This window comes from Leuresthes tenuis, unplaced genomic scaffold (assembly GCF_036924035.1).
Source record: "Leuresthes tenuis unplaced genomic scaffold, fLeuTen1.0.hap1 SCAF_20, whole genome shotgun sequence".
Lineage (NCBI taxonomy): Eukaryota > Metazoa > Chordata > Actinopteri > Atheriniformes > Atherinopsidae > Leuresthes > Leuresthes tenuis.
Genome location: NW_027325374.1, coordinates 31,776,440 through 32,014,429, shown reverse-complemented (window position 1 = coordinate 32,014,429; position 237,990 = coordinate 31,776,440). Strand labels below are relative to the sequence as shown.

General features: G+C 39.7%; 5 protein-coding genes across 13 annotated transcripts; 1 reads left to right on the top strand and 4 right to left on the bottom strand.

Annotated features, from left to right (window-relative positions):
• Positions 1–355: 355 nt before the first annotated feature.
• llgl2 (LLGL scribble cell polarity complex component 2) lies at positions 356–43,007 on the bottom strand. 2 transcript variants are annotated; one of them, XM_072373992.1, is made up of 28 exons: positions 42,926–43,001; positions 42,673–42,824; positions 34,906–35,029; positions 33,410–33,503; positions 32,458–32,539; positions 32,261–32,376; positions 31,762–31,920; positions 30,817–30,979; positions 30,586–30,721; positions 30,434–30,488; positions 30,084–30,238; positions 26,770–26,981; positions 16,131–16,198; positions 15,883–16,036; positions 14,972–15,076; positions 13,625–13,720; positions 13,242–13,438; positions 11,707–11,845; positions 11,392–11,542; positions 11,126–11,242; positions 8,946–9,112; positions 5,049–5,313; positions 4,550–4,700; positions 4,439–4,464; positions 4,175–4,222; positions 3,812–3,854; positions 1,988–2,049; positions 356–1,877 (listed from the first exon to the last, which is right to left on the bottom strand). In XM_072373992.1, exons 3-27 carry the CDS (start codon positions 34,982–34,984, stop codon positions 2,010–2,012), a joined length of 3,018 nt encoding a protein of 1,005 aa, XP_072230093.1. In that variant the 5' UTR covers positions 34,985–35,029; positions 42,673–42,824; positions 42,926–43,001; the 3' UTR covers positions 356–1,877; positions 1,988–2,009. The 2 variants fall into 2 exon arrangements, with proteins under 2 accessions (XP_072230093.1, XP_072230094.1); XM_072373993.1 differs by having other exon boundaries at positions 1,977–2,049; positions 42,673–43,007.
• A 1,086-nt stretch (positions 43,008–44,093) lies between these two features.
• galk1 (galactokinase 1) lies at positions 44,094–80,444 on the bottom strand. 2 transcript variants are annotated; one of them, XM_072373269.1, is made up of 8 exons: positions 80,159–80,444; positions 77,585–77,774; positions 77,286–77,405; positions 73,882–74,017; positions 73,590–73,771; positions 70,489–70,639; positions 70,230–70,392; positions 44,094–44,224 (listed from the first exon to the last, which is right to left on the bottom strand). In XM_072373269.1, exons 1-8 carry the CDS (start codon positions 80,321–80,323, stop codon positions 44,150–44,152), a joined length of 1,182 nt encoding a protein of 393 aa, XP_072229370.1. In that variant the 5' UTR covers positions 80,324–80,444; the 3' UTR covers positions 44,094–44,149. The 2 variants fall into 2 exon arrangements, with proteins under 2 accessions (XP_072229370.1, XP_072229369.1); XM_072373268.1 differs by lacking the exon at positions 44,094–44,224 and adding an exon at positions 44,233–47,552.
• Positions 80,445–81,678: 1,234 nt separating this feature from the next.
• LOC140278518 (1-phosphatidylinositol 4,5-bisphosphate phosphodiesterase delta-3-A-like) lies at positions 81,679–117,787 on the bottom strand. Its single transcript, XM_072373551.1, has 16 exons — positions 117,510–117,787; positions 108,184–108,239; positions 107,986–108,097; positions 91,910–92,138; positions 91,464–91,593; positions 91,101–91,326; positions 90,653–90,854; positions 89,784–89,928; positions 88,964–89,116; positions 87,892–88,035; positions 87,609–87,762; positions 87,287–87,403; positions 86,301–86,479; positions 85,835–85,970; positions 85,533–85,682; positions 81,679–85,443 (listed from the first exon to the last, which is right to left on the bottom strand). The coding sequence occupies exons 1-16, from the start codon at positions 117,598–117,600 to the stop codon at positions 85,358–85,360; spliced, it is 2,310 nt and encodes a 769-aa protein (XP_072229652.1). The 5' UTR covers positions 117,601–117,787; the 3' UTR covers positions 81,679–85,357.
• Positions 117,788–120,131: 2,344 nt separating this feature from the next.
• On the top strand, positions 120,132–137,468 carry acbd4 (acyl-CoA binding domain containing 4). The gene is made up of 11 exons (XM_072374108.1): positions 120,132–120,335; positions 120,807–120,927; positions 121,568–121,688; positions 123,233–123,317; positions 130,609–130,726; positions 131,055–131,210; positions 131,732–131,829; positions 131,984–132,191; positions 133,614–133,825; positions 133,981–134,037; positions 135,845–137,468. Exons 2-11 carry the CDS (start codon positions 120,837–120,839, stop codon positions 135,971–135,973), a joined length of 1,275 nt encoding a protein of 424 aa, XP_072230209.1. The 5' UTR covers positions 120,132–120,335; positions 120,807–120,836; the 3' UTR covers positions 135,974–137,468.
• Positions 136,066–237,364, bottom strand: LOC140278964 (rho GTPase-activating protein 23-like). Of its 7 annotated transcripts, XM_072374107.1 has the most exons (25): positions 212,109–212,342; positions 175,559–175,768; positions 162,586–162,616; positions 162,288–162,383; positions 160,319–160,397; positions 160,165–160,225; positions 158,264–159,599; positions 157,121–157,282; positions 156,445–156,553; positions 155,826–155,865; positions 155,567–155,704; positions 152,987–153,295; positions 152,843–152,904; positions 152,616–152,722; positions 152,340–152,449; positions 148,884–149,036; positions 148,688–148,766; positions 148,158–148,231; positions 147,967–148,056; positions 147,735–147,860; positions 144,723–144,767; positions 144,555–144,648; positions 139,896–139,920; positions 139,527–139,558; positions 139,340–139,430 (listed from the first exon to the last, which is right to left on the bottom strand). In XM_072374107.1, the coding sequence occupies exons 1-24, from the start codon at positions 212,190–212,192 to the stop codon at positions 139,534–139,536; spliced, it is 3,645 nt and encodes a 1,214-aa protein (XP_072230208.1). In that variant the 5' UTR covers positions 212,193–212,342; the 3' UTR covers positions 139,340–139,430; positions 139,527–139,533. The 7 variants fall into 7 exon arrangements, with proteins under 7 accessions (XP_072230205.1, XP_072230202.1, XP_072230204.1 ...); XM_072374104.1 differs by lacking the exons at positions 139,896–139,920; positions 212,109–212,342 and adding an exon at positions 236,915–237,364 and having other exon boundaries at positions 136,066–139,430; XM_072374101.1 differs by lacking the exon at positions 139,896–139,920 and having other exon boundaries at positions 136,066–139,430.
• Between the last annotated feature and the right edge of the window lie 626 nt (positions 237,365–237,990).

The window sequence follows — 237,990 nt, the reverse complement described above, 5'->3', positions numbered from 1 at the left end:
CAACCTCAGTCAAATTCAAGAGAGCTCAGGTTACAGAGACACCACAGAAGCTCAAGGCAATAATAATATAGCTATATAATCTATAATGAATTATTAAAACTTTTGACTGCACCGATGCCTTCACTACCTACTTCAGAGACAGCTGGGCTGTTGCAGCCTACAATGACTAAGATAACAACTTGGTTTATGGAACAAAAACAGTCACTGAAACGGAGTTATCAGCTTTGGAATACAATGACAAGGGTTATAATGATGCTTGAGTCTCAGTGGAATGCATTTTTTCAGGTTTTAGTGGCAGCTTCACACAAATGAGTAATGTGGAAAACCAGAGTCACAAAACAGAAAGACACATTCATTCTTAAGAAAATTGTGTAATAATTATCTGCATCAAAATGGTAGTGTGACATTACTTACAATCAAAAAATATTAGGGCTCTTAATCAGTTTGCTACAAAAAATATATTCTAGGCTTATGCTAAAATACCCAGCAATCTGACAGAGTACCAAACATTTCCTTGTGTGATCTAAATAGCAGCCAACCCCAGTTACAACAGGCCCACAGGTAAAGTCATATTCACTATATATTAAAATAATTTCACTAAAATAGCTTACAGTTACATTCCTACATTACATAATTAATTGCTGGCGTAAAAAAAGAAGTTTACACAAAAAACTATTAAAAACCAAACCCCATAGTGAAGCTGCTCCCCCCCCCAAACAGAACAGCATTGTGAGTTCCACAGTAGTGCAGATGTACCTGTGGTCTGTCTACCTTAAGGAGGACGGGCAGGGCATTAACTTAAAAAACGAGTCAAAACAATATTCCAAACCTAACATGATGACAGAAACACAATTACATTTTTGCATTATTTTGTTCCCATATGGGACATCACTGACAATGTTCCCGTAATCAGTCATCTGAATATCATGGAAGATAATTTATGTCAAGAAGAACTTCCAACTTGTACAATTTAAGACATAATGTTAAAGTTGTGACCAAAGTTAAAGAACAGCTAGTAAAACTGAATTGGGTCTACTTTCATACATGTACTCTAGTTCTGAAATGTTCTGGAGATGTTTCAGAGCGGTGGCATGTGGGAACGCAGATGTTTGCTGCAAACAGATGTTCCACCCAGGTCCCTTCTAAAATCTCCAGAATTTCAGTGGGTGACAAAATATATGTTCTAAAGTTTTGAAATTCTCTGTGTAAAAATGTGACTCATTTTAATACAAATTTACACCACCATCTGAAAATGATCATGTTCAAATGTATGAATCAGATAAAAAGGGTGAAACGAGCAGAGAAATTATTTTTCCTTTAAACTTAATGTTAATAACATCTTAAAAGCTAAGTTATTCTGTTAGGATCTTTTCTTTATATCTCAAAATTTGGATTCAGTGGAATTTGATGGACTCATCCCCCACATTTCTTCCAGCTTTATGTTCCAGCCGGTGAGAAGCCCAGCAGAGGATGTTCTTTGTTTACATGCTGGTGGTGATAAAGGCTTTCAGAATGTATGTATTCATTCAAACTACTTAAACATGTGGGTTCTGTGGTAGCTGCAAACGGCTGGTTTGATAGATTCTGACACTGATCATATTTCAAGAATGTTCTTCATGTAGCTTTGGATTAAATGGTTATGACCACGCTGAAGTGACAGTGTGTGGTCCTTAGGCACAGGCGGTGTTTCCTTATTTAACCTCTTTTGTGCTGTCAGTGATTCTTTAAACAGTCTTATAGTGCTCAGAGAACACCACTACCAAGAGTCCTTTGGTGTCTCTCTATGAATGAGTGGGGGTCAGTAGTGGCTGTGTTAGCTGAGCAAGAGGGGTGTGCTGCTGCAGGAGTCAAGTACACTTCATACATGTCAGATCTCTCTGAGAAGAGAACAGAAAAGAGAAAGATATTATTTCATAATATGTAAATCAACCATTGAGTAATTATACCAAAGAAAAAATAAATAAATCGATCATTACCTCAGTCTCACATGCATTACTGAGAGATGCCTCTCAAGCTACAGCGCTCTTCACATTATTCTCCAGGAATGACCTGCGGCAAACAGAAAACATCAGCACAACACCCCCCATCATCAGACCTCTTACAAGTTCAATGATCAGCAATAAGCCATATTATGATAAGAATTATAATTTCTCTCAGTATTCAGAAAAAGATTAAACAGGAACTACAGAATTGGAGATGTTTCCACTATTTTTTCACGCTTCACAGCACCATAATCAATAATGAGAGTATATTTGGTTTCCCACTTTGTAGTTTGCTTTTTTACTGGCAGCAATCTGTCCTCCAAGACATGGCTGTTACATGGTCTGAACATCCAACCATTTTTGTTACATTTTATCTATGTTTTGAAGAAACCACAAAGGTGGTGTTTTTATTATGAGAAGCCCATATTTGCTAAATGTTCTCAAGTAAATCTAAGTTCAGAGAGGCTGTTGGAGATTTGCCTGTAAGAACCTGTTTAAGTAAATATGTAAGTGAGTATATTTGTCAGACGTTACACAGATCAAGATTTACAGTTCTAAGTGTAAACTGTTTGTAAAAATGTATGCATATCTTAATAAAACTGTATCATTTTCATCATGAGTGAGCTTCAACCAATCTGATCAACACAGAAATACCAGTGAATCCAGCTGGTAAATTTAACTTTTGGAGAAGGTAGTGGATGCATGAGACTAAATGTCTTTTAAAGTTAACTATGATGTGATGGAAATCAAGTCTGACTGATCACTGATCATGTCATGGTAACACAGGGAAAAGGGACGGACCATCAACAGACTATATTGCCTAAAGTTGCTGAAATAGCACCACATAGACCATACTGTACTGTAGCTCCTGTAAGCGAGTAAAAGTTGATATAATGATCTCAACAGTTGTGTCATACTTTCAGAGAACAAAATTCAAAATAGGGACAAATTCACTTATATTTTCTAGGCTACAGAAAAAATTCACCTGCTAGGAGTGCTGGTACCTTGGACAGACAAATAGCTTTAATTAGCTGGCCCAAGAATAATCCAGTCTGATTATTGAATTATTATTATTATCTGGCCAATCTTCATGTTAGGGAATATGTGGTGGAAAGAAATAATACCAAACTCCTGGGACTTGGCTTGTCACGATCACGAACAGTGACGATTGGCTAAGTGCATATTAGTGCATAGCAGTAAAGTTGACTAACTAATTAGTCTGTGTAATCCCTACTAAGGGGCCGCATGGTGGTGTAGTGGTTAGCACCACTGCCTCACAGCACAGCAAGAGGGTTCCTCGTTTGAATCCCAGCTGGGGCCTTTCTGTGTGGAGTTTGTATGTTCTCCCTGTGGATATGTGGGCACACTCCAAGTATTCTGGCATCCTCCTACTGCCCAAAAACTAACTAAATTGTCCCTTGGAGTGAGTGTGAGTGTGTATAGTTGTTTGTCTCTGCGTGGCCTTGTGATGGACTGCTCTCCCCCCTCTCGCCCCAATGACAGCTGGGATAGGTTTCAGCCCTCTGTGACTCTAACTTTAAGCGAGATGCCAGATAGAAGAGCAGATACCGGTTCTTCAACTATAAAAGTTTTCACTGCTTTGCTCCAATTTCATTGATAAAAATATAATGGATGTTTTAGCAGCATTTACCCCAAACTTTTTAGGAGCTGTCTGTCACTACCAGCAGTGGTCAGTTTAGGACAGCTGATTGGTCCAAACTATGACGCTCTCGCCACAAATACATAGACAAAATGCATTCTGTCAGTTGTGAAAACTGTCCAAAAGCAGATGACAATAAGCTTGAGATAGATGTATGGCTGATACTTACACCTGGTCTCCTTCAAGTGACTTCTGAATCTCTTGAAGAACTTCTGCAAGATAAAACAATATGACTGTAACTAACCAGTGTTTTTGGCACAACATTTTCTAGAAAAGATCTGCAGCAGCAGCTCAGTCACAAAGAGGAAACTGTTTGGGGAAATAAACAAATCAGACTGGAGGTGCTGATGTGGGTGTGTCTGATGACAAAGGGAGCAAAAAGCTAACATACAGGTTAAAAAAGGCAGCACATTATGCAAATTAAAGCTGAAGCCAAACTATAATAGATGGGTCCACACAAAGCAGCCTGCTGTATAACTTTTCAGCTACATGTTTCATAACATTCTTTCCTCCGTTTCTCTTGAGTACTCACTCTCGTCATTCAGCAAAGCATGTTCCATAACACGTCTAGCTGCACTTTCTGGAACACACAGGCAGCAGGCAGAGGACACATATCAATACAGACAGCCACAAACAAGGTGTGCGTCAAAAGACAGGCAAGCACATCAGCACAAGCACAACATCAAACAGAACACTGCATATGAACATGTAGTGTTCCCTTAGCCAAATGCACATGCATATTTGGGTATGATGCGGTCTTTCACTATACTCGTTTAGGCCCTCAGAGACATTTTACCTGCGTCCTCACTGTCTTGTGTGCTCCTTGGAGAAAAAAGAAGACAAAACCTTGTGAATTCTTGAGTAAACTCATTCCTAAATAAGATGAATATAAGGAAAATGTGTATACCTGGCAGCAGATGAAGGTCCACCATACTGTGGTTGATGCTGGTCGAATGAGCCTGAATGAAGAGGTGGCTCCACAAGACAGCGAGGCTCCACCAAACAGCGAGTAGACAGAGAAAAGCGTTCAAACTCAGATGGGGAGATCAGGTAGAACCCTGAGGGACAACAACGGGTTCTTATTAAGATGTGGGATCAAAATGACTCTTTTCTGGAGGAAGAAACTGACTCAGAAAGTTAGGGGATTGAACTTTATGGTATCGAGTGAATTCCAAAACCTGAAAAGGTCTTCCTTTTTGAAAGACCAGCTCCTTTACAAACACTTCATTGTTATGGTTTCAAAAATACTGGAGAACAGCATAAACAAACCAAAGTCTAGGTGGTTACAGAAACTGATTGATACCAGCCAATAGTTCAAGTGATACATTTTCAAGGAAAATTCTTTTGAGTAAAGGTTCAGAGTCCTTAAGAGCACAAATGCATAAAGAGTGTAGTTGTATTTTTACCCTGGCCGTGCTTGGTGAAGACACAGGAGGCGATGCCGCTGACATCCTCTCGGCGGATGCAGGGGTATTGAACCTGCATCTTGACATGCGGCAGTGACACTACATGAACGTCGCCTTGATTGGTCAGAACAACCAGGCCACTCTCACCATAGTCCTCTGTGCGACTGCTGCCAAACCAGGCCACACCTACTCTCCGTACTCTGGAGCCATCAATAGCAGTCAGCTTCAGCTTCATCTTAGCACTCACTTTTGGCAGGGTGAAAACCTGAACACACATCAACATCTCTGTTACAAGGTTTGGAGAACAAAACCTGACAGCTGCTCCCATCTACCACCGACTTGTTTAACACAACATAAAATTCTTATGGCAAAATGAAAACTATACTTCTAAAACAACTTGCAGAGTTATACACACTGATGATGCAGGCTGTCTTATGACAACCAGCTACACTCTTAGCATAACACTGTTCAGCAAGCTAAAAAGTTGTGCCTCCAGCCAACACAGCTATGTTTCACAGCACTGATCAGCACATCATCAAATAAAAGAAAACAGCAATGGAGGTACATCACATCAGCTGTCGGTGGTGTGTCATGCATACTATAGAAATATCTAGGATACTTTAATCAAATAATCTTCTAATTACTTCTCAGCCAATTGTTAAATAAACATTTTTGAAAATGAACATGTTTCAGAAGCATATTCTAGCCTGCATAATATTTACGTTTGATCCTTTGGCAAGCGTCAGATGTTTATAGTTACTCCTCTGCCTCCTTTAGTGATAATGGTACATGTAACAACTGTAGTCTTTTTGTAGTTAAGGAAAAGCGTAAATACGGTAAAATAGTTATTCACGTCGGCGGGAATGACACCCGGTTACGCCAATCGGAGGTCACTAAAATTAATGTTGCATCGGTGTGTAATTTTGCCAAAACAATGTCGGACTCCGTAGTTTTCTCTGGACCCCTGCCAAATCTGACCAGTGATGACATGTTTCGTCGCATGTCCTCATTCAATCGCTGGTTGTCAAGATGGTGTCCAGCAAACAACGTGGGCTACATAGATAATTGGCAATCTTTCTGGAGAAAACCTGGTCTGATGAGGAGAGATGGCATCCATCCCACTTTGGAAGGAGCGGCTCTCATTTTAGAAATATGGACGAATTTATTAGTCATCCAAAAACATGACATCCCAGGGTTGAGACCAGGATGCAGAGTTGTAGTCTTACACACTTCTCTGCGGCTTCCCACTTGATGCTCAGGGTTACTAATCAGTCCTAGACCCAAGATTAGTTTTAGCTCTTTTGAATCTCTGATTCTCAGTTTTTCCCACCCAAAGTGGAAATCACAAAAACCTCTTGTGTTTGTTGTTGTGTATCGTCCACCTGGCCCTTATTCTGAGTTTCTGTCTGAATTCTGAGTTTTTATCACAGTTAGTGCTGAGTACAGATAAAGTCATTGTAGTGGGTGACTTTAACATTCATGTAGATGTTGAAAATGACAGCCTAAATATTAACTTTAATTCTATATTAGACTCTATTGGATTTTCTCAAAGTGTTCACAGACCTACTCACTGCCTTAATCACACCCTTGACCTTGTGCTGACTTATGGCATTGAGAGTGAACAGTTAACAGTGTTCCCTCATAACTCTGTCTTGTCTGACCATTTTTTAATAACTTCTGAATTTACATTACTTGACTAAAGGGCTTCTGAGAAGAATTTTACATATAGAAGGTGTCTGTCAGAGAATGCTGTAACCAGATTTAAAGAGTTGATTTCATCATCCTTTTCTTCACTGCCATGTGCAGATATGACAGAGGACGGCTACCTACATTTTACTCCAGTAGAACTTGACTCTCTTGTTGACAGCACTATAGCTTCAATGCGTACAACACTGGACAATGTTGCCCCTCTGAAAAGGAAGGTAATCAGTCAGAAGTGGTTGGCTCCTTGGTATAATTCACAGCTGTGTGCATTAAAGCAGACTGCAAGAAAGCTGGAGAGACAGTGGCGTTCCTCGAATTTAGAAGAGTCTCAATTAGTCTGGAAAGATAGTTTAATAACGTATAAGAAAGCCCTTCGTAAAGCTAGAACTGCTTATTATTCATCATTGATAGAAGAGAATAAGAATAATTCCAGGTTTGTTTTCAGCACTGTTGCCAGGCTGACAAAGAGTCCGAGCTCTGTTGAGCCATGTATTCCTTTAACTGTCAGCAGTGATGATTTCATGAGATTCTTTATCAATAAAATTGTTTCTATCAGAGAGAAGATTAATGGAATCCTTCCCACTATTATCACTGATGTATCATAGCAAGTATAGTAGCTTTAGAAGTATCTTTAGAACCTGATTTGTATTTAGATGGCTTCTGCCCAGTTGATCTCTCTGAGCTAACAACAGCAATAGTCTCTTCTAAACCATCAACTTGTATTTTAGACCCAATCCCAACCAGACTGTTCAAGGAGGTTTTTCCCCTTAATTGACACTTCCATACTGGATTTGATCAATCGGTCTTTGTTGACAGGATATTTACCTCAGACTTTTAAGGTTGCTGTAATTAAACCTTCACTTAAAAAAACCTACTCTTGATTCAGAAGTGTTGGCTAATTATCAACCTATATCCAATCTCCCTTTTTTGTCTAAAGTTCTTGAAAATAATAGTTGCAGTTCAACTTTGTGATCATTTACATAGAAATAATCTGTTTGAAGAGTTTCAGTCAGGATTCAGAGTGCATCATAGCACAGAAACAGCACTGGTGAAAGTTACCAATGATCTCCTCTTAACCTCTGATAGCGGACTTGTTTCTGTGCTTGTCCTGTTGGATCTCAGTGCTGCATTTGATACGATCGATCACAGCATTCTGTTACAGAGACTTGAACATGTTATTGGGATTAAAGGAACTGCATTAGGCTGGTTTAAGTCATATTTATCTGATAGATTCCAGTTTGTTCTTGTAAATGAAGAATCTTCCTCACACATTGGAGTAAGTCATGGAGTTCCTCAGGGTTCTGTGCTTGGACCAATTCTTTTTACTATGTACATGCTTCCATTAGGTAACATTATTAGACAGCATGGCATAAATTTCCATTGTTATGCTGATGATACTCAGCTGTACTTATCTATGAAACCAGAGGAAACCAATAGGTTGGTCAGACTACAAGCATGTCTTAAAGACAAAGACCTGGATGACTCAGAACTGTCTGCTTCGAAATCCAGACAAAACTGAAGTTGTTCTCTTTGGACCTGAGCGCTTCAGTTAGGGATGGCTAAGGTGATCTTGAAACATCCCATAGTTAAGTTGCTATAGGCTTAGACTGCTGGGGGACCTCATCTGTCACATCTTGCCTCGCTTTGCTCTCGTTTTCCCCGTTTATTTTCTCAAATTATATTATGCACATGTGACATTATTGTGGTTATTAACTTGTGTTTCCCTGTTCCAACAGGTATCCTTTGAATGGTGTTATGGTGTTTTTCCCCCTCTGTTCTGTCTTCTCAAACCCCAGCTGGTCGAGGCGGATGGCCACCCTTCCTGAGTCTAGTTCTGCCAGAGGTTTCTTCCTGTTAAAAGGGAGTCGTTCCTTTCCACAGTCGCCTCAGGCACGCTCAGGACGGGAGATTGGACTGAAGACAAGTTTCGGTGCAATCGGTTGGTTTCCTTAGCTAGGATATTGTTTTTGAATTGGCTCTATATGAATTAATTGGATTTTGAAATTAATCAAGTGGATTTCATTGGATTATGATTACAATGAATTGAATTCCAATTGCCTTGAATTGGACTATATTATTTAAGTGCCTTGAGATGACATTTGTTGTAATTTGGCGCTATATAATTAAAACTGAATTGAACTCTTGTAAAGTCAGTGAGCAGTGTGTGTGCATGTGTGTGTGTTGGACTCTAACCTTAAACTGTTCCTCAGAAATAACCAGGAGGTGGTGTGAGCCCTGCATTTCAGGCAAGCGAGCCAGGTCATGGGCCACTTCCAGAGGCTCAGGGAGTGGAGCCCCATGACCGTCCAATACCACTATACCAACAACAGGAGCACGGTGCATTAGCTGGATCTCTTTGGCTGGAGTAAAAAGAAAAAGAGAGACAATGTTATGCTTAGGGATGGAAAACGAGAACCAGTTCCAAGTGGGAACTCAAATTTTCCAAAGCAACAGATTGGTCTAATCAAAACTCAGCTCATCACTTCTTCCACTAATGGTTATGGGTGTTCATAGTCAAGCCAACATCATTACACAGGACTCTCTGCAGTAAGGGAGAGACTAAAATCACTTTTCACACAGCAAATTCCTTTTTCTCACACAGCGAAAAACTAATTCAAAACTTGATGTTGCAGCATAGAAATAGGAGACAAACATCACCAGTTTTACCAACTTGGTGTGAGTGAGATCTCTGCCACATAGCAGAAACACCTCTCTCTACCTGTTCTTCATTAAAAGGTAGCTGTGTCTGTGAGCTCCTTTAGCAGGTTTGTGTTTGTAGTGTATCATAGGAGGCCTGAACTGTGTGAGAAAATGTTGGACATTCTGTCGTTTCTAACTCTCTCACGAGGACATCAAACCACCTGTAACTTTAACCAAAATCACTGCATAGACTGCATATTTGTCCAAGGAGTTTTTCAGATGATGCAGCATTTATAAGATATGTAATTATTCTGCTGAGTAGCCGTCTAGAAATGTTCGCATAAGTTGATGTACCGTATATTCCGTACTATAAGCCACTACTTTTTTCCCAGGCTTTGAGCAGCGCTGCTTATAATACGGTGTGGCTAATATGTTTTTTTTTTTTTCCCAAGCCGCCAAAAAAATTTTTGCCTCTTAACATTAGACCAATAAAATTAACAAATAGTTCATAGTGGTCCAATGAACTTGTACGATAAATCAAACACACTTACACTACTAAATTATTGCAAATCTGTACATTTGTACTGACCCTCGACATGGAAAACAAACGGAGAAATGCATATGATGCAGCTTTTAAATTAAAGGCGATCAATCTAGCTGTTGAAGTAGGAAACAGAGCTGCTGCACGTTATCTTGCCATCAATGAATCGATGGTGAGATGGTGGAAGAGTGTTACAGGCACTGTTCCAACAAAAAAAGCATTTACACCATGTATTTGTTTATGTTACCGTACACATTTAATTAAAACTTTAAAAATCCTCGTGTAACATCTTTCTGTGTAAATATCTCATTTTTGCGGACACCCGCATAATCTTCTGGTGCGGCCTTTACAAGTACAAAATGGATTTTCTTCTTAAAATTAAAAGGTGCGGCTTCAATTCAGGTGTGCTCCATAGTCCGGAATAGTCATAATGTACTCACTTTTCCAGAATAATTTTAGACCTGTTTCGCGATGTAACAGAAGAAAGAAAAATATGTGAATGAGAGCAGCTTTATTGGGAATTCAGCTGTGTCAATATACTGTATTTGTGAACAGAACACAGGGAGTAAAAGAGAAGCAAAGAGGTAAAGGGATGGAAAAGCAGAATTCAAACACCAGGATGAAGCTCTACGTACATACAGCACACATATGCTTCTGTTCACAACCTGAACAGATCATCTGTAACAGTAAATATCCTGCATTATACATTTAGCACCACCGTTACCCTATTTTTCTTTGACCATGAAGGCCTCAATGAAAACAATGTCATCTCATTCCCGCCTCTGTAGATGTTGGCTGAGAAACTGTTGCAACCCTAACACCTGACAGCTCCCATCACATTTTCTGCACAGGTGATGAAAAAGTGATGAGCGAAAGTCCAATAATTATGAGAGGCTTGCACCCTTTCTGAAAAGGGGAAGATCCATATTTCAGGTACGCCAGTTTACATACTCATTTACACCACAGCAACTGTCAAAATGGCTATCGATGTAACCTGTACGAAGCTGACAAATAGATAGTAAGCAGTTGTAAACTTGTGTACTGTACCCATTTCCTCATAGAAAATTAACTTAGTAATGGATAAGGACATTGTTAGGGAACTGGATTGACAATAAATGGCATCGTTGTCCCTCCTTAGTTATGACAGATGTAAGAGAACAGTCCACCCCAACTTGAGAAACTCATTTTTTACCTGGCTGTGCAGATATGGGTTCATCTGCTCTGTGCTCTACCGGAGGAAAGCGGAGCATGTATGCAAACACACAGCCACCATTAGTCCCTGCCCATAGGGAGGGTGTGTTATGTGAACCTTCAACAAAAGAGGACGCATGCATCAAAATTAAAAACAGACAAGAACCAATTCTTTACACTCGCAATCATATGTATGCATCGGTTTCTGGATGAAAGACCTTCAATATGTTTTACAAACAATGATCACTGTTTAATGGGAAGACTCACTGTCTGAGAGGAAGGTGTCAGCAAAGTAGAGTGTCCGTACAAGCCCGGTGAAAGAGTCGTCTGAGGAGCGAGCCTCAATCTTCCTCTGGACAGGAGCCAGCTCCATCTCAGCCAGTTCAGCCTCCAGACGAGCATTGGCTTCTTGGAGCTGCTTTGGGAGACGAGGTTGTTGGAAGCAAGTACAGATATGTAGACACATAAAGTAAACGCCAGTTGTTGATGACAGTTGTTGTGATTTGGCGCTATATGAATAAACTGAATTGAATTGAATGGAGGCATTCTTCCGATGAGGGCAGAGCGGTACCATAATAGTACCTTGTTGACATGATGTTTTCTTAGAGAGACTCTACTGCGTCTGATTCTCCTGAAGGACTGTCGTAGGGATTTCTTTATGCTCTTTACTCGAGACAGAGGACCCTCCATTGCCAGCTGGTCACTGGGGTTTAGTGTGCACCTAACATGTAGAAGATAATATAGATGAATTGCACATTAAACAGAGATTCAACAATACTTTGCTCAACCCTGAATAGGTCTGATTTTGGGATCTGATCTTAATACTTTTTGTATGTGAAAAGTTGTGTGAATACAACCAGAAAAAAAAAAAAAAAAAAAAAACTAATAAAATCTCATTAGGCAAAAAGACATGCTCCAAAAGTAATTTTCGCATTCAGCATGTTAAAAGAGCAATGCCAGGACCACAGTTAGTCATGCCTTTTCTCTTTTATGTATGGGACAACGTTCTACCACTTCTTAGACAACCACAGGCAGAAATGATGGAGCCTTGCCTCTTCATCTGTCATTTTTTCCCTCCATGGTATCCAAAATTGTAGAGTTTGGAGTATTTTCCTGGGTATATGTGCCAAGTTTGAAATTGTTGTATTCTGATAACCCTTTATTATATAAGAAGATATTAGCTCAAGCATCAGCTCTCCTTTTCAGCCCCCCTCCTGTAATGACCACGGAGTCTACCTGTTTATAGTCTACAGATCTGTCACATTGCCCTGAGCACTAAAAGCTGTCAGTTTTCACTACTTTTAAGCCATGAGCATTTACAGTTTCTGACCATTCATCTCTTTGAAGACCAAAGTATCTTTAAGCCATACAATATCACAGTAAAAGTCTTACTACATGCCATCCATCTTTCCCGGTCAATGGTGCTCAATTATTCTCATTCATCACTACTATAGAAAGTGATTTATCAGAACACATTTTCACGACTAATTGCATCTGGACCATATCTCCTGCCATTTTACCAGCAAACACTTATGCTTCACTGAGCTCAGGAACATTTCGGCCTTTATTCAAAGAGGCTCATGTAACACCTCAGCTCAGAAAGCTTTCGATTAGAATGATCAGTTGATCCTGAGTTGTTGTTTCTTTTGACACAAAACCATGGAATCCCACTCTGTTCTTCTGATATTGCAAGGATAAATATGCCGAAACGCTCAGTGTTGGGGCCCCTTTCTTTTTACAACACACACCAACTTCTCTGGTCCAGCCAACCTTTTGCATGGCCTCTCTTGTCACTGCTAAGTAGACAATATTAAACTGCACCTATTTTCCAAGTCACCTATTCTGCTTCTGTCTAAAAGTGAATAAGATGCTAGTCCACCAACAATAATCTGAGGAGAACTACAGCTGCCCAGTTAGAAGAAGCCAGGACTGAGAAAAAGGCTTGGGAAAAGAACGGAATCTACAAATCAACTGAGAAAACACAAGTGAATTTAATTTGGACATAAGAAAACATAACATGTCAAGAGGTTCTTTGAAACGGGAAACTTTAAGGAGGGTACAAACGCCACAAACACTATGTACTAAAACAGTATTAGATCTTCTCCAAATCTTCTTACTTGACAAGGACGTTGTTCTTCTGTTGGTAATCATACAACCCAAAGCCGTGGCTGGTGCCAAAGGCAACCACCTTCCACTCCGAGTGCAGGGTGAGGGCGGTAACAACAGCAGGAGGTTGGCACTGGACTAGAGTGAAGGGCTGAAAGCCTGGTGGAAACTGCACTGGCTCCTCGCGCACATCCAACCGAGTGTGGCCCTAGTGGACGAGAAACCCATTAAAATACAACAACGTGTGCCGTGTTTCACAGGAAAGTACAAGTCTGATGAGAGTCAGCTCTAAGGGAGTTATGAGTTAAGAATTAAAGTTGCATTGGTGACAATTTCTTATTTTCTGGAGCCATGTGAATGCATGACAGATGACAAATTCAGAACTGCTCCTTACCTTCCAGCGGAATCCTTCTTGTCCCTGCAGCAAATCTACAACTTTAACCTCCACGTTCAGCTCTGCTGCCTCATCATTCAACTCCAGTACCAAAATCTAGAGGGAACAATCAATATCAAATGAGCAGAAACATGTTTTGAACTATAACATCAGATTTGTGCTTCTTTCGTAAACAGAACCCATCAGCCCTGCTGTGGTGGATATTCATAACACAAGTAAACTTCTCATTCAATATTATCCTTTTATGGAGGTGCACCTGAAGGAACTTTAATCATCAGCTCATGCAGGCATATAAACTTTTGCTACTTTGTTTTTGTGTAATGCTTTCCATGTCTTGTTGAAAACTGTAGAATATCTTTGCATGTAGCACTGAATCCATCAACACATTTCCAACCGTGTTACAGATAAGCGATTAATTTCTCTTTAAAAAATGCTTTTCCCCCTCATAGTCTTTCCACACTGCAAACATGACACTGACTAAGAGTTCTGCCCCGTTCTATAGCATTTACAGAAAGTGTGTACTGACTGGTGACAAAAGATATTAGTGAGTAAAGAAATTAAAAAGAATATTGTCATTATAATGCTGATAATTCCAAGCTTCCAAAAATAATTTTACTTGCTCTTGTGCACCGTTTTAAAATAACTTGATTTTGCTGTGATGAACAGAGATAGTCAGCACAGTTACATGCACAGGTGAGTGGAAGTACGGTTACAGCTCAACCAGTCTATTCAATTAGACCCTCATCCCTGTCAAAGTATACATGAACAGGAGCAAAGCTGAGTTCCTGACTGAAGTATATCCAACGCCGCAGCACTGTAGATGGTGAGAAAACGTTTAAGAAATTCTATAGCACAGCAGTTATCTTTACACTACTTTTTGTCAGATGAGATGAGGTAATAAAATCAGGATTGTATAAGGGCAGAGTGAAAGTCTGGAAATGCTTAAGACCACGAGTTGACACGTAGTCTTTATGGGATGAATTTCGGACATGTTCAGCCATCTGACAAAAGAAAAATATGGAAATGAGAGCAGCTTTAAAGGGAATTCAGCTCCATTTCAATAGCCTTGTACTTTATTGTTTTCACATTATCTGTGGAACATGTGTGGAGCACCTTGGTCCATTTGAGTCTCTGAGGCTGAATGTATACATGCTGGAGTTCACTGCATTATCAGGGTGTGTTTTTAAGAAGCTTGATTTTGTATGATTTTGGTTGGACTATGTTAAAAATGCATTCTAAAAGTCCAGTTGCGGTTTGACTAACAAAACATTTCTTTTTTTTTTCTAGTTGCATGGAAGTTTGCTTATTGAGAATGGTACCAATCTTATGGGGATGTGAGAAAGTTACCTGTCCAGCTGTGCCAGCTACAGTCAGATAACCACTGTATTTACAAAGATGGATCTTCTGAATTCCAAGCCTTGGGTCATCACTGTAAGGGTCAAAACAGCCAACCTGGGGGGGGGGGGGGGGGGGGGGGGGTATACATCAATGAGGGTCTTACAAAAAACATTAAATACATTTTGTTTCCAAATGCACCAATCCATAATGGCATCAGATTTTAAATAGAAAAATCAAGAAAGCTTCATCATGCATTTCATCGAGACATGGGGCAGACAGAGACATTACAAGCAGTGGCAAAAGCAAAGATGAAGGTATTACAGTGCTGGCTAACAGATGATGCAATCACTGTGAAGGAAACAAATCTGTACCCGGGACACTGACTAGTAGCTGAGTATATGTCCATAAGATCTACCGAGAGTGTTCACTTATGTTATTCTAGTAGCAGTGTACATCTTTCTCTGCACTGCTTCTGATGCGGTCTGACATCATTAGCTCAGCATTTGCCAGGTTATAAACACAACACCACAAAGTGTTCATGAAGAAGGGATATGCATTCAAAGTAAAAAGGAATTGACTATGGATTTCAGGAGGATCAGGAGTAAGCCAAATACTATTTCTATCCTGGGAGAAGACATGGAGGTGGTGGGGGACTACAGACACCTGGGAGTTTACCTGTTAAACAGACTGAACTGGAACTGCAACACTGAGCATTTTCCACAAGATGAGACAGAGAAGACAGTACCACTTGAGGAACCTTTGGCCCTTCGGTGTGTGCAGCAGATGTTACATATATATAAGTCTGAGGTGGTGAGTGCATACACTTTGGATTTATTTGTTTGCGCAGCAGCATCAGAGCTACCATTTCACATACTGATTGAAGCTTATCTGCATACACAAAAGAAAAAATACCCACACACCTTTCTGAATGGTGGCCACTCTCCTTCAGTGCCTGGATTCAGGTTATCATTTGGGTCAGCATCTGTGTGGAACACTGAAGCTGTGCTCAGCTTGTACACGGGATACAGGCAGACTCCTGATGCATCCCAAAAACGTACAGTGCCATCCTCATGCCTACATGTTAAAATGAACATGACAAAGTTAAAATATTCTGCTGTATGTCAAGTAAATATTCCAACAGATATGCATGAAGTACAGCTCAACCAACCCTGTAAGCAGCAAGTCTCTTTGTGGAGGGTCAGAGGCCAGGTTTTGACCTCCGGTTATTGGCCATGGCTGACAGGGACAGAAGGGAAATCGAAGTTTAATGATAAAGTCAACTTAATGACATATTGAACAAGAAATTAAATAATTTAACCAAATACATGGTAGATCACGCCATTTATGATGAAGAGCCCTGCTGAGGATTGTTTAATCGCATACAGGGTCTATATTTGGTCTCGAGTAGTGTGAAAATTGTAATTCAGGGCTGTCATGATGACTTTCAGATTCTGATACTTTCACCATGAAATCCAAAATTATCTTATTCTACAAGATGGATTTGGTCACACCAACTAACTTTTGCATTCAAGGTTGGCTCCAAATACAACCACATTTACAAAAAAAAAAGTTGAAAGAAACATAAAACAGAATGCAATTAATTTATAAATTTCATAAACCAATATTGTATTTAAATAGAATATAGAACACATTCCAAATATTGAAAGTGAGACCTTTTGCAATTTCATGAAAAATATTCGCTCATCTTGAATTTGATGTCTCAAAAAAGCTGATACACAGCCATATTTACCACTGTAGCATTCCTGTGAACTAAGAAGACCAGTTGATGAGCCTTTGGGAGAGGAATGTTGTCGTATTTTTAGCTACTCAACAGTCCTAGATTTTTTTTGGTCATATTTTGAGTTTCATGAGGCTCGTCTACAACAAAGCCACGCTGTTGTAATACACTCCTAAAACTGAAGACCCGTGGAAAAACTACAAGTATTCGCATTTCACGATGGTGGATCGCAACCAGGTTGTAAGTAGAGCTGCATAATGCAAAAAGAAGAAACAAAAAATAGAGCATTGAACACACTACACTTAAAAGTTTAAGGCCATAGCCCAAAAACAAAAAACTAAGTGTCAAAAAAGGCCTCAGTAGTGAGTAGCCCCACTATTCTTATTGATGACATTCAAATTCAGCTTTCACGTCCAGCAGCCTCCAGCTGTCAATGGCTCCAGCTTTGAGCTCCAACTCGTAAAAATCCCTCTGACTGTTCTCTGTGCTGTGATCCATCGCCCACCGAAATTTAATAAAGACTTTGTACAGGACTTTGCAAACTTTGTGTCGGGTATTATTCTCGAGTCTGATCACTTTCTAATTGTCAGCGATTTTAACGTGCATGTCTGCTGTGAGACCAGACCACTGGTCAAAGACTTTCTGAATTTAATCGACTCTCTTAATCTCACACAGTCTGTTTAGGAACCGACGCACGAAAAAGATATATTTTATAATAACATATTTTGGATCTTGTACTCTCATATGAACTGGATGTACAAATAACTGAAATATGCCACATTCCCTTTTCCGACCATCTACTCATCTTATTTCCCCTCTCACTACCTACGTCTCCCACCACAGACACTGCGCCCGCTGACATTGACTTCACTTAAAAATTTGTTTAGGTCTGTTTGATGCAAGTGTTTCCTGGAGGCTAGTGGGAACACTGCTCCATGTGGTGAAGATGGTTTCAGAAAGGGCATCCATAGTCTCGAACTGACATCCGTTTTTGTAAACAACTCTTGTCATCCATCCCCAAATGTTCTCAATGGAATTAAATCAGGGGGAACACACAGGATGATCTGAAAGAGCGATGATATTCTCTGGAAAAAGTCCTTTGTCAGACAGGCGTCGTGGACTGCAGCATTGTCCAGTTGAAAGACCCAGTCATCACCACACACCCCACATCCACTGTGAAGACATCTCCGGAGGGATCTCTTTGTCGTGCCAGTAACACTGAGGGCCATTTTTCATGTCAGTGAATAAAACTTTTTTCCACCTTTCGATGTCCCATGTTTGGTGCTCCCTTGTATAGTCCAAAGGGGTTAGATTGTGGCATGGGAGGAGAAGTGGCTTTTTCAAGATATTTTTTGTTCTTTAAGCCTGTCTATTGCAGATGCCATCTTATGGTTATTGGGCTACAGTCAGCATGAGTAACGTCCCTAATTTGGGTGAAGGATCAGTCTGTGTCCTCATAGACATCCTGTTGGATTCTTCGGCTTACTGCAGGTAAAATTTTCTTGGGTCTACCACTTGTCTTTTTTGTCCCGTAATTCTTTTTGAGAAATTTAAAATGACAAACGCTGCGCGAGGCCTTGATCGAGCAGCTTATCAATCCTTCCACGTTCAAAGACAGAAAGCCATTTTTGCCTTTGCCATCAGGGGATCACAGTGTGAATGCCTAAAAGTAAATGACTTGAAAGCCAGATTCTACTCTATTTTTTTTGTCTCTTGCTCCTGTCCTCTACTTACAGCCTCACACAGCTATCACAAAAACAATAAAATATGGTAGTGTGTAGTTGTCACACTACAAGCGAGGACACTTATGGATTTAGCCCAAGTGGGCATGACCATTGTAAGGAAGACTGGCCCCTCATCACTAACTGAGTTAATTTGTCAGGTAGATAGTTAAGCAGAGGAGTCCACATTACATTAAAGGACCTCTCATTACCCTTCACAACTGTCTTTCATAAGGGAGGACCCGGAATATTTCCCTATACCATAGAGTGACAGTAGGTGGTTAATCATTGATCCAGTTAATTAAAATGCATTTTCTGGCCAGTAGTAGTAACTTGTCACATAATTTGTACTTCAAATGGGATAGAGTCACCTCCCTTGAGGGGAGGCCGAGGATGAAAAGGCCAGGGTCCTTCCTCATTTTTGCTTGAAAGATGCCACTCAGTTCCGGCGAGACTGCACTCCAAAATCTTATAATAAATTTGTCAGAAATAATGGTAATATGTTCCAACCTCTCTATGACACTTACTACATAAAGGTGAAAACTGACAGTCCATCTTATTTAGTATGTATGGAGTTAGGTATAGACGGTGTAATATTTCATACTGTATATCTCTCAATCTGTTACATGTAAAGGTGAATTTAAATACTTTAATGGCCTCCTGCCAATCATCTTCAACATACTCTGTGTCAAGATCTTCCTCCCACTTCTGCGCAATGCTTGCTTTTTGGGAGATAAGGAACCTCTCAACCTCACTGTACATGACTGGATCAAGAGGGGGTAGGGTCTTAGATCCAACAAAGTGCCTGACCTGAAGAAAGACAGTGATGTTCCTTAGGGATGCTGAATTTAGACTGCAATTGTTGGAAAGTCATTAATATCACATTGTCAAATAAGTCTCCAATCACACACGCCCCATTGCCATGCCATATGTCAAAAATATTGGGATGGAGACCTGGGGGGAAATCCTGGTTCCTCGTAAGAAGGGTCAGAAACGAGGCATAACTCCCTCTGCCTAGATGTTTACAGATTTCCTGCCACACTCCAATTGTGTTGTATATAATTGGATTATTCTTGACATCCTTATGTAGCATATTCTTATCACTCATGACCAAGCCCCATAATGAGGATGGCAAAGAGGACCACAAATCTAGACAGGGCTTGGATTCCAGATGAGCATGTAACCATTCCCATAGAAAGTGAGCCTAGGCATGCCCAGTTATGTTTGGCAGGCCTAGGCCTCCCCAGTCAGAAGGCGACTGTAATGTTTTTATTTTCTGTCTGGGTCTCTTGCCGTGCCATATGAATCTAGAAAATACCTTCTTTGAGATCCACAGGGGTAGCATTTGTAGGGGATATAACAACTTGTGGAATACATTAATTTTTATTAAACTGATGCGGCCCATAAAAGATAGGGGGAGATCGTGCAATCTAACTAAGTCCTTCTTTATTTTAGTTACAATGGGAAAGAAGTTAAGCTTCAAGAACTTAGTCAGGTCTGGTGAGACTTTAATCCCAAGGTAGGTGAAGCTTGTAGGAGAAAATTTAAAGGGACAGTTGGCAAGTGAAGCCAGGTCAGTTGAGCTACCTAATGGCATAGCCTCCAATTTACCATAATTGATCTTGTAGCCTGAGAATAAGCTGAACTCTTGAGTAATAGAGAGAATAGTTGGTATTGATATGTCAGGTTTTGTCAGGAACAACAGGATGTCATCAGCATAAAGTGCAATGTTATGGGTTGCAACTCCCATCGCCATTCCCATGAGATGCTAGGGGCTCAAGCGCAAAGAGCAACAGAGACAGAGGGCAACCCTGTCTCGTCCCCCTACGCAGTGTGAAAGGTCGCAACTGTGTGCCATTAGTTACAACACGGGCCTGTGGAAAGTTGTAGAGTATCTTAATCCATTTAAGAAAATCCCCTCCCAAACCAAACCTCCCAAGGGCGTTGAATAAGTATTCCCACTCTATCCTATAGACCGCCTTTTCTACGTCTAAAGATACAACAAGTCCTTTATGATGTGTTTGGCTTGAGTACTGTATGATGTTCAACAGACTCCTCACATTTGTGAGTGAGAGCCTGTTTCGTAAAAATCCGGTTTGGTCTGTATTTATTAGAGAGGGTAAGAACTTTTCCAATGTTGTTGCAAGCAGTTTTGATAGCAACTCGCTATCCACATTAATAAGGCTAATGGGCCTAAATGAGCCACAGATATCAGGTAGCTTATCTTTCTTAAGGGTAAGTGTGACGTTTGCTAGATTAATTCAATTCAATTAAATTTTATTTATATAGCGCCAGATTACAACAATTGTCATCTCAAGGCACTTGAGTAATATAGTCCAATTCAAGCCAATTGGAATTCAATTCATTGTAATCATAATCCAATTCATTCATATAGAGCCAATTCAAAAAATTAATATCCTAGCTAAGGAAACCAACAGATTGCACCGAAAGTTGTCTTCAGTCCAATCTCCCGTTCTGAGCGTGCCTGAGGCAACTGTGGAAAGGAACGACTCCCTTTTAACAGGAAGAAACCTCTGGCAGAACCAGACTCAGGAAGGGTGGCCATCCGCCTTGACCAGCTGGGGTTTGAGAAGACAGAAAAGAGGGAAAAGAGGGGGGAAAAACACCATAACGCCATTCAAAGGATATCTGTTGGAACAGGGAAACATACGTTAATAACCACAATAATGTCACATGTACATAAAATCAATTGTGAAATTAAACAGGGGGAAAAAGAGAGCAAAGTGAGGAAAGGTGTGACAGATGAGGTCCCCCAGCAGTCTAAGCATATAGCAGCTTAACTATGGGATGTTTCAGGATTGCCTGAGCCATCCCTAACTATAAGCTTTATCGAAAAGGAAAGTTTTAAGCCTAATCTTAAAAGTGGAAAGGGTGTCTGCTTCCCGGACATTTACTGGCAGCTTATTCCACAAGAGAGGGGCCTGATAACTGAAGGCTCTACCTCCCATTCTACTTTTAGAAACTCTGGGAACAACAAGTAAACCTGCAGTTTGGGAGCGAAGTGCTCTGTTAGGAAAATACCTTACAATTAAATCTTTAAGATATGATGGAGCTCGGTCATTAAGAGCTTTATATGTGAGAAGAAGAATCTTAAATTCTATTCTGAATTTAACAGGGAGCCAATGAAGAGAAGCTAAAACTGGAGAAACATGATCTCTCCTGTTAGTTGTCATCAGAACTCTGGCTGCAGCATTTTGGATCAGCTGGAGGCTTTTCAGAGAATATGCGGGACAGCCCAATAATAAGGAATTACAGTAGTCCAATCTTGAAGTAACAAATGCATGAACTAGTTTCTCTGCATCACCCTGAGACAGGATGTTCCTGATTTTAGCAATATTACGAAGGTGAAAGAAGGCAGTCCTAGAAACCAGTTTTATATGTGCGTCAAATGATAAATTCTGGTCAAAAATAACTCCAAGGTTCCTCACTGTAGAACTAGAAGCCAAGGAAATACCATCTAGAGTAACTATATAACTAGACAATTTCTCCCTGAAGCGCTCAGGTCCAAAGAGAACAACTTCAGTTTTGTCTGAATTTAAAAGCAGACAGTTCTGAGTCATCCAGGTCTTTATGTCTTTAAGACAGGCTTGTAGTCTGACCAACCTGTTGGTTTCATCTGGTTTCATAGATAAGTACAGCTGAGTATCATCAGCATAACAATGGAAATTTATGCCATGCTGTCTGATAATGTTACCTAATGGAAGCATGTATAAAGTAAAAAGAATAGATCCAAGCACAGAACCCTGAGGAACTCCATGACTTACTCCAACGTGTGAGGAAGATTCTTCATTTACAAGAACAAACTGGAATCTATCAGATAAATATGACTTAAACCAGCCTAATGCAGTTCCTTAAGCATCAGGGGGAGGTGACCAGTCCCGAAGGAATCCAAATACTTGTCAGTAAGTGGTCCGGCTATCAGGTGACTCAATTTTTTGTAGAACGCTGGACAGAACCCATCAGGTCACAGTACCTTTCCACCCTTCGAGGGATGCTATGGCTGCATGGACCTTCTTCTTAGTTACTGGTGCAGTTAATTCTTCTTTTTGTTCCTCTGACAGGGATGGGAGGGACACTCTCTTTCTTCCTCCCCTCAGAAAACTCACATTCAGATGAATAAAGATGCTCATAAAATTGTCTCATTAATTTATCAATGTCTTTGGTTTTGTAGTGTCTAATTTGATTGTCATCCAACAGTGAAGGTATCGTGTTTGACTCCATTCTACCTCTTGCCAATCTTGCTAAAAGACGGCCGGGTTTGTTTCCTGACTCATAAAGCCTATGCTTTGCAGAAAAGATGGCTGACTCAGCCTTTTTAGTTAACAGTTGATTTAGTTCTGAATGAGCTGCTTCCACTTTTTTTTTTTTTAGACAGAAGTTTTGAGGGTGCACTTTTAAACTGTACCTCCAGTTGCTGCATTGTATTTCATAAGCTAAGTTGTTCCTTCATAGTAGCCTTTTTCTGAGCTGTGGTATATGATAGAATACTCCCCCTAAGATAAGCTTCAGCCGTTTCCCACAGCAGGGACGGGCTGACATCTAGGGTCTAATTAGTAGCTATAAAAACATTCCACATGTCAGTAATATAGTCAATGAATGGTGGGCTGCTCAGTAGAGAAGGATTCACCCTCCAGTGGCGAGAAGAGGGGTCAGTGCATATGCCAATTGAGCACTCCCTTACCCTATCCAAAACAACTCTGGAGGACAGGAAGAATTCGATCCTTAAGAATGTCTGATGGGGATTAGAAAAGAAGGTGTAATCTCTCTCCCTGGGACTGATCACTCTCCAAGTGTCAAACTATTCTAAATCATGGCAGAACTCCATCGGTTCGAGGGTCTTCCGAGGGATTGGGCTAGGTTTAAGTGGGAACTCGTCAAGGCTTGGGTCAGGCACACAATTAAAGTCGCCCCCTAACACAACATATGAGGTTGATACAGATGAGACCTCACACAAAAGCTTTTAGGGAAAAAGGCAGAATCATATGAATGTGGGCCGTATACCAATGAGAATCTGTTTCCCATACAGATAGTCTGAGATAAGGATATAACGGCCATCGTTGTCTTTTATGGTTTTCTCCAAGGTAAACGGGAGACTTTGGTGGATCAATATGGCTACACCTCTGCTATTTATGTTATAGAATTAATAATACACCTTCAGAAAAGCAAGGATCTTTTGCCTTTTAATAACATTATCGAACCCCTTAACATGAAGGGAAACTATTTTAAGATCACTCATAGCATAATAAAGATGAAAAATAAAATGTTGTGCAATCCAGCAGAGAGCCCTGTGATAGGGCAGAGGGGCTCAGTGTTTCTACCAAAAACAGGCGGAGAGATGGACAGCTCAGTGAAATATCTTATGGAAGGCTTCAGATATATGATGGCATAAGTAAATAAACATGACAGAATATCATGAACAGAGTATTCATCCCCAAACGATGAAATCCCAGCAAACATCCAGTTAAAGAATCACACTCTAGTCTCCAATCCCTTCAACCTAGACACCACGGCCGGCATATTGTCCTCCACTTCGGATACGCTACTCTCAGCTTCGGTGATGCGTTTTGTGTTAGACTTCAGTCGTGTTGTAATATTGTCCAGTGTGGCTGTGAGATCTCCAAACTTCTTCTCCATCATCGTTGATATTCTCTCAGTGACATACTGTGATATTTCCATAGCGAGCGTTTCGGTATCCAAAGCAGGTGTAGCATCCTCGCTAGCTGGCACGATCTGTTTCGGTTCCGTTTCCTCAGCAAACATTTTTACAGCGAGTTTGGAGACTTTTGTGTTAGGCGTGTTGTCTGGATGCTATTAAGCAAGTTTTTGTACAGTTGTAATTTTTTAAAGTGAGCTTAATAGTGACATGTATCTCAGTAGCAGCGGGAGCTCAGCAACAGTCGACTGCTCAGGGTGACGACATCATGTGACCCCCCTTCTGAATAATTTCTGTATTTTCTGAATTGCATCAAAAGCACTGGAGAAATCAAAGAACAAGATCCTCACTGTGCTGGCTGCTGTGTCCAGATGAGACAGGGCTCGCTGAAACAGGTCTACGATAGCATCTTTAACACCAGCCCCTTAAACAAAAAGCAAACTGTAGCTCATCCTGAAAGTTTTTCATTTGTTTATTTAGGTGAGCCAATAACAATCTCTCCAGGACCTTTATTATGTTGGATGTTAGGGCAACTGGTCTGTAGTCACTGAGGGCTCTTTTTTTTTTTAGTGTCTTCCACTGTACTGGAACTTTCTCCTGAATCAGGTTAAGGTTGAAGAGGTGCTGTAATATCCCACATAACTGTTCCTCCAAGGCCTTCAAGACCCTGGGGCTGACATCATCTAGGCCTACATTTGGCCTCCATTTCAGGTCCTCAAGTTGCCTCTTCACATGACTGCTGGGAACAGAGGGCTGGAGGGGAGGCAGAGGAGGTTTCAGTGTGTCCTGATGTGGGGGGAGATGTTGGTGAGACTGTGTTAAGATCCATGACTGAGGTGCGGAGCGATACTGTGGAGGTGTTGCATTGATATCATCTCCATGTGGCTCACAGAGTGCATTCCAGTCTGTGGCCTCAAAGCCTCCCCAAAGATCTTCATCAGCTTCCTGAGACTTCTTCTTCTTTGTATAGAATGAATTAAGTGTTTTAGTTTCTTATTTTAGGATGGAGGTATAGCGGAGAGAAAGACATGGTTGAAATTACCATGACTGGAAACGTTGTGTTTGAAACAACAGTGCTTATGATCAGTGTCGGCAACAGTGTCAGGTAATATAGCTACCAAAATAATATAGGTTAACTTGGTAGATCATATGGGCATAAACTCACAGCTAACAGTTCAATGTCCTGGGTACAGATCCTCTCCTTTGCAGTGACATGTCCAGGATTAGACCATCTGTTGTTAAGCACTGAAATACCTCCTCCTTCGCTTTTCCTGTTGCTTCTGATGTTTCTGTCAACACATATCATCTTCAAGCTGTGCAGAGAGGAGATGAAATCTGGTATATGCTACCTGTAGCCATGTCTCAGTGGATAATGCATAATACAGCATTCTCAATATTCTTTCTGTGTCCTCATGAGTGCACAAAGCTTGTCCATTTTATTTGCTTGTAATCTAAAATTCCCCATCAGTATTGAGCAAAGACTTCTTCCACCTGATCCTCAGTCTAGTCTCTTCCCAACATTCACAGCATTTCCCCTTGAAATTGTGGATTTTGGATCTTTTTCCAGGCTCTAGTTGGTGTTTGGAAAGCTCAGTAAGCTGCTCCCATTCATAAACAACTCTTCCGTTGGCAGGGTAATTCATCTTAAGAGATGAAGTGTCAGAAATAAGAGAAAAATCCACTCAAGTCACAGAGCTTCCAAACCAGTGCACACAACATATCTCAAAATTCATTGTTTTGCAGAGAAAATAGAGTTCAGTGGAAATCTAAAAAATTTTTTTTATTAAATGACTAAATATATACAATATGATTAGAGCTAGCAGCAAATTGCACTTCTGTATGCATGGACACTAAAGTACCCTATGCAATCAGATTTGTAGGCTTTTGAACTGATAAACAGCCAGATGGTTCCTTTCTTTCTTTAGTCTTGTTTAGTCTTTACAATGTTAACGAGTTCCAAAAAGAATTCAAACATTTTATTGGAGAGACCACAGAACAGTTTTCACTTTATCCCAGTCTATTTCAAATGAGCTTTGGCTTGGAGAAGCCAGTTTCTGGGTCTTGTTCACATATGGCTTCTTCTTTGCATAAGAGAGGTTTAACCTGTAGATATGGATGGCAACGTGAAATATGTTGACTGACTGCCGAGTGAGGGCCTGAAAATCTCGGGCATCAAAATGATTTGGGGCCATGTCGAGATTCTCCGGATCATTTGATGTACTACAGATAATGGAATGTTCAAAAGTATAGATAATTCTACTTTATTCTGATATTGCTCCAGAATTAGTAGATTTTTTTGCTGCTTATGTGTTGTCAATTAACGTAATCAATTTCCACATGTACCTTTGTCTCTATTAAGTAACACTTACTTTTCAAGGCTTTTGTTGTTCCTGTCCCAAAGAGATGTGTAACTGCCATCAAATACAAGATGGCCTTGAATTTTTCATGAAATTGCAAAATATGTCACTTTCAACTTTTTATGTTTTCTGTGTTCAATAGTGAATAAAATATTGGTTTGTAAGAGTTGCAAAGCCTCTTTTTTTCTTCTTTTTTTAAAAAAAAAAAAATTTTCCCCAACCTTTTGGAATTAGGAATGACAAAACATTCAAGGGAAAGACTACCATTAAACACTATTTCAAGAAATAAAGTGACATACATGCTTCAACACATATACCTTTTTAGAGTAGTGTGTATTCTGCAGAGCACCAGCAGTGATGATCCTCTCCCACAGTTTGAGGGGGATTGCAGAAACGTGGTGTGAGCAGGTGATGGCTGAACTATGTAGGGGAACCAGGTAAGGTGTCTGAATGACAGGCCAGCCTTCTGACTGTAGATCAATAACCACCAGCTCCTCCTCCACCAGGACCACCAACGCACTGGGATTTCCTGTAAGTAGACAGAACAATCCAATAACTGAGATCACATGCAAGGCTGAGTCATACAACTAAAGGATGTTAAGAGTTTGGCTGAATCATGACTAAAGACTCACTTTAAACAAATTCTTATGTAAAAACTCCCATTGCCCTGTTTTATTTTGTACCCAAAGTTTGAATGGTAAGGTTGTGGATCAGAGATGACATGTACCCAATGCTGTCTACATCTTTCCTCAGCGTAATGTAGGAATTCACATTCAAGCAGAAAGTTATAGTATGAAGTTAATGGGTGTGTGTTTAGGTTGGGGAATCATTTTATGTTTAGGTTTATGTATTTAGAAGACGCTTTTATCCAAAGCGACTTACAAATGAAGATATAACAAGCTATATAAAAAGCTAACAAACTAGAAAAAGCTGTTCCTACGAAACAGCAGTGAGAATGCTTTTTAAGTTGAATGGTAATCCCATTGACCATGCTCAAAAAGCTGAATCTAGTGAAAATTTAGCAGAAATCAAGTGAGTAATAGTTAAAATGGCTTGAGTGTAATATACTGCAGGGAGTGGAAGAGTGATGTCATCAGTGACAGGAATGTTTGTAATCAACTGCTGCTTAACAAGCTCTCTTCCCTGTATAACCTGCAGAAATTGCTTTTTTGGATACTATGACCTCCTGTGAGAAAACTGGAAGAGCGAGGAAAACAATTTGAAGACCGTAAGAAGCAGAAGGCTTGGAAGAACGCGGCAATGTAGTTTTTATTTCAATGGAGTGAAAAAAATTCAAACGGCAGCGAGTTGAAAACAATTGAACCTGTCTCTGGTGTCAGACCAAATTTCCATTGGAGTTAGTGAGAGAAATTGAAAGGTTTCTCTAGCTTCAAGGCTCATAGCTGAAATTCTGTAAATGTGAGGACAAGTGTACTTACATTTTAAGGTATAATTTGTTTATCTGAGATAAACAGTATTAAAGTTAGAGGAATTTGTTTGAATATCAGAAAAAGTTAAAATGATCGGTGTGCCACTCTAATCTTCTCATTCATAAAAAATGTTCATGTTTTTTTAAACTGTCATATTTCAAAATTGGCTTAATATTTTAAAAAGCTGAATCATTTGGTAATAGCTGAATCTCTTTGCATGATGGGAAAATTTGAATAAAAGTTAAATAGTTTAAAAAGTATAAAAGATATCAACACCAAAAGTCATAGCCGGAATGTGCTGAACAAGCTGAACGTTTTGATACCAAAATTGTCGAAATCGGTGAAAGATTGCAGGAGTAGTTAAGTGCCAAAAAAGAGAAACAGGAAAACAATAGTGAGAATGCCTTAAAGCATCTCACTAACATACTCACAACTACATAAATCTTTCAAAAATAGCAGCTTTATCTTAATAGCCTGGTAGTCAACTGGTGTTAAAATATGGTTTGATTTAAATTAATTGCTTTAAACAACCGTTTTCTGAGCAAGTGCTGCAGCAGTATAATATCTAATTTGAATATCTAAGGAAAATTACTGTCTACAGTCAAGCTGCAATTAAACCCATGTAAGAAAAAAGGGGATAGTTTTCTGTAAATATTGTAAAGTCCCTGGTCACAATTGTTTAGTTCCTGATGTATATACAGATAAAACCTGTGAGTTTTATGGTTCTTCTTTTAGTGCGTATATTGTATCGACCATTGAGAGGAAAAATAATTCTTTGCATTCACACCTGTGACCAATAAAGCAGATTTTCACAGAATATTACAGAGGACAGCTACCTAAATTTTGCTCCAGTGAAACGTGACTCTCTTGTTGACAGCAGCACAATTCAAATGTGTATAACACTGGACGATGTTGAAAAGGAAGGTATCATTGTTATAATTCACAGCTGCTATAAAGCAGACTGCAAGAAAGCTGGAGAGACGTTCCTCTAATTTAGAAGAGTCTCAATTAAAGATAGTTTAATAACGTATAAGAAAGCACTTCGTAAAGCTAGAACTACTTATTATTCATCATTGATAGAAGAGAATAAGAATAATCCCAGGTTTCTTTTCAGCACTGTTGCCAGGCTGACAAAGAGTCCGAGCTCTGTTGAGCCATGTATTCCTTTAACTGTCAGCAGTGATGATTTCATGAGATTCTTTATCAATAAAATTGTTTCTATCAGAGAGAAGATTAATGGAATCCTTCCCACTATTATCACTAATGTATCATCAAGTGCAGCAGCTTTAGAAGTATCTTTAGGACCTGATTTGTATTTAGACGGCTTCTGCCCAGTTGATCTTTCTGAGCTAACAACAGCAATAGTCTCTTCTAAACCATCAACTTGTATTTTAGACCCAATCCCAACCAGACTGTTCAAGGAGGTTTTTCCCCTTAATTGACACTTCCATATTGGATTTGATCAATCGGTCTTTGTTGACAGGATATGTACCTCAGACTTTTAAGGTTGCTGTAATTAAACCTTCACTTAAAAAAACCTACTCTTGATTCAGAAGTGTTGGCTAATTATCGACCTATATCCAATCTCCCTTTTTTGTCTAAAGTTTTTGAAAAAATAGTTGCAGTTCAACTTTGTGATCATTTACATAGAAATAATCTCTTTGAAGAGTTTCAGTCAGGATTCAGAGTGCATCATAGCACAGAAACGGCACTGGTGAAAGTTACCAATGATCTCCTCTTAGCCTCTGATAGCGGACTTGTTTCTGCGCTTGTCCTGTTGGATCTCAGTGCTGCGTTTGATACGATCGATCACAGCATTCTGTTACAGAGACTTGAACATGTTATTGGGATTAAAGGAACTGCATTAGGCTGGTTTAAGTCATATTTATCTGATAGATTCCAGTTTGTTCTTGTAAAGGAAGACCCTTCCTCACACACCAGAGTAAGTCATGGAGCTCCTCAGTTTTCTGTGCTTGGACCAATTCTTTTTACTTCATACATGCTTCCATTAGGTAACATTATTAGACAGCATGGCATAAATGTCCATTATTATGCTGATGATACTCAGCTGTACTTATCTATGAAACCAGATGAAACCAATAGGTTGGTCAGACTATTTTGTCTGTTTAGATTTACAAGTTCCAAGCTAATCTATGTGTATCATGTCATATGCTGAGTGACTACTGATGTGCGTTGCCTGCCTGTATGCTGTGGTCCATCTCTGATGACAAAAAAATCAATGATCCTGGAGGTGAAGTCTAGAGCCACTTGGGTTTTACTGTGGTTCACTGTGATACAGTGTCTGTCCCCATAGCTGGCCCTGGGCATACCACCACTGAACAGCAGGAATGGAGGCCTACACAAATACACAAACGGGTTCAAGTTCAGTTCAGCTTGCTCCGAGTATAATGTGCAGCAAAGATTGAAATAACATGCTGGTAAAAGATTTTGAACAAGAAAAAACATCAGGACATTAGAATCACTCCCACTCAGGAGAGCCGAGTTAGAAGGAATCATAAAAAGTGTATTTGGTTGAATTAACGGAACTTACCCTTCTCTAGTAGGAAGCTGAATTATTTTAGAAATGGCCTTGCAAGGGAAATGTCCTGCAGAGATAAAAAAACAAATCCTCACAAGTCTCTGAAAAAACACATTTAATCTGTGGCAGTGGGCCTTCTGAAGTAGATGGCTTTTCCTCCTTACCATATGGAATGTCTGATTTCTCCTCCTCCTCCTCATTTACATCCTCAACTCCCACCATCCATCGACAGTAACTTCCATCACTGTGTGAACTGAGAATGTAGCTTCCATCTTCTGTCCACCACATGCTCTCCAATTGCTTTGGTTGTAAGGAATACATAGCAAATACACAAAGATTAGGCTGGTTGGAAGAACAATCTATACAAGCCTAAATATTTGTTAAATGATAATTACCTGTGTGGCAGGGATGTGCTGGATGGCACATTGTTTCTCTAAATCCCAGATTACCATGAGACCTCGTCCATAGCCAACAACAACCTGATTGGATTCAATTGGATTCTCCTGTAAGGCCTCTACGTGTTCCAGGTTCCTGCGACCGATGTAGTCATCTGGGACGCTGAAGTGAAGACAAAGGAAAAAAAGTGAAACAAAACAGAGACTCGAAACAAAAATCTGCAGGAGATTGAGAAGTGGTGTCACGCACTTTAGCTAGTACAATCAATACATAGTAACATTCTTTGTATTGAAATCGTTACATTATTAGAGGAACTAAGACACATTTCCACAAAAAAAAATAATAAATCATGAAAAAAAACATAACAGTAATGCTTTTATTATTAGTGTTTTTTCTGTTGAGTTTAATGTATTCTATGTACTTGTTGGCAGATGATTCCAATTATTAATGTTTAAGGATTAGCCCAAAACATCCAGCTGGCAGCTTTTATCAGTTCTGGGGCTTTTCATGTCTTAATGTAGAAAGATTTTTCCAACATTAGGACCTTATTCATATAAGATATATCTTATTTGAATGTTCAAATGTTAAGATACAGGTTGGACCGCAGATGAAACAACAGAGAATACCCTAAGGCTGTTGACTTGTAGTGCATTATTATCAGCAACAAACACTGTAAAATCAATGCTCATTTTGTGGTTCAGGACAGAGACTGCAACCTGATGCCATGTTCTACCCAGTACTGATATAGTCACTACAGCTGTTTGCCTTATGGCATAATGCAGTTTTATAAATGGAGGAAGGCCTTCCTAATTCCCTTCCAGGTGCCTGGCGCAACCTGTTCCTAAAAAGCACCAATCACAGTTATGCATCAACTCCAACAACCTAAAAGTAGATTCAAATCCAACTCCTTAGTCTGCCGAGCTGCCCATTTTGCAGTTACTCACCTGCTGGCGACTTGATCAAGGCTTATGTTCCTCTCTTCTAGCTCTCTGAATCCTGGGACTTCAACAATGAACACATGTCCTCCTTCGGTTCCCAACAGCAGCAGCTCCCCTGAGGAGTGAGCCAGCACTGCAGTCACTCTCGTCACACTTGGAGGGGCACTGAGGAGGACAAAAGGTGGGAGCTGACTTCACTTGTAGTGATTGGTGTAACGATAGGCAATTACTTTTTTGGGTGTGCAGTGTAAAAGATTAACTTTTATTTTTTTAAACCAATCATTTCAAGAATTATTCTGGGGTTAAAATTTAAAAAAAAAAAAAAAAAAAAATCCTTTCACTTATGATTCCAATCTCATGATAACTAGTTCAAAAGGAAACTATTATATTTTGGATGGAGAATTTTCTGAGGGGAAGAAAGAAAATTGGAACAATATTTCTGAGGTTAAAAGTCAAATGTCTGATATTCGAAAAGGGGAAAATCATAGCAGAAAAAGTATTTTACCCAGGTGGTCCCATAAGTGTGAAGCGTCCTATCTCCAGAAGCTCAGAAAGACCGTTGTGGCCTTTTAAAGTCCACATGTGCAGACTGTTGTCATCCAATAAAGTCACCAGCTCAACCTAAAGAAAAAGGTGACAATGAATGTGTAACGTTCATAACACGTTCTGGCAGACTGCAGTGCATTTGTCTTTTTACTGTACCTGGTGGGGCATGAAGTGCACCTGTGTTACAGCAGCATTCTCATCATGTAGACCCATGAATTCTACACCTGGAGCTCCATACCTGACAACTGGTTAGGGACATAGTTGACCAATGACAAACGTAGTCACACTTACAGGACACCAAATGCCTTTACCAAAAGTAGACGTAGAGGAAATAGAAAAAAGATTAAATATTCAACAACAGTTGATTTCTGTATTGAAGGTATTCAGTCAAATGACAAAAGTGAGCCATCTTCGTAAAACTTCTCCAGGACTCCTAATGTCATGTTGGCCTAAAGTCCACCAGCAGTACAATTATCAGTCTGCACATCAGCTTGAAATGGAACTAAATCTTCAGTGCTGGTAAAATCTATAAAAGCAAACCAGGTAAGGAGCTCGAGGATTGTTAAAGTGTGTCAAACCCTAACTTCTGACAAAAACAAACAAACAAAAAAAAACAAATAAAGGATCACATTATCAAATGATTTGTGTGCTGCCAAATAATAACAAAGATGGCTTTGTCCTTTGACCCAGAAAGAGGCATCCTGCACTTTGACTCAGAACATTCAAAGAGATTTTCCTTTATCTTAAGCCTCACCCTGTTTCATACAGGAACAATCTGTGAAATTGTTTGAATGGACTGGCCTAATGACAGAAGGTACCACCACTATCAAAACTACTGTCTTTGTTTTTTCAATGGTGTAATTGAACAGAGTGATTCCACCACACTGTCAAAGAGCATAATTGTGCAAAAAGCAATGGCGACACAGGCTCCAGTGTCTAACAATGCCAGGCTGCACTAAGCCATGGTGTGGGAAAATCTAGTGCCTGAACCAGACAAGGGTTTATCAGCATCGCAGTCATTCATTAGCATCATCTGCCTCAAGTTCTAACATGAAACTTAGATTCCTGCTTGGCAAAAAAATCCATGCATAACTCGAGCAAAAGATACAGTTTGATGGCACCAGAGCGGGTGCCAATCGCCAGCAGCTGCAGAGAGGGACTGTAGCCCAGAGCGCTGGGCTGGTGGGGGAATCCATGCTCCACTGTCTGCAGAGGAGAGTTAGAGGAGGGGAGACAGAGCTGTGACCACACAGAAAATGACAGGGGTGTACAGAGACAAGACACTGCAGCAGAGTTCAGTTGGACTCTTGTGATTTCAGTAATATCAGTGGTGGCATCAGGGCTTCTTATTATTACCAGTACTGTTCTTACCATTATTGAGGATAAAAATACTTCCAGAGAACACTGCCACATTTTTCTGATAGTGTGCACTCATTTAGGGAATCTTATCACATTTTAAGGCATACATATACCTGGTTTTACATAATGGATCTCAGTCACCGTAAAACTTTGTAAACATAAACATGCTTGACTTCTAGTTGGGCTGTAACTAAATCTGCACTGGCAAGTTGTGTCCCATTGGTCAAATTTGAGCTAAATATTCTCATTTTCAGGAGGGATGAATGGATCCCATCAGATTTCTCAGTTCTAACATATCATTATTTCCTATCTATACATATCTTCTTACCCCAACCCATAAAATACTTCATTTTTCATTCATTACCAATTTTCTCTCCCTTGATTAACCAGGAAAGTATGTAATCGCACCCGTTTGTGTAAAACATAAAAAAATGTCATTAAGGTTTGTAAGTTACCTCCTTTAGCAGAAAACAAATGGACAAATCACTAGACGACAATCCTTTGATGACCGGAGTGTCCGAGTTGTCATGTAAGCCTTTGCGGGAGCATTCAAGTAGATGGGAGCCGTTCTATTAAACACTTTGTAGGCTATGATCACTGACTTGAATATAATGCAGGCAGCTAAGAACAGAGGGGTGACGTGTGCTCTTTTAGGCTGATTTAAGACCAGATACGCCACCACCTTCTAGATCATCTGCAGAGGTTTCACAGCACAGGCTGGGAGACCAGTTAGGAGAGCGTTGCAGTCGTCAAGGTGGGAGATGACCATGGCCTGCACCAGGAGCTGGGTGGCATGTTGGGTTAGGTACGGCCTGATCTTTCTTATGTTTAGCAAAGCGAAGCAGCACGATCGAGCGATGGAGACAACATGATCTTTAAAGGTCAGTATGTACAAAAATAACATTTGTAGCATAACTAATAAACACAAAAAGCCTTTAAGATTTCATTTTCAGAAACACTTTTTCCAGACTCATAATTTAAATGAACATAATCAAAATTAAATATTTAGCACCTTACAAATGCACATACAATGTATTTTATTAACAAGCTGGGTTCCCACATGAGCATGTTCATTAGCCTGCTCATGTTCTGCATAAGCTGGTCATTCAGGTGAACTTCAATCTGTCAACACGTGCAAATTAAACTTTTTGCCGATATCGGTTTTACCTTGATCCTAATTTCAAGTCAAACATCACCTTAATTTCAAACACTACAACCTGTTATGATATATCTTAACTGTGTCACTTGCCTTGTTGAACTGGAAGAGCTCCTGTTTAAGCCGATCCCTGTGGGACTCGTGGCCATGTCGTCTAAACCTCTTCATCCTGTCTCAGCACCAGCGTGGAGCCTGCAGGCCCACTGATGCCCACTGTGAGGGGACACAGGGTAGAGGGGTGAGCTGTGTCTACACCAAAGTCTCAGCTACATTTGAGTAATTTCACACAAACTGCAAAAGGTATACTATCATGTTTATTAGGCCCAGCTGTTCATGCACAGAGTGTAACAGCTTGCTTTTATTTTACATTTTCAATGTTTTATAAATTATCTCTGCATTCTATGTATGTGAGGTAAAGAAATGCATGTATGTGTATGTATGCGTGTGTGTATGCACATACAGACATACATTCATGTACCTACTATATATGTAAAAGAGGGATGACAGTAACTTTTTCAACTAGCAGCACTGGTGCTCCTAAGGGAGCAAAGCTTATAATGCTATTTTAATTTTTTATATTTTGATGATATTATATGCTATTGATGATGAAATATTCACTTTGCAATCTTACATTGAGGAAAATAATTCTGAAATGACTCCACATTTTGCTCCTGCCTCTAAGGAGCCATTTCTTATATCCAATCATGCTACTGTTCTGTTTCCAATCAACCCAATTATTTGCAATACATTTCTGCAGTTGATTCCCAATATTAAAAGATAAGCTAATATTTTTCATTAAGTGTCTTCATTTCAACATCTGATTCATTTTCTATGTCCCAACTTTATTGAATTGGCATTGTATGCTATTGATAACACACACAGAATGTATTTTCCTCACATTCAATTCAGGTGTTCCATGGTCACAGGTATATGAATTCAAGCACCTCTGCATGCAGCCTGCTTCTACAAATATTTGTGAAAGAATGGGTCTCTCTCAGGAGCTCGATGAATTCCAGTGTGGTACCATGATAGGATGCCACCTGTGCAACAAGTCCAGTCGTGAAATTTCCTCTCTACTAAATATTCCACAGTCAGTGGTATTATAACAAAGTGGAAGTGATTGGGAACGACAGCAGCTCAGCCATGAAGTGGTCGGCCACGTAAAATGCAGGGTCAGCAGATGCTGGGGCACACAGTGCGCAGAGGTCGCCAACTTTCTGCAGAGTCAATTGCTACAGACCTCCAAACTTCACGTGGCCTTCAGATTAGCTCAAGAACAGTGCGTAGAGAGCTTCATGGAATGGTTTCCATGGCCGAGCTGCATCCAAGCCATACATCACCAGGTGCAATGCAAAGCGTCAGATGCAGTGGTGTAAAGCACGCCGCCACTGGACTCTAGAGCAGTGGAGACGCGTTCTCTGGAGTGACGCAACACGCTTTTCTATCTGCAAATCTGATGGAGGAGTCTGGGTTTGGTGGTTGCCAGGGGAACTGTACTTGTCTGACTGCGTTGTGCCAAGTGTAATTTTTGGTGGAGGGGGGGTTATGGTGTGGGGTTGTTTTTCAGGAGCTGGGCTTGGACCCTTAGTTCCAGTGGAACTCTGAATGCTTCAGCATACCAAGAGATTTAGGACTATTTCAGGCTCAAAACTTTGTGGAAACAGTTTGGGGATGGCCCCTTCCTGTTCCAACATGACTGCGCACCAGAGCACAAAGCAAGGTCCATAAAGACATGGATGAGCCAGTTTGGTGTGGAAGAACTCGCCTGCACCGAGTTCTGACCTCAACACCTTTGGGATGAATTAGAGCAGAGACTGCCAGCCAGGCCTTCTGTCCAACATCAGTGTCTGACCTCACAAATGCACTTCTGAAAGAAGCGTCAAAAATTCCCATAAACACACTCCTAAACCTTGTGGAAAGCTTGGCCAGAAGAGTTGAAGCTGTTATAGCTGGAAAGGGTGGGGCGAGGTCATATTAAAACCTATGGGTTAAGAATGGGATGTTGAGGCAGATGAACCTATGCTTTTGGCAATATAGTGTATAAAACAACTAAAAGTCAAATCAGGGGACATATGTCCCAAAAAGTTACATGTCCAGCAATCATTATTTAATGGTTACCATTTGGTATGATGCAACTAAACAACAAAATAAAAAAAATTTGTTAAAAATGGGGGAAAGAAAGTTCCCCACAGAGAATCCCACAGAGAAATTCTCAGATTTTACTGCCTCAGTAAAATTCATAGTTAACTTGTTGTGTTCTTCTCATTTAACCTTAATTCTAAATAATATTTCATAAAATGTGACTTACTTTTTACCACAGCAAAAACATATTTTTAAGTTCTAAGCTCTTCCCAATGTTGATTTTTTTCCCCAGGGATTTTACTCAGTAGAACAAGAGCAGCGAACATGCAAACAGGTAAAAGCAAATGAGAGTGAAAGTTCAGTCGTTCGTCACATTGTTTGATCTACAATGAGCTCATCTTTCCACGAGATAAGCTTACACCTTATATTTACATTTGATAGGAAATTCAACAGCCTTGTTGACTCTTCTACCAGTCACCTTCTGAACATTCGTCTCTGCTGAACGTCACTTTGATAGCTGAATGCCATTTGTTATCTTTTATGCCACTTTTAGTGAGGTCATCAAATTCCCAGGATATCTACCAAGTCATCAAACTTGAGAAGGGAGCCAACGGAGAGAGAAAAAAAGTGAAACATGTTTGAACAGAACAACTCAAAGCCACAGAGAAAGGTGACACAACCAGATGAGCTGCTGTATGGGATACATCTCTCAGAAACATTGCTCACATACAGCTTAAGAGCAAGAATGAGTAGCCAGGAAATTTCTGGCATCCAAAACATTTGAATCGTGTACTTATGCAATCACTAGGTACGCAAACCAGCAAAAAGGGTGTGATAAAAAAAATCGACGCCTTCCTGAGTGACATCTGGTGATGGTAGAAACGTTCACAGAAATATGTTAAGAGACCAAAAAATAAACTAAAACAAGAGGACTAACCTACTTTTTACTTGATATGATAAAGCAGCAAATGAAAGGGAGCATGTATGAGCTGACACCTCCCTCATCTTTAGCTGGACAATACTATTTTCAGATGAGATGATGGCAACAAGTACTGTAAAGTCAGCACTGATCGATGCCCTGCGAGTCATGGTGTGTCTGGTGTCTTCTCTTGTGAGGGTAGCCAGAGGGCGCATCTATGAATCCAGAAACAGAAACCATCTGGTGTGTGTCGATGAAATTAGAAAACAATAGTCATAAAGTATATATCCATAAAAATACAAACTTCTAGATTTCTTTATTCCTTTCTATATTCAGACAATACTGCTAATGGGAAACTGGTGGGAGGAGTCAGTCACTACAACCAACAGCAGCAAACAACACAGAGATGCTTCTTTTTTACAGTTCCCAACAACAGAAAGGAGATCTTATCAGTTTTGGGTGTGGCTGGTAGGAAATAATATCTCCCACCAACTCACTCCCTCCTTCCTGTAATCAAAACCAGGACACAGAGGAGAGAGGTAATCAGTCAAAAAAAAGAATACAATCAGCAATCTTTGCTAATGTTTCTGTATTTTTCTTCATTTTCTCAAGTTCAAAATATGTCAACGTGTTTCTGTTTCCCCACTAATTTTATAGTGTCCTGACTAAAGCACTCAGGATTCAGACGGTGGCAATCTAAAAATTCACAGTCAGAGGTCACTAAATTCTAGGCAACGCACATTCGACTGCAACAGATATATTTTATAAAAGAAAATGTAAAAATGAGGAATTTCTCTTTTTTACTTAAAAGAATTAACTTTGGACAGCGTCACTGATACTAAGCACTAGATTTAACAGATAAAATATAGTGGATTTTTGTTATTTAAAATATCCAGAATAGGTGAATCAATTCATCATGATAGCACACGCACACACAGAAATAATATAAACAAAGAATCTTGCCCTCACCTGAAGGCTGTTTCACAAAACCAAGGTAGCAGAATGAGCTGGGGTTTTCCAGTATTCCTTGATTCACTTTCACAAAAGCAGTAGCACATAAGTAAAGATGGGTATTTATTCTGCATTGCTAGCTTGCTCCAAACCAGTCAAACCATCAGGTTTAGCTTAATCCTAGAGTCTATGACTAGAATAAACATCTCCAAAGACCCTCCGACAGTATGCAGTTGAATTAGACGCTTCTAAGCTGGAAGAGAATCAACTATCAAAGCATAGAAGAGGGCTGGAGCTCAGTGATTCTTGAACAGATGCAAACAGACTAGCATTTCCACACTACTGTGTCTTCGTCACAGTCCTTATGAAGGACCACATATATGGGCTTCTTCAACCAAGTTTTTACTTTTCCTAAAAGTGGAAAGCAGTGAATTCAATGTTATTTAAAATCAGAGATTCAAACTTCTGATAAGGAAAAAAGATAAATGCCAGAATATATATATATTTTTTTTAAATATATTTTTATTGAATTAGGTGAACTATGCTAATGATGGATGCTAATGAGAATTTGCTGTTGATTCATTACTTTGAGGTAGAAAAGTACAGAGCTGTGATTTAAATTTGCTTGAAATTATTAAGTTCTTTCTACACTGTCATAAAAAAGTAACACTTCTCACTTCGGAATTTATGGTTAAATGCAGACCTTTATATGATAACGATATGTGTACCGATTTATCTTCAGCTTATGCAAAAATGTCATGTTTGTTTCTGTGCTTGTCCTGTTGGATCTCAGTGCTGCATTTGATACGATCGATCGCAGCATTCTGTTACAGAGACTTGAACATGTTATTGGGATTAAAGGAACTGCATTAGGCTGGTTTAAGTCATATTTATCTGATAGATTCCAGTTTGTTCTTGTAAATGAAGAATCTTCCTCACACATTGGAGTAAGTCATGGAGTTCCTCAAGGTTCTGTGCTTGGACCGATTCTTTTTACTTTATACATGCTTCCATTAGGTAACATTATCAGACAGCATGGCATGAATTTTCATTGTTATGCTGATGATACTCAGCTGTACTCATCTATGAAACCAGATGAAACCAATAGGTTGGTCAGACTACAAGCCTGTCTTAAAGACAGAAAGACCTGGATGGGAGGCAGAGCCTTCAGTTATCAGGCCCCTCTCTTGTGGAATAAGCTGCCAGTCAATGTCCTGGAAGCAGACACCCTTTCAACTTTTAAGATTAGGCTTAAAACTTTCCTTTCTGATAAAGCTTATAGTTAGGGATGGCTCAGATGATCCTGAAACATCCCATAGTTAAGCTGCTATAGGCTTAGACTGCTGGGGGACCTCATCTGTCACACCTTTCCTCACTTTGCTCTCTTTTTCCCCCTGTTTAATTTCTCAAATGACATTATGTACATTTGGCATTATTGTTGTCATTAACTTGTGTGTCTCTGTCTCAACAGGTATTCTTTGAATGGTGTTACGGTGTTTGTTGTGCCTTCTTTCCTGTCTTCTCAAATTCCAGCTGGTCGAGGCGGATGGCCACCCTTCCTGGTTCTGTCAGAGGTTTCTTCCTGTTAAAAGGGAGCCGTTTCTCTCCACAGTCGCCTCAGGCATGCTCAGGACGGGAGATTAGACCGAAGAGAAGTTTCAGTGCAAGCTGTTGGTTTTCTTTGCTAGGAAATAGTTTTTTTGAATTGGCTCTGTATGAATGAATTGGACGCATTTTTAATTTAATTAATTGGATTATGATTACAATGAATTGGACTCTAATTGGCTTGAACTGGACTGTATCACTGAAGTGCCTTGAGATGACAATTGTTGTAATTTGGTGCTCTATGAATAAAACTGAATTGCCCTGTCAAACGTAGCAGAAAGAGTAGCAGGCCTACTTTGTAGTAAATCCTAAACGTGTAAGTATGCCAAACAAGTATGCTTTGATGATCATGCCTTTGTATCAAGCCTTCTCAGCCAAATCATTATAGGTCACAATTTGTGCAACTGCGACGTGCTATATTTAAGGTAATATTTGGCTATTTGTAAAACCTGTATCTGTCTAGAATGACATAACCCTAAAAATGACAGCTTTGTGCCAGTGAGGGGTTGTCTTTGTTTTCTTCATTTTTCACTTTATGACCACAATGTAATGATATGAAGTATCAAGATGTAAAAGGTTCTGGGAGCTGATGAGTAACTGAAATTACAAATTTCTGTCTGACAATCGTGTCAAAAATATTTAAACTCATTACAAATATCCACTACATACAGGATATTTTCACCTGATTAAACTTGGGGAAAAAGTCAGTAAGCTACTCTGCCTGTTTGAAAGAGGGTTGGTAAAATCTTCCAAATTAAGGCTGCAATTATGCTTGTCAAGTTGAACAATTAAATATTGAAAGAACTAAAAGAGGAATCAAGCTAACTGTTAACAGCAGTAACCATAGAATGACAGTCTGAGCCAAGCTCTGTGATTAGACTTTATGAGCAAGGTACTCCTCCAGGACATCTCCTTAGCCATTGAAGGTTAATTAAATTAACATTACGTCTCCATCTCCAGGTCAATGTTTTAAAAAAAACATTGAAACACAAAACTGTTGCACATCTATCCTGTATATTCACATCATAGACAAGATAGCTCAGAAATTCCTGCTCTTGTTCAAGACTATTCTAAAGCAGGTGAAACCTCTTTGGCTTATCCTACATGTGGGAGGGCCAACTTATTTTGCCTCCATAATAGTTTCAGGTGGACTTTACAAAGCAGGTGGAACAGCACTAAGTCTACAAATCACAAAGGCTTTTTGTTTGGCTAGTGCTGGGCAGATGCAGGTGGAAATGCAAGCAGACAATCTCCAGCTGTAACTGCATATTCAGAACACTGCAGAACTCCTTTCTTTGCAACATTTAAATAATTCAATTATTTTTGCAGAGAAAAACAAGTTACATTTAATCACACACTTTAGTACTTCTGCTCAAGTTCCTATGAGCTGGCTTTAAGTCAACAGGCACAATGTGAGTACAGCTGTTAGCTTAGAATGCTGTCATCTTATAAGGAATATACCCCCCCCCCCCCCACACACACACACACACACACACACACACACACACACTCGCGCGCGCGCACACACACACACACACTAAAAACGAGACCGTTGAGTCAAAGGGCTTAATAACATACCTGCTGGGGAGACACACCTTGCAGAAGTTAGACGTTTCCGTAGTTATGCAACACTAGCTGGAACTACCTGGCTACACTCACAAGTTAACAAGAAACTTAAAGGTTTCTTCTGTTTGAATAAATCAAAGCAATTAGAACATCATGATACATTTCTATTCAAGGATAAAGCTGCATCCATTTCACGCAGGTGCGTGTTAACACTAAGTTTTATTTTCTTGGACGTAATTGTTAACAAGCTTTACTTGTAACAATCGAATACATTTGGCAGGGAAAGAAACACAAAGCACTATTAACTATTAAACTATTAATTACAAATTTTTTAAAACAGCTCGTTAAACGTAAATGAGTACTGTTAGACTACCTAATGCACGTTTAATTACTACTTGTTTTAACTTAATCATGTGGCTCAATTTTTGACATTGAATCGTGAATAAGAAATGGCCTTTTCAGTAAAAAAACAAAAAAAAACAACAAAAACAGTCTTATCAAAATACAAATAAACAAGAGATAATCAGCGCATGTTCAACCATTAAACTGTCTGATGTCTGGGTGGAATGTTTACAGGGTTAAAAATTAGCCAGCTAGCCACTGAACAATTGAAAAATGACATCTGGCTAAACAAGAAATTCTAGCTAGCTTCATCTGAAGTTTCTCTGGTAATGAACAGATTACAGGTGTCTGTAATAAAAGGGGTAGTTGGGTTGTTTGCCAAATAACTTACACGTAAACACCTGTGGGCAACAGCTCTGTGGAAACGTGCGGGCCCTCCTCCCAACCCACCTGATTCAAAACGGCCGTTGCTCAGCCGATGTCCACCGTTTACAGCCGCTGGATAAGACTCCACCTCAAACCAGTGCCCAGTGTTTCAGAGCTCTTTTCTCATACAAAGCCAAAGGAAAAGTGATCAGTATGCCCAGAATCAAGATGGCACCGTATCTGTCCCTGAAATATGACATAGGGGGACCAGTTTAAACCTAGGTTTGAAGCTTTTCCTTTCCCACCGCTGCGTTGGTTGTTTCAGTGTTTCCTGCTAGGCTAAATTGCACTGCTTTGCTAACTCCGCCCTAATGATGCATTCAAGTACTCTTTGTAAACTACCAGCTACTGAGCAATTCCTGTTTCCGTAAAAAGCAGTACCGTGTTTGCAAACCTGAGTATCCTGTGCCTCGATCATTGCATCTACATGATGCATGTTTGTGTGTATGAATGTTAGTATAAATATGCACACTCTGACTTGTCAGCAGTAAATATAGAATTTTCGACGGAAAATTCTATATTTACAAATACACATAAATTTGTAAAAAAAACAACACACTAGTTACAAATAGGAAATTTGTATTTGTGGACAGCAAAACACATGTGCAGCTCAAGGCGTATTTGTAGATCACCTTCTGTGCATTTGCATTTATTTTTTAGGCAAATTTAAGCCCATACATATCTTTTATAAGTCTGTGGTAGTGAGTGCAATCTACTTTGTAGCATCTGTTGGGTGAGCAGCATCAGAGCCAGAGACACGAAGAAACTGAACGAATTGAAAAAAGGAGCTTTGGAGCCCCTCAAGTTTATTGTGCCAAGAATGCTGCATGAGATGAATAAAATAGTGAACAATACTGCCCAGCCTCTACATAACATAGTGTTGAAACAACAGTGTGTTCAGTCAGAGGCTTCCTCATCTCCACTGCAACACAGAATGATACAGGTCATTTTTGGATTTCTAATTTAAAAAAATACTGCAACATCATAGTTTCTCTTTAGGATAGAGGAGAAAAAAAAACATTTTTATCAGATAAAATTACCTTAATTAAACCCCCCATACTCTTTGTTGTTTTAAGCCCTTCCTTAGCAATCCTTGCTTGGATCACTGCTGTCCTGCTGGGAAGGTGTGAATACAAAGATGAGCAGAGTTATTATCTTGTCCTGTCAATGGTCATGGTGATGTGGCAGATTAGTGTACATCTTTGTGCGTGTGTCATTACCAATGCCCCCCTGTCACATTACACAGAATGCAGATGTTATTTTTCTAGAAAATATTTGTTAAAAAATGATAAAGTATAAAAACAAATGTCACATTTGTCTTTTAAAATCTATTTTATTAGTATGACAAACAATCTGAAATTGTATTGTACGATTACAAATCATTAAAGTGAAAATACAATATAATAACATAATAGTTCATATGGCAGAGATGCTAAGAAAGGTCAGGGCAGTGTAAGAGCTCGTGCTCCCTCTGAAGGAGTTGTGATGTAGAAAGTTGGACTTCCACTGTATCGCTCCTGTTGAAAAGAAAAAAAGCATACACCATGAGTAGGTCAACCTACTTTGATCTCAACTAATGAATAAAAAAATCAATCCCTGAGATCTCTTACAGTTTAATATTCTACTCAATATTTAAGTGAATAATGAAGCGAAAATAAATTTCAATAGTTTCAGCCACTTATTCTCATCACAGAGCTCATGGTCCAATCCACTGGTTCTGATAAGGAAGTTCAGAGGGAGCATGAGGAAAGTGTTAGTTTTTTAACAAAAAATTTTTTTTTTCAGTCGAAACACATCTTTTCTTCCTCTAATCTTTCTTCACTACCATTTCCTCCAGACTGAAATACACACTCAGTGAGTCGTTCAAAGGACAAACATGCAAAGACAGTTTTCAAACTTTCATATAATACAGTGTTACGCTAATAGGAATCATATTTGTGTCATTTAAGCATAAAAAGAAAGAAAAAGTATAATCATCCAAACAACGTCGAAACAAATTTTCTTTCCATTTATGTCAGTGAAACAAAAACAGCCTTACTTCAAAAAGACCAAAACTATTCGTAATCCTGGAAGTAAACATAAGACAAAAAGTACCAGGCTAAATTTGTAGTTTTAATAGGATTATACATCTGTTCATTCAATGCCACAACTACACCTCTATCTAACTATAAGATTATATCTTCCTTAGAGAGTCAACATGTGGACTCCAGAATTGTGAATTGTCAGTTGACCTTTGTGTTGGATTGACAGAGCTTTTTTCCTTGTGGGAACAACAAATGCAATTTAAAGAAATTGTTTGAATCTTAATGAATAATTGCTAGACTATAAGCCACTAAGCTAAACATAAAGACTAAAAATAAGGAAACAGCTGTTCTGGCTCAACAATTTTCAAATATTTACTGAACATCGGTAAGTCACACAGTCAACTGATTGGAAGTAAGCTAAACCCTGATCTAGCCAAAAAACTAAACATCCCTGCCACAACTAGTGATGGGACTCAAAAACCGATTCTCGAAGAGTTTATAGGTTCTGCTAACGTCAGACGCATTTGCGCGATGACATCATGTGCACATTTTGTATTTTGTCTCAGATTGTTTCCGACAAGGCATCGAGGCAGAAGCGCTCCAAAGTTTGGTTATATTTCACCAAAAAGGACAATACTAGGGCCAGTTGCAACACGTGCAGAGCTTTGATCATATCAAAGGGGGGATATACCTCCAACATGCTGAAACATTTGACCACACAGCATGCAATTACTTTGCATGAACGTAAAGTCTTTGACGCGCTGCTAAGCAATGGCGGCGACTCTGGTGGGGGAGCTTGTGGCACAGCGTATTCCGTCTCTAAAGTCCCGGGTAACGCAGGGCTCTCAAGTCTCACGCATTGAGCGTGACAGTCACACTTTTGGGTCTTTTGTCACACACTCTCACCACACATTGTATTTCTCACGTTGACGGACTGTCACTCTTGCATGCATTCAAAACTTCAGAGTCCTGTTGTAATAATGTTAGCAACATACTGTATGAATCATTTCCATCTAATATTAACATTTAATTGACGAGGACTGCAAGAGTGAGGCAGAGTTAGATATATAGAGTTATATGTTGTACTATATTTGTACTATATAACTGGACGAGAATCGATAAGAGAACCGATAAGGAACTGAATCGATAAGCGATATAGATAATGGAACCAGAATTGCTAAATTATTAACAATTCCTATCCCTAGCCACAACCGTTACCTAATGTGATAGGGCTCACATGTGTGAGCGGGAATTGGTTGACAGGGTAATTACACAACAACAATAACAATCATAGCTAACTACACAGCTCAATAGACAGCTTACTAAGCAGCTAACAGCATGTAAATAAAGCTAACTGTACAGTCTGCTGTCTTTAACCTCTTGGAGCGATACCTTGTTGTTCAGCTTGACGCTTAGAGTTTTAACATTTAATTTAAAGATTTTTTTGTGCTAATTTCACTTGAACATAAAGTTTAATTGAATTGTACACCACAGAATTAGGCTTTTATTGGCATTTAACAGTGTTTCAACATTTTAGGAAACACAGCTGTAACACAGACACATACATTTATGAGAAAAAGGCAGTACACCCTCCCTCAATTCTAAGGTTTTAAGTATAAAGACAAAATAAGAACTTTTTTAAAAAAAGATGATCTTTACTAGCTCTTAAAAGTGGGTAAATACAACCAAAGATTATCCATACCACATGACATATCCCATTGTGTCGTAATTTATCCAACAAAAATATAGAAAAAAAACTAAATGTAGGAACAGCGTAAAGTTATTATTTAAACTGTGCTCATATGCTTTCACACATGACAAAATGGGAAAATAATGAAGAAACTAATCAGAAATATTACTTAGTGTTCAAAATATAAGCAAAAGCAATTTCTACTTGAGAGCTGCCAACAGCTGCTGTTAGGATGTGGAGATAAATGTTGAATTACCAGGACAGAATATGCAGAAAATGTGTCACACATACAGCTTGTGAAAGACCTAAGAACATTGCTGTTTCTCCAGCAATTCTGTCACTCCACTGTAACACTACTCATCATTTCTGCCAAGCCACAACAAAACAAAACAAAACATTTAATTCCATATATATTCCATTTCAGAAAAGGTCTAAGTTAATGTAAATATTACATATTACATACATAAATAAAATGTGCTCAATGAACTCTCAGAGTGGAGGCCAACAGTCTCCAGCTCATCATCTGCATGTAACCTTCAACATGACTTATAATACACTTTATTTGACAAATTACATAATGGTAAACTAAGGGTTATCAGTTGCAACTAGGAAGAACCTTCCATCATTCCTCAAATAGTCATGTTCTGCTTCAGTTTCACCTAGAGCTTAGCCCTTAACAAGTCGAAGGGAGGTGCAGTTAAGAATTTCTGCAGTATCAGGAGTAACCAGCTCAACCTTGAATCCCTCAGCCAGAGACACCTTCAGCAGCTCCTCCACAAAGGTCTGCATGTTTGTGATTTCACAGGGGCCCTGATGCATGTTTATGGTGTCATTTGACCGTGCAGCCTCAGGGTTAATGACAAACAGCCCTCGGTAGTGCTGCTTGTCATACTGGTCCTGCGGAAGTTCATCAGGTCTTGGCACCCACTCCAGTTTCAGCCTGCTCTGTCCCAGGTTGCATGGCTGAGGGCTAGTTAGACCCTGGGATGTCCTGTAGGAGAAGCGCTCACAAAGCAGAGCTAGAAAAGCCCCCCAAGTACAAAAAAGGTCGACTGTGAAGGCTCGAACAGAGCATGTGCAGAGCTCATAGTTTTCTGGGCCATGGCGCAAGTTAAAATGAAGAACACGGACCTAGAACGAGAGGGGAGAATATGCTGACTACACATTCTCCAGAGTGTACACAAACAAAAAACTGTCTCTTCTGTGTTTTTAGATTGCTCAAATGGGGGCACAAATACAACCAAATTCTGTATGTAGACTAAACACTTGTTCTGACAGTTTGGAAGTGCAAATGATTTTCATATTTTGAATCTGCTAATAGGAAATTTCCACTGAACTTAATGTGATGATGATAACAAAATATTCTTCTTCTCAATCCAATCTCAATGTCAGTGCAAACTGAGCCCTTTTTTGTCTCAAGATCATGACCAGAATAAATTGTTAGGACACTACTCCTTCTCTTATTATAGTAAAGAAACTGTACACAATTTATTCCAGGATTATACCCGTGAGATCCATCTGAAAGCCGCAGCTACCAAATCAACAAAAGAAAGGTTCACACTACAAGATTTAAAAGCTGATGGTCATGTTGCAAATAAAAACGTTGGAGACTGCAGATGAATGGCACAGATCTGATACTAATCTGGTCTTGATCAGCAATCATCAACCACATTGGCTGAATACTTCAGAGATGTAATCTAAGAGGTTTGCAGACATGTCCCGATCTTGATCCAAATATCAAGGCTGCTTGATATTCCGATCAGTCGGCTGAGGAGGAGCTGGTCAGTGCACAAGAGATGGGGGTCTAAGGGAAAACCAGGAAAAGGAAAATTTCTGCAGACCTAACCCTCTCCCAGCCATACAGTATAGCAACACCACTCCTGTAATGAGCAGGCCTCCGCAGAGGGACAGCACTGAGCCTTGCTTCTGAGCTCTAAACTCTTCAGATACCAGCTAAACACCAACATGTTAACTAGCTTGGCAGCTAAACAACTTACTAGTTTACAAATAACTGACAATTATTGCACCTGTTAACCAGTGAAAGCCGCAAATTGTCACGGGTAACACTAGTATCCCTAGTGTAACTAGTGCAAATTTTTGTAACGTTATTAACTAACTAGTAAAAACATCTTTTGACGTTACACTAGTGAGGCCCAAGACTAGGAACTGGTTCTCAATTCCCATCCCTTCCCAAGACCCTACTAGTTAGACTTTTTGTCTTCACTAATGTAAATAGAGAAATCTAAAACATTTACGAACTGAACTAGTGGGAGATGAGATTATCATTTACTTGGTAACTTGTAGGACTTTTTGTTCAACTAGTTGGACAGCATGTCTAATAGCATAACCACATATCCAACTAGTGCTGACACAGTGCGAACTAGTGAAGGAAAGTAATGGAATAAATGCTCAAACGGCTTTCCATATTCACATGTTCTTTGACCATGCCTTGATTGATCAGAGCTCTTTTGGCAGGAGGAGGAGAGCTCAGTCTATATTAGGCAGGATGTCATAACGTTAAGGTTGATTGGTGTAGGGATCTTTTAAGGATCTCAGTTTTTCTCTTTATATCCACTGAAGAACCAGGGTCTTAAAAATGTGAAGGGGAACAGGCAGTGAATGTACAAAGCAATTGCCTGAAGTTTGTGCTTTATTATCCATAGGTGCCCTGAGAAATTGTATGCATCAAAGGTATAACTATTTATACCTTTGATGCATGAGCAGAATCATTTGCTAAATCTTTGCAATAGTTTGCAGTTGTTGAGGGAGTTCAAACTCACAATGTGTTAATGGGGGTGCTGAGAAATGTCTTGGACATTAGTTCTTAGGAAACTGAAAATTTTGGTGATGGAACACCTTCATACTTGGTCTGATAAGTTCCAATGAGTAAGATTGATCAAAATTCTGAAGGTGATACAGATGCCATGCTACCTTTGGATGTAAAACTCACACATTGACTTGATTTGTTTTTAGACAGACATATCTCTGAAACCTTATCACACATACCTTGGAGTCAAAGTTAACAATAACCATGGCTCCTAGTGGCCCTCCTCTAAGACCTAGAGCCACTGATGCCTCATAGTGGCGAATCTCCTCCAAGAGAGGGTGTATCTGGTAGAAATCAGCCTCTCTCCGTAGCAAATTAAGTTCTGAAAAGCCGTCTGGCAGGTCCAAGGAACTGGAACGCAGGTAATTCAGAATGTGCCTGAACACTCTACCATCTCGATCAATAAAGATATTTCCCGCATTGTCCCTGAGCACTGGGATTTGTCCAGTAAACATTGCCCCAAGCATTGAGTCACGGTAGCGGGTCAGAGTGTCCAGAGTTGTTGTATAAATTTCTCCACCAACATTCAATGACACTGGATCCTGGAGAGAATTCCTGTTGCTATTGTCATCAGGAGAGTTGAGATTCAACATCTTGGGAGAGTAGATGTGATTTTTTTCTGACTCTGTGAATAGTTCTTTGGATAGTTGTTGAGATGGTAAGAATCCTTCTGCTCTCGTCAGGAATGTCGAAAATATCGTCTTCCAAAGACTTGGTTCTTTTCACAGTCAGCCAGCCACAGTAGTCATCGGAATACAGCCAAGTTTGGAGGGATCCAAGAAAATCTGCTAAGTTTTAGTCGAAAGCTGAAGATTTATAGAATTGCTGTTACCTTAGAAAAGGCTGCTGTTCTTTTTTCTTCTCGCTGTTGCTTCAAAGCAAAAGTGTTACTGTTAGAAAGTAATTCCCATTGATTTATTGGGTCAAATGTACAACTTTGTTTATGAATCTTCTGTTAGATTCTAAATGGTATCAGCCAACAGCAGTCCTACAGTCTGACTGTGTTAAAGAAAAAGGCAGCAGGGTTGCAGTGACCAGACCAGCATGCTAATATCTGGACAATTCTGGCTCTGTCTTGGCGAAGCTCTCTTTTTTTGTAGCTCATACACACTGATCTCTCATTCTCACACATATTCTCTCACACACTGGAGCTGTCTGAGCAATACACAGGGGACTGGGCTATTTGTCTGAAATACCCCCTTGTGCCTAAAACAGCTCCAAGTGTCAGCCAGATCACCAAAAGATGCTTTTTATCCCCTGTGAACAATATCCTTTGACACTTCTCATTTCAAACTTCATCTGCAATACAAACATTTTACAAAAAGCTAAATTATGATAACAAAGTAAAGAATAAAGCAAAATTCAAAATAATCAACCAAAAAAATAAGCTGACTTTGCTTAACAAGCAGTAGTATGTTGTAAACACAGCATAGTCAAACTATGTACATATTTATACAGACCAATACAATGACTTTTTAAAATGAGTTTTCAAAATATCAATATGGAAAAAATTTGTTAATTTTATTACCTCCACTGAGGATGGAAGGATGGTAAAGCTCTAGCCAAAAAAATGACTTTATCTGCAAGAAATCTACCGCAGTCTGTGTTTGTAACATTTATTCATCATTTAACTTAATGTCACAGAAGTGAAGAATAAAGTAACACTGATAGAAAAAGTAAAACTCTTAGAAATCACATGGTCAAACTTGTATCTTTTACACATAATATATGTCTACGTGTCCAAACACACCATCAAAATTGAATAATTCTCTGATATATCTTTGAAATTTGAGATATGTTGTGCAACTGTTCTGCATTAAAGCTTATGTGAGTTGATGGCCTATAAGGGGCAGCATAAAACAAATTGCAATAACCAGGGTAAAAAGCTTTCTTCACTCATGCACTACAGTTCGGATTTTTTTTCTTTTTTTTTATGACAGCACAAAAAAAAAAGAAAAGCCCTGTAAGGTTTTAGCACTGTGCATCCTACTGTAGAATTCAAGTGCTGCTTACTAGAAGGTCAGTATATCTTTTGGTTATAGGATTAAAGTAAAAGTAACAAAATGGTGGTTATTTAATTTGTATTTTAAATTAACTAATCTAAATAGAAATTCATGTTTTTTTCTTTTTCATGGTCAAAAGGGGCAAAACATCACTTAGAAAAACAGTGTGTGACAATGCTCGTGTTGGCAGCACTATAATTCCAGGGTCTATGTATCTTGTGGTCATTGGATTTTCTTTGTATAAACAAGAAATAAAAAAACTAAACCAAAAAAAAAAACCAAGTGGCTTTTTGATTTTTGTTTTAAATCCACTTCTCAAAGTGGGACCGTGAAGTTGTCCTTTGATCTCGGCTCAGAACAGAAGACTGTGCTTTTGAGATTGTTGCCCTAAACTTTGGACTTGAATCTCTCCCACTAGACTTAAGGCCCATTTAATAAAATGGATTTTGTTTAACCATGTCTCATTTGTCTTTTTGATTGCTTTATTTCTATTGTCTCATTTTATGTATTCATCATTTTTCATTACCATGAACCATTTTGTTTTTATCTCTATGAAGCACTTCATGACAGTTAAAATTGTGATAGAAATACTTTTCTTTACTTTTTTTTAACTTCAGTCAGTATTTTCATTTTCTTATCCATGTAAGCTGATTGGTGAGCAAATAATACTCCTCAGATTTCTCAACCATGAAGTGGTTTTGTCTCTTCTTCTACCCGAGACACAGGATTTGCAAATTTATAAGTGAAATATGTACAGGAATCATATTTGAATCTCAAATTGTTCAGTCTAAACAGTACATACAAATTAGCGGTAAAATGTAATGCAGTTAGCGTTTTAAGTATTTGCATCTAAGCTACAACATTGTGGACACCATGGCTCTAAAACAGCATTTATCTTTTTAATACCAACAGTTGTTATAGATATATTTAATTGTCCTTTGTGGGTTATTTTAATCCATATATATATAAAAACTCCACATTTACCCTCATGTGAGTGATTGCAATTTCAAGCTAAGAACCTCAACCACAAGCCTGGGAGCTTGAGGGTTCTATGCAGTATTTTAGTTGTACCTTCATACCTTGAACTCCTCTGGACAGAGATCTCCGATGTTGTTCCTGTGACCTGTTAGAGCCACTCTCCCAGTTTTGGGGTGTAGTGGATAGCTGAAAGCTTCATAGAAATAATGGCAAGACAGGGACTTCCAGTGAGGCACGAGGCAAGATGGTTGCAAGGCACTGAGCTCCTGCACGAAACTGCCCCTTATTCATGTTAAAAGTGTTATTATACCGTATTTTTACAATTTCCGTGTTAGGGTAATAATAGAGTACATTATGACTTCCAAGAAAGACCAAGCTTCATCCAAAAATGACTCAACAAACAAACATCCTCAAGCTAATGATTCAGCAAAACTGCAAGAAACTTTTGCGGTAATGCTGAAGGAATTGCTTGAAAGCGCCCTTGATCCTACCCAAAAACACAGCAGAGAATAGAAATATCGTCAGGTCATTAAAAGAGCAAGCTGACATCCATGCTGAGAAGTTTAGCACCATCTTCAACCAAATGGATAATATCACGGTTAGCCTGCGCAAGAACGAGAAAGAAACTAGCACCTCTATGGCAGAGGTCACAAAATTAAAAAAGAAACTTGACGAAGAGGAGGACCGATCTAGAAGGAATAATGTGATACTCGTCGGTCTACCGATGGGCGCGGAGGGAGATGCTACCTTCAGAAAATGCTCCCAATTTGGATACCACAGTTCCAGATGTCTCACCCAATGGAGACAGACAGAGCCCATCGGATCTACTTGAACAGCTTGTCAAAACCGCGTATCATGATCTTCCGTCTTCTACGTTACACTGACCGGCAGGCTATCCTGGAGGGGGTGAGGAAAGCAAAACCAACTCTCCCAGATGGCACTCGCCTACAGTTCTTTGCTGACTATGGCCCCAGGACAATGCAGGAGCGGCAGAAGTACAAGGAAATTCATGCTAAGTTATGACAGAATGGGATTGGCACTTTTCTTATTTATTTAGCTATCCTGAGAGTGACCTACAAGGGCAAGAGAATGTCGCTCAACTCAGCGGAGGAGGCCAACGAAACTTTCAAAGCTTTGGTACAAGTAGATGGAGAAGAGGACGACTCGCAGCCGATGTCACTAGGACTAATTAGCATTGTGCTAACCCCTTTTCTGTTAAGTGAGTATTTCTTTGGGGACTTTACATTTGACTGCTCTGATGGGTACTTTCAAGCAGTAATAATGCTGTAGCTAAATTAGACCAGTTGGCTTGCCGACACGTTATTCATGACCAACCAAGGTCGGCCTGGTTTATGATTGAGTTTGAATCACTGTGATAGTTTAATCACAGTGTTAGCACTCTGTGTACACAGCAACTACTGCAAGGTTTAATACAGAACATCCTGATTTAGGTGGGGTTTGAATAGACCAAAGGAGTCTTTTTTGGGTCTTACTTCTTTAAGAAACTTAAATCTCAGCTAATGCTGTTACTCTTCTATGTTTAACTTCATTACATAAATGTTTTTTTTTCTGTTCTTTTTCCTCGTTTATGACTAAAATAAAATTAGACATATTCTAGATAGAGGGGGTGATAGGTGTTCAGTGCTTGACATCGCTAAGTGTCACTCACAGATGGAGCATTTAAAGGGAATTGTTAAGGAAGGGGAGAGGGATAGGAGAAATAAGAGGGAAGAGGGAAGGGGAGGGCAAGGGTGGGTTAAACAGGATTCCACCACCAGTGCATCATTCCAGGGAAATACTAGCAATACAGACCCAATAAGCCTAGAGAATTTTTCTATTGTGTCATTGTGTCTGGGGGAATAAATTCTCCATACAAAGGCTCAAAAATATTAGACTTTTTGCGCAGACAGAAAGCAGACATTGCTTTTCTTCAAGAAACACACCTGATGTCTAAAAAGGTGCGGTAACCATCTCATGAACAGACTACATTCTTTTTTTTTTAATCTCATCTTGTAGATGTAGAAATCATACCTAGATGTATATCAGATCACAACCCAATTATGTCTACCTTTCATTATGAATGAAGAATAAATTTAGTCGATGGAGGTCCAATTCTTCCCTTTTAAAAATGTAGAATTTGTAAACCAATTAAAATCGGGCCTTGAAGAATTTATTAAGATCAATAAGAATAGCATTGCAGATAAAACCCTTATTTGGGCCTCTTTTCTTTATTATAACATAACAACAGAAAGCCATCTTAAAATGAGGCAGAGCTGAATTATTTATCAATGCACAGGGCAGAAGACATGACACACATAACTAAGCATAAATATTATACTGAAGGTAGCAGGCCAAGTCATTTCTTGCCACTGACGCTTAAGCAGCAAGAAGCTAAAAGACATATACTAGCTATCAGATGCTGTCAGAAGATGATACCAGAAAGCTGGATTCTCTCTGGAGAAATTACTTAAAGCAGTAAAGACAACAAATAAAGGACTCACCCCAGGAATAGATCGGATTCCAGTTGAATCATATCTTGTGTGGATATCTGGGATATACTGGGACCAGTTTGGTTGGACACCATAAACCAGGGATGTCCAAAGTTCAAAGTTCTGATTCAGATGAAATGGATCTCTTCAAAAGATTTTAAGTTCTGCACAAGCCTACTAATGATGCATTGATCTGAATCAGGTGTGTTGAAGCAGGGAAACATCTAAAACCTGCAGGACAGCGGCCATCGAGGACCGGATGTGGACGTTCCTGCCATAAACTATGCTATTGAGGAGGGGGCTTTTCGCAGGGACCCAAACACAGCCTTTATCACAGTTATTTCTAAACCTGGTAAGAACCCTCTAGAACAGGGATGGGCAACTTAAATGATGGAGGGGGCCACAATTTTTCATCAGCGCTACCAGGGGGCCACATAGGATAGCGTACTTCCTAACCAAATTTATGAGAAAAATGCCATTTTAAATAAGACCAAAATATGTGTAGATGTCTTTATGCTTATTGAACCAACATATCACAGCATCTTAATAACAACATTAAGTGCAAGAACTCATTTTGAAGATTTCAATATTTTCCCAGAAAACCTGCTCTACCTCACCCCTAGCATAGACTGGTTCTCCTTTAATGAGAAATTTGTGGCTTTGACTGTTGGCACACAATAGAGTGGATATCAATGTCAATCTTTGTGCATCCAATTCGCGTCAGATAAAAAAGAGTGTCATCCGCGAGCCTGTTTCTCTCTTTCAACTTGATGTGCTTCATTGTCGAAAAACTGCTCTCACGAATGTATGTGCTCCCAAACATACCGGTCATTGAGAGAGCAAAATCTTGGAGGAGTGGGAAGCGGCATTCAGGCAGCAGACTCCAAAACGAAATTCCCTTTTCATTGCGCCTCGCCTGAAAAAACGGATCGGACTGCAGGTTGCAAAGTTCAAGCTGCAATTCAGAAGGATGCTCGCTGACAGCAGCGGAGAGAGGGGGTCCACGAAGAGCGTTATCTGTGGCTCCATTGCGTGAAAGTCTTGGAAACTATGCTTGAACTGCTCCTGCAGTTTCTCGATATCGGTCTTATATTTGTGATATTTTGTACAGATAATCCAATTCCCATTTCACCTGAAAGACACGATTTTCTTGATCGAGTTTTGTCTTTGCGCTGCTTTTCGCCAAGGCTTGACCTCTCTTCCTCGCTGATGGAGAATACCCGGTCGAAGCACGTAAAGCAAACTGATCGGAGGCGGTGGAGGACACACTTTTATCATTTTCAGAAATGAATCTAGGGGCCACTCCGAGTGAGGGCATCCCTGCTCTAGAACAGTGGTTCCCAACTGATCTGGCTTCAGGACCCACCATCATTTTTTTTTAGACAAGCTGCGACCCAGGAAAATTTGCCATTTCTTTAATGAAAACATATCACAGTGTGTCAATATACACAAAATTCAAGTTTAACAATAAAAAAAAAGCAAACAAGAGTGTGACGTAGAGAGGAAAAATTCCCTTTAACACTCAAGTGGCTGCATTTTAATTCAAAATCAAAAAGTGCACTGAGGTCGTTCACCCTTTTGTCCTCAATATGAGAAAATCCATATTTTATGGAGTTAATGTCGTACCTGCGTTCAGCTATGGTCACTCTTATATAAAAACAAACCGTAGCTTTTCTTCTATCTGTGAAATGGTGAGAGTCGAATAGCATTACAGGGTATCGTCGCCACCTACTGTTTAGGAGTGTGAAAAGCATGCATTCTGAGTCATTTTTTATTTCCCAGTCATTGAAAACGGGTCCACGACCCACTTTTAGGTCATGAGTTAGGAACCACTGCTCTAGAATGTGCCAACCACCCCCTAATATCTTTAATAAACGCAGATCTCAAAATATTTTCTAAAGTCCTGGCCAGAAGGCTTGAGAAAGTGACAGTGAAATTGTTAGCACAGATCAAACAGGTTTCATCAAGGGGCGTCTAGCGTTGGATAATATCCATCGGCTGCTTCATATACTTAGTGCCTCCCATAAAATACCATCTGCTAGTGGCCTGCTTTTCTTAGATGCTGAGAAAGCATTTGATCACCTTGAATTCATGAATATGATTCAGACTTTACACAACAACCCTTTAGCCTGTGTGTGTGTTGGAAGAGGTATGTCTTTTGTATTTGACATTAGAAGGGGTACAAGACTAGGTGATCCGCTGTCTCCGTTATCCATAGAACCACTAGCACAATTGATAAGAAATTCTCCTACAATTTCCCCAATTACAGTCGGGTCGACATCACATTCAATATCTCTTTATGCAGATAATACATTGGTATATTTGGCAAGCATTCAGCAAATGCTTTCACACGCCCTAACAGCATTGGATAAGTTTGGATACCTCTCAGGTTATAAAGTCAACATCTCTTAATACGGATCAAAGTGAGCTACCCCTCTCTTTTAATGTGGTAAAGGAGGTTTTGTATCTGGGGGTGAAAATAGATGCATCCCCATCATCTGTTGCAAAAATTAATTATTCAGAAATTCTGAAAAGAATACAGGAGGATATGAATAGATGGAAGACACTTGGCAAGCTCAGTCCCAGCCGGCATATTAGTTATCAAAATGAATATTCTACCCCGTATCAACTTTGTAAGCTCTATGATTCCACTTGTACCTCCAGCAGGTTATTGGAAAAATGATGCCATAAAAAGAGATTAAGTGTGGAATGGCAAAAGAACACAGTTAAAAATCTCCCATTGTCTAAGCGCAGTAAACTGTCTCAGCTCCTGCTCATCTTTCTTTGCTCCGCGTCTTATCGCTGTGGTGGAAACAGAAATGGAGCTATTGATTAGATAAGTGGACTTCAACCTTCCGCCAGACCTGCAAGAAGCTCAGTGGAAGTGTGATTCTGTAGCTGATCAATTCAGCATCAACTAAGGAAACTGTATTCAAAACTGTATTCAAAATTCAAAAAACTGTATTGTGAAGCTAACGTAACAACACGCCACCTAAGCAAAAGCCAAAAGTGAAGTCTGAGGAGGAATTTATTAGGCTTGCACAGGTGAATGAACTAATGCAACAACAGAGGAAGATGTTTTTAGTACTCTTGCAACAACAGCAAGAGAATTATAAAGGTTTTGTCAAAATAATCTTGGACTCAACAAACACACGACTGGATGATATTTCAAAAGAAGTTCAAGAAATCAAAGCCAGTATTCATTTCACACAGAAAGAGGTCGATGACATCAAAATGGGTAACATTAAACAGACTGGTCACTGTAAAGACATGCAATCTGAAATTTTCAAGATATATTAGAGTCTATTGGCCGTTACTGACAAAATGGATTATTTAGAGGCTCAGTCCAGAAGACACAACTTGGTAGATAGATGGAATTGAGGAGACACTAGGAGAAACATGGGCTGATTCGCAGGAAAAGGTTAAGAGAGTCTTCATGGAGAAACTACAACTGCAGGGGATGATCAAGGTGGAGCGGGCTCACCATGTAGGGAAACCTGCATCAGTGAGTGACAGATCCAGGCCGATTGTAGTTAAGTTTGTTAAGTGTAAGGACAGATCAATGATTCTCCAGAGGGCCAAATACCTTAAATGCTCCAAAACTGACGTAAATAAAGACTTAATGCCTAAGTTGACAGCTGCTCGGGACATCGCTTTTCTCTGTTACGACAAGTTGATTATACATCCTCGCAGCAGTACCCCAAGACAGCAGGGAGATGTCTAACCCTAGCAGGTATGTGCTGGAGCTGATTTCAATATGATTTTCTCATGGTTGGGTCTTTTAGCCCGTTCATTACAAGTGTTTATAATCATATGGACTGCATGGATTCATATGACCCAGATGTTCATTTCTTTAGTAGATTTAACAGAGTCTAATTCATGTAACTACTATAATGAAGATGAATTTCATGTTGACTGGCAATTTAACCAGCAATTCCAATATCTTCTCTATAATTCACTATATACGTAGCCTTCGTAAGAATTTATTTATTTTATTATTTATTTATTGTCAACGCTAAAACATGAATTTTCAATCATTGCCTTGACGGAAACATGACTTTCTGATGAAAGTTGGGCTTTTCAACATACCTCAGTACACTTTAGTATTTTCAAATAGGAAGGAAAGGGCTTGAGGAGGAGCTGCTGCTTTTGTTCATAACCAATATCAGATTAAAGTAAGAAAGATTTGGATTTAATCTCAAAGGAAACTGAGGTTAAATCTGTCTTTTTTAATTAATCTAAAAAACATCAGAAATGTCATAATTGGTTGTATTTATCGTCCACCTCATGCTGAAGTTAATTATTTCAATGATACACTCACAACTTCACTTGATGTTATTAATAGGGAAGTTTGTTGCTTGCTTGGAGATTTTAAAGTCAATACTTATCAATACTGTGTATATAAGGTTCGTCTCTCCCTTAGTCCTGTGCCAGTTCGTCTTGTCCTATGTCAGTGAACCATCATCAGGTCTTGTTATTTTGATACTTTGTTCAAGAGTGATTTTCTGTTTGTTTCCTTTTCCTTAGCCCAGCCTCGTAAGAGTGATTTTCTGTTTGTTTCCTTTTCCTTAGCCCAGCCTCGTAAGAGTGATTTTCTGTTTGTTTCCTTTTTCTTAGCCCAGCCTCGTAAGAGTGATTTTCTGTTTTTTTTTCCTTTTCCTTAGCCCAGCCTCGTAAGAGTGATTTTCTGTTTGTTTCCTTTTCCTTAGCCCAGCCTCGTAAGAGTGATTTTCTGTTTTTTTTTCCTTTTCCTTAGCCCAGCCTCGTAAGAGTGATTTTCTGTTTGTTTCCTTTTCCTTAGCCCAGCCTCGTAAGAGTGATTTTCTGTTTGTTTCCTTTTTCTTAGCCCAGCCTCGTAAGAGTGATTTTCTGTTTTTTTTTTCCTTTTCCTTAGCCCAGCCTCGTAAGAGTGATTTTCTGTTTGTTTCCTTTTCCTTAGCCCAGCCTCGTAAGAGTGATTTTCTGTTTTTTTTTCCTTTTCCTTAGCCCAGCCTCGTAAGAGTGATTTTCTAATTGTTTCCTTTTTCTTAGCCCAGCCTCGTAAGAGTGATTTTCTGTTTGTTTATTTTGTTCAATAAAACATTTATTTTGATACTTTGGTCTTTGTAGTCGAGCATTTGGCTTCGGGTCCATAGTTGGGCCGTGACAATAATCTCTTCAGGTTAGTAAATCAGATGGAGGAATGGCCTGTCTGGATTATAAATCAATCCATTGGGCATTTGTTTTGAGAAACCGGAAGTACTGCATGGATGAGAAAAAGAGCTAATTGCAACTATTACATTAAAAGATTTCCTTTTTGCAGCGGTGTCATTTATAAAATACCAAAGTGTATGGTGTAAATCATCTCCATTATAATCTTTTATCTAGGGGAAAACCTTTTTGCATATGATATGGGAATGTCTAGAAGTGTATAAATTGTGGGGAAAGGTGACTTTGCGGTAAGACGTATTGCATCACTTCCTGTTGCTTTGTGTGTGCACTGTGATATTTCTTGCTCCTCTTGAACTACTAATAATCACCTTATTTCTCCCTATAATTTACACATCTTGCATAGTTAACTCTATCCCATACTTGTTATATTCTAACGCTCACTCTTACGGATCTTAAGTTTTTATTTTTCACTTTTTAGCAGTGTGTCGAGTTCTCTAGCTTAGCATGGCTACCAGTTATCTTCGTCCATCTCCAGCTTTTACCTGCTCCTTGTGTCAGATGTTTAGTTACTCCTCTGCCTCCTTTAGTGGTAATGGTACATGTAACAAATGTAGTCTTTTTGTAGTTTTGAAGTCAAGGTTATCTGAATTGGAAGCTCGGCTCTGCACTGTTGAAAACCACCGGATAGCGAGCCAGGCCCCTTTAGTCAGTGCGGAGCCAAATAGCCTAGTTAGTTCTATTAGTCGTCCCCAAGCAGATCCCGAGCAGCCGGGACTTAAGAGTGGCTGGGTGACTGTCAGGAAGAGGAGTCATAGTCCTAAAGTCAAGCCCGTGGTTCACCATCAACCTGTCCATGTTTCAAATAGATTTTCCCCACTCAGCAACACACCCGCTGAGGAGAAAACCCTGGTAATTGGCAGCTCTATAGTCAGAAACGTGGCATTAGCGACACCAGCGACCATAGTCAAATGCATTCCAGGGGCCAGAGCGGGCGACATAGAATCCTATTTAAAACTGCTGGCTAAGGATAAGCGTAAATACGGTAAAATAGTTATTCACGTCGGCGGTAATGAGACCCGGTTACGCCAATCGAAGGTCACTAAAATTACTGTTGCATCGGTGTGTAATTTTGCCAAAACAATGTCGGACTCCGTAGTTTTCTCTGGACCCCTGCCAAATCTGACCAGTGATGACATGTTTAGCCGCATGTCCTCATTCAATCGCTGGTTGTCTAGATGGTGTCCAGCAAACAACGTGGGCTACATAGATAATTGGCAATCTTTCTGGAGAAAACCTGGTCTGATGAGGAGAGATGGCATCCATCCCACTTTGGAAGGAGCGGCTCTCATTTCTAGAAATATGGACGAATTTATTAGTCATCCAAAAACATGGCAACCCAGGGTTGAGACCAGGATGCAGAGTTGTAGTCTTACACACTTCTCTGCGGCTTCCCACCTGATGCTGCCCCCCCCTCAATCAAAAAACACAAAAGGAGCAAATCCTCTTGTGCAAAAAAAAATTAAAACAAAAACTTTAACTGAACAAAAACATCAAACTATTAAATGTGGTTTGCTGAATATTAGATCTCTCCTTTCGAAGTCTCTGTTAGTGAATGATTTGATCTGTGATCATCATATTGATATATTTTGTCTTACAGAAACCTGGCTGCAGCAGGAGGATCATGTTAGCATTAATGAATCAACTCCCTCTGACTATTTAAATGTTCATGTTCCTCGAACCACAGGCAGAGGAGGAGGAGTGGCAGCTATCTTCAGATCAGGGTTCCTAATCAGTCCTAGACCCAAGATTAGTTTTATCTCTTTTGAATCTCTGATTCTCAGTTTTTCCCACCCAAAGTGGAAATCACAAAAACCTCTTGTGTTTGTTGTTGTGTATCGTCCACCTGGCCCTTATTCTGAGTTTCTCTCTGAATTCTCAGAGTTTTTATCCCAGTTAGTGCTGAGTACAGATAAAGTCATTGTAGTGGGTGACTTTAACATTCATGTAGATGTTGAAAATGACAGCCTAAATATTAACTTTAATTCTATATTATTGGATTTTCTCAAATTGTTCACAGACCTACTCACTGCCTTAATCATACCCTTGACCTTGTGCTGACTTATGGCATTGAGAGTGAACAGTTAACAGTGTTCCCTCATAACTCTGTCTTATCTGACCATTTTTTAATAACTTCTGAATTTACATTACTTGACTCTACGGCTTCTGAGAAGAATTCTACATATAGAATGTGTCTATCAGAGAATGCTGTAACCAGATTTAAAGAGTTGATTTCATCATCCTTTTCTTCACTGCCATGTGCTGATATGACAGAGGATGGCTACCTAAATTTTACTCCAGTAGAACTTGACTCTCTTGTTGACAGCACTATAGCTTCAATGCGTACAACACTGGACAATGTTGCCCCTCTGAAAAGGAAGGTAATCAGTCAGAAGAGGTTGGCTCCTTGGTATAATTCACAGCTGTGTGCGTTAAAGCAGACTGCAAGAAAGCTGGAGAGATAGTGGCTTTGCTCTAATTTAGAAGAGTCTCAATTAGTCTGGAAAGATAGTTTAATAACGTATAAGAAAGACCTTCATGAAGCTAGAACTGCTTATTATTCATCATTGATAGAAGAGAATAAGAATAATCCCAGGTTTCTTTTCAGCACTGTTGCCAGGCTGACAAAGCTCTGTTGAGCCATGTATTCCTTTAACTCTCAGCAGCGATGATTTCATGAGATTCTTTATCAATAAAATTGTTTCTATCAGAGAGAAGATTGATGGAATCCTTTCCACTATTATCACTGATGTATCATCAAGTAGAGCAGCTTTAGAAGTATCTTTAGAACCTGATTTGTATTTAGACGGCTTCTGCCCAGTTGATCTCCCAGAGCTAACAACAGCAATAGTCTCTTCTAAACCATCAACTTGTATTTTAGACCCAATCCCAACCAGACTGTTCAAGGAGATTTTACTCTTAATTGACACTTCCATATTGGATTTGATCAATCGGTCTTTGTTGACAGGATATGTACCTCAGACTTTTAAGGTTGCTGTAATTAAACCTTTACTTAAAAAACCTACTCTTGATTCAGAAGTGTTGGCTAATTATCGACCTATATCCAATCTCCCTTTTTTGTCTAAAGTTCTTGAAAAAATAGTTGCAGTTCAACTTTGTGATCATTTACATAGAAATAATCTCTTTGAAGAGTTTCAGTCAGGATTCAGAGTGCATCATAGCACAGAAACAGCACTGGTGAAAGTTACCAATGATCTCCTCTTAGCCTCTGATAGCGGACTTGTTTCTGTGCTTTTCCTGTTGGATCTCAGTGCTGCATTTGATACGATCGATCACAGCATTCTGTTACAGAGACTTGAACATGTTATTGGGATTAAAGGAACTGCATTAGGCTGGTTTAAGTCATATTTATCTGATAGATTCAAGTTTGTTCTTGTAAATGAAGACTCTTCCTCACACATTGGAGTAAGTCATAGAGTTCCTCAGGGTTCTGTGCTTGGACCAATTATTTTTACTATGTACATGCTTCCATTAGGTAACATTATTAGACAGCATGGCATAAATTTCCATTGTTATGCTGGTGATGCTCAGCTGTACTTATCTATGAAACCAGATGAAACCTACAGGTTGGTCAGACTACAAGCCTGTCTTAAAGACATAAAGACCTGGATGACTCAGAACTGTCTGCTTTTAAATTCAGACAAAACTGAAGTTGTTCTCTTTGGACCTGAGCGCTTCAGGGAGAAATTGTCTAGTTATATAGTTACTCTAGATGGTATTTCCTTGGCTTCTAGTTCTACAGTGAGGAACCTAGGAGTTATTTTTGACCAGAATTGATCATTTGACGCACATATAAAACAGGTTTCTAGGACTGCCTTCTTTCACCTTCGTAATATTGCTAAAATCAGGAACATCCTGTCTCAGGGTGATGCAGAGAAACTAGTTCATGCATTTGTTACTTCAAGATTGGACTACTGTAATTCCTTATTATTGGGCTGTCCCACATATTCTCTGAAAAGCCTCCAGCTGATCCAAAATGCTGCAGCCAGAGTTCTGATGAGAACTAACAGGAGAGATCATATTTCTCCAGTTTTAGCTTCTCTTCATTGGCTCCCTGTTAAATTCAGAATAGAATTTAAGATTCTTCTCCTCACATATAAAGCTCTTAATGACCGAGCTCCATCATATCTTAAAGATTTAATTGTAAGGTATTTTCCTAACAAAGCACTTCGCTCCCAAACTGCAGGTTTACTTGTTGTTCCCAGAGTTTCTAAAAGTAGAATGAGAGGCAGAGCCTCCAGTTATCAGGCCCCTCTCTGTGGAATAAGCTGCCAGTAAATGTCCAGGAAGCAGACACCCTTTCCACTTTTAAGATTAGGCTTAAAACTTTCCTTTTTGATAAAACTTATAATTAGGGATGGCTCAGGTAATCCTGAAACATCCCATAGTTAAGCTGCTATAGGCTTAGACTGCTGGGGGACCTCATCTGTCACACCTTTCCTCACTTTGCTCTCTTTTTCCACCTGTTTAATTTCTCAAAGGATATTATGTACATGTGACATTATTGTGGTTATTAACGTGTGTTTCCCTGTTCCAACAGGTATCACTTGAATTGTGTTATGGTGTTTTTACCCCCTCTTTTCCCTCTTTTCTGTCTTCTCAAACCCCAGCTGGTCGAGGCAGATGGCCACCTTTCCTGAGTCTGGTTCTGCCAGAGGTTTCTTCCTGTTAAAAGGGAGTCGTTCCTTTCCACAGTTGCCTCAGGCACGCTCAGGACGGGAGATTGGACTGAAGACAAGTTTCGGTGCAATCTGTTGGTTTCCTTAGCTAGGATATTAATTTTTGAATTGGCTCTATATGAATTAATTGGATTATGATTACAATGAATTGAATTCCAATTGGCTTGAATTGGACTATATTACTTAAGTGCCTTGAGATGACAATTGTTGTAATCTGGCGCTATAGAAATAAAATTGAATTGAATTGAATTAAACAAACAATATGTTGTGCGAGCAGTGTCAAGACCCTGCTCTCCCCCACAATCAATAGTTTTATTTTCCCTGATGCAGCAGTCCACATACAGGATAAAATTTGGGAGAATTAAGGACAGGGTGGCATGATTAAAGTCACCGGAGAAGTGGAGAAAGGCTTGAGGGTGTGATGTCTACAGCTGAGACACAACGACGTGAACTGTCTTACTTGCTGCTGCCGCATCGCCCGCCGGCAGGATGTAAACAGTTAATGTGATGATGTTCAAAAATTCCCATGGCAGGTATTACAGTCAGATGCTAAGAGCTCGAAGCTCGAAATCCTGTGTACAGCACCACTTCTTAACGCCATTCCTTGCTCTGCATCCCTGTCACCTCTGCTGTAATTCCTTGGGGATCTATGGTCTTTTGTTGAGGTGTATCGACTGGCTGCTAAGCGCCAACAGCTGACTGCGGGGGCATGACGAATCTCCAAGTCCGTAAATTATAAAAAATTTAAAAATAATATCACATGTTGATTCAGATGACCATACTTGTAATAAGTGACAAGAAAAAGATGTTAAGAAAGTAAAAGGTAGAGTAAAAGTGGTCAGTGCTCCTATAACTAACAGCCACTCACATGGCGCCATCTTAAAAACAAACAAAAAAACTCAGTAACTCTAAATGCACTGCTCTGCCTTGACATACAATGGCCTGCAAAATCTACCCCAGTAATTTCAAAAGACAGGGACTCTTTCACTCTATCTCTGGGTAGAAGAGCTGTAACTTGCTATGCTGTTTTTACCTTGAGGTTCCTATAAATGTAACACAGTGATGCCAGCCCCTTGACCAACTGTGTCTCCCTTAAAATCGGTATCTTAAAATAGGGTGTCTCGGACTCCAGAATGCATTACTCTTTCATGCCAGTGCTGGACGAGTAGCTTAGATTACCTGTGGTTTGTAGGTGGTCTGTAGGATGTTCCTCTCTGAAACCAAGATCTGAGATCTGAGATGTGTAGAGGCTATTTCCTGGGGAACAACAAGCTTTCCTCCTAAATCTACCTGCATCTCCCAAAAACATGCATCCTCTAAGCTGCCTTGAACAAACTGAATTGCGACTCTCTTCACCTTAGACCCTTCTAAATTCACCTGCCTTCATTTATCTTCAATACCTGCAGCTAAGCTTCTCAAAACTTGGTTATGTCACCACGTATACCGGCCTTGTGACAGACTAACCTTACAGCCCAATTACAAAATATGCCTTAGAGTTGCAGTACCTGAACATAATGAACATATACCCAGTTTTAGGTTCTGGGGAGTTGATATGTTCATATGTTCATATGTTCAACATCATATGTTGCCTCTATCAAAAATCTAATACTCCTTTCTTCCATATTCTACAGCTCTTTCCAACTAAGCTATTTCTTCTCTACACCTTCCCAATTCAACCACTGTCCCCGTTTACACTGATCAACTGCCTTTGTACCCCTTAACATTTCCTCCTGTTTACAAACCTGCACAACAACTAGCTTTCTCTTCTCCTTAGGACCTGCTCTACTCCACAACGGTTTACCTGGGCCAAGCCCCAAGCCTCCCTGGCCTATTTGAACAATTTTATCTATTCTATCGAGTCCCTAAGCGACGTCTTTCTGAAACTGCAGTACCTGCAAAGAGAGTTAACTATGAGTGACACTGCTTTCTCAGGGGCAGTGGGAGCACCTGTGGGTGACTCTGATTACCCCCAAGGTAAATACTGATGTTTTTGTGTAACTCACAACAAGCATGTTTGTACAGTAACCAAAATTGCGCCAGGGAAAAAGTGAGTCTGATTAAGACATAGTGGGCTAGAAAGATTTTAAGCTGTAGTTTAACCAGAAAAAAACAGCAAGAAACTAACTTTAACCAGTGTCTAATCATGGTGCTGTGAAGACGGGATAGAAATTGGGGCCATCCCAGGTTGTGCTTGGCCTCCATGGAGAACTGCTGACCCAAACTGAGGACATCGTCGGGCTGTGGAAGGAAAACTTTGAGGATCTCCTTAATCCAGCCAGCATGCCCTCCATTTAGTCCTCCAGAGTCTGAGGACCTGGGGGAAGACTCACTGATCACCTTGGCAGAGGTAGTTTAAAAGTTTCCAAGTGGTAACGCACCGAGGATGAACAAGATTCAACCCAAAACACTGAACTTCAGGGTGTTGGAGAGGAGGCTTCCACTGACTGTTGAACCTTGGATTAAGGAGGAGCAGTGTGGTTCATGAGAGTTTGACCATCCAGTCTATGTGTTTTGTGGCCTTGGACAAGATTTATTACTATGTCCTCCGATGGATTCTTTGGGGGGTTGGCTGGAGTACGGGGTATCGGAATCACTTTCAAGGGCTATTTGGTCCCTATATAACCAAAGCTACAGCTGTGTCTGCATTCATGGTACAGAGTCCAGCTTATTTACAGTGCATGTTGGAGTCCCAGAGGGCTACTTCTTCTCACCAATCCTGTTTGTGATTTCCATGAACGGGATATCAAGGCGTAGTCATGGAAAGGAGGATTTTGAGTTTGGGAACCTCAGAGTTTCATCTCTGATAATGTGATTCTGTTGGACTCTTCAAACCATTCAGTCTGCAGTGGAGCGGTTTGCCACTGAATGTGATGCGGACGGGATGAAAGTCAGCTCCTCCAAATCTGAGGCTATAGTTCTTAACTGTAAAAAGGTGGAGTGCTCCTTCTAGGTCAGGGATGAGTCTCTGCCTTGGGCTCTTGTTCACGAGTTATGGCAAGTTGAAATAAGAGATGGACAGACGGATTAGGTCTTTCTCAGTAATGCACGGCTCTGGATTGTTGTGGTGAAGAGGAAGCTGAGCTGAAAGGCACAGTTTGGGATTTTTCGGTCCATCTTTGTTCCAACCTTCATCTATGGTCAAGACATCTAGGTAGCGACCGGAAGAATGAGATTGCCGATACAAGCAGCTGAAAAGAGTTTCCTTGAGTTACCCCATCTCTAAGGCTGTGCTCAGCCTTAGAGATGGGGTAAGGAGCTCAACCATCCTGAGGGAGCTCGGAGTAGAGCCGCTGCTCCTCCACATTGAACGGGGTCAGCTGAAGACATTTGGGCATCTTATTAGGATGCTTCCTGTTTGCCTCCCCTCTGAGGTTTTTCGTGCATGTCAAACTAGGAGGAGGCCCTGAGGCTGACTCAGAATGCACTGGAGAAGATACATGTCTCATCTGGCCCAGGAACGCCTCGGGATCACCCAGGAGGAGATGGAAAGTCTCGCTGGGGAGAGGGATGTCTGGACTTCCTACTTGGACCTGTTGCTACCGGACATCAGATAAACTGAAGATAATGGATGGATGGTTTTCATATTTGGTTAAGGTTTATTTCTGACTCTACTGCCTGATTTCTTTACTGAATAATGCTGACCAAACTTCTAAATTACTTTTTTTCTCTAGTGCTGGTAACTTGCTGGGGTCCTCGTCAAAATAACATGTATTTATTACAATATGTTTGCCAAGTGCCTGTACAGACTCCCTTTATAGCTCTCTCATCTTTTTCACTACAACTTTTTCAACCATTTCAATGACCTGTTTGACCTGCATTTGAAAATTAATAATAATAATAATTATTATATTAATAATAATAAATAATTAATTAATTTGTTCATTCACAAACACAAATGTCCAGATCAGACTTTTTTTTAGTCCTGTCTACAGGATTACCTAAGTAGGGGATATGTGCACATGTACTACAGATACCAAAACTTGGTAGGGAACGTCATCTGCTATATACAGTGAATAATAGGGATGTGAAATTGGCCCTGTCTTCAGATCATTTGATCGTGGCCACTGTCAATAGGCGATCCAATCACCTGAGAGGGCAGGCGCAATTACGTCAGCTAAGAAAAAAAAACTCACCTGGTTCGAGAAAGATTATATACCACTTGTGGTGCAGAGAAAAGTGTTCGGTAAGCAACCATTAAGATGAAGAACAGAGGAGACAAAGAGAGCCTGCGTCCGTGGTGCGCACTTCCGGAAAAAAAGTGAGAAGAAAAAAAAGATGCAACAGGGTCTAATTGAACCTTTGCTAAGCCCCACCCCCCTTGGTTACTGTTGCTACGCCAGTCAAGCTTTGCGGATTGTAGATTGCTGCTACAGAGGAAGCTCAAAGGGCACTGTAGGGCCCATGTCCTCTGTAGGACATGTTGCTCCATGAGAAACATTTTTAAGCACACAGTAAAGTGCAGGTTCTAGAGATTTTTTCTTTAACATCTTATGGCATTAAATTAATTCAAGATAGCCTTAAAGATCGCCATTTGAAAAAAAGATCACGATCCTCCCTTCGATCGCCACTAGATGATCCGATCGAAAATCACTCCATCCCTGGTGAATAGTAAACAAAACATTGCTATTGCCACAGCTCACATTTTTCATTTTGTCCTTCACTCCTGTGCACTCTACCCCTCTTCCACTCTGAAGTATTTCCCCTTGTAAAATGCCCCTCATAAGCCGTTTTCACACACACACACAGGGGTCCTGAAATGTTCTGGAGATGTTCCAGAGTATATGATAATACAAATGTCACCTGTCACAAATATAAAAGCTCACCGCTTCACCTTCCTTTAAAGAAACCTTGTCTTTGACTCAAATCTCCAAAGTGTCTGTGTCTGCTCCAATTTGTGAGTCAGCCAGGCTTTCGCCATGACAACTTCTCGATGAGGAAATATTCCTGCGACTTTTACTGCTGCAGGGATCTTGGTGTATGAAAATTGCTCAGGTTTAAATTGTGAGGCTTTGTGCTTTCAAGCTAAGCATAATCTAAATTTCAAAATACTGTGCTGCTATTTAGGCTATTGAATGTTACAGGTTTAAAGTTGATAAAGGTAAAGTGTTAGCAAACAGGTATAAATAGCTAGGAAGAAGACTGATGTTTGAATAGAGTGTGGACTAAAAAAATACAAATTTAATATCAATCTTTTGTCTCTACTTTGGTCTCCATCAGCTTGTGAACAACAGTATCTGTCTCTTTATCTTTTACGTTTGTTTACTAGCTAGTTGCTAAATTCTGTCCAAGGTGTCCAGTCATGTCCACTTATATTTAGCCAGCACAGGTAGTGAACAGTTAGTCAAGCTTCAAACCTGTTACAAAAATTACAGAAAATCATAGCGAAGAAATATACTTTCAGTATTGTGCACAGAATGACATACCATGCATGACAACCGGTCATTGTGGAGCCAGTCATTGACCAACAACTGAACCTCCCAAGTTATCATCCTGAAGTTGGCTGCTTCACTTTTTACAGCAGTTACAGCAGTAAAATTTAAATACCATACGTATACCTTTTTTGCATACAGCGGATAATCCAAACAAGGTGTCTATGTGATTACCTGTATATGAAGTATGGCTTTGTCAATGGTGTGGGCCATCAGTAAAGTCACAGTGCATCCCCCAAATCCTCCACCTGTCATCCGACTGCCGAACACGCCCTCCACCTCCATGGCTGCAGAAACCAGCTCATCCAGCTCCCTGCAGCTTACCTCATACAGATCTCTGACACAAGGATATCGAGTTATCAAACACTTCCTACATTCTGCCCAGAACAGAGACAGTAGCTAATACCAAATGACACAGCTGCTTTATTTGTACCTCAGGGAGTTGTGGCTTTCCAGCATAAGCTTGCCAAAGTCTTTGTAGGCCCCTCTCTTCAGGGCTTCTGCAGCATGGACAGTTCTCTCTATCTCCTCGATTACATGGCGAGCTCTTCGATAGGTAACTTCATCCAGCCTTGTCTTAGCAGCTGAAATGTCATAGAAGATGAAAAGAAGTTAGGCTTCATTGATATGTGATTGACAAGGTGTGAAGCTTTGTGATAAGAGTGATCAGATATCTCCTGCAGAAATGATTAGTTATAAGATATTTAATAAAAGGCTAAATTGGTTATCTAAATGTATATATCATATGGAAAATATGAATACTGTATGTGCAATCATGTTTACACAAGTTAAACATGAAACACTCTTTTGCAATATTTTAAGCAATATCACAAGTATTATTTTTGTTTTCTATGTTTATGTTTATGTATTTAGCAGACACTTTTATCCAAAGCGACTTACAAATCAAGATATAACAAGCTATACAAAAAGCTACAATTTTATAATGAAACAGGGAAAGTAGAGCCCTCCAAAAGAATGGGAAACCCCAAGAGACTTGAGCTCTCAGATAACTCTGACCAGATCTAAATTAGCCTGTTGATGTCACTGCTTGTTCACAATCATTGTTCGGAAAGGCCAGGTGTTGCAAATTTCAAAGCTTTATAATCACCCAGACTCCTGTAACCTTGTTCCAACAATCAGCAGCCATGGGTTCCTTTAATGCCCACAAAGTAGGAAAAGGCTATGAGAAGATAGCAAAGTGTTTTCAGGTACCAATTTCCTCAGTTTGAAATGTAATTAAGAAATGGCACTCAAGATAAGGTCTGGAAGACCAAGAAAAATATCAGAGAGAACTGCTTGTATGATTGCTAGAAAAGAAAGTCAGAACCCGTTTCACTACAAAAGACCTCCAGGAGGATTTGGCAGACTCTGGAGCTGTGGTACACGACTGTTCAGTGACACCTGAACAAGTATGGTCTTCATGGAAGAATCATCAGAAGAAAAGCTCTCCTGCGTCCTCACCACAAAATTCAGCATCTGAATTTTGCAAAGGAACATCGAGACAAGCCTGATGCATTTTGGAAACAAGTCCTGTGGACCGATGAGGTTAAAATAGTCTAAAATAGTCTAAAAACAAACTCTTTGGCCACAATGAACCAAAGATGTTGGAGAACAAAGGGCACAGAATTTCATGAAAATAACACCATTCCAATTGTTAAGCATGGGGGGGGGGGGTACTAGGTACTAACTATGAATGGTGCCCAAACCCTTTTCTTTTTTGTCGTTTTGAAAATGTAAAAGATGAAAATAAAAAAACATTTTGTTTATAGTGTAAAGGGAATGTGTCATCTGTAACTTTGTGCCTTTTGGAGATAATTTCATCTTGCTTGACCATTCACATTAACACAAATTTTTAACAAGGGTGCCCAAACATTTGCATGACACTGTAAGGACATGGATAGTACAATCCCTGCATTTCAACACATTCGATGGCTGAACTTTTATTGGACCTTTGCAACATCTTTGTTCTTTCCCACCCATCTTTGTTGTAGATTTGCTGCTGTGGTGGGAATCATTGTCCTGCTTATGACCCAGTAAATGACTCTGGAATAGTTTGATATACAGATGAGTTCATAGTGGAGTCAATGACTACAAGGTTCCAGGTCCTGTGGCTGCAAAAAGCAAAGTCTTCACCCAATACATACATAAAACCATAGTACAGTGTCCATAGTACAGACAGCTGTGCCTGCAGATCCAGAATAGGAGCAGGTAAGAAAAAAAATTAACTAAAATATCATAATATGTTATATTCAGATTAATAAATCGAACATAAAACAAAAGCAAAAAAAATTAATAGACAACCAAAATATTCAGATAAATCAATTAAAAAAACACATTTTCAGCGTTTCTTTCACCAAATAATTTTGGATTTTCATTTCTTTTGTACTGCTTTTGTTATAAAGGGCAATGATTCCAAGAATATGTTTGGGCAAGCTCTTTGTTTCCATTCCACCCATATTGCATCTCTATCCTTGGTTATACATGACATAAGCATATAAGGACTGGGTTTGTCCAGTAATAGCTCCTTAGGAGAAAGGAATAGTTTGGAAATGGCCTTCCCAGATTGATGGGCTGCAACAATTGCTTTTGTAAGATCGTTTCTGATGTCTTTCCTCCTTGGCATTGAGTTAACACACACCTGAATGCTCAAGAACAGCAAACTGACAAAACTTCTGCTTGTATAGAGGTGCTCACACATACTGATGATCAACTAATAAAGTTTACATGATTAGCAGGACCAAGCTGCAATTTATCTTCTTAATTCCTGTTGGAAGCAGTGAGGATGGTATTTTACTTTTTAATGGAATGGCTGCTGACAGTTACAATAATAAAAACGATTAGTAAAGCTAACTTGAAGAACTACTTCAGCCCAAAAGTTTGCACACTAACATTCACATGTGGTATATTTGCAAGATACGAACTTGAATAATGCACTAGACAAATGATTCTGTTAACTTATTAAACATTTGCTTATTTTAACCAAATCTGTTAATAAGATTAAAAAAAAAATATTTGATACATTTTTCATAAGAAGTCCCTCCAATGTAAATTAACTTTTAGTCTTTGTTATCAAGGATAACAATGATAAATTCAAGTTTTTTCCTTTTTTGGGGAATACATCAAATTAGCTGTCATCTAATGAGAAAGAGAAGTCAGGGTAACTGAAAGATCATAACACTTGTCAGACTTATCTGCTGTAAGCTAGAGCAGAAAACTAAACAGAATATCTCACTCTGGCAAATCAAGAATGTGTGGTGCTTGACAAGATCATTCCTATCTGATAAGAAAATAATCCTCCTAAAATAGGTGATGAAGCTAATGATGGTTATGTTTTGAAACACTAAACTCTGCTGTGTGAATTATGGGCATACTGCTATATGGATTTTGTTGCAGAGGGAGTCCTGGAACTTTTTTTTACAGTGTTAAAATATGTAAAAATATAACTCCTTTTCAAGTGCTCAAAACCATCAATTACTCTAAAACACAGTGGGGCAAACTGGATTAGGGCAGAGTACCTATTAAAATGCTCCAAACCTTCTAAGTCTTTCATGGTAGCATCCCTGAGACTGTCTTTCCCCAGTGCTGAGGCAGCATTCTCACACTGGCTTCTTCTCATTGGGTATTCACTGCCAGTCAGAGAGTGTCTTACATTGGAGTTAGTAATAAGGATGACCAAGCCAGGATCTGCCAGAGGAACTGGGGTGGCCTCCAGCGACCTGAGTCATATTACAAAGAATTTCATGACTAATAACAGTGTATTACATTATTCCTCAAAACCAAGAGGGACCAAACTGATTGATCTACTTTCCCTGGATGTTTATGGTACCTGCAGTCAATGAGCAAGGCATGTCCCTCCAAACCGAGAACAGACACAAACTGATCCATAATGCCACAGGGTACACCAGCATGAGTGTGCTCAGCCTGCTGACAAGCTACTGCTTTGGACACTTTGTCGCCATCATCTGTGGAAGAAAAAATTAATCCAGATTACAGATTTAAGATTCAGGTTCAAATTAATGCAGACGAGCAGTTTATGATTGTAGAAATGTAGTTGGAGCTTTCTTATGTAAATCCTGGGATTGCTTTGAAACCCTGAAATTTTGCATTCTCACTTCATTGTATCCTGTTAAATATGAACCAACAATCAAAATATGCATTGGAAAACTCGAAATAAATGCGCCCTTGAGTTGAAGCTAACAGGCAGAGTGTAAACACTCCAGGACACATGATTTCTTAGATTAATATTAAGATTAAGATCAGATTTACTGTCATGTACATGCAGGGAAATAAACAAAAAAAATTCTCCTCTGCTTTTAACCCATCCAGGTTGGCACCTGTTGAACACACACATGCACAGGGTCACACACTCATGGAGACAGATGCCATACACTGGAGCGGTGGGCAGCCAATCACAGAGCCCTGGGAGCATGGGGTACGGTGCCTTGCTCAAGGGAACCTCGGCCGTAGCAAGGAGGTGGACTGCCACCCCTGTCAGTTCACCAATCTTTGAGTGGCGATAGTCGAACCACCAACCTTCAGGTTATTGGACGACCCACTCTAACAACTTAGCCATGGCTGCCCCATATAATCTATCAAATGAGAAAGCACAAACTATATAATTAGTTATAAATCCCTTTTACATTATAAAATCCTAAAACCGCTAGAATGGTTTGTAGTATTCTCTCCGATGCTACTCCCACAGCTGCTGCTACTGGACTGGAATGACTGCCTTTATTAAAGGTATGTCTATGCCTCAAAACATTTAATGAGAATTTATTTGACATATGCAAAATGGATCGGTCAGCTGATCAGCGACAAATAGATTGAAAAGTTTTGTTGTTCAAACGTTATCAAAAAACATCAAAAGAGGAAGATGAGCAAGATGGAGCCATATTTTGTCCAGCAATTTTTTGCATTTCTGCTCTTCCTTCTAATGAAGCAGGAGTCTCAACCGCACAAAGGCCAACTTCTCCTGCTGTCGATAACAGATGGAGAGTGAATGAATGATCTGCATTTATATATGGCGCTATCTAAGTCTTGCTGACCACTCAAAGCGCTTCAACACTACAAACCAAGTTCATCCTTTCACAAACACACACTTATAGATCACATCTTAGTTACAGGCTACACACAGATTTTTTCTCATATCATGCAATGGGGATCAAACCACCAACCTTCCGAAAGGCAAACAACTACTCTTGCTCCCTCTACCCTTAGTGAGAAGGCAGCTCTTTACGGCTTGCCAAAAACACACTATAGCGTTGTTACCTTAAGATAACATCCATCCATCCATTTTCTATACCCACTTAATCCAATTCAAGTCACACGTTTTAAGGTAACATTCTGTGCCTTTTCTTAATAAATTGACATCATTTCCTGAGTTCTTGCTGAAATGTATGAGACAAGTTGGTCTAAATAACTGTTGGTTCAAGCACAGCGACCCTTCTCTGACCCCTACTGAAATATCTCCTGAAAAGAGGCATGTTTAGAGGGGTGGAGATCGTGAGCAGCTACCATCCCCTTCCTGTGCTTCAATTGGAGAAAGACAATGGGTTTTCCTTACCGTGACAACAACAGCTGAGCAGCTACAGGGTCTCTGCAGGTTTCAACAATTCAAATTTAAGACTTTTTAAGACTTTTTAAAGACATGATAATAATATTATAATAATGACATAATAATGAATACAATTTAAGACCCATTTGACAACGATACTGGCAAAAAAGTACAAAAGGCTTGAAGGAAACTCGGAGGCCTGGAATTAGGATTTTGTTTATAGCTATTTCACATTGGAATACAAAATGCTTAACCTAACTAAAAACACCAGAAGCCTCTCTTTGTGAACTAATATTTGTTCCACTGTCAACTTTGGAGATGAGCCCCCCACACGCACACACATATTTTTGAATTGCAACACTTATTTGTAAATGAAGTGATGAAGAAGTGGATTGTGAAGGGCCATACTAAGGATGGAGACATGAAAATACAGTAATTACAGAAACATTAGGTGACGTGGTACACAGGAACGGGATTTTACATTGTGTACTAACATCATCATGTGAGGGTTTCTCATGCGTGTGTCAGTGCCTGTAACGTTAGACTGCTCTCGTTTCCTGAGTGGAATCCAGAGGAAAATAATCTGTTAACGGGACACGGAACGTCGCTTATATGCAACAGCATCTTGTCGCTAGGACAGAATATATGTGGTCAGATCTGAGTTTACGTGTGTCGGTAACAGCCGTGTTGCCAGTGATCCCCCCCCTTCATCAAAAACAGAAAAAAGATGTTGTGCGCCAACACACTAACTAGTTGTGCTGGATAAATTGTGACCGGGGTGCACAGGTACTTTAGTTCCGTTTTGTTGTTATGTCACATCGTCCTCAAAAATTGAAATAATTTAAAGCAAGACTGAGGTTTATGCATTTGTTTTGAATAAAAGTAACATTAATACATTTTTAAGACCTTTCAAAATCGTATTTAAGACATTTCATGAAATTTTAAGATAATTTTAGACATTTTAAGGCCTTAAATTCAAATTATTGAATTTTAGACGTTTTAAGACTTCTCAATATCCTGCGGATACCCTGAGCTAAGTGAGCCACAGGATAATTTGTCTGTGTGGTCCTGTGATGGCCGGGTGAGCTGGCCAGGGTGTACCCTGCCAATGGTGGCTGGGATAGGGTCCAGTGGCCTCCACAACCCTGAATTGGATTAGGCGGGTGTAGAAAATGGATTGTTGGATAAATTATTTTTCAGATATTTCCTTCGTCTGAAGCTCAGGTGCTGAGATCTTAAACTGATCCCTCTTTGTGACATAGTTCATTCGCAAATCCAGCATTAAACTGCCTTTTGCTAACTCTTGCTGGAACATTTCCCTCAAATATAGTTTATCCTCTGGGCTCTTACATCCTCTGAGGATGCTGGTAGATATAAGATACAGCTGACAACAGGACATTTCCAAGTAAACATCCAAACAATATAGATTTACCAGCTATCATCCAGCGTTGGATGGAAAGCAATAAAAATGTACTGATTGCCCATTGACTGATTATTGCGGGTGGACAATCAAGAAATCAATCAGCAAATACACAAACAATTAATTTCAAATGTTTAACGGCATCTAATTCCAGTTTGGTGAAAGCCTCTGGCTGCAAAGACTACATAAAATTTATGAGAGTCACTCTTCCTTGAATACAGTGACGCTAAGAGTCCATCACTGTCCAGACTCTGACCTGGCTTGAGCTGCTGCAGGAAGGTGTAGAAGGCCACCTCTAGAGAGGCAGAGCTGGACAGCCCTCCACCTAAGGGAACACTGCTGGCTACCACCGCCCTGAAACCTGGGAGTGGAGGAGCTGTAGCACACAAAACAAAGAGATGGTCCACATTAATATCAATATCCTGTGCAGCATGATGACACCACTGTGACATTGATAAGCTTCTGCTATGTCTTTTGTCATGGCTACCTTAGAATAAAAGATATCCCAGGTAATGTTGGTATTGCTATAGATACTGTTATGAGTTGTTTGCTTACCCCTGTAGTGCTGTATAACACCTTTCACATAGTTTGCCCAGCAGGGTAACCCTGGAGACAGAGAGGATCCATCACTAGGCAAGCTGAAGTCCACTCTCCGAGGTTCGCCAGCATCCTCTGTTGCTGTTATCACGGTAACATCTTTGCCAGAGGTTTTGCTCCCTACCACCACAGTGACGAGGGGCAGTGCCTAACTCATAAAAAAACAGATATTGTCTAAGACGAAAGATTCAATTTTGTCCATTTAAATAATAATCATGTATTGTTAAAGTTTTTTTTTTGCTTATTTCTGATATGTTGAGATCTTAATGTGCATCTGGCATTTCTGTAGAAGTTTTTGTTGGACTTTCACATTTGTAACCACAGAAGATATTTGACAATTGTACGGGAGCACATTGCTGCTATCCCAAGAAAAATGTTAGAATTGCTCTCACAATTTCATCTTTGTGTTCTAACATTGCTTTCAGGTTCTAACAATATTTCCTTCACAACAAAACAATGTTTCATGTTATAACAACATATGTGTGTGTCACATTATGTAAAAAGTTTTTTCATCTTGTCATCATGTGATAACATGTCATTCAAATGCATTAAAAGCATTAGAATGTGATATGACTTTAAATGAGGAAATGGTGTGTAGATCAGAAAATTGGCTTATCTATATGACTTGATTAAGTTCTCTACTTCACACTTTGGTTGATCCTGCAGTTATTAAACTCCTTTGATAACGTGTACTGAGAAGGACTGTAAAGAATCCTATATAACGGATCCATATATACAAGCTCAGGCACAGCGAGAGATCTATTGTAGTTTCTTGATCCTTGTGGTATTACAGTCCAACTTATCACATTATAATATGATAAGTTTCACATTCTTGTAAAAAAATATAAAGCAATAACATAAAATGTTTCACGCTCAGATAACATCACATTAAAACAAAATAAACATTATCTTTTTAACATGATAATTAAGTCATTACGTGACAAGTATGTGTAGTAAAAATGACAAAATATTACAATCAAAATTACTGTAAACTGAACATTAAAATAAAATGTTAGAACAATAACAATTTTTTTGCTCCATTTTTCTTTTGCTGGGTTTGCAGCAACACTTTCCATAGAAATGTGTTTAATGATCCTCAAATACTTCACTATCCACAAATATGTATTCTTGCATTCCCAGAAATACAGTGATTTACATGTAGAACTTACTCTATAAATTTTCAGAAATGTGTGGCTCCAGTTTTCCCTTTGCATGCATTTCGGTTGGGAAAGTATTTACATTGTAATTTTATGTGAAATTATAAATATTTGCAAATTGCTCCATATTTCGGTGAATATTATTTTACAAAACAAAAATACAGGCCTGCTTGGTGGTGTGGTCATTAGCACTGTCAGTTCACAGCAAAAGGGTTCCTGGTTGAAATTCTGGCTGAGATTCTAACCTTTCTGTGTGGAGTTTGCTCTGTGGAGTTCTTGATACTCTGGCTTCCTCCCACTATCCAAAAACATATATGTTGGATTGATTAGTAATTCTAAACTGATCCTAGAAGCGAGTGTGAGCATGGATGGTTGCTTGTCTCTGTGAAGGTCCTGTGATGAACTGGCGACCTGTACAGTCGCTCCAGACCCACAAATACAAAAGTACACACTTGTGGATCCACAAGGTAACAGGAAATTAAGCCCAACTGTGTAAAATCTGATCCACATGAACAAGCAGCTGGACAAATGTAAAAATGTTTACAGGGCAAGTTATGCACACTGGATAATCGTTCTTTATTTTTGTTCATACCATACACATTTGACAATAGTGAAATATTTGGTGATCACTCCACATGTGTCTTGCAACACATTTATGGATTGTCTTCAGGGGTTATAAATTATGCATCCACCAACAACCACTGAGGAGTTTGGTCAATAGTCTTTTTTAGTTTAGCAAGAATCCAGAAATAATCCTGAGGCATGCTAGTAGCAGCCATGATTAAGAGCTGTACAAATTCTCCAAAATACTGAGGAAGGGAGCTTTAATGCTTCCTTTGTTATCTCCTTTAGCATAGGAAACACAGGACCATCCTTTACAGGAGAAAGTAGATAATTCCACCCCACCTTGGCTCCAACTTGTAAAGCAGAGTTAATCACATCTATCCAGTCATACTTTGTTATGTGTGGATAAATGTGATGACTTAAGTGTGAACCTGTGCAGCCTTTACTGCCTTTTTGTTTCCCTTCCCTTTGTGAAATTATATATTATAATTAGTATGAGTACTATGCTCATACAACACATATGTGATCGAGCCTCTGTGTAACATGAGGCTAGAAGAAGCCTTCAAAGCACGTTAGAATATTTATTGAATATTTGTAGTTTCAGTGCTGCCAAGCCACGTCACAGTCTGGTGTAAGCGTGGTTGGATACTCGTGGCAGCGTAGTCGTCTATGCCCAAGTCCTTAAAATGTATCCTACCATGACGTTTCCCAACGAAGTTAAGGAAAAAGAGTCAAGTTAAAGACCATGGGTAGTATTTTTTTCCCACAATTTTCCCGTAACTAGGTATTGTTCGTGGTTGTGTGGTTTTACCATGGGAAGCACGAATCCCTGGTTGTAGTCAGTGTGCTCCCCTATCAGGTTGACTCTTCCAGGAGCACACACTGCCACTTGAGGAGACTCCTCTCTGAACACCTGCATATACAAGTTCCGAGCAGTCGTAACGAGCTCAGACACGCTGGGAGATGAACCTGCCATTGAGGAGAAAAGTATCTGACAAGTGCTACAGGAATTATGTGCTATCAGTAAAGGCCGTGAGGATGAAACGGGAAAATCCAGCCAGAACGAAACACCAGGAAACGTTCAGTTACTACCGCTTCCTGATGTGTTTGTTGTGAGGCTCTGGTTGGCTGAAAAAACATCACATGACAGATCAGCAGTTTATTTCGGATTTTCTAATTCTAATGATCGTATACGCTGAACTTGTTCTAAAACTAACAAAATACAACTAATAAAAATAACAATATGATGATTTATTTTATAAGCAAGTAAAGGAATAAAAGTAAAAATAAAAGATAAAAAGCTCTAGCGCAAGTAGTAGTGCGATGCTGGCGCTTAGTGGCCGCTATGTACAAATTTCATTCATCCATCTTCTATACCGACAATCGTTAATCGGATATTAATAAATAATATAAATATCTATATTTATATATACATACACTGTCTTTAAAGGAAGTCATTCTCGCCCACAATAATAACTATATAACCACAATGACTTTTTATAATAAATTGTGACTAATAGCAGTTATTGTTTTTTTGTGCTTCAAAATATTTCCCTTTTTTTTATGTATTTGGCAGACACTTTTATCCAAAGCAGCTTACACTGGTAGGGTACAGAGATCTTTCCTGTGGACTTCTACTGAAGGTAGTACTTTTCATGTAGGGGATCTGTACCCAGGTCACTCACATGAAAGGTGGCAACCTTGCCACTACGCTATCCAGTTCCAGTCTCCCTTTTTGGGTTTATAAAGTGCCGTTCAGTTAAATCCAGTAGAATTAAATAAAATAGCAGTGATAAACAAACATATGAGGAGTGAAAGTAAAGCTCATGGGATTTGAAATGAAACTGTGAGTCAGTTAAATAAGTTGTATGACCACAAACAAAACACTAAAGCCAGTTAGACCGACCCTCATCCAAATATTGATACGGTCACAGATAAACTGTAAATGATTTGCATTTGAATAGTTATTTTCTATGTTGTTGACCACTACAAGTCACATTCACCCATCCATATACAGAGTCCTAGAATCACTTCTTCATCTATGCAAGGATTTTTTCAGCCTATGCAATGCTTTTTCTCCATCATAGACTTACACACAGATGAACGCATAAGATGCGATGTGGGGCTGAACATCTTGCCAAATGAGACTTCAACATGTAAACTGGGGAAGTCGGGAACTGAGACTATGACCTTCCGATTGGCAGGCCACAACTTTATCCTTCTTTACTTCTTCCCCTCTTATTCTGTGCCCCTTCACCTCCACTTCCTCTTTTTTCAGTCGTCAACAATCTGTCAATAATAACTTAAAATATCTCAAATGAAACAAAATACTAAAGCTATACTTTTATTAACATCGTCACTGTAAAAAACAGACATGGATGCATCAGATGACAGTTTGGTTGACAGCTGGACTTCAGGATATCACATACCCGCTTCCATAATGAGGTTCTTTTTCAGCAGCTTTGAGAATGATTATTTACCTAAATACCGCCTGATTATAAATAATAAAATTATGTTGACAATTGCTCTTGTGCACAAAAGTAATTAATTTAATGTTTCACATAGTTTAAAAAACAATTCAAATGCTTTGAATTACAATTTAAGTATCATTGCTACAACTGAAATACAGAAACTTTGGTCATTAAACACATTATGTTGTTGTGACAGTTCCTGATATGCAGGAGCAGTTTGTACACACTTCTCATTCAAAACGAATCAGCAGGTGTGTCCACACTTTTGACTGGTACTGTATGTGAGTAAGTGTGGCACTGTCAAGACACAGAGAAGACATTTGTTGTTGAATGTGACATCTTCTGATTTAACACATGTTGCAAATAATATGCACTGGAGTGATCAGATAGTGAATTACATTACAAAAATTATCCTTCTAGTGAGTGTTTTCTGATATGCAAGTCATGGGTTTTTAAAGAATTATCTTCATACATTGTGAGAGCAATATTCATAGTACTTCTTGTGTAAATGAACAAAATGTGAATGTTTTAGAAAGCAGCACTGGCAAAACACTGATAAACATACAGTATAAAATGATTCTTTAGCACAAAAGTAGAGAGATGTCAACATAAAAATGAATGGTCTAATCTGTTACAATAATAAAGCCTTTAGGTCACAGTTGCCAGAATCAGTCAGTCAAACTGGCACATAACATATTTGAACACAAATAAAACGATGGTAAATAAAATATATATAAAACAATATGAAGCATATCCGTGTACAGTACATATCACAAGGAAGCTAACAATATGGCTGCAGATCTATCTAGTGCACATCACAACTCTTTGTTGGTAACTAAAAAAATCTATTCATACTATAAAAACTTTGGACTTCGTCACATAGTCATACACTAAAATAATAAATATTCTGATAATACATGATAATACACTGATATTGATAATACACTTTGCTAAAATATGAAACTACTAAATTGGCAGAAACAGGGTCTGGTCTGGTCTTAAAAATGGAGCTCTGATATCCTCTAAACATTTGAAAGAAGGAAACAAACTTTTTCACATGGGTTTTCATGGATCATGCTGAGGAACATCCAAGCCTGATATAATCAGATTCACAATGAAAGTTGTTTGAGTATGTGAACAACCTTAGCACAGTCTGAAAAGGGTCTTAATACATGACAACATTAACAAAATTGTGTCTCAAACTCATATCTGAGGAAAATACTGTGAGCTCAAGGTTGACTTCCTTGTAGTTTTTGAGTTATGATCAGTGGTAGAAGTATAATGGAGCAAATGCATGGTCATGGCAACCATGGGGCTCACATACATATACTGTAAGCCCACTCAACTGTCAAGTAACTGAGATATAAAAAAATGAGTTTCATGTGTTAGTGAAACCTTGTTTTTTTTTTCTGGTAGTTCGTATCCTAGCACATTATCTGTTGTGTTGAAGCAGGAAAACATTTAAAACCTGCAGAACAGCGGCCCTTGAGGACCGGATTTGGACATCCCTACCATGGAGCTTAAATTAACACCAGAGAATCTGGCAATATTTTGCTCTTAATATTTTTTCTGGCAATATTTTGACTATTTCTATTAACTATGAAATATGTGACACTGACAAAGAAATAAAAAGATCTAATTTATCTGTAATATAAATTTGCTTATTTAGATTTATAGTTTTGAATTATTTGAATGTGGCGAGAGTTTGAAATCAAAAGTATTCTAAAATTTAATTTAATTTAATTCTAAAAGGGTATAACTAACATTTCAATCTCTGATAAATACCATATCATGAACTAACAAGGGGATGTTGTAATGTTGGGGATTTCCCTTTAACTGTGTTACAGAACACTTAAGTAAATGCCTGGAGTACAGAATTATTTTGTTTTATTAGGTATCAGCAAGATACCTTTACAGTCTTGGCAGAGCAGAGGAGGAAATGATAGTCATCTTTTCATGATTTTAAATCCACACGTCGGTAACTTTACCAACAAAGCCAAGTGGAGCAAACGCAACACAGCCCAGAACAAGAGAGCTAATCTGTTATTACCTAGCAACAGCAACAGCAAAGCTACGTCTGCATCCACCCATCATCGGTTTTTTTTCTCTGCACTTTCCAACAAAAAAAAGCCAGTTTGATGTTTGCTCTTGTCTTATCTCTTGCTTGTATACTTTATCTCATTTTCAATCCTCATTTCCGAAGGTGTTTCTTTGTTCAGGTTTGACAGACGACCACATCGCAAAAGTTTCATGTAAGTTTGTTTGTCAGGACCAACCACTAAAAATCAACTTGCACAACAAAATCCCATTTGTTTGGAGTAAAAGTGTGTCTGGGAGCACTTCCAATCCTGCTCAATCATTTGTGAAGCAATTTTAAGTATTACAAGTGAAATCTAAATATTAGAATCCAGTTTTTTACACAAGTGTACCACTTCATCTTTAGTAGGACTGGCAGGAATCATCACAGCCAACAACCAAATGTTTAATACCACACACACATATATAATATCCACAGAAATTTTTGTCTTTAAATCAGTCATTTATAAATAGTCAACATGGCTTTCTATGAATCAGGCATCTCTGTAATATCCATCCATTTTCTATACTGGGGCTGGAGCCTATCCCAGGTGTCATTGGGTGAGAGGCAGGGTATACCCTGGGCAGGTCGCCAGTCCATCACAGGGCCACAAAAAGACAAAACAACAATCTAGGCTCACACTTACTCCTAGGGTCAATTTAGAGTCATCAATTAACCTGACATGCATGTTTTTGGACAGTGGGAGGAAGCCAGAGTACACGTAGCTGGGGAGAACATGCAAACTCCTCACAGAAAGGCCCCAGACGGGATTCCACCCAGGAACCTTCTTGTTGAGGCAATGGTGTTAATCACCACACCACCGTGCAGCCCATCTATGTAATATTCTGATCAAATTTGCACTAAAATACAAATACAATAATTTCAAAAGTCCTCCCTGCAGATGACTGTAGAGTTAGCTCTTTTCAGCCTGGATGAGAGAATTGTAGATTTAAAGTCAAGATTGAAAATATCCAGTACCATACTTTGATCATGGACCCACAGATTAATCATTATTTGGTCATCTAATTTTATTCCTGCCCAAAGAATCAAAGCTCCTTTAAATAAGGTACTTGAAAGACAGTTCTGTCTTTAAGTTTTCACACCTGTCACAGTGAGAGCTAGTTTTCTCTACAGACACTAATATACTGGGCGGTAAGCTTTAAAAAATAGTAGTGTCTTTCATCTTCACAAATTCCAAATACTAGTCAGTTTGACCAAACGCAAACCTCTTGCACAAAAGAATATAAACTGTCTGATGGTATGGCTTCAACAACAGCAAGGGATGGCTGTAAACACTGACTTTTAAAATTTAGGGCCCAGATCTTGTATTTGGATCCAGGCAGATATGTTCCATAAGCAACTGCGTTGAAATGGAGTGAAGATGAGATCACAGTTTCTTAGTCAAAGGCTTGGCCGGTGACCTAGCTGGTGATGCAGCTGCTGCTTTGGAGTGACTAATCTGTCAAGGGGTGATCTTAATGTGGATGAATAGGGACGCAGGTGAGAGGCTTGAACCATCCAGCTTGAGCAGTCGGACATGCCGGTAACCTTCATGTGTTGGAGGGTAGAAGGACAAGTAAGTACACAGTTAGAACCAGCACAATCCTCCATTTTGAATCGTGTGTCTCCATACACACCTGTACGCAAACTGGTGAAAGGCAGAGTGAACTGTCCCAAGAAGTCATTGCTTGAGGTATAGTCATGATCCTCCACCATAAAGCGGACCAGAGCCAAGTCAGGGGCATGGATAGTAAAGGTAAAGGTGAAGTCCCATCGCGGGTTGAAGCCTGAAACAAAGAATAGACTCATTCACACTAATTTGTGCTATAGTGTCTGTACCATACCCATGTAGTATGCTGTTCCTCTCCTTTCATTAATGTTTATTCATGGTCGTACGCTACTGCCAATAGATGTTTTTCCCAATGGGAAAAATAAGTACCATTGTTGTCCACATGATGAGTTTTCTTCTTATTGTTGTCAATGGGGACTCCATATACCTCCACCCATACATGGGGATCAACTATGGAGCTGGGTTTGTCCCATTGCTGTTTAGGCAGCTGCTGAGCTGAAATGACCTGAATTAACAAAACAGCAAGAGAAATATTAGAACATAGAGCAAACAGAACATATCTAGCAGACAATTTGTGATCCAGAGTTCCCCTATCAGCCATGTTTACTCTCAAGATGGATTCAACTATGACTCCCTAAATTAAATTAAACTAAATTAAGAAATACTTTATTTATCCCACAATGAAATTCTATAAAATTTTAGAAAATATCAACAATGCTCTATAACAAGTCATAAAACTTAAAAGTGTCTTCTACACTAAAGAAAAAAATGGATGTAAACTGACAATGGAACACACAATTCTACCAATTTCAGCCCAGGTTTAGCATGATCTTACCTGAATAGTGAGCAGAGCAGGTTTGTGCCCAGGACCTCCCCCAACATTCTCAGGGTTGAAGGTGGTGTCAGGCTGGCACATAAAGGAAGGCTTCCGGACATAGCCACACAGACCATTCTGCAGGAACCGACCTTGATTTAAGTCCATCTGCACACCAGGTGTCTGGAAGTTCAGAGCAACTGGGGGGGAGACAACACAGGAGAGTTAGCAGGACATAGCTCTATTCACAAAGTCCTTCATGCGGCCCACTGACAGGTGGGCTGTGGAAGCATATCCTGCGAGAGGAAAGTAAGACTTAACAAGGATTCAAGTCTGACTGACAATTCTTTATTGGTCTGTTTGGTTTCTTGTGATAGAATAACGTATACAACTAAACACATCAAAGCACACACCAAATGTTGAAAAAAGCAAAACATGAAATTAAATTGAATTAGATGAAAAAAAAGAATATTTTTTTCATTACCAAAGGTAATTAATTAAAACAATTTATGAAAAAAGACAAATGTGAAAATAAACACATGTAAAATATTTACAACACTTCTAGAAGTAATTTGCAGATAAACATAAACAGCAATAAAAAAATAAAAACAGAAGGGTTCAAATTACACCTAAAACAAAAATGAGCATACTAAAAAAAGTAGTGCACAAAAAGATTACATAACAGTGACAAGAAAGAAACTTTTCCAAATGCAGCTGGTTACAGAGGAAAAGAGCCTGAGAGCTAAATACTCTGTCTCCTGCTTTGTTCTGGAAAAGCCTGTATTCCGAGACACAAGAGTTCTTGTGGGAGGATGGGTAACAAGGTCATATTTTCAATTAGGCAGAACTTGACCACTAACAACTTTGTACGTGACAAGAAGAGTTAAACATTTTTAATTCTATCCTGAGTTTTTTAGGCTGTTGTAGTCAATGATGTCAAACAGCAACTAAATTGAACAGATTCAACACAGAGGCAAGACCACACTAATACAAAGACAAGCCCTCACCAATTTGACAGCCTGCGTTCCACATCTCCTGAGGGTTGTAGTTCGAGGACTGGAGACGCTGGCCTGAGGGGTAGATCCTGCTGAGCTGGTGACTGTTGTGACGCACAAAATATATCCCTGAATGGGCAGGACAAGAAACATTCAATCAGTCCAGCAAGTCCAATGGTAAGCTGAGTGGTTAATTTAGCTTTTTTCAACTGCTGCATGAGCAAAGTACGATCAGTACAACATGTTCTTGCCAAGTCTTATACATAATCTTAGGTTATTTTTCTTTTTCCATTTGTGGGCAGTATGTAAACTATTTCCTTTACACACATCATACCTGAATCCTTAATATGCCTGAGTGCTTCACTCTCAGAGAAAGAAGACATGTCAGTTGCTGGGTTTTTGGCAGCTTCTTCGAAACCTTTAAAGGGAGAACTGCGAGTGTACACCACCAGCTCTGACAGCTCTGAACTCAGTTTGGACACACCTGGCTGGGATCGCACACAGACACCACTCACATTATGCACCAGCCACAATGGTGAACAAATGCTTAGACAAACTAAGCAAAGTAAATCACCCTTGAAAAACGAATCAACATGAGCTGGTGGTGCTGCACTTACCCTCTTGTCCTCTTTCTTTCTCTTGGGTTTTCCTTCAGTCCGGCTGCACTCCTCATCTGAGGAGCTGAGGTCTGAAGAACTGGATGAACATTCCTTTTCTGTCATCTCCTTTTTTCCCTTTACCAGGATTTTCCCCTTTAGATCCTAGACACCAAATCAGCATTCCACACCAGTAAAACCAAGACATTATATGAAATTATTCTATTGGTGAAACATATTTTTCATTGTAGCAACACCACAAGAGCTACCAAATAATGTTAAGTTTCAGTAGTATTGAAACCTAACATTATTTGCAATTATGATTACTCTGCCCTTACGTACTACTACTGGTAAGCTTTATCCTAACTATTAATGATGTAATGTATGAATATGGATGCTTTAAAAGACTGAACAGGATATGAGAATATAATCCTTAGAACAAATCCTGTAAAATCCTATGAATGTAATTCAGTAGCCACAGTGGACAGCCCCTACAAAGCAACCTCACATATTGTGAAGGTATGTGTACCTTCAACGTAGTGTGATTATAGTGACATAGATCAAGTACATGCACTAATCCTCATTGGAGATCATGTGGAAATATAGAATAAGTGAAACACTGATGAGCAGATGCCCTTAGATTTACTGTGTAAGACAAACAGTCCACTCTCTGCTTCCCAACACCATAACAGTTACTGTTACATCTGGTCTGATACATTTTTCACACTGCCCTCACATAGAAGGACAAAGAAAAGAGACGAGTTTGCATATTAAAAGTTTAAAATACTTTAAAATAATCTGACTGGTAAGCCAGTCATGGGCTATTTTCAGCCTTCTCATCATTCCATTGAAAACTAGCAAGCATAATACAAATATCTATGGACAAATCATTTAATCATGTCATTTATCACTTTTTTCTTTCAAGCAACTGCTTAAAAAAACAAAACTGATGACAGTGAATGTAGTTCTGCACACAAGTACAATTCATATTCAACTTAAAAATATTTTTAGTATCAACAGATAAAGGACTTATTCTGCTGTATCTGTTGTCTAGTGTACTACTGTGCTTCTGTCCAACTTTGACATTATTTACCTCTGGAGAAGGCAGGCAGTGGGAATCCAGACCACTGAGGGGCTTGACCAGCAGCTTGTCCCCCAAAATGGCACGCAGGTGTTGAGCCATTACTGTCTGCTGCTCTACAGAGCAGTGGTTCTCCAGGGACAGGATCAAAGGGTAGGGAGAGGCCTGGGGATAATGGTGTACAGTCTGAGATATAAGAACTTTGTCCATAGACCAGAGTTGATGATAAATTCATCATTTGGCATGTCTAAATTTTCAATATATGTCAGACAAATTTAGTATCAAAATGAAAAAAAGTGACTTTGACTCTGGGTTGATTGTTGGAGACAAGCTGGCTTAACTCTATCTAGAACCAGTGACCTTATGGGATTTTCACTTTGGTTGTCTCTAAGGGGTCTTCAGAAAAGGGTAACATATAGAAATATACCAAAATCTCCATTTCTGCTCATGAGAATCCTTTGACATTACAAATTCAGTGTAGTGTTAGGGTCTGGGGACTGTTTTCTTGAGCCCCCTTATTACAGTCATGTTATAAATTTACACTCTGTCTGAGTATTTCAGCTGACCATGCATATCCCTACATGACTCCAAAGTGGTTTCATGAACATGGAGAAAGAGTTGGGATGGTATAGAAACATAGAAAACACAGTCATTTTTCATTTAATTTGTTTATCTACATCTATTTTTGGATTTCAGGCCTGCAACACATGTAATTTGTTCATGTATATGAACAAATCAATGATCCTGACAAGTTAAAAAAACATGAAAAATCTTTGGATTAATACTGTCCGCTAAGACATAAAAGTCAAGAAAACACAAGAAAATAACTCACTTTAAAAGCATACTCATTGATCGTTTCAATTACTTCAACAAAGGGCACTTTGGAGGTTAGTGTGTGTCCATGATAGATGACTGGCTCTCCTTTGTCTCCATCCCAACAGTCCAGCTCCACACAGCGACAGCCATGATTTAGAGCTCTAAGGGAAGAAATCATCATAAGAATTTATAAGACAGACATGACTGAGGTATAATGTAGACCAGCTGTGTTCTGATGGGGGGGGGGGTTGAAACATTCCCCTCTTACCTAGATATTTAATTTTATACTAATCAGGATCCATGTCATGGTGTCAACAATCTCAATCTAGCTAATCCTGTCACAAGACATGTCAGGATATACAAAAGAGAGGCTTTATTATTAAAGACAAACAAGCTACTCTCAAAGGCTGCCTGTGAGTTAACTACTCCACCTTTTTAAAGAACAGCCCTGAATGACTTCCCAGGACTTTTTCCCTGGTCTAATCTCTCATACAGCAGACAGGGTAGTCCTGTATGGTACTAATTTACATTATTTAAGTATTTTGACCTCATGTGATATCTGCTGGAAAAATGAGTAAAGATTTCCAGGTTAGAATCAAGAAGCTCCACAATATTTAACAGCCTGGTCTAAGAAGCTACCTCTCCGTATAGAGCAAAAAGTGGAGTCCTCTGAGACTTTGAGGTCAAGTGACAGACCGTCTCCAGGGCTGCTCTGACTTTCTGCTTTATCAGTTTTACTTCTGGCAAACGCAGACCCTCCGGCTGTTCGGGCTGTTACTTGTCAGTGGTTTCAATCAACCCCTAAGTACTACTAAAATGTTCTTTTAACAATTTAAAGTAACCTTGTCTAATACTGTCTCAGCAACTGCACATAGTATTACTTACCGTATGTATGGCTCTGTGCTGCTGTCCCCAGTCAGCTGGTCCTTGGTGAGGTAGGTGTTGTGGGAAGAGGAGATGAAGTAGTGTGCCAGCGGGTGTTTCATATCTTGGTAGACTCGAGCGTGTTCTGGACCAAACACACAATTCTCCTTAGACAGCATGTACATGGTGAAACCATTGGGGGTCATGAACTGGTTTCTCTGGGCTGTACAAAGCAAAAGACACAAACACAAGACAAAAAGGGCCATCCATAAATAACCAAACTGGTGCTATTTGTCAAATTCTGTATAATACAAGTATTTCAATATATGTACATAGGCAACAAATCTGGATATCATACTTTCAAATTTGACAAAAACTGTGGTTTAAGTGACTCATTTTTTAGATCAAATCTAATAAGAATCCTAACTGCATAAACTATATTGTAAATAATTGTTACTTGGCACCGTACCCCAGTCATTAAGTTCATACGTGAGTATGAGGCTTTGGGCATGTGTGAGTGATGCATCCTCCCCTTGGTCCTTCAGGAAATCTCTTAGGTCCACAGTGGAAAGTACACAGCCATTTGCAGAGTACCGGATGAAGACAGCATCCAGTTCTGGTCTTCGTAACAACTCTCTGCAGAAAACTTCAATCTCTTTGTGGTCCAGTCGACCATCAGCTGACCGATCACATTTCTATCAGTCAGCCACAGATGAGAGATGACATACACCTCAAGTAAGCAACAGCTAATAAAGTTTGGTTATTCATCAAATCAAACAAATAACAAGTCAAATAATAATTACTAACAACTTAAATGTGTGTGCTCATCTACCTGAAAGAGGCTGCGGGCATACTGATCACTTAGGTCAATGTTGATCATCTGAAGCAGTGTCTGCACTTCCCCATAGCTCATCTTGTCATCTTTGTTCTGGTCAGCCCGACTCAGGTAAGCATGAATCCAAGTAACACGAAACATGGTCAAGGAAGCAGCAAGAGGACGAAATTAATATCGAGTGTTGAACTCTAACCAATAACCAATACAGGATTAATGTCCATTTCTATGACCTCTGCCTACATTTTATTTTGGAATTCAGTGAATTTTTAATGATTTTCCTCAGTTGAAAAAACTTTATCAATCAGTTACTTTTTTAACTTTCTTGTTACTTGAGTAGTTAGATGCTCTCCAAGAAAAATATCCTGGCCCTGTCATTTCTTCGTTGTCATGCACGCAGTTTCACAAAAACAATAATTTATTTCAATCCGGCAGTTCAAGGATATTGGTCAAGTTTCTCCTTGTGGGTCATGTTCTCCACCCTTTCCTGCAGGGTTTGGAGGCCACGGACCCAGCGCTGAGCCTCTTCCTCGCTCTGACAGAGCAGATCTAGGCTCTTGCGGGGCCCTTTAAAGACTACTGTTAAACACCGGCCCTCACATACTGAGCCAGCCATTCGTCGCAGTATCTCTGACTGGCAGCCTTCACGAACACACTCCACCTCCATGACAGAGACTAAGGAATGGAGAAAAAGGACAAGAGGAAAGATTAAGCGAGTGAAATACTGGTACTGGCTAAAAGATTTTTCGTCCTTGTGGTATTAATCTAAGAAAGCTTAAAATTAATTTGTGGTTTGATTAATGAAACTCTAGAACTCAGTTATATGGAGGTGCTGTTATTTCTACTGGACATGACACTATGGGCAACTGGGAAGCAGGCAGACAATAAGAAAAGGGAGTGCAACAAGAATTTTTTTTTTAAGTTTCTGTTAAGCATCCAGGACAGATTGCAGACATGCTTTCTTCAAACACCATTCTATTAAAAGCCTGGTTTATCAGTGAATGTGAGAAACCAAAATCAACTAAATCATTGTGTTGAGATCAGTTGAATGTGAAGGACATATATGTTTCATATTAAGAATTAATCAAACCATTAAACAGGTCATAATATATTCAGGCACTTGAATGCTCTTTGTATAATAAGTTTACAAGGAAAATTTAGGAAAAATTGTGGGTATGGCAAATAAACTGCTGTTTGTTTATATGAAAATAACTTGAATTTGGTTAATTTCATAGGATAATTAACACAAACTGTATACGATATGACAGAAATTCAAAATAACCATACATCCTTTCAAATCCATAAGACATCTCACCACACTTTTTATATCCCACATACAAGGCACAGGGTACATCTGCATTAGGTGGATGATAGTAAAGACTGTGTGACCACAGGGTTTTCACTTTATAGTAGAAAAATGTACTCCTCTTGCAGCACAAAGCCTTTGAATCACCGAAACGAGTAGTAGATTGAGCAATTAGTTGGTCATTGACAAGCGTTGAATAAATACAAAACATAATCATAACTAATCATAATCATTGTTCTTATTCGTATCTCTGACAGTAATTTACACACATTTCAAACTCTGCATTTCAATAAGTGTAACAGTGTTGCAAATGTTAGATGTATATGAAAATACAACAGGCACAACAACGATGATGTTGTAAGGTGCCCTTATGCCAAAGAAGCTCTGACCAGTGCACACGTCGAAGGGGAGCCTTTAGGATCTGGTACCTATGTGTCAGCAGTACATTCCTGTTGAGAGAATGGGGTTTTATGGTCTGCAGCAATGCTCAGCTAGGTGGTAGGTCTATCATCTATATGAATGCCAGGACCCAAGGTTTCACAGTAGAACATAATCCAGAACATCCAACTACAATGGCCACATTGAATTCTTCTTCTGTGGCACACATACATACAGAAAGTATGACTGATCTTTTGGGATTGAGTGAGTGAAAAGAGGACCCAAATGTGGACAGCAAACTGCTGGCTCAAGGAAACTTAACTGGGTATTTATTGAAAACTGAAACTAAATATACGGCAGAGCTGGAATCTGATAAACTAAAAAGAAAAAAGCCATACAAACAGCAATGGTGAGGATCTGACAATGATTAATGCTGGGCTTACACCAAACGAGTCTTTCGGAGTCTAACTTGAGTCTCGGCGTGCTTAAGGTGGTACTCTGCAGTCTGCAACCGCGTTTCTTAACAGTCTTTCCCCAGTCTTGGGCTTGGGATCATATCAAACGTGTTTAATATTATCGCAGGTCACAGTGACGTAACACAATCAACAACCAATAGATGAGCACTGACAAAATCGGAAACAGGAAAGCAGACAGTCAATAACAAACATGGCGGTGGACGTAGAAGAACGAGCGACAAGCAGACGAAAATGGACTGTCCAAAAGGAGTCCCCGTCCATATAGCCAAGGCTGTGCCCATATTCTGTGGCGTTTTCTCTTCTTTTTGTTGGGTTTTTCACTACAAACCACTGCACAGACAAGAGCAGCTGTAGCTAAAAGCTGCTTCTCCTCTTTAGATGTGAGCTGATAGTCTTTCAGAGTCTTTTCTAAGTCTTTTCAAAGTCTTCTGGTGTGTGGGTGCACAAATACTGTGGGGGAACTAATGAGTGAGTGACTGCAGCTGAAGCTGATTGACAACAGGTGAGTGTGGAGCAGAATACTAAGCAGGGGAACTGGGGACTACTTGTATGTTATGTTGATAACTGAGAAAAAGAACAATCCCACGTTTCTTTTGAGCAATGTATGACTAAGACTCCTAGCTTCCTCTCAGTAGTGATGATTTCATGTCATGAGCTTCTTCAATAATAAAATTGTTTCTATCAGAGAGAAGATTAATTTAATCCTTCCCACTATTATCACTGAAGTATCACCAAGTACAGCAGCTTTAAAAGTATCTTGAGAGCCTGATTTGTATTTAGACTGTTTCTGTCCAGTTGATCTCTCTGAGCTAACAACACAACAACAGCTTCTTCTAAACCATCAACTCGTATTTTAGATCCAGTCCCAACCAGACTGTGCAAAAAGGTTTTCCCCATAAGTAGGGTGACCAGAACCACCTCAGTACTGATTGGGGTACTGGGTAGAGAGATGTAATGTATGCATGTGGCATGTGAATACAAACAGATTTGGATGAATTTGAATCTATATTGGCTACTTTCCACAACATAAAACAACAACTTATCTTATTTCTTTTTTTGGCCAAAGATAGAGTAACTGTGTGAAAAAATTGCATTGAGTCCACTTTCAGTGTGGTGCTTTAATGGAGTTTAAGAAGATAACTTGACCAAGTGTTAATTATTTCTATTCAATGTTTCTCCCTTTATAAAGCGATAACAATGAAGAACATATAAAAAATAAAACCTACGTATTTATATGGCCACAGATTAAAATAAGAAAATTAATAAACTGGCTATTGCTTTGCATGTCATGAACTGAGCTTCCAATGCATCACGACCAAAACGAAAACATGGATTTTTTTTATGTAGTTCATCTGGATGCAGTCATTGGTGCTCATCATAGTGCTGACTTTTAGGTAATTATTGACCTACATCCAATCTCACTTTTATGTCTAAAGTTTTTGAAAAATAGTTGCAGCTCAACTTTGTGATCATTTACACATTTACAAAGAGTTTCAGTCAGGATTCAGAGTGCATCATAGCACAGAAACAGCACTGGTGAAAGTTACCAATGATCTACCCTTAGTCTCTGATAGCGGACTTGTGTCTGTGCTTGTCCTGTTGGATCTCAGTGCTGCATTTGATACGATCGATCACACCTGTGACGGTCCCTCCACTCTATGTCTTTGTTGTTTTTTTCCCTTTTGCAGGGAGCAATGCGGAGGGCTCATCAGGCTGATTGAGCCACACCTAGGGCTTGTGTTTAAAAGCTCATCTCCTGGAATGGATGGTGTATACACCACAACAAAATAATTAATCTAACTGTATCGCATGTGCTAAAGCCAGATCACACTTGGGAACTACACATTTTAAATGAACCAATCACTCCGACCCAATTGGTTTCCAATGTGCATTACAATTGTATAATGAATCTTTTGTACCTGACACAGAGCAATGTAAAACTCATTCTTTGTTGTTCCCAACAATTAAGAAAAGAGATGTACCGCCCTCAGCGTTGGCTTATAAAGGTAATTATACATGTTTCATCCACAGGGGTACGGGTGAGAATGTGGGTACACTCATGTCAGATTATTGTCCAGAATCCATCAATGTCACTCAGGATGCAGGTAACTACTCAGCATCTTGGTTTCGAAACCAGACTTCCATGAGAGCAGACCTCTGGTGGCTGTGTGGGGATAGGAAACTGAGGCCTGTCCTTCCATCTCACTGGCAGGGCAGCTGCGCAATGGCCCAACTACTGATGCCTTTCCATCTGTTCCATGTGGGGGACTTTAAGGCCTTGGGTGAGAGAAGCTGCAACATCTCAAGCGTTCAACTGTGCCTGGAGGTTCATTTGACAACAGAGTGTACCTGGATAGCAAAGGGGTCCCGAGAGGAGTCCCAGACGAGTTTAAAGCTAGAAATCAAGTTGCTTCAGGTTTTAAATCTTTTATTTTCTGGTGAGTAACAATAAATAAGAATGTTTATTGGATAAATTACATCTATTATAACCAACAGTGCTTTGTGAACTACACTAGAGATGCTGTTAAAGGCATTGCTGAACAATTAGGTCCAACTTCCCTTATGGCATGGCAAAATTTTATTTTTGCCATGTGGGGGATGAATAAATAATTTTTCTATTCTATTCTATTCTAAAATATAATGGCTTTGGATATGTTGCTGGCAGAAAAACGAGAAGTGTGTAAAATGTTTAGAACTTTTTGTTGCACCTTTATTCCTGACAATATTTCCCCAGATGGCTGCATCACCAAGGCCCCAGAGGGATTTGCATCACTCTCTGCAGAGCTGACAGAGAAATTTGGGATCAACGACCCCTTCACTGACATGATGGAGAAGTGGTTTGGCCGGTGGAGTGGACTAGTTACTTCAGTACTGCTATATCTGTCTGTTGTAATAGCCATACTAGTCAGCTGTGGTTGTTGCTGTTGTATCACATGCTTGAGAGGACTGCTGAGCTTAATTTCTGTTGTATAAGTGAATCTTTATTGATGTATTTGACATTATGATTACTTTCCTGTGGGTGCATTCATGTGATAATGGTATGTGTTTACTAGAATGTAATGAGTTTTAAACATATTTCATGTATCTGCAGGCTACCATGTTGTTTATTCCGTCTGTGTTGCAGTTTTACAAAATATAACTGATTCAAATAAGCAACTTCAGTCAAATCTACTGGGTCTCTCATTTTGTTCACTATCTGCTGGCCAGGACAGAATACTTAATATAAACCAATAACTCAAAAACACTAAGAACACAAAACAAGAGAGAAAAGGAAAGGAAATTCCCAAACCCTAACATGATCAGACCAGACCATATTCTTTTTTTTGTTCTTATTGTCCCATTGTCACTCTGTGTTATACCTAATTGGTTGTACAGTTCAGCATGACAAAAACATTATGATCACGTTATCAACATTTGTAAGTTTCCTTTGCTATAAATGTCTATATAGTCAAGAATCTAGAAGTTCACAACACATTTCTCTTTCATATTATTTTCTGGTTTGGTGTAAATATAAACTGCTCAAAAAAATAAAGGGGACACTAAAATAACACTTCCTTGATCTCAATGAATGAAATATTCCAGTTGAAAATCGATATTCATTACATAGTGGAATGCGTTGAGAACAAAATAACATAAAAACGATCAATGTAAATCAAAATTATTATCCCATAGAGGTCTGGATTTGGAATCATACTCAAAATAAAAGTGTAAAATCACATTACAAGCTGATCCAACTTCAGTGGAAATTCCTCAAGATAAGTCAAAATGAGGCTCAGTAGTGTGTGTGGCCTCCATGTCCCTTGTATGACCTCCCTACAACGCCTGGACATGCTCCGGATGAGGAGGCGGATGTTCTCCTGAGGGATCTCCTTCCAGACCTGGATTAAAGCATCAGTCAACTCCTGAACAGTCTGTGGTGCAATCTGGTGTCAGTGGATGGAACGAGACATAATGAACAGGGAGGTCAGTCCATAGCATCAACGCCTTTGTCATGCAGAAACTGCTGACACACTCAGCCTCATGAGGCCCAGTATTGTCATGCATCAGAAGGAACCCAGGGCCCACTGCACGAGCATATGGTCTCACAATGGGTGTGAGGATCTCATCCCGGTACCTAATGGCAGTCAGGGTACCTCTGGCTAGCACATGGAGGGCTGTGCGGCCCTCCAAAGAAATGCCTCCCCACACCCACCGCCAAACCGGTCATGCTGGAGGATGTTGCAGGCAGCAGAACGTTCTCCATGGCGTCTCCACTCTGTCACGTCTGTCAAGTGCTCAGTGTGAACCTGCTCTCATCCGTGAAGAGCACAGGGCACCAGTGGCGAATCTGCCAATCTTGGTGTTCTCTGACAAATGCCAATCGCCTTGCATGGTGTTGGGCTGTAAGCACAAGCCCCACTTGTGGACGTCGGGCCCTCATACCACCCTTATGGAGTCTGTTTCTGACAGTTTGAGCAGAAACATTCGTGGCCTGCTGGAGGTCATTTTGCAGGGCTCTGGTTTAGTGCTGTGCAATATTACAATATATGTCGTGGGGCGATATAAAAATGTCTACCGTACGATATAGCCCTCTATTGTTGACATTGTTTTTTTTTTAAATTAAAATTACACGTTGCATGAAGAATGAATGAATGCTACATGTAATTGCAGCAACGCTACTACTTTGCGGTAGCATTTTTACGTCACCCGCAAAGACTCATTTACGGCAGTGTAAGGGGAGCATGCATGGATACAAACAACAACATGGTAGAGGTGGAGAGCTTGGCGGGGAGTTTGGCAGAGAGTACGATTGGAAACACAGAGGAAACAGAACCCAGAGAGGAATTAGTGCCCAAAAGAGGGAACCGGAATTCCATAGTGTGGAATTGGTTTGGATTTAAAAAGTCAGACACCGACCAGACAATGGTAATTTGCAAAACATGCCGCCAACAAGTCGTTAGTAGCGACTCCAACATGTCTAATCTGTTCTATCCAGTACAGAGACGGCATGAAGATGCGACAAAGTACCTCAAAACCACAAACGAAGAAAAAAAACACCAAATGAGCTTGAACAAATCGGTTACCAAAGGCATCCCCTATGACAAGCAGTCCCGCAGACACCGCAAAATCACAGATGCCATCTCTAAATTCATATGTCAAGACATGGCCCCGGTATATACTGTCGTAAAGAAGGGCTTCATGGCACTGGTCAAAACTCTTGACCCCAGATACAACATGCCTGATCGAAAACACTTCAGTTATGTTCAGCTGCCCCGCAGGTATGAAGGATGCCATGCGAAGGTGAAAGAGGAACTTCAACATGTGGAATTATTGTTTTATAAATAAAAAGAAATTTGCCATTTATTTCATAGATACATATATGATTTTAAGAAAAAAATACTATATTGGGATATATATCGTCATCGTGATATAAAATGACCTATATCTGAATATAACATTTTGTCCATATTGCACAGCGCTAGCTCTGGCAGTGCTCCTCCCGTTCCTCCTTGCACAAGGAGAAGGTAGTGGTCCTGCTGCTGGGTTGTTGCCCTCCTACGGCCCCCTCCACGTCTCCTGGTGTACTGGCCTGTCTCCTGTTATCTCCTCCATGCTCTGGACACTGTGCTGAGAGACACAGCAAATCTTCTTGCCACCGCTCACACTGATGTGCCATCCTGAACAAGCCGCACTACCTGAGAAACTTCTGTGGGTTGTAGACACCGCCTCATGCTACCTCTAGGGGTGAGAGCACTGACAAAATGCAAAAGTGACCAAAACAACAGCCAGAAAGGATGAGAACAGAGAAATGGTCTGTGGTCACCACCTGCAGAACCACTCCTTTATAGGGGTTGTCTTGCTTGTTGTCTCTCATTTCCACCTGTTGTCTGTTCAATTTGCACAACATCAGGTGAAACTGATTTACAATCAGTGTTCAGTCAATCAATTAAGGTTCATTTATATAGCACCTTACAACAGCTAGGGATTGGCCAAAGTGCTTCACAATTCCAGAAATAGATTTAAAATAGATTACATACAACACAAGACAACAACAAGGTGAGTCACAGCTTCAGTGGAGTCAGTTTAAATAAGTATGTTTTTAATTTGGCTTTGAACTGAGGTAGGTCAGTGGTGGTAAATAAATCGGAGGGCAGTGTATTCCAAAATTTCGGACCTGCCACTGCGAAAGATCGGTCACTCCACTGTTTACACCTGGACCGGGGAACCTCCAGTAGATGTTGACCAGCAGAGCGGAGAGCTCTGCCAGATTGGTGAAGCCTCACGGTTTCACTTATGCAGGGGGGTGCAAGGCCATTAACTGCGTTGAAAACAAATAAAAAAGTTTTAAACTGGATCCTAAATTTTACAGGTAGCCAGTGGAGGGAGTAATGTACAGGTGTGATGTGGTCATGTTTACGGGTGTTAGTTAGGAGCCTGGCAGCAGCATTTTGTACCAGTTGTTGGCGGTGGAGAGATGTTTGGCTAAGTCCAATGTACAGTGTATTGCAGTAATCTAACCTTGAGATAATAAAGGCATGGATAGCTGCTTCCACGTCACATGTGGTCTGGATTGTTGCTGCCTAACTGGACAGGTTGATTTCACAGAAGTGTGATTGACTTGGAGCTACACTGTGTTGTTTAGGTGTTCCCTTTATTTTTTTGAGCAGTGTATATGTGTCCTGTAGTACCTGTGGCTTTCCAGCATTTCTTGTTTTCAATATAGCAAATATATGCAAAACACCCACTTAATACAGTACTACAGTATACAATTTTTATGTTAAAATTGGATTTCAACTTGGATTTTGTTCAGTATCCGTACAATTCTTAGTGCTGTGTTTTAACAGGTTTACAGGAAATGTGTCCCTGCCAAAGTCAAGAACAGGCTTAAAGACATGCTTGGTAACCTTCTAAACTGAAAAATCAGCTGTTACTATAATTGTGCACAGTAATGAATATGTGTTCAGGTGAAGCAAAAAACGGCTTGGCAATAAACAACAACAGTGTTGGACTGCTAATCCTAGTTCCTTCTAAATGGTTATTCTGACCAACACAACTGCTGGTCATGATCAGCTCATCATCAAGCTCTGCAGTGGCCTGATAAGGAGCCATTTCATTTGAATCAGGTGTGGTGGAGGAGGGAAACATCGAAAACGTGCAGGGCAGTGGGTCATGAGGACCGGAACAGAGAAACACTGAGTTAACCATAGTCTAGTCGTGTTTTGTTTTATTTCCACAGTTAAGATTTTTTATTCCCGGCTCAGCCGCGCTTTTTGTTCTTGCCTTGCTTTTTGTAAATAAATCTTGTTTTTCTTGAGAGTTCTGCATCTGGGTCCTCCCTTCACACTACGCTCTTGACAAGCTTGGGTTGAGGTGTCCTCCGTGGTCAGAAACGAACAGTGTTTACAGTACAATAGTGTCAAGAGCTCTACCTAAGATTTAAATGCTCTTCCTCATTTAACAAGCAAAGTTATTTTTATAAATATGACAATAAGAACATGCCAAACAGTGGAAAGGTACTTAGATCAGAATTTAACACAATGTAGAGAATATTCCATTACAAGCACTAAACATTAAACGTGCACACTAGTACTCAATACCCCAGACAAGGGGAAAAGAAAATAATTGTAATACAAACTAAATAAACAAAAAATTAAGAGGATCAAACAGAGAAATTGCTCAGTATAGTAGCTATACATACATACAGTATATGCACATATAACTGCATATACAGAGTTACATGAACACTAAAAGGAAGTGGCGGGTGATGACTCAGGCTACACTATGTTGAGGGAAGGAAGTTCATCTTCAAAAATACGATAGAAATGGTTGCCTAACTTTATAATATCTATGGGTAGTGCTCCATGCAGTACACTTAAGTTGTTCAAGTTCGAGATGAGACCTCACCTCCTCCACCCAACTCCTGTGAGAGGGGGGGTAGCCTTCTTCCAACTAAGGAGTATCAGACATCGAGCCAATAGAGTGGAGAATGCTATGGCCTCAGCCTGGTGCCCAGTTATTGGTGTCTCCCGAGGGACGACACCAAATAATGCAGTCAATGGGTTGGGACTGACAACTTTATTACACATATATGAAAATGTATCAAATATACATGTCCAAAATAGAGCCAGTTTCAGGCAGAGCCAAAACATGTGACTGAGGCTAGCTGGGTCCTGGCTGCATCTAATGCAAGTCGGGTCTAAACCAGGGTAGAGTTTGGCTAGCTTACCTGCAGATAAATGTAACCTGTACAGAACCTTAAATTGCAGCAACCCATGGCGAATACATATTGACGAAGAGTGTACCAATGTAATTGCTTTCTGCCAGTTTACATCTGAAATGGTGGTTCTTAATTCTTCCTCCCACAGCCTTGCTAAACGTTTAAGAGATGTGGTGGCAACCCTTTGGATCTTATCATTTAATATAAACACCAGGCCTCTGTCAACTGGGTCCATGTTCAAACATTCATCTATCCATGTACTCTGGGGGGTCGTTAAAGAGAAGTGTCTTTTGACATAACTCTGCACCTGTAAGTATCTAAAGAAATGTGACTGTGGGATACTGAAGTCTTTCTTTAGCTGTTCAAAGGAAATGAAGTGCCCTCCCTTAAAAAGGTCCATCACACATTTAATCCCTCTCCTATGCCACAATTGAAAAGATGGGTCTGTGACAGATGGAGCAAAATTGATGTTTGCTCAAATAGGGGCAGTGGCAAGCGCTTGCTTATACTTAAAGTGAATCCGAAACTGCGACCATATCTTCAGGCAGCCTGAAATTCTTGGGTTGTTCGTCCAACAGCGTTTACTTAGGGGTAGTGAAGAACAAATTAAAGAGCAAAGCAAAACAAGAGTACTCGAATAATGTTCCATTCGGCACCAAACTGGAAAGTCATCATCTGATACATCAGAGACCCAGAACATCAGTTTGTGGATATTAGCCGCCCAATAATAATACAAAAAATTAGGAGAAGACAGCCCACCATCTGGATTTTGTCTTTCCAAATATTCCTTCCATATTAGAGGTACTTTTCTATTCCAAATAAAAGTAGATATGCACTTATTTAAGTCCTTTATAAAGGATTTAGGGATAAAGACTGGTATTGCCTGGAACAGAAATAAAAATGAAATAAAAATGTGGAAGGGTTGACCATCTCTCCATGTTCTGTTCTTTTTTAAATTGCTGTCAAAAAGATCCCTATATTTGTAAGTAACACAAACACCCAAGTAAGTAAAGCTATCCTTATTAACAGAGAAAGGAAAGTCCTGGAATAACATCTGGCATGCTTTGTCATTTATGGGGAATAAAACGCTTTTAGTTAAGTTTAACTTGTATCATGAAATCTGCCCGAACTTGGTAATGAGCTCAAGAGTAATTGATATAGTAGTACATGGGTCTGAGAGAAAAAGAATAAGGTTGTCTGCATAAAGTGATACTTTATGTGTATGTCCAGCCCTTTGCACTCCTACCAGATTAGTGGTCGTCCTTAGCATTACTGCCAAAGGCTCAATGGCAATATCAAATATCTGGAGGCTCAAGGGAGACCCCCGGGAAAGAGGGAAATAGTCCGATATTATCTTGTTTGTTCTTACTGAGGCTTGAGGTGCCCTATAAAGAATTTTAATCCATGCACAGAAAGTAGGACCAAAGCCAAACCTCTCCAGCGCGATGAACAGGTAATTATATTCAATCCTGTCGAACGCTTTTTGTGCATCCCTGCTCCCACTTAAGTGAAAGTGCACTAGTCTTATCAGCTAATTGCCTTTAAACTATTCTGCAGTAAAATGGTCACTCTCATAAATTTTTGTATGTACAATACATCATCAGAGAATACGTGGAGAAATGGAGCTCTTTTAAAAAGCACGGAGAAAGCATGCGCTTTGCATGTTAACTATAAGTAATAAACAATTATAATATAATAATTATTTTTGGAAGAACCTTCATTTTCATTTTAGAGCTAAAACCTAGTGTTCCGTACACTGTACATTAAATACGGTATAAAAGTACATACACACCAGCTCTGGATCCAAGCTATGATCTTCAAAAAAAGACCAGTTGTTCTAAAGGTCTGGACTGGTACCAGTCAGAGAAGTCATGAGATTATAGAGAGCATAAGATTTTCCCTGTACATCTATTATTTTTCTTCAGAAATGCTGGATTTACTTTACTAGACAAAAATAAGTAACTTTTGAAGTTTTCTCAAGTCATGTTTTGACTGAGGCTATAACCTGCTGCTGATGAAATCCCACACTCTTTAATTTAAAGTTTGGAACTACTGTGCTGTGGTAGACCACCCAGTCATGTTACAGCAAACTCATTTAATCTAAAACAAGTGGGATAAATAACTGGGTGTATATGACAAGCTCCCACTGTCTTGTATCCACATGAAGTTCAGTTACACCTATATGATGAAAAGTTTTCAGAAATTGGTCTGGATCAGAGAAGTGATTAAGAATTGAATTTTATCTTTAAGTGTGTTTGGAAGAGAAGAAGCATGTTTATTAATCAGGAGGGGGTAAATAGCTGCAAGGATTTAAGGTGTCATAAAGGGAGAAGATGCAAGACACAAACTCACTGGTGGTCAGAGGGCAGGTCCTGTGAAACACACACATGCACAAACTTACAAATATAAGCACAGAACCACATCACAGGCAAATCCTATTCTGTGGCAAGGCTGTGTTCTTCCCTTTGGATGTTAAATCAGTGGTTGAGTCGTATGGTAACTATACAGCACCAAACCGCTGAACTACAGCCGACTCCCAGTTTCATATAATGTCCTATAATCTGACTGTTTGAATTACAGCAGGATGAGAGGCCACCTTGATCTGAAAATAGATGTGCTCTATAATCAGGACACTTTGTGTGACTGCTAGATAGTGGAAATGAGAGAGAGTTTTACTGCAGAGCAGTAACTAGCATTTAAATTCCCCAAAAATAGAAACTATATTCATGTTCCATCTTACACACCCAACCAGAGCTATTAAAGATATTGAAAAGGAAAGGGTGCTTGTTACCAGTTATCATACAGACATAGCTCTGAACATCTGGGCGTAGTCACTTTGAAGGACTATTTTAGTGAGTTTACAAAACAAACTTAAAAGTGTGAGTTATAGTTTGTTCAAATTTTATTCCCCCTAATTGTTTTAGTTAGGTCTCTTGCTTCAAGTTAGTGTATCATTAAATCCATAAATTACTAAATCTACAGAGCATGGTAAACATGTTTGAAATGAGTGCACAAAATCATTTTGAATGGCCGTGACACTGTTGTAAAAGATGGCTGGATTTTGTTATTAGCCAGGTTTTAATTTATAAGCTCTCAAAGATCAGTGCTCATAAAACAAAGGTTCCGATAGGCTACACCCTTGTCACGTATGGGATAGTGATTAGGGAATCACATTCTACCTAGGATTAAAGAAACAATCAAAGAGCCTTTAATAAATCTTTAAAAAATTGAAGAAATATATTTCACAAAGATTCCAGAAACATTGACCAGTGAAGTTGAATGCATATGAAGCCTGAGTATGCAACACTTATTTTGTTTGTTTTATCTGTTTCCAGCAATAATATGACATATCTTTGCCATATGCTGCACCCATAGGAAAGCTGTCAAATAGACCCTCAATAGAACAGTCGGGCAATAACCAGACAAGTCAAAGAAAATGAAAATGAAGCCAGCATCAAAAAGAAGGGATCATCAACAGTGAATCTTCAATCAGTTAGAGTTAGTCCACGGATCAACAATTAAACTTTTCAAGACTTCACAATGAAACCTATTTATATGCAGTAACTTTCACTGAATATATCAGACAAGGAGTTATTTATTATCATAGAGGTCTTAGATTGCAGAGGGAACCTATTTGGGGGAAAAACTAATTCATTTTGTGATTGCCAGTGTGCCAGTTTCCTCAACCTTATACCTAAAAAATACAATGGCCGAAACTAACTAAGAGAAAAAACTGTCTATATAGGTACAATCTCTTAGGTATAATCTAATTCTTCTAGGGATAATCAAGGAATGCACTTGAAACTTTGTCAAGAAATGAAAAGAAGGAAATCAGTTGAGATGAAAATAATGCAAGTGTGGGCAACATTCATCATTGGAGGAAAACTCGACAGGGCCCTGTGATGGACTGACAACATGTCCGGGGTGTACCCTGTTTCTTGCACAATGACAACTGGGATAGGCTCTAGCCCCCACGTGACACTGAGGTGGATTAAGCAGGTATAGAAAATGGATGGACGGAACGTAAACAGAAGCCTCAAACAGTGATCTGCAAGATATCAACAAATGGATCAGTTCTCCACTGAACAATTATCATGAGCCTCAACTTCCATTTCACAATGAAGAATTAAAAAAAATTAAAGTTGCAAGCAGCGATGATTGAGCCTGAGCACGTGTGCATGTTCTGGTCAAGTTTGAAGCCGTAACCATTACATCTGTAGGAGGAGTTCAATCATGTGCGAGGTGTGGAAACAAAGTGACGTTTCCAACCACCAGGAGGTGGTGCTATAGGTGATTGTCAATATGGGCATATGTACGCAGTCAGGGCAGAGTCATGGGCAAATATATTAAGTTTGGTGAAGATCAGACAATGTATGCAGAACTTATAAGTGACTTTGTGTTTTGTAGCGAGCACTAGCCAATTGTCAAAGTTTGAGGGTCTGCCACGGACACACCTTTCAGACTTTGGAAAAACTTTTAATCCCCCTTGGCTGAAGAGTAACCAGACCAATTTTGAAGGTGTTACCATTAAATGTGTAGGAGAAGTTCGATCATATGCAAGGTATGGAAACAGGCAAAACGGCACCAATTTGCATCTTCCACTCAAAATGGCCAACTTCCTGTGAACCTGGAACCATGATGTCCCAGGCTTTTTTGTGTGCCTGGGCATGATAAAGGTGTGTACTGAATTTCATCTGTCTTCGCAAAACTGACCCCAACGGCATGGGTATTTAGTAAATTTGTAATGGGCGCTATAGAGCCATTTTGACGCAACTACACTAAAACGTATTGGCACACCAGGTCTGACGCGCATGGCAAAATTGGTGAGTTTTGGCGCATGGGAAAGCACCGAAAAATGCGCAAAATACAAGAAAAATTAAAGCTGCAAGCAGCAATGATCGGACCCGAGCACGTGTGCACGTCCTGGTCAAGTTTGAAGGCATTACCATTACATCTGCAGGAGGAGTTCGATCGTATGCAAGGTGTGGAAACAAAGTGAGGTTTCCAACCACCAGGAGGTGGCACTATAGGAGAGTGTCAGTATGCACATTTGTACGCAGTCAGGGCAGAGTCCCAGGCAAGCCTATGAAGTTTGGTGAAGATCGGACAATGTATGCACAAGTGACGTTGTGTTCTGTGACGAGCAGCAGCGATTCCTCAAAGTTTTAGGGTATGTCACGACCACACCCTTAAGACTTTGGAAAAGATGATCACAACTTTTAATCTCCTATGGCTGAAGAGTAACCACACCAATTTTGAAGGCGTTACCATTAAATGTGTAGGATAAGTTCGATCATATGCAAGGTATGGAAACAGGCAAAACGGCACCAATTTGCATCTTGCACTGAAAATGGCCGACTTCCTGTGAACCTGGCACCATGATGTCCCAGGCTTTTATGTGCGGCTGGGCATGACGAAGGCATGTACCAAATTTCGTCCGCCTACACAAAACTAACCCCAATGGCAGGGGCTTTTAGTAAATTTCTAGGGGGCACTACAGAGTCCTTTTGAAGCAATTCCACTAAAACGTAGAGGCCACCAGATCTGACACGCATTGGAAAATTGGTGAGTTTTGGGGGTGCAATTGCAGTTAATAAAGTTAACTGTGTTGATGAATGATTAAGTAAAAAAACTAGAAAAAGCTGTTCCTGCGAAACAGCAGTAAGAATGCTGATGCAGTTGAATGTGGATAGCTGACAATGCTAAAAAATTGGAAAATCTTTCAATTGCTGGAAAAACAGTTGCTGAAGTCTTGGTTGAAGGAATCTGAAGTTGAAATAACAACAGTGGAATGATTTAAACCTAATGGAATAACAGAAGATTTGATGAAAGGGCTGAATGTTTTCCAGCATTCTCACAATTAGATTAGACTTTATATAATCAATTTCCAGGAGATAAGATGGAGGTTCCATGCCAGGATGCAACATGTTGACATGGAAAGACTTCTGCTTTTCATATTAAAGTTGCCCATGAAACCAAATTAATAAGACTATTCAAAGTTATTAATTTTTTTAAACATATGAATTTCTTTATTTGAACTGGCTTCAGCTTGTACCCTGTCGTGTCCTCTCAGTTGGCTGTTGCATGTTTCTACAATGATGTCATATAAAATCCCTTTGCCTCCTACCTTGATTCTGATGCATATAAACGCACAAACAAACTCACAGGACTGTTGCTCCTTAGCCCAGTTTGATGTTTTGTGTGACTGACACCAGACAGTGACACCATCCTCCAACAGCTTCAGAGTTCGCTGCTTCTGCCAGCGAGGTGAGCGGACCTTCACACATGACAGGTGAAATCTGTTAAATTTGATTATTTTATCACTGCATTAAGCAGATACTAAAAGTTTCACATTTGTATTACCTTTACCATACTGGAGCCCTGCAACATCTGCTTCACATCTTCATTATCATGAACTCCTAGAAAGCCAATAGAACAAACATTGGTTAAAGAAAGACTCATATGATGTCTGAAAACTGAATATGTGAACATGATGGCAGGAAGTACAGGGCTTGGACATTGAAACTGAAACACCTGTAATTTTAGTGTGGGAAGTTATATACACAATATACACAGCCAGGCTGCTATAGCCAAACCTTTGATCACTTGTGCCAATGTCAAACGTCGGTTTCAACGGTGCCAGGAGCGCAAATCTTGGGCTGTGGACTATGTGAAACATGTATTGTTCTCTGATCAGTCCACCTTTACCGTTTTCCCCACATCTGGTAGAGTTTCGGTGTGGAGAAGCCCCAAAGAAGCGTACCACCCAGACTTCTGCATGCCCAGAGTGAAGCATGGGAGTGGATCAGTGATGGTTTGGGCTGCCATATATTGGCATTCCCTTGGAACAATACTTGTGCAAGATGGGCTGCCAAGGACTACCGAACCATTCTGCAGGACCATGTGCATCAAGTGGTTCAAACATTGTATCCTGAAGGCGGTGCCAAGTATCAGGATGACAATGCACCAATACACACAGCAAGACTGGTGAAAGATTGGTTTGATGAACATGAAAGTGAAGTTGAACATCTCCCTTGGCCTGCACAGTCACCAGATCTAAATATTATTGAGCCACTTTGGGGTGATTTGGAGGAGCTAGTCAGGAAACATTTTCCTCCACCAGCATAACGGCCACTATCCTGCAAGAGGAATGGCTTAAAATCCCTCTGACAGTTGTGCAGGACTTGTATATGTCATTCCTAAGACGAATTGACACTGTATTGGCCGCAAAAGGAGCCCCTACACCATACTAATAAATGATTGTGGTCTAAAACCAGGTGGTTCAGTTTCATTGTCCAACCCCTGTATATACAGCATCAAATAATTTGGTGGAGTATGGTCAGAATTAGAGGGTGGTTTACATACATCTAATGGACCACAACAGAAGAAATGGGAGCTTTGCAAATGTGACATTGAGGCAGAAAAGTTAGTCTGGAAAGATAAGTTCAATAACTTATAAGAAAGCCCTTCGTAAAGCTATAACTGCTTATTATTCATCATTGATAGAAGAAAATAAGAACAATCCCAGGTTTCTTTTCAGCACTGTAGCCAGACTGAAAAAGAGTCCGAGCTCTGTTGAGCCATGTATTCCTTTAACTCTCAGCAGTGATGATTTCATGAGATTCTTTATCAGTAAAATTGTTTCTATCAGAGAGACGATTCCCACTATTATCACTGATGCATCATCAAGTAGAGCAGCTTCAGAAGTATCTTTAGAACCTGATTTGTATTTAGACGGCTTCTGTCCAGTTGATCTCTCTGAGCTAACAACAGCAATAGTCTCTTCTAAACCATCAACTTGTATATTAGACCCAATCCCAACCAGGCCAACCCAAACCAGGTTTTCCCCTTAAATGACACTTTTATATTGGATTTGATCAATCGGTCTTTGTTGACAGGATATGTACCTCAGACTTTTATGGTTGCTGTAATTAAACCTTTACTTAAAAATCTACTCTTGATTCAGAAGTGCTGGCTAATTATCAACCTATATCCAATCTCCCTTTTTTGTCTAAAGTTCTTGAAAAAATAGTTGCAGCTCAACATTGTGATCATTTACACAGAATTAATCAGTTTGAAGAGTTTCAGTCAGGATTCAGAGTGCATCATAGCACAGAAACAGCACTGGTGAAAGTTACCAATGATCTCCTTTTAGCCTCTGATAGCTGACTTGTGTCTGTGCTTGTCCTGTTGGATCTTAGTGCTGCATTTGATACAGTCGATTACAGCATTCTGTTACAGAGACTTGAACATGGATTAAAGGAACTGCATCAACTTGGCTTAAGTAATATTTATCCACTTGATTAATGTTTGCTAATGTATGAAGAATCTTCCTCAAATACCAGAGTAAGTCGTGGAGTTCCTCATGGTTCTGTGCTTGGACCAATTCTTTTTACTTTATACATGCTTCAATTAGGTAACATTATTAGACAGCATGGCATACATTTCCATTGCTATGCTGATGATACTCAGCTGTACATATCTATGAAACCAGGTGTAACCAATCAGTTGGTTAAACTACAATTATGTCTTAAAGACATAAAGACCTGGATGACTCTGAATGTTCAGATGCCTTCTTTCACCTTCGTAATATTGCCAAAATTAGGAATAACCCATCTCAGAATGAAGAAGAAAAACTAGTACTAAAACTAATACTGCATTTGTTACTTCAAGATTGGACTACTGTAATTCTTTATTATTGGGCTGTCCCACAAATTCTCTCAAAAGCCTCCAGCTGATCCAAAATGCTGCAGCCAGAGTTCTGATGAGATCATGAGAGATCATATTTCTCCAGTTTTAGTTTCTCTTCATTGGCTCCCTGCTAAATTAAAAAAAATAGAATTTCAAATTCTTCTTCTCATATTTAAAGCTCTTAACGACAAAGGTCCATCATATCTTAAAGCTCTCATTGTTATAGATATTTTCCCAACAGAGCACTTCACTCTCAGACTGCAGGTCTATTTGTGGTTCCCAGAGTTTCTAAAAATAGAACGTGAGGCAGAGACGTCAGTTATTAAGCCCTTCTCATGTGGAACAAGCTGCCAGTATACGTTCTGTGATGGTAAAATTTATGTCTCAGGACTGACAGACTCTCCTATCCACATTAACCATTTGTATCACCCAGACACGCTAATTGTTTTAAACTATTTACCTCTTAATTAACACTCAGACAAGATAATTGTTTTAACCTCCTGTTTCTTAATTATCATCAAGACTGCATCCTGCCCCCCCTGCAGATGTGATTACACATCTAAAGAACAAAGCCCCCCCCCCCCCCCCCCCCCTCCTCAGGTATAAATGCTCTGTATTTCTTTTGTCTGGATCTTTTCATACCATTGCCGCTGAATGGTGTGGACTGATCTTTTTCCTTGCAACGAAGAATAAAAACTTAGCCGGCCGGCAGAAAAAGTAAGTTTCTCTATTTCATTGCTCATCAGAGGTATTAGGAAGGAAGCGGGGAAAAAAAAAAAAAAAAAAAAAGGAAGGAAGCGATTGAAAACTTCCATAACAGTTCCGGAAGCAGACACCCTCTCTACCTTTAAGACTAGGCTTAAAACTTTCCTTTTTGATAAAGCTTATAGTTAGGGGTAGCTCAGGTGAATCTGAAACACCCCATAGTTATGCTGCTATAGGCCTAGACGGTTGGTGGATCTCCCACAATGCACCTCTCCTCACTCTGCTCTCTTTACTTTCCATGTTTCAATAATATTATTGGTATTATTTGTCATTAACTTGTGTTTCTCTTTCTCAGCCGGTATCCTTGTTCTGGTGTTATGGAGCTTGTTGTTTCCTCTTTCTTGTCCTCTCAAACCCCAGCTTGTCAAGGCAGATTACCACCATCCCTTAGTCTGGTTCTGCAAGAGGTTTCTTCCTATTAAACAGGAGTTTTTTCTTTCCATCGTCTACTTGTGCACAATCCATGGGGCATTGGATTAAAGAAAAGTTTTGATGCAATATCTTGGTTTCCTTAATTGGCTTGAATTGGACTGTATCTTTGAAGTGCTTTGAGAAGACATTGCTGTGATTTGGTTCTCAATCACTAAAACAGAATCTAATTAATTTAATTGAATCTACAGGAATTTCTTAATATTTAGAGGAGTTCACTTTTTGTCTGATGAGGTCACAGAATTGATTATGGGGTATTGTGGAATCAAAACTGTCAAATTCAAAATTAAAATTAAAATATTTAAATCTAAAGTTGTCTAAGTTTTCCAGATTTGCTGAAACATCTGGAGAATATGTTAATTTCCAAAGAAAACTCAGCAATTGGCTCTGGGATTTGTTGTTGAAATCAGTGACAAACATTAACATGGGGTAGTAGGTGACAGTAAACAAAAAAGATGCAAAATATGAAGACGTTTTGTTGTTTTCTAATTGGTTCGTGTTTAGTAATGGAAACATTCTGTTGAACATGAAAAATCACATTCTTTTTTGTTTGTTATTATATTGTTTGGTAAATTGGTAGGTCATAATAATATTCCCCTGCACAAAAATTATTTTGTTGAGTACAGCTACAGTTAAATCTATCTGGCAGGTCAAAATCTTTAAAAACATTTCAGATAATGACTTTAGATTTAGTTCTTCCTGAAAGTGTATGAGTTTCAGGTGGGATTATCTGGACAGTGGCTGTCTTGGAATAGGATTCCAGAAAGGAACTCAGAATAGTTGAAAAATAACATGTGACATAGACCGTCTTGACCTTAAGATCACTGCTGATCGGACAATATTCCCTGTATACTTACTCCAAAAAACACTTGAATAAAAACACATGAAACATAATTTGATCTACTTACATGTCAACAACCTTGGCAAAATGCAAAATATTTATTTTGAATAAATGTGAAAATACCAAAAGAAACCCCAGAAAACCTCAACATGCATAACTCTTCACCTGCTGACCCAAAAAGTACTTTTTAACCACCTTTGGCATCTTAGGGTATGTATCTATGAGCTTGCCACATCTGGCCGCTGGGAATTTTGGCCATTCTTCAACGTGAAACTGCTCTAGCTCCTTCAAGATAAATGGGTTCTGCTGGTGTACGGCAATCTTTATGTCATGTAAACATTTTTAGATTAAGTTCTGGGCTTTGATTAGGTACACTATATTGTCAAAAGTATTGACTCACCCATCCAAATAATTAAATCCAGGTGTTCCAGTCTCTTCCATGACCACAGGTGTATGAATTCAAGCACCTTGGCATGCAGACTGCTTCTACAAACATTTGTGAAAGAATGGGTCGCTCTCAGGAGCTCGATGAATTCCAGTGTGGTACCATGATAGGATGCCACCTGTGCAAGTCTAGTCGAGAAATTTCCTCACTACTAAATATTCCACTGTCAACTGTTAGTGGTATTATAACAAAGTGGAAGCGATTGGGAACGACAGCAACTCAGTCACAAAGTGGTAGGTCACGTAAAATGTCAGAGCGGGGTCAGCAGATGCTGAGACGCACAGTGAGCAGAGGTCACCAACTTTCTGCAGAGTCAATTGCTACAGACCTCCAAGCTTCAGATTTAACCTTCAGATTAGCTCAAGAACAGTGCATAGAGAGCTTCATGGAATGGGTTTGCATGGCCGAGCAGCGGCATCCAAACTGCAAGTACAAGTACAATGTAAAGCGTAAGATGCAGTGGTGTAAAGCATGCTTCCACTGGACTCTAGAGCAGTGGAGATGCATTCTCTGGAGTGACGAATCACGCTTCTGCATCTGGCAATCTGATGGAGGAGTCCTGGTTTGGCGGTTGCCAGGGGAACTGTACTTGTCTGACTGCATTGTGCCAAGTGTAAAGTATGGTGGAGGGGGGATTATGGTGTGGGGTTGTTTTTCAGGAGCTGGGGTTGGCCCCTTAGTTCCAGTGAAAGGAACTCTGAATGCTTCAGCATACCAATAGAATTTGGACTTTATGGAAACAGTTTGGGGATGGTCTCTTCCTGTTCACCACCAGTGCACAAAGCAAGGTCTAAAAGACATGGATGAGCCAGTTTGGTAGACTGTTGAGAACAGACAACACGCTGGCACTGTGCGGTAGGGCTGGCTTCTTGGTGAGTAACTTTTTCATGTAATTGTCCTAATATTATTCCCTGTGACGTGCATTGAGCATATGCGCCCCCAATTTCTATCCGGTCTTCACAGCATCATAGTTGGTGGTTAAAGTTAGTAACTTGCTGTTTTTTGCTGGTTAAACAACAGCTTAAGATCTTTCTAACAAGCCCCTGATTGTCTGATTGTGTGTGCAAATGTTAATAACCCTGTGCGTAAAGTGTGAAATGTCTGAATCAGCCTCACCTTTTCTGTCACTTCTGCACTATAGGTTCCTTTATGAACACATTTGTGAGTTACACAAATATAGGTATTTACCTTGGGGGTAATCAGAGTCACCCACACTCCCACACCCACCATCAGTGTCACCCATAGCTGTGCTGACTCTCTGTTCAAGCCAGTCTCCGCTTCATATCCACCTTAACATCGGAACACTTATTTTTCACCTCTACTTGTGTGCGCTTCTCAGACTCCACAGCATTAAAGGCTCCGCTCACGCTCTCCCACCCACTCCTCTTATTTTTGCTGCTTATATTGTAGGACAGCGTGCCAAAGAGCACATTTTTGCGGGCCTCCACTTCAGAAAGTACATCTTACTTTCCGTTAAGTTATTCTTTTTCCGTCTTACTCATTCTGTTTTCTTTATTTTCTGATCGTGCAGAGAGAGGAATCGCAGGTGGAGGGCTAATTTAAATATGATTTGCATATTTAAGTAGGAGCGTGGACGGGGGGGAGTCGGGTACTTCGACATGTGCGCTCAATTCCACGTTGATTGGGATGTACAAACGAAAGGTGCTTGAATCATGCGTGCGCACACATTGATACATCTGGATATTTTTGTACGTTGGAGGGCATTTTGGTTTGAGCGTGCACCATGTTTCAGTCGAAAATCCACGCAAGTCTTTGTACATGAGGCCCCTGGTCTACCTTTATTAAACAACGATTATAAAACACACTGGTAGTATTAAGACATAAGTTTGCAGGGAAAACAAGATAAACGATGCACTAGCAGCGCCAGGAATTTGATTGTGGGTGGGCCTCTAGAAAACTGGATGGGCCAGTTAAAATAAGCCAAAGTTCCCCTTCATCTCCGTTTCAGCGCTTATCTGTGGTACTGAGGACAGCAACTATAACACATAAAACTTTATAGTTTTATGCCCTTATGTGTTTTATGCCCTTTATAATACCTCTGCCTCCTGCCAATATTATTTTTCCCTCCAGAAAATGTGCATACAGACAGCCAGACACTAACCTTCACGTTAACTGTTACTTGCCTTGCTGGTGTGAGGGGGTGGCTACGGGGGGACTTGATGGGAAGAGGGCGGCCGAGCTGGATGGTAATGGTAACGCATCGTCACTCGTAACCATACTTAATATGTCGAGAGTTTCCTTGTGTTTCTTTGTGAAGACATATGAAAACAAGCTAATGTGATTTGTTTTATCGTGTTTATGTTTCATATTAGCTATCGTCTGTGTCTGTCTCATTCATTGCTTGCTTGAAAAGCTTGCGTGCCATTGTCATTCATTTAATTGGATCACTTGCTGGTGACAATGCAGCCTGTGGGCAGGCGCCACACGTGGGGTAGAAGCCGCTGATTGGTTGAGAAGCTTTCACTCAAAGCTTTCCTCAGGTTGGTTATTGAATGCACAGCCAGAATGAAAACTAATGCTATGTCTGAGGGTGGGCCCGGGCCTAAAATGGGTGGGCCCATGTGAACATGTGCAGAACAATAAAATTATAATTTGTTCAAGTTATAGAAGCTGACATCCGCATGCTTCTCAAGCTGCTGATAGTTTTGTTAGTTTGAGGATGATAACTGCTATAAGAAAAAATATCTAAAAATAGTGCTCAAGCATCTGAAATTAACCACAAGCAAGCAATAACCTTCAAAAAATAAATATCAATGCCAACTCTAGTCTTCTCAATTTAGACTTCATTTACCAAACAAAATAGCTAAAAATTCAGGTTGCTCCAAAGCTGTGAATTTCTGACTTAAGAGCTCTTCAGAAAATACTACCAGACATCTGTCGCAGGATCTCAGGCTGCACTCAGGCTGATAAAAGCTTAGCATGTTATACATATCTGAGGCCAAGCATTCCCTAAAATTAATGAGTACAATCAGTTCTAAAACATTCAGGTAGCCATTGCAAATGCAAATTAGCATTTGTGGATTATCTTATCAGGTTTAGTCAGTTAGATATTTATTTGCTACAGGGTTATGGACTAGTTTTAATTTGTCTCCGATGTAATGGCTAATATAAGAAGCTATTGGAAGTTTAATATAGAAAGATGGGCCAACCATTTAAGTTTTTTGCTGATAGAAAGTAGGACATACTAGTTCATAGGTGAGATACTCAGTATTAATCAAAACCCGGTTGTAAAAGTTAAGCTTACTGTCATGGAATCTTAACTTTAATTCAGTTCAAGTTGTTCAATAGCACTATTTCACTGCAAATGTCATCCAAGGGCATTTTATATAAAAAGTACACAAGTTCAATTCAGTCCAGTTCGATCAAATTCAGTATAATTGTATTCATAAAATAGTTCAATTCTAACAGGGCTAAGGAAACAAATTGCCCTCAATGTTTAACTTCACTCTGCTAAAAATCAGTCGTTTGGATAGTTCTGAATTATATTAACCTGTAAGGCATTCAAAATGGAAACCAAATTTGATCTAGAGTTGTCTGTACTATAATGGGGAACAGCGAAGGGTAGAGGATGGAATCCCAGGCAAACCAGAACTATAAATATGTAAGACTAAATACATGAAGTATACATAAATAAATACCAAATTTATGATGATTATCATATCAGAGAGACTGGACTCTCAAATTAAAGATGATATCTATCCAATTAATGTAGTACTTAGTGCAAAACTGTCCATTGTGACTGTTAAATCATGAAGTAATTATTGCAGAATTGCACTGATGTTTTACCAACACTTACCGTTGTAGCTGAGAACAACTATAGCTGAGACCTATTTTATACCAGCGTATAATGACTGTAAGGTAATGACTGTATTTCTTACTGATCAGTCAGGTGACTATTGACTGTTAATTACTCTAGTCACTCGGAAATGATGCAAAGTACTGTCCTAAGTGCAACCAAACAAAAAAACAAAAAAGAAAGAAAATAAAAAAGCTCATATTTTTGTCCAAGTAATTAAAAAGTATGCTCTAATAGAATAGAATAATAGAAACACTTCTGATGAGCTAGAACCCTGAAATGACTAAACGAATGGATGACTTTTTAAAACACTTTCCACGCAGTAGTCCAATAAATTTCGTCCTACTTTTCAAATATTGTATAATATAATATATCCCATTTGAAATATCAATGCTTCTTCAACAATGTGTTTGTTTCCTTTGTGTATATGCCCCGTGCGTTAAACTGAGTCTGGCATTTCATTAAATAAAGAGACGTTTGTGTTCAATAACGGAATAAATGTACTCGGTTACATACTAGGGCCACATAACAGTACACTGCAACCATAATATGACCGACTTGGCTATTCCCTCAGTGAAAGGGGGAGGAGGAGATACGGTAGCTCCTCAGTTATGGTCCAGTATCATTCGGACTCTGTCAAACAGATGAATGTGAATCGTTGAATTCATTAAGAGTGAAAGAGCTAGAATACAAATACTCACCCAGACTCCTCAGAGGATCGATGGCCTTAGACTCAAACGTCCCGGCTCTATTCTTCCCCTGTGAAATTGCTTTTTTCCTGGCGCCCAACATGATGCAAAGTGGCTTCCTTCCTTCGCCGTCACTGAGGCCGTATCCTGTTGTGTCTGCGGCAGGAGGTCGGAGCTGGAAAGCAACTTCAGCTGATCAGATGGTATAAACTCCGCCTGGAGGAGGCAGTGAATGCGTCCGCAGCCTGCTCCTCATGCTTTTATCCTGCAAGAGGATCCAGGAGCACGGCCAAGCCTTCACCCTGCTGATGTCATGGAGATAGGATTTAGAAAGGCTGACGTGATAGAGTCAACGTCACTGCAGACTGACACTTCCTTAGGTGACTTTCAAAATATCAGTCAATCGGATTTCATCTAGAAAGATGGATTTCTTTATTTCAATAAAATAAATGAAACAATGATTTTTTTGTTTGTTTTGGTAACCGGAAGAAGGATGATTATGTACGCATATGTAATATGTACAGTAGTTTTAGAAAGCGTCTTTTGTTTTTCAGAATAAATTAGGAGGTGTTATTCCACATCATAATAAATAAATTTGTGTTGAAACCTCATTCAGAATATATTAAGTGAAACGTGTGTAAAAGCATTGGAGTTTTGAAGAAAGCTAGGAATATATTTGAGATGTTTCAACACATCAGATTTTGTATGGCTCACTTATTCTTCCATATTTCACTTGTTCTTGAGAGGTGGGGGACAACACATAGATGCCAAATAATTAAAAGCTTTGTATGTATTACAAAAAAGAGCAACGGGACATGTACAAAATGCATACAAGAGAGCATACTAATTAATTAAATCATGTGTTGAAATGAAAGGATTGAGTTATTTTAAAGATTTTCTTTGTAAGATTTGTACATTTAAATTTTTACATCTTTTGTATTAAGAGCTAATGATGAGGATAAGAGAAACAGATACTTTTTAACAGATGTTTATTTCAGTATATGGAGTGAAATTATGGAACATTCTGGACAATTATTTGAAATGTTGTACAAATATATTTCATAAAATGAATTCACTTATGAAACTTTAAAATAGCCCAATGAAACTGTATCAGTTTTCAGTGCTGCCATGCTCTATAAAATGTGACAGTGCTCAGATTTCACAGAATCTGTGGTGGAACACAATTCTTCCAAATGTTGTGATCATTATTTTTACATAATTTTAAGAAATATATTATTATGGTTATTATTATGTTGGAAGCTTCCCCTGATCTTTCAGTTTTGTATTGTGGGTCACTATCAAAACGAAAGCTCCTTTAATTTTTGTTGTTGTTGACAAAACATTTAGCTAATATGGGAGCATTTTTCGTCACCTATTTTCTGGTATTAAATCCTAAAACTTTCAGATCTTGCCAAACAATGTATTCCCAAACACTGTAAACAAGTCATACCAAATTTAAACTATGGTACTGTGTCAAATGACGTAAAAAAGTCAAACTTATTAGCACAGGTCTGTAGCAGCCTACCTGTCACAAGTGTCAACTAAAATTAGACTCCTAAAATCCTTCACAAGAGATTTAAAATGATGGCAAACTGTATTTCCGCAATATTTCTGGCAATTTCACAGCAGGCGAAACTAAGACGGATAAGCCGGAGACGCTTGAGTGGGATGGGAAACAACCTTAATCCATCTCAAATCACAAACAAGTGATTTAAACCATTTGATCCTCTAAAACTGTCCGTTGCACCTGGGGCAATTTCATACAGTTTTTATACAAGAATTCAAAGGCATACATTTATTCTCACAATGCTTCGTTCCATATTTGATTCTGAAGCAGGCTTGGTTCTGTTTGGCAGGATTACAAGCAGCTGCCATTAGTGATGGGCAGTAACGCGTTATACGATTACTTTTTACAAGAAACAAGTAAAGTAAGGGATTACAATTTCAAAAACAGTCATTACAATACTGTTACTTTCCCGCAAGCAGGCTGCGTTACTACACCGTGATTTTGTTTGTGACAATCATGTATGTGCGGAGCGACGTCAGTGCGCGTGTAGATGCTGCATTTAATGCAAGGAAAGAAGTACCAAGATTACTTTGAGTTTGACTCGGTAAAAAGGGATAAAAACATAGGCATAATTATAGCAAAGGCATGTGTCTTCGAAAGTTTAACGTTTATCACATCACAGCAATTATGTGATATGTCTCTGTGTGATTGATATGTCTGATGACTTTGTGTAGCCCTGTCTTTGGAAATTAGACTACAATGCATATGATGTATTGGTGGGTTTTCAATAAAGATCCTGATTTTGAATTGTCTTTATCTGATCTGGGCCCTTCATAGTATTTGCTTCTGAGGTTTGCTTCTGATTGAAGGCATATTATAGTTACTCAGAGGATATTTCTGCCTAAATATGACTTGATCTCATTCCAGATTTAATAATTAATTTAATATCTAAAATTTATTATTAAAAAAGAGGTGTCCGAAATGTAAAAGCAACTCTCTAGCCCTACCCACTACTTAGTACACTATATGGTGAACACTGGATAACATTTTGCTCAGCACTGGAGTTCCCAACACAAGTCGCACAGTCAGTCGCTTGTCATGTGATTGAACACGGAAGTCATTTTTGTAAACCATATCCTCCAGTAGCAGGATACAACCGCAGGTCACTTCCACATTAGGTGAGACCTTGGACAGCTGTTAATAGACTAATCATTTTTACTGTCACCGTAAACATTTAACGCACCGAAGTCACATCTTATTTGAGAATCCCGGTGTCTTTAAATCGCATGTTTTCAAAGTCTTGGGATGTGGCAGAACAAACAGTCAGTGAGGTAAGTAAAGTTAAAAGCTCACCAATGCTAAGCTACATGTAGGTTCCTAGCTAGCTGAGCTACACCTTCATGTTTTGTCCAGCCAAGTCAAAGTTGACCGGATTTTATGGAATCAATTGCTAATGTCTATGTCTACATTTTAGAATTTAAACCCCATTGCATCCGAACATTAATGTAACTGAAACTTGTTATTACCTTCTGCATTTTATGTTGGCGGTGGATAAATATTCAAATTTTATCTTCAACCTAAACGATATGACCTAAAGGATACTAAAAGCATTACGGTGCCCTGCACTGCACTTCCCCCCCGTTAAGCCGCATCTTGGAAGCAGTTGTTGACAGCTTTGACCGCACATTTCTAAAAGCAGCGTGAGGTAAATACAGCGGGACTGTGTGATGCTACCTGTAACATCAACCCAAATATATGCAGCGTAATTTACGTGCTGATTCTGTGTTTATGTGCTCTGTCAGCTCCTGTTAGACTGAAAAAGTGGATGTACTATGCCAGTCCCAGTAATGGCACAGCCTGTGGTTGATCACCAGAAACGCTTTCAGGTCGCTGTGGATGTCATTCATCACCTCCCCAAGAATGGTATGTTTCAGTCAAAGGGTTGAAGACTTCACATGTGATGGAGCTGGGGGGACTGGTTTGACAGTAAAAATGTACGTTTCTTACTTTTGGGTTGATCTGTGCAACCTAAGTCAATGATACAGTCTGTTTACAGAAGGGAAGCTTTGGAGCAGCTGACGGGTTTGTGCAGCTGTGATTCATGCTGAGTTTTCTGAGCGCTCTACTTAGAGCCTAAAAGTACATCTTCTTTACAGTCTTTACCTTCCACAGAGTCATTTGCTTTTGAACAAGAAGGACTTGTCTCAGTATGTGTAGGAGTTAAAGACATTTAGTAGCACATACATTTTTAGCATCTTTGGGCACAAACTGTTTTCACTGATGTAACAAAAATGTTTGTTTTTTTCCCCACATTTTTCTTCACAATTTGTAATGTTGCATTTCTGTGGATAGATTGTTCTGAATCGTGCACATAGTATCTAGAGTAGCTAGAAAAAGCTATGCTTTTGTTTACATATCTATATATTATTTTATCTATATATCTGTTTTGCTGCTCATGATCATTTCTTATAGAACTTTTTTTTTATATTTATATTTTTGCCCTGTTTAGTCTCTATAAATGGAGAAATAAGTAGATCTAATAAATGTCTGTGTTAACTTGCAGGTTCCTTCCAGCCCTCCTATGAGGTGATGCTGCGTTTCTACAGTCTGTACAAGCAGGCAGTGTGTGGACCGTGTACAGTGCCTCGACCTGGCTTCTGGGACCCAGTGGGTCGATATAAATGGTGTGTATGACTTTGTGCATCCTGGTATGAGCCTTGTTGTCAAAGTCAAGTTAGTTTTTGGTTGCAAACACATGAGCTATGCATACAGTTGTTTGTCTCGCAGTTTGAAGTTTAAACTTTCTAAAAAGGAAAACAAAATCAAAAAAAGGTTTCACTTGTTTTTAAAAACTTAAAAACTACCCGTGTGAAACTTACTGATTTCCTGTTTAGTCTTGTCATGGGTCTCTTTGCAGTATCTGCGATTGAGTTTTTTCTTTTTCTTTAAACTTGATTTGAAATGCTGGTTGTGTTTTTTTTTTTTTGATCAAATTGTATTTTTATTATTGTGAAAGTGCATTGTTATCTGGTTGTTGGTGTATGGCATGGTGCTGTAAAGAAAAACGATATCGGGAACTGCGGTATATTAGCCTTTCAGCCGTGCGCTGTTTCAGGGAAATGTGCATAAAAGGTGATGGTATTCAAAATAATTTCGGAGCACATTCAGATGCCATTCATTAACATCTTAATATGAATCCACTCCTTTGAAATTAAACGATTATTTATGTTGGGTCAATTTATAACCAAAACATTTTTGTAAAGGAAAAATGAGAATGCAGTTCAAGGTAGCTCTGCCTTGACAACATGATGGGATGTACTCAGTTTTGTTGTTTAGTTAATGCTGCCATCAGATATGATGCAGTTCCTTTACTGCATCTTTGCCCACCAAATACTGCATTACACTTGTTTTATAAGTGTTTAAAGACTGAAAGCAAGTTGGCATCTAGTTTACTTACAAATGTTGATTAGAAGACAAAAATGACAGTGGTACGTGGAATACATAGTATTTCTTTAATTATTTTCTCTTATGAATGGCACAAGTGTTTCATGTCAGGAGAAGTGGGGGTCTTTTCTTTCTTTCTGCAATCACCAGCTCATTCCACATCTAATCCTTGTCAAGAGCTAATGCGGGGGAAATATGAGGCAGACCGACAGAGAGAGGCTGAGTGCCATGATCAAAACCACAGTGCATTACTAAATCCTCACTTATGAAGCAGTTGTTTGCTTCTGATTTAAGGTTTTGAATATCATTTATAGGAATTTTCAATTAAAATGAAAGGCTTTTTATAATGTTGTTCCAAATGCAATGCTTCATGTTTGTAAAAACTTTACACTTTGTGTTGGTAAAAAAAAAAAAAGAAGACGCTGAAGACTTAACCTTGAAGCTGTGCAAAACAAGTTGAAGTCATTATCTGAGAGCAACATGAAATGTATTCTGCCAGCCAGCTAAATAGTTAGTTGAGTATTTAGAGAAATAGGGTTATGGTTGAGGTGTCAGCCTCCAATCAGGGCTACCTCCTTTTTATTGGCCAACTCTTCTGTAAATCTTCTGAGGCGTATGGGTTATTTCCCAGCCAAGAGACTATGTCTCCAGCGTGTCGTACGCCTGCTTTGGGATCTATTTATTTTCTTCTGCCTAGCTCACAAAGTCAAGGAGTTTGGGGGCAGTCTTTATTTGACCTATGTGTATATATATGTATATATATCTGTGTCTGTGTGTGTGTTAGGGATGCCTGGAGCCGCCTGGGAGAGATGAGCCGTGAAAGTGCCATGGCAGCATATGTGGAAGAGATGAAGAGAGTAGCACGGGAGGTACATATATCTTTCTTAAATTCAGCATTGCAAGTTCAAGTAGGATGTCTGGTCATCATTCCAGAAGGGAATATGAAGAACTTAAGCTAAAATCTCAGTTGAACGTTTTCGTGTTGACTGAGTGTCAAGACCTCTAAACATCAAGCCCACATTTTGACAAAGTTTAAGTATGTATCCTTAAATGCACACATGGAACCCTCAGTCAGCACTTTTAAAACACTCTGCTGCTTCTAACTCTCTACATGGGAGATCATGGAAACAAGGTCAGAGGTGGAAGAGTAGCCAAGAAATACATATTCAGATCTTGAGCAGTGCAGAGTAGCACGCCTTCCACTTGACATGCCACCATTAGGAGAGATAGCTCATAAGATGGATGTTAGACCACCTCGGTGGAAAGAGGTTGAGGAGGTAGTCAGGCGTGCAAAGGCTTCGTCTGCCCTAGATCCAAATGATGTCCCCTACCGGGTTTATAAAAGTGCACCACAATTCAGTTTATAGCTCATAGATGAACATTCATTAAAACTTATAAAAAAACTCTCTGTTGGTGAGATAGGATTGAAACCATTTAAAACAATTAGGTTGTGGAGACTTAAAGGTATTCCATGGTCAACAGTATCAAATGCTGCACTTAAGTCTAATAGAACAAGGACAGCAAATTTTCTCATGTCGAGGGTATGTCTAAGGTCATTCACAACCTTAACAAGTGCAGTCTCTGTCCTATGTTTAGCTCTAAAACCAGACTGGATATTTGGAGAAAATAAAATCATTCAGCTGATTTAAAAACAAGTTTCTCTAAAATCTTACTTAAAAAAGGGAAATTGGATACTGGTCTGTAACTATTGGGGTCTAAAACATTCAAGCCATTTCTTTTCAGAAGGAGCTTAAAAGCTGAAAGAAAAAGACCCATCTGAAGAGAATAGTTTGCGATGGTCAATAAATCTCCATCCAGAGAGCCATAAACTGATTTAAAAAAGGAGGTTGGAATGGGATCTAAAAAGCAGGTTGATGGTTTTAGTTGTGAAACTACTTTACTAAGCATTGCAGCATCAACCAGGACAAAACTTTCTAGGGTTTCCTCACATACAGACACATGCTCTGAGATCAGGTTCTGGACTGACTGGTGCTGAACAAGATCTGATCTGATATTGTCGATTTTGTCTCTGAAATGAACTGCAAATTCCCCACACCTCTCACAGGACGAAAAATTATTTAAATGATGAAATAGAATTAGCAAGACGGTCGATGGTTGAAAATATAATTTTAGGGTTGTTGCTGTTATTGATGAGATTTGAAAAGTAGGACTGCCTTGCGTGTTTGATTGCCTTGTTGGTGATTAGTTGTTCACAGAAAATTTGATAATGAATGGTTAAGTTAGTCTTTCTCCATTTCCACTCTGCTATACAGCATTTCCTCTTTAGTTGTTTAATTGTTTGATCTTTCCAGAGAGCTGAATTTTTAGTGGGGCAACTGTATCAAGTTTACTGTTAAAGTTGTTTACCATAAAATCACAGGAAGAAGGTGAAATGCAGGATGGGGTATCGTGTAAAAGATTAATAAAATTTGCAGTCATTTCAGGATTAAGATAGCGCTTCCACACCATTCCCTCTGCAATATTTTCCTGATTTAAAACCATTGACAGAAAAAAAGATACAAGAATTATCAGAGATACCTACATCCACAACTGAAGAGATACTGGCATTGAGACCATGAGTTATGATTAAATCTAAAATGTGACCTTTGTTACGAGTAGGTTGAGTTACATGTTGGATAAAATTCCTACAATTTAACATATTGAAAAATTCTGAGGCAAGTGAGTCTGATTGATTGTCAATGTGTAAATGAAAGTCACCTAAAATGATAATTCAGATAAAATTGCATGGATGATTGATCTTTTCGGTGGCCTGTAAACAGTCAAACATAAGATCTGTGGACTTTTAAAAACAAGACAGTGATATTCAAAAGATGTATATTCCTCAAATGTAATATTTTTAACACTGAATGCTGCTGAGATGATGGTTGCTGTGCCGTCTCCTCTTTTACCCGTCCGCGATGAAAATGAAAACATGTAGTTAGGTAGTGAGGCTTCTAGGAGTGTAGCTGGTCCATCTGAGCTAAGCCCAAGTCTTTGTTAAAAACATGCAGTCAAAATTGTTATCTAAAATCAGGTCATTAATAATAAATGTCCTGTTTAAAAGCGACCTGACGTTTAAAAGGGCCATGTTCAGAGTTCTGTTATGAGGTGGATGAGTAGTTGGTCTGTGTAGCTGCACTGGTTTAAGATTATGAAAATGAACTCCAGAGGTCCTTCTGCAGATTTGTCTGGTGGTGATGATAACCGGGATCGACAGGGCAGGGCTTGGTGTGTCCTTGTATTGACTGCAGGGGGTACTGTTTGGTGACATGTAAAATAATGATGAGGGAGGGGGAATATCAGTGGTATGAGTTGTTGTTGTGACCTTGTGCATAACCAGGGTGGGTTGTCATGCATGTATGGAAATGGTGTGGAAGATGTTTGCAGCGAGAGCATGGGTGCCCTGTCTACTGGGGTGAATTCCATCTCTGTTAAAAAATGGTGCACGTTCCCAAAAGAGATTAATATTGTAAATAAAAGCTGTGTTGTGGGACGAGCAGACTGACTGTAGTCCGGTATTAAAAGAAAGCAGCCTGCTAAAACGTCCAATGACTCTGTGGTAGGTGGGAATCACTCTAGAGATAAAAACGGATTTATTGCAGTCCTTAAGAAGGTTAAAAAGAATGATAAAATCGCATTTTAAAATCTCCCTCTCACAATTCGCCATGTTTTTTGTACCAATGTGTACAACAAGGTTCTTGGCATGTAGGTGTCTACTCACAAGAGCTGGGATCTTCTGGATGATGTCCCGAACCTTGGCCCCAGGGTAGCAGTGTGTGGTAGAGGTCCTGGATTTAACGTGCCTAACAATAGAGTTGCCGAAGGAAGCAGAAGGAGGCTTGTCAAGCTGTGATGGGGAGGCTGCAGAAGTAGACAGTGAGGAGCCGGTGGAGGGGGCATGTCGCTGAGAGTCTGCTCTTTTCAGTTTGGAGATGGAGATGTTGACCGGGCGGTTCTTTGCAGGACAGGGGGCAAAGTGCACGATACTGGAACGAGAGGAGCAGGTGAGGCGCCGGTTGACAGGCGACTTGTACCGCCACGACACAGTGAAGGCTGCAGGCGGTGACTCCTGGTCAGGCACCAGAAACTATGGGGTTTCGTTGACCCCCCCAAGCGGAGGAAACTCCTTCTCGTCCAGGACAGCAAAAGTGTTGGAGAGCGGGAGATCCTGAGGCATTTTAGGCGAGAAAGGAGCTTCCCACCATGGTTTCCTCTGCCAGCTGTGGTCTACGACTACCTCCAGTTCGATGTGGAGCTGGTCAGGGATTTGGGTTTCGCTCCCAGCTTGGTCCAGTGGTCCGTGTAGTGGGCAGCATCAGCAGCGTCCAGGCACGGGACAGTCGAGTCCAGCTCGTCAGTAGCTTCGTTTGTGGCAGCGCGACCCACCGTGACCGGAGAGTCCACGATCCGATCCTCATCGCGGACCTGGTAGAGGATGGATATTCTCTCTTGTAATTCAGATAACTGCTGGGTCAAACGGAGGCAGCTGCCACAGCCGGTTGGAGAGGTGAATAAAGGCATGGTGTGTTTAGTAGAGTCCCGTCCTGTGTTAGTCGTAACAGCCTCTGGTAGCTTCCCACACTGCTAAAAACAAGTTGCAGCTGGCATTTAGCTGATGTGTGGCAGGTGAGACTTAAAATAACAATCCAAGCGTCCGGTTGTTTAAACCTCTGGCTACAGTTGAAAACACCGATTTTAAAAACAACCAATATCACCAAGTACACTGTAAAACTATGAGTTAAAACACAGTAAAACTTGATAAAAGCAAAATCTCTCTAGCGTCCTCGCTGTCAGCACGTACTCTCACTCTCATTCAGAAGGTGATCTGAAGCTCCATGAGCGCTTAGTAGAGTCATCCTCCAAATGGTCATCCGATGGAATAGTAAGGTGGTTCCAAACCCAACAAGGGGATGAAATGGAATCCAAGAATGGCAGCTCAGGAGGCAACTCTTAGACATACAGAGATTGTGGGTAATGTTCAAATAGGCCGGGGAGGCTTGGCACTTGGCCCAGGTAAACCAGGAGTGCTGGAGTAGAGCAGGTTCCAAGGAGAAGAGAAAGCCAGTTATTGAGCAGGTTCGTAGACAGAAGGAAATGTTAAGGGGTACAAAGGCAGTGGCTCAGGCTAAGCAGGGACAGTGGTTGAATTGGGAAGGTGTAGAGAAGAAAAAGCTTGGTTGGAAAAGAGCTGTGGAGTATGGAGAAAAGGAGTATTAGATTTTTGATTGGGGCAACATATGATGTATTGCCAACTCCCCAGAATCTAAAACTCTGGGTAACTGGAGACCTGTTATGTTCATTATGTTAAGGTACTTCAACTCTAAGGCATATTTTGTCAGGTTGTAAGGTTAGTCTGTCACAAGGCCGGTATACGTGGTGACATAACCAAGTTTTAAGAAGCTTAGCTGCAGGTATTGAAGATAAACGAAGGCAGGTGAATTTAGGAGGGTCTAATGTGAAGACAGTGGCAATTCAGTTTGTTCAAGAGGGGGAGAAAGTTAATATGTGGCCCATGTGAGCCTTTTGAAACCAGATGGCCATTTTAGGTGAGTTGGTCTGTATGGCTTTGTTTTTGTTGGCATTTTTAGTGATTGTAGGACTGTTTAGTAGTGATGGGTAGATGAGGCCTCGTGAAGCATTGCAGCACATTACCCAAACTATATTGATAGTGTGTCACTGTGTTGCTCAGTACTGACACCTGCTGGATCTTAAACATCATTGCAGACAACCCAGTTGAGAGACTCAACTGACATACTGAGTCAATGAGTATACAATAATATTATTTAAGTTATTGTGTTTTATATCTCTAAGTTTAGAATATCTTTGATATATTTAAAATATCACCTGTACCCCACCTTCTGCCCTTTGACCGCTGGGATGGATTTCTAGTGTATTTGCATTCAAGCAATTACATCCTTTGGATGCAACTTCTCCAGCTTTTAAATAGACCTGCTCACATGGCACCGATGAGGCCGATGCGCATAAAAATTGAAGGGACCTGTTACTGGACTTGAGATCTGTTATTATTTTGGCACAGACACTGTCACAGATCGTGAAGACACAGCACATAGGGTTGTTTCAAAGCAAGAGTGTTTATTTGCAATACACAAGTCAAGGATCTCCAAAACAAGGGGCTGTGAAAATCTTAAAGCACTCTCCTCAATAACTATGTTTGAGGAGGGTGCAGCTATGAAAATGATCAAAACAAAAACGCTCTCCACTCTTGGAGGAAAACAGAAAATTATGAAAGAACTCTACGCACTACAACAAACAAATGATGTTCTCTTGAAAACGGAGGCACTATGAAACTTAACTCTTAATACTAGTATTACTCACCTTTAATGGCGGCACAAAGATATAGACAAACGAAACACAAAATCTCTCAACTCGCGGAGTAACTATGAAACTTGAACAATAACTGAAACGCAACTCTATAAAACATTTACAAAAAAATAAATAAAAATAATAATCACTCCTTAACAGAGGAACAAAACGGGCTATGAAAACTTACCGTGACTAAACTATGGCTATGGAATAAATTACAAACAACAGGCTCAAGGATTCAGGACTATGCATTTCTGTGGTAGAATGCTAGAGTGAGGAATGTGACAAGGGAGACACAGACTATTTGAACACATGAGGAGCCATGGGGAACAGGTGGAAACACTTTGGAAATAGGGAAGACAATCAGACACTTGACACAAGATTCCGTTCCCGTTGGCAGATGCGGTTCCTTAAAAACACAGTTTGGCGCATCAGTCACAGGTGAAATAGCAGCTGTATTGGTCACGTGACCTTTTCTTAAAGCGATACGCGCACTGAGACGAGGTTTGGCTCTATGAACTTAACACATGCACCGACGCATCGGCATTGCCGGACCCATCACTACTGTTTAGGTGAGTTTATCTGCTGAATCTGCTAGTGTGTCTTGTCCTGCCTCCACCTCTGGCACCCTCTTTACTTTCATTACCCCCTACTGAACCAGGGTTTGTATCCCCACCCGCTATGACTGGTGTGCAGTTGGTGAGAGGCTGGGGCAGCTTGTTGTTATGGAAGAAAAGATGGTTGTTGTGGTGTGAGGAGCAGTGATGGCTGGCATTAGTGGAGCGACTCTGTGACATCAGTGATCAGAGTCTAGCCTCCTGGAGGTGTTGTGGGCCCAACTAGACGAATTGCTGATGAAAGGAGGTTCCCACCTGATGACCCCAATGATATGTTGGCCAGCACTGCTCACTGGTCTATATGGGGATTGTAGGGAATTATTCACTGAGTCTGGTCCATTTTATTTTTATTTTTTTAGCACAAGTTTCTTGTGTTTACTTCAAATCGTGATGGGTCTTTTTTTCCCCTAGCTTGAGCTTATGGTAACAGAGTTGTGCAGAAATGATTGAATATAAGGTTGTTTTTGTTAACCTATTGTGACAGTAAATTAATAAAAATGTAGCCACTTTCTGGTTTTATTCAGAGGGCCATTTACTTTAATATTGTTCTTTAAAACAGGAATAGGGAAGAGAGAAGGGATGATAACATGCAGCCATAAGCCCTAGCCAGGACTAAAACTCCGGCCAGCTGCATCAAGAAGCTTTAGCCCCGGTATACAGTGCTGGGGTACCAGCTCTACCAGTATAAACCCGTATAAACTCTGCAGATGATGAATGTGTCATTTTGTTTTTTGGCGTTCCTGATTTATATAATTTGAAAGCAGAATAAGGGCTGTGGCAATGGCTGAAAGCAGAGAAAGTAATGCTATGTCTTCTAAAGGCATATAGGCCCTGAAAGTGTTCAGTTACTTCCACAAAAAGCTGAGGATAATATCTCTCCTTCATACTTGACTAATTTAGGTTTGGAAGGTGTCACTCTATGAGAAGTTACAGCAGGATTAGACAGTAGAAAACAAGATTTTCTGACATATATAATAGACTAATAATTCCATAAATGACAAAAACTTATCTTGTTTTAATGTGAAATCCCCTTTGCCTTGTAAGTGGGTCACTCACAACCAGAGGTAGCCATTCTTATTTATTTATGTTTTAGATCAGGTTTCCTAAATATAAATATTAGTTTGCTGTAATGCTGCGAAGATGGTGAGCCATTGAATCCAAAAGATTACTCGTCTTTAATGCTGTGAGCACAGTTAAACAGGAGAACCTGTCTCTGCAGGTCATTGACACCATGCCCATGAATGAGACAACGGCCTCAGTCTTCCACCACTTTGAGCCTCTGTACCTGGTGATTGATGACATGCCGCAGCCTCCAGTGTCACTTCTCAAACTCAGAGGTCAGTGAGAAAACATACTTGTTGATTTGGACTGAATCTGTTATAAATGCATTTTAGATTTGACATGCTACCTGTATATATTATACAGAGGCCCGTGTGTAGTGTATACATTGTAGCTGGTTTTATATGAACAAATAATTGTGTTAGAAACTGGTATTTTATCCAAAAGTGTCATGCAGTGAATGAGCAAGCAGTCATGGTAAAATCTGCCAAAAGGTGACATACTGGTAGCTCTCTGTTTTTTTGTTTTTGTTTTTAAAAAAAAAAAAAAGATATTTTCTGACTGTTTCTAGTATGTATACGTTTCAATCTTTCTGTATTACTGTAGGTCTAAAAGGCAGCCAACATGCTGCCATTGTTACGGAGATGAAAGATGAAGATGAGGAGCAGGGGGCGTCTAAAGAGAATCCAGAGGAACCTGATCCAAATAAGAAGTTGAACTTGGCTGAAGTTATTGATCCCACATCCACCAGCATCCCAAACGGTACAGAATGACTGTAAGCTTGATGTTCCTGCCTCTAATTTTGTCTGATACCTCTACACGGAAGGCAGCAGCAGCTCTTGGGCTCTGTCTGTAGCCACACAATAAACACAAAAGCTGCTACCTTGTTGGTTAGACATGTTTTGGAAGTGTTCAAAGCCCAATACAAAAAGTATCTCTTAGTCAGATGTGCGTAAGCTAGAGTACTAAAGGTGTGACTGAAACAGTTTCTGGGTAAACATGGCTTGAACCTTTCTACCTTGTCACTGTTTTTTTTTTATTGTATTTGCACTGATGATTCCGGCTGTGATCTGTAAGCATTTCTGTCCACAGCTCATATTTAGAAAAATATTTAAATCATTCACGACATGTATCCTCACTAACAGCCCAGAAAGCCAATAATAGACAGTTTACTCTCACAGACATATACAAAAAAAAACTGTTCAACCACTCCTCGCTGAGGATTTGTTTTGCTGACACAGACATTTGTGGTTCTTTTGTGTTCACACTGTGTGCTGCTGCAGACTCTGGAGGGTCAGAGGGTTTGGCATTGACCAGTGACTCAGAGAGCGAAATCTTCTGTGACTCTGTGGATTCCATTGAGCAAATTAGCAGTATTAAGGTATGATTTACACACTCTGTCCAGGTAATGATGCAGTATAGCTGACTGTCGTATGTATGAAACAAAATGAAACAGCTGAACGGAGAGCTCATTTTAAAAAAGCCAAAAAAGAAAAACACTGAAAAAGCTTTGAAAAACCAACTGCTGATTACAGATCCCAGTTGTCAAGTCCAATGGCTTTCACAATGTCCATGTGTCCCTGGAGCCATCTCTTGTTCAGAGGTGTCATCTGGATGGCCGACTGGAGGTCAGACAAGTTGGAGCAGGTCAAGGTGGAGAAGGAGCAGAGGATGGTAAGGGTCATCCCACCAGAAGGAGTCAGGACACTGGGAGAGAAGGTTCCGACCACAACTGGAGAGAACGTAAGATATTTCTATATGAAAGTTCTTGGTAGCCACAAAGTGTTCAGTATTGCATTAATAATAAACATCTTATGGTATACAAAATCATAGAACTCCTTTGGTCAAACACATGGATAAATGAACAACTTGGAACAGAATTGATGAAGTTATAGCAGATATATAAAATTGTCATAAAATACTATGGTAATTTACTTTTATTCACACCCAAGTAGTGTTACCATATTTAGCCAATTAGTTTCAGTTGGCAAGAGAAACCAGAAACTTTGCTGCCGGAGTATTTAAGCTCACAAGCCCGCTAAACTAGCGACCAATGAAAATGAAGAGGCAGTGTTGGTACATTAATTATATAACGTCTATATATTAATGATGTTCTCACTAAAAAGAACACCTTAAGACTGTCTTTAATGTAGGGTTTGTAGCTTAAAAAATAGTCAGAACAAGTGGTCAGCATTTAATGAGGCATAGTGTATGTTTCCATTCCTATTCAAGAATTATTCTGTTTCCTTATTCATTTGCATTTATTAAAGAAAATTTTTCTTTTCTTTATACTAAACTATTATGAAAGTTTTCAGGGAAAACAATCCCTGGAATATTTGAAAATAGTTATTACCACAGTTGCTTGCACAAATGTGCAATCCATTTTTATAGATGATACAGATATTATATTTATTGTATTTAGCAAATGATATATGTATTTGTAATATATTTAGTGATTGTTGTGTCATATTAACATTCTTCAGCCGTCTGAATAAAAAGCATGCTCAAAGCTTATCATGGCAAACTCAAGCCCAACAAGCAACACGCAGAGCATATTGACCTGAATGTAACATTCTTTCACATGTATAACATTTACACTTTAAGAAAATCATCTTCCACATGGTAGCTGTGTTTAACCTGCAGCAGGTGCAGGTGTCTCCATTACAGACTACTCTGCAAGGTCTGCCTTTAACTACCTGAATGGTGTGAAGCCAGAAGCAACGCTATCGTGGAAAAAAAAACTATTAGTGAATGAATTACTATGTAAACATACTTGTAAATAATGATATTTTAATTGAAAACATTTTGATATGTTTAAAATGGGAAAATTTAAATAACAAAATTCAATCTTTCTTTGTGTTCCCCCTTAAATTGCACATCTCCAGACTTTAATTTAAAGTTATTACAACACTTTTTATACATGATCCCTTTGATTTTAGGGAAAAAGTGACTTTATCCCAAGCATTATGGACAGCACTGCGGATCATTTACATTTTTTCATAACTTGAAATATCCAATCATAGTTTAATTTTTATATTTCAACAACTATTACACAACATTTGTTATTGTAGCCTTTCCATTAATCATCCAGTGTAGAAATCTAAATAAAGTATAGTTTTGTTTGGCTGTTACATCCGTATTGAGTTGACTTGTTATGATCCATAGGTGGTATTCCACAGGGAAATCCAAGGCGGGGGGCTCTAGGCAGCGACGGTGGGGCTGGCCGAAGAGGAGGGGATAGTTCGGAGAGTGGTGCAGAGAGGTTGCATGATGCCTACCTACAGCAGCAAATAATCTTGGCTCTACAGAGGCTCAGAGAAGACATGAGGAGTGTGATGGAGAGGCTGGAGGTAGTGGAAAGACTTGCTGCCACACATGTAAGTTTGTCTACAATGATGTCTTTCAAATTCTGACATAGTGGGAACAAACTGATCATGTCTAAACTTATTAGGGAGTCGATTCCAGTATATTTTTGTCTGGTTTGAAATGTGTCGTCAGTGCTCTGAACTGACTGCCGGGTTTTGTGCGACAGGCTCAGAGTTCAGAGTGGAGACCATGCCTGCAGTGTTCAGCTACAGCTTTGCAACAGGTGAGTAGTTTTGTGTCTGACATAAGACACTTAACTCTGACACACACCGTGGACGCAGGCTCTCTTTGTCTCCTTTGTTCTTAATCTTCTTGCTTGCTTGCTTACCAAACACTTTTCTCTGTGCTACAAGTGGTATGCTATATCATCTTTCGTTTTAGTCACAAAATAAATAATTCAGGCATATATTTGAACAACAATAACTATATTAAATCAAGGGATCAGTGTGCATAAATGAAATGCTCCTCACACAAAAAACTAAACCAAAATAAAATTTTGAGCCACAGACACTTCTGACTATGCAGATGTGGCGCAAAACCTATATTTCTAAATACATAATAGGCTGTAATAGGGATGGAGTGATTTTCGATCAGGTTGTCTATCTGCGATTGACAGTGGCCACGATCAAATGATCTGAAGACAGGGCCAATTTCACATCCCTAGTAGGCTGTCCACAGCCTCAGATTGGCAGCTGAAAGTAAACCTTGGAAAACTGTTAAAGGTCCCTGAATACATCACCCAGACTTGCTTATCTACTCAGACGCCACCAAGCAAGTGATGATGTGGGAGCTAACTGTTTGTGGGAGCTAACTATTTGAGGAAGCTGGCAAAGTACCAAGACCTGGTGGAGGACTGCAGAAGCCAGGGCCGGTGGGATCACTGTGAACCAACTGTAGTAGTGCTGCTGGGATGCAATCCGGGACTTGATCAAACCCAGATGGGTCACCTACGTATGAGGGGGTCTGATATTGAAAGACCCGAAAAACCCCTGATGACCCCAGGAACATTACTGATGATGCATCCCAGCGCATCCTGTAGATGGATCTAAATTCTGTAGTATTCAGTGTTGTCAGGTTGAGGGTGAATACAGTAAATGTTGGCTGGAGCCCGGATCAGTAGACAACTGTACAAATACATCATTTAACTATCCGCTTTTTCACTTGTGTTGATTCAAATATATATTTTTTTAATGTCACAATTTAATGCTTCCTAATGGAAAGTAGAAGAAGCTCATTGTGGCAGATATCTAACAGATTGAGTATGCAGCTTTATTGTTAGTGGATTGCAGAAAGCTCTTCGTATGAGTATGCAGGTAATAAAAAGTTTAGTTCCTTTAAAATATATGACAGGGTCATATTTCATCCATCCATTTTTTTTCTTATCTATACAACAAGGCAACATCAGTTGCTTTAAAGCTTATTTGAAATTTTTATTTTCTTTTTTGAAGAAAAAAAAATGTCTTTAGGGTTTTCACTTCCAAAAACAAACGACACGCATGGCCAGGGAGTCCTGTTTGGTAATCCATACTTGGCACTACGCCTGCAAAGTCGAATGTTTTTTGGATGTCATTAAGGGTGAATATTGACATGCTGAACAGCAGTAAACAACTACTTACAAAGGGAAGTTACGGCAGTGTAATGTCACTCCTGCCACTCGCACTGCGTTGCAAGCAGGGCTGTTCTGTCCTGTGTTGTGTTGGTGCACGTGAGCCCTTTTAATGAGTTGCTGTGTGATTTTCTTTTTTTTTCTCTTTTTCCTTCATCATGTTTTCATCAACAAAAAGGATTAGACCATAGTCAGAAGTTTTGATTTCAGTCATAACAGAAATTAAAAGCTGGTGTTCAAAAATAAAAAGATGATGTTCAGTGTAATTCTACGTGATATTGAACTTTAATTTCATTTGACACTGCAGCAGAAATATTAACTGAAAATAATCTGTAACTGACAGAAGTATTGTGAAAGCCTGAGAAGAGTCTGCTGACGTTGCTCCTCTGTGTCCTGTTTACTATCTTTTATTTTCCCCTCTCAGGAGGAAACATGGTGGCCATTTGGCATGTCAGGTCAGACCGTTCTTCTCTTCTTGCTTTGGCCGTTTGTCACTCAGGGTCTGGTCTACCTGCTGAGGAAAGCCCACCAGAGAAGCCGCATGTCTTCATGAAACAAGCTGCCAAACAACCTCTGACACACACTGATTCATTGAAGAAGGATCAAAACATGGACTTGACCCCCATCCTGTTTTTCAATAGAAGGAAAGATTGATATGATTTTCACCTCAGGGTCCAGTGATCCTCTCGCTCACTCAGCAAAATCTTTATAGAAGAAATCACAGGGTTTTTTTTGTGTTGGGCCACAGGAATCTGATATTAAAGATTATTTTGTTTTAAACTGGATACTTGGTCAAACTGATCATGATATAATGGTCCACATTAGTGAGATTAAATACACATTCATCTTATTCTCTCTTTTTGTTCCATGCTTTTGTAAATATGCAGAACTGGCTGAACAGACTAGTGGTGCAGCAGGCCTTTCTCAGACATTTGTCCTGCTCATAGCCCTTGTGCTCAGTATTTAGTAACAACGTTGCTGAATGTAAATTGGATTGGAGAATTGGATACACGACTGTCATTTTGTTCTGATTCTCAGCATCTGACTCTTTGTCTCCATGTCTTCTCAGTGCTCTGGTCAGCTTAGAGATGACCATCCATCTCTAACATGTCCTGTGATCGAGCTCTTTCTGTTTCTACTGTGTATATCCCAGTGTTCAGTTTTGCTCTTTCGGGGGCTCTCACCTATTAGAACACAAGCTGGGACCAAATTAACTACACTGGAACTAATGATGGAAAGTGTCATCGTTGAAGGATGGGAGATCCCCTAAACATCAAATATTAGGAACAAATTTACATTAAAAGGTCTATATTGGATAAAGGACTTTGCTATTGCGTCTGTGTGACAGTTAGTGAGGATTTTCTGACCCTAATTTGTACCCTAACCAAGCTTAACTTTACTTTGTTGCAAAACATAAAGCAGTATTCCATTCAGGTCGATAATACTTCATTAATCCCTGAATGCAAAATATATTGCTGCAGTATAAATGATCAAAGATTTGCTATTAAGATTGCTATTTAATTGGTGTAGATAACCAATTAAAATAACAATGACAAACATTTAGAAAGTTGAAATACATCAGGGAGAGGTGTGCAAATTAGTGAAAATCTTTCGACATCATCATTAACAGATTGAAGTGGTGTTTTTGTAGCATGGCAACGGTGTTGGCTTATAACACTTGTGAACTCTCATCAGACAACTTTGACAGGAACCCACAGCCAGTAATTCAACATCTAGGGTGCAGAGATGCTCCTACTCAGTAACATGACCAGGATCTGTTAATCTGTTAAGGATCTGTTAACGAACACCGTAATCCTCCTCCTTTGCTGTTACAGCCCTATCTGCAGTCTCTGTCTGCCCATATAGTCTTATAGCTGAGTAAAGATGGTTAAGAGTAGTTGCATGCAGCTATGCGTTACCATAACCTTAGCTAAGCAATACAAACCATAACAGTAAGACTGTCTCTTTAAATGCATATGGCTGTTACAGCTCATTATCGCTAATTATCCTCACCCTCATTCCAGCTGAATGCCAGTTATTACAATCAATTAAGAACAAAAAAAAGACAAAATCATTTCCAAAACAAATAATTTAATGTGTATTTAGATAAGATATACACACATATATATGTGTATATTCACATGCATAGGTTAATTTAACAAAGCTTTTTACAACCGTTACAATACTGGTCCACGTCACCCGCGTACTTAGTGAGACAAACAGTTTGAGCTCAAGATATGAATAAGACAGATGTTAAATTTGGGTGACAACAGTTGGCAGTACTACGTAGTTCTGATTCTTTTTTTTGTTTTTACAGAACTATAAAGTTTTTAGAGGGAAGCCGATATAATGAAACTGAAAAGGAAAATAACACTTTGGTAAGACTGGTGTTAAATTCAATGAGGTTATTAATTTGCTTACATGAATAAGTTTGCTGTAACATAAATATGGTTTTATTCCTATGTTAATGCTCTCCATCATTCAGCTGCTGCTCACACAAGTTAACAAAACAGGGAAAAAAAACCAGCAGAATTTTGGCATAAGTTCACATAGCTGCCTTGAACATGTGACAAAACATCCTCACATCACTGGCCCTCCCCTCTCAATACAGACAGATAGACACACACACACTCACAGGGAAACACAACAGGTTTGTGTTATTGCCAATTATTCTCACCCTCACTTCAGCTGAACTCATGGTTTGCATATTTAATGCACGCTTGTTTTAAGTCTACAGAGAGTAAGTTGTAAATCCACAGGAGGCTTTGGAAGAGTTTGTAAAGGGCTGAGAGGTAAACTGACCATGTCCTGTGAATTAGTGTGAGCTGCTGGAAGGTAAGTGTGCATATTAGTGATATGCTTACACCAGTATAAACTGAAAACAAGTGAGGGGAGACACATGACTGAGAACTGTCCAACTGCAAGTCAAAGATTTCTTTACCATAAAATCACTTTGCCAACTTTAGTGCCAAGAAAAATCCAAGAGCCCTCTGCTAAGAAAAAAATACTAGTTCACCAGTTTTGGTGAATAAAGTACAAATGTTTGTTACTGCATTAGTAGATCAACGTTCATGTTAGACAAGCATGGTGTGACGACGCCATGCTCTTGCTTTATCCCGTGGGTCTCGCGCCAATCTCCTCAGAACCATGGTGGAGGACCCTTGGGGGCTTTGATCTATCCATCCTGGAGAAGTGCAGAAAAGAGGTGCACTCTTTTGAGTATTGTGAGGGAGGGGGTCTATTTGCTGAACAGATCCAGGATCAACAATTGATTCATGTGAAATTCCAATATATCCACACTGAGCTGGAACTCCTTCAGTGACTCTAATAACTTCAACCTTGTCTGCTCTCCATCCTTTAACTCTTTCCTCACTCCGATCCAGCTCAAGATCCAGGTTCATGGACAGAGCCCTCATCCTCCCACCTCTGCTCTTGTTGTAGCAGACTGAGGCAGACTGGCTCCAGCCTGGCTGCTGGGGCCCATGGCAGCTGACTGCCTGGTACAGGTTGGGAGGCCTGGTGGGGTAAATCCAGAAGGGAATACTGGGGCGTCCTATGGCTTGATTACGATTCCTTAAATGAGAAAAGGGGCAAGTGGCTTGGACGTGGTGATATGAGTTGAGATAACTGTTTGGGGGAAGATGCTGTGCTGGTGAGGTGGCTCTCTGACCACTCTCCCTTTGGAAATTGTTTGCGCTACTGTCTACTTCGTTCTTTGTGTCTTTTTCTACTTCTGCCAGAATTTCTTTGTCCCGCCTTTTTTCTTTTTTAGGAGAGACATGTACACCCTTTACAGGCTCTTTCTCTCTTCTCGCCTCCTCTTTCTCCCTTCCAACCTCTTCTACCACGTAGTTTGTTGCTTTGACCGGTTCATGTTCAGAATCCTCGTCAGCGCTACTGCCAGGCAGATGGGTACTGAGGCATATTTTACGTTTGCGGGTCACAGCAGAGATGATGGCCCTGGGAAAGAAGTCCCTGGCATTCAGGTCTTTTCTAGAGCCTAAAGAAATCTGAAAGGTTGAAATCCCAATCAAGTAATGAATAATGTCTTTTTCAAATTCCAGATGATAAGGAAGTAACGTACAAGTAGGATATTTTGTTCTTACCTTTGACTTAACTGAATTGCTGGTGGTGGAATCTAATAGAAAGGAATAAAGAAATGCATTAAGGCTGTATAATTATTGAGCAACTGATGACACTCAGATATGGAGTTGTACAAAGTGGTAATCACAGCATCTTTACAATAACTGAAACCTTTCAGAACAACTTTAGCCATTTGTAAATGATTTGATTTTTCAATGAGACAAACAAGTGCAGTCTGATTTGCTTTTAAGCAGCAAAATGCTTGTCTTTGGAATGATGGTGGTTGGATACTGGTGTAAAAAACATTACTGACAGAAAAAGTACAAATAGGTCATTTAAACCAGAGACATGAAGCACAAACACACAAGGAGGAAGACCTGGTCCTACCCTACCGAAGAGGTTGATTCATAGTCTCAGCTGGAGAAAAGAAGTGCAGAAAGACACAGTAGAGAGAAATTGAGAAAATGTGGGAAAAGTTATGAGTATCCACAGGCAGTACCAAAACAGGTGGAAAAAGAGTGCAGAAGTCTACTAAATGGTAGAAAGAACACAGTTTCACTCTGCAAGACCGGACCACGTGTGTAAGGTAGGTTAGACTGGGAAACAAACAAGCATTTGTTCCTCCAGAAAAGTTTCATGTTATTTTGTATGATAAGGTGTTCTGGTTAGGGCAAGGAGCTACAACAAGGATAAAAAAAAAAAAAAAAACATGTTTGTATGTGTATATGTATGTGTTCTTGTTTTTCAATGTAGCATAATTCACTTATGGGGTCCAACAAGTTTTTTGGGCACCACGTGGCATTTTGATTAATTTGGTTCTGGTTAGGTTTAGAATAAATATTAGCTTTAGGTATTTAAATGTGATGCTTAAGGGTTTGAGTAAGGAGAATGGGAATTCCTCATGTCAATAGCTAATAATCATAAAAATAGAAAAACAAGTTTCTGTGTGTAACGTGCATGTGGCCGGTGAACAATACACTTATATATATTTTAATTTCCCACTATCTTCTGACCCAGTGTTCAAATGTTTGTAAAAAGAATCTGCGAGCACAACTAGAGATTGGAGAGGTACAACAAAGATACTATGACACGGGAGACCCAGGATGACAGGTCAGGGGGAATGCATCTTCTTCCCCACCCCCTTATAGAGGCAACAACCTCACATATGCCATGAACTAACAGATCATATACTTGACAAAAAACAGTATCAAGAACAAGACAACAGAACTGAAATAGGCTTACCCGAATCCCCATTATTTATTTCACTCACTTTCTGAGTCACAGTTCTGCAGATATACAGTGGCTGTCCAGGTGTGCAGTCCTGGTGTGTCTTGCACTGTATGCACTGGAACCCCTGTCTCTTTGGGGTGGTTGTTTGAGAAGGGCTCCACACACACCAAACAGACATTCACCTCTCTTGGTTTTGTTTGTTGATGCCTTAGATTTTTCTATTCAGCTGAAGAATTTTCTCTGCTGAGTTGCTGCCTTTTCTTTTTCAATCCTCTCCATCACTGGGGTATCGTGAGGATGGAACGTCTTTTTCTTTTTTGGATAATTTTCTTGGGTCCAGTGTTTGGGAGCGGCCTCAGCTCCTCTGGAGTGACTCTGGTGCACCCAGAGCTTGATAGGATGATAGCATAACAATCCCATTCTCTCTGGCATAGTTGAGCCCATCAACTGACAGGTGTCAGCTGTGCTTGTCAATGAGTAAAAGGCATGGTGGTCTTTCTCTGCTGCACTATGTGTGTGCCACAAAATTCCACAAAATGCTCCTCATTTATCCATCGACTAGGGTTGGCACCTACTCCCACTCCTGTGGAAGCTAAGCTTTTAAAATGGTCCTGAAATTTGACCCGGGGGAAAATAAAGAAGGGAGGAATACTGTTCCCAGTGGCTGAGACAGCACAGGACAGGGTGGAGCAATGTGGAGTTCAGTGTTTTGCACAAGGACTCTTCCACACGTGGACACACAAAATTGTGTTGTTAACCTTCCAGTTAGACAGTAACCACTCTACCAAGTGAGTCATTGTTGCCACAGTTAATTTTTTTGTTACTTTTTCAAAGTGTACATCAGACAATTGCAGCAACTATATGCAGTGACTGGTTGGGGGTGAAAAAAGAGGCTGAGTGTGAACTCTGAAGTTGTTTTTTTCCTTTAAGAAAAGATGGTTCAAATGTATTTTTGCCCCTTTATAGGATACATATTCAGAATAGCTATAAACATTTGACTTTCCTGAATTTTGATTGATCTGAAAGTGCTGTCACATGAAATTACATAAATTTTACACTGATTAAGTTCAGATAGGTGGCTACAGGTTCTGTAGCACACAAGCATCATGGTTAATTATGGCAACCCTGACTGTTCAGCTGCTCAGCTTTTTACAATATGCTTTGGTAAACTCATGAAGCTACTGTTTGTTTACTTACTAGAACTGGACCATATGGTGTAACCATAGGTTAACAGAAGTTACAAAGGTCAATTTCACATATGCCATAAAATGTCTAATATGCCACCTGGAATTACGGAGGTGACATTGCAGCCAATCAGTTTTAGCAAGCCGTTGTAAACAGTAGGGCTGCCACGATTAGTCGACTAGTCACGATTATGTCGACTATTAAAATCGCTGCGACTAATTTAATAGTCTACGCGTCTTTTTTCTTTTTTTCAAACTTTGTTTTTCTCTCAAAACTGCTGCAGTACCTTCCACTGCTGCGTCTGGCTTTCTGTCCTTGACACACATGGGAAGTAGTGGTAACCGGGGTCAGCCGTGATGTCACAGGAAGTTAAACCAGATGGGCTCTGGTATCATGGCTACCCGGCAACGGAGCTCAAAGGTGTTAGAGCATTTTAAGAAAACTAAAGACAAATGTGTGCAATGCAATATCTAAAAGGCAGAACTTGCCTTCCACGGCAGCACAACGAAGACGCACGAGCACCTGAAAAGGAAGCATGTTGTTGTGGCTGACTGTGAAGAGGGACGTCATCTTGGAAAGCTAACTGGCTAGTTAGCTGCTAAAATTAGTGTAAACAGAGAGTTAACTTGCTGCTTACTCATATTATTAGCTGTAAACGTTAACATTAGCGATGACGATTTGATTAATTAGCCTTAGCACACATATTTCATGTGTTTTCTGTAACGTTATAACAGTGATGTGTTTGAATAGGAATGCTAATGTTTTCTAACACTACGTTTCAGTGCTAAAAAACTATGTTCATCTTCAATGGACGGCTTTATTTCAACGCTATCTACATGCACACCTCAGCAAGCAAATGTCCTGACTGAGTCCATACTGAACATGTTGGTGTTATATTTGACTCAGTGAGACCAAAACTTTTTGTGAATAATTCCTTAGTTTCAGGTGCCTCCCTCATTTGATTTAAATGCCAGAGACAAATGAAGGAAAGAAAAACAAAAACCTTAAGTATTTATTTTTGTGTGTTTGCTACACAGTTAAATAACTGTTTGTTTCAACAAGCTGCATGTTTCATGAAAGGGTTAATGAACTATGATATTAATTGTCTTTTTTTTTTAGTTAGCATATACCTTAAACACTCCAAGCCGAAAGATAATGGTTATATAAGAGCAGCTGCTTCCTGCTGTATGTTTTACATTCAATGTACGTATGATCCGATTAGTCGACTAATCGAAAAAATAATCGGTGATTAGTCGACTATTAAAATAATCGTTTGTGGCAGCCCTATTAAACAGTCATCTAAAGATTGTGTTATCGGTGAATCAAGTGGGAAACTTCCCTTGAGCAGCAGATTCTCAAGGAGAAATTTAAAGGCTCCTTTTGTTTGAGTATGTACTGCCCTGACATTGTGAATATTAATAAAAACATTTCTGATTAATTAAAGCTGCAGTGCGTAACTTTTACGTCTATAAATATCCGTTTCACTCAAGCCACTACAAGAGGAGATTATACAACGCTGATTAAGCCGTTCGGTTCCTCACTTTGCTGTATTTTTCAGTATTTGTTCTTTTGTATTTGGTGTTGACGGGCGACTTTCCCACACTCGTGCAGAGGAAATGACGCATTCTACTCGGTTTTACCTGACAGCGAGAAGGGAGGGGGGAGGAGAGCGCTGCCAGAAGAAGCAACCAAGAGGTTCAGAAGTGGATCGCACTGCAAACAAAAGGCCTTCCGGTTCGGCAGAACGTCTGTTGGCAAAGAGAGAGAGGGACAAAAGGAGAAGACTAAACAGAATTTGCATCGGCGTCACTTTTTCTCGATGGAGAGCCCTGAAGGAGGAGATTGGACTGTGGTGCAACACCGATGTTGCCGTGATACTGCTGGATAAGTAAGTGACTTACGAACGGGATGTGTTGCTGTTATATGTACTGGACCAAGTACTTTATTGTTTTCTTGGAAATGGTGCTATGAACGTAATGTATTGTTAGCAGCCTGGTGTTCGCCACATTGTGTAACGATAGCCTAGCGAGCAGTAACTTACAAGGTATGTGGCCCGTGTTGCTGAGGCACAAAAAAATCATACAAAAACCTCTTCTGAAGAGTCCATTTTTCCTTTTTTTCATCGACTGTTCATTTTCAAAAAAAGCATACAGTGGTGGATGGGTAGCGGTGGGGAGGTGGGGTTACACTGGGCCATACGTCATATTGAGGTGCCGGCCGCGTCATTGTAATAACGCAGAAATCCTTTAGGGGGCGACATAAGTTACGCACTATAGCTTTAAGCTAATAATTTATATTTTCTGGTTTTCATGGTCCTTCACTGAAATTGTAAATCTTTGTTTAAATTGATGGCTGAACAAAATCATTTGAATACTTCAACTTGAGATTTCTACTGAGTTGGTTGATTGGTTGATTGGTTGAGTTGGTGCCATTTCGACTTTGTTCACTTCAAAATGTTGGCGTACCATTCTATTTCCACGCATTTTCATAAACACAGCAAATGTTTGCCTTCCATGGCATCTTTTACAGGATATAGGTTTACATTGATTAGTTGGATCATCTCACGGTGAAACATTTATCTCTATGTGATATATTGTGCCATTACCCCAACCAGTTCCTTCTCCTCCTCTCCTCACCTGATGCCTCTCCTGGCATTCCAGGCCTTCCGATGCTGGACAGTAGATGGTCTATGTTGGGCAGGGGCTGCATATCCTGTCTATCCTCTGGGGTCTACATACACACAGATATAAAATAGGGGTTTTGAATCTTTAAACTAACAGAAGCACAGTTGTTGGCCAACATACCTTCTTGTCCTTATCAAGCTCTCCATCACTGAAGAACCAGTCATACTGTTGAAGTAGAGAAAGTGTAAATCAGTAGGGTAAAGACAGTACATACACTATATTGCCAAATATATTTATTCATCTGTTTTTTACACGCATATGAATTTAAGTGACATCCCATTCTTAATCCATAGGGTTTAATATGACGTTGGCCCACCCTTTGCAACTATAACAGCTTCAACTCTTCTGGGCAAGCTTTCCACAAGGTTTAGGAGTGTGTTTATGGGAAATTTTTGACCATTCTTTCAGAAGCGCATTTGTGAGGTCAGACACTGATGTTGGACGAAAAGGCCTGGCTGGCAGTCTCTGCTCTAATTCATCCCAAAGGTGTTCTATCGGGTTGAGGTCAGGACTCTGTGCAAGCCAGTCAAGTTCTTCAACCCCAAACTGACTCATTCATGTCTTTATGGACCTTGCTTTGTGCTCTGGTGCGCAGTCATGTTGGAACAGGAAGGGGCCATCCCCAAACTGTTTCCACAAAGTTAGGAGTATGAAATTGTCCAAAATCTCTTGGTATGCTGAAGGATTCAGAGTTCCTTTCACTGGAACTAAGAGTCCAAGCCTAGATCATGAAAAACAACCCCACACCATAATCCCCCCTCCACCAAACTCTACACTTGGTGCAATGCAGTCAGACAAGTACCGTTCTCCTGGCAACTGCCAAACCCAGACTCCTCCATCAGATTGCCAGATGGAGAAGCGTGATTTGTCACTCCAGAGAATGCATCTCCACTGCTCTAGAGTCCAGTGGCGGCGTGCTTTACACCACTGCATCCAACACTTTGCATTGCACTTGGTGATGTATGGCTTGGATGCAGCTCGTCCATGGAAACCCATTCCATGAAGCTCTCTACGCATTGTTCTTGAGCTAATCTGAGGGCCACATCAAGTTTCAAGGTCTGTAGCAATTGACTCTGCAGAAAGTTGGCGACCTCTGCGCACTATGTGCCTCAGCATCTGCTGACCCCGCTCTGTCATTTTACCACTCTGAGGCTGAGTTGCTGTCGTTCCCAATCGCGTCCACTTTGTCATAATACCACTAACAGCTGACTGTGGAATATTTAGTAGCCAGGAAATTTCACGACTGGACTTGTTGCACAGGTGGTATCCTATCATGGTACCACACTGGAATTCACTGAGCTCTTCAATTAATCAATCAATCATCTTTATTGTCATTGTAAAGTGTACAAGAAATTAAAGTGTCATCCAATCAGTGCATTCAGAAAGGAAAAGAAAAAAAATCATAAAAACTGATGAATAAATAACACACACAAGCATACATATGAGCATTATTGCAAAAATATCTTAAAAAATATCTTAAATATAGAGCATGTAAAAAACATTTAAATATCATGCATTGACTGTGTTAAGTGTAGCAACTGCAGTTGGATAAAAAAAAGTTTTTTAGTCTATTTGTCTTTGTTTTTATAATTCTGTTCCATCTCCCTGATGAGAGCAGTTCAAAGAGTGGGTGTTCAGTGTGAGAAATGTCCTTTATGATGTTTTTTGCCTTCTTGAGGCACCGGGAACTATGTAGCTCCTCCAGTGTGGGGAGAGGGCAGTCGACGACCTTCTGTGCAGTTTTAATGACAGGAAGGGGGACTATGATGGAGGACATCAGCCAGGGTGGGACAGTGGACTGGGACTGGGACCAGTTGAAAATCCTTGTGAAGACTCCAGCCACTTGGTCTGTGTAGTCCTTCAGCACACGTCTGGAAACGCCATCAGGTCCAGTAGCCTTCCTTGGGTTTATGGCCTACAGTGTGCACCTCACCTCACGCTCCTGTGAGGGTGAGGCTTCCATGGGCCACAGAGTAAAGTGTAGCTGAAGTGTGGCTGCATTTGGTTGCTCTGCCTCAAAGCGGGCAAAAAAGAGGTTCAGGTCATTTATCAGCGAGGTGTCCCCTTCAGTAGCCCCAAGGTTGGTCCTGTAGTTGGTGAGGTGCTGGACTCCCTGCCACACCTGCCTGCTGTTGTTGCTATCCAGGTGGTCTTCAATCCTCCTTTTGTAGTCTAACTTGGCCTCTCTAAAACCTCTCCTCAGGTTAGCTCGGGCTGTGCTGTACAGAGACCTGTCACCAGACCTGAAGGTGATGCTCCAATCCTTCAGCAGCAGCTGGACCTTCCGGTTCAACCAGGGCTTCTGGGTGGGGTAGACCCGGATGTGCTTGTCCACAGTGACAGTGTCTATGCAGTTCATAATCTAACACAGAACACTATCTGTGAACACCTCCAGGTCTGGATGTTAAAAGATGTCCCAGTTAGTCCTGTCGACAGTAACTTCTCCAGACCCCAGAGGTAGCTGCTGAGAGGCACCATCAGGCCAAGTATTTGCGATGGTAAGAGCACTTCTCCTGAGGGGGACATATGCAGGGATTAAGTGAAGGGACATGTGATCAGACTGGCCCAGGTGAAGTAGTGGCCTCGCTTTGTAGCCTAGCTTGATGCTGGAGTAGACCTTGTCCAGTGTATTGGCTTCTTCACACACTAGCACAGTAGCACACTTCACATGCTGATGGAATTTAGGGAGCACTGTCTTTAAATCTGTATGATTAAAGTCCCCTGTTAGAATCTGCACAGCGTCAGGACACATGTTCTGCTGATTGCTAATGCTGCCATGTAGATGTCCGAAAGCTGAGTTAGCATTAGCATTTGGTGGAATGTAGACAGCAGTTATCATGACCACAGTAAACTCCCTCAGGAGATAGATGGGCCTGCATTTAACAAATACATACTCCAGGTCTGGGGAGCAGTGGCTGTCAACAGTCACTGCGTTAATATACCAGTTGTTGCTGACATAAGCACTAAGCCTAGAGAGAGTGACCCATTCTTTCACAAATGTTTGTAGAAGCAGTCTGCATGCTGATTGGAACACCTGAACTTATTTATTACGAATACTTTTGGCAATATAGTGCACCTCTGGCAAGTTGAAATGCTGTAGTGTCTCAGGAAGAGACTGGTGGTAATTCTTACATGTAGTATAAGTGTTTCCACTATTTTGTAACGGTCAGGCATGTGAGTGACCATGTCGATCATGTTGTCCTCTGATGTCCTCACCAGGGTGGGACCAAACACCAAGGCGAGATTCCTTGGCTCCATCTAGAAATCATTTTTAAAACTCCATCACTGATTATAGTTTGGGTTTGTGCAGAAATAAATTTCAATCAAGTGAAGGGGCTGAAGTTAAAAGTAAAGGTAAGGCTACCTTGTTCTTCTTTGAGTGGTCTGCCACCCTCTTTAGGTGGCCCACCAGGAATTCGAGGGTATGATAATAGTGATCTGGGAGGTCATGGATCTGGAGGGAACCGAGAAATGGGTTTAAGCAAATCAGAGCTCGCTTTCAAAATGTAAATAAGAATTTAAACGGAAAAGAATTTTGACATATTTTGAACTCACAAGTTTTTTCATGGTCTTCAGTCTATCCTCTCCATCTTCTATCCGGTTGGCATCAATAAAGTCATTATATTTGTCTACGGACAAAGAAGGTGTGTGACTAACAAAATACAAAGAATGCCGTCTAATCAGTACCTTTGCATTCACAGTTACAGCTCAACTACATCAGGGCTACACTCCTTTTCCCCCAGTATATACGTACAGGAGGGGAATCAATTTATGTACCAGTGTCTGATGTTGTGACATTGTAGACTGTGTGAGTTATCATATAAGACATTCTGCTGCTTGTAACGCTAGTACAACCAAAATCACTGCACGTCTTTAATTTACTAAAACTGTGACTTTGTCAGATGATTCTGCAGTTATAAAATAAGGATTTTTAATAAGAACAGAGAAACAATTTTGTAAATGCTAGTTAATAAGCGGCTTCAAGTTGTAGTCCTAATGGGCTGCTTTTCAGTCACAATTTGGCAGAGAAAACAAAATAAAGATATGGTTCATGCTGCACTTCACAGTATATTGTCTGAACTTACCATCAGTGAACAGAGGTTCAGGGAGTTTTCGGAAGAATGACTTAAGCAGGCTGCTGATTACATTGACATCCTGCCATCTCTGTGGAGACGAACCACAGTAGATTTACAAAAGTAACATCTGTCAAAATAACGTCTGTGATTACAGTTACAGACATTTCAGAGCAGTGTTCACATGACCATCCAGTGCTTCCCAGACCTCCTCAGCAGTGTTGATGTCCATGCCCCTGTCGAGATGCTCCTGCAGATTGGACACCATGGCATTGTTCCCTGGTACTCGGTAGATACCGGTGTATTCCAGACCTGTCGTTTCCACAACACCACAACACATCTCCACTGTCAGTGGGACAAACTGCAGAGAGGAAAATGACAGCTCTCACTATTGAATTGCAGCAATAACAAAACACCTATTTTCTTTGCTCTAAACATCCTCACACTGTATCTACAGGTGCATCACCAGTACCTCTTAATCTTTGGGTTTTGAGATAGGACACTGTATAATACACTAGAATTCTGGGAATTATTCCAACTTAGTCATGCTTTGTGTTTCCCAGGTCATATTAGAATTAGGAAGAGGCTGAATACAAGTGCATACAAATCTAGTTTATTAAAAAAAAAGAGAGCCAAGATTGGATATAGCTCAGGAGGAAGCGCAGTCGCCCATCAATTGGAAGGTCAGTGGTTCAACTCTGGCTTCCCCGGGCTACATGTCGAAGCATCCTTGGGCAAGACACCGAACCCCACGTTGAATGAACGTATGGATGTGTGTATGAATGGTTAGAAAGCACGTAGTTATGTATAGACTTAAGACGTGCTGTATGAGTGTGTGTGAATGTGGCATGTAGTGTTGGAAGCACTTTGAGTGGTCAGTTAGACTAGAAAAGCGCTATACAAGTACAGTCCATTTTCCCTTGCCTGTAAAGTATTTTGATGATATATCTTGATGCAGTTATCTCAAGCTTGAGAGTAGATTAATCTGCTGTCTCGAGATAACAAAGGTAATTTTCATGTGAAAAGTACATTTTGTTTTCTCTAGAAATTAACATTTTGTTTTCTCAAGATCATGACATACAGTAGCCTGATACTGAGCCAGGCCAAAATCCTGGACAAAAAAAAAAAGTACTTTTTTCTCTTCTGGCTTTTCTGCTATCTTGAATTCTTTGAGTAATTCACTAATGAAGAACAGTATTCTTGTTAAATTCCTCATCAATCAGGTTCAAACTTTGTTATACAGCCGTTTACAGATTCAATTGAATTCAGTTATTTATATATATGTATGTATATATATAAAATATATATTATATATAATATATATAGCACCAAATCACAACAAATATCCTCTGAAGGCACCTAAAAAATATGAATATGAATGAATCGAATCACTGGCACAAAGCATATCATACCCCAGTACGATAGGTAGCGCTGTACCCATTTCAACTATCGCTAATAGAGCCACTTCCGGTTGACGTCTTCACAACCAACAACAAAACTAAGGCATTCGAGAAAGATGCCGAACAAAGAGCAAGATGAAACTACGTCCCTCTACATTTAATTTGTGATGAGCTGGTTATGGCACAAACGCGATGCACAACGACGCATTCTCCATCGCGTTGTTTATTTCTTTCCGACGGCGGCAACAACAACAGTAATATCGTCTCCTTCAATTTCCGGGTGACGATCGCGGGAAAAAAATCTTGAGCATGCGCAGAAAGCTTGATCCGATCCACTGCAGTCTACATGCAAATTCAGTGTACATTTGGATCGAGTTATCTTGGGGTCTTAATTCGATTCGCGAATAACCCGATTCAATCCGTTTTTTTTGTCAGATTAAGGTGTCTACATGAACTGAATAACTCAGTCTTATTGTAATTTAGCCATTAATCCGATCCGATGGTGCTCATGTAACCCCACTGACTGATAACCTAAATAATCCAATTCAATAAATTCCAAATTAGTCCAATTCATACAAAGCTCATTTTAAAAAGTTGCTGAGCTAAGAAAACCAGCATATTGTATCAAAACTTCTCTTTAATCCAATCCCGTCCTAAGGGCACAAGGGCACTTTGGAAGGAAATAGCTCCCTTTTAACAGGAAGAAACCTCCATCAGAACCAGAACCAGGAAGGGCGGCCATTTGCCTCGACCAGCTGGGATTTGAGAGGACAGGAAAGAGGGGACAGTTAACACCATAACATCAGGCCAAGGATACCTGCTGAGAAAGAGAAACACAAGTTAATGACAACAATAATGTCATATGTACATGGAGAGTAAAGACAGCAGCGTGAGGAGAGATGCATCATGGGAGGTCTCCCAGTACTCTTGGCCTATAGCAGCATAATTATGGGATGTTTCAGGGCAACCTGAGCCATCCCTAACTATGAGCTTTATCAAAAAGGAAAGTTTTAAGCCTAATCTTAAAGAGAGGGTGTCTGCTTACTGAATCTAAACTGGCAGCTGGTTCCACAGAGAGGGGCCTGATAACTGAAGGCTCTGCCTCCCATTCTACTTTTAGAAACTCTGGGAACCACAAGTAAACCTGCAGTTTGGGAGCAAAGTGCTCTGTTGTAAAAATATTTAACAATGAGATTTTAAAGATATGATGGAGCTCGGTCATTAAGAGCTTTAAATGTGAGGAGAAGAATCTTAAATTCTATTCTGAATCTAACAGGGAGCCAATGAAGAGAAGCTGAAACTGGAGAAACATGATCTCTCCTGTTAGTTCTCATCAGAACTCTGGCAGCAGCATTTTGAGACAGGATGTTCCTGATTTTAACAATATTACAAAGGTGAAAGAAGGCAGTCGTAGAAACTAAAGTCAAAGGACAGATCCTGGTTAAAAAAATTTAAAAAAAACTCCAAGGATTATCACTTTAGTACTATAAGTCAAGGAAATACCATCTATGGTCGCCAACAATCGCAATCGACTGATAAATCTTTGAAACGTTCCCTGTAGATCCCGAAAATAATAGAGAAATAATTACACAAATACATTATGGCTGATGTAATGCTAATGTTCAGTTTTGCAAGCGCCTCTCTTTTCTCTCTATCTTATCCGATCCAGTCGTTCTATTCTTTTCAGCATAACAGGCGGCATTAAATTGACCAATAAGATCAAAGAGGGATACTGGCACATTAACTGCCGCAAAATGACAATATACTGCATTAGCAGCAGGTGAGGTTGTCAGCTGGCATGGCGGAGGCTCCGAGAAAGAAGTTGAAAACCTATAATTTCCCTGAGGAATGTCTGTGACTGTGAAACCTTTTTCAAACAACAAAACAATCCAGGTTGTCTCAAGATAATGATATAATTAATCCATTATCAAGCTTGGTTCCACCTATCCATTCATTTTCTACACCCAAACAACCATCCACACTCACTCTCAGGGACAATTTAGAGTCATCAAACCTAACATCATGCATGTTAGGTTTGAAGGAAAGGAGGAAGCCGGAGTACCCGGAAAGAACACATGGGGAACATACATGGGGAGAACATGCAAGCGCCACACAGAAAGGTTGCATGAAATGATTCTCTTTGTAGATAATATTGAATGCAAACCTTGCTAAAAACCATTGCTGCAACTATTAAGTCAGTCATTTTATTCAGTCTCCAGTCAGAAAATTGATAGTGTGAATCGTGTTTTCCATCTCTTGCTTACTTTGTGGTTAACAGCAGGCTGACAGTCCTCCAGTCGCACTCCAAAAGCTTTGGGACTGCCTGTCTTCTTGGCCTTCTTCATAATGTTAATGCCCCATTGTGCCTTGTCATCTGAGGGCACAGATTTAAAGATTTAAAACTATGACGAATAACAGAATAAAAGGGTTGGTTAACTTTTAAGTTAATGTGATTTTTTTAATAAAAACAACAATACTGCGTGTACTCTGCTCTATTAATCATAAAATATGACAAGCAGAAGAGTCATACTTAGACCCACCAGATCTGGAGGCTCGTTTCACTGAGATATTGTCAGTTTTAGCAAGGAGGAAGGGAGGCATCATACGATGGGCTCTGGGAGAGGAGTCTGGTTTGTTACCTGTGAGGCTGCACAAAGGATAGAAACTAAGAGAGACCAACTTAAAATAAGCTGTGCTTTTCTAAGTTTTAAAAGGCCCCTGATAACACACACAACAGGCTTTATGTTTACTGCAGTCCAACATCTACCTGTGTTTTCTGTAGTCATTCAGCTTCTTGTTGATAAGAGCTTGTCTCGAGAAACCAATCTCCTTGAAGAAATGGAAAGAACAAATGAATTTGGAATGCGTTTGAGTCTTTTGTATAACCATTGCAATAATAACTAGATCTAACCTCGTTTTCTGTTTTGCTGTTTTCCCTGATGATCCTGATCCAGGCCAACATGTCATCCCTGTCCTCGGCCTGTAGCAGATACTCGCAGAAGTCCTGTGTAGTCAGTCTCAGGGTGTGCTTTCGCTTGGTTTCACTGTAGGCAATGTCAATCAGGCAGCCCCTGATACTGACTGGTGAATATTCATCCTGACTGTACCCTGCACCCGCACCATGAAGCACAGCCTCTCGTTTGTCTCTGTAGAGGAAGAGCGAGTGGGAACGGAGCACAGTAAAGGCACGCTTCCAAGGCCTCATACTGCCACCCACTTTCTACAATGAAAGAGACAGACAGAGAACATCAATTACAGCATCATTGTTCTGAATTATCTATGTGACCAATCAACTTGAATAGAATTAAACCCTCAAATGGGTCACTAGTCTAAGGGCCTCTAAGTTTACCAAGCTTTATTCAATAGTTAAGCACAGTAGGTAGAACTAGAGCGAAGTAACAATTTGCTTCTGGTGCAGAAGTGAACTCAGACTTTGAAAAAATATTTTGGCAAAAACAGTTCAGGTGGTAGAGAGGGATGAGCATTAATGGCAGGCAGAACCCTCCATTCCACCTCTGCTCTCATTTTTGTCAGTGTGAATGGCTCAATAAGAGAGAAAAAAGTGCATTCCACATAAAAAGAAGGTGACTGAGCTGTCAATGGGTGTATGAAGGTACTGTTTATTACATTTAGATAGATAATTTTCCACTTGGAAATGAGAAACAGGCACAGTGAGAATATACAAACTCCACACAGAAACCATACCTAACCTAAACCATGATCACATCCAGATTTAAACCAGTAGCCTTTTTGCTGCAAGTGGATAGTGCTTAACCACTTACTGAAACCTGGCTACTAGTTAGGGGGGCATTGAACAATTTTTAAGTGGTTAAGTTCTGAACAGCATAACTTACGTCTCCATCATAGAGAGCCTTCTGGGAATTCTAGTCCCAAATCGGTTTTCAGAAAATTATTAGCCCAAACATCCAGAGCTCTTTGTGCAATACAGAAGCAGCAGCTAAGTCAATTCCAACAGCTATGTCTCACAGAATTAAGTGGTTCTGTGCGTTGCTAGCATGCAGCCAGTGCCAAATTGTTACATATATATGTGCACACTTTCATACATAAAAAACTTGCAGAGAACGGGATGAAATCACTTCCTCTTTTAACCCATGTGGTTCAGCTGTACATCTGAAATGTTCCAATAATGTCTGGGCAGAGGCTATAGGGTGAAGTTATTTGCTATAATCCAAATTAATAGGACAACAAATCTGATGCTTCACAGTTTAATTAATAAATCTGACTTTTCTAGATCTTTCAACCACACCAGCAGTGCCAGGAATTTGATTGTGGGTGGGCCTTCAGAAAACTGGATGGGACAGTTAAAATAAGCCAAAAAAAACAACAGCCAGACACTAACCTTAACGTTAGTCTACCTTTTGCTGCCATAATTTTCAGTTTATTTATTTAGTATTTTATTTTGCATTATGCATATTTTTTGTGTCATTGGTGTTGTGATGTGAACATTATTAAGTTACGCTTATGTCATGCACCCACTACGGGGTCAGTGTTGCATATGTTGCATGTATTTTGAAAGGACTCTCCCGCCGCGGCATTAGTTAAATGCTTGACCTCTGACCAACAGAGGTCAGAGGTCTTTGAGTCTTTGAGCCTTTGAACTTTTGCTCTTTGAACTGAAGTTACCACAATTGGGATATTTATTTTGGACATTTCTAGGTAGGAACTAATATGCTAGATTTTGTTCTGCTGGTGTTCCCAAAAGAAGATGCACCCTCTGGTGAAGCATGAGGGTTATAGCAAGTGGGAGCAGAAAAGGCCAACTTAAGAGTTTGAGTGTTTAAAAGTATTTATAAGGACCTCTAAGCAAAGGTCAGTCAGCGAGGTATGTTTTATATGTTATGTCATTTTATGTCTTTATTTTATTCTTTGCACTCATTGAAGTTTGTTGTATTTTAGTTTGACGGTGGTGTCTTATCATCAATAAAGTGGTGCTGTAAAGATAACGACCGAACAACAGCAATTGTAATCTTCTGTAAACCACATTAAAGCCGATTAAATACCATCAGTAAAAGAAATCTTTACTGACGTTAAGAAGAGGTGGAAGTGATACTAACTGTTACTTGCATTGCTGGTGTGAGGGGGTGGCTACGGGGGGACTTGATGGGGAGAGGGCGGCCGAGCTGGATGTTAACGTTAACTCGGCGTCACTCGTAACCGTACTTAATATGTCGGTTTCCTTGTGTTTCTTTGTGAACACAAGGAAACTCTTTGTGGAAACTCCTAATTTGTCATTTGTATATCAATATATAATTTGCAACCCAACTAAAAAGGCAGAATAATGAAAGCAACAGTAAAAAGAAGTGCAGTTTTACCAAATGTAAAAATGAGACATTCATCGGGGAAGCAGAGAAAAACTGAATCTGTTTTATTTGGTAGTTTCAGTTCAGCCTTTATAAATACCCATTTATTTTGTGTGCATGTATTGTTTATGCATTTGGTTCCTGGTAAATATAGAAGCAGCATGCAGTACCTTTCCCTTTTCTGTGAGGATCTGTTTGTAGTGCAGCCAGCCTTCTTTGCGAACATCACTGAAGGTAATAGTTCCCAGCTCAGAGGTGGAGTGGCGCTTCGACCAGGCCACCTCCTGGGCTCGCAGGCTCTCCAGAGACTGAAACACAGCGTAGTGTTATCAAGTAACTTATACTAAATAATCTCTACTTGGGTTTTGGAAAGATAAAATAAATACATGTAATCAGGTCTGATAATTACAACTTATCATAGTCACTCACCCCATCAGTAAAAAAGCTCTTGACCCTTTTTGGTAGTTTACTGAGGAACAGAACACACACATTACAAAAACAAACAGTAGTTTTGCATAAAACAGTGATAACAGTAAGTGACAATCCTAATGTTAGGGTTTGTGGATTTTTAGTTTTTTGTGTTTTCTCGTCTGTTATTTAGTCATTGGTTGTTTTTTGGATTGTAATCTGTTTGTTTAGTATTGATTTGTCTTTTTGTTTATAGATTACTCCTTAGTTGCTCTCTGTTCTTATTCTTAGTTGGCATTTTCCTTCAACACTGCATTCATCACAAACCATGATGAATGACATCATTCTCCACAAACCGTAACAGCTAAACATAAGACACTGACTTATAATGGCTGTAAAATTAAAATGCAGTCTTTACTGATTAACTTAATAATTATTTCTCTTTACTTCAGTCTAAATGAAAGTTAAGTACCACATAGTGAACATGTTCAATATGTGTTTATCTATTACTTACTTACTTATTTAAAACAAAGTTTGACATTGATTTTTTTGTCGTACATACAACATAAAAGATACTAGTACAATTTTTAGGAAAGCATAGATATATTTTAGAAACATTTTTCTCAAGTTCCTCACTCACGAGAAGACACGGCCTTCATCCCTAAAAGTGTTGAGCCCCTCATCGCAGGACTTAGATCTCTCAGTGGTGATGGCCAGCAGGTAAGAAGAGCGACGCCCTTTAATACCGCCTTAAGAGACAAAAGTCGAGTTAGAGTGGGGAAGAGGAGCAAAATGATGAAGATGGTAAAAAGAAAAGAATTGCAGTGCAATGTGGTGACAGTTGAAACAATGGGGGATTAATGTGACATGAGTGCATTGATTAATGGGTTAAACAACATTTGATTTAATTTAAACTAAAGATGTAATTATGAAAATTTTGCACAAGAGCATTTCACATATAAATGTTCAATGGTATGTAGAAAACCCAGACAAAGGGTTAAAAGCGGGATTGACAGACAATATAACGTATATGTTAAACCAGTTCCCTGTTGAGCAGCAGTAGTTGCTCTACTTTTAACTGCATATATGAAGGTGCTTTGACATTATGCTAGTTATGGTTTGCGTCACAGACTGAGTAAGTAATTGAGGCTCATGGGTTTTGTGATATTTAGATCTTACATCTGCAATATCAAGCTAAACACTGTCACTGATATGACCCAAACAAGCGTTTTCTGTGTTGCTAATCCAAACATGTTGGAGACAATGTAGTCTTATGTATATCCTTTAAGTAATTAGAAAGCGTGAGCGAGACTCACTGCAGTCCTGAGAGTGAAGTCGGACAAAGGGGCAGATGGAGAGGTAGGGGGGGACTGAGGTGGAAGAGAGGCTGGCCATATTGGAGGCCAGGGAACTGGACACCACTGAGCAGGCTGGCACATAGCAGGCCTGATGGTCAGTTTTAGGACTGGCTGGTTCATCTGTAAAGCCATCATCATAGGTGAGCAACATGGTGTGAGGGGTGACCAATTAAACACAGACAAGATAAGTTCAGAGTTTCTTGAGATGGGGTTTTAGTACAACAAGTCTCTGAAGCAGAGCTACTGCAGAGGCAGAAATACTCTCATGGTAAACCACAGCTTTATTGAAGGAAGATTATCGATCTGATTAACTTGTACAAAATATTCTGTCTTTATTTAAAGCAAAACTATGTGGCTGACAGGATAATAGCCACGAACATATCTTGATTCAGCTGAAAACAAGTAAGCTGATTGAGATAACGTAGAATGCCACCAAAAAAAGGTACATCAAATGTTTAATGGTAAGGTGCATATGGTAAGTCAGCTTCTTTAATTTTCATGACTACATAGCTGATACGTTTACTTATTCAGTGCTAAAATGTAGCATGGTGCTGTGTTTACATAATATGAGCACCAAAGATTGAAAAAAAACATTATCATCCGTGAGCCACTAGTCACTCTGGTGTACTGAATGTCGAAATAGCTAATATGTAAATACATTCAGATTTGAACAAAAACTTCACAAAAGTCACTTGCTCATTTTTTTTACCATTATAGTAGAGTAAATATTTTAAATATATATATTTTGAAATTGTAAAAGCCAAGTTTTTTTTTTTGTTTACTGCATCATTCCATGAACCATTTTTCAACAATTGATATGTTGAAATGTTCAGTTGTGGTCTACAATCCCAATTGAACGAATTAGAAGATTTGACTAGAACTCTAAAACTAAACAGCACTTACTTATTTTGAGGCTATTGTTTGGCTTGAATGAACAAATTAAACTGGGTATCTTTCTGGACTTGATATCGACAGATAGAAAGGTAGATATATCAATCTCTCTCCATATACTGTATATGTTTACATAGGTATATAAAAAGTTGATAAGATGTGATAGTTTACTCTTTGTGAGTCAATATCTACAGAGAAAAGCTCACAAACCAATAAAGGGAATAGAGGACCCGGAGTCAATTGGATACTGTGCCAGGCTACCATTGGCTCTGTGGGTGGGGCCTCCACCAGGGACAGGTAAGGGTGTTCCACATGAAGAAGTCAGACCAGGTGGCTCTGCTGACTCTATGGGTGCGGTGTTGAATGGATGTAGCAGAGTCTGAACAGGTGTCCATCGGCCTGCTGCTGGCTTCTGCCTTCGGACCACCTCTTGAGTTAAGGACACAGTGGAGATGACCTCTCTGTCGTCCCAAAGCTGGGTTGTCTCCTCCTCTGAAGTTGACAGGGCAGGGGTGGACTGTGCCAATCCCCCAGCACTGTCCCTTCTACTGCCAGGGCTCCAGTTGAACAGGGGGCCATTGTAGCTAGGCTCTCTGAAGGAGGTGGCCTGGTGGAGGAGATGCCCAGTTTTTGTGAAAGAATTGCTATAGCTTTTATAGCCCACCACCTGTTCCTCTTTTAATTGCCTCATCTGGGGCTCAGCTACCTGCTGACCTGACTGCCTATCACTGGGTTGCACTGTGGACGAGGTTATGACGGTGGTTGTTGCTGAGGTTGGGTGTTGATGTTCTGCTGAGGCCTTCTGGTAGTTTTGCTTATTTAATTTAGCCATTTGTGAACTTGGTGACACCAGTGCAGAGGCTTCTGCCAGTGTTTCCACAGAACGCCCATAGTTTTGCTCATACTCAGCATAGGCTGCCAGTAGGCTCTCAGAGCACGACCTGCTACCAGGTTCCGATACACTAGCCCAGCCCTCAAGCCGAGAGGAATCATGGGATGCAGCAGCTGCTTGGTGGTGGTGTAGGAGCGTTTCTCTTCTGTGCTGCTCCACAGAACAAGTGGCTGCAAGAATAGATCTAGGACCAAGTGTCAACCCCAGCTCTTCTAAATGGTCCTGAGATACACTGAAATTGTGGGGGCACATGTGCTCTGCAGCCTTAGCTTGGCCGTAGTACCAGTCTGACAGAGCCTGGTGGCAGAGGGCGTTGGTGTGAGGATGGGCGGACGATGGCAGGCTGCCCTTCCATGGTGGAGGCAGTGTTGCAGAGGCAATGGCAATATTGTGGTTAGCAAAATGAAAGTCAAGTGCACTGATAGCTGATGAGGACCGGCCTCGATGCCGCCTTGATGGGGTAAAATGGCTGCTGGATTCCTCAGGACCCCCTGGTCTGCCAGATGTAGGTTTGGAGGAAGAAGGAGGGCTGAGCTGTGGAGTGGTGGAGCAGGTCTTTGTAGAAGGGTAACAGAGAGGTGGAGGCTCTGGGAGATTGTATGCCTCATCAGTGCATGGCTCATTGCCTTTCAGGTACGCATCCTGTGAGTATGCCTGAGGACAGGAGGGGCAGGCCACAATATGAAACATGAAAGAGCAAAGACAGAAGAATCAGCTAGAAGAAAGAGAGGCAGGTGTAGCATGCACCATCTTATATCCTTTAACAACTTTTATGGTAATTATTACAGTATTGCAAGTGTATCCCAGGTCTACTATTGTTTGGCTGTGTGTATTTTTTATTTCTTAAACTGAATTTATTTGAAACTTAAGTGTAAATAGAGCAGCAATGCATTGCTTTGTATAATCTAAACACTATAAATGCCTCTATGATTAATGCATGAATATAAAATCAAACTTAAAATAACCCTCTGTTAGTTATGTTATGAACAATACTGGCAATCTTAATAATATTCAATGTGTAAACTACTTACATGATAGTGCTATCCTTCCTGTTCATGCAAAGTTACATTGTAATATTAAGATTAACAACTGACTGAAATAATTCAATTAGAAATTTAAGAAAAACTTGATGTGTAACAGTCTTGCTAACTGATAGTTTCACACATTTAGAGGGTGAAAAGGAGGAAAGAAGAGAAAATAGAGGAAAGATCATACTCACACTTACCAACTGCAACACATCCTCATCTTTTGGCATAATAGAGAGCTCCAAAATATTTTCACTACAAAGAAATAAAAGAACCATTTGAGAACATGAGTAATATCACTGACAGTGATGTGGGATGAGGAAAAAAACCAACAAAAAAACCACCCACCTATTTTGGATGAGTGCAATCACCTCAGAGTAAGTTTTCCCCAGAACGCTCTCCCCATTCACCTTCACCAGTCTGTCACCTGAGGCATGCACAAACACATTAAAAAGAAGGGTGAAATAAAGCTGGTCCACACTTACATGGCACGTTTTAACCTTCTACAAAGAGCTTTCAATATGTTTCTTATTAACACAAACACTACCATACAGAATATGCACTCCATATATGCAGCATTTTATATGCTATCACACACTGATACCAGGGGCTATGTGGGGTCCAGTGACATGCCAAAGACATTTTTGCAAAGGGAATGGGGATTGAAATGCTGACCTTCCAATTTGATAGTGATGTTTCTATTACCGAAGCCAATTCTCCTGCTATATACTGTATGGTCACGCAGAAAAGTAATTTTTTTTAAAACATATTTCCAACAAGAAATCCTCTTGTTGAAAATAATAGGTCTTTTAATAAAGGCAAAAAGCAAACGCAAAGAAAACTAGAAAAAGCTGTTCCTGCAAAATAGCAGTGTGAATGCTGGTAAGATAAATGAAAGCATTTGAAACTGCTGAGGAACCTGAAGTGTTGAAAAGAAGTAATTTGAAAGCTGAAAGCCTGTAGTGGAAGGATTTGAAGATAAATAAAAGCAATGGAAGGAGTTTAAGAAGCTAAACAGTTGATGAAAATGGTTGAAACCAGATATCGAAATCTTGGCAGAAAAAAAAAAAAGAAAGAAAATTAAAAACGTTTAAGTCTTCTTGAGTCATTCTAAAATTCTGAAATGTAATGAGGATTGCTGACTCAATGACTGTTATGAAACACCGACAACTGTTATTTAACACCGACAAATGTTATTAAACACTAATAACTTTTTTGTTACTTTTTTGTGTTTTTAAAACTTTAATGCATTTTACAGCTTCAGAGATGGTATATTTATAATTCAAAGTGATAAATAGTTTTGTATTGGCCTTTTTTGTCATCAAGAACCATTGCTCTAAATATGGATGTCATTAACTATACAAAAAGGTCACTACACATCCATGCTTTCTAGATATTCTATGAATGCTTTTAGCAGTAATTGTGCAAAGTTACTGTGCATACCTAGAAAAGCTGTTCCTATGAAACAGTGGTGTGAATGCTGATGTGTATCAGCTCATCCCAGTTGTCATTGGGTGAGAGGTAGGGTACCGCCTGGACAGGTCGCCAGTCCATCACAGGGCCACACACAGACAAACAACCATGCACGCTCACACCTAGGGTCATTTAGAGTCACCAATTAACCTAACAGACATGTTTTTGTCCGGTGGGAGGAAGCCAGAGTACCGACAGAACGTATGCATACACAGGGAGAAAAGGCCCAAGCTGGGATTTAGATAGGTTTAACCATTTTTTGTTGATTTGTTTCTGGTTGGAAACTTTAATGTATTTTACAGCTCCAAACAAGGCATCTTTCAAATTCAAAGTGTTAAACATTTCTGGATTGGCCTTCTCTTCATCAACATCAAGCTTTGTCACAATATTTTACTGTTGTAATAATACAAAAGGTTTAATGTCTTACGAGGCATCTGTTTAATTTGCTGAGCTACCCAACAGAAGTATTATTTTACCAATCATATTACTGCTTCACTTAAAAAAACAACAACTTTAGCTTTAAAAAATGAAAATATGTTGCATACATTACATTCAAACCTCAATATATACTAAATTCAAAATGTACAACACTACATAAAGAAGAGCTTTATTTTGTGAAAATGTTCAAAGTCTTAAACTTTGCAAGGACATGGGAAACCCTGTACAGAAAAAGGCAGTTCCTCCCAGGAACTGGGAGCCAAAAACCGTCTTCATAGAAGTTAGTACTGGCAGTAAACGTCTGTGCCCATAAGCTCTTGATAATATATGCAGATTTGTCATATTAGCTTATCAACATTTTGTTTTCTGTCATTTGGATTTGATCATATTGAGTTTTTGTGTGTACCTTTACACAATCCAGCTTGCTGGGCTGGACCATCTTCTTTCACACTCTTCACAAAGATGGTGTCCATTGGTTCTAAGCGAGATCGCTGACAACCTGCTAAAACATACAGGCATATACATATATATATATATATATACATACACAGAACCTAAAATGGGAAAAATAGCAGCAGTCAGGTCCACCAACATGTAAAAACAAAGTCTTCTGCACACCTATTGTACATGTTTCCTATAACCCATGTCAAAAATTATTGAATCACCACACTTGGAGGATAACAGAGGGAAAATTAATTACTCACCTTTTCCAGTTGTATTACTGTTCTCTTTATCCTGTTGGGGAAACACAGAGCAGTTATCAGTGAGGAGAACCAATGGGAGGCGCTGCAGTCAAGGTCTCCAGAAGACATAAAATTAGCAAACTGTCTCATGCAAACTACATACAGTTCTCAGAGGTGTATGTGTAGTTGTGGGGCCTGAATCACCTTGGAAAATGGTAAGAGTGACTTTCAGTTTAAATATAACCTCTTGAAAGTGCTGATATAATGCTTTTTTACAGCACTGGGCCAAATGATCAGAAAACAAACCCAATGTGCTCTTACTACGTGTGTAGTGATTTAAGAGAATTTGCACATTCACCAATTTTTTTTCATATTTTAAGTTTTCTTTTTCAGGTACGAACAGAATTTACGAGTGATCCAGACCTGTCGTAGGAGTTTCGTAAAATAGTCCGCTGTTATTCGAATCAAGTTTGCTTGACTAATGGTTTTGTGGCAGAATGGCTCCACTCATTTCTATCTCTTCATTTTCGGGTTATTGTAAATCAGGTGGCTTTCCATCTCTGCTCCCCCTCCCACTGTGTCTCGTTAAGCTGTGAGCAATTATCCTCCGTCGTTTTGATCATGGGGCGATGCAGCTGAGATTATATGTGGAGCGGATCATTCACTTCAGGTGTGCCTTCTTACCTCTTCTTGGAGGTAGACGCTATAGCACATGGGAAGCCACACACACAGTGCGGCAGCAAGGCTCCCTTGGCTGCAACTTCCAGCCAGACGATCGGCCGACTTTACCGCAAAAAGAGGGCGCATCAGTTACCACCAACAAGCTACCAATGCCCAACTTTAACTAACATTGCCAGAAACTTACCTAAAAGTATAAAACGCCACGGCATGGCAATATTACGTTACTAATGGTTGCTTCTCTTTCTTTCTTTTGATGGACAGGAGTCATTAGTGCCACTGGTACGAGTGACTGGCTGATTCCGGTGGTGGCAGTTCCCTTCACTTTCCTGTACAGTAGTGCACTTGGTTGTCAATAATTGGAGAAAGGGCTGGCTCAATTTGTGGCATCGGCACCCAGCAGTGGCACTTCTGGTGGCAGCGCCAGCCCCTAATGGGTGTTTTTTTACGTGTGGTGTAACATAAGGATCATTCCCCCTCAGTAATTCATCTCTGCCGGTGAGCCACCGGCTTGAGCAACCTAAGCAAACTGATTAACGCTTAATCAGGGGCCTTCCTTTTTAGATGGTGCAATATTGCATCGACTGTAGATGTTATTGAACACTTGTGTGATTTGTATTTTAAGAAAAAACAGTTTATTGATAATAAACTTTGTATTTTTTTGTCTCCTAGGTGGCCTTGTTGGTCGACAATAGTAAAGCAAATCAGATTACCCTCATAGCATTGCCACAGATTTTATTACTTTGAGGCAATCATAAATAAATATATACATTATACCCCATAATTATGCTGACATTATTCTGTTTGACTTAAATTATGCACTAATTGAAGGTTAATTTGACTCTGTATATAACAAGGTCAATGGGAAGTGTAACCAGCGGCTGACTTGCTAGTTTTTGCATCAGGCTCTTGGAAGAGAGCGTGTATTCCAAGACCGTGTAGATATCCTTGCGGAGACAAACGAATGACTGATGTTGCGATTTATATTGCCAAGGACTGAGCTGCTGCAAATATGCAGCTTGCTAGAGCCACAACTCCAGAGAGACATCACGCCACGGGGCTGCACGGTGGTGTGGTGGTTAGCACCATCACCTCACAGCAAGAGGGTTTCAGGTTCGATCCCTGCCTGGTGCCTTTCTGTGTGGAGTTTGCATGTTCTCCCCGTGCATGCGTGGGTTTTCTCCGGGTACTCCAGCTTCCTCCCACCATCCAAAAAACATGCATGTCAGGTTAATTGGTGACTCCAAATTGTCCGTAGAAGTGAGTGTGAGCGTGCATGGTTGTTTGTCTCGTTTGTCTCTATGTGGCCCTGTGATGGACTGGCGACCTGTCCAGGGTGTACCCTGCCTTTCGCCCGATGACTGCTGGGATAGGCTCCAGCCCACCCGCTACCCGATTAACGGACTGTCGGTATAGAAAATGGATGGATGGATTATTCTGTTTGACTTAAATTATGCACTAATTGAAGGTTAATTTGACTCTGTATATAACAAGGTCAATGGGAAGTGTAACCAGCGGCTGACTTGCTAGTTTTTGCATCAGGCTCTTGGAAGAGAGCGTGTATTCCGAGACCACACGGTCCGAGACCACACGGTCTCGGAATACACGCTCTCTTCCAAGATATCCTTGCGGAGACAAACGAATGACTGATGTTGCGATTTATATTGCCAAGGACTGAGCTGCTGCAAATATGCAGCTTGCTAGAGCCACAACTCCAGAGAGACATCACGCCAATCAAACCCAATTCCATCACACATCCAGGTCCTCACCACCCTTGGATCTTTGGCCACGGGAACCTTTCAGAGGGAGATTGGAGACAAACGGGTGTGTCCCAGTCCTCTGAGTCGTGCGCTCCTCTTGGTCATCAAAGCTCTCATCAGTTTATTACCCATGGTACATCAAATTCCCATACACCGCTGTCGAACAAGTACAAAGTAAAAGGGACTTTCATGCCATGGCTGGACTGCCAAATGTAGACGGAGCAATAGACTCCTCACATAAGCATCAAAGCACATGTGCCATTGCATGAGGCCCATTGTTCTTTAGTGCATTTTGATCTCATTTATGATTGTGGTGCAGCCTCTCTCATCAGCTTGACTTACACACTGCATTAAAGCTGAGGAGATGATAGTGGAAACAGTGAGAAAGGTGAAAAATAAGATTTACCTTACACTCATTCCTGGAAGTGCCACAGAAGTATCATTACTAAGAAGCTAATTAGAGTCAACATGTAGGTAAAAAAAAGCTTTCACATCACATGGGCTTTCATGCACAGCCTCTCAGGTAATACCTTCTCAGGTTATTAAACAACAAAATCTTTTTTGCGATAACAAACCGACAAAGTTTGAATTTGTTCATGATTTTTATTGAATCCAAACCACTTCCACATCACAGATATGGTGGGACCTCTTTTCGTCGGCTACTTTTAGAGTCTGGGAGGATAACGCGAGTTCAGTCTGTCTTACCCCTGCATTAGCGGATCTGTACTTTATGCTTACCCTCAAAATCCACCGGGACCCTCCTCAGTGCGTCGCGTGAGCATTGCGTCACCATTCAAGTCGATGTATCAACCTCCACCGGCTCTGTAGTGCTCAGTTTCATATGCATCCTGGACACGTCTCAACGCTCGGCCGTGCGGGCATTACACCTCTGTTCTATTTTTGACAGAGACTCGAGCCACACAAGTCATGCTTAGTTTATACTCCTCCATAATGTTGACGTGTCGACGTGACGTCATCATTGAGAATTTGAAGTTATGCGTCAAGGGAACACGTTGCTCTGCAATTCACCATGCCGGTAGGGGTGTGTGGCTGTGTGTTTGTGTGGTTTCAGGGGTTATGGCCGAATCCTTGCTTTTTCTTCCGGTCACGGTTAACAACAGTAATCGAGGTGGAGAAGGTGTATTTGAAGTTGGAGCTCATCAATATTGAAGAACAGATGCTTAAATTGCTAATGTTGAAGCGCAGGCGACAAAGAAGACATTTGCGTAAGTGGTCTGTACGACCACTAAACCGGCCGAGGCTGGGAATGGGTGAATTTACAACACTGGTTGTGAATTTACAGGTTTGAATTTACAACCTGGATGAACAAATGCACTTTTGATATTTTCAAATGTCAACAAGCATCTTTGCTGCATACAGCCATTAAGACCGAATTTTTTGGAGGTGCACGTCAGGCTACGGCGTAGGGGTCCATGTCGACGTAGTAGCTACGACGTAGCTTAAAACTGTATTTTAAACAGTCAGAACACAGACACCAAGCTTTCATTCACGTAGCTTATAACTGTATTTTAAACAGTCAGAACACAGACACCAAGCTTTCATTCATGTAGCTTATAACTGTATTTTAAACAGTCAGAACACAGACACCAAGCTTTCATTCACGTAGCTTATAACTGTATTTTAAACAGTCAGAACACAGACACCAAGCTTTCATTCACGTAGCTTAAAACTGTATTTTAAACAGTCAGAACACAGACACCAAGCTTTCATTCATGTAGCTTATAACTGTATTTTAAACAGTCAGTATACAGACACAAAGCTTTCATTCACGTAGCTTATAACTGTATTTTAAACAGTCAGTACACAGACACAAAGCTTTCATTCACGTAGCTTATAACTGTATTTTAAACAGTCAGTATACAGACACCAAGCTTTCATTCACGTAGCTTATAACTGTATTTTAAACAGTCAGAACACAGACACCAAGCTTTCATTCACGTAGCTTATAACTGTATTTTAAACAGTCAGTATACAGACACCAAGCTTTAATTCATGTAGCTTATAACTGTATTTTAAACAGTCAGAACACAGACACCAAGCTTTAATTCACGTAGCTTATAACTGTATTTTAAACAGTCAGTATACAGACACCAAGCTTTCATTCACGTAGCTTATAACTGTATTTTAAACAGTCAGTACACAGACACAAAGCTTTCATTCACGTAGCTTATAACTGTATTTTAAACAGTCAGTATACAGACACAAAGCTTTCATTCACGTAGCTTATAACTGTATTTTAAACAGTCAGTATACAGACACAAAGCTTTCATTCACGTAGCTTATAACTGTATTTTAAACAGTCAGTACACAGACACCAAGCTTTCATTCAGGTAGCTTATAACTGTATTTTAAATAGTCAGTATACAGACACCAAGCTTTCATTCACGTAGCTTATAACTGTATTTTAAACAGTCAGTATACAGACACAAAGCTTTCATTCACGTAGCTTATAACTGTATTTTAAACAGTCAGTACACAGACACAAAGCTATCATTCTTGTAGCTTATAACTGTATTTTAAACAGTCAGTATACAGACACAAAGCTTTCATTCACGTAGCTTATAACTGTATTTTAAACAGTCAGTATACAGACGCCAAGCTTTAATTCACGTAGCTTATAACTGTATTTTAAACAGTCAGTATACAGACACCAAGCTTTCATTCATGTAGCTTATAACTGTATTTTAAACAGTCAGTACACAGACACGAAGCTTTCATTCACTTAGCTTATAACTATTTTAAACAGTTAGTACACAGACACAAAGCTTTCATTCATGTAGCTTATAACTGTATTTTAAACAGTCAGTATACAGACGCCAAGCTTTAATTCACGTAGCTTATAACTGTATTTTAAACAGTCAGTATACAGACACCAAGCTTTCATTCACGTAGCTTATAACTGTATTTTAAACAGTCAGTATACAGACACCAAGCTTTCATTCACGTAGCTTATAACTGTATTTTAAACAGTCAGTATACAGACACCAAGCTTTCATTCACGTAGCTTATAACTGTATTTTAAACAGTCAGTACACAGACACAAAGCTTTCATTCTTGTAGCTTATAACTGTATTTTAAAGTCAGTACACAGACACAAAGCTTTCATTCACGTAGCTTATAACTGTATTTTAAACAGTCAGAACACAGACACCAAGCTTTAATTCACGTAGCTTATAACTGTATTTTAAACAGTCAGTATACAGACACCAAGCTTTCATTCACGTAGCTTATAACTGTATTTTAAACAGTCAGTATACAGACACAAAGCTTTCATTCACGTAGCTTATAACTGTATTTTAAACAGTCAGAACACAGACACCAAGCGTTCATTCACGTAGCTTATAACTGTATTTTAAACAGTCAGTACACAGACACAAAGCTTTCATTCACGTAGCTTATAACTGTATTTTAAACAGTCAGTACACAGACACAAAGCTTTCATTCACGTAGCTTATAACTGTATTTTAAACAGTCAGTATACAGACACCAAGCTTTAATTCATGTAGCTTATAACTGTATTTTAAACAGTCAGAACACAGACACCAAGCTTTAATTCTTGTAGCTTATAACTGTATTTTAAAGTCAGTACACAGACACCAAGCTTTGATTCATGTAGCTTATAACTGTATTTTAAACAGTCAGTATACAGACACAAAGCTTTCATTCATGTAGCTTATAACTGTATTTTAAACAGTCAGTATACAGACACCAAGCTTTCATTCACATAGCTTATAACTGTATTTTAAACAGTCAGAACACAGACACCAAGCTTTAAATCACGTAGCTTATAACTGTATTTTAAACAGTCAGTATACAGACACCAAGCTTTAATTCATGTAGCTTATAACTGTATTTTAAACAGTCAGTATACAGACACCAAGCTTTCATTCACGTAGCTTATAACTGTATTTTAAACAGTCAGAACACAGACACCAAGCGTTCATTCACGTAGCTTATAACTGTATTTTAAACAGTCAGTACACAGACACAAAGCTTTCATTCACGTAGCTTATAACTGTATTTTAAACAGTCAGTACACAGACACAAAGCTTTCATTCACGTAGCTTATAACTGTATTTTAAACAGTCAGTATACAGACACAAAGCTTTCATTCACGTAGCTTATAACTATATTTTAAACAGTCAGTATACAGACACCAAGCTTTAATTCATGTAGCTTATAACTGTATTTTAAACAGTCAGTATACAGACACCAAGCTTTCATTCACGTAGCTTATAACTGTATTTTAAACAGTCAGAACACAGACACCAAGCGTTCATTCACGTAGCTTATAACTGTATTTTAAACAGTCAGTACACAGACACAAAGCTTTCATTCACGTAGCTTATAACTGTATTTTAAACAGTCAGTATACAGACACCAAGCTTTAATTCATGTAGCTTATAACTGTATTTTAAACAGTCAGAACACAGACACCAAGCTTTAATTCTTGTAGCTTATAACTGTATTTTAAAGTCAGTACACAGACACCAAGCTTTAATTCATGTAGCTTATAACTGTATTTTAAACAGTCAGTATACAGACACAAAGCTTTCATTCATGTAGCTTATAACTGTATTTTAAACAGTCAGTATACAGACACCAAGCTTTCATTCACGTAACTTATAACTGTATTTTAAACAGTCAGTACACAGACACAAAGCTTTCATTCTTGTAGCTTATAACTGTATTTTAAACAGTCAGTACACAGACACAAAGCTTTCATTCTTGTAGCTTATAACTGTATTTTAAACAGTCAGTACACAGACACAAAGCTTTCATTCACGTAGCTTATAACTGTATTTTAAACAGTCAGAACACAGACACCAAGCTTTAAATCACGTAGCTTATAACTGTATTTTAAAGTCAGTACACAGACACAAAGCTTTCATTCACGTAGCTTATAACTGTATTTTAAACAGTCAGAACACAGACACCAAGCTTTAATTCACGTAGCTTATAACTGTATTTTAAACAGTCAGTATACAGACACCAAGCTTTCATTCACGTAGCTTATAACTGTATTTTAAACAGTCAGTATACAGACACCAAGCTTTCATTCACGTAGCTTATAACTGTATTTTAAACAGTCAGAACACAGACACCAAGCTTTCATTCACGTAGCTTATAACTGTATTTTAAACAGTCAGTATACAGACACCAAAATTTCATTCACGTAGCTTATAACTGTATTTTAAACAGTCAGTATACAGACACAAAGCTTTCATTCACGTAGCTTATAACTGTATTTTAAACAGTCAGTATACAGACACAAAGCTTTCATTCACTTAGCTTATAACTGTATTTTAAACAGTCAGTACACAGACACAAAGCTTTCATTCACGTAGCTTATAACTGTATTTTAAACAATCAGAACACAGACACCAAGCTTTCATTCAGGTAGCTTATAACTGTATTTTAAACAGTCAGTATACAGACACAAAGCTTTCATTCACTTAGCTTATAACTGTATTTTAAACAGTCAGTACACAGACACAAAGCTTTCATTCACGTAGCTTATAACTGTATTTTAAACAGTCAGAACACAGACACCAAGCTTTCATTCACGTAGCTTATAACTGTATTTTAAATAGTCAGAACACAGACACCAAGCTTTCATTCATGTAACTTATAACTGTATTTTAAACAGTCAGTACACAGACACAAAGCTTTCATTAACGTAGCTTATAACTGTATTTTAAACAGTCAGTACACAGACACCAAGCTTTCATTCACGTAGCTTATAACTGTATTTTAAACAGTCAGTATACAGACACCAAGCTTTCATTCACGTAGCTTATAACTGTATTTTAAACAGTCAGAGCAGACACAAAGCGTTCATTCGTGTAGCTTATAACTGTATTTTAAACAGTCAGTATACAGACACAAAGCTTTCATTCACGTAGCTTATAACTATTTTAAACAGTCAGTACACAGACACAAAGCTTTCATTCATGTAGCTTATAACTGTATTTTAAACAGTCAGTACACAGACACAAAGCTTTCATTCACGTAGCTTATAACTATTTTAAACAGTCAGTACACAGACACAAAGCTTTCATTCATGTAGCTTATAACTGTATTTTAAACAGTCAGAGCACAGACACCAAGCGTTCATTCATGTAGCTTATAACTGTATTTTAAACAGTCAGTATACAGACACAAAGCTTTCATTCACTTAGCTTATAACTGTATTTTAAACAGTCAGTACACAGACACCAAGCTTTCATTCACGTAGCTTATAACTGTATTTTAAACAGTCAGTACACAGACACCAAGCTTTAATTCTTGTAGCTTATAACTGTATTTTAAACAGTCAGTATACAGACACCAAGCTTTCATTCACGTAGCTTATAACTGTATTTTAAATAGTCAGTACAGACACAAAGCTTTCATTCACGTAGCTTATAACTGTATTTTAAATAGTCAGAACACAGACACCAAGCTTTCATTCACGTAGCTTATAACTGTATTTTAAACAGTCAGAACACAGACACAAAGCTTTCATTCACGTAGCTTATAACTGTATTTTAAACAGTCAGTACACAGACACAAAGCTTTCATTCACGTAGCTTATAACTGTATTTTAAACAGTCAGAACACAGACACCAAGCTTTAATTCACGTAGCTTATAACTGTATTTTAAACAGTCAGTATACAGACACCAAGCTTTAATTCACGTAGCTTATAACTGTATTTTAAACAGTCAGTATACAGACACCAAGCTTTCATTCATGTAGCTTATAACTGTATTTTAAACAGTCAGTACACAGACACGAAGCTTTCATTCACTTAGCTTATAACTATTTTAAACAGTTAGTACACAGACACAAAGCTTTCATTCATGTAGCTTATAACTGTATTTTAAACAGTCAGTATACAGACACCAAGCTTTCATTCACGTAGCTTATAACTGTATTTTAAACAGTCAGTACACAGACACAAAGCTTTCATTCTTGTAGCTTATAACTGTATTTTAAAGTCAGTACACAGACACAAAGCTTTCATTCACGTAGCTTATAACTGTATTTTAAACAGTCAGAACACAGACACCAAGCTTTAATTCACGTAGCTTATAACTGTATTTTAAACAGTCAGTATACAGACACCAAGCTTTCATTCACGTAGCTTATAACTGTATTTTAAACAGTCAGTATACAGACACAAAGCTTTCATTCACGTAGCTTATAACTGTATTTTAAACAGTCAGAACACAGACACCAAGCGTTCATTCACGTAGCTTATAACTGTATTTTAAACAGTCAGTACACAGACACAAAGCTTTCATTCACGTAGCTTATAACTGTATTTTAAACAGTCAGTACACAGACACAAAGCTTTCATTCACGTAGCTTATAACTGTATTTTAAACAGTCAGTATACAGACACAAAGCTTTCATTCACATAGCTTATAACTGTATTTTAAACAGTCAGAACACAGACACCAAGCTTTCATTCATGTAGCTTATAACTGTATTTTAACCAGTCAGTATACAGACACCAAGCTTTCATTCACATAGCTTATAACTGTATTTTAAACAGTCAGTATACAGACACCAAGCTTTCATTCACGTAGCTTATAACTGTATTTTAAACAGTCAGAACACAGACACCAAGTTTTCATTCATGTAGCTTATAACTGTATTTTAAACAGTCAGTACACAGACACCAAGCTTTCATTCACGTAGCTTATAACTGTATTTTAAACAGTCAGTATACAGACACCAAGCTTTCATTCAAGTAGCTTATAACTGTATTTTAAACAGTCAGAACACAGACACCAAGTTTTCATTCATGTAGCTTATAACTGTATTTTAAACAGTCAGTACACAGACACCAAGCTTTAATTCACGTAGCTTATAACTGTATTTTAAACAGTCAGTATACAGACACCAAGCTTTCATTCACGTAGCTTATAACTGTATTTTAAACAGTCAGTATACAGACACCAAGCTTTAATTCATGTAGCTTATAACTGTATTTTAAACAGTCAGTACACAGACACAAAGCTTTCATTCAAGTAGCTTATAACTGTATTTTAAACAGTCAGTACACAGACACCAAGCTTTCATTCACGTAGCTTATAACTGTATTTTAAACAGTCAGTATACAGACACCAAGCTTTAATTCATGTAGCTTATAACTGTATTTTAAACAGTCAGTACACAGACACAAAGCTTTCATTCATGTAGCTTATAACTGTATTTTAAACAATCAGAACACAGACACCAAGCTTTCATTCATGTAGCTTATAACCAAAAACACGACGCTCACGCAACGCGCCGTGGACGGGCCCAATGGATTTTAGGGTTAGTTTCTTTCCCCAGTGTGCTGATAGGTCACTGTATATTATTTTCCTTTTTGGTTTTCTTTACTGTTAGCAACCAGCTTAGAGGTGCTACATCCGACCAGTGGACAGGAGAATTCTGAGGGATATAAAGCTGGCTCTGTAGATAGACTCATGCAGATTATGTAGGAGGGAGCAGGGCTTTGCCACTGCTCACATATTATTTAGGCTCAGAATGTTCTCTGTCAAGGTGATAACCGAAGATGTTGTGGCAATCAGACACAGTGGTGCCGGACAGAGATTGTGTTTTGACCACATACGCACAGAATGTTATCACCAAGTTTAAGAGGATCTCATAAGCTGCTGTCATTGGGAATTCCTTGCATGCTGCCATGTAATATGATTCTATGAAGTTCATGTTAATAAATTCTCCATAAGGGGCTGCAAAGGTCGTCCTTCTACATGCCCGCCCGTCCTACTACATGCTCGCTGGACTCCGTCCCTACTAATCTTCTCCAATCCATTACTCCTACTGTAACTGCAGCAGTCATGCATGTGATTAATGCTTCACTGACATCGGGCACATTTCCTACCACATTCAAGCAAGCTCAGGTTACACCGCTGCTCAAGAAACCTTCCCTCCCTCCAACTCATGTGGAGAATTATTGGCCGGTCTCTCTCCTCCCGTTTCTGTCTAAAATCATTGAAAGGGCAGTCTTTAAGCAGGTCGATTACCTCTCACATAACAACCTCCTTGACCCAAACCAATCTGGGTTTAAAAGTGGACACTCTACCGAAACGGCTCTGTTAACTGTGACAGAAGCCTTAAAAGAAGCCAGAGCGACAGCTAAGTCGTCTGTACTTATCCTGCTCAACTTATCAGCTGCATTTGACACTGTCAACCACAGTATCCTTTTGTCCATACTCTCTAGCATGGGCATCACAGGGAGAGCACACTCCCGGTTTGAATCATACCTCACTGGTCGGTCCTTCAAAGTATCCTGGCTTGGTCACACTTCTGCAGCGTACCACCTCGCCACAGGGGTCCCCCAAGGCCCAGTACTGGGACCTCTTCTCTTTGCCATATACACCAACTCACTGGGACAGATCATCCGATCACCTGGCTTCTCATACCAATGTTATGCTGATGATACCCAGCTCTATCTGTCATTCCCACCTGATGACCACACGGTCTCAGCACGAATCTCAGACTGTCTCTCTGACATATTAACATGGATGAAAGCCCATCACCTCCAACTTAACCTCCCAAAAACTGAACTGCTAGTCTTCCCAGCCAAACCAACCATACAACACAGCATCTGCATCCAAACCGAATCCCTATCTCTTGCTCCATCACAGGTTGCTAGAAACTTGGGTGTCATGATTGATGACCAACTAACCTTCAAAGATCACGTTACCTCGGTTGCTCATTCGTGCCGCTTTGCATTACTAAACATAAGAAAGATCAGACCATACCTAACCCAACATGCCACCCAACTCCTGGTGCAGGCCATGGTCATCTCCCGCCTTGACTACTGCAATGCTCTCCTAACTGGTCTCCAAGCCTGCGCTGTGAAACCTCTGCAGATGGTCCAGAACTCCACTGGCTACCCTTAGCCGCCCGCATCAAATTCAAGTCACTGATGTTAGCCTACAAAGTGCTTAATGGGATCTACTGGAATGCTCTTGCAAAGGCTTATGTCACAACTTGGTCCCTCCGTTCGTCCTAGGATTGTCATCTAGCAGTGCCGACACCACGCCTAAGACAATCCAAACTCTTTTCATGTGTCGTTCAACGATGATGGAATGACCTACCGAGCGCTACCAGAACAGGGGCGTCCCAGTCTATCTTCAAGAAACTCTTGAAAACCCAGCTCTTCAGAGAGCACCTCCTATCCTAGCACTTACCTTGTACTTACCTACCCCCTCTATCTTTGCACTTTATCTTTCTGCACTTCTTTCTATGCCTGCACCCTATCTCTACTCTGTCACCTCTGACAGAGTCAGACTGGTGGGTTCCTTCTATGTAGTTTATTGTTAGCTTTTTATATAGCTTGTTATATCTTCATTTGTAAGTCGCTTTGGATAAAAGTGATGAAGCAAATATGATCCTGGTTTATAATCTAAGACTTTAATGACAGAAAAGATTGTAAAATTAAACTGTAAGTTAGAGTTTGAAATTGCTCTAATTTGTTAAGTTTCAAACATATGAGAGGCTCCAGGTCATACCTCATACCTCAGGTCTCACCTGAGAGCATTCGGTTTCCTTGAGGCTGTGGAGAGATGATTCTGGTGGGTAGACAATGAAGTGGCGCAATGTGAAGCCAAATCCCTGGGAATTCTTTTGGAGAAAAAGAGTCCGAGGGCCCTGCCACAGCATGCCCTCCACTTCACCCGATGACAGCGGCCGGCGTCTGTTCTCACTGGACGACCCCATGCCATGTCTCCGCCCTTTAGCCTATTGATAATAGAAGATGGGGAAAAGGTAAACATCAGTAACATGTAACTTTCCTTTTCCTTTTAACACAAATTAAATCGTACCATGTGAATGTATATTGCAAGTATAATTTTTCATGCACTTCTGTGCATGACTGTGGTTTCAGCTACAATTGAATACAGTTAAAGGAAGTGTGAGTGGGTGGATGTGGGCGTATGTGCTTTATTGAGAGGGCTCAGCCAATATGTGACTAGGGTAGAATTCCACCAATGCCAGGAATTTCCCAGAGACTACCTTTTCCAAAGAGGAAATGTTACTATCACAAACAGCCACACTTATAGTCACGTTTATTGCATCCAGCCAACAATTGACAAGTTAAAAATACATACTGTCTTTAAAGCTGTGGAACAACAGGAACTTATTTAGACTTATGAAAACAGATCTGGAAAATCAGATGAACAATAGACAAAAGAAGTACACGCTTGCACAGAGTATGATTAATAACATCCACCAGTACTTCTATGAGGCTCAGAAGGTGAGAATTAAACCAGTATTTTGATACAAACAGGATATTTTCGCCACTGAGCACAACTACTATGTTATCCAATATGATTTTTAAACTTCATCAAGTTAATTGACTACTTTTGTACAGACCATTTACATTTAACAGTGCCCAAATGTTTTTGCAGTAGGAGTTGTAGCAATCCAAACTCTAGCATACACTCTAGCATACACTCTGTGTGAGACTCATGGTGTAAAGTAGCTATGAGTTTGTATCATCACGTGAGTCCAGTATGCTACTTCTAGTGTAAAATCATTTGGGTTTTTAAAGAACTGGTAAAGCACAATAACAATACAGTCTATTTTCAATTTTTAATAATCTGTTACTTTGTTCAGCTCTGCTTTGGTCAGAATGTCAGATAAGCACTTAATAAAGTTTGACATTCAAGTACTCAATCTTAGCAAACTTAAACAATCAGCGCTGTAGACTAAAAGAAAAAGCGAGTAAACTGCCTGAACAGCTGGTCTGTGACAATGATGACTTATGTTGGGAGTCAGCACCTATATCCTGAAAGAGCTTCCCAACCAGGCTGAGTTCAGGTCAGATCTGTTCAAGATGGTACGAGGAGATAGCAAGAAGTAATTTAAGGTATACTGTACAGTCAGTGTCTACTCAATATAAACTTCATCAATTTTATACTCTCTCAGATGGAGCTGAATCTAACATTGTTCAATTAAACACACTGCCGCGTTGACATTTCAAACTCTGAGTGAGTGGGTGACGGTATGTGAGACTGAGTGAAAGAGAATTAGGTGAGAACATATCATCCTTGTGTTTACTTTCACTCTTATTGTCATCAGTGAGAATGACAGATGATGACAAATCTAACAAAACAGTGTATGTACCCAACTCTAACATACACATTCACACACACCTGCATGCACGGATATGACCCGACCTGGCTCAACAGATCGCTCCAACTCACCCACAGTCACCCTTACAGAGATGTCAGTTGGCAGCCATCCTCTGAGATGTTTCAATGAGTTTGTGAAGTCTGATGGTGAGGATAAATGTTAAATAATGCCCCAATATTTGGTCCTTTAAAAAGGTTTTAAGAAATTGGTTTAATTTTAAGTGAAACTGCTTTAATATACTTTGCATTTTATTCAGGGTGATATTCAGCAAAAATCAAGTCACAAATTTTGCCAGTTTAATGTTTTTTAATTGCTGCCATAAAAAAGGCCCAGCACACTAATGCTATTTGTCAACCTCGTTAATGACTGGTGTTTGTATGAACAAAAAACATAAAAGTGAACATAAACTGTCCAGGCTCACTCTGTGGAAAGTGTGTGTCTCCACCCTTGCACTCCTTGAAACTATTCTTAGAGTTGATGGTTTCACAAAATCACCTCTCTGAAGTGCTCTGCTATCCAGACCCGTTGTCGAGAAACAAACTTCCATTTGCTTTTAAAAGTGGCTGAGTTGGCTTCAAGGTATTACTTGTGTTAAATGTGGGTGCATTAATGTGTCACAGCCCAGCTAAAAGTGGGTTTTCTTTACACAGCCCAAATCTCCGGAATCATACTTTTCAACAAATAATAAATGTGCAGGGCAGCACAGTTTGGAGCCAAAAATAAATCTGGTTGATTCAGAGGATAAAGAATCAAACTATATCTTCAAGAATTCTTTCCAAAGGCTTTCATGACTAAATCTGTTTTTCTGCTATTCCTTGCCAATATCGCTGTGTGCATGCAGAGCCTGCATGTAAAAAAAAAATCACGAAGATCAGAACTGCCCCTAGTAAAATGTATCAAGGCAGCCTAAAAGAACTTTGCAACATCTTAATCCGTCATGGCAGGAAAATAACTTGATAGTGCTAACAGTAACAATGGCTCTTCTCTGCTCAGCAATTTCACTAAGCCATGGCAGAGTGGCTGAATAATACTAGGAACTAGAAACTGAAGCAGATTATTGGAATTCAACAGTCATTCAATCTATTATGAATCTCTGAATAATAGAATATGAACAGCAGCATCTGACCAATAGAAAATATTAAAATACCCTGTAGCAAGTGTAAAATATAATTTAAAAAATACAAACTACTTTGTAAATCTGCATGTCCACTATCTGTATGTCTCAAATTCAGCTCTGGGGCAATGGAGAAATCGCCCTGAGGAAGTGTTTTTTTTTTTTTTTTTATCAGTTTAGCCAATAGTATAATCATATTGTCAAACTTATGATACAAATTTATTCAATCAGCGCTGTCAAAATAATTCCACTAAACTAAAGGCAGTTAGACTCTCAACAGGCGCCATTTTTCTACATGAAGGCAAGCAAAATGACAACCCTGATAAGACCAAGTCCGTAAGTACTCTCCTTCAAGACCCATTTGAGAGGAGAACTTTGATGGAGAGCCTTCAGGTAAAAATAAGTTGGACCCTGATCATCCTGCCCTCGCTATCAAACAGCCGACAAGCGAGAAGGGAGAGTGGTACGTGAGAGGCTTCTCTCCTAACTGATACACAAAAATACATACAGATAGGCTTGGCTCGCTAGATGCAACCATGCTTTTTAAAATGACTGGGACAGATCCCGCCTGGACAGTTACAGGAGTAAGGGATATGAAACATCTTTCTGAGAAAATAGAGAAAGACCAGAGCAAACATGAATAACTCCGCGAAGCTAGCCACATTAGGACGGAAGAACATCGCTACACAGCTGAATGCGGTCACAGGCTGGCGGTGAGGAAGCACAATGAGGAGGTGGATAAAAACCGGCATGTTTAATCCAAAACGTCCAACGTACGTCAAACTGATGACCTCGTATTTGTGTAAAGAATATCGTGTGTGGCCAGAGCTACATGGCTCAGAAGCGCCCCCTACAATTTTTCAAAAACCCTGCTGCTGATATCTTGATATACATGGGATTCTCACAGCCTGCTCCACACTAGTGATGTGTCGTTCGCGAACGATTCGTTCAATATTAACTAATCGTTTATATGACTCGGGAGTAACGAGTAGTCTCAGTAAGTGATTCGTTCATTTTCACGCAGCACCCTTCCTCCCCATATGACAGGCGGCTGCTGCATAAACTCAGTCAGCACGACAGGAAACAGAAATGATTAATTCATTTCCATGCAGTACCCTCTCTCGCCACATGGCAGGCGGCAGCTGCATAAGCTCAGTCAGCAGGACAGGAAACAGTTTTGATTCGTTCACGAGTCAACTCCTCGGGTTATGGCTCCTCGCACAGGAAACAGTTTTGATTCGTTCACGAGTCAACTCCTCGGGTTACGGCTCCTCGCACAGGAAACAGTTTTGATTCGTTCACGAGTCAACTCCTCGGGTTACGGCTCCTCGCACAGGAAACAGTTTTGATTCGTTCACGAGTCAACTCCTCGGGTTACGGCTCCTCGCACAGGAAACAGTTTTGATTCATTCACAACTCAACTGCTGGTGGCTAAAAACACTGTGAGATCGGGATGTAGCCTAGCGACAGGATGTCAATAAATGATGTGGAAAGGAAGCTCAAAGAAGGTCTTTACAGCACAAAGACAAAGCAAGGCAAGTGTGATATTTGGAGAAGTTTCTCAATTGTCCATGAATCTCTTTATTAATAGCCTATAAAATGACGTGTTTTCTCCTGCGGGACGGGAGAAGATACAAAATCAATGCATTTCTATTATTGTGTGGGCATAAATTCTCTAAGTTTTGCAGCTGCGGGCAGGAATGTAACACACATGTTGCGGGTGGTAATGGTCAGAAATTCAGTGGGAGCGGGGTGAAGAAAAGAGTCCCGCACAGGGCTCTACTGTAGACAGAGAAATGAAGGAGGAAATGAATGATGTCTGATTTGTGATGTTCATTCATTTGTCATGAAATCATAATTAATTAGTGGTCTTCGGTTCTTGTAGATATGTATAGTGTTGTGTGTAAATAGATAAATGATAATGTAATAATGTGAATAGATACTTTTGAAAATTATATCAACATATTGATTTTGTGTTATACTCTACCATAAAATAATATAATAATAATAATAATAATAATAATAATAATAATAATAAGACACAATAAATGCACTATTTAACATTTTAGTGAACTTATTGTTACTTTTTTTCTCACTTAATTGTGTTACTAATTGTCAAAATGAATGTGAGTTTTACATTCCCTTGTTCTCTACCAGCTGTCACGTGACAGGGCTGAACGATCGTTCTCGTTCGTTAATTTGTCACGTGACAGCTACTGAGTCAGTGTCGGGCTTTAAACAACAATGGCAGGGAGGATACAGACACGAGTCAACTTATTGTGCATTTGCTTTCCCAGGTTTTCACATGGTTTGAATTGTTTGTGGCATTTTGTGTATTGTATTTTGTTAGCTCAGCTGAAGCAAACTATGTTTCCTTCAGTGTTAAGTGTTTAGAACCGTGGCCTTTTTGTGCAACGCCCACAGTGGGGTTACAGCGCCACCTGCTGGAAAAATGAACGAAATGATTCGTTCAAAGATTCGTTCAATTTACTGTTCGAGAGTAAATGATCCGATTCAGCCAAAAGAGTCAAAGTTCCCAACACTACTCCACACTTGACAGACAGCTGTACTGTGCGTTGCGCGTCATCCGGCGTCCAGCGCCTTCCCCTGACGTGCGCTCATGCTCGGGCCCGATCATTACTGCTTGCAGCTTTAATTTCTAACTTTTTTTTATGTGTCCTGTTTGCCCCTCTGTTGTTTTGTTGTCTGTCAAAGCACTTTGTAAACCTGCTTTTTAAAGGTGCTATACAAATAAAGTTATTATGGAAAATTTGCAATCTGCTGTCAGGTTTTTTTTGGTGTTTTTTTTTTACCCCCTTCAGTTAAAGATTTGTTTTAAAAATAGAAAGAATGTGAATGTTTTCACCCATGATACAACTGCTCATTTAATTTGTGTTTAGACCAGTCCACATGTTAAATTTGGCATCTTCCTTTTTTTGACATTTATATTTTATTGTGGCCACAAGATTTCAATTATTTGTACATCACTCCTTTTTCTTTTTATATGCATGAGTTGCACATTATCAAAAGAAAAAGGAAATAAAACGTATCCCTTTTCGTGAGCGAGCCTTGGGGATCGTTATATCAGACATTGAACATAGAGGTTCCACACTTCACATTTCTCTAAAATTAAATTAAACATAAAATTACAGAGTAACAAAAAAAAATATTGATCAGCAAAAATCTGATCGTACGTGTTTAATAAAAACCAGTTCATTTAGATCACTTCCTAAAAAAATTTGTTTGTATTCTAAGAGAGTCGGACAGTTTTTCTATGGCATATATATCTCGAGTCATATCTAACGATTGTTCTATGGTGGGGGGATCTGGTGTTAACCACCTTCTTGAAATAGTCTTTTTGTTTGCAGCCAAAAGTACAAGCAGCACTTTTTTTTATCTCCATAATCCCATCCGTCAAAAGTAATATTCCCTAAATACAAAGTGTCAAACCTATGGGGTATGTTTGGTCTGGTAGACAGCTACCAGATGACAGCGTATTTCTCTCCAGTATACAGTTAAAACTGGGAATTCCCAAAAGATATGAAAGTGATTGGCTTCACTGTTTCCACAAGCTCTCCAACAACCTGTGTTTGGTATTAGTGTTCGTTGTTGCAAAGGTGTGATGAAAAATCTTGACAAGTTCTTCCAACTATATTCTCGCCATGTATTTGAGCATGTTGTCTGCCACTGTAAGATACATAATCTTTTCCACTCGTCTGAGGACAGTGAGAGACCACATTCCTTTTCCCATTTCTCTTTGATATACAATGAACAGTGAGAGCTGGCTTGGCATATCCCATAGTACAGTTTAGATACAACTTTAGCACATACTGATGATGGCTTGCTTTTTCAAACACGTATACCACAACGGTCTTTTCTAAGTCCTGTGTCTCAGCAATGTTTTCGTTAAAGTGGTGTCTCACCTGGAGGTACCTATAAAAATCCTGACACTGTAGACCATGCTATTGTTGTAATTATGCATAGGTCTTAAATATCCTTTTATTTACAAAGGTGGAATAGTTTGAGCGGCCCATCTTAATCCAAGTCTGGCATCTAATTTATTTGGAGAGGAATCAGTATCAAATACACATCATCTGAGTATTCTTAGAGCCTGTTCCATATCAGAGTTTTACCGTCTTCTGCCACATCTTCAGTGTTATATTGATCCAGGGATTATTATTTTCTAGCATATTGTTTATTAAATTATTGTCTGGTATTATAGCTGCTAATGGAATCCCTCGACTCATTTTGAGCTCAATGTCCTTCCATCTTGCAGAGTATGATGGAGTGCACCTGCACACTAAGGGTCTTAGTTGCGCTGCATAGTAGTAGTCGCGCAGACAAGGAAGACCCTTATCTCCACATTCCTTGTGTAGCTGCAATGTTTTATATCTGATCCTAGGTTTTTTGTCTTGCCACAGAAATCTTGATATCAATTTCTCCCACTCCATGAACTGTTTTGTGGGTATTTCGACTGACAGAGTCTGAAAGAGGTATAATAGTCTCGGTAGTACATTCATTCTTGCACTCTACTCTGGAATTCAGGCACAGAAATGGGATAAGGCTCCATTTGTATATCGGATTTAATGTTTGTGTTTAAAGGACATTAATTGAAAGTAAACAGTTTTGAAGTATCCTTGGGTAAATTAATGCCCAGGTATCTTATGCAGTCCTCGTCCCACTTCAAGTGATACTTATCCACCAAATAACCAGGCGGTCCATAATCAAATGTGAGCACTTGGGTCTTTTGGACATTCAATTTGTACCATGTTCCTCTAAGAAATCCATTAATTTAGGAAATTTAGGAAAAGTCGGCTGTATGAGGTATACTAGGACACCAGCAGCAAATAATGCAAGTTTATATTTTTGTTTATTCTGCCTTATCCACTGACTCAGAGGTTCAATAAACAAAACATAAACTAGACGGGAGGCTGGACACCCCTGCCTTGTTTTGCGTTCTAGTATGAAGGTTTCCTTAATGGTGCCTTCAAAATAAGGCACCATTAACTTTAATTGCTGCAGAGGAGCTAACATAGAGCTTGAAATGTCTCAATAATGCACTTGTGGAAGCCAAATTTTTCTAATACTCTACATAGAAAAGACCACCTGACAGAGTCAAAAGCCTTTTCTGTGTCTAGATTTACAAGCATTTCCTCTGTGCCTTGTTATTATATAGTTAATAATATGTAGGGTCCTTCTCAAATTATCTTGTGTTTATCTGTGTCTAATAAAACCAGTCTGGTCAGGATGAATTAATTTACGTAGAATCTTGTCCATTCTGCGTGTCAGTATTGATGTAAATAGTTTATAGTCTGCATTTAGTATACTAATGGTGCGAAAACTACCACACTCAAGTTTATCTTTTCCATGCTTAGAAATTAATGAAATTGCTTCCCTCCATGAAGGTGGAATTTATTTTCCTTATTTCCCTGGGATCAGCTTCTCTCACATATCATTCAGAGGTGAAACCATCTGGGCCTGGTCACTTGTTTGCCTTCAATCTGGAGAAAGCTGAGTTTAATTCTTCACTTGTTATTTCTATTTTGTTCTTCACAGATGGAGGGTAAATCAAGAGAGGCCAAAAATGAATTATGGGAAGTATGGGAGGAGTTATCAATATGCAGTTAAGAATAGAGTGTTTTGTAAAACCTTTAAAAGCTCTGTTGGATTTTCTCTAGCCTGTGTTCAATCATCCCAGACTGGGTTTCGTATCTTAGGTATGGCATTGTCTGCTTGCTGTTTTTTTAGTTTGTATGACAGAAGTTTCATTGCTTTCCCTCCAACCTCGTAATACCGCTGTCTTAAAAAAAAAAATTCTGAAGTGTCAATGTGGACCCTTTGCAGATGTTTTAATTTACTCTCCAGATCTTGAAGTTTTTGTCTTCTTAACTTCTTCATATATGAAGGGGTGGCAATGATTTCCCCCTGTATAACTGCTTTAAGTGTGTCCCAGATGATAACTGGCGTCACTTCCCCGTTATCATTTATGTCTAAGAATGTGTTTATTTCTCTTGTCAGGTACTCCTTTCTCTGTGGATTATTCAATATATCTCCACAATGCAGATCTTTGCCCCCTGTTCAAGCTCACAGATAAAAACACCGGACTATGGTCCAAAAGAGTCGTGCAACCAATATCACATCATTCTATCATATGCTGGTCTTTGTTTAAGGTAAAAAAATTCTAGTGTAAACTGCATGTGGTGGGGAGTATTGCATCACTTTCTGTTACTTTTTGTGTGTACTGTGGAATTTCTTGCTCCTCTTGGACTACTAATAATCACCTTATTTCTCCCTATAATTTACACATTTTGCATAGTTAACTCTCTTGCATACTTGTTATTCTAACACCCACTCTTACAGAGCTTTAGTCTTTATTTTTCACTTTTTTGCAGTGTGTCGAGTTCTCTAGCTTAGCATGGCTACCAGTTATCTTTGTCCATCTCCTGCTTTCACCTGCTCCGTGTGTCAGATGTTTAGTTACTCCTCTGCCTCCTTGAGTGATAATGGTACATGTAACAAATGTAGTCTTTTTGTAATTTTGGAGGCAAGGTTATCTGAATTGGAAGCTCGGCTCACCATTGAAAACCACCCGATAGTGAGCCATACCCCTTTAGCCAGTGCGGAGCCACATAGCATAGCTAGCTCCATTAGTCGCCCCCCAGCAGTACCTGAGCAGCCAGGACCCCAGAGTGTCTGGGTGACTGTCAGGAAGAAGAGTCATAGTCCTAAAGTCAAGCCAGTGGTTCACCATCAACCTGTCCACGTTTCAAATAGATTTTCCCCACTCAGCGACACACCCGCTGAGGACAAAACCCTGGTAATTGGCAGCTCTATAGTCAGAAACGTGGCATTAGCGAATCCAGCGACCATAGTCAAATGTATTTCAGGGGCCAGAGTGAGAATCCTATGTAGAATCCTATTTAAAACTGCTGGCAAAGGATAAGCGTAAATACAGTAAAATAGTTATTCACGTTGGCGGTAATGACACCAATGACGCCAATCGGAGGTCACTAAAATTAATGTTGCACCGGTGTGTAATTTTGCCAAAACAATGGACGCCGTAGTTTTCTCTGGACCCCTGCCAAATCTGACCAGTGATGACATGTTTAGTCGCATGTCCTTCTTCAATTGTCTAAATTTCCAGCAAGCAATCTTTCTGGAGAAAACCTGGTCTGATGAGGAGAGACAGCAGCGATCTCACTTTGGAAGGAGCTGCTCTCATTTCTAGAAATATGGACAAATTAATGACTTGATTTGTGAAGACATCCACTCCTCCTCCTCTGTCTTCAAAACACAGGCAGAGGAGGAGGAGTGGCAGCTATCTTCAGATCAGGGTTACTAATCAGTCCTAGATCCAAGATTAGTTTGAGCTCTTTTGAATCTCTGATTTTCAGTTTTTCCCACCCAAAGTTGAAATCACAAAAACCTCTTCGACTTGTTGTTGTGTGTCGTTCACCTGGCCCTTATTCTGAGTTTCTGTCTGAATTCTCAGAGTTTTTATCCCAGTTAGTGCTGAGTACAGATAAAGTCAATGTGGGTGACTTTAATATTCATATAGATGTTGAAAATGACAGCCTAAATATTAACTTTACTTCTATTAGAAATTACTTCTATTATTATTATTATTACCATTATAACCATTATTATTATATTATTATTTTCTCAAAGTGTTCACAGACTTACTCACTGCCTTAATCATACCCATGACTTTGTGCTGACTTATGGCATTGAGAGTGAACAGTTAACAGTGTTCCCTCATAACTCTGTCTTGTCTGACCATTTTTTAATAACTTTTGAATTTACATTACTTGACTATACGGCTTCTGAGAAGAATTATATAGATAGAAGGTGTCTATCAGAGAATGCTGTAACCAGATTTAAAGAGTTGATTTCATCATCCTTTTCTTCACTGCCATGTACAGCTACCTAAATTTTACACTGACAATACTTGACTCTCTTACTGACAACACTATAGTTTCAAAGCGTACAACACTAGACAATGTTGCCCCTCTGAAAAGGAAGGTAATTAGTCAGAAGAGGTTGGCTCCTTGGTATAATTCACAGCTGCGTGCGTTAAAGCAGACTGCAAGAAAGTTGGAGAGACAGTGGCGTTCCTCTAATTTAGAAGAGTCTCAATTAGTCTGGAAAGATAGTTTAATAACATATAAGAAAGCCCTTCGTAAAGCCAGAACTGCTTATTATTCATCATTGATAGAAGAGAATAAGAATAATCCTAGGTTTCTTTTCAGCACTGTAGCCAGGCTGACAAATAGTCCGAGCTCTGTTAAGCCATGTATTCCTTTAACTCTCAGCAGCGATGATTTCATGAGATTCTTTACAAGTCAAATTGTTTCTATCAGAGAGAAGATTTATGGAATCCTTCTCAGTAGTATCACTGATATATCATCAAGTAGAGCAGCTTTAGGAGTATCTTTTGAACCTTATTTGTTTTTTGACAGCTTCTGCCCAATTGATCTCTCTGAGCTAGCAACAGCAATAGTCTCTTCTAAACCATCAACTTGTATTTTGGACTGTTCAAGGAGGTTTTCCCCTTAATTGACACTTCCATATTGGATTTGATCAATCTGTCTTTGTTGACAGACCTCAGACTTTTAAGGCTGCTGTAATTAAACCTTTACTTTAAAAACCTACTCTTGATTCAGAAGTGTTAGCTAATTATCGACCTATATTCGATCTCCCTTTTTTGTCTAAAGTTCTTGAAAAAATAGTTGCAGCTCAACTTTGTGATCATTTACATAGAAATAATCTGTTTGAACAGTTTCAGTCAGGATTCAGAGTGCATCATAGCACAGAAACAGCACTGGTGAAAGTTACCAATGATCTCCTCTTAGCCTCTGATAGTGGACTTGTGTCTGTGCTTGTCCTGTTGGATCTCAGTGTTGCATTTGATACGATCGATCACAGCATTGTGTTACAGAGACTTGAACATGTTATTGGGACTAAAGGAACTGCATTAGGCTGGTTTAAGTCATATTTATCTGATGGATTCCAGTTTGTTCTTGTAAATGAAGAATCTTCCTCACACACCAGAGTAAGTCATGGAGTTCCTCAGGGTTCTGTGCTTGGACCAATTCTTCTTACTTCATACATGCTTCCATTAGGTAACATTATTAGACAGCATGACATAAATTTCCATTGCTATGCTGATGATACTCAGCTTTACTTATCTATAAAACCTGATGAAACCAATAGGTTGGTCAGACTTAGAGCATGTCTTAAAGACATAAAGACCTGGATGACTCAGAACTGTCTGTTTCTAAACTCAGACAAAACTGAAGTTCTCTTTGGACCTGAGCGCTTCAGGGAGAAATTATCTAGTTATATAGTTACTCTAGATGGTATTTCCTTGGCTTCTAGTTCTACAGTGAGGAACCTTGGAGTTATTTTTGACCAGAATTTATCATTTGACTCACATATGAAACAGGTTTCTAGAACTGCCTTCTTTCACCTTCATAATATTGTTAAAATCAGGAACATCCTGTCTCAGGGTGATGCAGAGAAACCAGTCCATGAATTTGTTACTTCAATTTGTTGTAATTCTTTATTAGTATGGTGTCCCACATCTTCTCTGAAAAGCCTCCAGCTGATCCAAAATGCTGCAGCCAGAGTTCTGATGAGAACTAACAGGAGAGATCATGTTTCTCCAGTTTTAGCTTCTCTTCATTGGCTCCCTGTTAAATTCAGAATAGAATTTAAGATTCTTCTCCTCACATATAAAGCTTTTAATGACCTCACTCCATCATATCTTAAAAATCTCATTGTAAGATATTTTCCTAACAGAGCACTTTGCTCCCAAACTGCAGAATTACTTGTTGTTCCCAGAGTTTCTAAAAGTAGAATGAGAGGCAGAGCCTCCAGTTATCAGTTATTGATATAGGAATATTACCAAATACAATATTGTTAAAATTGCTTGATAGTCAGATATCTATTTATTAACTGTTACTGACATGTAACACTGTTTAAAGTTACATATATTTAATGTCACACCTGGACCTTGAGGACGTAGAGCGCAGCTCAGTTTAGCCAAGGACAAAATATTAAATATAACCAAGATAAGAGACTGATGTGAAAGCTTTTTATAAAATAACATTACTCCTGCTTGATTACGCTCAAGCTTCTCATCTCCATATTTGCAATGATCAACTTGAACTTGAGTAGAACCAACTGCCTTTTTCAAGTGTTATGAGTTGAAATAAAAGTAGTGGTCTCAAAGTACACATTTATCCCATCCTGCTTTATGGTTAACAAGTTTGAAATAAAATTGTCTTGGTAGCGTAAGCTATTTTTGTTATTTCATTGAGTTAAGAGTGATAAAAAAAAATAGCGAGTTAGGTGGTGTAGCGAACTCAAGTGTGGAATTTAATACAAACTTAAGACTTTAAATGACTGCTTTTTGTGGGGATGGTCAGTGTGGAAATACCAGATGGAGGATTTCTACATCAAAGAAGAGAAATCTACAACAACCTTTGCCCACGAAAGCATTTTGGGGGAGTTTTCTCAGCCCCTCTTTCTACAGACCTGTGCCATAAATTTAGATAAATGCATTAATAGCTTAGTGCTAACTAAGCTGAACAAACAACGGACCCTCTCAGGAGAGTATTGGGGAAAACCAGAACAGGACCCTTCCGACCCTATATGGTTCAAAGTAAACAATGGTGACAGTTTGCCCTGACTTTGATTCAAGCCAGAGACAGCCGCTGCATGGACCTCTCAAAAGGATCTCACCCAGAATCACTTTTTAGCTGAATCTTGAAACTGTATTAAATGTGCTTTATATCGTTGTACAAGTTCTTTCACGTTCTCAGTGATATCGCAAGCTGCATTTTTATACCTTTTTCATGATCGTACATGGAAGGATACGAAAGAAGTAATTCATTTGGAAAATAACTAATCAGCTTATGGAGCCACATTGCCCCCGAGTGGTTCATAGTACTGAATAGTTAAACCCAAACTAATCAACAACTTGCATATGACATGTGACATTTATATGAAATAATGCAACTATTAACCAATGCTTCAGCTGTTTCTTATTGTATTCCGTGTTTAACACAGGAAAATAACATTGTTTGGTTTGTTATTCATACATCATAATTTTACAGATATCCATCAGAATTTTTGGGCTGCACGGTGGTGTGGTGGTTAGCACTGTCACCTCACAGCAAGAGGGTTCCAGGTTCGATCCCTCCCTTCTCTCCGGGTACTCCGGCTTCCTCCCACCATCCAAAAACATGCATGTCAGGTTAATTGGTGACTCCAAATTGTCCGTAGGAGTGAGTGTGAGCAGGCATGGTTGTTTGTCTCATTTGTCTCTATGTGGCCCTGTGATGGACTGGCGACCTGTCCAGGGTGTACCCCACCAATTAACAAGTTATGGTGTTTTTAGAATCCTCTGAACAAATGTTTATGAGACGGAGGAATGCAGGAGTCGAATTGTTTTGAGGCATCCTCGTTGCAGTTCGCCTTATAAAATACGCCCAGGCAGACGTCACAACAATTTCAGGCATACCATTGGCTGAAAGTGTAGCGCAGGCCTACGTCTTGCCCCGCCTCTGCAAATCAAACTCCGGAAACCGCGAGGAAAAGAGAGAATATTGAAAGTTCAGAAAAGAGTCCAGATCAGTAAAGATGAAGAGCAGAGAGCTCTAATTGATAGAATGAGAGTCTGGTGGAGAATCTTTGAAAATGGCAGGAGAGGAAGATGAGATGGAAGAAGAAGGTCCGAACAAAGACAGAAGAAGAGAAGAATGAAGAATGTAGTAGAAAGATACATTTTTGCGTTTTTGTTCGTCCGTCATCCTGTCTCCTCTCTATAGCACGTTTTAAACTCTGCTGCTGTACGCCTCCTCACCTATTTTTGATCATCAAAAGGAGCCAGCGTTAAGCTTGTCAACCTTTTTGTCAATCTTTGGTGAATTTAAGTTCACCTCATCAGAGTTGGTCAGCAACCAAAACCAACTCAACCCTTGGACAATTTTGTCATTATTTGCGGTGAATTCCGACACACCACCCGTTCGTCTTCCGAGCTACCAGAAGCCCTCCAGCGCAGGAAAGCGACCGGTCCAGTCCCTGAAAGTCAACCACAACGAAGGCCGCGAGACGCGGAACCGAGAGAGACCCAGTTGGACCCGCTGGCGATTACCTGTGGTTCGGAGCTGACCTAACCGTAAGATCTGCCCTGTTCTTACATTTCAGACGGTATGCGGTGGGTGTCGAGAGAATTTGCTGTTAAAATGATAAATTAACCCAAGTTGATAGCCTTTAAATTCAAATGCTAACAAACCTAGACTATTTGAATGATTCCGGTATCCGTCCATCCCCTCCCCTTAGTTCCTTTCAATTCACTAAGTGTTTCTTATATATTCATCCATATTCAAAGCATTTCTCCTGTTGTCTCCTGTAGATTCTTGAACAAACACATTTATTGAGTATTGCATATTGGTAAATATATTCATAATTACCAAAGATAAGCAGTGGCGTTGTATTAGTCCCCCGAAGCCACGTCTTCTTGGCAATGTGACTGGTGTTGGATGGGGATAGGTGCAAGGTGAAACACCCCTTAAAACTGCCAGCCAAATACAGCGAGGTTCAGCGTCACTACAGTCCACCCCAACAGAACACTGAAATTGCCATTCATGGCTTGAAGGAGCTGGTGCGACACCTGACGCCCTCAGCATAGCACCTCCACATTTGTATGAACATGTCCGTGCAGTGAACGAACACTAACGCATGTGACAGAGGTCACAATGCTTCATGGTCCAAAGCTGAGATTTCTGGTTGCCTTTGCAGGGTCTTTGCTTGATGCTTTTCAAAACACACTTTTCCACAACAAGTCAATTAAACAATAGTCAACATATGCACTATAGATGCAGAGCACAAACTCCTCAGCCTGTGAATTTGTAATCCTTGTGTTGGATTTAGCTTGAGCTTAATCATTTGCATATATCTTCTGTTGGGTAATTCAGTGATGACTCCAGTCTAAAGGAGAGATTTTCAAGATATGATGATCCAATATAAATCAAGGAGGAGATCCTATTTATAAACTGGATTAGACTACATTTATCATAATCTCTCCTGTTTTCCACCATGTCTGGTTTGAATTAGTCCACACCTTTGGAATCTTGGGGAAATTCCTGTTATCAAAACATGAAATTTAAACCTTTCCTTGCTTCTTCCTTTCATTTATTCACAGTTCCAGATGAGTTCTTTGGCTTTGATAGCATCTTTGCACCGTAACTATGAGACAGTATTGGTCTAGAGTAACTGTACTCGTAGCAATAGAGAACAAGACAGTTTCTTCCAATTCAAAATGATCCTCTTTAACACTTTCAATATAAAACTTTCCCGATCTATGCAAAGACTCACTCATTTCACTGAAGTAGTTTGTTGCCGCTGACATGTAGATTGTCTTAAATTTAGTGCTCGTGTCCAATCCTTTTCAAAGTAGTTCAATTCCATTCTTAGAAAAGCTTAGATGAGAAAGGAGTGTTGTCTGAACAGATTTTAGATTTGGATACAATCCCACGAAACTGATAAGAGATCCTAGAGTGTTCCTCTTCATGCTCGCACTATCATGCAGCACTGGCCACTGCTGACTATCTTTATTGGTGTCTAAGTATAGTCCTTCCTCTCAACCCTGCCATGCCTCTTTCTTTTTCATTCTCTTTCATTTCCTCTCTCTCTCCTAGGGGTGATGACATCCCCTCTCGCTCCCACTCTCTCTCTTTTTCTCTCTCAGCCACATTCCTCTCATCCTTTAGATATACAAGCCAGCCCATTGGTAGAGCACACAGCACTGCTAATCTCTCACTGTGTGGTGGGTCTCTCTGTCACCTTCTTTTAGTCTCACAACCTAGCTGATGCTGCTGTTGGTGCTCAGGGTACACACACACACTATAACTGTGACTGTTGTTATAAAACTGATAATAAAATAAAACTGTTAATAAATGAATGATAGATTCATTTTAAACAGAGTTCAATTACAAAAAATGTGTGTATCTCAGTTGACTGAGCAGGCACCCCATGTGCAGAGGCTGAAGTCCTTATTGTAGTCGGCTTTGGTTAAAGTCCCAACTTTGTCTAGCATAGCATAAAGGTCAACTCCTTATGCCAGCTCAAAATATCTATCATCATGTGGCCAAACCTGTATGTCCACTTTGTGGTAGTAGTAATAATACTATAATACAAATACAAATAATACTCATAGATGCCAGTTAAATTAGAATAGCCCCACATAAATAATCACCTGTAGTGATAGAACAACATAGAATAGGAGTTTAAAAACATAAATATAACAAACTAATCAAAATTAGTCCTAAGCCAATATTTGTTTAGTCAAGAATTATGTAGAAATGAGTCCATATGTTGTTCTTATCCCTGTAAAGAAAGTTAGAACAATAACAGCTGTTAGTAGTGATCCTATGTGCAAATACTGTAGTAGGATATAGCATAAAAATTAGCTAGACCTATGTATTTGTATACATGTTTATTAATAACAGCCAGTCTGTCTCTGTGTGTGTGTTCATTCAACAAACAGCTCCAGCAGTGCTGTCAGCCCGTCAGTCCTCTTCTCGCTGACACCAGAGTGCAGCTAATAAGACAGGCGGAAAGAGAAAGGGGAAATGATGAAACAGAAGCAGCAATTTGAAGGAGAGACATTAAAAGAGGCCGACAGCCATGCAAACATCATTCAGAAGCCTCTGCATCTTTATCTCTTTTTGGCCCAATATTTTCTCTTCTTTTCTTTCCTAACCATTTTACTCTCTTACATGTGTTTATTTCACCTTTTCTAATTTTCTTCTTCTTTCCTATATTGTAACTGAAAAACAAAAACTAAAGATAAGCACTGATAATCACTGTGAATATCATGGCATCATGCACATGCTCTCCAATTGGAGGACTGTTTATGTAAGAAAGGCAACGTGACCAATCTGCGCAATTGCGAAAGTGTTTTACTGTGTGCTTTCATAATCATGGAGGATTCAAGCCACAACAAAAATAACATGATGTGATGTGTGAGTCAGAGCAGAGTATGCATTGGCTCTGCCCTGACTCTTTATGCCTCGAGTATGAGGACAACCAACCACATGATGGCTATGAGGAGATATCCTCTCCAGCATTCTGCCTCTCTGTTCTATTCAGTTTATATTTATGAATTTACCTCACAGAAGCTCCTAATACCAAGCAAATTTAATTATCAAGATACAAGGATTGTATCTTCGAAGTGCCCTGAGATAAGAATTATTGTGATTTGGCACTATATAAATAAAATTGAATTGAATTAATTGAAGTCTATTAATTAACCAGTTGTTCTTGAGAGAAGATGGATATTTGGACAAAAGTACTAAATGCCATGACAAAATAAAGCTGACATTCATAAATGCAGCTTGACTTTATCTTTCATGTCAGTCCTGCCTTGGGCCATCATATGCACATCTTCCAATCCCACAAAACACACTTAATGACCATAGATTTGTTTGTGCATCTCTCACTTTGATGCAGTGTCGTCTGCCAGAGTTACCATAAATAAATAGATACTTATATAAAGTGCCATGACTGAGCTATAAGGCATTTATTTATTTACAGAATTAATAGTTAGTAAGCCAGTATGCTATCTCGCTTGTTGAAACACATTGAATACAAACATTTGCAACACCTTTTTTATAATACTTGTCAGAGGGTGACAGAACTGATTGCTTACCAGGTAATAGGAACTGGATGAATTTTCATTTGATCAGCGGCCAGCAGTTTAGGCTCTCAAAAGTAAGATTTTATTTCCAGTGAAATGAACATGTCATGCATGTAAATACTCACTTATGCATACATCGTATATATATATGGTATATAAGATGTGTATAAGATGTGTATATAAGAAGTGTTTTTTTTACCTTGGCCCAGCAAAGACTTAATGCTACTGTAAGACCAGTTTTTAGGAGCTGGAGCCAGGGCTCTGGTGGTCAAAACAGAAAGAACAAGTTCTATATTAGGCTCTGGCCCTGAACCAGCACTGGATCTGCTGATGTGGAAAAACATCCTGTTAGGCCATTAGTAATTTCCTATTACTTAGGAACATTACCTACAGACACTGCTTAACTGCTGTAAATGTAGTTTTTACTGTATATTTTTTAGGCTTGCCACTTCCTCTTTTGTTCTTCACTTGTCTAGTTTCCTCAAAGAACATACAGCACACCATGTTAATATTTACCAAGGATTCAGCTAATAGCTCTTTAGGAATCAGCTTGTTGGTGCAAAAATACTATTCTCTGTCTGTCAAACCTTGTTATAATTTTTCATAGATACAACTAAAGACAGAGGGCCAAATTATTTGTCTCTATAACAGGCTGCTAGTAACAACTTTGGTAAGTGCCTAAAGATACAATTCAAAATTGTTGTCTGTTATGTGTCAACACAACACTTGAGTTAGACACATTTTTTGTTGTGTCTGTTAGGTTAATTGATGCAGTAATTAATTTAGTTGTTTTAGTATAAGTAATTAAAATGATAGATTTATTAGAGTAATATTCTGTCACGATTTAGGTTTTCTTCATGTCTTGTCTCGTCATTTCCTGTTTTATTTTGAAAAGTACTAACTTTCTCGTCTCGTTTCAGGTATCTTGCCCTTCCTCCCGTGTCAAGCGTCTGATTGTCTTCCCTGATTCCCAAAGTGTTTCCACCTGTTCCCCTTGGTCCCTCATGTGTTCAAATAGTCTGCGTCTCCCTTGTCCTGTGCCAGTACAGGCCCATAGCACTAACATCCCATATAGGTAAGATAATGGAAAGAATGATAAATGAAAGAATGATGAATTATATAGAAATAAGGGGATTGGTAACTAGACATCAGAGTGGGTTTAGAAGAGGTTGGAGCACTATTGATCCAGTAGTATGCATTGAAGATGACATAAGAAAAGCACAAGTAAATAAAGAAACAGTGGCAGCAGTGTTTTTTGATGTGGAAAAGGCATATGACATGTTGTGGAGAGAGGGATTGCTAATTAAAATGCATCGAATGGGAATTGAGGGAAACATGTTTAACTGGACTATGGATTTTTTAAATGAAAGAGTTATACAAGTTAAAATAGGGTCGGAGGTGTCAGAGAGCTATGTGGTAGAGAATGGCACACCGCAGGGGAGTGTGATAAGTCCAACGCTATTTACAATAATGATAAACGATATATTCGACAGTATACCAGCAGGAATGGGAATATCTTTGTTTGCAGATGATGGGGCATTATGGAAGAGGGGAGGCAACATAGATCACATAGTTAAGAAACTACAGGAAGGGATAAATCAAGTGGAGAAATGGGGAGAAGAGTGGGGTTTTAAATTTTCGGTGGAGAAAAGTAAAGTAATGTTCTTCTCAAAAAAGAAAATTAGTGAAAATAAAAAGTTAAACTTGTACAGAAAGAACTTAGAGAGAGTAAGCAGCTTTCGATTCTTAGGAATGATAATGGATTCTAGATTAACATGGAGGGAGCATGTGAAGGGAATTGTAGAGAGAATTAAGAGAGTATTGAATATTATGAGTTGTTTGGCTGGGTTAGAGTGGGGTGCGGATTTTACAGCATTAAAATATATATACATAGCATTAATAAGGTCTAGAATAGATTACGGTTGTGTGGGATATGGATCGGCAGCAAAATCAGTACTCTCGCAAATAGATATAATTCAAGCCAGAGCATTAAGAACTTGTCTCGGAGCAATAAAAACAGCACCAGTATGTTCACTACAGGTTGAAGCAGTAGAAATGCCACTAGGGCTCAGAAGAAAACAGCTAATAGCCAACTACTGGGTAAATTTAAAAGGACACAAAGATGAACATCCAGCAAAGACAGTTCTGTAGATGTGCTGGGAAAAGGGGAAGGAGGAAAAAACGAGTTTTGGGTGGGTCAGTGAGGGTTTAGCAGAACAACTAAAAATACATCATATGGAATTCAGCCCAACAGTTCTGTGGACAGTAATACCAAAATGGATGCTACAAGAAACAAATGTAGACTTAAACATGTGGAACATCAAGGAAAGAAATAAAACAGCAGATATAGTGCAGGAATTTTATAACTATGTGGAGGAAAAATATGGAGAATATGTGTATATATATACAGATGGGTCCAAAGAACAGGCAACAGGAGTAACAGCAGCAGCAATGGTGGTTCCCATTTATAATAAGACAATTTCAAAAAGAACATCAGATCATTTAAGTATATATGCAGTAGAATTATGTGCAATATTGATAGCAATTGAATGGATGGAGGGGGTGAGGGATAGGAGAATAGTTATATGTAGCGATTCATTTTCATCACTCTTAAGTATTAAAAGCGGAACAGCAAAAACACATCAGGAAATTTTATATGAAATACAGTTAAAAACATCCAGGTTAATGCAACAGGGGAGGGAAATAGTGTTCATGTGGGTACCACCTCATGTAGGAATAAAAGGAAATGAAAAAGCAGACAAAGCTGCTAAGGATGCAGTAAAGAAAGAGGTGGAGGAAATGAAAGTAAAATGATCAAAAACAGAGGGGAAAAGTTTAGTATGGAAAGAAATAAACAATCAGTGGAATCAATATTGGAAGAATCAGGAAAAAGGAAGACATTTATATAAATTACAAAGTGTAGCAGGAGAGGCAGGGTGTTATGGACAGAACAGAACAGAACAAGTCATTATTAGCAGGATAAGAATAGGTCATTGTAAACTGAATAATACACTTAAGATAATGGGGAAACATCCAACTGGGCAGTGTAGCTGTGGGGAGAAGGAAACAGTGGAACATGTGTTGATAGCATGTCCCAGATATGGAAGGGAGAGGGAAATAATGAAGATAGGGCTGCAGAGGGCAGGAATAACAGAATATAATTTGAAAAACATAGTAGAGTCTGCTAAGTTTAAGGAAGGGAGGAGAATAACAATACGATTCTTGGTAAATACTGGAATAATTAAAAGAATATAGAAAAGAAGAAACAAGAAGGAAAAAAAAAGAGAAATTTAGTCCAGTAAATGGCGGCATATGCAACACCAAGGATGCCAGCTGCACATTAAACATCAAAGAAGAAGAAGAAGAAGAAGAAGATGTCCTGTGCCAGTGTGTTGTCTCCGTTTATGAGCTTCATGAGTCGACTCTTGTCCATAGTTTCCACGACCCTGCCGTGAGAGATCCTCCTGCAGAGCTATCTTGCTTTGTAATTTATTCCTAGTCCTCGTTAATTTATTTAAGAACGGTAAGTTTCATAGCCTTGCTTTGTTCCTCCCGTTTGGAGTGATTTTTGATTTGTACCTCCCCGTTAGAGGAGCGATGCGTTCATGTTTAAGTTTCATAGCCAGTTTTGCTCCTCCGTTTTGGAGTGTTTTGGTCTTGAAAGATTTTGTGCCGCTGTTAAAGGCGAGTTTTAAGTTTACAGTTAAAGTTTCATAGTGCCTTGGTTTATGAGAGAGCGTCTTTTGTTTGAATCTGCCTCAATAGTGAGTTTATTTGGTTTTCGTTTCATAGCGTTGCTGTTTTCCTACTGAGTTGGACAGATTTGTTTTATAATTTTCATGGCGGCACTCGTCCTCAGCCATATTTACTGAGGAGAGTGCTTGCGTTTCACAGCCTTTTGCTCTGCCTGGAGATCCTCAACCTGTCAAATCTGCTGTGTTTGATTTAATAAACATCTTTGCTTTTGAACTGCCCTTGCGTATGTGTCCTGAGTCTGAGGCTCTGACATTCTGCTTTAATTTATTTGGTTGTTCTAAAACTACTCCTGACCACATGATGGCAGCAGTGTTCGGGTTAAGTTTAGCTATTGCAGTAAAAAAAGGTTTCAGTTTATTCCCATGCTGTTTTCTCTAATTGGCGTGCAGAACGTCATTGCAGTTTAAAACAAAAAAAACAAAGTTCAGTAATTTCTAATTATAGTTGAATGATTCATGGGTCAGTGTCAACAAACAAAAAACCCATTCCTCTGAAAATGGTCAATTACAAGAACTGGACTGACAACAAGTGAGGAAGGCAGCCAATGAAAACTTTGAAAGACAATTCAACTACATGGGTCAGATGAGGCTATCAAACAGGCCGGGGGGGTAGGCATCAGGTAAAGTCTAGCTGCTTGGAAGGAAATCTAAAGAAATGAGGGTTGGCTCAGGTCTTTTGCACAGAACTACACATATTCTATTGCTGCTATTCCATCATATAAACCGATTGCACGCTTAACTTGATCTAAATGTTGCCTTTATATTCTTTTTTTTTTTTTTTTTACCATTTGGAGCTTTTAACATTAGTTTGCTTAATTGGTCAAAAGAAAAATGTTTTCCCTTTATTTTACCTGGAAGTCCCATTGAGATTAGCAGCCATAAAAAAAAATCTAAACTATACAAAACACGTACATGATACACAAATGAACAATAAAACAGCTATTCATGCAACAATGACATTTCTCCTTCGCTGCATGCTTTATGATACTCTTAAAATCATTACTAGAAATTAGTATTTTTAGTGTTTTTTGGAGGTTATTCTATGACTATGGTACATGGTATGAAAATGTTGTTTTACCAAAGTCTGTCAAAGCCATCTGGGCTAAGCTCAAATCGTGGCAGTGGACCTACAAAGAAGGTCAAAAGTGAGTAATTGTTAAAATGGCTGCCATGTAATAAGTAGCAGAGGAGTAGAAGAGAGAGGTCCTCACAGTTCTAGGACTGTTTGTAAACAGCTGCGGCTTAACAAGCTCACACCCAACAGAAGGAGCAGAAGATGGCCGAAGGGATACCATGACCTCCTGTGAGAAAACTATTAGAGCCATGAAAATAATTTGAAGACCGTCAGCACTAGAAGGGTTAGAGGAATGCAGTAATGCAGTTTTTATTTCAATTGAGTGAAAGCTTTTTAAATGGCAGCAAGTTGAACACAGTTGAACCTGTCTCTGGTGTCATACCAAACTTTCCATTGGAGTTAGTGAGAGAATTTGAAAGGTTTCTCTCGCTTCAAGGTTCATAGCTGAAATTCTGTAAATGTGAGTAACTGCTGGCTACTCATTCATAAAAATCAAGAAGGAGCAAAAATGTTCATGTTTTTTCAACTTCCATATTTCAAAATTGGCTTATTCAGCTTTCTCACAATAATGGTTCACACACTGTCAGGTGGTACTGACAAATTGGTAACAGTGTATATTGTAGGTGTCACTCAAGTGCCACTCAGCTGTTGATACCTCGTTACTGCATGTCCAGTCAAAGAAAATTGTTGTCTTAGCAATTTTTAAGCCGACCATTTTTTATACTCCATCTCCAATTCTGACTCACAGACAGCCTAGTCAGCTTTTCCCTCTGTGGACACTATCTATACTTTTCATTGGCAAAGGCCACGATCAGCTGGGCAGATGTATAAGCCTATTGTTCAACATTAGACAGAAGCTCTGTGTATCTGAGACAAAACAGTCTGGGTGTTTGTGTTTCAAAGAACACACTGTCATAAAGGAAGGAAACAAGGGCAAAGGACACCACACTGACAGACACATTAATAGCAAGAGCCCAGTAGAATAATTATGTCATACCATGAATGTTTCTCAGTAACTAAGAAGTACTGTGCTTCTTCCCACAACAATAGAAATCAGCATTCCACCCTGAATATGAGGGAAAAGCCTCCAGAGCAGCATGAGGACCACGTGATGATAAAGATTTCCATTCCAAAGCACTCGAGTAGTACTAATGATACTAAATTAAACAAGATCTCAATATAATAATCATATCACTTTACCATATACAGTCTGCACAGTGTTAATTTATTCTGCATTATAACTCAAACTGAAGATAATTTCACTGTAAGAGCCCCAAAATGCTTCCACGACAAATGTCTATGAAGCTAAACTAAATATCAATGTTTTAGAGCTATTGAATAATAGACCAGAAGTTATGTAAATTTTCTTATTAAAATGTCAATCATATATTGTTTCATAATTACAGAGAAAAAAAGATAAATATTTACATAATTTGTCAAAGTGATGGAAAGTTGACTTGCAGAAATTGAAAAGAGGAATTAATGAAATCTCCAGAGATCACCATAGATGTATTGGGTTGTTGTTTTTGCAGTTTTACAACAACTGAGCTGATGACATCACAAGCAGCATCGGTATGTAATACAGGTGTGTGGTGTGTGGTTTTGGCTCAGCTGTAGGGGAGGAGGAATGGCGCTGTATTTCAGGGAGCGAGCAGTTGCAGGTAAGGCACAAGTGTGGCCAATCTGTAATCATTGTGTCTGCCTTTATCCACAATAGTGTGCTGAGGCCAGGGAAAAAGAAGACTAGACCAGCCAGCTCGGGATAATGTCACAAAACGTGTGAATAAAGTCTACATTGAGCTTAAGTTGTGTCTTGTGTACTGCTGTTGCCAAGGTCACCCTTAGCGACAGTAGCTGGGCTGCTACAAGGTGAAATCTGTCAGTAGTCCACATGGACAAAAGCCCTGTAAACTTGTCCATTTTATCTGCCAGTGATCCCACATTCCCCATGATTATCAAGGGATAAAATTGTTTAAACCATTTCCTCTTAGCTCTCCTTTTGCGCCTGTTGTACATAGTTAACATTTCCTCAAATTTTTCAAATTTTGCTTCCATTGACATACAAAGTTTTCCACCAAGTAGTTTATTTATTCATTTATTTTTAACTAAACACACACTGGGGTTGAAATGTACATAACAGAACATTTGACTGACCGAAACTGAATTACACAAAGTGATGGAGGTTATCATAATGCCCAAATTAAGAATTTAGATCAGAACATATTTTCTCTTGCTAAAATTATATCATTCTTCTTTTATTCTTCCTCATAAGCAGGGTGCCGAGAAAGCTTCAGCTGTAGCTTTTTCTGGATTGGCAAAGTATATCAAGGATGTATGTTCAGCAATTGACAGCACCTGATTCCTCTTTAGGACAGCCTGTTCCATCAATATCCTTCTAACCAGCTTCAACTCCCTGAATTCAGTACACTCTTGTAATTTCCCCTGCTTTCTTTACTCTTTTTCTCATGTGAAAGTGTTTTACACACAAACACAGACACACACACACACACACCTCTCCTCTATGGGTTTAGGTGGGAACCAGAGGCTAACAGAGCATTAAACAAGACTCTGTTGGCCCCATGGTCAACCTTTCAACCCTGACCCACACAACATCTTCCCACATCATTCCACTTTTTCACACAAATACACACACACGCATGCAGTACACACAGCCTAACAGAGCACCATTGTCACACAGCTAGTCACCCCACCCCTTCTCTCTACATACAGTACAGAGCTCAGAACCCCCCCCCCCCCCCCCCCCCCCAACACAACAGTAACTGTTCCCTTCTGCAGCAAAATATGTGCTCTCTGTCACTCCTCGCCATCCCTCTCTCTGATGTGCACACACTCATAGGAATTCATGTGTGCACAATAGAGAGAGGGGTATATGTAAGAGGGGTGTATGTAAGAGTTTAACTTTTACATTTTATCATTCCCTCAACCCAAAGTTAGTTCTTGGTAGAGCAGAGACACTTGATCGTTTTAACTGAGATATTGTGTTTTTGGATAGAGCAATTCAATTTACTGCAGACACTGAAATTCTCCCAATTCAATCTCTTCTTCTAGTCATCGTACCAGTTTGATTATGGAGGGCTGGAGCCAAGAACAATGATCGCTATTTCAACTAATTCAAACCTGCATAACAATTTCCATCTAAACTAACCTGCAAGTATTCTAACTATGTAAGGAAAACAAAGAAATTTCAACTTCCAGCTACTTCAAAATTGTATTTCTGTGTATTATTGACATAATGATAATCTTGTTATCTCTGTTCATAAAGAACCCTAATTTGAAGACACTTGTAGATCAGATGTAGACAGAAATAGACAAGAGACCAAGGACTGGGTTTGTGATACACTACATTACCTGTAGTACCATATGGCGACATAATTTGCTCTACTTAATTTAATAATAACAATGTTTAATAATTTTCACATTTATCAAGATGTCACTCAATTGAGCATCCCAAATCATTTTTTCAGAGGACTATCTAGGAGTATACACAGCTGATCATTGCTGGAAGCTGATCATTAATCAGATTATAGCTGGAAAAAGACCACATCTGTAGCAAGTCTGCCAAGAGCTTGTCATAAAGTATAGTAGAATTACTCCTATGTTGAGCTACTCCAGACATTGCTGATAAGTGGCTCATTCCTTTAAGTCTGAAGATGGACCTCCAGAAGTTTGACTACTTCCGACAGAACAGGTGACCAATTCCAAATAATACCAGTGGAAATGTTTTGTTCCACATCTATTTGGCACCTCTCTTCATGAGAATTTCTCAGATGGTCCCTTTTTCCTATTATGCTGAAAGGTAAAAAGTGATATTTTTAAATGGAATCTCCACCACTTAGTTTTACCAGGTGCTTTCTGTCATGTAGAATTTGGGCATAATCATGTAGTCTCTTATTTATGTTGTCATAACAAGTCTGAATTCTGATGCAGATGGCACTTTTTCACATGCTTTCTCAAAAAAGTGGAACATTGGTATAGCCATCATATTTGGGAACTTCACGGCTAGCATGAAGCATGGCTTCATACTTTTATCTTTTTGACACAGCATTTACTCCAATCAGTTTTACCAATAGCTCATTTTGTTCTGTAGTCCAGCATAGGATATAACTAGTTTCAAACAGAAAATGAACGATACCTTGTCAAATCATTTATTTAGTTCTGTTTAAGTCAAGTCTGATCTGTATACCCTGGATAATTTTAGGAAAAAACATGAAAAACTATTTGATCAGCTGACACTCAACTTCCCTGAAGTCCCACAGCAGCACTGTGGTTGTGAACTGATATTCACTTTATCATAAATTTTCAAGAAAATCCTCAAAAAACTGTGTCGGGGATCTAAAGATGATCCCTCTGTCTTTTGATTATCAAGGTATTCACTGTAATTTCTTCAATGGGGCACGTCTTGGGCACGATATTTGATACACCAACATCACATTGAAAAATGCATCACATTCATCAGATTTATCTAACAAGCCAAATGGCAAAACAAAATAAGAAAAAAATTAATAAAAAAATAGAATAACATTATTTCTCCACTTAAAATAGTTTGTATTAAATTCTCTATTTCCTTCTGTCTAAGTGATTTAAATGCAAATATCAATAAATATGAGCTAGATATCAGTACTACTTTATAACTGAAACTTTATTAACAAGTTATACTCATACAGTTTTATCACAGTATATAAACTAAACCAGCATATGCTCTCAGTTCTAGAGTGCACTCATTGTTATGGCCAGAAAAGCAAACCAACTCCTTGTCTCTTTTTCTGTTTGAAGTTATGCAAATCCTTAGGTAGCATTTGATTAGGCTTGATGATTATGATTCATGCATTTAGAATGCCGGTCTAAACGTTCAGATGCTCACCACACCCACCATTAACTGAAACGTCTTCACTTTTCAAGATATGAATACAGACTGACATTATTATTATTACATGAACAGATCATTTCACAAATCTCACAAGAGATAAATTAATCTAAAAAAAAAAAAAAAAAACATGACTGAAGCCTCTCAGCATGCAAAATTTAAACCAAGCCGAGCTCAAACTCATAACCGTTTACCACCTGAACTGAGTGCTGAATTGGAGGGCTTGATACAGGGCATATAAGGAAGAAGAAGCCCCCTCAACTGAACAAAAAGCCTGATGAGTTTGAAGCAACCCAGACAGTTGGAAAAAGTGGCAAAGTCCATGCAAAACAAATGAATTACAGACCACTACTTTAACCCCTAATAACAATAATTAGGAGACGTAATCATATGGTACTCCCATCCCTGCCCACTAAATATGAATCAAAAAGTGATAACAAAAGTGTACAATAAACTGTGTGTAAATACTCTAATATTCCAACTGTAGTACTTACTCTGTGCACATTTAATGCATGTACACACTTTACGTGTTTATAACAAGTGTAAATTTTTGTGCACTATGTTTTCTGCATATATGTAAAAAATTATTTACAACATTTTGTTGTGAATGTTTCGGAAAACACTAAAGTCAGTGCAGTTTAGACTCTGTCTTCCATAGTACTTATGTTTTTCCTGCGGCCTACTTTGTTCTAGTTAGTCTTTCTGGTCTTTAATACATTTAAAAGTTTTAAAAAGGTTTCTTATTTGACCAATTTAGTCAGTGGTCATCACTATGAGGTATCTTTGAGGAGTCTCAAGGGGTTTGTAGCAAGTATATTCCTAAGAATTTTCCCAAAATGTTAAACCTCTAAAAACAGCTTACCCAAAGGTGTCAAACTCACTCTGTTCTCTGTGTTGACAGCTCTACAAACAATCTGAATTAACAATCTCTGCATTTGGTTCCTGGGTCAAAATCTCCTTTTGTCAATAGTCCAAATCTTTTTAGTTTGTATTTGTGGGCACATAATGTTGAAATTTGGTTTAATCTCTAAATTTATAAAACTGATATCCAGGAAAGCTCTCGTGACAATTTCATTAGACCTTTATGGTAAATGATAAATTGACTGTATTTATGTAACACCTTTCTTGTCCAGTTGACCAATCAAAGCGCTTTTAGACTACAACAGCTCCAGGCCAAAGAACATAGCCGTTCTTAAGCGCGACTACATATGTTGCAACCTCGGATTCTTTAAATAAGCAAACTGGGCAACCACAACACCAAGAGGCTGAAAATACATCAAGTACAGAGAGGAAGCAACTTCGTTGCAACACAGGGTGGCAACACCACATCAGACACAGGAGATCTCTTGGCAACAGTTTTGCCCCAGGACCATACAATTGACCACTCTGACCACTCAAACCTGCAAAAGAAAGGGTGAAATTGCCCAGGATGAACAGGAACAAGGAATGGCAGTTGGATCAGGACCTGGACAAGAATTCTCCTCGGGAAAAAAAGATATAATAATAATGATAATATATATGTATATATATATATATATAGGGTTTGTACATAGCATATAGGGTTTGTATGCATATATATACCATTTTTTTATGACATGAGATCTGTTGTGAAAATTGTCAGCTTTTTCTTAGAAGCATAAAGCCTCTCAATCAAATCAGTGATGGACTTTTCCCATTCCTGCACTTCCAGATTCAAACTGTTGAAATTTCCAAAAATGTCATTCAGAAAGCACACTTCTGCCAAAAACTGCTCATCCAATATGCGATCCAAAAAGCTTCATACATGTTAGTGTTTACACGAGAGGAGAAAAGACACAATCAGAGTTCTCTGAAACAGTCAAGAACCTTCCCTTTGCTCAGCCATATGATATCTTTATCAACAAGCAGATCACTGTGTTCAGCAAGCACATCAGCAGCAATGTTGTTAGATAGAAGTTGAGTGGATGAAATGTACACAATGGTGTCCATAGCGTTTTTAAAATCACAGCTGAGCTTTTTTTTACATAACACATACTGATAGATGATACAAAACTACATGTGTGGAGCTATCTGGCACCCTATCTTTGCACCATAGCCATCATAGCTGGAGCACCATCAAACACCAAAAGGCAAACTTTTTGTAAATCAAGATTATGCTCCTTTGAAAATAACACAAAATTTTGTGGTGCATCCCTCAAGTGGAATCAGCCTCAAAAAGTTATCCCGAAAGTAAACTCCATCAAAAACATAGCTGGGCCACGTTGGTACAATCTTTCTCTGTTATTTATCCACACCATAGCGTCTACTTTTCATTCAATCATTCATTAAGTTCTTCCATAAGCTTTTTTGAGACATTCTTTGCAAGTAATTCCACTTAGCGAAGAATACATCCATTCCAGACACGGAACATGATCTGATTTGAATTTACAACATATTTATTTTACCAACCAAACATGTTAGAAGTAATGACAAACCCCAGCTGACCGGCCATCACTCCTTTTCTCTGTGTCAGTTGGTTGTCTGTCAACCCACCACAGCTGCATATTCTAAATAATGTCACGAGCGAGTTGAGAAAGTGACGTCGCCTGCAACTGAGCAGTGGGACACAGGAAACAGAAATACTGCAAAATAATAATAACAACGCGATTAAACGAGACAAAATAACATTATAACATTTTGTCTCACATAATTTTCGTCAACAAAAATGAAGAGACATTTTAGCAGATTTTTTAATTTTGTAAACCACATTTAGTCTTGTTATTATTCGTCAACAATATTGCATTATATATTTAGTTATAGTTATTGTCACATATTTTTGTTGCGACTCCTCTCGTTTTCATCACGTGATAAAAGTTCGGTGACGATGATATTTAGTTATAATTTTCATTGACAAAAGCAACACTACTGTACTGTCGACCCAATGGTAACAAGGAAAAGAGCTGGCATGCTGGATAGCTGTGGTCTTTTATGATGCAGTGAGTCTTAAGTAGGCGCCACTGGGGGTAGACGTCCTGAATGACAGGGAAGCTTATGCCAGTGATGTGCTCTGCTGCCTTCACCACCCTCTTTAGTGATTTCCGAGCAGAGCAGCTCCCATACCAAACAGCCCATCGGCAGGCTCCCAATGGTTCTCCTGTAGAAGTTTGAGGTGATATTAAGGTTCATGCCAAATTTCCTGACTCCTCAGGACGTGGAGTCTCTGAAGAACTTTCCTGTGAATGGTCCAGGAGAGGTCCTCAGTCCCCCTCCTTGCCATGTCCTGGAGTTCATTACCATCTCCTTTGTCTTACTGACATTAAATGAGAGGTTGTTGTCCATGCACCATAGTCCATGCTAGTGCCTTCACCACCTCTCTGTAGATCATATCGTCGTTGTCTCATCCGTAAACTTAATTATGATGTTGGAGCTATATTTTGCATCACAGTGGTGAGTGAACAAGGAGTACGGTAGAGGACTAAGTGCACAGCCCTGCAGCGTTCCTGTGCTCAGGGTCAGCGAGATGGAATTGAGGTCACCGACTCTCACCACCTGGGGCCTGCCTGTGATAAAGCTGAAAATCCACCTGCAGACTGATGTTGCCAGGCCAAGGTCATAAAGCTTGAAGACAAGCTTTTAAGGAATGATCCCATTCCTATTCCCTTTTTCCAGGTGTTTGAGGGCAAGGGCATTATGCACTAAAAAGGTGATAGCATCCTCCGTGGCCCTGTTCGATCTGTAGGCGAATTGAAGAGACTCCAGCATGTCAAAAACCGATGAGCATGTGCCTTTTGACCAGCCGTTCAAAGCACTTCATAATGACCAATGTCAGTTCAACAGGACAGTTGTCCTTCAGACAGGACACATCTGGTTTCTTCAGGACAGGAATGATATTGGATGTCTTGAAGGAAGTGGACACCACTTAGGGGTGGGCGATATGGCAAAAATATCATATCACGATTTTTTAAAATAAAATCACGATGTCGATTTGATCACAATCTTAAATTGAAAAGTGAAAAACAGACAGTGTTGCAGAATTATTTTCGACTGAGCAGCTCGTACCGTGGGTCAACTACTTGAAGCAAACGTTCGAACCCCTCCTTTTCTACCGTCTTGAATGGTACCATATCTTTTGCAAGATAAAAGGTAACTGCTTCTGTTACCTCTTTCTTTCGCTTGCTTGACTTGTCATATGGAGTGCCTTTGTCAAATGTCTGTGTTAATGTTGTCTGTTTTGGTCTTACGCTAGCTGCTGCCTCTGCCTGCGGTGCCAGTGCCGCCGGACCCCTCACTGTTTGGCTCTCAGCATACTGTTTGGGATCCTTCCTTTTCAAGTGATTGAACAGGTTCGTCCATTTCTGTGCAAACTTTGCAAATTACATTTGCTTGTGCTTGATCACTTGCAGAAAATCCAAACCAATTCCATATAATGGAGGTGGAATTTTTTTTAGCAACCAATTCCTCCGTTTGGCTTTCAGCCATGGCTCTCCATGCAGCTACTGCTACACACACAAACAAGGAAGGCGGGTAAGAAAGCGCATCACTGCCCGTAGTTTGCTGTGATTGATCGGTCAGGTTGATGACGTAATAGGTCTGGTGCGTCGGTGCATCAGCATAGAACTGCAATTTATAGAATGTGCCCCGGGCGATCCCACAATGTCTGCAGTTTGACAGATTGTTACGGATTGTCTTCACGTTGCAATCGTTCACGATATAATATCGTCATATCGCCCACCCCTAAAACCACTGACTGCTTCATGGAAAGATTGAAGGTGTTGGTGAACACCTCTGCCAGCTGGTCAGCACATGCTCTGAAAGCACAGTCTAGAATGCGGTCTGGTCCCTGAGCTTTATGAGGGTTGATCTTTTTAAAGAACAGCCATTTCCAGGATCAGTGTGACAGCCTCACTACTCACCTGAGGACAGATGATGGATTCCTTGTTGCTGTGTCGAAATGTGCACAGAAGGTGTTGAGGTTGTCCGAGAGAGACGTTGTGGGCTAGACACTGACTATGTTTTTCTTTTCATAGTCAGTAATACAGTGCACTCCGCTCCACAAGGGCTTGGGGCCAGATCTGTGATGATTGGACAGCACTTTGTCCCTGTATTCCCTCTTGGCCTTACTGATTGACTTCTGGAGGTCATATCTGGCTGCTTTGTAGACATCAGAGTCACCCAAGTAAGGCGAAAGTCCATGCCTTGAGCTTAAAGCACAAATCTCTAAATTTATCCAGGGTTTCTTGTTTGTAGCGGTCCGTGAAGGGGGTATAATGATAATCCAGTCTCTGAAAAGCTATGGTAGGAAAAGTGATGTGCTGACAGTATGTCAGGAGAAGACACAGACCTCCATTGCCTACTATGAGTTAACCATGAAGCATACACCCCCTCCCCTAACTTGCCTGAGATCTTTGTTCTGTCTACCAATACCATTGGCATGACGGTGCAGAAGGGCACGTTGGGCTCCGGCCATGTCTCTGTGAACACCAAAAGACACAGCAGTCTTTTTTTTTGTGTTTTATCGTGGAACGCAGCATGTCTAGTTTGTAGTCCTGGGATTGACCGTAAACGAGCAAGATGCTTGGCAGAGGTTGTTTCTCTGTTGAGTTCAACACAGAAGGCAAGGCAATTTTATTTGTATAGCGCATTTCATACACAAGTGCAACTCAATGTGCTTTACATAGCAGGAAAATAAATTACAGAATAAAAGGATGAAAAGACACGTAAAACAAAGGAAGACAATAAAACCTTCTGTAACAGCCGGAACCAGAAGTAGTGCAAGATAGAATTAATAAAATGCTTTGGTAAAGAAAAAAAGGATAAGACAAGTAGAAAGGAGATAATAGACACTCAAGAGTATCTGTAACTCTAACCATTGGCACCCATCAATCACATTTCAAAGGCCTGACAAAACAAGAAAGTTTTGAGCCTTGTTTTAAAAGTACCAACATTTGGGGCACATCTAAGTGTTTCAGGGAGTTTGTTCCAGAAATAAGCAGCACAATGTCTGAATGATGCTTTACCATTTTTGTCTTTGGACTATAAACAGAACTCTCAGAACGCTTCCCTCTCTTTGTTTTCCTCCTGCCTCACGCAGGTACACAAAAGACCCAGGGCAGTACAGCGTTTGCAATGTCAAAAGTAGTTGTAAAGTTCACTGAATGTGTGCATGAAAAAAGCAAGTGATAAAGAGTAAATAGTAACTATTTTGCTGAGATAACTCGAAGCTCTTGTTGGCACAGCCGTCTTGCGGCGCTCAATAGTAACAATTCTAAGTTGGTCTTCAATGTGCTGTCTTGTGTCTCTTTGCCACATCTGCCAATGTGTTTTTTTTTTCTTAAAATCACACGTTATTACAGCAAAAGTGTTTGTTATCTTATCTATTGTGGAGAAAGTGTATTCTAATCTAGTTAATGTGTTTTAATGTGTGACATGGTACCATAAAGATAATCTGTATGTTGCCAAGATGAAAACCAAAGTTTTGAAGTGCCATGTTCTCAGGCCCCGGACACTCTAGAGTAGTTTTAGGCCTTTGGGAAGTGCATTTAAGTATGTGTTAAAGATGAGTCAAAATCACAAATGTAAATCTAAGTTTCATACACATCTCTTGTTTTAAATAAAAATTATTTCAGGCACACAATGTCACATCAAACTTAAAATTACATTTAAAAACTGCCCCCTAATTTGCTCAATGAAGCATAAATGCATTCAGGAATGTAACAAAGAAGACGAGGGAATGTAAAAAGAAAATGTGGAAATAAATGCACTTGGGGAAACAAAAAGGGGGAAATGCAAAGGGGAAATAACAGAGCAGTAAATACGTCTATAAATGAATAATTTACAAAAATCTAAATAAAAATTTAATGGTTACAAATAGCCCTGTGATTGACTGGCGACCTGTCCAGGGTGTACTCCACCTCTCACCTAATGACCGCTGGGATAGGCTCCAGCCCCCCCGCAACCCGACAGACGGATTAAGCAGGTATAGAAAGTGGATGGATGGATGGATGGATGGATGGATGGATGGTTACAAATAAAAATAACTAAGTAAATAATTTCGAGGGATTAAATAGATCAATACGATGCAAAGTATTAGGCTTAGATTAATGGAGTTTAAAATATAAAAAATACTTCTTTCACATTCTATATAATTATCTTTGCATAACTTAATCTTTTATTTGATTTTAACAGCAGTTTCAGTCCTTCAAAAGCTACATCCTCACATACCAATATGACAGTGACACAAATCTGACCATCTCTATCTTTGAAGACAACAAACAAATAAATTATGTTTAATGCGCAGCATTATTTGATGAAATTTAGAAAGAAAACCTACTTTTTCCAAGTAAGAGGTTTTCCAAGTAGGAAAAAGTAGGAGAAAATAAAATACTTTCTCCAATAGGCATAAAAAAACTAGTTGGAAAATACATGAGTTTGGCAAAGCTTCACAAGAAAACTGCGACCTAACAACAACTATTAACTAAAAAGCTTCCTGTCTATCTGGGAAATTTAAACCTTAATGAAAATGTCAGAATCTATTTATCAATGATGCCTGCCCCATGACCCTGATGTTAAGTGGGCCATGACACAATCCCACAGTAATAGACTGTGGATACTAAGAAAACCATACGAACTGCAGAGACGACAACAAAGACACAAAAAAATGTGCTATGTGATGGGGGTGATGAAGGTGACAGAGATTACAGTAAAAAAATCTGAATTGAACAATTATTATTGAACAATTATTTATGTGATCTTTAAAAGTTTACATCTTTTATCATGTCATTGCTGAATGACAGCCATTACTAAAGGCTACAATGTGCCAACTGTGACTGACTGTATGTGGGATGCCTTATGGAAATGCACGCATACCACTCCAGTTACTCATTGTCTCCTTTCTCACCCACCATCTCTGCAATGAGGGAGGTTGTAAAACATTCTTAGCAATAACATGGCATGATGTTTCTAGTGAAAGAATAAGAGGTCATCAAGGCATGATGCAATTTCGTATCCACATTTGTATTCTAAAATTGAAAGTAGCATTTATTTTAAAACCAAGCTGTACATCTCCAGCCATCACATTTTCATAAACTAACATTATTGGCTTGGATACCCTGCAGATTGCACTTGGTACTAGTTTCAAGCTGGGAAATTTGACAAAGTACAAAAGACAAGCGCATAAGAACATGCCCCTTCAGCAGGATACTGGGGGGTGGGGTGGGGTGGGGGGCGGGGTGGGGGTTAATCCCCCTTTGACTGGGCTGAATACTTATTTTTGCTATACATATATATATATTCCTCAATTTTATACACGCATTTCGACGATTGCATGAAAGGTAAAGAGGTGGTTTACACGAGCGAATATAGAATAACAACATGCTGTAATTAAAATAAGAACATATTTTCAGTCTGCGATAAGAGTAAATGATCTATTATGATAAATTGACTTCAGACTTACTTCAGTGCCTGAGTGAGGTGGAATTCCAACAAGGCAAAAAGCAACTCCATTCATTTGAGTTCTCGCCGTCTGGTTGGTTTGCATAAACCGAAAAGATAAATAGTTTTAAACTATTTTGCTGTCAACATCATGAACAGTCGCCATACTTCACAAATCCCTGTTGTCTCTAACGGCTTTACTCAACGGCCTCGATGGAGACAGTGCACTCCCCTTCCCTCCCTCCTGTCCTGTCTCAACAACATAAACAGTCCCGCTGCACGTTCTGCCCTAAAAAGCGTCAAGTGGCCTTTTTAACTCACACTATTACCGGAAATACAACCTTCGAAATAAATGCGTAAGCGAAAGCTTTTTTTTTCAAACGAGAACGTTTTTTGGAAGAAAATAAATCAAAAAGTAACTTTTTACCCGTATTTAATATTTACAAGAACACTTGGTTGAGGTGCGGTTCTTATACCATAACCTTGGTCTGTCAACTGAATTAAGATGCTAAAACGCTGACAATTCAGAGAAGACTTATTACACAGTGGATATATAATACAGCACACTTGATGCTAATACAATTTCTTGATAAAGAGTTTTATTTTCTACGCCATAGGCAGCGATGAATCATTGCCTTGTTCTGAAGCACTTGACAAAGGTCCATTTTACAATAAGCAGCTGGATATGAAAGACCACGAGCCCGCCTGCCAATACAACAATAATGTGTGGCGCCAGGTCTTCTTAAGGATGGGTGTGGCCTCAATGTGATAACGAGGAGAGCTCGATTCTTTATTATGTAAATTAGCACAATCACTATAGAATAGTATGCCAACCATTATTCTTACAGGAAACTAATTTACATTATAAAGATAAATATGCCTATCTCACATTCCAACAAGATTTAAAAATATAAACAGAAACAAAGAATTAATACTGCAAACTGATGTTCAGGATTAACTTGAATTTAGCCCATTTGATTATTTGTATGTTTATCAGGGCAGCTGTATATGAAATGATGTTAACGAAATGAAAAAAATCATTCTACTCCAAAGGAAAATTAAAATGTTCAAAATTATTTTCTTTACTAATTGATAGTCTATAATAGTCATTAGTACTTAAAAGTACTTAGGAATTATTAGCCTATCGTCACATGTATATTTAATACTGGTGGCTTCTTCAGTTCCACTCCACATTGTGAGGTGACATGAGTGATTGTCTTGCCTGTATGAAGCGGTTGGGGATAAGAACGATGTGTTGGGTCCACTCCTATGCTTCCTGGGTTATAAATGTCTGAGAGGGAGGGGAGTGGAGTGCCTATGATCCTGCTGGCTACATTCACTATGTACTGCAGTCTTCCTGTTGTGGGCAGAGCAGCTTCCGCACCAGACAGTGTTGCAGCCAGTCATGATGCCCTTAATGGTCTCTTTGAAGAAAGTGCACATGATGGTTGGTGGAGCATTCTCTCGCCTCCGGTTGCAGAGGAAGTAGAGGTGTTGCTGAGTCTTCTTCACTGATGATGTGGCATCCAAGAGGTCCCAGTTATGTTCACTCCTATACATGTTGTGCTGCCTAACCTATTGACAGTCTATTGATTGTCAGTGAGGAGCTGAGCAGTAGATTGTTATCTTTACACCATCTGGCAAGCAAGCTCACATCCCTCCTGTATTTTACCTAATCGTTGTTGCTGATGAGGCTCACAACATTTGTGTCATCTGCTTTTTATTTCACTTCATTTTTCATTTTCATTTTATTTCTCTATTCTTTTTAATATTGTTATTTTGTTTTGGGTTTTAACACATTTGACTTTGCGTGTATGTCTAGTAGTGCAGCTGTAACTTGAGAAATTGAATCCAGGATCAATGAAGTTGTGCAATTCTGATTCAAATTCTGCTAACTTGATATGATGGTTGATGTTGAATCGTGGTGTCCCTGTGCTCAGTATGATGGTGTTGAATGTGCTAGTGATAACCCTCACTGCTTGGACACAGTGAAGAAATCCAGCAGCCATTTGCAAAGAGGTGTTATATCCAAGCCCAGCGAGTTTCCTGAGTAGTTGCTGGGGGATGATGATGTTACATGTTGAACTACAATTTATGAATAACATTCTCACATATTATTTATTTTGGTACAGGTGAGTGAGGGCTAGGTCAAGGGCTGATGAGATTACAAGGTCAGTGGAGCAGTCTGATCAATATACAAATTGAAAATAATCTAGACCAGGGGGGAGGAGATTTTATGTGATTCATGACCAGCTACACAGACCATTTCATAATAATGGGAGTTAGTGTGGCCGAAAGGTAGTCAATGAAGCATGATGTGGATTACTTTTTTGGCACAGGGGTAAATGTTGTGGTTTTGAAGCATGTGGGAACAACAGCCTGGGTCAGAGATGTGTTAAAGATGTCCGTAAGCTCATCTCCTCCATACTGTCCTTGAGTACACAACCAGGTATGTTGTCAGATCCATCTGGTTTGCAGACATTGATCTTGGAGAGTGTGTCATAATCTGATCATTAGGGGGTGGTAGGCTCTTCTTCACAGGTATGTTGTTTTGTTCATCAGACCAAGTAGATAGTAGTTGTTAAGATAACTGAGCAGAGTGGTGGAGCTGTCACAGGTCTGTGGTGAGGGTTTATAGTGCATAATGGTCTGGATACCCTTCAACAGACTCCATGTGTCTCTGCTGACTCTAAAGTGGCAGGTAATCCTGCTCATGTATTGGAGTTTTGTCTTCCTGATACCATGGGTAGGTTGGCTCTGGCTACCCTAAGTCCAATTATGTCTCTGGATTTGAAGGCTACATCTCTAGCCCTCAGCAGCCTAAGGATTTCTCCTGTTAGCTATGGCTTCTGATTGGCCTGGACGTGATGGTTGCATAATGTCACTGATGCACTCAGACATGTATGTAGTGACAGTCTACATGTATTCTTGGATATCTATGTAATTGTCATAGGTGGCTGCTTCCTTGAGCATTCAAGTCCTGGAGTATGAAGCTGGCACCCTCAGGTCACCTGAGGGAGATTTACTCGTGGGTGCTGCTGGCTTGAACAGCACAGTCAGTGGGTCTGCATGATGAGATGATTATGACGATGATTATAACTATAGTTGGACTATGCTCCTTATTTTGGCAAGGGCAATTATCCAAGTATATATGGTAGTGAATAAATCGAATCATTGGCACAAAGCATGTCATACCCCGGTACGATAGGTGGTGCTGTACCCATTTCAACTTGTGGCAATAGAGCAACTTCCAGCTGACCTCTTCACCACCAACAACAACAAAAACAAACTCAGGCATTCAACAAAGCTGGCGAACGAAGAGCAAAATGAAGCTACATCCTTCTACATTGCTTTGTGATGAGCGTGGTTATTGCACAAACGTGATGCACAACAGCACTCTTGATTGCGCTTGTTATGGAGGAAAGCCACCGCCGCCGATCAATACAACAGTAATATCATCTCCTTTGACTTCCGGGTCATGACCCCGGGAAAAAATCTCAAGCATGTGCAAAACATAAAGTTCAATTCCCAGTCCAAGTCATCGTATATAAGCACATTTAGTGCAACTATCAACCGAGCTATCAATTCAATTCTTTACAGTGCCATGTAACCCCACTGAGTGATGTGGTCAGAAAGTCCGAGGTAGGGGAAGGTTCCTATATGTTCCTTTGTGTCTTGTTTTTCCATGTTGGAAAATCCACATGCTGGTAGATATTAGGGATCACAGACTTAAGGTCTGCATGACTGAAGTCACCAGCCAACAGCCTGGTCGAAGTGGATGGCCACCCTTCCTGAGTCCGGTTCTGCCAGAAGTGTCTTCCTGTTAAAAGGGAGTTGTTCCTTTCCACAGTCGCCTCAGGCATGCTCAGGATGGGAGATTGGACTGAAGAGACGTTTCGGTGCAATCTGTTCAATTCAATTCAGTTCAGTTCAATTTTATTTATATAGAGCCAAATTACAACAATTGTCATCTCAAGAGAAATTAAACAGGGTGAAAAGAGAGCAAAGTGAGGAAAGGTGTGACAGATGAGGTCCCCCAGCAGTCTAAGCCTATAGCAGCTTAACTATGGGATGTTTCAGGATTACCTGAGCCATCCATGTTGGTTTCCTTTGCTAGGACATTGTTTTTGAATTGGCTCTATATGAATGAATTGGATTATTTTGAAATTGATTCATTGGATTTCATTGGATAATGATTACAATTAATTCAACTCCAGTTGGCTTGACTTGGACTATATTATTGTGCCTTGAGATTGTTGTAATTTGGCGCTATATAAATAAAACTGACTTGAATTAAATTGAATGAGGAATCAGTCTGGGTGTGCTGACTGTTGTTCATTGATGCCATTATAAACCTGTCCTTGTGCTTGAGTTCTGTGATTGCTGTTAGGGAAGGTATTTAAACAGCAAGTAACAGGATGAATGAAAACTCCTGCAGGAGAAAGAAAGGTCAACATTTAAGAATCATGACCTCCGTCAGTGAAATGCTGTAGCAATCCAACACCAACCATTGTTGAACACACAGACCACTGCCTTAAGTCTTCCCTCCATTTACGAGGGCTCTGTCTGTCAGCAGCATGTTAACTGGTCAAGTTCAATGTGGAAGTCCTAGATATTGTCATTTAGCCATCTCTCTGTAAATACAAAAATACAGGACGTACTCGCATCTCACTCTGTCAACCTCAGAAGATGTATGTGCTCCATTTTGTTGTCCAGGGAGTGAAGTTAAGAAGTCAGCCAGGAGGATGGTCTTGTCCAGGATGGATTGTATTGTTTGAAGTGCTGTCTGGCCTGGATTCCTCTACACTTTCCTTTCACACTACTTGCAATCGATGGGGTAAACTAGGTCATGGGTGCAATTTCCTGGCAGAGAATTCCAAGAGCGCAGAGTTGCTGGATGACTGCGCTACTCAAACTGGTATGTGCAGTCATACTAACAATGCTCAAAAGAGCATCTCAACTACACATCAAACACAACGAAAAAGTCAAACATTTCCATGGATATAAACATGAGAATCCACATGGAACACACTTAAACACCATAACATTTGGACAGAGTAGGGCTGCTGCATCTACATGCGCATCTTGCATATCTTCCTGTCCTGTCCAAGCTGAAGAGTCCTCAAACACACCTGACTGTGTTGCTTTAAAAAAAGTAGGCTTGCTGAATCAGTTAGTAAGTAAACACATACACTTGCTTACTGAAGCGAGCCAATAACAGTTTCTATAGGCCTTTCATAATTTAGGATATTAGGGGAACTGGTCCGTAGAAGTGAGGACAGATGAAGGTACTAGAACAAAGCGATTGTCTCATGTTTGGATTTTTTTCTGACTCAGGCTGAGGCAGAAGAGGCGCTGTAAAAAAGTTGGACATGTAGCTGTTCATTGCAAGTCTACAGGACCATGGGGCTGACAACATCTGGACCTACAACCTTACTCTGGTTCAGTCTCTACAGCTGCTTCTTCATCTGACTGCTGGAGACACACAGACTGGAGCAAGGGGCAGAGTAGTTCCCAAGTCTATTTCACATATCGTGGCAGGCGAAAAAATGATACCCTTGTTAACTTGCTGGTGTTCCTCCTCATAGTTCACACATGCTCAGCATCGTATTCCTGTGTTCTTACACACATCAAGTCAATGTCATTGTTGGTTATAGTGGCATGTTTTGAGTTGCTGGCTTGGTGTCTGTAAGCACACATGAGGCCTGCTCATTTCACTACTGTCTTCGCCTTATCTTGATTATGAATCTTATTCTGGGTTTTGGAAATCTCAATCTTTTCTTTTGCCATGGTTACGCATCATAACAGAAGTAAGAAAAAAACTGAGGGCGTCTTGTTTCAGGGTGGCATCTCTACTTTTTGTTGATAATGTGGCTCTGTTGGCCTCCTCAAGCCATGACCTCCTACACACACTATAGTGATTCCAGAGTGTGAATTGTGGTGGAAGCAGTGTCAAGGCCCTGTGTATGCTGCCATGTAATATGTTTCTATGTTGTTCCTGTTAAGAAATTCCCCATAAGAGGCTGTAATGGTGAGTCGACTACTCTTTCTCCACAACAGAAGGAACTGGGATGAAAGTTAGCCTCTCCAAATCTGAGATTCTCAACTGGAAAGGAGTGGAGTGCTTCCTCAAGATCAGGGGTGCGTCTTCGCTTTAAAGCAAACAAGTGCCCGGGGAGAATGGAGGCATGGTGCCTTGCTCAAGGAAAAAAAAGCAGCCAGCTTTTTATAGCTCTATTATACCAGTATTTTGTGAAAAACTGGTATAATAGAGCTGTGTACCTAAAATGATGGAATAGTGTGTTATTACAGTGATGGTCTGAGTTTTTGAGGTTGCATTTTGTTTTTCCTGATTTCTTGAACATCTGTTGAGCTTTCCTGAGGTTTTTCTGGGTTGCTGATGTGTATTTGTTCTGCTCTTCTTTGGTTCGTCTACTTACGACTGATACATATGCTATTACAGGAAGAGAAAAATTAAAAATCAAAAATTAACTTACATTACACATTGTAATTTCTACATAAACGCTCTTTGATGGTGTGTTTAGCTTTGATCAGTTTAATTTATCTTGTATTTACTTGAAGAAGTGTGTCCTGTTTTTGTTTGTAGCCTAGTTATGCCTGTTTCTGGTTTGGGTTTTATTGCATTGGGACCCTTGAATACTTTAATACTTTTCTATTCTGTGAGTGCAAATATCATTGTTACAGTCATAGTTTTATGTTATGTTGTTGTAGTGTCTCAGGTTTCTAGAACATAACAATTAAGCTTTTATTTAACTGTATTTCTACCGGTCTCCAGCCTGTGAGATTGTATTTTGGTCCTCCCTTAATTTGTTACAAGAATGTTAAAAATTTTGAGTTGAAGAATAGGGTGTGGTTCAGTTGTCTTTTGCCTGCTGGATTACAGTTTTGGGAGGAGTTAATAAGACCCTGTGAGGCAGGATTAGTGTCCACATTTAATTTGTCAGAATTTACAGAGCTGAGACGTGGGTTGTTATCTCATTTAGACAAAGTTTGGTAAAGGTTTGTTGTGCATAGATCTCATTGGAAGCATCAGGATAGGGCAAATGTTAGGGCAACACCCTTAGCTTGAGTCAAAATTAAAATAGCTTGAGCATTAACCTAGCTCCGAACTTACAATGACAATAGCAACAAGCTAAATTAGCCTAGCATTAAATTAGCATTGGCTTCAGTCTAGCCTAGAGCATAGGCCTCTTAAACTAACATAGTTTAACATCAACATTAGCACCAGCAGTAGTCGAGCCATAAGCATATTTGGCAAGATCCAAACTGACCTGGCCTAGTACCAAGCTACCATTAGCATGAGCTTGAGCCTAGCCTAAACACAGGCGTGCAAAAAGTTTCTTTTTTTTATTAAGTACTTAAGTGTACACAATCAAGTGTGACTTAAAAAATTGATTATTGGAGAATTTAGAAAAAAAAAATTGATTTAAAAAAAGATTTACAGTAAATCATCACAGTAAATAATGTATCACAAAGCTTAAATGCAGATAACCTCCAAACCACCATGCTGCTCCATAATGTTCCCTATTTAAGTTTGTTAGTTGTTCTCTTTGTCATAAATGGTCTCACCCTAAGATTATCTCATCTCAACCCTGCTTCCTTCTTCTCTCATTCAGCCCTGAGAGTGAGGACTGTCCAAACCATACGTTTATCTACAGATTCTGAGTGATGGTTGATCATTGGCCTGTACTTTAAGAGCACCGGAGTTACATATAGTTATTTAGTAGAAGAGTTTACAATGATAGTAGAAGTTATGTTTTTTAGTAGAGCAATTATTATCAATTCATTTATGTATTTTAAAATATATTTGATTGGGAGAAATACCAAAGTACATGGATCATCTGAAAACAGCTTTTCAATGCAAGTATCACGGTGAAGAGATAAAAAGCAATAAAATGTCCACTAAATCTAGTTAAGAACACAATGTTTAAAACTAGACATAAGTACAAGTTTGTTGCTGAATTATGATTCAACAACAAAGAGTTCAAGTTCAGAAGATTTCAGATGAACAATCAGAGCATTTAAAATCTTTGCATTTAAAAAATTTGATAATAGTATTATCCACTAGAGATGTTTATAGTCTTTTCTCTGGTCACTGTGGCTGTTTTTAAATGCACCATAAAAACAAACCTGAATTGTCCTAAAAGAAGATTAGTTAGGGATTCCGGATCAGACTGCTGAACTGATGTTCAGCCAGAAGAAGACAAGTGCAGCCATGACAGGATTGGACCAGAAGAGAGTGAGCAGCACTACACAACTCTGCACATGATTACCATTAAAAAAAATTGACTTAAAAGAAATTGTCAGTTATTACACTTAATTGTCAGTTATCATTTCACCACAGGGTCATATGTTCATATTCACATATGTTGTGTATTGTTTAGTGTTTGTGACGTTCTTCAATGTTTTAAGTGTTGTTCGGTTGTCTATTGTTTGTGGGTTTTTTTTAAAAATGCCTTTTGTTTAATTATTTGGTTCATTCCTCTTTCATTTGATATTTTTGCTTAATCATTTTAAGTTTACCAGTTACCAATCATAGCCAATCACACATATGTCTATTGCCTTTGGTGTGAGCCAACTGCTGGGAGTGTGACCTTAGGTACTGAAAGGTAATTGAGTGGTCGGTCGCCAAGTGGGGATGGGGCCATAGGAGAATTTTCCCGTGAATAAGAACATGAGTTACAAAAGTAGTAGCCAGCGGGTTTCTCGCTCCTATGCACTGCAAACAGTGGATGATCCTGATGGTAATGTTAAAGGTCTTAAACAATTTTTGTATTACTAGTACTGACATTTGATAGTGTTTAATTTTTGGTTCAGGGTTTACGTTCACACTCTATATGATTTTCAGTTTTAGGTGAATATGTTTCAATTGATTATTCTATTTTGTTTTAATAATTTTGTGTGTTAATTATGTGTGGGGATAGTTTAGGTTTGGTTATCTCTTTTTAAAATCACTGATAAGTGATTTTAAAGGTGAACATGTAGGAAGTAGCAGGACTTTGACACTGCTCAAACCACATATTGTTGACCAGAATTAACTCTATCTAGACAATGATGAAGATGTAGTAGCATTATCAGACAGCAGGTGTCAGATAGGGACTGGGTTTGGGTCACATACACACAGAATGATATCAAGAGGAATAAGAAGATCTCACAAACTAAGGTCATTGGGAATTTCCGTACATGCTGCCATGTACATGCCTCTGTGTTGTTCTGATCAATAAATTCCCCATAAGAGGCTGCAAAGGTGAGTCTGACTACTCTTTTCTCCACAACACTTTCAGCAACCCCCATCTACACCCTCATCCACAAAAGATTTGCAGTTACTGCAGTAATGAAAAGGTACATTTAAGCCCATATTTTCAATATAATACTTCTGTTAAAATTTTCACTTGGTCAAGGTGAAGACTTTTACTGGTGAATGACATTTAAGCAGTGGTTACAGTTACAGTGGTGGCTTCCAATGTTGTTCAAACTTATTTTTTCTGCCACTTGTGAAATACTGAAAAACCAATTCACCTTTATATCAAGAATGAACAATAATTTCTCTAAAAAAACATAAACAAAAAAAGCAAAAAAACATAAATAAAGAAAGAAAAATTAAAAACAGGACATAAATAATCTTTTGGAACGAAACAGACATCTGTTTGTACTTAACGAGTTTTGTTCTGTTGTGGCCTGGTATGGCAAAAGAGAAGCCAGCAAGTATGTATGTTGGGGGAGGGTGGGGGATACATCCATCTGTCTATTTACAGCAGCAGGGAGAGATTTGCTAAATCGATCTAATCCTCAGCAAAGCTACGGATAGATGGTGAAATAGGGTATGCTGGCCACTAGAGGGTGAGATGATTTTTTACTGCAGATGTATAGGGCATAAACTACCATCAACATGTCAGAAAGAATGTGTAAAGTTGCAGATGAAGAGTCAGTATAGCATAAAAGATGTTTCCATGTACCCATCAACTTCAAACAATGAATGTTCCTGCAGGGATAGGCTTTCCTAGCTGGATCACATGTAACTTGGTGATTGAATTAGCACTTGGTGGCTTCAGAGTGAGGCTCTGCTTTGCAAAACAATTTCTTCATATCAGTGTCACTGGCCTGCAGCCACATTAGGAATCCACACACTCCATCCAAATTACAGTAGTATAACTACAAGTTTCAGAAAAGTACATTGAAGTTACCCCTTTTTCCCCTGTCACGGCTTCTGGCATGGGAAGTGACAGATAGTAAGAGAGAAATCCAAACTGTACTGTTAACAACAAAAAGTGAGTATTCTGCCCAGAGATGCTGGACTTGTTTTAGCTTATCAAGTCTGTAGAAAACAGGAATGGAAGTGACCATGCCCTATAGCATTTATCAAGACAGGAATTTGAAGATGTATCATCAAAATCTGAATGATTATCCTGAAAGTTTGATTTCAATGTCACTAATCCAAATTAAGGCCATCAGATTTGTGAGGTATTTCTTTACGTGTATATTTGATATATGTTGTGTTTCTGGCTTTGAAACATGTCTGTATTTCTTTTTGTCCTTTCACTCAAATGACAAACGTCTTTACTCAAAAAGAAATAGAAGAAGCTCTTTGTGCTTTACAATACAATAAAGCTCCTGGAGAAGACTGCTTCCCTCCTGAATTTTATAAAGAATTTAAGGATTTACTTTTACTTCTACTTATGGATGTAATTAACAGCTTCAAAAACTCAGACTCTTCCTGAATAATTTTCTACTGCCATCATACTGTTACTAGCAAAAAAAAATAAATAGACCCACTGAAATACACCTCATTCTGACCCATTTCATTGTCAAATACAGAATATAAATGAATTTCTAAGGTCCTGGGTAACAGTATTTGCAAGATTTGATACACCCAGATCAAAATGTCTTAATTCATAATCGGTCATCATCAAACAATATGTGTACTTCTTTAATATAATTCATCTTGCAAAATCCAAGCTAGAGCCCAATATATAACAGTAACCCTTGATAACGAGAAAGTATTCGACAGACAGGAATGGCTGTACTTGTTAAGGGTTGTAATGGAAAATTAATTCTTATATGCATTGTATTGAGTGTTACTGTGTATAAATTGTCGATGACCTATACTATGAGAAAAGCTGCAAGAATAAAGGTTTTTGTGATGGGGAGGCTTCCTCCTATTTTTTGGTTCTCATCATTTTTGACTGTCTGAACACATTTTCCCATAACATTGAATCGCTAGTAATGTTAGTTTCCCATAATATTGTGTGGCAAGTAAACATAATTAATATAAATAGCAATAGTATCATTTTGGGAGTCAGACAGCTCTGGGCCAGCTTCCTGATTGGTTGTGTGGACTTGTGTCTTTCTTGCAAGAAATAAATATTTTGTGTTAATTGTATCCAGCAACTCTGAGCCTAATTTTGAGAGAATTTTTCTGACAACAAACAATGAAAATACTATTGCAGTCCTGTAAAGATCTGAATTTGGTTGAAGTATGGAGGGAAATACACCCAGATAAAGTTGAATAATCCTGTTATTCAAGTACACATGGCACCCACTCACGAATTGACTATTTTATGTTCTCATTTGGACATCTTTCAAAAATTAAAGAATGCTGGTATGATAGCATTGTCATTAGTGCTCGTGCGCCGGTATCATTAAATTTGCATATAGATACATTTATTCATAATCCTAAGAGATGGAGATTTCCTGTTGAGCTACTGCAGGATGTAAAGTTTATCAACTTTGCTGAAGAACACATTAACAGTTATTTTGAAATCAATCTTGGCCAGACTGATGCTTGTGTTAGATGGGAGGCATTCAAAGCATATATCAGAGGGGAAATTATTAGCTTTACGAAATCTAAAGCAAAACAACAATGTATGGAAATGGAGACAATTGAAAATCAAATTAAAATGTTGGAACAGGAATTGTATGATAATTAGAGTCCACAGAAAGCAAAGAATTTACAAATTATGAGAGCTAAATATAACTTATTATCCATTGAAAAAGTTGCAAAAAACTTTAATGTGGCTAAAACAGTCTTACTATGATCAAGCAGAAAATGTGGTAAACTGCTGGCTTGGTGACTTAAGAAAAAGCAGTTAGACAGAGCAATCAATAGCATTAAGACATCTGCAGGCGATATGACTTCAGAACCAGTGGAGATCAATAACGTTTTTAGGGATTTCTATGAGGCCTTGTCAACATCAGAGCGTTTAGATGATTTACATAGTCAAAATTCTTTTCTAGATCAATTTAGGTTTCAGACTTTGTCAGAATATTAACGAAAGGAATTGGATTGCAGTCTAACAACGAAGGAATTAGTAGAAGCCATTCAAAGTATGCAGAGCAGAAAAGCACCAGGGCCGGACGGCTTTCCAATTGAATTTTACAAGAGATTTGGAGAGAAACGTTTGGTTCTATTATTGGGTATGTATAAGGAATCCTATATAAAGGAAATACTCCCTCCATCCTTGAGACTTGCGATGATAACTTTAATCCTGAAACCAAACAAATGCTCCTCTTTCAGACCTATTAGTCTGATGGTGTGTGACGTTAAGATACTCCACAAGGCCTTGGCCAGAATACTGAAGTCGTATCTTCCCCATCTTGTTGACAATGATCAAAATGGCTTTGTCAAAAATAGAAAAAAATTAAAAACACAACTCTAGAGATGCAGCTGTGTTATCCTTAGACGCACGTCAAGCTATTGACAGGATCGAGTGGGATTTCCTTTTTAACGTGCTCCCATACGGATAAAGCTCTTGTATACAAACCCAACTGTTGAAATATTGACCAATAATAATGTCTCTAAACCATTTACTCTCCACCGATCAACGAGACAAGGGTGTCCGTTATCACCTTTGCTATTTTTATTGCTACTGAGCCCTTGGCCATGGTCACATGGTCACAAGAGCTCATAAAGACACCACAGGTATGACTATTGGAGGATATGAGCATCGCATAGCTTTATATGCGGATGACATAATAATTTTTTTTTTAACAAACTTAAAAGATAGTATATCCCAATTAGTGAATTTGATAGAAACATTTGGAAACATATCAGGGAATGAAATAAATCATTCCAAATCTACACTAATGTTTTTGAATGAAAATGAAAGACTGCAGCCTTATAAATACAGCATTCACAGCCACTAAAGAAGGCTTTACATATTTGGGGGTTAAAATCAGTCCTGATGTGAGACAAATAGGTTCTTTAAATTATGACCCCCTGGTGGATGGGGTGAGGGAGATGCTAAATCGATGAACCAGGATGCCTATATCTATGATTGGTCGCATAAACATAATTAGAATGTTGGGATTACCAAAGTTTCTATATTTATTTCAATCACTTCCGTTTCCTTTACCTGAAATCTTTTTTCATAACATTAATAATATATTGAACCAATTCATCTGGAATGACAGAAAGACCAGGCTACAACTAAAACTATTATATTTACCATATGAAAGAGGGGGGCTTCAGCTCCCTAATCTAAAACTGTATTACTGGGCCGCCCAGCAAAGGACAGCAATGTATTACTTTTCAGTAACTTCTCCTCCTGCTTGGATGACTATTGAGGAGACGTCAACACTAGGGCTTCCTCTCGAGCTTTATTTATATTCAGCAAGTGTCAGGACACTGGTTAAACAAACAAAAAATCCCTTTCTTCGAAATAACATTTCAGTGTGGTACTCTGCACACCAACAAGTCAGAGACACACTAGCATTACCACAGTTTACCCCTATATGGGGCAATTGTTGTTTTATACCGGGGAGAGCAGATGGTGGATTTAGGATATGGTTTAACAAAGGTGCTGCAAAAATTTTGGATTTATATGCAGAAGGTAGCTTGATGTCATATAATCAACTGTGTGAGAAATATGATATTCCAAGAAGACACTTCTTTAAATACCTCCAACTGAAACATTTTATTTTTATCCACGCATAAACAATTCTCTGTGCCTCCACTATCTAAAATTGAGAAATTGACTCTATCCCACATGGACGGCAGAGGACAATTTTCACTGTTCTATGATTTACTGTTGCAACATTCAAAAGAGTCATCTTCCAAAAAAGATAAAGACATGGATAAGTGATTTAAAGGAGGATATCCAGGAAGCTGACAGGGAAGGGGCTTGTTTTAGGGCTCAGACCCAGTCTGTTATTACCAAATATAAGATGCTACAATATAAGTGGTTAATGCGCACTTATCTTACACCTTGCAGATTGAATTACATATACCCTAATGTACCTGATATTTGTGTGAAATGCAGAGAAGAAAAGGGTACACAAATTCATTGTTCATGGGAATGCTTAAAGATACACCAATGAATCACTGCACATGAATCCAAGCACATTTCGTTTGTACATCCCAATCAACGCAGAATAGAACGCACATGTCGAAGTACCCGACTCCTCCCTGTCCACGCCCCTACTTAAATATGCAAATCATATTTAAATGAGCCCTGCACCTGCGATTCCTCTCTCTGCACGATAAGAAAATAAAGAAAAAAGAATGAGTAAGATGGAAAAAGAATAACTTCACAGAAAGCGAGATGGAGGTGCAACTTTCTGAAGTGGAGGCCTGCAAAAATGGGCTCTTTGGCACCCTGTCCTACGATATAAGCAGCAAACGTAAGAGGAGTGGGTGGGAGACCTTGAGTGAGGACTTTAATGCTGTGGTGTTTGAGAAGCGCACACAAGCAGAGGTGAAAAAGAAGTAGTGCGATATTGAGGTGGATATGAAGCGGAGACTGGCTGCCCACCGCCGAAGTGTGGCTAAAACAGGCGGGGGAGGCTGTTTGAACAGAGAGTGGGTGACACTGCTCTCTCAGGGGTGGTGGGTGTGGGAGTGTGGGTGACTGTGATTACCCCCAAGGTAAATACCTATATTTGTGTAACTCACAACAAACGTGTTCATAAAGGAACCTATAGTGCAGAAGTGCGCCGGGGAAAAGGTGAGGCTGATTCAGACATTTCACACTTTACGCACAGGGTTATTAACATTTGCACACACAATCAGACAATCAGGGGCTTGTTAGGAAGATCATAAGCTGTTGTTTAACCAACAAAAAACAGCAAGTTACTAACTTTAACTACCAACTATGATGCTGTGAAGAAGGGATAGAAATTGGGGGCGCATATGCTCAATGCACGTCACGGGAATAATATTAGGACAATTACACGAATAAAGTTACTCACCAAGAAGCCACCCCTACCGCACAGTGCCAGCGTGTTGTCTGTTCCCAACAATTCTGTTACTGAATGTATGACTCATGCATTGAACCAGGCCACCCCCACAAAGCATTTGCACATCAGAAATGATCCTTACATTGATGGAATGAAAATGTTTCCTGTTGATATAAAAATTCATCATGTGATGGCGCTTTTATAGCACTGTGTGTGCAGTCGATAGCACCGATTACATTAGGAAAACCGGCTCTTGCTTCAAATTGCGCTTCAATGTTGGTCTGTTCAACTGCATTGTGAGAATTTGATATACCTGCTGGGATGCAGATAATTCTGTCCCACTCGGCTGGCATGACTCGGCTCAGGGTCGATTGGCATAGTCCCACTCGGTTGGCCAGCTCCCTCTGGAATGCCCCGGTTGCCACATCACCTGTGGCACAAGAAGCGCATGGCTCCTTGCTGTGTTGCGCTCCAACGACGGCCGCAACACAGTTCCAGGAGGCTTGCCCTCAAAACGGCTGATGAGCCAGTTGAACCATTTACAATGTCTTCCAATACCGCTAAAGCAGCCATTGTTTTTAATGGTAGGCACTGCAACACTTTGCGCATGCTTTTATATTCACTCGTGTAATTGCAGACACATGGGTGTGGTAATTTTTCATCAGTGTTAATTGTTCATTCGTCTCTGTCACGATTTAGGTTTTGATTCATGTCTTGTCGCGTCACTTCTTGTTTTATCTTGAAACACTAACTTCCCTCTCGTTTCAGGTACCTTACCCTTCCTCCTGTGTCAAGTGTCAGATTGTCTTCCCTGATTCCCAAAGTGTTTCCACCTGTTCCCCTTGGTTCCTCATGTGCTCAAGTAGTCTGCGTCTCCCTTGTCTTGTGCCAGTATGTTGTTTCTGTTAAGAGCTTCATTACTTGCGCCTTGTTCCACGTTTTCCACGTCTCTAGTTTCCACCGCCACAGAATCCTCAAGCCTGCAGTGAGCGAGCGTCCTGCAGAGCATATCCTTTCATTGTAATTTATTCTTTAAGCCATAGCTTTAGTTTTCACTCAAGGTAAGTTTCACAGCCTGGTTTTGTTCCTCCATTTTTGGAGAGATTTTTATTTGTAACCTTTTCATAGTGCCTCTGTTTTTGAGAGAGCTTCTTTTCTTTAAGTCCGCCTCAGTGAGAGAGCGTGAGTTTTATTTGTTATCGTTTCATAGCCCTTTGTTTTCCTCCCAGAGAGATCTCAACATGATATGCCTGCTATGCCCAGAACCAAGTTGAGACCCTTAAGATAACAAGGCTGAAAAGGAGCTGCATTTGGCAGCCATGACCATGTATCACGCAGTTGGTGGTATGACAGGTCACTCTGGAAACAGAGGACAAGGTCGGGGACGTGGACGTGGGAGGGGAGGTCGACATGGGCCACGCCTGAGCTGTGACCCGAAAATTTGTTTCTACTGTGGCCAGACTGTACACTGGACGCAGGACTGTCCACAGCTGAGAAGTGATGAAATTGACCAAAAGGCTGACTGAGGGTGAGAGGCGGGTTCCGGACATCATGTTGAGCCTCCACCAATGGGTGATAACACAAAACACACACACATTTTTCCTGCTCTGTGCAAAGAAGAGACGCTTGCTGACTGTGACTCGCGTAGTAAAGTTTTGCATGCTATTTCTGTCCGAGAGTAAAGATGCTCACTTCAGGTAATAGACACTTATGCTCACTTGACATCTGAAGCCTACAAGGCTTTTTCAAGGCTTATTGTTTTGGGGAAACAAGTGACATTTATGGTTGACTCTGGGGCTACATTATCAGAAGTGAAGTCAGGGGAATTTGATCGTCCTTCAAAACTAAATGGAAACCATGTTTACTCTGTCTGCATCAGGTCAGGTTGTGAAGGAGAAAATGACCACGCCAATTGTCACTCCCGACGTGCTCTCCTTCAAGCACTAATTTTTGTTATCGAACCTGTGTCCCATGAATCTGATGGGGCGTGATCTAATGTGTAAACTACGCATTATTTTAACTTCCACGCCAGAGGGTGTTAAGGTTATGTTGCAGCCTGACAAAGTTTTCCCAGCAGTGCAGTTTGACTCATCGGCACTTACATATGCTTATGAGTGGAAACTTCCCAGCTCTCCTTTCTCACAACAGCTCGTGGAAGAAGCAAAAGCTTTAGTTTCACCCATTTGCGATTTCATGCAACCTGCTTATTTCATCACCCATTTCTTTGGGGCCTGACAATGACTATAAGAAGAAGTGGTTTCGCACTCCTTTTGAGGGGGGGGGGGGGTTGTACGTCCACGCTATTTTGAAATTCACAAACCACGGCACTGGATGTATCTCTCACTCCAGCGCAATGTTGTTTTTTTTTTAAATACTTGTGGTACTCGCCCTTATTTTTCCTAGGCCAAACCTACACGTTGGCACTGGCAAGGTGTGGGGGAGTTTGTTGCTACTTGTCAAAAAGAAACCGATTGCGCTGACTGTTTCACCTGCCGCTCTAAATTTGATGTTTTCTAAACGACTGTCAGCATACAAAAAACATTTTTGAGCACAACTGTGGAACTAGTTCCCACCACAGAATCACATTTTGAAGCATGCTTTTTATCTGAAACAGATCTGTCTTCGTTACTGATGTTGTCTGAAGTGCCTACTGATCTTTGGGCTAAAAGTAAATGTGATGTGGGGTTGATATAAGGCTGTGAACCCGTAATTATCAAAATCTGACTAGTGCCATGTTAAAAAAATATAGATAAATATAAAAAAATAATACCATTTGAAGTCTGACGCAATTAAAGGGATTAAGCCTGTTTTTCAATCTTTTCAGAAAACAGGCATCATTGTTTCCTGTAAAAACTCACTTGTGCGCACTCTGTTATTTCCTGTTGAAAAGATTAAAGATGCTGGCCAGCCAGATGAGTGGCATTTTGTACAGGACCTCCAAGCCGTGAATACCGCAGTTTAGCCACGTGCTCCCATTGTGCCCAATCCATACACTATTTTGTCTCAAATTCCATCAGATGCACAGTTGTTCACTTGTCTAATGCGTTTTTCTCTGTCCCTGTCGACCCTTACAGCCAGTTTTGGTTTGCTTTTGAGTTTGAGGGGAGATCCTGGACTCCCAGTTATGCCAGGGGTACTGTGAAAATCCCACTATTTATAATGCTGCCCTCAAAGGTAGTCTAGAACCACTCCAACTAACCCCAGGCTCTGCTCTTTTGCAGTACATGGAAAACATTTTATGCAGCCCATCTAAACAACAGTGTGAAAAAGACCCTGCTGAAACCTCATTCTTGTTTCCTCAAATCCAGCCTTTTAAGTTCCAGTTTGTACAGGACAGTCATCTTTTTGGACCATGTGATTTCCAAGAATGGACGCTCACTTTCTCCTAAATGTGTTGCTGCAGTCCAGAGCATTCCTAAACCAGTTACTAAAAAAAACAAAAAACAGCTCATGTCAATTTTAGGCATAACAGGAACTTCTTTCCTAACTACTCTTCTCTCGAAGCTCCTTTAGGTGCTCTTATTCACGGGAAAGTCTTCCAGTCAGCTCATCGTGTTCCATGGACTCCTGAGGCTGAGTCAGCCTTCACACAGCTTAAGCTGACTCATCAAACAGCTCCAAAACGTGGCATCCCAGATCCTCATAAACCTTTCATACAGGCAGTTGATGAGAAACATGGTTGTATGACATCTGTGCTTATGCAGGAACACAGGGACAAGCAAAGGCCAGTGGCTTCTTTCTCAGCAAAATTGGACCCTGTGAGCCCATTGATGCCTGCTTTATTTCACCGAATGCCTGGTGCAACTATGAACACACAGCTCTTAAACTTAAGACAGCCCAGCCACAGCCATCTTAACAGTTGATTGTCATGGGCAGATATAGTTTTCTTTAATTAAATAATTTGGGATTCAGTTCATGTTATTTTGTTAAAGCAGTTGCCTTAAGTGCTATCGCTGGCTTTATTGTACATGACTGTTCAAGTGCGTCATTGGTTTGCACCCATCTGAGACTGCCTACCAAAACACAGACAACTTACACTGGCAGAATCTGCTCCCTCGCACACTCTTTCTCCAACTGTCCACTCCCTTGTGTCATGCCATGTTTTGAGTTTTGTTCAAGTCGTCTTTTCAGGTTTTAAGTTTTTCCCTTGTCACATTAAGTACACTCAAGTCACCTGTCTTTGTTTTACAGCTGCACCTCATCACCCATCACCTCCCCACAGTATTTAGTTTCCAGGTGTCCCTCAGCTCAATGCAAAATCCTCACCTCACTTCATGATTGAAGGTTCACGTGTTTCCAGGTTTGGTCAGGTCAGGTTTTTGCCTATATTTTCCACAGTCATAGTCTTGCCTTGTTTTGTTGCTTTGCTCACAGTTTAAGATTTCTTGTATCCGGCTCAGCCCCACTTTTTGTTCTTTTGTTAAATAAATCAAGTTTTGCTTTTTTAAAATTCTGTATTTGGGGCCTCCCCCTACACCATGCTCCTCGACACCTTGGTTCTATTATTAATTTTCTTAGCTGGGAGTTGCTATTTAATGCATCAGCAGCATCTCCATATTTATGAATATAAACTTCAAAACTAGTGAAAAGTAGCCCACATAATTGAAAGTGCACAACAAACACAAGAACTCCATCTCAGCCTCCTCCTCCTCGGAGGGTGAGTTGTCTCCCTCAAAGGATTACCCCTCCTCTTCTTTCTCATGGTCAGACACTTCAGATGACAGGGAGAACAAAGACTCAGTATTTGCGCCCCCACTAACAGTGGGGACACTAGAAGGCTGATCAGGGTGCCGGCAATGGAACTCCCGGATGAGCCGCGCATCCAGGATGTGACCAGCCGGGACCCATGAACTCTCCTCTGGACGACATCCCTTCCAGTCGACAAGGTACTGGAGACCCCTTACGTGGCAGCAGGAGCACAGTAGGTGGTGAACCGTGAAAGCTGGGCCCCCATCAATGATCCTGGGGGGTGGTGGTGGCTGAGAAGCAGGCATCAATGGGCTCTCTCAAACTTACTTGACCTTTGAGTTGTGGAAGGTTGAGAGGATCCAAATGGCGCGGGGCAGCTTCAGTCTAACCGCCGCAGTGTTGACAACCTTCTCAATAACAAACGGCCCAATGAACTTGGGGGGCCAACTTCTTGGACTCCACCCTAAGTGGAAGCTTCTTGGTCGTGAGCCACACCTTCTCGCCCACCCAGTAAGTGGGGCCCGGGAACGATGGACAGACGGGTTGGAGGTTTCCTTCTCCAGAGCTGGGAACAATGGTGGCTGGAAGCCGTGGGCACACTGGAAGGGGGAGAGTCGTGTGGCAGAGCTGGTTAGGGTGTTGTGGGCATATTCTACCCAGAGTAGCTGCTTGGACCAAGTTGATGGATATTTGACACCATGCAGTGGAGTGCAGTCTCCATTTCTTGATTTATCCTCCACCAAGAACTGCCTGTCAGGGTCGGGAACCAGGAGGATGGGAGCTGACGTGAACCGGGCCTTAAGGTGCTGGAATGCTTCCTCAGCTGCCTGGGACCAACAGAAGGGTACCTTGGAGGAGGTGAGAGCGGTTAGTGGGGTGGCCACGGTGCTGTACCCACAGATGAACCTTTGATAGAAGTTGGCAAACCCCAGGAACCGTTGCAGCTGTTTCCAGGAGTCGGGGATGGGCCAGGAGGAGATGGCAGAGACTTTGGTGGGGTTCATCTCCATGCAGTCTTGACTGATAATGTATCCCAGCAAGGAGGTGGAGGTGGCATGGAACTCGCACTTCTCGGCCTTCACAAACAGAGTTCTCCAGCAGGTGTTGGAGCACAGACTATGATGAACATGCTCCTCCTTGGAACAGAGAAGATCAAGATGTCGTCCAAGTAGGCACAAGAGATCAGGCAGGTCATGAATGCAGGATGGATGCAGTAGAACAATCTGGCAAAGGTGAGAGTGCTGGAGAGGCTTATATGCAGGGCTGATGAGATGCAGGGAATGAGCTGGAGCTGAGCTTGCAGATGAGTGTAGTTGGGCTGCTTAAGTTGGAGTGACTGGCAGGTGAGTGGAAAAGAGGGATAGGAGGGGAGACAGGAACAATGAACTGTGACAGATCCAGTGTTTTAACAACAGGGGCCAGTTCAATACATGAGTCAGGGCAAGGTGTGCCTGAAAGAGATCAATGCCATCTGTGACCCCCAAACTGTCACAGCCTAAAGTGAGCGGCTCAAGCAGATCCCAGGAACAACATCAGAGATCTCTGTCCAGAAGAGCACAGTTCCAGAAACAGCTAAGATATTGCGCAGAACCCTTAACCTACTCTGAAGTATAACTAAAGAAAGACAAAAGCTCAGTTTACTACAGTTTACCATGATGTCTATATTGGGGACATAAAATGAGGAGGAATGTTGTTCAACGGTTATAAGAACTGTGAAAAGGTTTTCACAGTCTGAAATCACCAGTATTAATGCAACACAGCAGACGACAGCAGGGTTTCTATCTCAGAGGCAAAGTCAGTTTTGGGGTAACTTTTGAAATTTTTAGATAATTTTAGAGAATGCGCCTCAGGCTTGTTTCTAATAAATAAGGCAATGGAGTGACATGGTGGTAACTGGTGGAGGTGTTGCGTATGCACACATACTATCATACTCTCTCACAAACACTACTATGGTCACACACACAAACTGTTATAGTCACGTACACATACTGCTATAGTAATGCACACATACTATCATAAACTCTCACAAACACTACTATAGTCACACACACATACTATCATACTCTCTCACAAACACTACTATGGTCACACACACAAACTGCTATAGTCACGTACACATACTATCATACTCTCTCACAAACACTACTATATTCACACACACATACTATCTGTCATGATCCTTGTTGTTTTGTATTTTTCTGGTTTAGTTTTGCATTCTGGTTTTCTAGTTTCTAGTCTGTTTTGTTTCTTATGAGTTTTCTCTTGTCATTTCCTGTTTCCCTCAGTTCCCTGTCAGTCACCAGTTCCACTCCCATCACCTGTGCTAATTCTCCTCAGGTGTTGCATATCACTAATCATACTCTCCACAGTATTAAGTCTCCAGGTTTCTTCTCAGTCTTTGTCAGACCCTTGCCGTCTTCCACGCCATCTTCAGGCTCCTGGCCGTCTCTGATTCTGGGTCCTGCTCCGTCACCTCTACCACCTGAAACCGTGACACTGTAATACTCTCTTACAAACACTACTATAGTCACGCACAAACACTACTATAGGAACCCAAGCTTGTGCTATTAATGTTATTAAGCAGTCCATAAGGAACGAAATGACTTTACCTTCTCCTTGACCTGCTGGAAGCCCATCTGCCAAAGTACCGTTGGGTTTTAAATCAAAGTTTATTTGCTTGGTTGCCATTAAGTTTAGCTTGAGAGGATCTGCTCTGCCCTGATACACCTGTTGCTCCTGGTCTAAAGATCAGCTGCATGTCCTCATTGACCACGCTACGTGAGGGCTGTTGATTAGTTTGAAATTTCCAACAATGTTGTTATCACATCGGAAGAGGTTAAAATGTTATTTGAAAGTCCAACTGCATCACTGACACGGTCGACCATTTTCACATGTTACATCAATGCAAATTGGTCATCTTAGAAGAGGTGGGACATTGTCCTTGAGATCCCGCTGGAGAGAAACATCCGGTACCGACACCCAAACTGAAAATTCAAGTTGACTTCCATTTCAATCAAACTCTCTCACACATACTAGCATGCTTGTGATACCCATGTCAAAACAGGTTCTCATGACAAAATTTTGCTTAACGCCTCAATATGAACTGGGACAGTGCTGTAGGTACATATTATTATCTCATGCCAATGTTCCAAATAAGAATTCAGCTGATACCATGTGAGCCCAATGTCAGTATTTCTTTGTTAAATCGATCTGATAATGATCTTTCGTTAGATTTTCACACATATTTAAAGGTTTTTAAGTTCTTGGAAAGATAGTTTAATACTCTCATCATATTGTTATGGAAGCCATTATGGCTCAGCATTCATCCATTCATTTTCCACATTGGAGTTCCGGGTAGGCTGGAACCTATCCCAGCTACCATCAAGCAAGAGTTTATCATTGACAGAGACAAAACAACCATGTACAATAGCTCACTCATAGCATGATGAGCTGACCATGCTAACCACCGCACCACCAGGCCCTAATGCAGCAATCCAACCACTTTTCTTGTTTTTCGGCATGGTCCTTTGCTCTGAACTTACAGAGATGATCTCTTGTTGTTCTATTAATTAAGCAGTTCTGTCTGTGATTACAGAAATTAGATCACGCAATGAAACCAATTTCAAACCAATTTCAAAACTGTACTTCTTTATAACTGTACCTTTCATTATCATGTCTATTTACTTGGGTGCAAACAATATCTTGATATACTAATGACAACTAAGGAGAGCACCCATATCGATTCTTAGTGAAAAAAATATGTATCGTCAGGCTCGTGCACGTGTGTAGGTTATAGTTTCATGATTGAAACTAAGAAGGATCCATACATACACACAGCTTTAAAATTCTGGCGAAAAGATAATTTCTGGTGAAAAGAAAATTTCTGCCTGTATGTGTACACACAGTGTCATTAATCTACACCCAGTTTTATGGAATTGGCCTCAGTTCTAGAGTAAAAAAAACATGAAACTGATATCGAACTTCTTGAGTCAGTCTTTAATATTTATTTGATTTCTCAATATGCTGAACTATAACTTTATTGAAACTTCTGCTTCCATCCCATTTCATCATATGTATTCATTTCCACAGGTATAAAGTTCAGTTTATGAACAACGAAAGTTGAATATTAATCAGCAAAACGTGTATCACATGATTCCTTGCATTTGGATAACAGAGTAAAATTGGTTTGAACGTGTGTCCTATAGTTAGAGTTAATGAGTTTGTCTGTCCACAGGACCAAAAGCCGGACATCCTGTCGTCTCAATACACAAATACCTAATCTCCAAAAACACAATGGACCTCTCACACCCAGGCCAGCTACATTGTTTCTCCATTGTGCTGCTGACAGAATAAGCTGTCCCACCCATACGCACTTAATGGTTGCTCTCTGTTAAAGGATACACTGTTGCTGTTTACAAACAGAAAAGAGCTAATAGACGTCCCATGTTATATATTATTTTCTGACTGTTTCTGACAGAATGAAGACTAAAAATTCACAACCATTTATATCTCAATGAGATAGCGGCTCTTTCATTTAATTTTGCTACACTGGTTATTTGCAGTATGATTTGCCATTTTCTTTTTCTTTTGTGCTTTGGTGTCACTAACTATCAATTTAGGTTAAAGTCTTGGAAACTCTAAATGTTTTCTTTTAGGGAGCCATTTTTATGTGGTATTGTAGTCCTGAAGCACACACGCACACTTCAAAACTCACTACAAAAAAGAGCTTTCCTCGAATGCTATGCCCAGTGTTATACACAAATAAGGGTAATGTCTTCACTCAAATATATAACATAAAATTGTGTGAGGTAGCAAGAGAGACAAAAACGAGACAAAACTTTAGATGAATTCTGAATGTATATGAATATACAACCCTGTTTTAGTATTTCAAATACATATACAGCTCCATGTCTTGTTTGCATGTGTGTGTGAACTTTTCCTCACCTGGGTCATGGTGTTCAGCAGGACATCAGCTTGCAACTCATCTTCAACATGGCTTGTAAAACCTCAGGTCAACTTTCAGTAGGTAATATTGGGGTTCCAATGGTGGGTAAGTTGTTGCCAGGAATTCACTTCTTACACAATTTAGTGCTGTATCGCTTGTGTTGCTGATGTGTTGCCGTACCACATGCTCAAACACATTACATTCTCCTCCCCTGTGGCAACAGCATCCTCTTAACCGCTTGTTCGTGTAAACAGAGGACTTTTGCTTGACCTCTTTTTATCCTCTCTCTTTAACGACACTTGCATATAATCTTTTTCCTCATCAACTGGCACAAGAGGAGAATATTGAAGAGGAGCTGGTATTCCTTTATTCTTGCCTTACATGCTTCTTCGTTGCTTGTAATCTGGGCTCACACTGATCACTGTCTCTCCTTTTCCTTCCTCTATTCAATGTGCTCTCTTTCTCTCACTCAGCTGCTCCTCCTCCTTCTTTAAAACCCTCCTGCTTTTCAGCCCTCCCCGACTGTACAAAGCATTAGTGCCTCAGAGGGAAGGGGAGGGGTAGAGGGATCATAGGGATAGAGTGTATCTGTTCGTACCATGTGACCTTATAGCGTAGTAGGATTCCCCCAGCAGCTGTCACACTCTTCATAGTGCCCCACTATGAGCTTTACACACTTCCACTGATGACTACTGTCGGTAAACTAGCAACACAGGGGATGTTGATAACCAGCTTATCCCCTTCTGTAAAGTAAAGAATGTAGTCATTATTTTTACTCTTATCATCTTAATAAAAATAATAATAACAGTAGTAATAATGATAGTGATCACAATAATAATGATCACGATGATGATAATTCAACTGTATTTACCTTACCTGGTCATGGGGGGTGGGGAGCTGGAGCTTTTATAACCTTACAACCATAAATCCTTGGCACCTTGATTAAACTCGAAAATATAAAGCTTGTAAAGTTACGGTTAGCAGAGAGGGCTTATGACTCCCAAACCTAACATGGGAGCTGGTTCCACTTTAGTAGGGCCTGATAACTGATAACTCTGTTTCCCATTCCACTTTT

Bases quoted from the DNA above. Each gene is read 5' to 3' on its own strand.
- LOC140278964 (XM_072374101.1), bottom strand. From the start codon at position 212,192: ATGCAAACCAACCAGACGGCGAGAACTCAAATGAATGGAGTTGCTTTT. The intron at 155,866-156,444 runs GTGAGTGAGGAA...TCTGTTCCTCAG, and splicing joins GATGAAGGCCGTGTCTTCTC to TAAACTACCAAAAAGGGTCA. The intron at 147,861-147,966 runs GTAGCCTTACCT...AATGATTTCTAG, and splicing joins ACCACTCAAAGAAGAACAAG to ATGGAGCCAAGGAATCTCGC.
- galk1 (XM_072373268.1), bottom strand. From the start codon at position 80,323: ATGGCAGGTTCATCTCCCAGCGTGTCTGAGCTCGTTACGACTGCTCGG. The intron at 77,406-77,584 runs GTAAGCAAACAA...TGTGTGCTACAG, and splicing joins TGTTATACAGCACTACAGGG to CTCCTCCACTCCCAGGTTTC. The intron at 74,018-77,285 runs GTCAGAGTCTGG...TTTCTTCCACAG, and splicing joins CCTGCAGCAGCTCAAGCCAG to ATGATGGCGACAAAGTGTCC.
- acbd4 (XM_072374108.1), top strand. From the start codon at position 120,837: ATGCCAGTCCCAGTAATGGCACAGCCTGTGGTTGATCACCAGAAACGC. The intron at 120,928-121,567 runs GTATGTTTCAGT...GTTAACTTGCAG, and splicing joins TCATCACCTCCCCAAGAATG to GTTCCTTCCAGCCCTCCTAT. The intron at 121,689-123,232 runs GTGTGTATGACT...TGTGTGTGTTAG, and splicing joins CCAGTGGGTCGATATAAATG to GGATGCCTGGAGCCGCCTGG.
- llgl2 (XM_072373993.1), bottom strand. From the start codon at position 34,984: ATGAAGAGGTTTAGACGACATGGCCACGAGTCCCACAGGGATCGGCTT. The intron at 30,239-30,433 runs GTAAGTTCCGTT...GTATTTGTGTAG, and splicing joins CAGCTTCCTACTAGAGAAGG to GCCTCCATTCCTGCTGTTCA. The intron at 9,113-11,125 runs GTAAAAAATGAG...TTTTTACTCCAG, and splicing joins ACCCATATCTGCACAGCCAG to CCAAAGAGATCCAGCTAATG.
- LOC140278518 (XM_072373551.1), bottom strand. From the start codon at position 117,600: ATGTTGGGCGCCAGGAAAAAAGCAATTTCACAGGGGAAGAATAGAGCC. The intron at 91,327-91,463 runs GTAGATGAGCAC...GCTGACTGATAG, and splicing joins ATGCCCGCAGCCTCTTTCAG to AAATGTGATCGGTCAGCTGA. The intron at 90,855-91,100 runs GTACGGTGCCAA...TGCTTTGTACAG, and splicing joins GTATGAACTTAATGACTGGG to CCCAGAGAAACCAGTTCATG.